Source organism: Leptopilina boulardi, unplaced genomic scaffold (assembly GCF_019393585.1).
Source record: "Leptopilina boulardi isolate dan_hultmark-lab unplaced genomic scaffold, ZJU_Lbou_2.1 LbouV2_69, whole genome shotgun sequence".
Taxonomy (NCBI): domain Eukaryota; kingdom Metazoa; phylum Arthropoda; class Insecta; order Hymenoptera; family Figitidae; genus Leptopilina; species Leptopilina boulardi.
The window spans coordinates 471394-759751 of NW_026138015.1; the positions used below are offsets into that span (position 1 = coordinate 471394).

General features: G+C 28.1%; 6 protein-coding genes across 24 annotated transcripts; 3 read left to right on the top strand and 3 right to left on the bottom strand.

Moving 5' to 3' along the window:
* Positions 1-9002: 9002 nt before the first annotated feature.
* LOC127290460 (protein GDAP2 homolog) lies at positions 9003-79408 on the bottom strand. 2 transcript variants are annotated; one of them, XM_051319030.1, is made up of 12 exons: positions 78844-79408; positions 48188-48376; positions 47939-48081; positions 45931-46063; positions 45490-45599; positions 45098-45346; positions 43217-43379; positions 22322-22475; positions 18522-18661; positions 15379-15433; positions 14314-14457; positions 9003-14022 (listed from the first exon to the last, which is right to left on the bottom strand). In XM_051319030.1, exons 2-12 carry the CDS (start codon positions 48370-48372, stop codon positions 13969-13971), a joined length of 1530 nt encoding a protein of 509 aa, XP_051174987.1. In that variant the 5' UTR covers positions 48373-48376; positions 78844-79408; the 3' UTR covers positions 9003-13968. The 2 variants fall into 2 exon arrangements, with proteins under 2 accessions (XP_051174987.1, XP_051174986.1); XM_051319029.1 differs by having other exon boundaries at positions 43217-43382.
* A 23-nt stretch (positions 79409-79431) lies between these two features.
* Positions 79432-123798, top strand: LOC127290462 (PI-PLC X domain-containing protein 3-like). 14 transcript variants are annotated; one of them, XR_007844356.1, is made up of 6 exons: positions 79492-79611; positions 93894-93945; positions 95728-95932; positions 98272-98325; positions 115419-115546; positions 116980-118924. XR_007844356.1 is itself a non-coding variant. In XM_051319036.1 (3 exons), the coding sequence occupies exons 1-3, from the start codon at positions 79432-79434 to the stop codon at positions 115427-115429; spliced, it is 243 nt and encodes an 80-aa protein (XP_051174993.1). In that variant the 3' UTR covers positions 115430-115457. The 14 variants fall into 14 exon arrangements, 3 of the variants coding, with proteins under 3 accessions (XP_051174993.1, XP_051174992.1, XP_051174991.1); XR_007844358.1 differs by lacking the exon at positions 98272-98325 and having other exon boundaries at positions 116980-117367; positions 118606-118924; XR_007844359.1 differs by lacking the exons at positions 98272-98325; positions 116980-118924 and adding an exon at positions 123047-123798.
* Positions 89207-92406, bottom strand: LOC127290461 (odorant receptor 13a-like). 3 transcript variants are annotated; one of them, XM_051319031.1, is made up of 9 exons: positions 92223-92406; positions 91980-92150; positions 91754-91871; positions 91368-91623; positions 91121-91237; positions 90607-90697; positions 90389-90525; positions 89638-89770; positions 89207-89321 (listed from the first exon to the last, which is right to left on the bottom strand). In XM_051319031.1, the coding sequence occupies exons 1-9, from the start codon at positions 92364-92366 to the stop codon at positions 89268-89270; spliced, it is 1221 nt and encodes a 406-aa protein (XP_051174988.1). In that variant the 5' UTR covers positions 92367-92406; the 3' UTR covers positions 89207-89267. The 3 variants fall into 3 exon arrangements, with proteins under 3 accessions (XP_051174988.1, XP_051174990.1, XP_051174989.1); XM_051319033.1 differs by having other exon boundaries at positions 92031-92150; positions 92223-92404; XM_051319032.1 differs by lacking the exon at positions 89207-89321 and adding an exon at positions 89547-89576.
* Positions 98913-110172, bottom strand: LOC127290459 (myosin heavy chain, cardiac muscle isoform). 2 transcript variants are annotated; one of them, XM_051319027.1, is made up of 15 exons: positions 110020-110172; positions 106345-106654; positions 105646-105744; positions 103473-104351; positions 103021-103381; positions 102574-102941; positions 102083-102514; positions 101828-102001; positions 101507-101701; positions 101192-101443; positions 100831-101117; positions 100645-100759; positions 100394-100558; positions 99384-100310; positions 98913-99308 (listed from the first exon to the last, which is right to left on the bottom strand). In XM_051319027.1, the coding sequence occupies exons 2-15, from the start codon at positions 106546-106548 to the stop codon at positions 99225-99227; spliced, it is 4542 nt and encodes a 1513-aa protein (XP_051174984.1). In that variant the 5' UTR covers positions 106549-106654; positions 110020-110172; the 3' UTR covers positions 98913-99224. The 2 variants fall into 2 exon arrangements, with proteins under 2 accessions (XP_051174984.1, XP_051174985.1); XM_051319028.1 differs by lacking the exons at positions 105646-105744; positions 106345-106654; positions 110020-110172 and adding an exon at positions 105100-105386.
* Positions 123799-187337: 63539 nt separating the features above from the next.
* LOC127290464 (dynein axonemal heavy chain 7-like) lies at positions 187338-192108 on the top strand. 2 transcript variants are annotated; one of them, XM_051319039.1, is made up of 8 exons: positions 187338-187477; positions 189415-189672; positions 189973-190232; positions 190377-190709; positions 190875-191043; positions 191114-191245; positions 191402-191596; positions 191774-192108. In XM_051319039.1, exons 6-8 carry the CDS (start codon positions 191117-191119, stop codon positions 192014-192016), a joined length of 567 nt encoding a protein of 188 aa, XP_051174996.1. In that variant the 5' UTR covers positions 187338-187477; positions 189415-189672; positions 189973-190232; positions 190377-190709; positions 190875-191043; positions 191114-191116; the 3' UTR covers positions 192017-192108. The 2 variants fall into 2 exon arrangements, with proteins under 2 accessions (XP_051174996.1, XP_051174995.1); XM_051319038.1 differs by lacking the exon at positions 189973-190232 and adding an exon at positions 188913-189030 and having other exon boundaries at positions 187350-187477; positions 189111-189672.
* A 1884-nt stretch (positions 192109-193992) lies between these two features.
* LOC127290465 (dynein axonemal heavy chain 7-like) lies at positions 193993-260049 on the top strand. The gene is made up of 6 exons (XM_051319040.1): positions 193993-194114; positions 194792-194964; positions 195434-195743; positions 206782-206950; positions 250557-250738; positions 259769-260049. The coding sequence occupies exons 2-4, from the start codon at positions 194879-194881 to the stop codon at positions 206821-206823; spliced, it is 438 nt and encodes a 145-aa protein (XP_051174997.1). The 5' UTR covers positions 193993-194114; positions 194792-194878; the 3' UTR covers positions 206824-206950; positions 250557-250738; positions 259769-260049.
* The last annotated feature ends 28309 nt before the right edge of the window (positions 260050-288358 follow it).

The window sequence follows — 288358 nt, forward strand, 5'->3', positions numbered from 1 at the left end:
TGTTTTATTGTGAACTACAGATTTTCATAAAACTTTTAACATATTAGAAAATAAATTAATTTTTTTTTTTAAACGTTTGACCTGGACTTACTCTTTTTTATTTAAATTAAATTAATGCAATTTGAATAATTACTACATTCATCCCTATCTGATTTAATTTTTGAGCCTTGATGTTCAGATGGCGGATGAGATCCGGGACGTAATTCCTAGTGTAGGTCTATTTGCACCTGGATAGTATATGTATGTACAATTCGTCAGCAATTTGCGCCCTTTAGAGGTCGTTCATTTCATGAATGTGGTCTAAACTGTAGAGTCAGAAATAACGTTATAAAGTCGTGTACAGTGTTCTACCTCCAAGGAACTTTTTTTGAAGTGCTCGAGGGACGCATGATTATGTTCTAAAAATCATTAGTTAGAATTTTCATTTCATAGAATTTTTAATACTACAGAACTAATCGAAAAAATTATCCATAAAATTGTGATTAGTTGATTTTAAAAATCTTTTATCACTTAAATTTTAAAAATCCAAAATTTTTCCAAAAATTCAGAATTTGATCGTGTGAACCTAGAAAATGAAAAAGGATTGACATGAATTGGACTGAATTCACGAGAAGTTTTGTTAAATCACGTTTAGCAACAAATACGAATTGGAGCTATGTTGCAATTCTTCTGAATTTGACATGCCTCTATATTGAACAGACGAAGCCTCAATTCGTTCGCTTTCAGTGAAGTGGTGTTCTAAGCTTTAATTCTTTCTAATTCCTCTGCACGAATTCAATAAATGCGTTGGTCAATTCGTTTAAATTCGTGACTTTGATCACTTTAGTTCGCTGAACGCCGCAAAGGGAGGGCGAACATCACTCTTTCCCGCAGTTAAGGTACCACTAGATTTGTATATAAGAAGTAAACTATATTTTTTTCTCGTTGAAATGTTTTTCTGCCCGATGTCTCTCCTATTTATTAGGATGCGAGACAAACTTTCTTTTTGAAAAAATGGTTTCCCCCACAGCACCGAAACTTTCCTAAAGATTTATTTGAAATGTTGGGAATATTTAATTGCAATGTTTAGTGAAAATTGTGTGAAGATTTAAATGTCCCACTTAAATAAATGTTTAGCGCGAAACTTTCCAAAACATTTATTTAATCGGGACATTTAAATTTTTAGACATTACATGACCATTTTTTATTTTAATTTAATTATTAAATATAAAATAATAATAAATATTAAAAATAAAAAAAAGTAAACAAAGAATTTTTTATAAATAATTGATTTTTTAAATTATTAAAATTTTTAATATTGGCTTATTTTTGGTTGCCAATCACTGGCAACGGCGTAGACAACCCATGACTTTACCAATAATAATCCATTATTCAAATTATATTGGCATTCCTGGCTCCCCTACTGAAAATCCCTGTATAAGATCTTGTACAATTTCCTGTACAGGATCAGCAACTGAACTTGTACAAGTTCTGACCAGTTCCTGTAAAGGAAAATGCATACGAATTTGGAACAAGTTCATGTGTGAGATCTTGTACAAGATCTGGTGCAAGATCTTTTTTTTTTAATAAAATTTGAGATTTTGATAATTCTTAACCACTAAGATTCGTAACTCATGTATGCTAAAAACTATTGCGCAGCTGTAAAGGTTAAAGTAAACTATTGCGCAGCCTTTGAAGTTTTTAATTTTAAGTAAAGAAAAACATGAATTAACATGTGCAAGAACATGGACGTGTTCATGTACAAGTACTTATACATGAAATTGTACATGAACATTTTCTTGTACAAGTATCTTTCTTGTACAAGATCCTGCACCAGATCTTGTGCAAGATCTCACACATGAAATTGTTCCAAATTCGTATGCATTTTCCTGTACAGAAACTGGTCAGAACTTGTACAAGTTCAGTTGCTGATCCTGTACAGGAAATTGTACAAGATCTTGTACAGGGATTTTTAGTAGGATCCTATTATTGGGCCATTAATACGCCAATGGTATTTTTCCCATTGGGAATTCATTTCAATTCATCATGACAAATAAGTTAGCGGGATTTAGAAGAATTCAACCAAAAGTCAATTCATTTTAATTAGTTTTTTTTACTGGGAGAGTCCCAAATATTCAAGAACACCTGGAAGACGAAATTGCTGTCTTGTTGACGATCTGTCAAATCAATACTGACAGTTAACTTCCTATGGACATCTCGAATCAATTAATTTAACAACGGATAGTGTAGGAATCTACGTTACCGACGGTCGCATATCGGTTATCGATCGAGGATAAAATACTATATTGAATATTAATTAATCTGAATGACACCGAGAAAAGAGACCGCTGATTAGCGACGCTTTAGAGTTTGACTCGTCAACCATTTTACTCTCATTCTCATCAATTCTCATCCTGGTGTCAGTACAGTGAGGTTCGTGTTTTTCCTCTATTCTTTCTTTTTTTGTGAAATCAAATTAAAAATGAAACATAATTGTAATTGTGGGACGAGAAGTCGTCGTCAAATGGGCGGTAACACCCCAAATTAATTATTATGAGTCGTTCCTTCCGAATCGATCTGATTATTATTTAAAAATTTAGTAAATAAATTTGAACCCTTGTTAATCGGCCTTCTGCAATTTTCATAAATTTAACTTTCTTTAAATTAAAGTGAATATTAATAGTGTTATTGATAAATTCTGTCTAATTAATGGTGTTTCTCCTTATCCCGCCTTCTCTGCGGTTTGTTAAGAAGTTTTTCCTAACATTTTTCTGAACTAGTCTTGAAATTAATTAAATCAACTTTTTAATATTTACATGTAAATTACCCTATTGAAAATCCCCACATGGGATCCTATATATGATTCCATATAGGTTCCTTTATAAAAACTGTTATGAAATCCTAGGTCTACATAGGAATCCACATGGAATTCCATATGAAATCATATATGAAATTCGGACACGATTTGGTGTATGATTTCATGTAGGAACTTATGATGTTGTTTCCACATTGAAATCTATGTCAATTCCTACAGTATTTCCTATAATTTTTCTGACATATTACTTTTCTCAATTTCCTTCATAATTAACTCACATTAAATCTTATAAAAAATATTATATGAAATTCTTAAGATTTCCTTATGTAAAATCTTACGTACAAGTTTTAATGTAGGAATCAATATGGGATTTCATGTGCATTCTTACATATGATTTCACATGGATTTAAACATAGGAAATCACATGGTATTTCATGTAGATTCTGAAATATCAACCTAAGATTTCACATGGATTTATACAGGAAACAATATAGGTTTTTATGTGGTATAATTTCAGTTGAATGCTTTATGCAGAAGGCAGTTAACAAAAATTAAAAATTATTTCATTAAAAATTAAATAATATTACTGCAATTTATCTGAAAAGAAAAAAATTTGTGCTTTGAAATACACATTCTGAGTTAAAGTCTCAGCTTATATAGTATTCAAGAATGATCTCCACTGTAAGAAAGAAAAATTATCACCATCTAGTGGCGTAACTGTGGAACTATAACGATGATCTACATCTATATTGAAATTTCTCATGTCAAACACCATGTCAATTGCCATGTCATTCCCCATGTGAAATCCTTTATAATTTTTATGAAAAATTTTCCCATGTCAAACCCCATGTGAAATCCCTTATCATTTTTTGAAAAATTTTCCTATGTCAAATCCCATGTGAAATCCTTTATCATTTTCATGATAAATTTTCCCATGTCAAACCCCATGTGAAATCCCTTATCATTTTTTTGAAAAATTTTCCTATGTCAAATCCAAAAAAATGATAAGGGATTTCACATGGTGTTTGACATAAGAAAATTTTTCATGAAAATGATAAAGGATTTCACATGTAAAATGACATGGGATTTGACATAGGAAAATTTTTCAAAAAAATGATAAGGGATTTCACATGGGGTTTGACATGGGAAAATTAATCATAAAACTAATAAAGGATTTCACATGGGAAATGACATGGGATTTAACATAGGAATATTTTTCAAAAAAATGATAAGGGATTTCACATGGGGTTTGACATGGGAAAATTTATCATAAAAATGATAAAGGATTTCACATGGGAAATGACATGGGATTTGACATAGGAAAATTTTTCAAAAAAATGATAAGGGATTTCACATGTAAAATGACATGGGATTTGACACAGGAAAATTTTTCAAAAAAATGATAAGGGATTTCACATGGGGTTTAACATGGGAAAATTTTTCATAAACATGATAAAGGATTTCACATGGGAAATGACATGGGATTTGACATAGGAAAATTTTTCAAAAAAATGATAAGGGATTTCACATGGTGTTTGACATGGGAAAATTTATCATAAAAATGATAAAGGATTTCACATGGGAAATGACATGGGATTTGACATAGGAAAATTTTTCAAAAAAATGATAAGGGATTTCACATGTAAAATGACATGGGATTTGACACAGTAAAATTTTTCAAAAAAATGATAAGAGATTTCACATAAGGTTTGACATGGGAAAATTTTTCATAAAAATGATAAAGGATTTCACATGGGAAATGACATGGGATTTGACACAGGAAAATTTTTCAAAAAAATGATAAGGGATTTCACATGGGGTTTGACATGGAAAATTTTTTATAAAAATGATAAAGAATTTCACATGGGAAATGACATGGGATTTGACATAGGAAAATTTTTCAAAAAAATGATAAGGGATTTCACATGGGGTTTGACATGGGAAAATTTTTCATAAAAATGATAAAGGATTTCACATGGGAAATGACATGGGATTTGACACAGGAAAATTTTTCAAAAAAATGATAAGGGATTTCACATGGGGTTTGACATGGAAAATTTTTCATAAAAATGATAAGGGATTTCACATGGTGTTTGACATGGGAAAATTTTTCATGAAAATGATAAAGGATTTCACATGGGAAATGACATGGGATTTGACATAGGAAAATTTTTCAAAAAAATGATAAGGGATTTCACATGTAAAATGACATGGGATTTGACACAGTAAAATTTTTCAAAAAAATGATAAGAGATTTCACATAAGGTTTGACATGGGAAAATTTTTCATAAAAATGATAAAGGATTTCACATGGGAAATGACATGGGATTTGACACAGGAAAATTTTTCAAAAAAATGATAAGGGATTTCACATGGTGTTTGACATGGGAAAATTTATCATAAAAATGATAAAGGATTTCACATGGGAAATGACATGGGATTTGACATAGGAAAATTTTTCAAAAAAATGATAAGGGATTTCACATGGGGTTTGACATGGGAAAATTTTTCATAAAAATGATAAAGGATTTCACATGGGAAATGACATGGGATTTGACACAGGAAAATTTTTCAAAAAAATGATAAGAGATTTCACATAAGGTTTGACATGGGAAAATTTTTCATAACAATGATAAAGGATTTCACATGGGAAATGACATGGGATTTGACACAGGAAAATTTTTCAAAAAAATGATAAGGGATTTCACATGGGGTTTGACATGGAAAAATTTTTCATAAAAATGATAAAGGATTTCACATGGGAAATGACATGGGATTTGACATAGGAAAATTTTTCAAAAAAATGATAAGGGATTTCACATGTAAAATGACATGGGATTTGACACAGGAAAATTTTTCAAAAAAATGATAAGGGATTTCACATGGGGTTTGACATGGGAAAATTTTTCATAAACATGATAAAGGATTTCACATGGGAAATGACATGGGATTTGACATAGGAAAATTTTTCAAAAAAATGATAAGGGATTTCACATGGTGTTTGACATGGGAAAATTTATCATAAAAATGATAAAGGATTTCACATGGGAAATGACATGGGATTTGACATAGGAAAATTTTTCAAAAAAATGATAAGGGATTTCACATGTAAAATGACATGGGATTTGACACAGTAAAATTTTTCAAAAAAATGATAAGAGATTTCACATAAGGTTTGACATGGGAAAATTTTTCATAAAAATGATAAAGGATTTCACATGGGAAATGACATGGGATTTGACACAGGAAAATTTTTCAAAAAAATGATAAGGGATTTCACATGGGGTTTGACATGGAAAATTTTTTATAAAAATGATAAAGGATTTCACATGGGAAATGACATGGGATTTGACATAGGAAAATTTTTCAAAAAACTGATAAGGGATTTCACATGGGGTTTGACATGGGAAAATTTTTCATAAAAATGATGAAGGATTTCACATGGGAAATGACATGGGATTTAACATAGGAATATTTTTCAAAAAAATGATAAGGGATTTCACATGGGGTTTGACATGGGAAAATTTATCATAAAAGTTATAAAGGATTTCACATGGAGAATGACATGGGAATTGACATGGTGTTTGACATGGGAAATTTCAATATAGATGTAGATCATCGTTATAGTTCCACAGTTACGCCACTAAATGGTGATAATTTTTCTTTCTCACATTTGAGATCATTCTTGAATACTATATAAGCTGAGACTTTAACTCAGAATGTGTATTTCAAAGCACAAATTTTTTTCTTTTCAAATAAATTGCAGTAATATTATTTAATTTTTACACTGAAAAAAATTCCTAACCCCCGTATGCCAGGAATTGACTAATTTTCCTGGTTACGAGAGGAACCCACTAGGCAATCTTGGTCAAAGTTAATTTCGACAATTAGTTGGAATGACTAGGGAAGCTTATCGGAATAACCAGGTATCTTAGTTACATTGGCTAGAATCACTTTGACTAATTAAACTTTAGCAAAATTGACTATAGATACATGTCATATTAACCAAACATCTTAGTTAATATAACTAGTAAACAAGGAGTCAATTCTACTAAATCGACTTCAACAATATTAACCAAGTTACATAACTAAATTGACTAGGATTCTTGGTTACGCTGACTAGATTTAAAGTTACTATGGTTAATAGTCATTAATGCAAAGCAAATTTTTTTCAGTGTAATTTTTGTTAACTGCCTTCTGCATAAAGCATTCAACTGAAATTATACCACATAAAAACCTATATTGTTTCCTGTATAAATCCATGTGAAATCTTAGGTTGATATTTCAGAATCTACATGAAATCCCATGTGATTTCCTATGTTTAAATCCATGTGAAATCATATGTAAGAATGCACATGAAATCCCATATTGATTCCTACATTAAAACTTGTACGTAAGATTTTACATAAGGAAATCTTAAGAATTTCATATAATATTTTTTATAAGATTTGATGTGAGTTAATTATGAAGGAAATTGAGAAAAGTAATATGTCAGAAAAATTATAGGAAATACTGTAGGAATTGACATAGATTTTAATGTGGAAACAACATCATAAATTCCTACATGAAATCATACACCAAATCGTGTCCGAATTTCATATATGATTTCACATGGAATTCCATGTGGATTCCTATGTGGACCTAGGATTTCATAACAGTTTTTATAAAGGAACCTATATGGAATCATATATAGGATCCCATGTGGGGATTTTCAATAGGGTATTTTGGTGCTAAAAATAAATTATTCTCATCAAATAAAAGAAATAATAATAATTAATAATAACCTCAAAGTGTAGATAACTTTTTCTTTAATTAATCCTTTTTATAATAAACGGTCAATTAACTTTATTGTCAAATCAGTAATAATAATTATTAAAATTAGGATAATTAGTTACATATTAAATGATAAATAATTAAAATAATCAAGGAAAATAAGAAGAACGTTATAATACTTTCTCATTTTCACTTTCACTAAAAAATATTTTTACAATTTTAAATTATTTAACTTAGATTAAAAGATTTCTATATTCTCAGTCACTTATACTGTTTTTTTAATTTTTTTATACACACAGTGAGAATGGAAAAGTAAAAAAAAATTTCGAAAAAATAAAAAGAAAGTAAAAATGAGAGTGAGAATACGAATGTAAAAAAAAAATTTTTAAAGCTTTTAAAACCTTTATTAAAATTAAAACCGCATCGATTAACGTTTTGGCAAACCTTACACTATAAAATATTTAAGAGTTATTGACGTTTTAACTGCCGAAATTTTGAAAAACATTATTTTTAAATTTTTTGATTAAAAAATTTTATGTATCTCTTAAACTATCATAACCAGCTTAAATGATTAATTTTAAAAATGCATCAATTAAGATTAGAAAAGGACCTTAGAAGCAAACGAATTATAGGTTATGTTTACGATATTTTTACCTTGATCAAGTTTCTTTTTCTTTATGTAAACTTCAAATCTGTTTTTTTTTAATATTTTGAATGTAATAAAGACTTAAATGTCAATAGTTGCTTGATCCTCTTCGTGAATTTTCATTTAAAAATTTCGAAACAAAACCTATAATTTTTTGGCTTCTAAGGTCCGTTTATTCAAAGCGCGTCACAATAATATTCTCCGCAGATTTTCTCGCAAAATATTTGATAGATTGAGCTAAAATTTTTTGGAGAACTTAAAAATAGAATAAGCAATCGCAGATATGTGCCATATCATTAATATTTTATTTAAAAATTTTTTTTTCAAAAATGGCATATGTTGAGGAAAATTCAATACGACTGCAATACGATTTTAGTCATTTTAACAAACGTTTTCAAATATTACGCGAGTTATTAACATTTTAAAAAAAGAAAATTTTTGAAAAACATTACTTAAATTTTTCATTTCAAAATCTTTATGTAACCATTAATTTATCATAGCCTACTTTTTAATTGACGTTTCAAAAAACAAAAAATTTGATAAACTTTACTTTTTAAAATTTTTTATTTAAAAATCTTTATGAAACTTTTTAAAAACTCATATCACGACAAAGTTATTAATGTTTAAATATCAATAATTAAAAAAAAAACACGATTCAAAAATTTTCAATTTAAAAATCTCTATGAAACCTTTAGAATACTATTTTTTATTTGCTCATAAAAAATTCATACCTCAAAGGATTAACTGTAAGCCATAGTATAGAGGATGAAGGATAAAATAAAGTGACTCTTTTTTTAAAACGAATGAGTTGGTCAATTTATTTATATACGTGTTTTTTTCACTAAAAACCGATAACAATTTCAAGTATCCTCTCTGTGGATTGTGGGCATAATTTAATATATATATATATATATATACTTATATTTTTTTAGCGAAGCTCTTAAAAGTAATATACTCTTATTTCTAAAATATCACCTCCTACCGCTGCGTCGATTGGCCAATTAATTTTATATATTTATTTATTTATTTATTTATATATATGCAAACGACTGAAACTTGCAATTTAAAATTACAATTTTAGTCACGAGGCAAAAATTTATACAATATTCACGATAAAATATGATTTAAAAGGGAATAACATTGAAATATGACTTTCGTGGGGGGGGGGGATTTGAGGTTATGATGGCCAATCGTCGAAGCCGAAGCTACGCAAGAGGTATCGCTTTGGATTTTACAATCTAAAATATATTAACTAGATTTTTTTTTTGTTTTTTATCCTGAAAATACGATTTCACGATTCGATTCGGTTATTAGTTATTCTATTTAGCAAAGTTCATGATAGTAAAATATCCTTCATATACTACGATTAAATAGATATAATCTTCGTAATAATAACAGTTTTATATAAGAAAATAAAGGTAAGCAACCGGAGCGCAAAGACGCCGACTTAGGCTATATATTATTAAATACATTTCCGTTTTCGCTCTCAAGTTTCACTCCTTTATATTCACTTTTTTTTATGTATAATTATTTTTTTTTTCCTTTTGTCAGCCTTCTAAACTCTAAAAAGTATTGCACCGATTGCACATACATATACCTTTTTTTTTGTTTGTTTGTTATTTTTTTTATTTACAAAAGTGAGCATCGGCACAACATATAACAGTAACCGTACACATTAATTTATGTGTACGGTGTTAAAAATACTGATTTTCGACGAATCAAATCGTCCAATACATTATTATTATTATTATTTATTAGTTCCGAGTCCGAATTAGCTTTTGACGCTAAAATAGTTGCGCGCGCAACACTTATATTGCGCGCGCAGATGGATCGCTAATTTGGACTTTACACTTTTTAATAAGCAGTCAGCCAACTTTTGCAATCGTAAAATATATTCACAAACATAAATATTTTTTTTTGCACAAAGTCGTTGTGGGATAAATTTGAAGTCAATCAGTTCTATTTAGAAGAAAAAATCATACTTTTCTCTTATATAATAATAAAACGAAAGCTTTTTTTTTACAATTTTTATATCAATATTTGATTTTTCTCCAAAAATTGCTTTTTAGCTCGTGAATATTTTCGAAAAAGGATTTTTTTAAATTTCAATTTTAATATTGACTTGGAGAAGTGTGGAAAAAAAATTGTCATTGACTTTTATAAATAGAAATACACATTGACTTTTAGTGATGCCTTTTTTTTGGTTTTGAGCAAATTAGCATTTTTGGAAAAAATTCACGAGCATTAAATAATAAAGTTCATATATTAGTGGAAAAAGAAATTTTTTTTTCTATTTTGAGAATAGAATTTTTGAAAGTTGTCAAAAATTATTATAAATTAATTTGAAAAGAACCAGTGAACTTCTTTTGGAAATAGATTTTTAAAAAAAAGTTAGAAATTATATTTCAGCTTTTGATATCCGGGAATTTATTTATTTTTTTTTTGTATTTACTAGATTGATTTTTAAGTTTGTCTAGTTGAGAACACTGTGCGTAACATAGAGAGTAGATGGTGGGGAGCGTACGAATACCAATCACAGTGCTTTGTTTCCCCCACCAATTTTTTTTTTCGCGCGCAATATTCTCAACTGATCTAAATTTTTATATTTGTAATTATACTCTACAACAGCCGTTTATTAATAAATCGAATAATAATTCGATCTAAATATATCTTTTCTTTAAGGGGTCAGAACAGCATTTTTTTCTCTTACATTCGATGACATTACTTCTAAGTAAGACACCACACTTTTTGTTTTGCATAAATATAATAATTTGACTCTCACAAAACATCACTGAGGTGCTGAGGTGGGGGGGGATGAATAAATTTTTTTCCAGTGTAAATAGCGTAGAGAATATATGTTACATATAGTACTTGAAATGATTGACGACATTGATGATTGCCTGTGTGATTTTTTTTTTTAGTTAAAGCCTATAGGTACAGACTCATATTTAATATTTTATAAATATCGGTTTTTGCATTTTTTTTTTTTACATTTTTAACAGGGTAACGATGATCGATTTGATGCGAATCGATCGGATTAAACTTGAATACAACTATATTCCAACGCGAATTGAACACGTGGTATACAACAATTTCGTCGAGTGACGAAGGAGGTAATTTTTTTTATACACTTTTAAAATGTCTCATAATGCATGCGAATTTTCTAAATTTTTTTTTTGCGCGAATATAAAGCTCTTTTACATGAAAAAGATTAGAGAACACTGCAGAGTTTTGTTTTTTTTTTCTTGGCGGAATTATTATTTGAGGAAGAACTACGAAACATCACGAATTTTTTTTTTTTTATAGCCCAGGAAATATTTTTCTACTTTTACTAAATTGTAAGTGCGGTTTTTTTAAAAAAGAGAAAGAAAGAGAGAGAGAGAGAGAATAGAAGTCATTGTCAGTGCTCTCAAGGAGATATGTGATTTTTTTTAGAGAATTGGAAAATAATTTTTTTATAAAATATTTTTAGGGCAGCATGGCATTTTAAAACTATTACTAGTATGCGTATTTATTTTAATTAATAATTTATAGTTATTATTATTAGTAATTTTAATCGGTAGATATAGTTTTTAGTTTGTAAATTGCCTTCGATTTTGGTGTATTATTTTTTTTCTCTAGTGATTAGGTTGAGAACACTGCGCGCGCAACTTGTGGAGAGAAGTGGGAAGAGTGCGACTACCAATAGCGTGACGTTTACCCCCTCCCAAAGTGTGCGCGCGTATTATTCTCAACTTACACTTAACACCAATAATAAAATTTGAAATGTTTCATGTGCGCATTTCATGATAACATTTTATTATAATATTTTTTGATCTTCTTTTGATAAATATCATAAAAATGATAATCATTTTTTTTTACTTTTTTATAATTAGCGAATAAAATATTCCAACTTTTTCTCCTGTCAATCAATTTTTTTTATGTTTATTTTCATGTACTTAAAATTATCATTAGTTTGTCAGTTTTTTTTAAATATTTTAAAATCGTAACTTAATGTTCAGTCACAGTTTTTAAAAAAAATTAAATTTATTATTAAAAAATTTTTAAATTCAATCATTAAATTGCACAATTATTATTGATTATAACATTTCGTCTCTGATTTAATATTCAGTCAACAATATTAAATAACTAATTTTTTTTTGTTGTTAATTATTAAACATTAGAAATATATTTAATTTAAAATTTCAACAAATATATAGAGATTTTACAATTGTTTCTATAATTAATAGAATTTTTATTATTGGCACATTTGACAGTGATAAAATGAAAACAGTTCTTGTTTAAAATTCTGTAACTAATTGTAAGAAGGACATTTTTAAAATTAATTATTTTTGTTACTCTATTAAAAAATACCTAAAAATATATTTTTTTCTTTTTAGATCTTTTTTTTAAAATAACAAAAGAGTTTTTTTTTTAAATTTTTAACAGTATAATAAAATAAAAAAATCATTAAATAAAATAATAAAATATGTCTTACAAAAAAAGTAATACATTAATATATTTAATTGTAGAATTTAATATAGAGTAAAATGTAACATTTAATAATTAAAATAAGTAATAAAATATTTAATAGTAACTTTTTCCGACAAGACTTAACGATTTTTATTAAAATATTTTTAGCAAAGAAATTAATTTCAAATAAATCTATTTATTGAGAAAATAAATGTTATTGTTGAAAATAAAATCTTATTAAAAGAAATAATTATTAATAAAAGAAAATTCATTCATTTTATCAAATAAGTAATTATTTTAGGCGGTTATTGCATGAAGAAGTCTGTTCAGTATATACTAGCACCATTCTTTTTTTTAACAATATTTTGTATCAAAAACTTGATTGAATCGCTCAGAGGAACTTTTGATAGTTTTTTTTTTTTTGGCAATAATTAAAAATTTGTAATTTTTATTATATAATAATTAGCAAAGAGAAAGTGGAATTCTTTGGGTTTCTAAAATATTTGCAATTTATAAAAAAAATTTTTTAATTTATCGTCGTTAAGTCGTTGTTATACTTTGTCGACAAAATTTGAATTTAAAATTTTTTTTTTTTGGATTTCTCGCGGTTTCTTCTGTTTTTTTTTCGTTTGCACTTTTTCTCAAAGGCACGAAGTGTAACACAACCGTTACCTTCTTTTAACTCACAGAGTCTACTTTGATCTTTTAAAAATGGTTTTTTACCATTTTTTTTTCCCAAATATTTTACAATTGCCTCCTTGTTTTTTTTTTTTAGTCCAGGGGCAAATAAAATCAATTAATTCTCCATTATATAGTGAATTCTCATATTACAAATCATGAAAATTAATTAAATTTTTTTCACCCTTGGAATTTATTATTAAATCGTTTGCATTTTTTATTTTTTTATTTTCTTTTTATCTCTGTATATTTTTCACGCGAAAATTCTAGATTTTTTTTTTCAAATGCATCTATAGACAAAAATTTATTGGAAATTTTTTTGTTTTTGCAATCTTATTTGAAAATTCTACTCACACAAGTGTTTTTTTTCTCTCTCCCTTTTCTTTCGCTACTTTCGCTTTACGTTTATAATTATTTTGTTTTCAACGATTATTTCATAAATGAGCGACGCCTGCCAATATATATAGAGAATATCGAAAATGTTGATCTCAATTTTTCATAAAGTAGCATCAATTGTTTTTTTTCTTTTTGAAGAGAAGTAAATTTTATGCATTTTTAAAGATTGAAGATTGTCCCATGCCAGGTTTACTAGCTTTCGACCTTAAAATTTAGTCTAAACCGACAGTTACGTGGAAGTTTGCGATGAGTGGTCAGGATGATAATATCGAAGTCCATTTATCTGGAACGCAAAAAAAAAAAAAAAAAAATTAATTATTTTCGCTATCAGACAAAATATTGTGAGAGATTATTGTAATCGAAAAAAAAGATTTAAAAAAAATAAAAATTTGTTTTTCCATTTAATAGTTAATTATTTTTTATTTTTTTCTACTTCAAATTATTAAATAGTAAAAAAAATTAATTATAAATATTATTCGAATTGATTCTTAAATAGAAAATTTTTTTCTTTTTTCTTCTTTTCCTATCAAAAAATTGACAAATTTTTTTTTTTGGGGAAAAGAAGAAAACTCACCGTCATGTCATATTCGGTTATATATGCAGGTATCTCTAATTCATTTGGTGACATGACTTCATAAAGATATTCCACACCAGGTAGATTATGAACTTTTTGCTTTATCGCTGGCGCCATAAATGTTGTGAACCACCACGTCATCATCTGCAAAAATATCGAGGTCATGAATTTATTTTCGACTCGTTTTATATAAATTAGTATACCCTGCAGCTAAAATTAACTATTTATTTTCTTCAATTTGTGCTTTTCTTAAATATACGCAAAACTTTCAACGCGTTCATTTAAAAATAGATTTATTACAATATTTATTTTCATATTTATATCGAATATTCCTGTGTGCACCCACTATAACAGGAAACATCAATACATTTCATATATATATATTAAAAAGAGAGAGAAAAAAAAACATTTACTACGTCCATGTAACATTCTATTAAATTATTATCTATTTATATATTTTCAATTTATTTCATTGACTAAAAAAATTAAATCAATAATTTCAATGACATAAAAATATTTCTTCTTCATTCATAAATTTCATATAATGTAAAATTCCATCTAAAATGAAATTCATTAAATAATTTCATAAAATAAATTTTAATTTGTAAATCGAACCGAAATTGTTTGTCGTATAGTGTCTCGTCTCTTTAATAATATACACGTAGCTTTCGATAAGAGATTCTATTCAAAATGATGTAATAATATCAAACATGACGTTGTTAATGAAAAGAGTCAAATAACCTGGTTCTTCCTTTTTTTTTTTTTATCTCATAAGTCTCGGAGCTTTATGTAAATGATTGTTTTTAAACTCGCCAAGTGAATAAAAACCTGATATGAAACTGTATATATATTTTTTTTTCTATAACAAGTTACAACTGGTATTTCTAGACAAGTTGTCACGGAAGTTGAACAATAACAAAAAGAAACCTTAAAAATCAGATTATTTTCAATTATATAATTATTTTTTTTTTTGTGAAAAATTATTTTCTATTTCGGAATTGTAAATTGTTAATTCATTGCAAAATTATTTTATAAAAGACATTATTATTATTACTATTAACCAACCTTTGTCCAGAAAGTTGGATGCACGATGTAAAAGTGCTTCAGATTTTTTTTGTATCTAGAAGAAGAGAAAAAAGATTATTGCAAACAATGACAGTAATAATATACGTTGACATTAATTAACCTTTAGACACGAAAAAAACAGATTTCTTTTGCTGAAGGTTTGGAGGATTTTTTTTACTATTGGAGGTTATGTTATGTAAAAAGATGATTTTTTTTTGCCAAAATGATCGTTATATCTTTTAAAAGTAGTGTTATTAATTTTTAAAATCCATTTTATAATATTTAAAAAGCTTTTCCCATTGAAAACCCTCAAGCGACGAGTTTCAAAGCGATTTTGTTCGTTTTTAAAAAATTTGTCAGCCATATTGGATCTACCATTTTGAATTTTATAAATCTGACCTCAAGATCATAATCAGCGACCCCGAAAACCCCCGAGTAACAAGTTTGAAGCAATTTTATGTACATTTTGACTTTTGGCAAAGAAATTGGTTTTCCTGGCTCACTGTACAGAAGCCGTAACGAAATTTTTGGTAAAAAATTATTTTTTTTTTGATATAACACAACCTCCAGAATAGCTAAAGAAAAACATTTTTTTTACAATTAGGTTAGACTTAAAATATCTGAAAAACTTTACATTATATAGTAATTACGGAACAAAATTCTGATTTAGAACGTGAAAAATTTTCGTGGAAGTATAGTCAGCCTATGTAATTATAATCATAATTATAATAATAGTAAAAATGATAATTATTATTATATCGGCGAAAGACGGAGAGTGGTAGCCTGACATCCTAAAACTATTGAAGACGTTGGTTGACCCATTAAAAATGGGGACTGATCTATATTAAGATAGATCTAGCTAAGATAAGCTAGCAATAGTCCATCATTCAGAAACAGGCACTTTGATCAATGTCGACAAGGTGATGATAGGCTGGATTAATTCTAGAATTAGTGATACAATCGAAGTGATTAGGTGTCTCAACTACAGACGTCTAACAAGAAACTACAATGAAGCCAGGAAGAATACAAGAATGAAAAAGATCATCAATGACCCTAGAAGTAAATTCCGTCCAATTTATAAAGTCACCAAATTGAAAAAAAAGAGCTGTGTTTTCTTTTTGGTCAAAATATTAAATGTTCTGATACAGACTACCAGAAATAAACTAGTGGATAAACTGCTGATTAGTGAGCAGTAAAAGAAGCAAGGATTATCTATCTAGTTTCAGGATGCTTCAAAAATATCATGAATCCAAATATATGGCCCGTATCACACCTTCGATGATTTCCTCTAAACTGACAACTGTGGAGGTTTAGGTGTTCGTAGGTACAGCTGCAATTTTTGCCTAAGCAAAACCCTTGGAAAATTCGATGCCGAAATTGGTTTAGTTAAAGAAAGCATTAGATCTTTAGGTGAAGTTGTTCTAATTACAAAAGACTTCAACAAGTCGCCAAAATGTGGAGAAACTCGTAAAGCAAAATGGAAATCCTTGTCACCGAAATGGGTACAGCGAATGAACTAGTGATGTTGACCGAGGCACAGAATTTACATTTTGACTTGGAGAATCAGGACCTATTTTCGATTTGACAATTGCTTCCACATGCTCGACCCTCTGAATAAAAGAATAGAAGGTACTGGAGGAAGAAACCGTGATAGACTAAAGATACATTTTAGGAGTACTCTGCCTTTTATCAGGAAAAGGCCTTCTTGGAAAAGGAGAATAAAATGGCAGATACTGATGGAGTTTCGTAGAACAGTTGTACATTATCGACGAACTTAAATGGGAGAATTCTTACCTCAGAAGAGAATGTCACTCGGCAAGGAGAAAATGTACCCATTTATAAAAAAAACCACGATCTGTGGAGGGAAAAGTGGCATAAATCCAGGAAAATCTTCAACCACGTCGTAAAAGATAATCCTACGTTGTTGTTGAATGCATAAAGCCAGGCAAATCTTCAAGCACGTCGTAAAATATATGTGTACGTTGTTACTAAATGCATAAAGCCAGGAGTACTTTAAGGATATGCTTCAAGCATATCGTGAAATGCCTACGCTATTGTTGAATGCATCTAATTGGAGAATAAAATAACATCCAATGTTTAACTATCTGGTTTAACTATCTGTCTAGGTTGACCCACTCTAGCACTTCAGGACCTTATTACCACAGTCCCCTTTAGATAGCCTGATAGATGATTGCAGACTGTAAGTCAAAGAGATAAGATTATTACTAAGTGGTGGCAAGGCAAAAAACCCCTATTCTGAACAATCCAAATTGGGTCCTAAAAATTGTTAGGTTGCTGCGAAATCTGGGTTTAGAAAGGATTATATTCACTACGTAGAATAGAAATAGGACAATTTAAAAAGGGTAACCACGACTTCGAAATGACAAAGCGCCCAACGAGATCCTAAAAAAGGTGACCTATACCTATCGAGAGCTTCTTCTGAACATCATTAACATATTACTAAAAGTTGAAGAGTTCTTCAGTGATTGGAATTCGATTCTTCATATCAAAGAAATTAAATTTCTATTAGATAAAGTCAAGTCGTTTAGATTAATTTGCTTATTGAATACGATGGGTAAAGTTCTAGATGATATGGTTCTGCAGATACTTTAAGATCTGGTAGACGAAAACAGTCTCTCCTAATAAACAAATGACAGACATTTGCCAAAATAATGCATGTCGTTTTATCGAAGAAATTAATGAAGCTGTTGAAAAATCTATGGAATAAGATAACAATTTTTTAAGAATTATATTGCCTGAGTGGTTTAATAAATTGATCAAAAATGATATAAGGAAAAGGAACAAATAAGGTAAAAAAGTTTCTCTCCATCTTAGGACTGGTTTGACCCAAAAGCTGGTCACTATGTTGTTACAATTACGTATCCAGATTTTGGGTCGTGGCTAACTTTTAGGTCGTACCAATCTTAAGGTGGTTAGGAACTGGCAAAGTATAAAGCACCACAAGTAGAAATTTAATTTCAGAAAGAAGTGTGGTTTTGGGTGGGTAATAATCTATTAGTATCTAATATCTGCCGTTTAAGTAGACTTTCAAGGGTTTTGCAGATTTTTTACTTAACTCATCAGTAATAATAATATTAAGAGTAATAATATTAATAACAATAATAATAACAATAATAATTTACTTGTAAGGAAGTACGTTGTAGACTTCTCGAAGCCAACTTAGACTAGGATAGTTATTGTTGGTAGTCAATGTGTGAAAGTAGGCAATCACATAATCTCCTTTAACGATAGGATCCAGAAGCTGAATCAGGTACAATAAGGCCTGAAAGCAAAATGGCAAATTATTATTGAGAACAAGGTCTAAGCATTTGTCGAGGTCTTTTTAGTTTAAGTGCTCTTTACAAGAAGGCTTAATAAATTCGTTGTTATATTGCTGGAGGCTGTGCCCAATACAAATAAATATAGGACAATTGCTGTCAAGAGCAGAGCACTCTTTATTAAACTCTTAATCTAATTCATAAATTCTCAACAGGGTGTCTACTTCTCAATTCGGACATTTCCTAGAGAATAAAAAAAAATATCGATATCGTCGCCTCTTATTGATATAATTCTTATTAAAATACCATGTTTCTTATTGATTTTTTCGTGCAATATGATTCTTGATATTTCAGTGTAAAACAATTTCTATTTAAAAATTAATTCAGAAATAATTCACGTTTAGTGTAATAGGTTACTGGCTAGGTTTGTATTACTATGTTACAGATTTCTACACAACAGATAAACTTGCAACAATATTGGAAATATTGCCTTTGTTTCTAAAATTGTTCTGATATTTTAGGTTTCGTGGAGTTGTAAAGGTTTGTTAGGATAAATTGGCTATGAATAATGAGAGTAGAACATATTTAAAATTAAAGCATTCTACTTGTATTTTGATCCGATTTGGATTATTTTGAACACAAGGTTTGAAGTTTGAAACTATTCATCAAACAGTTAAATAGTACTGTTCAACTTTCCTTCCAATAGCGTTAACATCACAAAGTAACCTAATACAAGTGCTACAAGCTTAATGCATCTATACGTAAAGTCCATTAATATATAACTGAATTGCATCTAAAGCTAAAACTATTAGTGTAAATTTTAACTTGGTTTTCGTCTACTAAAAATTAATTTGTCATTCGGATTTCCCATAGATTGAGCTAAAATTTGTTTTGAAGAAGTCTAAAGATAATGCAAAAGTTTTTATATTTTATTGAATCAATATAAACAATTTGTAAATTTATAGAAAACGTGATTGTAAAAACTCACATCACTGTTCATAATTTCTAGTAATGTTAAAATATTTTATCATATAATTAATTCAATAAAATATCAACATTTTTACAAAACACTGACCATTCTGTATTTTAAACTTCTCCACAAAGAAAATCAATTAAGTATTTTATGAAAAATCCAGAACGACAACATTGCAGCGATCACGTCACCTAACTTGTACGTTGCTAGCTCATTTCCTTGATGGAATTATCTGATCTTTTGGTTAATAAGCGAATATTTAAGATAGATTTTTCTTTACTGTCTCAATGATCGTTTTACTTTAAATTGCAAAATTTCTACACTGTAAAAAGAAAATCTTATTTTAAGATGAGTCTTAAATTCATCAGTACTAGCCATAATGTATTTAAATTCAAATTGCATATAAATTCATTGCTTAGATTCAGCAAGGGCTGTCTTAAAAATGTTGCCTTTTAAAATAAGACACCATTTCTGTCTTAAAATAAGACTTTCTTTTTACTGTGTAGCTGTAGAACCAAAATGGTGTTTCATACTAGATGATGAATAAATTTAATTTTTTGGTGAACTAACAATTGGACTACAGAATTCAAAAATCATTAAAATCACACAAAGGAAAATTTGTCTTTTTGTAAAAAAAAAAAAAAAAAAAAAAAAATTGAAAATAACTTTTTATGAAAAACAATACTTTTTTTTAAACAATAGTCTGAATAATTCTTTTTTCAAATGGTATTTCTAGTTTACAACAGTTTGCTAAAAATCACTAATTCATAAAATTGAGAAAATAATTTTTTTCTTTAAATGAAGGAAATTAAAAATTAGATAACTTAATAGGAAAATAAAAGAATGACAAAAATGTTTCCATTGTTTAGATAATTAATTGTTATACTTTAGGTTATACAATTGGCACAACTGATAGGAATCAAATCTCGTAACATGCAATGCATAGTTGGTTTCACTCTTTACTTTGTGTGTATATATAGTTATTTATTGTGAATTGTGCGACTAGTGTTGTAATAAAAACTTATTTCCTCAATTTTTTTTTCATAAACATTGTCTTCACTTATATTTACTAAAATCAATAAAAAAAAATATTGTATTCTTAATAAGTGGAATTCTCACACGTGTTGTAGAAGAAAAATGTTTCAAATATTTTTTATGCCGACAAAGAATTGTTTTTTTTTTTTTTTTTTGAAAAAGAAAAAATTTCCTTGTATGCCCATTAAATATTTAATAGTGGAGTATATTTTTCTATTTATAAAATAATAAAACAGAATCTATAATAAAATTTAGATTACTAACAAAAGATAATTAACTAGATTAACTTAGTTTCCCTTGTAGAATAATCGATTTTGTTTCTAATACGTAAAATAAAACTGCACCTTTATTAGATGAGAAATAATTTTTTTTTTTTATCATACACTGCCTTTGGAAATTGTCGGCTAACGCGATCACTATCAAAAAAACACGTCTTCAACTCGCGGCATAAATTAGTAAAATTGTCGTAAAAATTTAAAAATTATCATCATTTTGTCCAAAAAATTCAAAAAATTGATAAATCAGATTTTTAATTATACCTGAGGAATTTGTAAATATTTTTTAACTTTTTTGGTCTTAAATTAAAACTGTGATTCTAGTGATGATTTCACATAAATTTTAAATGTTTTCAATAATTTTTATAAATTCTGCCACTAGTTGAATGTAGTCTACGAAAAAAAGGAGAAAATACTGATTTTTTTCCAAATCAGATAAAATTTCCAAAAGATTTAAATTTTTTATTTCATTTCTCCTTTTTCTTTTTTGAGTTTAATCTTCTTGGAAAATTGAAAATAGTAAAAAGGGCCAACCACCGACCTTGTGTTACTGACACATACGAGAATTAAACGAAGTCTATTTCCAGGCGTGTTAAAATCGATCTGTCGCCAGCCAAGCACATCTTTCTGTGTATGTGTATTATAGTCGTAAATGCAAGTTCTACTATTATAATGTATATTTAATTTTTTATATTTTAAACTGCGAAAATAATTAAATACGTTTTTTTGCCCCCAATTTATGAATCCAAACAATACAAAATAAAATTTAGCAAAAAAAAAAAAAATTCAAAATATTTGATTAAAGAAATTGATAAGAATTGATAAAATCATTTGTGATTACAAATACAAATAAGCAAATTTGCTTATTATATAAATATTGTTGATTTTATTTTGTTTTATTGAGAAAATTCATATTATGATAAATTTTCATTGCGTGATTCACACAATATCTAAGAATTAAAATTGCTTTTGCCAAAAAGATGAAAATAATTATTTATGCTTTCTTGTCAACATTGGATATGTTATTAAAATTATTCATAAATAAATATTATTATCCAAGAATTTAATTTAAATTTTAAGATTAGTCATTGCTTTTATTTTTTAATGTAAAAAACTTAAAATTTATAAAACTCTTTAAATTTAAATTAGTGAGAATTCGATCACTGAATGAAATTAATAAAAAATTTCCCATAAAATTTTAATCATTTTTCACTAAAATTTTAGTAAAAAAAAAACTATTAAAAAAATATTACTAAATCAAATAGTAATATTTTACTAAAATTTTAGTAATAAATAACTAAAAATTAGTAGAAATCATTAATTCAAATTTAGAGACATTGTGAAAAATTTTATATAAAATTTAATTAAATATTTATATTTACCTTGTCGAGATTGATATTATTAGCCGGGAACCATTTGCCCACAAATACGACAACAGGTCGTCCTTGTCGATCGGTTCCACTTTGATAAAGACAACCAATTCCAGAAATTTCTGAAAGGTCTTCCATTTTGGCACGTCGGAGAAGTCTCTCGTACCTAGAATAAAAATAATATTATTTTTTTTAAATTATTCGACAATAGCGAAAATTTTATTTCTTACATTTCATAAAAAAGTTAAATTTTTAAAAAATTTTATTTTATAGATTAAAACTAAAAAAAAAAAATTGTGCAAAATAAACCAGGCATGGAAATATAGATTTTAATCGAAAATCGAAAATAATATTCGGAATCGATTTCTAATCAACTTAGAAAATGTCGATTAACTTCGATTTTTAATCGATTTCTAATCGATTTAGAAAATCTCGATAAAATTCGATTTTTGCCACATAAATAATGGATCGATTAATCGTTAATCGTTTTTGTTAATATATTTTTTGTTTTTATTTAAAAATTTCGTTTAAAAAATAACATGCTTAAAATAAATCTTATAGTAAATAATTAGAATTTTGTTTTAATTTAAAAATTATTTAACAAATTAAGAAAATAGAAAAAACGATTTATTTCGCTGGAGAACATTTTTTTTTTGTTACTATTAAAAAAAACCGCTGAGCTCAGCTATAATATAGTTGCAAAACATAGAAATACATGAGACGATAATTAAAAACGTATTATTCTGTTTTTTTTTCAAGACTAAATGAGAAGTTAATTTAAATTATACACTTTTTTTGCTCATATTTTCTTTAAGTTATTATTAATTAATTGAACATCATTTATTAATGAACTTAATTTTTCCATCAGTCTATAAATTATGTTTAATTGAATAATTATTAGCTAAAATTCAACTCAAAAAATGTGTAATAAACTTAAAAAAAAAATTGTATCAGAAAAATAAAATTTTTTTCAAATTATGCAATATAAAAATAAATTCAAAATTGTCCAATTAAAAAAATCTGCAATTTTTTCGAAATAGTAAAAAAAATTTTTTATTTTGTCAAAACATGTTTGCTTTTAGTTTTACTATCTTAAAATAGACCGTTAAAACTTTATTTACCTCCCAAATAAATAAAACGGATGTAAAAAAGAAGTAACTGTCATTTTAAAAAAATAGTTATGAACTGCGCCAAAAAAATTTTTTTATGTGAAATATTTTCATTGTTATTACGTTGTATAAAAAATATCAGTATTATTTTAAATATCGTTTATTTTTTATTTATTGTTAATTATTTTTATTTATTTTGAATTTTATTATTATTTTTCATATTTTCATTCGTTTCATAAACAAAAAAAAAAAAAAAAAAATATTAAACACTGAGGAAGAAAATGTAAAATCTTAAAATGACCAACTACTTTTAAAAATGCACTTTTTACTGATGACAAATTAAGAACAAAAAACCTTGAACTTCACTCAAGTTGTTCTTGTCTCCTTATAACAAAGTTCACGGCTTCCGTCAAAAAAGAAAATTTAATAAAATATTCACTAACATCACACTATAAACATAAAAATTTGATAATTTTAATTAAATTTATTTCTTAAATTCACAAATAATTTTTTTTTTTTTTTAATCACTGAATCCAAGAAAAACATTTTCTATTCTTTGTTTTATCAAAAAAAAAAAAAAATTGTCACAGAATTACCTAATTTTCTTCATTATTATTATTCAAATAACAAGAAAAATTAAAGAGTTTTATTTTTTTTTAACTTGTGTATATAAATTTAAAAAAAAATTTATATTCACAAAATTGTTTACACAATGCGGAAATATAATCAACGCGCGCACCTGATCATTCCATATGAGAAACTTATGATCTTTGTCGATTTAATTATGAGAACAGTGAATATATACACAAGCAGTTGCTTCTTTATCATCGGTAGCTTATCTTTTATATTTATAAGTCGTACAAAGATGGAGAGAGCGCGATTTCATATGAAAGTCATATTAATTAAGGAAATTTTGATGACATTTTCTTCCGTTGTAAAGGTCGCGGCGAAATACAGTTTTTACCACGCGATTCAAATTGACGTAAATAAATTCCAAGATAAATTCGATAAGAAAGAGGTTAAAAAACTTGATGTAAAAAAATTTTAACAGTAAGAAATTTTCATAAAAAATAAGTGAAATTTGAAAATGTTAATTATTTTGTCTTGCATCAATTTTTAAAACAGAACAAAATAATTTACCTCAAAATGTAACAGATAAAAGTTAAAAGCAAATAGTAACTTTAAAAGTTATTGAAATGATTTAAAACTTTGGTAAATTCATGTCCTATATAAGGTTATCAAATTTCTAAAATTTTAGCTTATTTCAAAATAATTTGTAAAAGCTTGTAGTCGTTGAAGTTTTGATATTTTTAATTCACATTTACTTTTTTCAATGTTATTTTCAAATTTTTATAATAATGTCAAAATTTTACAAATTTTGATTTTTTATACAGTAAAATTATAGAAAATGTTGTTTTGTTTTTTTTTTTTTTCAAGCACCACTTTTTTCTTATAAAATTGTCATTTTAATGAGCTAAAATTTTCGTTATTTGTTACCCACATATAGAACAACAATTTACCAAAGTTTCAAGACAATTCAATAAATTTTGAAAATTTTTGACGAATTTGAAAGGAGTCGTGCTTATAATACGTCACGCAATTTTTACCCTTTTTTACCCCCCCCCTACCCCATGTCATACTTGGTTCCATACATTAACACCATTTTTTCTATTGGTCGTTACAAATCTCTAGACCCCCCACTCCCCTTGTTTGCGTGACGTATTATGTTCACGACCCCAAAATGACCGTATTGCTTAAAATGGAAAAACTTTAATTTCTACACCCACGTACAATTTTGTTTTCAAATTAGTTAAAACTTTAGTGATTTTTAATCCACATATTGAATTAAAATTTACCAAAGTTTCAAGTAAATTCAATAAAATTTGATTTTTCAACTGTAACGTTTGTAATTGAAAGAATCAATATTTAGCTCGCCGAGCCAGGGTTCGTTTTGATTTCAGGATGCCAAAAAAATAATAATAATGGGTTAATTACAAACTGATAACAAATTATTTATTTACACGATATATTTACAGGTGTCGAAAATTATACAGGCGTAACCGGTAAATCGCGGAAGTCGGTTTCAAACAACTTTTGTAGGCGTCTATCGCGATGCGTTGAGCCGCGGAATCGAGAATCAGCATCAATCTGGTAACGTCGCATATTTTAGGCCGCGCATTAACGAAATCGGCTTCAACTCGCTGCGATTACCCGTGGAATCAATTGTAATACTGCCTAAAAATCCGCGATATACTAGTGAACTACGAGTAAAACTCGTATTCTAATTATACAAAGAGTAAAACTCTAAGTATATCTAAAAACGGAGATAAAACGGAAAATCTACTTTAAAATTCGTGAATACAAAAATTACGTTACTATACATTTTGATACGTTACTTTACGATTCGTAACTGTATATTACGTTACTTCACATTACATTACTATACATTATCATACTTTACATTTTATTACTATACATTTCGTTACGTTACTTTACACTATATACATTAAAAACCGATAAAATGTTCAACGGGTAAAACCCGTCGATCAAGAGTAAAACTCTGGGAATATGGCTCCTTAGGGGTAAAACCCCTAGTCAGGTGGGTAAGACCCTCGTGAACTCCGTGTAGCGCGAGAGTAACAGTTCTCAGTGGGAGCGCAGCTTATATAGCCGTTCGGTAGGCTGAGCGTACGCGAGAGAGCTCCTAGCGATGCGGCCCGCACGGCGAAATCGGGTACTACGTTACAGTGCTCCGCAGTCGGTAACCTGTTTATCGACACATGATAATACAATTTAGTATAAATATTTATCAGCCGATTTCTAACTATCATTACACAACTAGTACTACGTTCAAAGAAAAATGCCCTATGAAAAAAAGAGAATAGAAAGTTTATAATATAAAATATTTTGATCTTCCTATATTTCATTTTTGTTTACTACAATAAATTTACAAAAAATATTGACAAATTCTAGAGAAAAATAACAATAAAGTTAAATCAAACATAATAATACTGAATTTATTAATGTAAATAGATTTTCAGTAAAAAAAAAGAATTTTTTCTTAATTAATCACATATCTATAAAATATTCTTAAAGGCCAGGTCCAAATGAGGCAGCGCCATCTATATTGAAACTAAAATTTGGGAAAATTTCCAACAGCCTTTTCTTGAAAACAAGAAGGTAAAATGCTTTTTTTATGGATAATTGATTATTAGCAAAGAAATACACCAGCTAAAACTTTTTTTGGGTTAAAATGATGAAAAAAATTTCATATGTCAATAAATTAAATATGAGCATTTTTTTCACAAAAACTGTAACAGTACTTTCTCAGAAATTACAATCAAAAATGCAATTTCCATTTGGAAAATTAATAAACGCTAAAAAATACACCACCTAAGATTTATCAATCACGAAAATAACAAAAAAAAAGTTTTTTAACATAACATATTTTACTAATTATGACAGCCGTTTTGCAGGTTATATATGTCACCAGACGTTTCGCGATTTTGCCGAAAGGAGGAGATTGGCGCTGTTACTAACCACCTGAAATACATAATCTACCAAAAGGCTGTCACAATTATTAGTAAAACAGTATCAATATGTTAAATATTTAAAAAACTTTTTTGTTGTTATTTTCGTGATTGGTAAATCTTAGGTGGTGTATTTTTTAGCGAATATGAATATTATAAAAAGTGCTCAGATATAATTTATTGACATTAAATTTTTTTCATCATTTTAACCCAAAAAAAGTTTTAGCTAGTGTATTTCTTGCTGATAATCAATTATCTATAAAGAAAAAAGCATTTTACCTTCTTGTTTTCAAGAAGAGGCTGTTGGTAATTTTCCAAAATTTTAGTTTTAATATAGATGGCGCTGCCTCATTTGGACCTGGTCTTAAAAACAAGTTTCGCCTGCTTTTTTTTTGTTCTTTTTCCCTGATTTTTAGTAATGTAACTAGGTAATTGCTTTATACATAAAAACGAAAGAAAAAAAAACTTTCAAACCTGACATACATTAGAATAATAAGAATAATAAGAATAAACGAATAATCTGTTATTATTTATGATTATGTAATTTGTCGGAGAAAAATTCAAGGTTTTAACGATTGTACTAAATTAATTAGTATTCGTTAAACACGTTCAATTGCGCACACGATCGAAAAGTATTCTGTTTTATGTAAACAAACATTGGCATTGTATTCAAAGCTGCTTTAAACGTGTTAAGGACTTAACTGGATAACTTTAAATTTACCTCGGCTTCTTACTTTTCAATTATAATAATAATAAATATTATTATAGGTAATAATTTTATAATAAAAATTATTTTTATAATAATAAGAATAATAATAAAATTAGGTATTATTATTATTATTTATATATTTTTTTATTTATATTACATACTTTAGAAACTGTTTGAAAATTATAAAGAATGGAAACTGTAATTAAAAAATGTGATTTTTTTTCATTTATTATTATTGTCATTTTTATGAATCATGTCTAATTAATTTTAAATTAATATAATTTTTTTAAATTTTTTTTTTTTTACATTAATCATTTATGGAATAAATTTTTATAAAAGAGAAATGTTTTTATTATTATTATTAAAAATTTTACAATTCATGAATTATGCAAAATTTAAAAGAGTTTTTTTTCTGACCTAATGATAAAATATATATAAATAAGAAGTAACTTCTTTTAATATTCTTTGACCCTAAAACTTAAAATAAATTCTTATTTTTATATATGATGAAAAATGTCAAATCAAAAATTTTCACGTTTAACTCATATTTTCTCAAAAATTAATAAATTAATTTTTATCTAAAAACCAGAATTTGGAGACGAAAATACATTGAATTGAAATATAAAGAATATTTTGTTGGTCAATTTTCAAAATAGAAAAAAAAAACTCCACAGAAAAAAAGTAATTGCTTACAAATGCTAATTAATGTTTGCTATCAGATCTATCAAAATTAGTAACCATAGCTAAATTTTTTGCTATGACAACGAAAAAGTTTGCTGTCATAAACAATGACAGTTTTTAATTTTTTTTAAAAATTTACTGTCACAGCAAACTTTTTTCGACCCCACAGGAAATTTGTTCACTGTCTCTATATATTAGCTAACGTAATTTGATGTGATGGCAAATAGTTCGTTGCCACAGCAAACTTTTTTTGTCCATGTGACAGAGGGTTTAATTATGTCATCGTGAATTTATAACCACTTTTTCGGTTGCGTTATCAATTTATTCGTCGTTTATTTAAAACAAAAAAATAAAAAAAAATTTCCAAAAACTTATTTTAAAAATCAAATGAAAACATCTCATTGATGTTATAATATCTGGTGATACGCACCGATTCTCTTCCTCGATAATGTCATCCATGTGGATCATCACCATAGTGCTAATTGTATACACTTGAAAATGACAAGAGAGAGAGAGAGAGAGATGTAATCACTATTTTTTATCACTGGGATGGAGAGAAAAAAAAATGGAAATTATTAGAAAGTACACGTTTATCAATTTTTAGGAAGAGGTGCTTTTTATTGACAAAAAAAAATTTAAATAATCTCGGGCGGATGACGACGGGCGTTTTTCGTCCCGGTTGACAAAAAAATTTTTTTTTTCTTTTTTGCAAGAACGCGCTCTTTCACTTGGGTTGGTTCGCGTTAAACTGAAAGGAGTGTCAGAATATAAGACAAGTCAAGTTGTTTGAAGAAGCAGTCTATCCTGACGTCTGTTCGTTGACTATATGACTTTGATTTTTGTTAGTTATGTTTATCGCCTACGCTGCGAAAACCACTTTGCCGGCCTCGGAGCCGCTTCCTTGCATTATAGTTCGCGCTTGCTTCGTCAATACAATGAATAACGCGCCTGCTCCAGATGCTCGATGCGAGAGAGAGATAGATATAGAAAGAGACCTCATATATAATCATTGTACCTTTAATTCTACAACGAGCAATAAAAACAAAAGAAGAAGAAGAAAACCTGCCCTACCTTTATTTTACATTCGGATAAAAAGTGCCAGAAATATATATTTTTTTTCTTCTAAAGATTTGTTAATTAATCTTTTCATTAAATTAAAATTATAATCTTACATGTATCCAAAATCCTCTCTATCCAAAATAGTGATTACATTTCTCTCTCTTTTTTTTTATAATTTTCTATTAGCATTTTTTTATGTTTCATTCAGATTTTTCAAATGGGGATTTTTTTCTAAACTTGGCACATATCAGATAAACCTAATTCGAGTACGTTGGCATCAATGGCATTGGCCGTTTTTCAAAGTTGGTTCAAATTTTCAGAATAAACGCCAATTTACAATTTTTATTGGTCGATATTAAAAAAAAAAAAAAAAAAAACACTGTTCCTAAACAAGGAACATTGGCTTCACTTCAAACCCGTTACTCAGTTTTTTTTGGAGTCAGATTAAATAACAAATACAATACACGACTTCCGATACGTAATTAGCGACCTCAAAAATTTGTAGGTAACAAGTTTCAAACAAATGCGGGAAATTTGAAAAAAAAATATCCGCCATATTGGATCATCTATTTTGAATTTAAAAAAACTGACATTAAATTCGTAATCAGCGAGCTCAAAAAACCTCGAGTATCAAGTTTCAGGTGAATTTAAACAATTTTTTCAATTTTCTTCCGCCATATTGGATCCGCCATTTTGAATTTTTGAAATTTAACGCCGGAATCGTAATTAGCGACCCCTAAAACAACCCAAGTAACAAGTTTCAGGGGAATCTGAACGATTTTTTAATTTTTGTCCGCCATATTGGATCCGCCATTTTGAATTATTGAAAACAAAGACCGGATTCGTAATCAGCGACCCCAAAAACCCCCGAGTAATGTGTTTAAAGTAAATCTGATTAATTTTTAATTTTTTCTTCCGCCATATTGGATCCGCCATTTTGAATTTTTGAAATCTAACGCCGGAATCGTAATTAGCGACCCCTAAAATCCCCAAGTAACAAGTTTCAGGCGAATCTGAACGATTATTTAATTTTTGTCCGCCATATTGGATCCGCCATTTTGAATTTCAAAAAACTGACTCCAGATTCGTAATTAGCGACCCGAAAAACCCCCGAGTGACGTGTTTTAAGTGAATCTGTTTAATTTTTAATTTTTTTTCGTCCGCCGTGTTGTATCCGCCATTTTGAATTTTAAAAAACTGACTTTTTTGTAATTAACGACTTTAAAAACCCTCGAGTAACAAGTGTTTGGATCACTAATTGAGGTTAGTTTTCCGTTTTATTTTGACAGACTAAAAAGGCTGAAAGTAGTTTATCATAGTAAAAGTCTTCTGCCTTTAAAATAATTCAAAACTCCGCCAACTCTTTCATTTTTATGATGTTCTGCGCGAAAATGACTAAAACTCGTCGTTTTCCGAAGGCAAACTCTCGATGGACAGAGTATATATTTGATGCTACTAAACAAGAATTGATAAAAAAGAAATTTATCCAAAAATTAAATTAATTATTTTAAATTGTTATTTTAAATAAAAAATAAATTAATTAAATAACTTTGTCGAACATATCAAAATATATATATATATATGATTCACTAATTATACTAAATTTTATTGCTACTGAACATGCAAGTCATTAGTAAAATAAAGAAAGTGTGAGGTAGGCACGATAGGTGATGATTCATCTTCAAATGCAATTTAAGATTAAGCATTGCTTTAATACTGAATTTTCCCTTGTCTTTGTATATGTATATATAACAAAATATAAAAATAGATTCTATTTCATAAAATTTTGCAAGCACGCAATACGCTACTATTCATTTTCAAATGCAATTAACGATTAAGCATTATGACTTTAATAATGCATTTTTCCTTGTCTTTATATATAGGGCCTTCTTTTTCAAACATATTAAAATAGAAGTTAAAAATTGAAAATCATTTAATTAGCTTGAAATTTTGTGAAATTGTTGTCCTATATGAGAGTAACAAATCCCTGAAATTTTAACTTCTCTCAAAAAAAAAAAAAAATTTGTAAAAAAAAATGGTCCTTGAAATTTGGACATTTTAAACAACACTGTAATTTTTAAATTCGTCAAAAAATTTCAAAATTTATTCAATTAATTTGAAACTTTGGTAAGTTGTTATTCTATATGTGGTTAACAAATTTCTAAAATTTTAACTCATTTGAAAAAAAAAATTTGTAAGAAAAAAGTGGTGTTTGAAGTTTTTGACGCATTTTAAATGACACTCGTTTTCAAAATGCAAACAATAATAACAAATTGTTACGAGAAATTTTAATTTCTATATTATACATTTTAAAGCATTTTTCATATACTTTTCAATGTCAAATTTATTTTTTTACAAAAAAAAAATATTTTTTTCAAAATAATTAAAAATAACAATTTCATTTGAAATGTAAAAAATTCAACAACCTTTACTTTTTACAATTTTTTTTTAAATTAATTTAAAATTTAAGGTATTTGTTACCCTTATATAGAACAACAATTTGCCAAAGTTTAAATTAAAGCAATCTAATAAAATAATAATAATATTTAAAAAATTTAATAATGGATTATATTACACAAAATTTTGAAAGCACGCGATAATTTTTTAAAAGTTTAAAAAGTAGTATCTGTTTAGGTACCTATATGATTCTGAGTGTACTTATAATAAAAACGTGATCAATATCTCGATACATATATATCTAAAGATATCTATCATCAACTGTCAATATTTTTTAACAACTCCGTCAAAAATAAATTACTACAATATATAAACAAGGAAAATATTTTAATAATTATAGAAAAAAAATTAATTAAACAAAAAGAAAACAATGGAATTTTTGTAAATGAAAATATAAGAAAAAAAAACGTAATTACAATGGATACCTTTTCATATCAGAATTTATCTCATTGACGCAAGAAATGTTTACTAAAAAGACTAAAAGTCAATTTGTCTACGTGCTACTTGTTTCAAAAGTGTTGATATTAAAGCGACATAATTTATATACATCAAATATTTTAAATATACAATATATGCACAATAGAATTCTATTTTCAATTTGTTGCTTGCATGTGTTCTAAAACAAATGTTTATAAAAGATTTTTTTATAATTTAAAATAAATTTATATTTAACTATTTATTTATAAATAGAGTTGTAAAATCTATATATTTATATTTTTAATTTATAAAAACCATTAAAATACAACATCTATAATATTAAATTACTGAAAAATTTCAATTTCGAATACCAAACAATTTTATTATTCAATTAAAAATAAATCGACTATAGTCGAGAAAAATTGCTTAAACTAATTTTCGTTTACATCAAAACTAAAGATAAGTCACGATCTTTTTCTTTTCACAAAACTTCTTGTAGGCAAATTGTTCAATTTGAAAATAATTTAGCGGAAATTGAATCTACACAGTAATTAAAAATATATGAAAAATTAATGACAAAAATAATTATAAAGATTGTGAGAAAAAAAAATTATATAAACTTTTAAAGTCGTTATTGTTTTTTTTTTTCAAAATATGATGTCAATCATATGAGAATAATAGTAATAATTAATAATAATAATAATAATAATAATAATAACTTATACATTTTTGAAATTGTAATTATAAGTAAGACGTCAATTTTAATACATATATTGAGTTAGAACGCAATAATTGAAAAGTTTTTCTTAACTAACAAATATGCGTGATTAAATTATTCTAATGACGCAAATTGAGTCTTTAAAGGGATTATAAGTAAGATTTTCTATTTGCCAAGAGTATATTCATTTTTTAATCATTGTCACGAGTATTGTAACAAAGAATGAATTTTTTATATGAATAAACAAATCAGTCCTTGAATACACAATTTAAAAATACTTTTTGATGTTATCTTCACTGTTGTTACTAAAAATATGATTATTATTTCTGATTTTCATCAAAAATTCTATATATGATAAAAACATATAATATATTGGATATTAATTATAGCCAAATGTCAATTTTTTCATTAAATAAAAACTGAAGAAATAATTTTTTTAATTTTAAAGACAATAATTATAATAGTCAACGTCAATTTCCTATGGATACAGTATGGCGGATTATTATTATTGTTTTTTGCTTCCTCGTGGAGGAAGCTTTGTAGTCCATTCGTTTATAAAAATTTTCAAAGTGGCGGAAACAAATTTTTCTCTATACAGAAACATGTTATATGAGATCCTGATCAATTGTCCGGATGTATGTATGTGTATGTGGATCCCTTTTTTGTTTAGAAGATAACTTTAACAGGTTTTAATGGATTTAGATAACATTTGGTAGGCTTATTTATCATATTAATATCTGAAAATTGACCAAAGGATTTTAAAAAATACCCCAAAAAAAAAATGTTATCGTCTTTTTTTCAAAAAAATTTTTTTAATCGAAAAAATTTTTAAATAAAAAAATTTAAGGTTATATATAATAAAATAATTTAAATATAATAAAATCGTATTCCTTACGTCAAGACAAATCGATAGGTATATATAAAGTATAGTTTTAATTTAAATTTAAAGAATTAATGAATGTTAAAAAATTCACATTTTGACTATAAAATTTTGTGATTATTTAAATTTAAGTTTATAGATGAAATAGTTGTATTCCTTGCATGAAAACGAATCGATTGGTATATTATAAAGTATACATTTGAGGTACATTTAATAAATTAATAAAAGTTAAAAAATAGAAAATTCACATTTTATTTGAAAAATTTTGTATTTATTTAAATTAAAGTTTAAATATAAAATAATTGTGTTCCTTGCATTAAAAACAAAATCGATATAATTGTAAATAATTATAAATAATATATTATTTTTCATTAATATTTAGAAATTTCGGCTAAAATGTAAATTTTTGATTTTTTAACTTCCATTAATTCTTCAAATTTAACTCAAATGTATAGGTACTCAAATGTTTATATTATTATTATATTATTTTTATATGTTTATTTCAATGTTAATGCTTTCTCCACGAGGAAGCAAATTTTTTTTGCTGATCGTAAAGAGGAAGCAAAATGTTCATGTTATGAATATTTGAATTTACATCTTGTTTTTACTGTCGAAGTCATCTTAAAACTAATTTCACGCAGCTTTTTGGAGTTGTTAATTACTTATTTTCATTGAATTTTTTTATTAGAAAACAATAAAAAAATAAATAAAAACGTCGGTTCTGTGTACAATTTTTTGCCAGGGGAAACAATTAACTTAACTTTCATCAAACAAATTTTTAATTATTTTTTGATTAAAAGTAAAATTGTCTAAAACAAGGTGAAACACACCGTGGGGTCTCTGTGACCCCAAATCTATTTAAGGCGCTCTCACACCTTTTTGGCTGCCTGCAGGTTACCATGACAACGCATGAGAGTGAGTGCAACAGAAAATTTAAAAATTTGAATATTCAAATTTTCTGTCTCACTCACACTCGTGCGTTGCCATGGTAACCTGCAGGCAGGCAGGCAGCCAAAAAAGGTGTGAGTGCGCCATTACAAGCCAAAAGACTAGTGCAATGTAGTTGGTATGTATCGGAACGTGTAGTCAGTACCTGAAATTTCTAATAGATGGCGTCAGACTTGCCAAATTGAAAAAGGTGTGAAAAATTTACATAGCAAAATTTATATAGTAAATATAAAAATAATAAATATTAATAAATAATAATTTTTATTACTATATAATTTCAATATTCAGGTATAGAAGGACAACTAATACAATAGGGTGTCATAAATGGTTTATTATGACTAGACTTCCAGTCGACTCTATTGTTGTTATGTTCCCTTCTCTCCTCATTTTTCTTGTAAATATTTAATATTTTAATATAATATTTTAACAAAAATTCAATTTTAGACCACAATTATTATGAAATTCAAAAAAAACTTTCTTTTTATTTAAGATCGAAAATTTAATATTCTGATTTCATATTTCAACACAAATTGTGTTCCCTGCATGCTTCTGCCATCTGACGGCGACAAGAGATAACGAAACATAAACAAATACTGTTAGTTATAGTAATATATAATTTTAATATTCAGGTATAGAAGGACAACTAATACAATAGGGTGTCATAAATGGTTTATTATGACTAGACTTCCAGTCGACTCTCCTTATTTTTCTTTTAACAAAATTTAATATAATATTTTAAAATAAATTAACTTTTAGATCACAATTATGAAATTCCAAAATTTTTTTTTATTATTATTTATTTAAGGTAGAAAATTTAATATTTTAATTTCATATTTCGACACAAATTATGCTCCCTGCATACTTCTGCCATCTGACGGCGACAAGACATAACAAAACATAAACAAATAATTAAAGTAATATTTCTATATAATTTCAATATTCAGGTATAGAAGGACAACTAATACAATAGGGTGTAATAAATGGTTTATTATGACTAGGCTTTCATTCGACTCTCCTTATTTTTTTTTTACAATATTTTAATATAATATTTTAAAATAAATTAACTTTTAGATCACAATTATGAAATTCCAAAATTCATTCTTATTTAAGGTCGAAAATTTAATATATTTTAATTTCATATTTCAACACAAATTGTGCTCCCTGTATACTTCTGCCATCTTACGGCGACAGGACGTAACGAAACAAAAAAATACTGTGAGTAATATTATTTTATAATTTCAATATTCAGGTATAGAAGGAAAACTAATACAATAGGGTGTCATAAATGGTTTATTATGACTAGACTTTCAGGCAACTCTATTGTTGTTATGTCCCTTTCTCTCTTCATTTTTCTATACGAATATTTAATATTTTAATTTAATATTTTAATACAAATTAACTTTTAGACCACTATTATAAACCAAAGAAAATTATTGATTCTTCTAACTCAGAATTAAATTCTGAACAAATTAAAAATTCGATTAACCCCTTCACTGTTAGAGAAAAAATTGATACTGTGGTCCCAAAATGTCCAACAAATTCTTATCGCCAGATTTTTATGAATCTTAACATATTGATGGTTTTAGTGCCTCTGAATTAAAAAAAAAAAAAATTTTGTAATTTTTACTGGTTTTTCAATTGTTTATTAGTTAAAAATAATAAATAATTATTTAAGTATTAATTAACCAAATATCATTGATATCTGTAGTGTGTGAATAATGATATAAAAGAATTTATTTTACAAATTTAAATTGAAAAGTTCATTTATTTTGTATTAACCCATTAGACGCATGGAAATATTTGCAATCTTAAAATTGTAAAAAGGACTGCGATCCAAACAATGACATTTGACGGTAACAATTGTTTAAAAAATAATTTCTTTAAACAAATTAAATTTTTTCAAAAATTCATTAATTTTTTTCATTTGTTTATAATAATTTTTTTAAACAAATTATTTTTTAAAATAATTTTTAACTTTAAAGTCATTGTTTGGACCACATTACTGTTGCTAAATTTTGATACTTCAATTATTTCCGTGTGTGTAAGCATGGGCTCTGATGGCGTCACCACATTGTATTTTTTGTTTAGAAATTATTTATAACAAATAGAGTGAAAATTTTGAAAATTTATACTTGTTCCTTTAGTAATTTTTTCCATAGAATCGAATGGCGTTATTAGATTTTAAAAATTCATCAATTTTCTTTCATTTCTTTATAAGAATTTGTTAATTACGAATCTGGAGTCAGATTTCTACAATCTTGAGTATCGGATTTAATATAAGGTGAAAAAAAACTTAAAAAAATTTATATATTTTTATATAAAATAAATAATAATATTTTTTATTTTTGAAATCTGATATTAAATTCGTAATTAACGCATCAAAAACCAGTAACAAGTTTTAAACGAATTTGATTAATTTTTTCAAAAATTCGTCCGCCATTTGGGATTTTTAAAAACTGACTCCAGATTCGTAATCAGCGACCGGAAAAACCCCCGAGTAACGTGTTTCAAGTAAATCCGATGATTTTTAAAAAATTTGTCCTACATATTGGATTCGCCATTTTGGATTTTTAAAAACTGACATGAAATTCGTAATCAGTGACCACAAAAACCTTTAGGGAACGAGTTTGAAGCATATTTGATTATTTAGGAATAAAAATATCCGCTATATTGGATCCGACATTTTATATTTTTTAAATCTAACTTAACCCCTAGACAGTAGATGGCTCATATATGTCTACCTTTGTGATTTTGGACATATATGTCCACATTAGAAAAAAAAATACTAAACATAATTCGATTTGATTGTCAATGGATATACTAAAGTTTTTGGGGTCGCTGAATCCGAATTTGAGGTCAGATTTAAACATTTCAAAATAGCGGACCTAATATGGCGTTCAAAAAAAATTTCTAAATTGACTAGATTTTCATAAAAATGATTCCTTTAGGGTTTTTGGGTTCGCTAAATCCAAATTTAAGGTTAGATTTAAAAATTCAAAATGGCGAACCCAATATGGTGGAAAAATTTAAAATTAATTCGATTCGTTCAAAATTCGGTACTCGGGGGTTTTTGGGGTCAATGAATCCAAATTTGAGGTCCGATTTGAATTCAGCTACCCAATAAACCCCAAGTACCGAATTTTGAACGAATCGAATTAATTTTAAATTTTTTTCGCCATATTGGGTCCGCCACTTTGAATTTTTTAAATCTGACCTTAAATTTGGATTCAGCGACCCCAAAAACTTTTAATATGATGATACGATATATTTTTGGAAACTTTTTTTTTGACCGTTTTGGGCCCACAAACTAGACTGCGAAGGGGTTAAATTATTATTATTATTATTATTATATTGTTATTATTAATAATAATATTATCCAATATATTTTATGAAAATTTCCTTACAAAAATTAGAAAAAATTTCTTACTGTCTATATATATATATATATATATATATATATATATATATATATATATATATATATATATATATATATATGAAATGACTCATAGAAAGCAATATCACAGAAAAAATTATAAATAAATAAATTAATGATAAATAAACTTAAATTTATCTTTTTTCCGATAAAAACAACGTTTCATCGACGTCTTTCTTATTTTTTAAAATTTCCTATATATTTGATAATTACGAAAGATGACGTCAAAAAGTGTATATATATATGTCACATATCCTCTATTTAGATCTCCATAATATAATATTTAAAATATTTCTGCCCGATTAATATTATCTCGATTTAATGTTCTATTATTTACAATAAAGGGTTGAAGAAGGTTTTGAGGTCATATGAAAAGCACTATATTCTTAGAAAGAGGAAAAGGGAGGAAAAAAAATGAGAGAGAGAGAGAGAGGGGGGGTAGTATTATTAATATACATTTAGTTTATTTAAAGCTCATGGTGGAGTTATTTTTATACTGACATTCATAAAACTTTTTGTCATTGACTCAAATCAAGTTGGCTTTTTTGACGTAAGTGTGTGTGTGTGTTTCTTAAATACATATGGTTGACGTCAAATAAATGTAATCTTTACTTGAACTTACGAAGGTGAAAAAGAAAAAGTTTCTATTTTCGTACATCGATCCCATTTTATATAATAGAAAATTGAAAGACCATTAAACTTGAAATCAAAGGTCATGCTCCAATTTCAATGAAAATGAAAAAGGTTATTAGATAAGAAAATGAAAGTATCTGGCAATATGCAGTTAAAATTTGTTGGTGATATATTTATGGCACAATTGATAAGAATTATTCGCAGTTAGCTTAAGGTGTTTATAGACATATATATATGATCGTTACTTTTTACTTTAGGAATTTTCTTTTTTTTAGTTATATTCGCAAAATTTGATTTTCGTATATTAATCCATAAAGTTAATAATGACGAAGTAATTTTTCTCCTACCTAATTCTTTTGAAAAAATTCATGATTCATTCAAAATTCTTATTAGAAATTATTATTGTAGCTGTTTAATTTCTGATATCTAAAAATGCTTCTTATTCTCGCTAAGTGTTTGTTCTATTAATATCAACCTCATGATTATTAGGAATTGTTATTATTCCTTTCGGAGAAAATTAGAGAGAAATTTATTTCATCTCAACGAGTATAAACATTGGATTTTCCTAAAATTAATGTACAGCTGCAAAAGCTATAAATATCTGGAATACTATTTTTTCATTGTCGAATCATGCATATATAGTTTTAATCTTTCTAGCAATCGAAAGCTTGGTACTTTATTTTCAGAGTAATTAAAACTATGCCATTCAATATTGCCTATACATATGTGGATATAGATGAGAAATTGATTTTTAAATAGGCTAATGACTTGTACTGAGGTATGTCACGAGGAGGTAGCATGAATTATCTAAAACACGCGACTGCATTATAGTTTTTTATTCATCACACGTTGCAATAATGATGCTCGTATTTGATGATACAAAATACAGATGCTAAATAAAAGTAATAATCCAAATTTCTTGTCTCAATTCTTTAGAATCTTAGGCTCTTAGCTTTTGTATTGGCGCACAAAGTTCGAAAATTTTTCATTAACTTTTTCTAACATTCCACAAACTTTGGTTTTTGCTATTCCTTTAGTACACGGAAAGAATATAAGTACAATAACATTTTTTTTAACTTTGTTCTCCACTTTTGGATAGGCACAAAGTTGGAAAATCTTTTATTAACTTTTTCTAAGATTCCACAAACTTTTGTTCATGCGTGTAGTACATTAAACGTCATTAAGAGATTAGCAAAAGTTTGTGGAATCTTAGAAAAAAAGTTAATGGAAGATTTTTCAACTTTTGTGCCTGTCCAAAAGTGGAGAACAATTTGATGGAATATCATTTTTTCCGGGTAAATTAAGACATCCCTGGAAAATCTAAGGGAGATCCTATAGAGATATTCTAATTTACCTGGACCAAATGATATCCTGAGAACATCTGTAGATTTTGAATATTCGGATGCTGTTAAGCGAACAATAACAATGAAGAACATCAGTCGCAATTTTAATTAAATTTACTTGAATTATGATTAAAAAGCCTTCATTGTTTTATTTTTAAACGGTTTCTATAAAATTAGAGTAGAAATTAATCCATATCTATAAACAGGAGAGTGTTTTGTCTGAACTTTTACAGAAGAAATTAATCAATACCTAAACAGTACAGAGTCTTGTCTAAATTTTTACAGAAGTTAGTGCAGCAAACTTGGAAAAATTTAATTCCAAGGAAAGTTTGGTGAAAGCAGAAAAATTTCTGCTTTTGCAGAAAATTTGACAATGAATCATGAGACAAATAAAACCATGGAAAACTTTACCATCAATATTTAGGAAAAATTCTGAAAAATTTTAAAACAATTTTTGTCGTTTGATAATATAGTGATTTAGTAACACATCCTTGTGGTGTCTAAAGAAGGTTTAACAAAAACTATTTTTCCACCGTATTCCCAGTCAGAAAAATTCTATAGAATTTTAGAATTAAAAGAGTAATTCTAAAATCAACTAAAATGATTCTGTATTGTATTAATCTTCTTCAAATTCTTTAGTGAATATTCCAAAGGATTCCAAAGAAACTTTGACAAATTGATTGCAAATTTATTTTACAAATTTCGTGTTTTTTGTCTTGACAAAGGTTTCCTGACATTGTCAATGAAAAATTTCCAAATTGGTAGCATCAACTTCATGAGCCAAAAGTTTTGAACGTTTAAATGAACAAAATTCTTTTCCTAACTTCTTTAAATATACAAATTTTATTACAAAATATTATTTTAAATATCTTAAAAGAAGTTATTAATTTAATATTAGTTTAATTTACTGTTTTATTTTACATTGACATTAGGGTCAGCCGGGGTAAATCCGAACGCTTTTTAGTAAGTTTCAACAATAACATAAATTTTTTCTTTTAAAAGACAATACTTTCGGTATTCTGGTGCATGAAGTTGTTACTTTACTTCCATAGAACAATTTTATGGGGTAGCAAAATTTTTTTGATAAATTACAAACGCAGGAAACTTAGCGTTTGTATTTACCTCGATACTTTGCAACTTTCGTAAAATACCGGGGTAAATACGAACACCACTGTATTTCAGAAAAATCTTAGGGAAAATAAATTTAAAGTATTGCAATTGTTAAACTTATATAAAAACTCAAAAAAAATTCGTTAATAAACCTATTATGTAATAATGCATCATATATAAATACAAAAATCAAACAGGTTAAAAATTAAAATGCATTACACAATTAAAACCTTCAATAACTTTATCAAATCATAACAGATTTTTGTAAAACTTGGTACAGAAAGTATTTTGGAGTGATTGAATGTAAATACAAAAATAAAAGTCAAATTTTTTAAATTCAATATGGCGGACTTTCCTAAAACTTATTTTTAAAAATGGTCAAATTTGCTAACTCCAAATTCGTAATCAGTGACCCTGAAACCCCCCGAGTAACAATTTTCGAGCGAATCCAATGAATTTTTTAATTCTTGTCCGCCATTTTGAATTTTGAAAAACTGACTTCAAATTGGTAATCAGTGACCCCAAAAACCCTAGAATACCAAATTTTATTAAGATCCTGAAAAACTTTTTTCAACAAACCATTTGGCAAAAAAATTGAAACACTCCTTCGAGAGAACAGAGATTAAGTTTCTGCTTATTAATTACTAACGAGGATACGTATAGAAAAAAAAACCTTTTTTCTATGTACTTTTATAATGTTAAAATAATAGTGTAATCAAATAAAAACAATTTTTGATATAAGAAAAAATTATTGAAAATACCGTTCGGATTTACCCCGGTTTTCCAATTTTCCTGGGTAAATACGAACGGTCTGATATTATTAATAAAATTTTACAGAAGGCAAAAATGAAAAATAGTTTCTGTTGTAGTATTCACAACAAACAATTATAAATAATAAAATGAATTTTTAGCTTCTTTTTCTTCAAATACGAGACAAAATACTGAAAGAGTGTCATCTTTGATTTTCAATCTTTTTTGCAATACTCGTTATCTTTGTTTATGCTGTTGCTAATTAACAAACGAAAAATGGGATAATACTTAGAATCTCTTGAAGAGGATCTGAGGTAAAAATTCTCATGTCTAACTTATTTTTTAAAATTTTAATTAAGCTGAAATAATTAGCGTTCGGATTTACCCCGACTGACCCTATAATTTTTAATAATTTATAGATTGAAAAACATATTTTGTTCATTTGAACGTTCAAAATTTTTAGCTCATTCAACTTCTTTAAAAATTCAGACAAACCACGGTACGATATTTGGGGTAGTAGATCCAAATTCTTTGTGCAACTTGCATCCATCTATTTAAATAATCAATATTAAAGAATGTTTCAGAAGCTTTTTGATATTTTCCAAATCAATTCAGTCCAAGTCTGATATTTGAAACTTCTGCCAAACTGATTTTTTATCCAATGAAAGTTCTGCTATACTTATATTCTGTTAAATGAAAATCCTGTCAGATGGGAATTTTGTTTCTTGTATTTTTGTTACTATTTCAGTTGGATATAAATTCTGTTCAAAGTTGTATCCAACAGAAAGTCTGGCACCTAAAATTTTTGCTCAATTGTTTTGTCAAATGAAATTTCTGTTACATAAATTTTTTGTAGAATAAAATTACTGCCATGCGAACTTTCGGAAATTTTAATACGTCTCCATTTTAGATAACAGATATTTTCGACAATTTTTTAGGTTGATTGATGTAGTACGAAAAAATATTACAACGCAATCAGCAAAGTGTTGTTACCCTATAGAAATTGAGATTGATGAATTCATTTGTTAAGAAAAAAAAAAAAAAAATTTTCCCCAACGTCTTGTAGCGCAGATTTAAAATAATGAGTAATTAAAATTTTTTGATATATACAATAGGAAATAATTTACCGTTCTTTGTGTTGCATCTGCTTGAGCAAATCAGCTAGAGGATCCGTGAGAGGTCTCTCTCCTAACAGTCTTTGTCGGTCTAAATCACCTTGCATTTGTGTAAATGCATGATCACCAAGGCTAATTGATGTTTCCAATTGTGAGGTCAAATCTACGGCTTCATCTGCTAAAATTTTTGAAAACACAACAAATTATTTTTTATTATTTAATTTTGAAAAATCAATTGTCAAAATTATTACTAAATTTAATAGTAGTACCACAGTCGAAAATCTTGCGCTTTCTTAAGCTGAAGAAAAAGTTAGTTTAAAGTATTAAGATAACCATATTAGAGAAGTGTTAGATAGTAGTAAACTAGCTGAAGTAAATTTTTAGGAAGCCGGTTATGTTCAATTTTTTTGCTTCAGACAAAATCGTACAAATAGCACATTTTTAATACGTTTTAAACAAAACATTCAAATGGCATTGAAAGAGTTGTCAGAAAATACCTTAATTTTTATATAAATTAAAAGAAAACATTCAGATAGTGAAAACTCAACGAAGCATCATGAATATTTCAGGAAACAGCAGAAAAATGACATAATGTGTATCAAAAGTTAAATATCTAACCTTCTTTTCCATCTTTATTTATCTCATTAAAATTTTATTCATTTTATTATTAATATCTATCCTGTGGTAATATTAAATATTTTTGTCTTTAAGTTAAATATTATATTTTTTTAATTATAAGTTAATTGTAAATGAATTTTTATTAGTAAAATTATACAATTAATATTGGTTAATAATTTAATGTTTCATGTATAGAAACATTGAAACAAATTTTTTTTTCTCAAAGTTATAAATTCATACAGATTTATGACTACAAATTTTTCATTTCATTGTGTAATTTCTTAAAGAATTTATAATATAAATAGATACATTTAGTTTCTAGGAAGTATAAAAAAGTAATGATAATACATATTCTCAAACAATTTGTGAAAAGCAAATAAAATTGCGTTTTTTTTGTAAATTAAACTAGGTATTTAGAGAGCATTAGGCTAGCAAACTGTTAGATATATTGCAAAAAGCTATCCGCACAGATATTTAACAAGTGTTAGAAAAATCTTTCTGTTAAGAAGCCAGAAAGCAAATATCAATTTTAAGGTCTAATGTACAAATAGTTGTCACAAAACATTTGAAGACTTTTATAACAATTGCCATGAAGGCCGTATGAACGCTCCAGGGAAATTTCTGATATCCAACTGGGGTAGATTTAGTAGCAGTATAGAATTCAACTTTATCCACACGTGAAATGATAAAATTTTCCAAGTAGATTTACCTACATGGAACCATTTTATTATTTAACATCATCGGATAAAGTAGATTTCTCCTTATTAATTTTATCGTTAGATGAAAATAAAGAATGTCGGTAATAATCGATAACTGAACTAGGGGGAAGAATATTGAAACACACACAAAAAAAGAAACAAAATTAATTTAATCCAAGAGGAGAATCCCTCTGAAGAAGACAAATATGATTTTACTTTCCCCCCCTGAAAGAATAAGAAGAATAGGGTAACTTTAGAAAAAAAATAGATTCATCTAAGGGGGATGAAAGTCTACTTATTGATCTGTTTGCTAAAAACGATATATATATATTTTTTTTTTCTTATCTTATTTCAGCAAAATATATTTCTTTTAGGCTATTCTTTACGCACATAATAGATATTAAGGTTGGCGCCGGAATTATTTTCATAAAATGATAAAATTTCGTAAACTTGATATGAAAGAAAAAATTAGAAATAAATATTTTCAATATTTTTTTTTTTAGAAATTGGATAAAAATTTTATTTCTAAATAGGAAAAAATTTGTTTTTTTTTTTTGTAAAAATTCAAATAAATTACCATCAGTTGTGTGAAGTGCATGTTGTGGATTGTCGATAATTCTGATTTGACGATCGGGAAATTGTGGTTCACCGTCCACTCCTCCAATGTCAATAGGCAATTGCCAACATGCATTTTCCTCTTCCGCAGGAGTTCGTGGAAAGTAGAGCGATAAAAGTACTTCATAAATTCCTAAGTCACAGGGCTCGAGCACAAAAACAATACAGCTGATGTAATCGCAGTACTGCTCCAAAAATCTTCTTACTGTTCCTGTTTTTTTTTTGCAAAATAAATAAAAAATAAGAATTTTTTTTTTGGAACTCGTCTGTAAATATATGTGTCTCAAGTATTTATTATTCTTTCATTTTCATTATTCAAACTGTTTTTCATTTTGTTATGCAAGGCTGACTTACTCAAGGCTATATGTGCTCCTTCATTTGGTGGATAATTCCGTCGAACCGAATTAATAACAGGCAAGGCAATACTACGTAATCCGAGTTCTTTTGCTTTTTGAAGAACATTTCTATAAAAAAAAAATTAAATTTTAAAATTAATATAGAGGATAAAATTTAAATTATTTTATAATAATAATAAAAAATGATTAATAATTATATTTATTAATTAATAACTAATTAATAAATAATTAATTAAATAAAAATATCATTCTATAAAATTCAATTGGATATTTTTGTAAATTAAAACGTAATTACGAGACATATTTTGGTAGACAAATTCAAATAGACAGAGAAGTTCATTAAACAGTTAATGATCTTTTAATATTTTTATATAAGATAATATTTGCATTAACATTAAGGGAATTGGGTTTTATAAATAAATAATTTTTTTTTCTTCACCTGTAACAACAATGTAATGTATTTTCAGCCGCCGTTTGATATTTGGTATTATATAATGGCCCCACTGTGTGTATGATAAAACGAGCCGGTAAACCATGACCCTGTGTTGTCCTTACTTCACCAGTTCTGCACTCTGTAAATTATTGATTCTATTTATTGTCATCGATTAACATATATAAAAGCGATATATTGATATTGGAGTCACGAGAAGAATTATAAAGGTAAAAATAAAATTTAGAAAAAATAAAATTTATAAATAATAAAAAAAAAGAAAATTTTTCAAATAAGAAAAAACATTATTACAATGATCATTTTCATAATTATAATAATTACTATAAAACAATTATTATTATTATTATTATTATAATAATAATAATATGCAAATAGTTTTTATCAATTTTCCCTAAAGATCAATTAATTATAACATTGTTCGATAAAATTTTCTTCCATTTCCCATAAAGTATCTTATTTTTAAAATGTAACTGAAATTTTTTTTTAACCATTTGAATTTCAAACTTTGATAAAATTTTGAATTTATAAATAATTTGCATAAATCAAACATGTACAATATTTATTTACAAAACTATTTTTCAAATTTTTAGAGATCTAAAATGTTTTGAAATAATTCAAAATTTGTCTCAGTAAAAAATTTCTCGTTTAATTCCTAATCATTTATGAAATTTTTTTATTAAAAAAAAAAATTATCGTTGCATTACATTTTATACTTGGAGATTATTATGATATTTTAAATTTTATTTTTTGACAGTTATAAAACGAAAAATCAAACCGAGTATAAACGTTAATCCTAGAGATTTTAAAAATTACCGTTAATGAAAAAAAAACAACTCGGAAGAAATAAAAGTATACGCTTTTATTCTAGACGTGAAAAATTGCACCAGTGGTTTTACTACTTTTTTTTTATTATTGTTTTACAAGAAAGCCATAAAATTATTTTCCTTTAGCTTCTTGTGAGTAATATGGAATGAAAAAAAATTTAATTGCCTGGCTTCTGATTTACAAAAGACAATATAATTTTTAAATGTTGATTTTGTATGAACAAATTTTATTATTTATTAGTTTAATAATGAAAATCGCATTATACTTATAAATAAAGTGAATTCAATCGAAAATTTTAACAAATTTTCAATTTTCTGATGATGTCTCGCGATTATTTTTGAATAAAAAAAATAATAAAACGCTTCAGGGAATCTTGGATAATTATTTGATTTTTATTAATAAGTTATTGTATATATTTTTATTTAGAAAGAACCTACAAACTTTAGTTTGGTAAATTTCAAAACAGTAAGTTCACAATTTCTAAACATAAGAGTTATTAATTCTTTTTAATAATGCTAATTTTCAATGCAATTAAGTTTTGGTCTAAAAAATAATAAATGCAGAAATTTAGCGAGCTCCTTACTGAATGGTGCCACGTCTTAGAATGTTCTAAGCAGCGCAGTGTAGCCCCTTATATATATTGTGCGACCCGAGCGGAGTGGGAGTACTCGCTCGCTATTCGCTAACTGTGGAGAGGGAACATAGCATCATGCGCAGAGAAACTGCGCGCTAGATTTCCCTGCCTAGCTAAGCATCTATTCAATACGGACCACAATTATTTATTTCAGAAAAACTTCAAACAAAAAAGTTTATATTCGTTACTATCGTTAAGATACTAAATCAGCTGCAAAGAACTTTCTTATCTACAAGACTAATATTTTTCCACGATATCGACGACGGTTTATAACCTTGTGACAGATATTTATTTTTACAAGAGTCGACATTTCATTTTATTATTATTATTTTTTTTTTTTTTTTTGAGGATAGAAAGATATTGGTTTGGACTTTTTTGAACTATTGCAGTATTTTTGGTCGAGAAACTTAAATTTATTTATTTTGCGGAAAATGAATTTTTATTGCTATTTTTTTTTAAATAATCGAAATTTATTTTTCTATTTTATTCTTCCTGGGACGTTTTATTATATTTTCTTTCCCTAAATAATAAAAATACCTTTAACTTCGTTGTAAATTTCTTTTTGAAGACCAGATCCTGCACGGGCAAATATTCTTTGGCACGTCAATGCATTGTCGTCCATTGTTTCGTTTGTGGGATTGACAACAGCATCCACTTGTAGAACAGATATATCGCCAGTCCTAAATTAAAAAAAGGAGTAAAGTAATTTTAAATTTTTTGAAAAATTTAAAAAGAAAATTGAAATTTTTTTTTTTATTACTATCATGATTGGACCCTTTTACGTACCATAGTGCTATTTTATGATTAAGTTCTGATTGACAGGGAAATGGACTAGAAGTGTAATTTGCTGATTCGCCTAAAGCACTCGAATAGTCGGTAAATCGATGCTGAGTTGGAAAGTCTCCCCATCTTTTCAGTGCTGTTAGTTCAATCACGTTGAGATCAACACCCAATGGTTCCATTAGCCTCATTTAGCTGTAACGATACAGAAAATTAATTAAAAAACTTGTACCTTACATAATATAGTTTTCATTTAAAACTACATATATATAAGTTAAAGATAAATTTTCATTCACGTTCAACATAATCACAAAATTGTAAAAAATTTTATATACAGAAAAAGTTCAATTTTTCTTTTTTTTTGAACAATTTTTGCTGCTTATAAAAATCAAAAAAGTATTTTGTTTCCGGAGAATTTTTTTTTTATTGAAAGACATCACATTTTTTAAACACAGAAAGAGCTGCAACGTAATTTAATTAATTATTATTGATGAAAGAAAATTCTTCAATAGTAGCGACGTAAATTACATTTTTATTGCTTTACTTTAATATCATTATTATTATTATCATTGATTTTTAGATAGGTATCTCCTTACAAAAAAAAAAAATTCTATTGCATTTTATGACTTTATTATACTTTGAAAATGAATATTAATATTCCACACATTGACGTTCACTTTGCTATATTAAATTAAAAATGATTATGAAAATTACTTATATTATATTTAAATTAAAATAATTCAATATTTAATTATTTACATTATATTAAAATAGGAACAAAAATATAACAATGGAAAAATTTATATTTAAACTAGAAATTTTATTATTATTATTACTATTATTATCATCTTTATTCAAAATGATAATTTTCAATAAAAAAAACTTTAAAAATTGCATTTACTTATATTCTAGAAATAAATGAATTTTAAGAAGAAATTAAAAGACTTGAAACCGGTTTTGCATAATGCCTTTTGCATAATGAACTGATACAAGGAACACTACTTTAACTCTATAAGCATAAACAAGGAAAATTTCAATGAACATTTTCGTGGCAATTTTCTTTTATGGTTTCGAAAATTAAAAATTATTTACATTAGTATTTAATAGTAAGAAAAAAATTAATTACAAAATCAATAAATTGCGGAAAAATTAATTTAAAAAAATTTATATTTGTAAAAATTATTACAGAATTAGTTAAATTTAAGAGATAATTATTTATAATCAATATAGTTACTAAACATCATAGGAATGATATAAAATCAAATTGGAGGAAAATTTTAGAAAACCAATTGAAATGTTTTCGTTTTTGTAGAAAAAGTAATTTTAAAAAGGAAGACGGGATACATGTATATAAATCAAGAAATTTACACCTTTTTATTTGCAACGTTTATTTCGCTATACCTCCTTCACAGATAAAGAATATATATATATATATATACACACTGCTATCTATTGAGGAAACCTTTAAAAAGCTCAATATATCGCAGGGCTTCGATGGAAGCCGACGCTGAAAAAAATTTGCGCCGCTGTACAAGATTATTATATATATATTGATGCAGATTATTTATGACTTTTTCTACAAGGAAATAAAAATCTAGCATTAGAAATAAAATATTAAGAAATATTTAATTATTAAAATTTAATTTAAACATATATTGAATAGGTATATATTTAATAATTTCTTCGGTTAGGGAAACAATTTTTGTCTACGAAGAATATTTTGAGGAGTCCGTACTTCTATAGGTGAAATTGGATTACATCCTCTTACTATAGGCTAGCATGCTACCTTCCTGTTTTAGGATTCGTAGGTGACGACCCCTTTAGATGTTGCTTTCGAAGCCCTAGATGATGAAAATGAATTAACATCTTTTAGTTGATCTCCTACTTAAGATTTTAATGCTACTTAATTCTATGTAGGAGGTCATAGCAATAATTTTTATGGAATTTGATCTGATGGGGGTCTGAATTAGGAGTTTTTAATTATGGAATTTTTCATGAAAATTGTAATCAATTGTATCTATATTTCAGTTTGCTGGAAAATTTGTAATAAGCAGAAACTAATGCAGAAGTCTAGAATTTCTTCTACCGATAAGCTGTTAATCCATTTTAGGTCATCAAATACTTGACCACAGTTGCGATGAAATTGAAAATGACTAGTTTCTTCTGGACGGTATCATAAGGTATAATTCGATGGTTCCTAATTAGATTCACACACACACTCTAAACTTAGGTGCAATTTGTCTACCTTGTGCTGATGCTAGTTGAGAAAACTAATCCGTAAACAAATGAAACACAGTCCTAATCTTGATGAGTTTTAGAAGATCTTCAGCAAAGCTCTTGTTGAGTTTTAACTCCAACTGTGCCTTAATTTTCCTAATGCACTTCTTTATTCTTGCATCAGATGCTTCTTTCCCAGGGGATACTTAATGAGGGATTTCCTTCTGCTAAACCGTGATTTAGGTATTGGTTAGTGGTAATGGTATTGCCACTAATATCTCCAGCTTTTCGTTTTCTATAGGTATACCTAAACATATGCAGCATCTAATCTTGATGTCATCCATGTACCACACACTTTTAAAACATCTTGTTAAAAAATTATTTTCACCCTCTTAATTATTCTTGCCTGGTCCATTTTAATTTCTGGGATAGTTATTAATAAATTTTGAAGCCTAGCATGCTTCTAATCTGTCACCCATGCCTCTGAAGGTTACTATAATTTTCAAACTGGTACTTATACGACAGTACGAAACTGGTACTGGAATTGTAAAAACTTTAAAGTAGGATTCGATTCAATTGCACAAATTAACATCTAACCCTGGACACAAGAGAATCTTTCACCTTCTGACTTATACAATCTACGATCTGATTTCCAAAATACAGAATTCACATTGAAGCATCATTTTATAATTAGAACAGTTTTCTTCAAAAGCCAAATGTGTTTTTCTTCTGTTGAATTGAAGTACGACTTTACCATTATCAAACTCGTAATAAAGGTTTATTATCTTGGTGGCAACATCTTTATTACCTATACCTACCCTTACAATCTTGGTTAGCTCTGTCGTTTCTCTCTTTTTTAGCATACTTTTCTGACAATTTTGAGTTTTGGAACAACGTCTTGGCGAGAGAGTTTTCTTCCGTGTTCCAGTTGCACTTTTACATAAAGTTTTGACAATAGCAACAAATCGAATTTAATTCATTTAAATATCTTTAAAAAATTTTTATTGTTAAACGTGGAACACAATTTTCTATTATTTAATTATTTAACTTTAAACGATAAATATAATTTCCAAATAGTTATTTGATTAACGTTTTTATTGATGTTCGTATGATCTTCAATTAGTACGATTTTCATCAGATAAATTCCTTTAAGTTAGATCACAAGTTAGCTAGCATAATTTAATAATTTTTATTATTTAATATTGTAAATCTTCTCCGAAGTGGCAAAATATTGGATTAACAACTTTGTTAAATCTTTTGTAATTAGATTGATACCTTTGTCTTTTATTCTTTGTGAATTTCATCTTTATGAAGCTGATTGTTTGACATTAGAAGTCATCGTAGGAAATACTTTCTGGTACATTTAATCGGATATGAGTATCGTTTATTTAAGAATGTCGAGAAGACGAATCGATCTGATAGAGATTTGTGACTTTTCAAAACAAATATAAAATGTTCGGCATGAGTTATAACCTTTGGAACAGAACTGAATATAACCAATTACGCCATGTTCCATCAAGTACATTTTTTATTATATCTCTTTTGCAAAGAAATTCTATAATTTGTATTCTTGAAGTGGGATTACGAATAGCGTTAATCGCAATGTAGCGCTTTTCGTTATTTAGAATTAAAAACTTACATACTTTTAGTAAAATTTATTCTAAATCATGTCCAAAATAAAATAGTGTTCCAATCTTCTTTAAAATAATGGTGATATCATTTTTTTTTGTTTATTTTATTTTTTGGATCGAATTTTTATTTTTACATAATGTATTAAAAGGAAAAGAAAAAAAAAGAAATAAATCCATTCCCTTTATTTACGTTAATAAAAAGATAGCACCGAAGAATTTATATACCTTTGTTGTGTAATAAATAATTATTTATTAAAGATAAAGTTTGGCCTATGAATTCTCATCTAGTATTTAATGGACTTTCTTCAAATTTTACATTAATCGTTATAATGTGAACAAAAATAAATTAATATTTATAAAGAAACGCAAAGTACATCAATTTCAATTATTATTAATAATAATTAATTAAAAATAATTAATATTAACTTTTAAACTAAGCTAAAATCAAGCTATTCTAATTTTTGCATTACCGTATGCGGTCGGTAAGGTAGTTTCATTCAACTTTTTAGACATTATTAAAATTCAACAAAATATTAATTATTTTTAACTAATTTAGTACTAATAATAATTGAAATTTATGTACTTTGCATTTCTTTATAAATATTAATCTCTTTTTTGTTCACATTATAATGATTAATGTAAAATTTGAAAAAAGTCCATTAAATACTAGATGAGAATTCATAGGCCAAACTTTATCTTTAATAAATAATTATTTATTACATTATACATTGTAATTTTGATAAGAATCAACTCCATAAACATCCATTTAACCCTCAAAATGCATTTTTCCTTCATATTTAGTCGATTTATCAAGTCTTTTTGAAGAAACCAAATGTTAACCTATAAACTTAACCCAGTTAGGTTAACATTCGGTAAATCAAAATCGCCAGGGATTGACCGTCGTCTAACAAAGGTATATAAATTCTTCGGTGGTATTTTTTTATTAACGTAAATAAAGGGAATGGATTTATTTCTTTTTTTTTCTTTTCCTTTTAATACATTATGTAAAGATAAAATTTTGATCCAAAAAATGATATTACCATTATTTTAAAGTAGATTGGAACACGAGGTGGCGAATTGTAATTAACTCAAAAACCAATTTATCAACCGCCAACCATTGGTAGGGAAAATTTACAAGTCGCAAACAGACTGACGATGAATTTGTCTGTTATTGCGAATCTAATATTGTTGCAAATACGAGGTTATTTCCGAAAAACGTGTTTTTCTAACCAATACAATTCCCTTATGTATTATCACAGCTAAATTACAAAAAATAAAAATCTCTAGCTCTTCTTTGCATTACATAATTAGCAAAATTTTACAATTAATTACTATGTACATTATTGTAAAAATCTGTTCAAGAAAAAAATATATATATAAAAAAAGAAATTCTTCCTATATTATAATGTATAAATCCAAATGGGGTTCTTATATATCGGATTGCGATAATTTTTAAACTTATTCCCTCAATCGTAAGAAAAAAAAGTTTTATGTATTTTCCACATTTTATGTTTTATTATGAACACTAAATCATGTTTAAATACAATTTAAAAGAGAGTTGGCAAAAAAAAAATTTGATATCACTTTATTATTATTTATTATATTTAACATAATTATATTGGAGTTTTTTTTTACATTTCCCCTCGTAATTATTATTTTATTTACGAAATTAAAAAAAGGTATTGCAGCTCTAAAAAATATAAAAATTTACTAATCGATAATTTTTTATTTTATATCATCTCTATTATTAATAATTTCATTGCCTCATAAATGTTTATCATTCACACGTATGTTTGTTCAGAGTCAAAAAATCCATGGTAATTATTAATTCATTAATAACCTGTGACAAAGTGACTGCTTTTAAATAATTCATTTTTATTTTTCATAATTATTTTGTCAAAGGGATTCATTTTTTTTTTTTTACTATTATTAATATGTGAATTAAATATTTTTTAAAAATATATTTTGCTTTTTATTGTTTATTTTTACTAAATTTTTTGTTAAATTATTCAATTTTGTAAAAAAAAAAAAAAAATTATAATTTATTTCATTGTACGTTAGTGCAAATTTCTTGTGACTATTATTAAACGCACATTAATAACTAAAATATTGTCCTTGAAAATTATTAATCAAATTTGGTTTACACAGACGGTTATCGCGAAGATAAAGTACAATAGATCCTGTTGAGATGATAACATTCGTTTTTTCATTATAGTTTGCATTTTGATAATAACCGATAAAAAATATACCCTCTCATTTATTTGTAATACAAAAAATGCGTATTTCATAGCACAATATTTATGTATATATATATATATATATATATATACGTGTATAAAGAATTTTTTTTAAAAAAAAGTAATTATTTCAGTTAATGTAGGTCATGTAAATTCCTACCTTACCATCATTTTTTGTTAGCCATTGTGCTACGATGATTGTTTTTTAAAAACTTAAAAAATTATGATGATTAGAAATATTTCGATTGCAATTTTTACACAATTTTTAATGAGAAAATTATTCTTTTATATTCAAAATGTATAATTGGTTGAAATTTTTATTTTTACTGTAATATGAACTCATTATTTCGGTAAATTTTTGAGGTTATATTACCATAGTTTTATTGATTTCTTAACGATCCATAACATAAGATCTTGTTATATACATAAAAAAAAAGTCATAAAAAATAATTTTTAAAATAAAATATTTGAAATTAAATAAAAATATAGATTGAAATTTATATATATATGTAATAAAAAGTTCTATTTAAAATGACTTTTGTAGTGAATACTATCACGTAGTAGAAATGTTTGATAAGCTGATTTCTAATGACTTTTAGAAATAATTAGTTTTGAAAAAAAAAAAAAGTGGGCGTTAAATGTCAGGTGAAAGTCTAACGACGTGCAAAACGATCCTCTAATTGCATTAACAGTTATAGGCATGCATTAAAACTCATTTTAGTTATTAGCAAAAGAAATTCGAATAAATTTTATAACAATATTTACCGAAAATTTTTGTTTTGAATAATTTTTAAAAATTTTGAATTAAAAAGAAAATAAGTTTTCAATTATATATATATATAAAAAAAAATACATAATATTGAGAATTTTATCTTTTAAAAGCTAGATTTAGCAAGATATTTATGGATTTAGCAAGATTTAACAAGAAATGATAAGTTGTAGCTAGATATTATATTTTGATTTAAAAATCAGAAAAACAAATAGTTAACATTAGAACTGTATTAATAAATTTTTATTATAACAATAAAAAATATATGGAAAAAAATTTTTTTAACCAAAAATTAAAAAAAAAGGTTTGTAATATAAAATTTTTGTTATTATAAATAAATAAAAAATAACCGTTTTTATTTTTAAAAAGAATATTAAAAAAATTCCTTTACAAATCGTTTTTATTTTTCTTTAAATAAAATTTTCTAAACAAAACAAGTGTTATTACGATTGGTTTGTGCATAAAACATAGTGTAAGGCTGTCTATTTCGTTGTCAGTTTATTGACATATATGTCGATGGAACTCTAAAAATTTTTCATGTTAAATTGAATCCTTGGTTATGGATTATTATTAAAGTCGTAAAATGTAGAGTAGAAAATTTGTAATATATTATTAAAAATTTATTTTATGAAAATTTATTACAGCAGAGAAAAAAGAATTTTTTTTTAAAAAAGAAATTTATAATAGAAAATTTGTGTAATTTTATTTTTACACTTTTTTTTAGGAAAAAATTTTTAAATTAGAATAAATTGAAAAGGTAGAAGAAATATGTATTTTTATTTAATTCAAATATGATTATATTTGGTTGGAATTAAAATTTTCCTTTTGAATGCAATATACGAAACAATGGGATTTTTACTGTTTAAGTAAAATTAATTTTTAAGTAAGATAAAAATCCCTTTGTTATTGTACTAAAGCATGTCCTATCCGTAATAGCACTCCGGTGGTAATTGGGTTGGAAGCACTTTCAATTTCATCAATAATTTCATTTGCAACTTGTCCAGAAAAGTTCATACAAAATTAATACAGGACCTTCACCATTTTTATGCAACGAAACTAATCATAATAAATTAAAATTCTAAATTTTACAACATTCTACTTCAACAATAATATTACATTAATCAATAATAATTTATAAATAACAAATTAATTATAATAAATAACAAATAAATAATAAATAAATAATAAATAAATAATAAATAAATAATAAATAAATAATAAATAAATAATAAATAAATAATAAATAAATAATAATAATTTTTAATAATTATAAATTAATGTCAAGTCCATAAAATTTGACAATATAAAAAATAAATTTCATTTTTTCTATTTTGTGGACTATAAAACGAACTTTTAACGTCACATTGTAAGTGACTTTCATGCCTCAGTTGTAAATATAAAACATTGATTTTCAATATAAAAAAAATACCAAAGAGTGAAGGATTGATTTTTTTTTATTCGGGACACAAATACACTATTTTTCCTACTAAAAGTTTTTTTCTGATGTGGCCCATTTTTATATGTTATGGAAACAACAACAAAATATATCTATTTATTTACAATATTTCATTAACTTGAATTTTTTTTTTTTGAAAATAGTTATTAATATTTTTTTTTTTTTAATCATCTATATAAATTAATTAGATTATTGAATTTAATTATTTTCATTTAGAAATTTTTTAAATTTCCACTTAAAAGATTAAACAATATAATGTATATTATTGACAAGTTTTGTTAGCTAGTAGATAGATATATTTTTAAATACGTATATAACTAGTTATAAAACTATAAAGTTCCGTTGAGATAGTTCATATCCGGACAATCTGACCAAACCATCACAGTCATGTTGAAGAGAAAAAGGGAGCCTTTGAATCAATAATCGTCAATTATTAGACAAGTTGCTCTTTTACTGCATACGTGTATATGTATATGTATATATATATATATATATATATATATATATATATATATATACCTCAAACTGTTAGGTATATAGTCATCCCTATATGTATAAAAAATATATTTATACCCTTCCTATCGGAAAAAACCCTTTCCGTATACGTAAGACTATTTTATTTTATATTGTAACCAAGGGGGAATTTACTAGTTAAAAACGTGTACACTTGACTTCCGGTATTACACCTCACCCACTTGGAAAGATTCCCCGGAAATTCCAAAGAATTTCCGATGGGATTCCGACAGAATTCCGATTATTTTTTTTTAATTTTTAGAGTCCTAAGCCCGTCGGAATTCTATCGGAAATTCTTTGGAATTCCGTCGGAATCTTATCGGAAATTCTTTGGAATTCCGACGGAATTACGTTGGAAGTTCCGGCGGAATTCTGATAGAACCTCCAGGGGGCACTTTCCGGGGAATCTTTTCAAGTGGAATATTACCTTTATTACTAAGTATTACAGAGTTTTTTGCGTTATTACAGCACCGTAATAACGCATTACTACACGGTATTACAAAAGTATTACAAGAAGAGTGTACACTTGACTACCTGAGTAAATTCCCCCTCGATTGTAATGAAAAAAAAATTGTTTTCTTATGTTTATATATTTCCTAATAAATATTCACTTTTTAATATTCGAATTTTATTATTTATACTATAACATTATCGCATCTTGAGACCAAAAAAATGTTGAATATTTTTTTTAAATTATCAGATAATCCTTTGGAAGTACATATTATTTTTAGCTATACCCTCAAATAAACTTCTAAAAAAGCTTTGATTTTTTCAATTTAAGAAATTTTTACTCAGGAATACCTCCAAAGTCTTAAACCGGGAATTTTTTTATTTTTACACAAAATTTTTCGTTTGTTACAAAAAATTTTCTGTCCAAATAATAGTGACTGGAATTTTTATTTTTTGATTTACCATTTAATAGAATTTTTTTTAAACAAATTTTTACTTTTAATAATTTTTTGGTAAATAATTTTTTTATTTTGGTAGAATTATTATTTTAGAGAATTTCTCTTTACAAACATTTTTTATTTAAAAGAATATAATTAATTTAATTTACTTTTAATTTAACAGAATTCTTCGCAACAGCTATAAGGATCAGCAATTCCGGTGCGTGTAAACCCTGTATCGGGCAGGCAGTGCGGCGCGACGCCATAGTTTAACTTCGTGTGAAAAGGCATGGACAGTGGAATCGTGGAAAAGTTTTGTTAAATGCAGTGATATATTAGTGAGTAAATAATAATTATTATTTTAAAAATATTGAATGAAGACCTAGTGCAGCTTCTCCGAAAATACGACATGGAGACATATATAAACACTTTTTGAAAGTAAGTAAGAATTCATTTTCGCATATACTTAACCTAAAAATGAAAAATTAAATATTTGATTATTAGAACAAAATTTTTATATATAAAATAAAAGAAAATATTAAAAAAAAATTCTTTTTATAATTATAAGTAATTTTATATTTGCGTCTGCGCAGAATGTTTGTGTACATCTGCGACTATGGTTGCGATAGTGACAGGTTAGAAAAGTTCGCTGGCTTTGGCGAACACGTGGTCGTCTTTTCTAACCTGTCCCTATCGCAACCATATAGTCGCAGATGTATACAAACATTCTACGCAGACGCGAATATAATCTACTCTTTTAATACGCCTGAGCATCAAATTTAATGCTCCTGGTTGGCTCTCGGTGTAGTTAGGTTCATATTTAATATTACTGCATTTCATAAATTTTTTTTTTTTGCATAATTATTGTAATTTTTCATTCATGCTGTTTTAAAACAGTTAAAATAGTAATAATTTTTCTCCAAATTAACATTTTTATAATTTTTTTCTGTTAACCCCTTGACAATCGATGGCTCATATATGTCCAAAAAAGTCGTGCCACCTTTGTGATTTTTGACATATATGTCGACATTAGAAAAAAAATACTAAACATAATTCGATTTGAGTGTCAATGAATATACTAAGGTTTTCGGGGTCGCTGAATCCGAATTTGAGGTCAGATTTAAAAAATTCAAAATGGCGGACCAAATATGGCGAAAAAATTTAAAATTGATTCGATTCGTTCAAAATTCGGTACTCGGGAGTTTTTGGGGTCGCTGAATCCAAATTTGAGGTCAGATTTAAAAAATTCAAAATGGCGGACCTAATATGGCGACCCAATATCGTAGAAAATTTTAAAATTGATTCTATTCTTTCAGAATTCAGTACTCAGCGGTTTTCGGGGTCGCAGAATCCAAATTTCAGGTAAGATTTAAATAATTAAAAACCTCCAATTTGGATTCAGCGACCCAAAAAACTCTCAAGTACCGAATTTTGAATGAATCGAATAAATTTTAAATTTTTTCCGCCATATTGGGTCCGTCATTTTTATTTGCTAAATTATTAGGTCTCTCAGCTGACAACTATTAGCTGCCATAGCTAACAGCTTCCAGCTAACATCAGTTAGCAGAAATAGCTAATAAAATTGCTATCCATATAATATGGTAATTAAAATTAACTGAAATAGCTAATACTTAGCTATATCAGCTAACTTTTTTTTCTCCGTGTGTATATATGCGGTGTCTGTATCTATCTTAACGATGATTTACATAAAGCTATATATATATTCAATCGCAGGAAGGAAATTGTAAAGTAAGGTGTGCCAGCAGAATTTCTGAATTGTATGATAATGTATCTATCACTATTACGCATACTTATTTTGATTTAATACTAGAGGCGAAGGTTGATGTAGAAACCGAATTGATTGATGGTACGTTATCCATTGTCGATGTTCCTTTTTTTATTATTATACAATACTTGCGGTAACAGGAAAAAGTAATGTAATCTCTCAAAAACTAGTAATCTTCTCTTATTTTACTAACGCACATCCAATTTTTCTAATAAATTAATAATTTTTATAAAATATCTTTTTTAAACTTTAGCAAAATTGCTAGAGGTGCGTGTCATTATTAAAAAATAATAATAATAATAAGTAAACTTCAAGGATTATTTTTAAAATTACTAAATATTTTTTCGTCTTCAATATAAAATCTTAGATTTCAATAATAGTAAATTTTTCCTCAAACTTTTCTATTTTGTGTAGGTCACAAATTATACAAAAAAAAAAATAAAATTACTGAATTCTAACCTTTAGAATTTATCATAAATTTATAAAACAGAAATTAATAATAAAATTAAAAGTCAATTCCGCTAATCTCTTTTAGTAAATTATTACTAATTGATTTAATATTTTTTTACTAAAACTTTAGTGAAAAATTAAAAAATTTGTTGTTTTTACTAATTTCAATTAGTGAACGAATTGTCACTAATTCAAATTTAACCGTTAACTGGCACAATTCCGCGTTCGAACGTAAAAGGCATAACGGGTCTGCTAAACCCAAAATTTTCAAACGTGTATTGTACAGTCGGTATTGAATATTTTTGCACAAAAATTTAATTTGTGATAGCTTATAATGTGTTTTTTAAAAATGTTATTAGTTTTACAGAGATTAATTTATTTTAAGATAGTTAAAAAAAATTGTGAAAAAAACGAAAAATTGCGTATTTTTACTTAAAAATTCAGGAGTTATTTAAATTTTAATATTATTACTTCAAAATTTAAGGTTATGATGTATTATTCTTTAAGGCCAGATGCAACTTGTCAAATGTAAACAAACATGAAAATGTACGTAATTATTGACAAATTTGCGACAGCCTTTTTTTAAATAGAAAATAAAAATTGTTCTTTCTCTATGTGAAAATGGAAAATTCATATATAAAACTACAGCCAGACACCTTATTTGACTAATAATATGAATAATATTAATAATTATAATAAAATGAAAATTACACTGAAACAACAATTTTTTCAAGGTTACGAAAAAATAACCATTTGAGTATATCTGAGACACGGACCTTATGAACCTAGGTGGGAGAAAGAGTGGAGCGATTGGATGGTCACATTTTGGAAAGGGTAAAATTCTGAAATTATATCCCCACCAGAGGACAGAGACTAGGTCTTTTACCCCTTCCCACACTATTTCTTCCACCTAGTTTCTCAACGTCCGTGCCTCAGATATATATACTCAAATGGTTATTTTTTCGTAAGCTTGAAAAAATTGTTGTTTCAGTGTAATTTTCATTTTATTATAATTATTAATATTATTCATATTATTAGTCAAATAAGATGTCAGACTGTAGTTTTATTTATGAATTTTCCATTTTCACATAGAGAAAGAACAATTTTTATTTTCTATTTAAAAAAAGGCTGTCGCAAATTTGTCAATAATTACGTACATTTTCATGTTTGTTTACATTTGACAAGTTGCACCTGGCCTTAAGGAAAAAATTACCACAACAGCAGGACTTGCAAAAAAGGTATTTATTTTGCAGAATAAAATGTGCCTTTTTAGGTTAAAATTAAAAATTTATAATTATTAATGTTTAAAGCTAATTTATTCTTGTGTGTCAAATTAGTTGTATCAAAAAACTTAGAAAATTACTAAGAATATGTCAAACTAATATATTAAAATATAAAGAATATTCAAAAGCTACATATTCAATTAATTTGAGCTCGAAAAAATGATCGGGTCTACTGGACTTATCACTGAGAAAAATGTTTAGTCAGAGCAACCAAAATTTGGTTGGGCCAACTAAAAAAAAATTTTGTTGGTATTTAAGCAACCAAACTATTTGTTTGAGTCAACCAAAAAATTTGGTTGAGTGTTTTTTGTTGGCATAACAAAAATGTTTAGTTAGCGCAACCAAATTTTTTTTTGTTAGGTCGACAAAAATGTTTGGTTGATCAAACAAAGAGTTTTTTTTGTAAAATTAAAAATTTTATTCTACCTTATTTCTTTTCTTCTTTTTTTTTATTTCATTATTTATTTATTATCCAATTTAACATTGAATTTATATTTATCCAATTGAAATATTTGTGAACTTTGAAAAATCTCATCTCCGCCTGGGATCGAACCTCTGTTTTTAAAATTGAAGGTCGAGAGCTCTGACCACTGGACTAGCCATTCTTGTGAGAGATTTAAACTAACTGTTCTCTTAAGGTATGAGCTGAGAGCGAATCAAATTATTTGGTTGTCACAACCAAATTTTGGTTAGGACAACAAACGGATCATTTGATTTTTTAGAACAAACTATTTTGTTGTGTTAACCAAATTATTTTGTTGTCGTAACCGAATTTTGGTTGGAATTTAAAAATGTTCAACCAAATAATTTTGTTGGCCTAACCAAATGTTTGGTTGAGATAACTCTACGACTTTGTTTCAGCCAAACAAAATTTGGTTACAAGAAACAAAATTGCCGAATCAAACAATTTTGTTGCAAAAACTAAAAAAAATTTTCTCAGTTTATTGTGCCAGTTAAAGGTAAAAAAAAATTTTTTCTTTCCATTGAAATTTAGGTTGATTTTTAATATTTCTTAATTTTTTTGCATTAAAATTTTAATTTAACTATTTCAATTATTCTAAATATAACTATTTCAATGTTGAAAACTGGTTTTTTCATAAATTCAAAACAACAAATGATGGAAAGTTTACAAGCCGTGTAGAATTTCCTATATATATGACACCTGATCATATATATGTATATATATAGGTACACTGAAAAAAAAATTTATTTGATTCAAATACCGGTGTATTTGGTTATTATCAAATAAATATTTACTTGAATCAAATATTTCTTATTTGAATCAAATATATAATATTTGAATCAAATATTTCAGTATTTGAAGCAAATACCATTTATTTGATTCAAATAAGAAATATTTGATTCAAGTAAATATTTATTTGATAATAACCAAATACACCGGTATTTGAATCAAATAAATTTTTTTTTCAGTGTATAAAAAATACAATAAGTAATGAAGAAACGTATATATATGTATACATATAAAGATGATGATAATATTGACATGACACGAGGAATCGAAAAGACTTATGGCGATAAAAAGGTTATTAACGATAAGACGAATCTACACTGAATCTCCGGTTTGTTAAGTACGATAAGACCGTAAATATATACGTCGCATAAGATACGCGTTCATTTTTCTCAATTCTTTTATATAAAAATAGAACATCTTTATAGAAGTATTAAAGATGAATAATATATATATATATATATATATATATATATATATATATATATATATATATGAAACTTGACCTCACACAAGAATGATAATAATGATAATAATTATTGTAAATAAATTAGTTTTTAATTGTCTAGATTTTTATCATCTTCCAACTTCAATATGATTTTAATTTTCCAGTGAGTCATACAAGTATTTAAAAAATTTTTTTAGTACTGGAAACTACATCATTGATTGAAATTAATATTGTTTATTGTCGAAAACTTGCGTAACTTAAATTTATCTATTTTTTTATTTTCGTAATAACAATTATTATACCATTGTTCACTATTTAAAAATTTTATATATATATATATATATATATTTCTAATTTATTTTATTCTTTAAACTATGAATAAATTCATCATTTGTGAGTTACGAAAAAAAAAGAAAAAAAACATGACGTTAATATATCTATAGGAAAAACATTATGACGTAAATGTATTTTGACTAAATTATAAGAGAAGATGTAAAAAAAATTTTTAATTAACTATAAAAAAAACTTAATTAACTATATAAAAAAAAAAGTTAACTGAAGTATTTGTTTAATTCTTAAATAAACTCCGACTGAGAAGATCTATATAGACACATATTTATAGAGCGAAAGCAAAAGATATCTAATGAATGTAAATATTTCGAGATCACATGTGTGCGAGCTTACTGTAATCTCTGGAATGTTAAAATACATTTTATGTATTTTATTAAAACGTTCGTCCTTTTGAAAGTGGTTTAAAAAAAAGCAGATATTTTTTTTATTATTTACACAGAGAAATGTGACATAAAATTAATTTTTAATTCCGTGAATGTAAATATCGAAAAATTAAATATTTAATCTTTTATTAATTCTTCATATATATATATATATATATATATATATATATATATATATATATATATATATATATATATATATATATAACGTTTTAGTAAAAAATTAAAAATTATGGCTTGAAACTTTGATAAATTTTTCCCCTATATGAGAGAAACAAATTCGTAAAATATTAACTTACTTCAAAAAAAAAAAAAAAAAAAAAAAAAAAAAAAAAAAAAAAAAAAAAAAATTGTGGAAACTAGAGGTTTATTTAAAACTTCAATTTCCTCTACTTTCTACAAAATTTTTTTTTTAAATGAGCTTTAATATTCTAGGGAGTTTTTACTCTTGAACAGAGTAAAAATTTACCATAGTTTCAAGACAATCCAATAATATAAAAACTTTTAACTGGTACACTTTGATTGGTTAATTATTCATCTAAATTTTTTTAGTTTTTTTAGTTACGGCCTGAAATTTTGATAAATATTTACCCTATATGAGAGTAATAAATCTGTAAAATTTTAACTTATTTAAAAAAAAAATTGTGGAAACTAGAGGTTTATTTAAAACTTCAACTTCCTCTACTTTCTACAAATTTTTTTTAAAATGAGCTAATATTTTGGAAAGTTTTTACTCCTATACAGAGTAAAAATTTACCAAATTTTCAAGCCAATCCAATAACATTAAATTTTTAACTGATATACTTTTAGAAGAATACCCCATTACGCAAAATTTCAGTTTCTGTTCACTTTTTTATTTATTAATTTATTTTTCCCATTGAAATCTACCCTTTTTCCAATATTCCAATTTCTTTCGAAACAATAAAAATAAAATGTCATTCTTCTATTTTTTTTAACAATTATATTTATAAATACTATATGAATTGCTGTTCTGTTACGTAAAATAAAAAAAAAAGAATTATATTTCATTTTTATAATCAAAACGAAATATTACATTTTACGAAAGTGGTATAAAAGCAGCTTTGGCAAAAACATTTATAAATAAAAGAAAACAATTTCACTCTCGTTCTATATATATATATATATATAGGAGATTGGAATTTAAAAATTAGACATGCTCCAGAGATTGCAAGATTTCTTAATTAAAAATTAAAAATCCTTTAAGATTTAAAGTTCACAGTTTCATCATATATATATATATATATATACTATATTTTTAATATCATATTTTAATAAAAAATAAGATTCTTTAAAATTTAAATTTCTCAATAAATAATTTTTCTTTTTTTCTAATTTTTAATTTTACGTTTTTAAAAATATTTCTCAAAAATTTATTTCAAACTAAAAACAATAGTAACAAAAAAAAAAATTGTTTACTTCTATTTAAATATGGGTACCAGTGAGTCACGGTTCGTTATTTTCTGTAAATAGAAAAACATCTAATTGCAATTAACATTATTTAAATATTTCTTGGAAAATAATTATAAGTAACAAAAGAAAAAAAATCTCGATTATTCATATAATTATTTTTAATTTCAAATTCTATTCAAAAGAAACTTTATAGTCTGAACTGTAATTAATAACAATAATAATAATAATAACAATAATAATAACTAATAATAATAAATAAAAATAATAATAATAATAATAATAACAATAATAATAATAATAATATTTTGAAACTCAAGATGGGAAATGTAGAGCAATAATTACGTAACTACAGTTCACTAATCGTTTTGCAATTCAATCATGAGTTTACGACTTCTTGAACTTCAAGAGTCAAACAACCAGGAAACCCAGGTGTGCAGATGGTTTACTTCACTGGTCCTGAATAAATTTCAATCAGTCAGACAAAATAATACACTTATAATTAGTTTCCGTTAATTTCAAATTATTATTATATATAAATTTAAAGTTCAATTAAAATTTTTTTTACAATTTTCTTATAGAAGGAGTTATTTTGTTTTGTTTTTTTTTTTTAATGCTATGTAGACCTCGAAATGCATTGGGTAAATATATTTTTATTTACATGAAACTAATTATTCATTATTCTATGGTCAGTGGTCTTCTTTAAACAAAAAAAAAATTTGTTATATCTATTTACTTTTTGTTGGTAAAGTTTATAAAATTAATTTTTCAGAAGTACACACAACTTTCATTTATCAAGTTAGTTATATTTTCACTTTTGTTTATATAAAGTAATCGATATTTGTCTTTCACATAATTCTTTTAACACTTCGTTAAAAAAGTTAAAAACATTAATTTTGTTGATGCATTTTATTTTTAAAAATTTTGATTTGTTTTCACTTTGTTTTTTATACAAAAAATTTTTTGAAATGTATTTCAAATTTTATTGAAATTTTTAGTTTTTATTATTAAAAATAGATTATTAAATTTTTGGGTGAAAATATTTTTAAACGCATATGTATATTATTTAAAAATAGTGAAATTTTGAAAATTTTCTGTAAATAAATTTGTTTTACAAAATATATATATATTTATATTTATGAGGTTACTTATTTCGAAAAGTGTTCTTAAATTTTTATTATCGATAGTAAAAAATACAAATGTGTAAAGCGTTTGTATTCTGTCACATTGCATTTTATTTTATCACGTCGTTAGAAAATCTATTGAATTTTTCAAAACAAAGGCAACTTTCTCCGCACCAACGGCGTGACCTGAATCTGTTTCTCTATGGAGCAATGCAGATTTTGAGGGTGAAATAACCACGAACCAGAATACAAAGCACACATATAGTCAGATATACATATATATGTACATTAAACAGTGTACGCGACTATGTTGCCCGTTCTCTGGATTTAACCCCTTTAAGCTCCTCTGACTTTGCAATGAAAACATAAGTTACAAATTTTTCTTTAAAAAAAAGTTTTTCACGTTCTTTAACTACTTCACCTTTTAGATTTTCTACAAATAATTTAAAATAGCGTAGAAAAAAAATTTTCTAAAACAGAATTTTTAAATTTTAAAAGTTAATGAAGCACCGAATTCATTTGCAGAAATAAAAATTAAAAGTCGTTCAATTTTTATGAAACTTGATAAAAATATAAAGGAATTAATATAAAAATGATTATTTAATTAAAAAAAAGATTTTCAATAAAAGGAAGAAAAAAATATTAAATTTCCGTTTCCAGTACCTTTTGCTGCACATGGAAAAAATTTTCGTGCATCAGATGCGTATTGTACTATGGACTGAGAGCAATTGTTGTCCTGATTTCGTAAAAGATTTTTTTTACTAACCAGTACAATCGGTGCACCAAAATTTTCTCCATGTAGTATTGGACATCTGGGGTACTACAGCATCGGATGCCACAAGGAGGACGAATGACGTTCAGTTTTTGTTGGTTCCACAGATCATTTGGAAAAGACATGGGAGAAGGAGAGAAAGCGTTTTGAGCCTTTCTAGTGTCAGTAGCAGAAGAAGTTTGATTCCGTCTGACCTAGACAGTCGAGAATGAACTTGAGAAGTGCATGAAGCTTAGATATAGGAGTAGGCTGAATGTCTTCAGAGGATCGAAGATCATCGTTAAAATGGTAAAGTTTTGTGAAGTCCAGAAAAACGTCAACAGGACTGTTAAGGACGGACTAAAGACTCTTTAGGATCTTGTCAGTGAGGAAGCAAAACATAGTCCTAGCTGATAACGGAGACAGTCGCCTTGGTGGCGGTGTAGGCTTTGCATAAACAATCCTGAAGGACCGAAACAAACAGAATTGCGCTAGAGTCGGCTAGGCCGACTGGGATTCCTGGGTCCTTAAGGATTATACTCTTGATGTTAACAAAGCTTATCTACTTTCCCGCGAAAACACTACCAGCATGGTGAAACGGCGGTGATTGGCAAGCCTCCTCACTACCGATGCACCATGGGGAGCGGGTATGGAAAAACTGCCGCTGTAAGGTTCTTAGGAACCAAAGCGGCGTTAAAAGAAGACCGAGTGCCCTTCCGGGAAGAGACGGTTAGCATTGTTTCCCTTCGCCCGTGCAAGATTCGAAAATCTTGAGCGGGAGAAGGGACACAAAGTATCCAGCGGGGATCTCGTGGAGGTTCCGTCTCCGAGTTAAGCTCCACTCACCGATGTTCTGGTAGGCCTTAGAAAAAAAATCCAAGAACAAGAAGAATAAAGACCGAAACAAACAAAGAGAACGTATCCATGAGAAGCAGCTTCAACGCGCAGTTATATGGAGGCGTAAAAACAAAGTTCTGGTAGTCCAAAGAAGATTAACGCCAGAGCGAAGAAGGAATAAGAGACACCTCTTGTAAAAAAGATTGCGAAGGTGACGAAAGCATCGAATCCTAAATAAACCAGTAAGAAGAAGGAAACGAGTGGTTCTACAGTGGTGACCCAAGTTGCAACCGGAATGACGTGTGCCGACGTACTGAGCAAACTTTGTAGGGAAGTGATTTTAAGTTGGCCCTATGTCATTTTTAGATGATTTACTAAATTCCGTTCAGAGTAACATTAACAGCACGGAAAAAATTTTGGTGCATCAGATGCGCAATCTACGGCAGAAGTGTTGTATAAGGTTAATTCACAATGATGAGCAGGCCTTTATAATCATGAGTTATATTCACATTGCTCTTTTGTTATCTTTAGATTTTTCAGTTTGACACAATTTTGATTAAAATAGCCATCAAGTATGGCTGTATCTATTCCAATCATTTTGTATGGTAAGCATACAAATAATTCTGGCAATATTGGCCAGTTATTTCTATCAGTGTATTTTCGGGAGCCTCATATATTGCCCCATACTGGGATAACTGATGTCCGTGTTTAAAGTATACTAAAGCGTCAATCAAGAACACGTCAGTCGAAAACAGAGCTTAGAAACACTTGAGGTCGTACTTGTGATTTTTAAATTTAAAGTGTATTTAGTGCCCCACTAGTGAAAATCCCCTAGATAAAATTCACATTGTTACGTACGGCACTTCACATGGCCCTGAGGTTTTTATTTTCGAGTGATAAGAATCGCGTCAATCGAGAACAGCACTGCAAATTCGTCTGTTCTCGATCGACGCTTTAGTGTACAAGATTTTTTAACTAACCAGTAGAACTGATGAACCAAAATTTTGTTGGTAAATGGTCTCACCCCCGGTAAAACTTAAACAGTGGTATTTGGAGCATTCAGCAACTTTTCTTTTAACACCTTTTTGGCACGTCGCATCTACTAACAGTAGAAGGAATCTCTATCTTTGTGATTGAATAAATAAATAAAAATTGTAGAAGACTCCAAAGAAGGAGGCATTAACCACGGAGGTTACCAAAGTGGTTGGAAGCATAGGAAAAGTGGAGACGATGGATCGAAGGGTCACACTGAAGTTCTGCGACCTGGATTATCTTACTGACGAAGAAGTGCACGAAAAGCCAAGAGGCATGATGGTGATTCGGACCCAACAAGTAAGGGATGAAGCTCGCAGTTGTAGTCACCGAACAAGAAGAGACGGACAAGTTGGAGCATTTGGGGTGCATAAAGATAGGTTTTATGTTGTGTTCAATAGAGAAAAGAGTGATGGTCACAAGGTGTCATTGATGCCTTAATTGAGGCTCCAGATATTAAAAGGGCACACTCTCAAATTTGCATCACAAGTTTTGGTCTCTGGAGTTAAAATTTTGAAATTATTCAATATCAAATTTTAACAGTTGATTTTTATCGTTAGAATTTAATATTGAAAATTTAAAAATTTTAACACCATAGGCCAAAACTTGTAATGTAAATTTGAGCGTGTATCCTTTTAAGATCCGGAACCTAAATTATAGTCACATGTAGAAAAAGCTTGTAAGGCGACGGACAGATTAACTGTGTGTTTTAAGTGCGGTGAAGCTGATCACAAGTTTGCAGACTGCAAGAGAGAAACCCAAACTGCTTTTTATCCAAAGAGAAATACAGTGTTAAGGCGAATTACAACCATATCACCAGTACAGAATGCAGTTTTCCGATTAGCCCTCGAGGAAGTGATAAGACTGTTCGGTAATGAAAAGGTCGCGAAAGCAAGATCTCAGAAACTTTCACCTACGAAGTTTAAAGCTTGACATAATTCTTCCACAAATCAACTAAATAACAACTAATTTAGCAGTATTTAAACGAAAAAATCCTCACCCAGAATAGCGATATGTTTCACTAAAATAGGAAATTTTTTCGCTATTCTAGAGAAATATATATCTCTGTTCCAGAGAAACTTATCGCTGTTCCAGGTGACGATTTTTTTGCGTGTATCATTTTTTTCATCATACTGCACTAATTACATGCAATATATAGTTTACTTTAAATTAAACTTGAACGAAATTTGATCAAATTCGCTTAGAGATTGATCGAGCTAATCCGCCAGGGTATAAAATCATTAAAACTTATTTAAAACATTGCAATTAATATATAATTTAGAAATGAAAAGGTCTAAAACGGTTATTGTGGTTTTTTGTAAACTATATTTATTCCCAACTAGTAGAAAATAAATCTCAATGTTAAAAATCGTTTGCTAAGGCAAATAATAATACTTTTAAAAGCTAATTCACAATTCTCAGTAATACTTTTTAATTCTTAAAAAAGTTTATTAAACTTTATATTTAACTTTACGTATAATTTTTTTTAAATAGATATATAATTCTATTTTCAGAAATTGTAACAATATTAAGTAATTACGTTTCACTATATATCGGAATTATTTCACCGAATTCGTGAATAATGAAATTTCATGGAATTATTGTATATAAGTTATAATACGTGGTCTTTAATAGATTAATCAATATCTCAATTACTCTTTAATGTCGTATAGTAAATACAGATATTAATGATTAAAAGAAGGAAGGTTGATCTTTATCATTTATCACAATTCTCTGTCTCTCTTTGGTAAACTAGATCAGAACTTCAAATTCCTACTATATATATATTTCTTCGTTAGGCTAAAGTTTAAATTACAATTTTCAAGTTTCAACGCAAATGTACCAGATAATGTATATTTTAATTAGGGACATATTAGCTCACAACTAAAATATAGGTCTCCTAACTTATTGTTGAGAAGATTCCCATGTGAATTTTCATTGTTATAAGTATATACATATTGTAGGGTTTAATCAAACATGTAATAACTACCTCTACTTTGAATGATAAAAAGGAATGGAAAACAAATATCAGGAGAAGCATTCCACTCGAGAATTAGGGATTATGTTGAAATTTTTTTTTAAATTTTTGTTTATATGTTCCGTAATTCTCAAGAAACTAGTCATTTACGAGAGGGAATTTTTTTTTTAAATTAACTAGAAATTCTATTTCTATTATCAATTCCTATTTATTGGCATCAAATACTTGAAGTTTACAAAAAAATTTCGGTCAAAAATTAAAAAAAAAAAAAAGTGAGAAAAAAAGATAAAATTTGTAATTGCAAAAGTAAAAGAAGAAAGTTTGGCAAAAAATGTGTGAATATAAAAAGAAATTTTTTTTAAACAACCTTTTCTTTACATTAACTACCTGAAAAAGCTTTTTTTTTTTTTAGATATTAGAAATTTTAAAGCTCATCACTTTTACAGTATTACCTCAATTTACATACGCAAGAAAAAGTCTTGTGTGTGATCTTTTCAAATCGATGTTAAAAAAGTTCACTTCTTGTAAGAACTCCAAAAGTCTCGTAGAATTTATGAAATTTCAAAGGAATAAAAAATGAGTCAATAATATATCATTCTTACATTGTCAAAACTATATATATATATATACGTAACGTATATTATTTTTGATATAATACCTATATGTTGTTCATAAAATGCAATAAAAAATGATTAAAAAATAATTTTAAAAAATTGTCTAAAATATAATTTTACGCAATATTGTTTTTAAGTTTTAAACTATAATATACTATTAGAAAAAAATCTAGAATTTTTCTACAATTTTTTTTTTATATATTTGACGTTACTTTTTTTTTATCAAGGGAGAAAGATTTTTTTTTACATTTTAATTTAATTACTTGAAAACACATATGCTCGTGCTATTAATGCTACATTATTGGCCCTTAGACTATAAAAATGACACAGAAACCAAAATACAAAGTGAAAAAACGTGATTGTTTTTTTATGGCCACAATAAATTTTATTGAATTTCTTTTAAAAATGTCTACAAAATATTACAAATAATTATGGTACTATTAATAATAGAAACAATACTAATAATAACCAAAAGTAACAATAATTTTTATTTTAATAATAATCATAAAAATAATAGTAATAATAATAATGCACTGAAAGAAAGGGTTTGGTATTGACAACCAAACGTTTGGTTGGTATTTAAGCAACCAAAATTTGTTTGACACAATCAAAATTAGAAAAAAAGGATTCTTGTTATCCTAACTAAAGTTTGATTGGGACAACCAAAATTTTGTTGATTCAACAAAAAAAATTTTGGTTGCTTAAATACCAATCAAACGTTTGGTTGTTAATACCAAACCCTTTTTTCAGTGTGACATTATGATAATAATAATAATAATAATTTATTATCATTTTGTTGTAGGAGAAGTATCATAATTTATTCCTAATTTATGAAAATATATTTTATCATTTCACCAACTCATAGCATAGTAGACAATTCATTTACAAAAATTACAAAATATAAACTCCACTAGATTTACCATATTTTAATGAAAAATGTATACTTCTTTATCATTCAGTTGCTTCATTAATATGTATGAAACATATGCTTTCATATTTTATGACATCAATTTTTCTCATCAACATCTGTGCACAAGAGACAGATAATGATTTTTTCACACGTTTTTTTTTTCTTATCGCATATATTATATATTCAATTGTTATTAAAAACAAACTGAACAGAAAAGATTGACAATATAAAAACAAAGAATCATCAATTTTGAGATAATCTACTTTAAAATTATATATATATATATACACGTAATTAAAATTAGCTGTTCGCCATTATCTCCTACAAATGTCATATATATATGAGGAATTCCACGCCAAATCAGACACTATTTTGCATTTGGGGCATTCTATGGGAAATTTTTATTGAAAATTTTGTTTTGTCCGAAACATTTTTTTTCAAAATCTATATGAAAAATAAGGAAATACGTATTTTTTTATTTTTTTTAATTAATGAAAATGAAGGAAGTTATGATTTTTTGAAATTTAACGTCAACGAAGAAACTATGTTTTTGGAACATTTTTTAATCTATTGTACTAAAAAATTAAAAATTATGCTATATATGAAATTTGTTCATTTTTTCTCAAATTTTTCAAATATGTGCTAAAAAATAACGTACCTATAACAGAAACAACAAAAAAGTTGAAATTAAACTTATAAAGTGAGTTTTTTCAAAACAGACACTTTCGATTTTTAATTTTTTTTTTTGCATTACAAATTAAAAATCGAAAGTGTCTGTTTTGAAAAAACTCACTTTATAAGTTTAATTTCAACTTTTTTTTTGTTTCTGTTAGAGATACGTTATTTTTTAGCACATATTTGAAAAATTTGAGAAAAAATGAACAAATTTCATATATAGCATAATTTTTAATTTATTAGTACAATAGATTAAAAAATGTTCCAAAAACACACTTTCTTCGTTGACGTTAAATTTCAAAAAATCATAACTTCCTTCATTTTCATCAAATAAAAAAATAAAAAATACGTATTTGGGTCAGAATTTCTCAAACGGATCACCTAAAATTCAGAAATTTTTTTTTTTAGTCTCATTTTTTTTCTCAACGGTTTCTTACACAAAATTGTGTAGGGAATTCAAAAAAAAAAATTTTAATTTTCTGTAGGACGTCAAGAACACTATTTTTTAATAACATTTTATAAATAAATAACATAAAAATGTATTAAATATGAAATTTTTTCAAAATAAAAATTATATTTAGAAACTACATTTTAAGACGAGAAAAACCCTTTTTTTAATAGGTGAATAGGAACTCGAGAAAAATTTTTTTAAAATAAGACTGCAAAAAATTTCAATTGTTTATAACTTTAACAAAAAAATTTTTTTTGTCCTAAAAATTTCAGGGACTTATTTTTACCATGTAAGGAGTCAAAAGAAATGATTTTTGATTTAAAAAAAAATTTCTGAATTTTAGGTGATCCGTTTGAGAAATTCTGACCCATTTCCTTATTTTTCATATAGATTTCGAAAAAAAATGTTTCGGACAAAAAAAAATTTTCAATGAAAATTTCCCATAGAATGCCCCATTTACATTTTTGATTTCTTTATTTTAACTTTTTTTCCTTTTAGTATTAATTGAGACTATCTCTCATAATTTTTTTCAATTATTTTTTTTTTTTGCATGTTTACGAGTTATGAATTTTTCAAAAATTCAAAATCTTAATGAATTTTTATTTTTGAATCTTCATATAACTTCCTTAAGAATGCATCAATTTTAAAAGTTTTCGTTTTTTAAATAATTGTCCGTTTTTATGTGAATTTTTCAAATTGGTGCAAAAAATTCTAGAAAACTAATTTACTATATTTTTTGCAATTTAAGGGCGCACTCACACCTTCTGGCTGCCTGCCTGCCTGCAGGAGTTGTCATGGCAACGTGCAGGAGTAAGAGAGAGAGAAAATTCAAATTTGAATTTACTATCTCTGTTACTCCTACACGTTGTCATGACAACTCCTGCAGGCAGACAGGCAGCCGAGAGGTGAGAGTGCGGCCTAAAGATTAAAATTATACTTTTCATATGTATTCTTCAATTTCTTTTTAAATTTTCAAAAAAATTACTTCTTTTTACAAAAATTTTAAGCCAGGTCCAATTATGGTCAAACAAATTCTTTTTTTTTCACATATTTTAAAAATATATTAACAGCGATATTTAAAAAAAAAATTCACACTCTAAATGTTAACTGACGTTATTATTATAGTTTATGATATGCATACTTTTTTTTAAATGTTTATAATGCTTTAATATAATACTTTCTAAGTTAAAATGTTGTAAAGTTAAATTTAATGGATTTTGACATTAACATAAATATTGAAAAAAAGAACAAAATGTTATTACAATTTTTTTTTCACGATTTATTAGTATTAGTGAGAAACGAGTTTTTTTTGTATTCGCGCGTATGGACAAACAGACAGATGTTAACGTAAAACTATGATTATAGATCATAAAAATAAAAATCCTGTTTATGATTCATATAATATATATAAAGAATATGTCAGTTTTTGTCAACATTTAAAAATAATTATTTGATTATCTTAAAATTAAAAAAAAAACATACTAGAATAAAAAAATGAATATTTGAATTAATAAAATTGGATTTTTAAATTAAAAAATTTTTTTTTAAAAAACAATTTCCATCTATCAATGTGTAAATTATTACTTTTAATGTAATTGTATAATAAATATGATTGAGTTACTATTTTCTCGAACTAAAAAAATCCATTTGAAGAAATGAGTAATTTAAAAACAATCGTTTCGAAAGAACACGTGGGCAGAATGTATACCTATATATATATATATATATATATATATATAAATAAAAGCATGCTTAACTAAAGTTCTTCTTGTTCAATTAAATTGAAGGTAAGGCAAAAAAAGACTATTCTTAATATTATATACTATATGTATATATACAAATGAGCCAAGGTATAATATTGTATAAACTATTAAGCTTCTAAAGACTATTTTCCACCAATATGTTTTGAAACTTTTCTTACAATGTCAGTGACTTTGAGCGTGGTAAGTGTTACTGATAAAAAAAAAAATGTTTTTTACTTACGCACATATAACATTTGTACAAATATAACATAACGTCACATTTATCGCAGTGATACTTTTCGGTATATGTTAAAATTTTGGCAATTATGTATTTTTTTTAATTTAAAATTTAAAGAATTAATTGCATAAAAGAAAAATTTTAATTGACATTCTATGCAACATCCGCACCATATCGGATCCGCTATTTTGAATTTTGAAAATATAACCTTAGATTCGTTATCAGCGACCCCAAAAATCCCCTAGATACCAAGTTCCATAAAAATCTGAACAATTTTTTGAAAATTCGATCCGCCATTTTGAATTTTGCAAATCTGACCTCAATTCCGTAATCAGACATCCCAAAAACTCCCTGAGTAGGTAACACGTATCAATTGAATCTGATAAATTTTTAAAAAGTCCGCCATATTGGATCCGCCATTTTGAATTTTTGAAAACTGACATAAAATTCGGAATGATTATAATGTTTGCGTCTATAGTTTTATGCCTTTTTGAGCTTTTGAACAACTTGAAGACATAGTTTAATCCCTTAAATCTTATTTTTTGCTTGTCAATTTTTTATGATTTTCGTATCAATTTTAAAGATTTTGAAAAATTTCAATTTTTTCCATGAATACAAAAATTAAAAAATAATGTAATATTGTCAATAATTGTTTATTTTTTATTTTTTATAATGGAATATGGTTTGAGATTATGAAAAAATCTTTAAAAAAATTCTATTACATATTACATATAGAAGAGTATTACAAGAAGATTGTACACTTGACTATACTTGATTAAATTCCCCCTTGGTTGTTTCAAACAAAATTGAAAAGCATGAAAAATAACTGAAATTAATTTGATAGAATTTTTATTTGATAAAATCTTATTAGATAGAATTTTCTTTTAGTCGAATTTATATTTTATTAAAAATTATTTTTTCACAAAATTACCATGTATAATCGAATTTTCTACAATATAGAATTTTTACTGAATTAAAAATTCATTTAACAGAATATATCTATTTGAATTTTCATTTAACAGAACTTTCATTTGTTTGAATTAATTTTTTTGACAGAAACTTTTGGACTTGAATTTAAAATTGACCAATCAGAAAAATTATCCAGAAAATTTTTGATTGGTTAATTTTAAAATTCGCGCCGATTTGTTTCTATCGACTATTATTATTCGAAACAAATTTGATAAAATAGAAATAATTAAATGGATTTTCGGTTATGGAAAAAATACTGGAAATATCAAAAATCGGAAAAAAGGAAAATTCTTTCAAATAATAATGCGAAAAATTGTAAATTCAGTGAAATAAATGTTTGACTATTATATAAAAATTCTGTAAAATCGTTTTAATGGAAATTTTGTCAAAAAAAAAAAAAATAATTTGAAGGAATAAAAATTTTGCAACAAGAAAATTGTATCGAATAAAATTCTATAAAAATTCTAACAAATTAATTCATAAATCTCATAAAATTTGATTGATTGAAAGAAATTTTTTTCTGAATGTAAATGGGAAATTTTCATTGAAAATTTTTTTTGTCCGAAATATTTTTTTTCGAAATCTATATGAAAAATAAGGAAATATGTATTTTTTTATTTTTTTATTTGATGAAAATGAAGGAAGTTATGATTTTTTGAAATTTAACGTCAACGAAGAAAGTGTGTTTTTGGAACATTTTTTAATATATTTTACTAATAAATTAAAAATTATGCTATGTATGAAATTTGTTCATTTTTTCTCAAATTTTTCAAATATGTGCTAAAAAATAACGTACCTATAACAGAAGCAACAAAAAAGTTGAAATTAAACTTATAAAGTGAGTTTTCTCAAAAAAGACACTTTCGATTTTTAATTTTTTTTTTGCATTACAATCTCTGATGACTGAAGAATTTTTTCCCCTATCTGCGAAAGTGGTATTTTTTGTTTTTAAATTACTATTTATATTTTTTTTATAGTACGGCTCACAGAATTTAAGCATTTTTTCTACAAATATAACCTTTTTCCATTAACATTCATTTGTTTTTTTTTTTAATTTTCATAAAAACATACTAAAAATCGTTGCGTCAAGCTTAAAAATTGTAAATAGTAATTTAAAAACTAAAAGTACCACTTTCGCAAATAGGGGAAAAAATTCTTCAGTCATCAGAGATTGTAATGCAAAAAAAAAATTAAAAATCGAAAGTGTCTCTTTTGAAAAAACTCACTTTATAAGTTTAATTTTAACTTTTTTCTTTTTTGTGTTATAGGTACGTTATTTTTTAGCACATATTTGAAAAATTTGAGAAAAAATGAACAAATTTCATATATAGCATAATTTTTAATTTATTAGTACAATAGATTAAAAAATGTTCCAAAAACATAGTTTCTTCGTTGACGTTAAATTTCAAAAAATCATAACTTCCTTCATTTTCATTAATTAAAAAAAATAAAAAAATACGTATTTCCTTATTTTTCATATAGATTTTGAAAAAAAATGTTTCGGACAAAACAAAATTTTCAATAAAAATTTCCCATAGAATGCCCCAAATATAGATCTTGTTACATACTATGTATATCATTCAGTTAACAGAAACAGTGATATGAACCTTATAAATTTATTTAAAATAAAATTTTTGTAGGATATTAACTAACTTTGACAGTTATTAAGTATAGCTTTACCAGTGGGAATAATTAATGTCAAATCTGATTTAATACTATGAGATTGACTCATGTAGCATTGAACATTGCAGTTTTTTTTAGCACTACAATTCTACCATATAAAGAAAAAAACATTGTCGCTAAGAATGATTTTCGTGTATCATGTTTTGTGAATATCGTCCTAAGCGACAAAATGAATTTTTGCTTTCTACAGTTGAATTGATAATCATGATTTAAGATAAAATTGAAAACTTCATTGAAGATATCTTTATCTAATTAAGATGCAAGAATGTCACAATTTTAGCAAAAAATTTTTTTTTTTTTTTTTTGATAAAGATGAACAAAAATTGTCAATGAAGATATTCATCAATATCATCAAAATCGAGATCAAAATAAACGATTCCAAACTTTAGACCATCAACAAAGAAGAAGAAGAAAAAGAAGAATTCTTAAACAAAGAGAATTTATGAATTTTCAATTCATTAACCAATCTCAAGATCATTTTCTCAATCCGGATGTTCTTTTTTTTTATCTTTTTTTAAGGAGAAATGGGAATTTACAATGCATAAAAATATTCATGCGCAACCAACATACCTGTAATATGTTTACTTTTTTTCTCCCCCTCCAAGTGATCGTCGTTGAGAGAGAAAAAGAGAGAGAAAGAGAGAGAGAGCAATAATATTTGATGACAATATAACAGCAACGTCGACGACCCGCTCAAATCGCTTCTATTTATTATCTTGCGTGCGTCCAAATTGTCCAACAGAAAACCGGGCAATGGACGACGATTGTAGAAACGTCAAAACACGAGTCGCGACAATACTGTTTTGTGTCACCTAATGAAGACACACTTTATGCTCGGACAACACGACCTCGATATCTCGTTCCGTTTCATTCGTAACGATTCGGTTTTAACACACAACTTGTTTTCATTCACGTTTAATGGTGATTGAAAAAAAGAAAAATAGAAAAAAAAAATTTATTCAACACAGCACAGAAAGATAAACGTGTGTGAGAGAGAATAAAAAGAGAGAAAGAGAGAGAGAGAGCTGTTTGTGATTGCGCGCCTTTACGTCTGATTTAATACACAAATGAGATTCCACAATGTGGTGATGATGATGATGATAATAATGATGATTTTTGTTTTTTAACAGGAGGACCTGCGCTCACTCGCGACGAGGAATGCGATTGTCGTATAAGCGCGCACACGACGTTGGTCGCTGCTCGCCTCTTGCCAGGATCTCAGATCACAGCGACGTCATTCAGCTGGAAGTTAACTCTATAATAATGGTGTTCTACATTTTCAGGGTTATTGATTTGCTGCCATCTGTTGTCACAGAATTTGTTTTATGTGAAATAAAGGTATGTATTCTAAGAATTGTTGTTGGGTAAAGAAGATTTCTGTAGATTTATAATTTTACTTTGGATAAGTAGATTTTTTAGTACATGAAATTGCTGTTGATAAAGAAGACTTTTGTTGAGTTACTTGATGCAATAGAATGTAGAGGGAAAGTGTTAAATTAAAAGAATTAATGGAAGTTAAAAAACCAAAAATTCACATTTTAGCTGATATTTCTAAAAATTAATGAAAAATAATATATAATTTATAATTATTTACAATTATATCGATTTATTGCAATGCAAGGAACACTATTATTTTATATTTAAACTTGAATTTAAATAAATACAAAAATTTTCAGCTAAAATGTGAATTTTTTATTTTCTAACTTTTATTAATTTATTAAATTTACCTCAAATGTAAACTTTATATATTCTAATCGATTCGTTTTCATGCAAAGAATACAATTAATTATTTTCAATACCAAAATTTAAAAGGCAGCGCTACAAATAATCAGCAGCGCCTTTCAAGTAACATATTATTTGAAAAAATTAATTAATATCCCAAATCATATTTTTATTTAATGTAAAAATTTTTAATAAACAAACAAAGGCAGACAAAAAATTATAACAGCATATTCATATTATAATATAATAAAATATCTATTATTATGTTATTATTATATAAAAACAAACATCGGTTGTAATTATTTTTTACATTTTTATATTTATTTCTTAATCGTTACATTAAACGTAGAAATGTAACGAAATTTTATAAATTCAGTACGTATCATATGGTTAAACTTCGCCCGAGCGAGCGTCAGCGTTCGAGGAATACGTCGCTAGTTTTTATTATAAATAAACAATTAAATATTAAATTAGGATAGATAATAAATTCACATTTTAATCAATTTTTTCCTTCTATTATTTTAAATCTAAAATAATTAAAAACCTGAATAACGAGTTTCAAGCAAAACCGCGTCAAATTTAAAAAAATGCATCCGCCATACTGGTTCCGTCATTTTGAATTTTAAAAAAGTAACATCAGATTTGTAATCAGCGAGCCCACAAACCCCCGAGTAGCGATTTTTAAAGCGATACCGAAAGATTTTTTTAAAATTCGACCGCCATATTGAAACGGCCATTTTAAAAAACGGACACCGGATTTGTAATCAGTGACCCAGAAAAACCACGAGTAACTATTTCGAGATAAATACTTTAAGTTTTTTCAAAGGTCGTCGGCCATATTGGATCCGCCCTTTTGAATTTTGAAAAACGGACACCGGATTCATAATCAGCAACACCAAAAATCTCCGAGTAACGATTTTCAAGCGAATAAGTTGAAGTACATTAAAAAAGTTGTCTGGAAAATGAAAAAATTCCTTACAAACTCAAATAAAATTAACCAGCATGTCTCTATTACTTTTTAACTTAAAACAACACGTAATAGCTTCTAAGAATCCTACCAATTAAACCAAAATTGCAGTAGACTAAGAATAATCAATTTTATTACATTTTTTGGGATAGAATTTGTTCCTGGAAAATAAAAAAATTTCCTTACAAATTCAAAAAAAATTAATCAGCATGTCTCTATTATTTTTTTACCTTAAAACAACACGTAATAACCTTCAAAAAAACCCACCAATTGAACCTAAATTGCAGTAGACTAAAAATAATCAATTTTATTCCATTTTTTTAAATATAATGTTCTCCTGGAAAATGAAAACAAGTTGTAAATTCAGATGTTCATTACATGAACATTTTGCTTCCTCTTTACAATCACCAAAAATATTCAATTTTTCTTAAGCAGACGATTTTATTGCATATTCTTGCACAAAATACACCGAAAAGCGTAGAAAAAAATTGACACCCAGATCCGAGTAGAGGAAGACCCTTTTTATGACCAAAAACGCATCCAAAAGCATAAAAAACTTACCAAAAAAATTCAATTTTTCTTACCCAGACGATTATATTGCATATTCTTGCACAAAATACACCGAAAAGTGTAGAAAAAAATTAACACCCAGATCCGAGTAGAGGAAGACCGTTTTTATGACCAAAAACGCATCCAAAAGCATAAGAAACTTACCAAAAAAATTCAATTTTTCTTAGGCAGACGATTTTATTGCATATTCTTGCACAAAATACACTGAAAAGTGTAGAAAAAAATTGACACCCAGATCCGAGTAGAGGAAGACCGTTTTTATGACCAAAAACGCATCCAAAAGCATAAGAAACTTACCAAAAAAATTCAATTTTTCTTAGGCAGACGATTTTATTGCATATTCTTGCACAAAATACACTGAAAAGTGTAGAAAAAAATTGACACCCAGATCCGAGTAGAGGAAGACCCTTTTTATGACCAAAAACGCATCCAAAAGCATAAGAAACTTACCAAAAAAATTCAATTTTTCTTAGGCAGACGACTTTATTGCATATTCTTGCACAAAATACACAGAAAAGTGTAGAAAAAAATTAACACCCAGATCCGAGTAGAGGAAGACCGTTTTCATGACCAAAAACGCATCCAAAAGCATAAGAAACTTACCAAAAAAATTCAATTTTTCTTAGGCAGACGATTTTATTGCATATTCTTGCACAAAATACACTGAAAAGTGTAGAAAAAAATTGACACCCAGATCCGAGTAGAGGAAGACCCTTTTTATGACCAAAAACGCATCCAAAAGCATAAAAAACTTACCAAAAAAATTCAATTTTTCTTACCCAGACGATTTTATTGCATATTCTTGCACAAAATACACAGAAAAGTGTAGAAAAAAATTAACACCCAGATCCGAGTAGAGGAAGACCGTTTTTATGACCAAAAACGCATCCAAAAGCATAAGAAACTTACCAAAAAAATTCAATTTTTCTTAGGCAGACGATTATATTGCATATTCGTGCACAAAATACAGTGAAAAGTGTAGAAAAAAATTGACACCCAGATCCGAGAAGAGGAAGACCCTTTTTATGACCAAAAACGCATCCAAAAGCATAAAAAACTTACCAAAAAAATTCAATTTTTCTTACCCAGACGATTTTATTGCATATTCTTGCACAAAATACACCGAAAAGTGTAGAAAAAAATTAACACCCAGATCCGAGTAGAGGAAGACCGTTTTTATGACCAAAAACGCATCCAAAAGCATAAGAAACTTACCAAAAAAATTCAATTTTTCTTAGGCAGACGATTTTATTGCATATTCTTGCACAAAATACAGTGAAAAGTGTAGAAAAAAATTGACACCCAGATCCGAGTAGAGGAAGACCCTTTTTATGACCAAAAACGCATCCAAAAGCATAAAAAACTTACCAAAAAAATTCAATTTTTCTTAGGCAGGCGATTTTATTGCATATTCTTGCACAAAATACACTGAAAAGTGTAGAAAAAAATTGACACCCTGATAAAATGTGAATTTTTGATTTTTTAACTTTCATTAATTCTTTAAATTTACCTCAAATGTATACTTTATATATCGATCGATTCATCTTGACCTAAGGAATAGAATTATTTCATATATAAACTTTAATTTAAAAAATCACAAAATTTTTTAACCAAAATGTGAATGGTTGATTATTTAACTTTTATTAATTCTTTAAATTTACCTCAAATGAATACTTCATATATATCGATCGATTTGTCTTGACCTAAAAATACGATATTATTATATATAACCTTAAATTTTTCTATTTAAAAATTTTTTCGATTAAAAAAAATTTTTTGGAAAAAAGACCATAAAATTTTTTTTTTGGAGTATTTTTCAAAATCCGTTAGTCAGATTTGAGATATTAATATGATAAATGAGCCTACTAAATTTTATCTAAATCCATTAAAACCTGTTAAAGTTATCTTCTGAACAAAAAAGGGATACACACGCACATATAATATATTTCGATAAAGAAAAAAATTGGTTTCCGCCACTTTGAAAAGTTTTATAAACGAAAGGACTACAAAGCTTCCTCCACGAGGAAGCAAAATTACATACAAATTCAAAAAAAATTAATCAGCATGTCTCTATTATTTTTTTATTTTAAAACAACACGTAATAACCTTCAAAAAAACCTTCCAATTGAACCTAAATTGCAGTAGACTAAGAATAATCAATTTTATTCCATTTTTTTTTAATAGAATGTTTTCCTGGAAAATGAAAAAATTACATACAAAATCTCTATTTATTTTTTTACCTTAAATCATCACGTAATAACCTTCAAATAAACCTACCAATTGAACCTAAATTTTAGTAGTTTAAGAATAATCAATTTTATTCCATTTTTTAAAATAGAATGTTTTCCTGGAAAATGAAAAAATTCCATACAAATTCAAAAAAAATTAATCAGCATGTCTCTATTATTTTTATACAATAAAACAATTATTTTTTTTTTTTTAAATTGAAGAATAATCTGCTTTTTAGTTATTATTTTTAACAACATTGAGATAAGTAATTTGAAAAATTCTCCAAAAACTGGTTTGTTAAAAGTGTTTTTGTAAAATTCAATTTATATCTGTTTTTTTTTTGATAGAAAAGAATAATTGTTGATTTAAAAAATTGAAAACTAATTCATTTTTTTAATATTACGTTTCACAATTTTTAAATTGGTAAATTTCAAAATTAGAAATAAACTGTTTTTTTCAGAGATTTCTTGAAAAAAACATAAGAAGTATTAAATAATTAGTTATTAAAAAAATTGAAGAATTATTCAATTTTTAAACAAATATTTTTCACAACTTTGAAATTTGCAAATAGCAAAATTAGGAAAAAACTGCATTTTTGTATGTTTTTTTTAAAGTAAATAAACAACAACAATTTATTGTTTAATTAGTAATAAACAATTTTAATTATTATTTATAATAATAGTTATTTATCCTGGTCTTTCCAAAAATGGCCTACATATAAGCAATTCGTGTATTTTTCCTTACTTGTGACAACCAACTTAAACATTGTTTAAAAAACTTTTCAAACGCAAAATTTTGAATTTTCCTCACATAACAGACAGAGTCTATGTTATTCTGAACATTTTCCAAAAGGTTTTTTTAAAAAATATTTAAAATTTTGTTTTTCACATACGTGAGAAGTTTGCGTGTCATGCGCCATGATTTGTGACGTCACGAAGGTTCAAATGCTCTTAAGAGCCTCACAATTTTTAAAGAAAAAATAAAATAATATTAGGAATTTTCTATAGCATTTTGCGTAAGTTAATTCAGGCGAAGAATTGAGATTTAAAAAATTGTATACCAAATTGTGTCCAACAATTCTTATTGTTTAAAGAAATATTTAAATAATTGTTTAAATTCACGAATTTTGAAAACATTTTGTATTCGCTTGAAAATTTTTATTTAGGGATATTGGTGTCACTGATTGCATGCACTGAAAAAAAATTTAGTGTTTGCAATAAAATTGTTTTGTTAGGTAATTTTGGTTCCTGTAACCAAATTTAGATTAGCTGAAACAAAGTCGTAGATTTATCTCAATCAAACATTTGGTTAGGCCAACAAAATTATTTGGTTGAACATTTTTAAATTCCAACCAAAATTTGGTTACGACAACAAAATATTTTCGTAAACACAACGAAATAGTTTGGTCCAAAATACCAAATGTTTGTTTTGTTGTCCTAATTAAAATTTGGTTACGACAACCAAATAATTTAATTCACTCTCAGCTCATACCTTAAGAGAACAGTTAGTTGAAATCTCTCACAATAATGGCTAGTCCAGTGGTCAGAGCTCCCGACTTTCAGTTTTAAAACAGAGGTTCGATCCCAGGCGGAGATGAGATTTTTCAAAGTCCACAATTGTTTCAATTGGATAAATATAAATTCAATGTTAAATTGGATAATAAATAAATAATGAAATAAAAAAAAAGAAGAAAAGAAATAAGGTAGAATAAAATTTTTAATTTTACAAAAAAAACTGTTTGTTTGATCGACCAAACATTTTTGTTGACCTAACAAAAAAAATTTGGTTGCGCTAACTAAACATCAACTAAACTCAACCAAATTTTTTGGTTCACTCAAACAAATAGTTTGGTTGCTTAAATACCAACAAAATTTTTTTGTTGGCTTAACCAAATTTTGGTTGCTCTGACTAAACATTTTTCTCAGTGATGTTTCACTGTATTTTCAGTCAGTTTTTAAAAAATCATATTGGTGTATTTACTTTCAAAAAAGGGTGTTTCTCATCGATGCAATACTTTTAGCTCCTATATTGTTTAGTTTATATTTGAATATAATTCATCCGCCATTTTTGATTCGACCTTTTTAAATTTTAAGATTCTGATGCCAGATTTTTATATCACTGTCCGAAAAAAATATTTCTTTTTTTCTAAATACAAATCGGCATAGAGAAATGCACAAGCTTACCTATAGTTTTTGAAAAAAAGCGTGTTTCTCATTATAATTGATTTTTAAATAAAAAAAAAACACAAAAGAAAAAATTTTTAATGGAACTACGATAAGACAATTCAAAATCACTTTTTCATTTGACATACAATGTTGTAATTCGTCATATACATTTGTATGTACATTACACCATGTATTATCTTAACATTATGAAACAATTGATTAACAAATGAATCTAATAGGTTTTAAATTTATGTCAATTTAATTTATAAAATTATATTTTTTTTAATAATAATGATAGTGATAAATAATATTTCATCTAATTACTTTTAAATGTTCACTTTACATTCAAATATAATTAGAATTATAAAATTCTACTAACGATAATTTAAACTATATACATTAGACTCATACTTAATTCTCTCACCCAAAGTCAAATTTATTTACTTTTGGTAAAATTCTGTATTTATAAAATGGATAATGAAGAATCATTGTGTAAAAATTTAGAACTTTGGATGACGCAGCTTCCGGCTATTATTCGCAATATACCCATAATTCATTTGGCCATTCCCGGTAAGTTTATTTAAATTATTTAAATAGTTGAATAATTAAAGTTTTCTTTGCTTTTCAAGATGGAAGAGTCAGAAAATAATTTTCTAGAATAGTCAACACTTTTGATTGATGGAATATAGTTCAATAATCTCTAAATCTAAATTAGTAATTTACTAATTTTTGACTAATTCAAGAGTCCAGATTCGTTTTCTTACTAAATTAGGAAACATTTTGATTAATTTTAAACAGGCCTTATTTACTAAATTGGTACATTTCTATCATCATTTGGTTATTATTTTTTACTAAAAATTAGTCGAAACAGTTACTAATTTATTTAATAAACGAATTGGCACTATTGCACGGTGCGCCAGAAGGTGGTTTAAATAAAAATGAATTGGCACTTAAAAATACTTTTTGATTATGATTCTTAGATGAATAAAAAACATTTCTCAATAGTTATTAAAATCAGTTTACGTGCCCGATTTAAATAAAATTGAGTTTTTATATAAAAACAGTGTTTTATGGGGAATCAGAATTTATTTAATCTAATAAATACTGTAATAAATGATAAAATAATTACTTATTTTCAATTTTACATATAAATAATTATATTGCTGTAGTGTTTGTGTCCAATTTAAAAAAATTAAATTATAATTTTAAAAGAACGATTTTAAGAGTGACAAAATTTATTTAAGAGAGTCGACTGATCTCTGAAATTTTTTGGCAAGAAGAGACCTTTAATTATCGCTCTATAAAAACGGCACTAAACGTGAAAATGATAAACATTGTTTTTAAAATACTTTCTTCTCGAAAGACGGACACTTTTTACAAAAGCAGCTAGAGATTCTTATCTTATATAAATTTCCTAAATCCTAAAGATTATACGAATCCATACAAAAACACGATTGCAAAACGAAAAGTAATATAATGACAGGTTCATTACCTCCTGCCGCCGTCAGATGGCAGCAACATGCAGGGCGCACAAAGTCGCAGCTGTTATTAGACTACTTTTCTACTTTTTGTTTTGCAACCATGTTTTTCTATGGATTCGTACAGTCTTTTGGATTTAGGAAATTTATAAGATGAGGATTTTGGCTGATTTTGTTAAGTGTTCGTGTTTCGAGAAAAAAGTATTTTAAAATCAATACTATTTCACGTTCAGAGCGATAATTAAAGCTTTCTTCTTGCCAAAGAATTTCAGATACCGTTCGACACTCTTAATGCATAAATATAAAAACGAAACAAGAAAATAACTTCATTGTTAATAAATTTATATGAACCCAAATCTAAAACATCTATTATCTATACGCATATAAGTATATATTAAATAAATTCTGGTTCCTCATAAAATATACTATTTTTAAATATTTAAAACTCAATTTGTTTTAAATTGGTCACATAAGCTGATTTTAAAACCTATTGAGAAAAGTTTTTTATTCATCTTAGAACCATAATGAAAAAAAATTTTTAAGTGCCAATCCATTTTTATTTAAACCTCCTTCTGGAGCACCGTGATTGACTATGTCAAAAACTAGAAATTCACATTTAGAGAGTAGTAGAATCTTTAATTGTTTGACATATCGAGTAGTCGTCAATTAATTTATTAGAACTGTCAAATAGTCGACAAATCATTAGTATAATGTTTTAATTTTTTTTTTTCAAAATTTTGTTCAGGATCACATAATTCAATGACCTACACAATCAATAGCTACAATAACTTTGGAGGTGAATTCCCACTAGTAGATGACTACAACATTAATGTATCATCAGCTATAAAATGGATGATCAATCAAGACAAGTCTGTAAAAGAACAATTGAATGGAGGAATTCGTTATCTTGATCTACGTGTATGTGCACAATCAGACAGTGATTCTATTTATTTTGTTCATGGACTATGTGGATCCGAAATTACTGAACCTCTTCAAGAAATAAACGAATGGCTTTCATCTCATCCCTCCGAATTTGTTATTCTAGATTTTCAATATTTTCATTCATTCTCAGAAGACAATCATCGACAGCTAGTTAAAAAAATTAAAAATATTTTTAACGGTAAAATTTGTCCATTTTCCAAAAAAATTAACGAAATCACATTGCAATGGTTGAGTTCAGAAAAATATCAAATTCTCATTATCTACAGGGAGATTATTGAAAAAAATTTTTATAATTTTTGGCCAAGTGATATGTGGCCAAAAAATAGTTCGGATATAATGAATTTTGATGAATTTGAAGAATTTTTAAATAAAACAATTGTTACAAGATCGACAGAAATTGGTTGCATTTTACAATGTATACCTAATCCACAAGGTAATTATATTATACAAGAAGACTTACTGTCTGATGATTTACGTAAAGAATTTACTGAAAACTTTCGAGATGACACGTGTTATTGGATAAATATATATCCCGCGGGGCCGGAAGGCATCAATGTTGTTACTACTGATTACGTGTCATATTCTGATTTTTTATTTTCAAAAACAGTAATTAAACGAAATGCTTCTCATTTATATGAATATGACGATTAGTTGAAGTTGAAGGAAAACTCATAAGGGATCAGTATGGAAATAAATTTTAGAGTTAAAAATAAATACTTGAAAATATGTACAATAAATTCACATTGACATTAAGCATGTTTAAAAATGAACAATTTTAATACAATGTCATTAAATTTATTTAACATTATGTTTCTTTGCAATGTATGATTATCTAAACATTTTGTTTACTACTATAAATTTAAAAAAGTCTATTCAATTATCCAAATTATGAACTTAAAATAAATCAGTAGAAATATCTTTTCATTCCCGTACAGAATTTAATACAAAGAAATATGACATTGATGTTTGAAGAACCTTTAAGCAATATCATAATAATTAAAAAAAAAAAATTAATTAAATAACTTACAATTAGTAGTTTGTATGAACTTATTGTTAGCAGTTTCTTTTTTCTTTAACCACAGTTTGTATTTGAAAACAATTTTTTCATACAAGCAAAAAAAAATTATCAGCTTGCTAACTACGAATAATTTTGTTTAAGCAAAATATAATTTTTCATAGCTCTCTTAGCCTTATAGTAACAATTTTCACTAAGAGTTAATGATGAACTTTCTGTAATGTCATATGAAAAGCAATTATTTTTGCTATTTAATTTAAAAAAAAATATTTATACCTTTGTAAAAAACTGTAATGAAAGTATAAATATTTTGCCAACGACAAATGTTGTTGGTTCAGTTCCTTTTCTCATTATTATAAGTAACAATTTTTTTGATTCAGTTGACAGATGATACCACTCTGCATTGTATCTAATAAAATCAGTGCATATATAGTTTTATTATTATTTTTTTTTCTTCTGACACACAGCAATTTAGATACAAGATACAAGATGTCTAAAGTTCATAACACTAAAGTATTTCTTTACAAGTAATTTAGCTACAGAAAAAAAAGAAGACTATGATCTATCAAATGAAAATTCAGTCAGATGAAATTTTTTGATGAATTCTATTTTTGTTGGATGATTAAATACCCTAGGTGTAGAATCTTTGGTTGAAATCTACGACAAACTGAACAAAACACCAAAAAAGGTAATATTAATACTTGAATCAAAATCAATAAATAATAATGATTTAAAAAATTTAGGAGATCAAATAAAGAAACAAGCATTTCAAAATTAATTAAAATTCTACTAATTTTTAGAAGAATTATTATCGTTAATTAAAGATATTATAGATCTTTGAACAAACAAAAGAACTGAGAAAAATACGTATTATGGTACTGATAAATTGTTAACACACTAATGACTACTGCTATTAAAGTCAAAATTATTTAACTAAAATTCTTGTAAAGCATAAATTAATGTTTTGATCTTGTTTACAGTTTTTCTAATAAAAAGAAATATTAAAATCATCAAAAATAAGTTGTACATGACACTAGAAAGACTAAGGCTGGTATCCAGTAAATGTTGAGTTGGTAGAGTTAAAGCATAAATATGAAACACTTGACATAATATGTAACATCCAAACCTTAATCCATCCCCAGAATTCTTTAGATTTGTCACACACTGAATCACATCGTAAGATTAGGGCAAAGGGCTAATATTATTACCTCATATGAATACAAAAAAATTTTTAATATAAGATACCTGTACTCCTGTGATGCTTAAATTTATTATAAGAACCCCAAATACCAAAAGATAGGCAGTTGCATAAGCATCCTGGGCATCATTGACAAATCTCGCAAAGTAAAATATTTTAAGTAATATAATAAATATACTTTATGTAATGTTACTTGCTTCTTAAAGAACTTAGTCTTTATTTTTCTTAAATAAATATCAAATGCATTAGCCAAAATAATTTTGTCCGATAGTGCAAAAGACGTTCAATCTGTTAAGGCAAGAAAATCTCCCAAACTGTGTCATAATTGTGAATTTTTATTCTACATGCTTTCTAACTTCAATATTGGACACATTTTGGAAAATCGTCTTGTAAACCTTCTCCCTGTCAATTGCGGTAAATACAAATTCTATATTTAATTTTCAAAAAAAAAAAAATAATTTAGAATGTAGATAGCAGTGAATTTACTCTAACTTTTATGTCATTTAATTGTTTTGCAATTTTAATTTCGTTAATTTTGAGTAAAATTTTTATTATACAAACAATATAACTCTTCTGTGTAGTGCGACACAAATTTTAATTTCCCTTAGAAGCTTTTTTCGAGTACTAATTTTATTATCAAAATCAGGATTTTCTTTAATTGCTGTAGTCAATTTATGTCTGTGAACAATAAATATTTAATAGATGCATTTAAAGAAAACTATTTTAAGAATCAAAAGAATATCATTTGAAAAATGAGAAAATTATTTTATTCTGTTTATAAATTAAAACAAAAATAAATTCTGTTTACCCTATAATATCAAATATTCCACAAGCATGCTCAAGAAACATTACAAGAATTGTACCACCATTTACAGTACCAAAAGTACATGTAAGACCAAACATGTAACTGTAAATTAATATTAAACTGTAGTATTTTTGTGAATCTATACCACATTCAATTAGAAAAATTAATGGTTTAGGCTCATCACTATGTTGTAAAATTTGAATAAGCAAAGGAATTCCATGCGCTGAATAGTAAAATAGAACATTTCCATATAATACAACTGAAAAATTTTAGTAATGAAAAAAATAGAAAAATAATTTAATTTATTAAATATAATGTAATATAATTATAATTAATTAAAATTTAAAAAATATTCTAAATATTCAAATTGTTATTGATAAAATATCTACAAGTGTATATCGTAGTGTAAATTTTGCATTTTCTGCCATATTTGCTTAAAATTTTAACTTCATGTTTTGATGTTAATGTATCCCAGTCACTTTGCATTTTCCAGAAAATAACGTTTATCTAAAAAAAAATTAAATAAATGCTTAGCAGAATGTACTGAATGTTACCTAAAAATATTAATTTCAATTCAAAATTAAAATTAATTACAAGAAATTGAAAATTTTTTACCACTACAAAGCTTCCTTTAAGAAAGAAAAACAAAAAATTTAAACTGATTACTTGTTTTACATGCAGATTCGTATTTATATAAAGAATTGAACTCATTATAGCATAACACGCTGGTGTAACACACTCCAATACCAAATCAATATCACCCAATCTTTTTATCATTCCTGCAATCTAATTTTATTAATATATATATATACTTATGAAAGTAAAAACCAATTATTGTTAAATATAAAATAATATTACCTGAACCCCTATAAAAGAAAAGTGAATAAAAAAAATGTAAAATTTTGACAAGAAATTAAACCATTTTGGATGATGTAGACTTAATCCAGTCAAAATTATAATGTATTTGGTAACATTGTAGTATGGCTTATCAACTATGTCCATCTCGTCAATGTATAGACAAGATTGACAATAAAGTATATACAATATGTGCTTATAGTCCTTTGCGTGAGCACTCTATAACTCTTTGTACAAAATCAATAACGATTATTTAAATATTCACGTTGACAAAAATTGTTTCTTGAGAACTGTTAGCTGTACCTACAATTAAAATAATTGCCATTTTAACAATTCGAACACAAAGAGTGGACAGTAATTAAATATTTATTTTGACACAATGTATTTTCTAAAAAGTGTTCAAACGTATCTATAATTATAATAATTGCCATTTCTATATTTTAACTGAAAAAGTGTATGCAATTATAATAATAACAGTTTGAAAGGATTTAAACATTGTAAGAAAAAAAAAAATTTATCAATATCGTTGCATTATAGTGCGTCTTTAGATTTTGTCAATGAAACTAACCAAGGAATCAGTTATCTTGTGTGACATTTTTTGATACCTCACACTGAGTTACAATATTAAGGGAAATTAAGTTCTCTTCTATGTATTTAATTTAGCGATAAATATAATATTTCTATAGTCCCTACTGAAAATCCCTGTACAAGATCTTGTACAATTTCCTGTACAGGATCAGCAACTGAACTTGTACAAGTTCTGACCAGTTCCTGTACAGGAAAATGCATACGAATTTGGAACAAGTTCATGTGTGAGATCTTGTACAAGATCTGGTGCAAGATCTTGTACAAGAAAGATACTTGTACAAGAAAATGTACATGATCTTGTATAATTTCATGTATAACTACTTGTACATGAACACGTTCATGTTCTTGCACATGTATAGTTGTAAAATTTTTTTTTTTTTAATAAAATTTGAGATTTTGATAATATTTAACCACTAAGATTCGTAACTCATGCATGCTAAAAACTATTGCGCAGCTGTAAAGGTTAAAGTAAACTATTGCGCAGCCTTTGAAGTTTTTAATTTTTAGTAAAGAAAAACATGAATTAACTTGTGCAAGAACATGGACGTGTTCATGTACAAGTACTTATACATGAAATTGTACATGAACATTTTCTTGTACAAGTATCTTTCTTGTACAAGATCTTGCACCAGATCTTGTACAAGATCTCACACATGAACTTGTTCCAAATTCGTATGCATTTTCCTGTACAGGAACTGGTCAGAACTTGTACAAGTTCAGTTGCTGATCCTGTACAGGAAATTGTACAAGATCTTGTACAGGGATTTTCAGTAGGTGTAATATTAATTAAATTTGAATTTTCCCGCCGTATCACAACAGTGACGTCACTGCCACTCAAAACTGCTGGAGTTGTGAAGCTACTATTTACCAAATTTTAATGATCGCTTTATGACTTCAACAGTAATTGTCAACATCAAAACATTTGAATTTAATTAATGTAATTTAATTGTGCTATCAAAATATGTGAATAAATTTCAAAAATATATTCGTGAATAAATATTAAGGGAAATATAAGAATTAAAGTAAAATAGATTTTTTATCATTGAATAATGTCTATAAGGTGTTGTTATTTTCTCTTGTTTTTAGCTTTTTCTGTGGTACTTTGGCGAATCTTCTTCGAATCTTATTTGCAGCTATTGTAAGTAATATAATTAAATTTATATTGTAAATAAATAATTTTTATCCCAATAAAAAAACTAATTCAGACGAATTGAAATGAATTAACTTTTTGTGACAAGGTCCAATTCGTATTTGTCGCTAAGCAAGATTCAGTGAAGCCCTTCGTATATTCAATTCAATTCGTACCAATGAGTTTTCATCGGTTGAGAATTCAAACAAAATGACCAACTCGTCTATTGAATTTGTGCTGACGAATTAAAAAAGATTAAAAATCAAAAGTTTGTTCATTGAATTAGTACGAGTAGAGAGTTTGAATGTTCAATACAGCTTTGTCGAATTCGGGAGAATTGCAACATAGCTCTAATTCGAATTTGTCGATAAGTGGGATTCAATGAAGCCCAGGGTGTATTCATTTCAATTCAACTGAATTAGTTTTCATTTTCTGGGATGTACAATTTTCAATAAAAATATATAATCAAATATTAAATTAAGATAGATAATAATTTCACTTTTCAAAAAAGTACTTTCTTCTACAAATTAATTTCTAAATATATCTATTACTTAAAATAGTATTTTTATATAGTATAATAATTACATTAATGTAATACATTTTTAAAATACATTTTTAAAAATGAACATATTTAAAGTAAAAAATGGTATACCTAATAAAAATGAGATAATATGTATAACATGAAAATAGTATATTGCTTAACATGGGAAAGACAGACCCATTTATGGAGAGGGCGAATGTTTTTAGCACGAGTCGAGCACTGAAATGAACGAAGCCGTAGCCCAAGCGCCGAAGGCGCGAGGGTGAAGGCTGAGTGATTCGCAGTGCTCGTCAAGTGCTAAAAATTCAGTCCTCTCCGTAAATCGGTCCTTCGATCCCCATATCATGCAACATATTTTTTATCACGAATGCACGATTTCGACAGTTTTGTACCCCGTCCAGCGAGTTTAAACTTCAGGTTATTGAGTCGGTGCCAATGACATCCCGATTAGTATATCTAGCAGACATGCAGGTACTGTCTCACAGAAAACATTGACCTACGTGCGCCGGTATGGAGCATGCGCACAGCAACAACGACAGACTGAAAAGTGTGTGTAAATGATTTGTTTCATGTGTGTGACGTCACGTTTTTACTCCCTAGAGTGTAAATTTTTAATTTAAACGCACTCGCGCACGCCGCTCGAAAAGCTGGAGTTTAAGCTCGCTTGGTGGGGCGTAAAACTGACTAAATCGTGCATGTGTGATGAAAAATAATTTATGTTTAAAGGTGCTTAATAAATTATTGAACTATAATTTTTAATGTTATTATTTCTCCTCAATAGTCATCAGTTACATAACATTCAAAAATATATATAAATAATTTATTTCCAGCTTGAAAATATTATACTATTATTATATTAATTAAATTTTTATTAATTAAGATTTTATTTTAAAAATAATTTATTGTAATTATAATATTTATTAATATATTATTATTTTTATTATATGTAATTATTATTTTATATTATATTATTTATTGTATTTATTATTATATTATATAATTGTTAAATTTTTAATAAGGTTTTATTAAAAAATACTGCAATAAAATAAAAACAGAAATTAATTCATCTAATTTTAATAATAAATTTTTTTTCTGAACTATAATTCAAGTATTATTTCATTGTTCATAAGTTTCTGTTTTTTTTGTTATTGCAGTGTTTTATTTATAAAACTAAATTTAAATGAATTTAAATTTGCCGCTTTATTTTCTACTCAAAACTGCTAAAGTCAAGTGTACAATTATTTTTGTAGTTACTCAACGACTCGTATAGTGCTCTGCCTTCACTTTTACATTGCGTTTCACCTTCGTGCGGCAACCGGCATCTAAAGAGAAAACATTGTCCTCAATGTCGTAGAGATTAGAAAACAAAAATTATTAATTATTTAAGAGAGTCAAAAGTGTGTAAACGAATATTCATAGTGAAGAAGCAAAAATTGAACTATTCAAGGATTACTGGTGAGTCAGCAATATATATTTTCATTGAGTTGCACTTCCTGTAACAAACTTAATAATCAAGAATTATTATACCTATTATAGAATTTTATTTTTTATAATTTATTTTTTTTCGAATATTGTTAGAAGGTTATTGTATTTTTTAATAATTTTGATTTATTTTAATTATGAATTGGAGAAAAAAGTATTTAAGAGAAGTATATTTTACTAGATAAATGTAATAATTTTTACTTTACTGAATGCTAAATTTAAATTTTTAAAATGTTTATTAATGACATTTTTGAAGGTTAAGTAAAATGTAATGAAGGAATTTTTTTAGTATGGATTTTTATTTAAATACTTCTTTGTTTATTAGAATTGTAATATATTATTTATGTAATTATTAACATATTTCTTTAATAATATTTTTCTAGAATTATTTTTTTTAAATAAATTTGTATTGAATTTACAATTAATATTTTGCAATTTTTGTTCTATTTATTTGTCGATGATTAAAATTTTTATAATATTTAATAATTATTATATGTAAATTTTATTTTAAATTTTTATATTACTTAATTTTTATTTATCTAAATTAATTTTATGATTCTTTTTTGTTGCATTTGATTTTATAATATTTAATATTATTAATTTAAAATTTTAATATTTATTCATTTTTTTTTTAATTTTTTATATAAGATAAATTTAGTTTTATAATATATTATGATATTTCTTAATGTTTATTTTTCATTATTTTTAAAGGCCATAGTTTTTTTTTTTAATTCATAATTAAAACAAATCAAAATTATTATAAAATATAATAACCTTCTAACAATATTCAAGAAAAATAAATAAATTATAAAAATGAAATTCTGTAATATGATAATTCTTGCAAGAATTAATTATAATTAAAATGAATTAATTATAAGTATGCTTGTAAAGTTTGGGACAGGAGGGTGCAAGTCTTTTCATTGAATTAAACAAATGTAAATCTCCATTTGTTTTAACCGATTAATTGCATGAATTGTTTTTTTTTTATTTAATTATTGCTTCCTCATGGTGGAAGCATTGTAATACCGAAATTTTTTGAACTCGATTTTTTTATGTATCTTTATGTGCTTCGACCTCAGGAATCCAAAAATGACATTTTTAAAAAGTTTCGTTCCATGTAGGTGTGTCACGGTGCGCCAGAAGGAGGTTTAAATAAAAATGAATTGGCACTTAAAAATTCTTTTTGATTATGGTTCTAAGATAAATAAAAAACATTTCTCAATAGGTTTTAAAATCAGCTTATGTGCCCAATTTAAAACAAATTGAGTTTTAAATATTTAAAAATAGTATTTTATGAGGAACCAGAATTTATTTAATGTATACTTATATGCGTATAGATAATAGATGTTTTAGATTTGGGTTCATATAAATTTATTAACAATGAAGTTAGTTTCTTGTTTCGTTTTTATATTTATGCATTAAGAGTGTCGAACGGTATCTGAAATTCTTTGGCAAGAAGAAAGCTTTAATTATCGCTCTGAACGTGAAATAGTATTGATTTTAAAATACTTTTTTCTCGAAACACGAACACTTAACAAAATCAGCCAAAATCCTCATCTTATAAATTTCCTAAATCCAAAAGACTGTACGAATCCATAGAAAAACATGGTTGAAAAACAAAATGTAGAAAAGTAATCTAATAACAGCTGCGACTTTGTGCGCCCTGCATGCGGCTGCCATCTGACGGCGGCAGGAGGTAATGTACCTGTCATTATATTACTTTTCGTTTTCCAATCGAGTTTTTGTATGGATTCGTATAATAATCTTTAGGATTTAGGAAATTTATATAAGATAAGAATCTCTAGCTGCTTTTGTAAAAAGTGTCCGTCTTTCGAGAAGAAAGTATTTTAAAATCAATGTTTATCATTTTCACGTTTAGTGCCGTTTTTATAGAGCGATAATTAAAGGTCTCTTCTTGCCAAAAAATTTCAGAGATCAGTCGACTCTCTTAAATAAATTTTGTCACTCTTAAAATCGTTCTTTTAACATTATAATTTAATTTTTTAAAATCGGACACAAACACTACAGCAATATAATTATTTATATGTAAAATTGAAAATAAGTAATTATTTTATCATTTATTACACTGTTTATTAGATTAAATAAATTCTGATAAAGAATTATATTATTATAACTATAACTTTTTTTTGCATTTGAAAATTTTTTTTTAAAACGTCTTTTGCCAATACTTTAAAAAAATATATTGGCGCACCTATATAAATGTTTACCTTTAGTACAAAAAAAAAATTGCAATGTTGCAATGTTAACTAATTCTTTATTAACAATCTACTTATCCAAAATACTTCTTATAGGGCTCGTTGGATGCGGAATTACGTTAACTTTCAATTGCTAACTTCAGAATTACGGTAATTTTATTTGTTTGTTAAATATTTCATTTGTTATAAACATTAATTAATTAATTAATTAATTAATATCTCACTCTGAAAATTACATGTTTTGTAGGAAATTAGTCAAGCTTTTCATTGAGATAGTTAAAAAAAACAATTTTATCAAATACAATAATAATTGATTATTAAACTTTCACCAACAATGACAACATTTTAGAAAAGTATGGATTAAATTCAAGAAATTTTAATTTTTTGTTCAGACATTTCAGGAATTTTGCCTCATATATTTTTTCTCTTTTCATAAACATTCGTTGGTAAAAAAGGCATCTGTAAATTTGACTGATTCAATTTTCAAATTATACCTATAGGTGATACTGTATGTTCTGGATTAGAGATAATTATTGCATTATAACAATAGGATTATCAATTAATAAAAAACATATATCTAATAGAAATTTATATAAAACTTTATTTGTTTAAACAATTTTAATTTATTAAAAAAATTTCTTTCATTTATTCTCTTCATTATTTTAATTATATTTTCTGCTTTTTTCTAGTAATAAATAAATTTCCTCTTATCAAATTTAGGGTATTGAATAAAACAATTTTTTATCTACCATATATCTTTAATAAAAAAAAAACATTGCTACACAAAATTTATAATAATTTTTCTAAAAATCCACATATATAAGTATAGTGTATAGCTTATCATTGAAAATACGTCTTTTTTTGCAAAATGCTAAATTTGCATTAGCTATTGATTAATGTTTTTAAATATACATGTGTCACAGTTATTTTATATGACTAGGGGAAAAAATCTTCTCTTTTTGAAAATTAGTAAAAGTATTTCTATCTTCTTTTTTTTTATTACATTCTGACTAGATGACCATCATTTTGTTATAATTTATTAATAGTAATTAGGACACATTATCAGGAGGAGGTGACTTTCTTTGATTTTTTTCAACTGTAAAAGTTGCATTTTCTGTTGATTCTGTTGTTTTCTGAAAAAGAAGTAAAATTTATGATTCAACTTTTCAAAACATATATTTTTTACTTTACTATTCTCTATGACTTACGATTTGTGAATCCGAATCAATTTCTGTTTGCAATTTGAAAATTGGTAATACATCTGGTAGTGGTGGAGGTCCTGGAGGTGATCCATAAGTTTCATGAAGTTCTTCAAGTCTACTGCTGAGTGCTGATCCCCTTCGACTAGTTGCATTCATTTTCTTAACGAGCCAATCAGCTTGCTCTTCAAGACGCTTTAGACGAGCTGCACGAGCTGCTAAAATCTCATCTGGACTTCTATTTGATGAATTACTAAAGTTCTTATTGCTATTATTTGTTGAGGTAGTTAACAGTTGTTGAGAGGAACTTGCTTCACTACTTTCTTGCAATTTTTCATCAGTTACACTTGATTGCTTAGATGATTTCAGTGTAGTCAAAATTGTATTTGATTCAACAAGCGGATGTTCTTGAATATCTGATTCCAATTTAAATGTGGGTTCAATTTCCTTTAGATCATTTGAACTAGAATGTAACTCAGGAGAGCTAACATTATCTGTACCATTTTCACCAAAAAGGGTTTCACTTTCCAAATTAGAAGCATCAGAACAGCCTGCTGGAAATGGTCCAATTCCAAATACAGAATCATACTGTGCTGATGAATTAGTCTCTTGTTCTTCTTTTGGTGAATTTGAATCTAATCTATCCTCATCATCAGATGGGGAAAATTTTATAGAACATTTGTCATCTTTAAATTCGTATGAACATTGTGTAGTCCAGTCTTTGGCCATTCTCTTCAGGTTTTTCTTTTTACAAAACTTTGATAATTCAGATGATTCTGTAGATGGACCAGGTTCTGTATTGTTTGGCAACTCTGATAGTCTTTCATCAACATGGGTTGGATAATTTGTCTCGTCAATTTTTATTAGATTTCGAATTACGTTAGTTAATGCTCTGTCTAAGGGATCTAATAATTCTACTTCTGTTTCTAAAACCTCCTGAAATTGATTATTTACTGTTACTGTAGCTGTTTAATAGATAAAATAAATTATTAAATCGATGACTAATAATATTAACTCACATCAGCCATTGTGTCAGATTCATTTGTAATATTTGGTACTTCTTCCATTTTCTCTTCATCGGGTAATTGTTGTTCAGATGCGCAGGAAGAAATAGTTTTTGATTCGGAAATTTCTGTATCAGTTGGCTGTTCTGATTCTGTATCTGATACGGCTCTGGATTCTTCCTAGAATTTAAAAAAAAAACCCGGAGGGAATTATCAGAAAGTTTGAAAGAGAAATATTCTTCTTTGGATTAACAAATTCAATTTACCTTTCGATTTCTTCTTCGAGATCCAATAATTCTGACTCTTTTTTCCACATTTTCTTCATCCTCCATCTCTTCATCTGACTCATCATCGCGACCATCACTAAATCCACTTTCAGCACTGAAAAACAATCGAAAATTAAATCTGAAAATTTCTTTAACTGTTTTTAATATTATAATTTTTAAAATCACCTATTATTCAATGAATCAACATGTGCCAAAGCTTTTCGAGCCGCAAATTCTCTTCTTAAACTTCTCCATTCAATTTCAGTGTTCGTATTTTTTTGTCTAGCCGACTCCCATTTTTCTCTACAATATTCTAATTCTTGTTTTAATTCTTGAAGCATTTTACGTTTTTGCTGTAATTCGTATCTTAAAATTTTTTCATGTGTATGAAGTTGCTGATGTTGGGCTTGCATTCTTCCAACTATATTCCAAGTTTTTGTCAATTCATCAGACACGGTTGAAAGTCTTTTTTCCTAAAAATAATATATCCCTTTCTAATTTCTCCTATTCTAGCAAAAAAAAAAAAATTAATAATTAATTACTTTACCTGTTCAACTAACTTTCCTTCCAAATGTGTATTCAATTGCTTCATTCGATTCATCTCCTTCTCCAAATGTTTCTTCTCAAGAATTAATTCCTTTAGACGAATATAAGTTTTGCTTACAGAAATAACTAATTGTGGTCCAGTTGGTGTATCAACTGATTTATAACAAGTATCCGAAGCCGATGATAAAGCCACTGATGTTGCAGATGTTTCTGCTGCATGACAGCGCAATAACTCCAATAAAACACGCCACACCTAAATGAATTTTTAATAACAATAGAAATAACTAAATTTAAACTCAGATATATAGAATACTACCTTTGGTAAATTGTGAGCAATATTTTCTTGCTGGAGATCATCGTCTTCTTTTCTTTCATCGCTTTCAGAATCAGTATTTCTTTTTTCCTTCGAATTACCCTCAACTTGTTCGATTAAATCTAATAACAATTTTGGTAATGCTGCAGCCTCTGTACCACTATCTCGGGTCATATCACTGATTAGATCATGATTCTCCTATTAAAGAAAATTGTAATTAATTATTTTGAATCAATAACAAAGAAGATAGCCCTAAAAAGTCAATATCTTTGCAAAAAAAAAATTTTAATCATACAAATTGATCGAAAATAAAGAAGAGTTTACTTTTAATAATTGAGTCAATCGATCGAGATCCATATCAGCTGAAGAGGCACCGAGCAGCATTTGTGTAAAGAGATTATTAATAACCGACATTTGATTTTGTAAATCTCTACAATCTGCTTTAGCAAGACCTAATTGTGATTCGAGATTTAGTGTTTCTGCTTCCTGAACATCAAGCTAAAAAATTAATTTCAAACATATTTATTCAGATTAGTGTTACAAAAAAATATTCTATAAAAATTTATAAATCAAAATAACCTTCTCTTCAGTTTTTCTCAAATCATCTTCAAGAATTTCATTATTGTCTTTTAAACTTCTCACTTCTCTTTTAACGTCAGTTAAATTCCTAATTGCAGAATCTTTCCATTCCATTAAAACTTTAGAACGTTCCTCATAGAGACGTCGTAAATTATGAAGATCACCAAGTTGACGATTATTTTCCATTCTTATTTCATCATCACAGTTGAGAAATGTCCGATCACCAAGTTGAACTAAAATTTGTGATAAACGATCCTTCAATAAACTCACTTGTCGTTCTCTTGATCTTAATGTTTCGCGCATATCGTCAGCTAATTTTTTTAATGATAAAATACGATTCTTATGAATCTCAGGTACATTATCGAGTTGATAAAATAGATCATCAGCTTTTTCTAATTGAAAACGTATGTTGTTCATCACCTCCTCAGAAATCTGTAAACATTATTTTAAATAAGTTAAATTAATTATTAATTACAATTTAAGTGACGAACCTTTAAAAGATCAGTCAATCGCACAGCCTCAACATTTTCTTTCTTCTCATCCTTTGCATCGTCTTTCGTTTTCATTTCACTGTCTTTTTCCGAAATATCTGAACATCGATTACAAATTTGTGTTTTAATTTCATTCTCAACTTCAGACGATGAAGGTAGATTTTGTGCAGCTTTCAAAATTTCTAAAATTTTTGATGTTTCTGAATGTGCCACTTTTTCAGCGTCCAATTCTTTTCGTAGACGATCCATTTCTGCTGAAACTGCCGCAATTGCACGTTGTCGTGCTTCACGTTTTAAAATTAATTCCTTTTTAAATTCTTCGCCAACCACTGCTGCATTTATTGTTGAATCTTCCATTCTCGAAGTGCCTTTAAAAGATAACGGTATTTCAAAAAAAGGGAGAATATTTAAGGCATAATTATTTATAAAAAAAAGTAAAAATAATACCAGGATTTGATGGTTCCTTATCAGCTTGAATAATTTGTTTCAGTTTCTGTATCTCCTTTTTAGCATCTTCAAGTGCAATGAGATATTTATTTTTATCAGATGCTTCTTCTTGTAATTTTGTTCGTAACACATTATTTGCATCGAATTCTTCCTTTCTGATTCTGTCTTTCTCTTGTAGATCCTTTTCCAAATTCGAGATCCTTGATTCATTAGCAGCCTTTTCATATTGGAATGTCTCGAGTTCTTTAAGCAGCCTTACAATTTCTCTTTTCGAAAAGTCAAGTTTGCCTGAAAGATTACTCAATTCGTCTGTTCGTTCGACGAGGCTCTCTTCAGTTCGTTTGTATTCGTTCCTTGTTATCTGAAATAAAAATTTCATTATTGAAACATTAAAAAAAAGTAGTCAAGACTAAAATTACAAAAAAAAAATTATTTCAGATTAAAAAAAATACCTCATTATCGTCTTTTAATTTTTCTATCATCCGTTGCTGACTTTCCAAATCCATTTTCAGTCTTGCATTTACAATTTGAGACCTTGCGGGATCAATGTCTTGAGATTCAGAAAAATTCTCATTTCCAAAATTCGAAATACCCACATCAACTTTTTGGCATCGTTCATTTTTTTTAGCTGGTCGTTTTCTTGTTCCTAATTTACCAACATCATCATTTATCTCCGTTTCATTGACAGCAATATTATTAATACTTTCACATGAACTATCTTTAGCAATATAATCATTTTTCTTAAATTTCCATGCCATTTTTGATGAAATTGTCTTTTTCCCTGGATTACGATTGTGTCGTGAAATTTTTTTAAATTCACGACTTTTATAATAATCATTTGCATGATATAATTCTTGATTTGTTTTTGACGTTAATTCACGATCATCATAATCGTAAACATTTTCATGTAATTCATCATCATTTGAATCAAATGTTGAATGTTGTGCAGCCACTGCATTATCAAGATGATCACGTAAATCATTGTCTAAATTTCTTTGAATTTTTTGTTGTTGTTGTTGTTGTTGTTGTTGTTGATTATTATGATTATTGGAAATCAGTCTTTCATTTGTTGCTGTTTCTATGCTAAATGATTTATAATTAACACCTTTTGTTTGAGTGAAGTCGGTGTTTCTTTTAACTTCACGTTCTCTTTTTAGCTCATCATAAATTGCCTCCAAATGCATTAGAGTAACATTTTGTGCTGAAGCTAATTGTTGAGTAGCTGCTGCTAGATGTGAAACTGTTCGTGTCAATTCCATTCGTTCCTGTTGCATGTCTACTGTCATTCTTCCGTTTGATGGCCAGCCGACAATTTCTGGGGCGTAGGTTAGCTGAAATTAACAAAAAAAAAAAAATTATTTTTCTTAATTAGATTACGTGACTTTTTGTTTGAGAGAATTTTAATTTTAAAAAATTCTCGTTAAATCGAATTTACCAAATTTTAATTTGTTCGAATTTTTATTTGTCCGAAATTACAAATGTCCGAATAGACAATCGACAGAAAGGATTTCGGCGCTATTTTTAAAATTGACGAATTAGAAATTATCAAGAAAATTGTGATTGGTCAATTTTAAAAAATTGAGCGGAAATCTTTCTGGCGATTGTTTATTCGGCTATTGGTAATTTCGGACAAATGAAAATTCGGCGTCTTAAAAAATGTATTAATTAAAAATTCGTAAAACCAAAATTCTGTGAATTGAATTTTTTATCATTTAAAAATTTTAATCAAATAAAATTCGATTGAATGAGAATTTTTTAAAATTAAAATTCAATTGTATTAAAATTCTCTTAAATAAAAAGTCATGTTAATTAAATGACTGTAAAATAAAAATTCTGACAAGTAAAAATTCAGTAGCTAAAAACTCTGTTATGTAAAAATTTGTTTAAAGAAAAATCTGTCCAATTTTAATTCGAAAATTTCTTGACTTTAGAAGACACTTTAGCGTTGTTACTATTATATTTCCTTTGTCCCAAATATAAAAAATGAATTAATCAGTTATAAATGTACCTTTTCTTTAAAAAATAGTCTAAAATTAGAAACAAATTGAGAATATTTTTTTAGTTAACTTTTCTACTTACTTGAGAAATTATATTAATGTGAGCAATTTTTTTTTTCTAAACTTTGTCTCTATTGAATTTTATTAACTTTAATTTAAATAAAAATTTTCTTTTTTAAAATATAAAATTTCAAAAAAAAAAGTATAAAATGTAAAAAAAAATGATTAAAATTCACAATTTTACGTTTATATAACACTTTTGTACCAAACTCATTGGCAAACGTTTGAATACTGAGGAAAATTTTCCTCCGCGTTCGTCGAAACTTTTCGAGAAGATTGTCGTCGTCACGTGAATGTGATTCAGACGCGCCATCAGCCATGGACCTCTTTTTGTTGAAAAACTTTGAAGCTAGTGAAGTTTGTAGATTAATCGCATTTATTATTCAAAGTAAAAAAAAAAGAGTTTTTGAACTTTTGCCAATTTTCTCAAGCAAAATTATTATTTTACTGTCTATTACGCATTAATTTTCGATCTATTTTCAATTTTCTTTATTTTTTTTATAGATTTTTCTTTGTTTTCGTATATTAGTAAAAAAAAAAAAAAAAAATTAGCCTTTTACTTACTTACCATTGAATCTTGTCGTGAGTGAGTATTTGATGGAGTTGGTGATAAAGATTCATGTTGCCAACATCCCTTTCGTCTTAGAGTTGTATAAGGACTTGGTCCCTAATTGAAAAATTACTAATATTGATTTATTAATATTAATAATTGAATTTATTTTTTTATTTAATAATTTATATTTAATAATTTAAATAATAATATTTATAATAATCATATTATAATTTTCATTTTTAAAATTTATATTTTTCATTTCAATATCATTTTTGGAAATCTTCTTTTTGGCACAATATTTAATTTCTTTGTCTGGGCCAAAAAATCATCTGACGACTTTAATACAAAACACACACACACATTTGTACACGTGGCATCCACGTGTATAGTTTTACTTTAAAAAGAAAAGAAAAAAAATAAAAAAAAAAAAATTAAAAAGATTTTTTTAGAATTCGATTAGTGGTTTTCTATTTTAAAACTATTATGTCATACACAATATTTAGTCGTTTTTCGATAACTTATGTGAAACATTATTTTCTTAAAAAATAGAGTAGGTTTTAGAAATAAATTTTTTTGTTTAAAAAAACATTTTATTATAACATTTTATTATATAAATAATAATGATAATAATAAAATAATAATAAAAATAGTATTAAAAATAAAAAAAAAGTAATAATAATAATAATAATAATAATAATAATAAAAATATAATACCTGAGACAAAGGCCCGTCGAATGTGCTGGTACAAGTTTTATTGGTAGCATCTTCCGTTGCATCTTCAATTTCGTGTGTATTAGTGGAAGTTTCTGAAGATGGTGATCTTACATTGCTAAGAAATGGTGGTGCCGGTAGCGGTGGTGGTTCAACGCTCCAGGTACGATGCTGATTTATCGGCAAGCTACTATTTCCAGTGCCCATATTTTTAAATTAAAAAAAAAAAAATATTGCAAAATTTCTCTTTTCCACTGTTTTCAGAAGAATTTTTTTATTTCTTTACACATACAAAATTAATTTTAACGAGAATCTGAAAACAAACAACAAAAAAATTTGCAAAAAATATTATTTATGATCTTTTTTTTGTTTTTGCAAAAAAAATTAAATAATGTTTTTTTCATTTTGTAACATTCTGTTTATAAACACGTGTAATTAAATTTAAAAAAAATTAAGATTTTAACAATTATTTAAATTTAAATAAATTATTATTATTAATTAATTAAAAAGATGATATCGATCACTCCGAGTCAAAACATATTATTATTATTGTTGTTATTATTTTTATTATTATTATTATTATTATTATTATTATTATTATAATTATTATTATTATTATTAATAAAATAATAATAGTAAACGTGGTTGGCAGTTGTTAGTAATTCGGTTGGCAACACTGTGAAGGACGTTCATTCTCGTGAGAAAACGTGGTCATTTGTGTTTAGGTTCTTATATATTTTATATGTAATTATATAATTTCTATAAAAATTATAAAATATTTTATTAAGTCTTATAAAAGTGCCATGGATTTGCGGCAGTTATTAATCTCATGGGAATTCGAAGAATAATATGTAGATTGTTTTGAATGTAAGTAACAATTTAATCAATAAACCTAACCTACAAAAATTTATTTATTATTATTCGCATCATACCAAAAAAATGTTTAATATATAAAATTTATATCATACTTGGTACAACAAGAAAGTTATATTAATCTTACAATAAACATATTTTTTTTTAATGTTAATAATAATAAATAAATAATTGCGGTTGTAAATATTTTATTTATCGAATAACCTTTTTTTTTATTAGTAAGTTTACCTAAATTTTATTAGTAAAATTAACAAACTAAATGTTATCTGTTACAATATTTATTAGTTGTTAAATAAAAACAACAACAATAATTTGTTTAAAGAATTATTGCTACAATATTTTTTATATTATTATTATTTACACGCGGTTATTTTGAGAATAGAAAATTTACAAAATTAAAAATAACTTTAAATCTTTTGATACATTTCTAAAAAATTAATAAATAATAACAATAATTTATTTAACCGTGTTCATAAGGTTTTTTTTTTCAATTCATTTTTCCTATAATTTTATATTTCTAATAAACATTTTTTTTAATATTTATTTTTTCCTAAAAATATTTTTCTATTTACTTTTTTTTTCTAATTATTTTTTTCTTAAAATACCTATACATTTTTACAAATAATATAATTTTTCCGTAGATAATTTATAACGACATCTGTTTTTCAATTGATTTTCATTTATTTTATTTCTAAAAATCATTAAAAATGCTTTGAAACTTGTTACTTGTGGAGTTTTCTGGGACGCTGATTACGAATACGATGTTAATTTTTCAAAATTTAAAATGGCGGACGAAAAAAATAAAAAACTATTGAATTTGCTTGAAACATATTATTTAACTATTTTGTTGGTATAGCTGATTACGAATCCGTTATTAGTTTCTCAAAATTCAATATGGCGGATCCAATATAGTGAAAATTTTTTTTTTTAACTGATACGCCAGTTTGAATTTTGAAAAACTGACAACTGATTTGTAAACAGCGATCCAGAAACTGCCTGAGAAACGATTTTTAAATTTTCGACCACCATATTGGATCCGCCATTTTGAATTTTGAAAAACGGAACTCAGATTCGTAATCAGTGATCTTAAAAACTGTGCGAATTGTTTTTTCTGAAATATTCAGTTTTTCTTGGGTGTAAAAAAGGTTAAAAAATTATTAACGGCTATAATAGGATTTTTTTTTGCGATATTTTAAAAAATAATTAAAATAATTTATTTAATAAATAAAGCATAGAACTTTATTGTTTGAATATTTTTTTTTTAAATATTGTTTTCAGATAAAAAAAAATTCCAGTATTTTTTAAAATAATTAAATTTCAATTTTATACATATTATATCAAAGAGTAAAATAATTTTTTTTTATAAGTGAAACTGGCAATGGTTTAATAAATTTGAAATTAGCAATTGATGTTACCGAACAAAGAATCGTGACCGCGAGGAGAAACGTGGGACGTTCTTAAAAGACCTAGAACAGAACGTACATGAATGTCTGAAAATAGACTAATGCTCGATTCGAAATACACGGTTTGGTGTATTTATGCCAATGCGCCAGAAATAAAAAAAGCAACATCACTGCAGCACAGGGGTTGTTGCTTGGTGAAAAAAAAAAAAATCCCCACGTATATATATATAAATATATGAATGACTTTGACTGCGGGAAAGTTTTTCTTTATTTCTATATAAAACACTATGTGATCTTGACACTTCAAAGAAACTTGAAATCCAAAATTATAATAATTTTAATTTCATCTTTTAATGCAAAATTTATCACAATTTATTAGTAACAATTAATTGTAACAAAAATAATATTTATAATAATTTTGAAAAATTCTACTTTAAAAAAAAATTTCTACGAAATATGTATATATTTGCAACAAAAATTAATAAGAAAAAAAATTTTTTTTTCATAAAAAGTATTTTTGTATTTTAAATATTTTTGTAAAAAAAATTGACTATTTGTTTATTATTCGCAGTTTATTCTTATTTATTATTATATGTAGGTACTTTTGTTTTTATATTTTCTTTTATTTTTTTAATTAATTATTATTTTCTTTAAAAAATAGATTTTTTTAAAAATAAAATCTCATTAATTTATAAAAAATGATACCACAAATTTACTTTATCTCCCCATTAATTAAAACTATTTTTAAGTTATTATTCTGTCAATAACCTTTATTAGTGATAATTTTCAATTCTACTATTTCATTTTTTATTGTTAATTAAATATTTATTTATTACTATAAAATTATATATAAAATTTATAATATAAATATACGGTCATTAATATTATTAATTATTAATAAATAATATTTATTAAATATAATAAATAATATTTGTTAATATAATAAATAAATTAATAAGAAACGAAAATTGTTAATTGTTACAAATTTTAATATCAAAAAACAAATTAAATTTTTTTTTTATTATAAATTAATTTAATTTCATCTTAAAGTTTGACGTAACCTTTGCTTCCCGGTACTTCCAAAACATGTCAAGGTATCGCGTAGAGTAACAATATATTTTCTATAGACAATATTAAAATTTGCTAATAAAATTTTTTTTCTCACCTATATAATAATTGTAAATTTTTTTTGGCATTTATTTTCACATATGGACAGTTTGAAAACAAAGAAATACATTTTTGATATTATACATATATATATATGTCAAATATCAAGAGGAATTTTTATTATTTTTTTGAAAGAAAATTAAGATAGGAAAAATTTTTTTTTATTTTGCTCTAAAATGAAAAAGGGATTTGAAAAAAAAAGTTATTGTGTCAAATAATGAGAACAATCACTCACTTTAATTTTATTCAACATCAGCTATACGATCATCGAAAGAGAGCTTCACTCGCGTACACAGCGCTTAAGCGCGCAGGCATAAACTGAGTTAAACTGGCTTTTAGCCAAGTTTCCCCGTTTTCCATTTCGTGCCGTTCCGTTTCTCATCTCAATACACATCGGTACATTATATGTTCTAAGCCAATGCTAAATATAAAACTTCCTTCGGAAGCCACCCCTCCCTCCCCCCACTGCATCCTTCTCTTTTCTCGATGAATCTACGTTCATGAACATAAGCGGGAAAATCAATCGAAATTTAATAATTTTTTTTTGCAAATTTTCTATAAATATACACATCTTAGTGTATAGATGTGTTAAATTTCTTTAAAAATATAATTTTTTATGAAAAAATATTACAAAATTTCAAAAAAAAAAAATTTCTTAAGCCATAATCGGGTAATTCAATTGAAATTGAAAAAATTTTTTTTTTTTGCAAATTTTCTAAATATACACATCTTAGTGAATAAAAATTTAAAAATAAAAATGACAAAGTTGATAGTTGATTTAATATCAGTCAACTGTTAATTTGACATTAAATTCGTAATCACCGACACCGAAAAAATTTAAGGCAATAGAAAAGTAAAGTCTATAACAGTGAACACGTGCAATATGTCTTCAAGCACACTACGTTCATAAAGTATTTTTAGTCAGTATTTTAAACAATTCGCGGAAAGCATTGGCGCTCGCATCGATTTTGTCTTTACTTCTTCAATCGATGCAGTAAATTTGACTGTATTATTAATTTGTATTGAGTAATTTTTTTTATCGAATTTAATAATTTCCTTTTCGTGTATCAGCAATTTTGATTTTGGAAATTCTATTACAATGTCCGACACGATTTTTGACCCACAAAAAAATTCAATATTTTCGGAAACTAAGAACCAAAAAAAAAAAAAAAAAAACCGCGTTTGGCCGTTTTCCTAGATCAAGTCGTTTGTAGTTTTTAGGGGTAAAAACAACCCTTAAATGAAAAGTGGCAAGATATCTTTTAAAAATTATTGATATTTAATAAAACTTAGTAGGGTCAGCCGGGGTATATCCAAACGCTAATTATTTCAGCTTAATTAAAATTTTAAAAAATAAGTTAGACATGAGAATTTTTACCTCAGATCCTCTTCAAGAAATTTTAAGTATTATCCCATTTTTCGTTTGTTAATTAGCAACAGCATAAACAAAGATAACGAGTATTGCAACAAAGATTGAAAATCAAAGATGACACTCTTTCAGTATTTTGTCTCGTATTTGAAGAAAAAGAAGCTAAAAATTCATTTTGTTATTTATTACACAGGCACACAAAAAAAAGTCAGCTCCCAAAAAACACAACGCCATATTCCTATGTTTTTGGGGTCGCTGAAACCGAATATGACCATGAAAAATTTTTTTGCAGACCCATTTTCCCGCAAACACCCCCTTGCACCTACTCAGGGGGGTTGGAGTTTCAAATTAAAAAAAAAATCGAGTAGGGTGTCTATTCCAATGTTTTTTGGGTCACTTAATCCGAAAAACATTACTAAAAACAAATCCTTCCTTCCCTTAACCCCGTACAACCCTCTGGGAGGGGGTTAAAATTTTAAATTTCACAAAAAGTCAAGTTTGGTGTCTAATCCTATGTTTTTTGCGGCGCTGAAACCGAAAAACGCCACCAAAAACAAGTCCCTTCCTCCCTTAACCCCCTACAACCCCTTGAGAAGGGGTTGGAATTTCATTTTCACGGCGCTAAGTGTAGAAAAATAAATTTCCATAAGACATTGTAGGCGCGTATTTGTGTAATCATAGGTAACTTTCTAGAAAACTTTATTTTTGATGGTGTTTTTTGATTTCAGCGACCAAAAAAACATAGGAATAGATACTGTACTCGACTTTTTGTAAAAATTGAAATTCCAACCCCTTCTTAGGGGGTTGTAGGGGGTTAAGGGAGAAAAGGACTTGTTTTTGGTGGCGTTTTTCAGTTTCAGCGCCCCAAAAAACGTAGGATTAGACACCAAACTTGACTTTTTGTGAAATTTAAAATTTTAACCCCCTCCCAGAGGGTTGTACGGGGTTAAGGGAAGGAAGGATTTGTTTATAGTGGTGTTTTTCGGATTAAGCGACCCAAAAAAAATTGGAATAGACACCTTACTCGATTTTTTTTTAATTTGAAACTCCACCCCCGTGAGTCGGTGCAAGGGGGTGTTTGCGGAAGAATGGGTCGTTAAAAAAATTTTTCATGGTCATATTCGGTTTCAGCGACCCCAAAAACATAGGAGTATGGGGTTGTGTTTTTTGGGACCTGACTTTTTTTTTGTGTGCCTGTGTAATTGTTTGTTATGAATACTAGAACAGAAACTATTTTGGATTTTTGCCTTCTGTAAAATTTTATTAATAATATCAGACCGTTTGTATTTACCCCTGAAAATTGGAAAACCGGGGTAAATTCGAACGGTATTTTCAATAATTTTTTCTTATATCAGAACCACACAAAATTGTTTTTATTTGATTACACTATTATTTTAACATTATAAAAAAACATAGAAAAAAGTTTTTCTTTCTATATGTATCCTCGTTAGTAATTAATAAGCAGAAAGAACCCCGCACCGGATACATGGGAAATGGGGGTCCGGTGAATTTTTCTGTGCTTTTGATATTTTTTAGTTTAGGTCATTCTGAACAAAAAAGTCAAGTGACAAAAAGTCAAAAAATGGACGGTTTTTAAGATATATGCAATTAAAGTGGGAATGGGACCTCAGTAACGCTCACGGCATACTCAACTATCTTTCCCTGTAATATTGAGATTATTGTAATAAATGAGTTTACAATAGACTTTATATGTAATGTAATATAATATAATATAATATAATATAATATAATATAATATAATATAATATAATATAATATAATATAGTATAATGTAATGTAACATAATATAATATAATATAATATAATATAATATCTGGTATATTAAGGCTAGTAGTTTACCTGGTAGAATAATAAACAATAACAAGAACCCCCACAGTATATTATTATATTATATTATATTATATTATATTATATTATATTATATTATATTATATTATATTATATTATATTATATTATATTATATTATATTATATTATATTATATTATATTATATTATATTATATTATATTATATTATATTATATTATATTATATTATATTATATATAAAGTCCATTGTAAACTCTTTTATTACATTAATCTGAATATTACAGGGAAAGATAGTTGAGTATGCCGTGAGCGTTACTGAGGTCCCATTCCCACTTTAATTGCATATATCTTAAAAACCGTCCATTTTTTGACTTTTTGTCACTTGACTTTTTTGTTCAGAATGACCTAAACTAAAAAATATCAAAAGCACAGAAAAATTCACCGGACCCCCATTTCCCATGTATCCGGTGCGGGGTTCTTTAATCTCTGTTCTCTCGAAGGAGTGTTCCACTTGTTTTGCCAAATGGTTTGTTGAAAAAAGTTTTTCAGGATCTTAATAAAATTTGGTATTCTAGGGTTTTTGGGGTCGCTGATTAACAATTTGAAGTCAGTTTTTCAAAATTCAAAATGGCGGATCCAATATGGCGGATGGGAATTAAAAACTTCATTGGATTCGCTCGAAAATATTATTACTCGGGGGATTTCAGGGTCGCTGATTACGAATTTGGAGTTAGCAAATTTGATCATTTTTAAAAATAAGTTTTAGGAAAGTCCGACATTTTGAATTTAAAAAATTTTAATTTTAATTGTGTAATGCATTTTAATTTTTAACCTGTTTGATTTTTGTATTTATATATGATGCATTATTACATAATAGGTTTTTTATCGTATTTTTTTTTTTGAGTTTTGATATAAGTTTAACAATTGCAATACTTTAAATTTATTTTCCCTAAGATTTTTCTGAAATACAGTGGCGTTCGTATTTACTCCGGTATTTTAGGAAAGTTGCATAAAGTATCGAGATAAATACGAACGCTAAGTTTCCTGCGATTGTAATGTATCAAAAATTTTTGCTACCCCATAAAATTGTTCTATGAAAGTAAAGTAACAACTTCATGCACCAGAATACCGGAAGTATTATCTTTTAAAAGAAAAAACTTATGTTATTGTTGAAACTTACTAAAAGCGTTCGGATTTACCCCGGCTGACCCTATCTGGGGGTTTTCGGGATCGCTGATTTTCGTCAGATTTTCAAAATTCAAAATGGCGATCAAATTTTTAAAAAGTTATTAATTTTTTTATTTCATATCCGCCATTTTGAATTTTGAAAATTTAATATCAGATTCGACATCAGCGACCTCCAAAACCTCTTGATATTAAATTTTATAAAAAATTAATAACTTGAACGTGTTCAGAACAGATTTTTACGATTTGTATAGCGCGCCAATAGAGATGGTAAATACAAATTTGAATTTTCTCTCTCTTACTCCTGCACGTTACCATGACAACTCCTGCAGGCAGGCAGGCAGCCAAAAAGGTGTGAGTGCGCCCTTAGTAACATCACAAATTGTAATAACTAATCTTTCGCTTTATTCTCAAAAAAATATCTTTTATAGATACAGTAAATTTAAATTAATATTTAAGGGGGCACTCGTAGTTGTAGCGCCAAAAATAGACATTATTCATGAATTTTTTTCTCGTAAATCATGAAATGTTTTAAAAATATCGATTTATTATCTACGAGGGGGAATTTACTCAGGTAGTCAAGTGTACACTTTTTCTGTAATACTTGTGTAATATCGTGTAATAATTCGTTATTACGGTGCTGTAATAATATGAGGTGCATTACCGGTAGTCAAGTGTATACGTTTTTAACTAGTAAATTCCCCCTCGATTATCTAAAAATACATAATTTAAACTTGAATTTTAAAAAAAAAAGTTAAAAATATTAAATAGTTCCAAAGTTGTGTTCTCTTGAAGTGACGTCCTTCTGAAAAACATGATTTGCGGTGACCAACATTATGATAATCTGCTTCGTCTGAAATCAAAAATTAAAACGGATTTACATTTATTGAAAGATTATATGGTATTTAATCGAAGGATTTAAAAAGAAAAAAATATTTGACAAAATGTCGACCTGTCAAAGTTAAAGGTTCGATTTTCGTCAAAAAAGCGGTTATTTTTTAGATGTAAAAAGAAAAGTTTTGCATAAAAAAATCAATCCTTCGATTAAAGACTAGATTATTATGTATTGAAAAAGTATGTTAAATTTCAGGACAATCGGTTCAGTAGTTATCAAGTAAAATACTTGTATTAATCTAGTACAAAAACTATATATACAAAAAGTTCATTACTGAATTCTAAATAATATCGTACTGAATTAATTATCATTAGTTATTTCATTGTTAATAATACTATTATTTGTTGAATTTGTAGTTATTTCCTAAAGAAGAGGAGGTTTTCTACATTTTCGATGCGTATACCAGCAGTAAAGACGTCCGCCAATGGTATTACAATGGTCAATCTTGAAAACAATTCTATAAAGACATAGGAAAGAAATTCAGGTAGGTTTTGACTTTTTCGAAAAAATATTTTCTAATCCTTTTTTCCTAAAAAAAATCCATTTCTATAAATTTTATTCTAAAAAGTTTTGATTTGTAAAAAAGTTGTTCTAACAAAGTTTGATTTAAAAAAAATATATTAATTAAATTTTTCTAAAAGTAATAATTTATTTTTGAAATGTTTCTAAAAGTATATGAAGTCTTTCGTTCAGTTATGTACCTTCTGGAATATCATGCAATTGCATTGCACTCTTCCAATTTTTTGCATTTTCAATAAAATCTTCCCTTTGCTTGATGTTAAACAGTATATTATGCACCAAGGGTGTATGTACATATATGATTCAAAATTAAAATTTATACACATATTAAACATATGAATTAGAAAAAAAACATATTTTAGTTTTTTGCAACTTTTTTCAAAAAAAAATTTTTTTGCTAATTTTGCAAACTTTTTTATTTTTGTAGTTATTCACATGTAAAATGCGTCTCAATTTTAAAATTCATCAAAAAATATTCAATTTTTAAAAAATTATCGTGATTTAAAATCTTTTCAATAATTTTTTTTTCAAAAACCACCGAAAATCAAATTTTAAGAAAATCGAATCAATTTTAAATTTTTCCGCCGTATTGGGTTCGCCATATTCAATTTTTTTTTAAAATTCAAAATGGTTTTTAGAAAACAAAATTTTTTAAATTTTGTATATTTTAACCGTTTTATAGTCATCGAAAAACAGATGTAGAATAGAACATAATTCCCGGAGACAATTTAGTGAATACTCAATTAAATTAATTCTTTGAAACAACTCATTAAATTCGTTAGAATAAATTTTTTATTTGGATTTCTTAAAAATATAAAATTTAAAGATAAAAATAAATTTAATATTATATTGATTTAAAAAATATTATAATTAAACATAAATGAACTGAAATAAGAAAACAATAATAATTACAATTTTAACCGAGTGAATGTTAGCGAGAGAGGATATGATGCTAGTTTAGTAATAAAAAATAAGTTGTGCTGAATTAATTCTTAAAAATACAAAATTATAGTACATTTATTAACACGTGTTTAGGAAGCGAAAAAAGATGTATTTTAAAAGACTATTTCCAGCGCAATAGGTTAATAATTATTTACATAAAAACATTTTTCATTTATCTATAAATATTATTAATTATTATATAATTATATTGTAAATAAATAATATTGATTTGGACAACTAAAAGAACTCATTTATGAGAATCACCCAAATTAAAAATTTTTTTTCAAAAATAATGTATTTATTTACAGTTTTATATTAAATTAATAATTTATTATTTAACCTAACAATTATTTCCAATAAATTATTATAAACATACAATTAATTGATTATTATTACTTATTATATTGTTAATAGTGGTGGTTAAAATAGAAAATAATAAATCAAAAAATTTTTTAGTTTGCAGTTGTTTCCTGAAGAAGAAGAGGTTTCCGACATTTTCGATGCAAACACGAGAAGAATAGACGTCCGTCAATTGTAGTACAAAAATTGAAATAAAAATTCTCCATGAATTATTAAAAAGAATAATTATAATTATTGGCGAATTCAAATTAAAATCGGTTGCGCGCCACTTCCAGTACAGTAATGTCAGCCAATTAACGCCTGGCGTTCTGTTTTCCACCACCTCCAGCGGAGAGCGTCACTTCAAGAATATTCTCAGCCTATCAACGCCCGGCGTTCTGCGTTCCACCACCTCCAGCGTCGCGCGCAACTCCAGCGACACTTGTCGAGTCTTCATCCATTTAGTCCGCCATCAGCCACGTGCCAGCATCGTCCGGAATTTTTGGTGAGTTTTTCTCATTTTCTTTACCCAGATACCATCCCCTTTTCCAGGAAGTTAACCATGTAAAGTTCCTTACTTAACTCTGTTAACTTCCAGTTAAATTGCATGAATTTCTATGTATCCCACTTTTTTCTTTCCTTTGTTAATTTTCTAGTATTTATCAATTATTTACTAGAAAAATGCAAAGGATTATTTGTAAAATATTAAAGTTTATGTTTTAAAGTTTGTAGTTTGAATTTTTTTTTAAATTATGTAATTAAAGTGCTTTAAATAATTACTAGTGAATTTCCCCGAAAATAAAACTAAATTTTTGGTAAGTGGGACATTCTACTTGAAGCGGACAACCTCGATCCTGGTTTCTTTTTCAATATTATTATTTTTAAATATTATTAATTTATTAAAAATTTAGGAATAGAAGGAAAATGGGTAAATATTTTTAATTAAATTTTATTTCTTTGGTGGCATTAAATTTAATACAAAATATAAATCTTTTTTTCCTCCATCTTGTAAATTTTTAATACATTAATAATATTTAAAAATAATAATATTAAAAAGAAGCAAGAGGTGGTTATCCTCTTCATCTAGAAAGCCCCAAATGTCATTTAATTAGTTTTAATATATAATATTATATAATATATAATTTTTAATTATATATAAAATATTTTTACATTTTTTTAATTAATATTTTTGTATGAATATTATTATTTACAAAATTTTTAAAACTTCATATAAATATTGATCATAAAAAGAAATTTTTTAAAAAAATAATTTCTTTTTATTATCAATATTATTAATTACTACTATTTTTGTATTATTACAATGAAATACATAATTGCATGTATGTGACCTGTGAAGTAAAAAGGAGGAAAATGGCGAATAAATTAAGTTTTTACTGATTGGTTATTCTGATAGAGAAACATTTTTTCTATCAAAATAACCAATAAATAAAAAATTAAATTATTCACCATTATCCCCGCTTTTTACTTTGAAGGTCACATATATGCAATTATATACTTCATAGTAATAATAAAAAAAAATGTAATAATGAATAATACAAAAATATTAACTAAATAAATAATGTATAAAATATTAAATATATAAATAAATATTATTAGAAAGTTAGTTTTATTTTCGGGAAAATTGAAATGTAAATAAACATTTAAAGTACTCTAAGAACATAATTTTAAAGAAAAATTTAAATCTATAGGCAATTTTTAAAACATAATACTTTAATTTTTTAGAAATAATCCTCTGTACTTTTCAAGTAAATGTACATTGATAAGTAGTAGAAGTAAACAAAAGAAAGGAAAAAAAGAGTGGGATATATAGACATTCATGAAAGTTAACTGGAAAAAGACAGAGTTATAACCGGGACTGACCATGGTTAACCGAAAGAAAAGGGATCGGTAGAAGGGAAAGAAAGGGAAGAACTCCACCAAGAAAAAGGACAGCATGTGCGTGGCTGAAAATGAAGGACAACAGAGACTAGTAGACAGCATTACAGAAAGGAAAAACAACATATATATTGAATAAAAATTTTATTAAATTATTGAAAACATATTTGTCGTCTTCTTCTTCTCCTCCTCCTCCTCCTTTCAAAGCCACGTACATGCTGTCCTTTTTCTTGGTGGAGTTCTTCCCTTTCTTTCCCTTCTACCGATCCCTTTTCTTTCGGTTAACCATGGTCAGTCCCGGTTATAACTCTGTCTTTTTCCAGTTAACTTTCATGAATGTCTATATATCCCACTCTTTTTTTCCTTTCTTTTGTTTACTTCTACTACTTATCAATGTACATTTACTTGAAAAGTACAGAGGATTATTTCTAAAAAATTAAAGTATTATGTTTTAAAAATTGCCTATAGATTTAAATTTTTCTTTAAAATTATGTTCTTAGAGTACTTTAAATGTTTATTTACATTTCAATTTTCCCGAAAATAAAACTAACTTTCTAATAATATTTATTTATATATTTAATATTTTATACATTATTTATTTAGTTAATATTTTTGTATTATTCATTATTACATTTTTTTTTATTATTACTATGAAGTATATAATTGCATATATGTGACCTTCAAAGTAAAAAGCGGGGATAATGGTGAATAATTTAATTTTTTATTTATTGGTTATTTTGATAGAAAAAATGTTTCTCTATCAGAATAACCAATCAGTAAAAACTTAATTTATTCGCCATTTTCCTCCTTTTTACTTCACAGGTCACATACATGCAATTATGTATTTCATTGTAATAATACAAAAATAGTAGTAATTAATAATATTGATAATAAAAAGAAATTATTTTTTTAAAAAATTTCTTTTTATGATCAATATTTATATGAAGTTTTAAAAATTTTGTAAATAATAATATTCATACAAAAATATTAATTAAAAAAATGTAAAAATATTTTATATATAATTAAAAATTATATATTATATAATATTATATATTAAAACTAATTAAATGACATTTGGGGCTTTCTAGATGAAGAGGATAACCACCTCTTGCTTCTTTTTAATATTATTATTTTTAAATATTATTAATGTATTAAAAATTTACAAGATGGAGGAAAAAAAGATTTATATTTTGTATTAAATTTAATGCCACCAAAGAAATAAAATTTAATTAAAAATATTTACCCATTTTCCTTCTATTCCTAAATTTTTAATAAATTAATAATATTTAAAAATAATAATATTGAAAAAGAAACCAGGATCGAGGTTGTCCGCTTCAAGTAGAATGTCCCACTTACCAAAAATTTAGTTTTATTTTCGGGGAAATTCACTAGTAATTATTTAAAGCACTTTAATTACATAATTTAAAAAAAAATTCAAACTACAAACTTTAAAACATAAACTTTAATATTTTACAAATAATCCTTTGCATTTTTCTAGTAAATAATTGATAAATACTAGAAAATTAACAAAGGAAAGAAAAAAGTGGGATACATAGAAATTCATGCAATTTAACTGGAAGTTAACAGAGTTAAGTAAGGAACTTTACATGGTTAACTTCCTGGAAAAGGGGATGGTATCTGGGTAAAGAAAATGAGAAAAACTCACCAAAAATTCCGGACGATGCTGGCACGTGGCTGATGGCGGACTAAATGGATGAAGACTCGACAAGTGTCGCTGGAGTTGCGCGCGACGCTGGAGGTGGTGGAACGCAGAACGCCGGGCGTTGATAGGCTGAGAATATTCTTGAAGTGACGCTCTCCGCTGGAGGTGGTGGAAAACAGAACGCCAGGCGTTAATTGGCTGACATTACTGTACTGGAAGTGGCGCGCAACCGATTTTAATTTGAATTCGCCAATAATTATAATTATTCTTTTTAATAATTCATGGAGAATTCTTCATTGTGATTTATTATTTTCTATTTTAACAACCACTATTAATAATATAATAAGTAATAATAATCAATTAATTGTATGTTTATAATAATTTATTGGAAATAATTGTTAGGTTAAATAATAAATTATTAATTTAATATAAAACTGTAACTATTTTGAATTTTTAGAAACAAATATCATATTCATAATTCAGTGATCCTAAAAATACAAGAGTAATAACTTTTGAGCAATTCCATCAAAACTTTTTTTATGGGTAATTAATGAATTAATTATCAATATAGGCTATATTTACATGGTTTAATTTAATTGCATTATATAGAAAGTTATTCATATGTGTTTAATTTATGTTGTAAATAAATATTGTACTTTTATTGTTTAGTTTAATATTTAGATTTTAAATAATATTTTTAATACTAGGGTAAGTCCGGGGGAGTTGGCCATAGTTTTTTAAAGGTCTGTAAAAATAAAAAGAAAGTGATTTAAGTATTAACTTTTATTGATAATTAAACATTGAACATTTAACTTACAAAAAATGATAGAAATGAGAAATTTTTTAAATGCAAACAATCTTAAAATTAATATTTTTTAAAAAACGCGTTTGGCTATCTCTCCCGGAATGTACGGGGGAGATGGCCATAGGCGTATGGGAGAGATGGCCAATACTTTAAAATCATTTTTTAGCTTTTCGCTTTATCAAAATTTTTAATTTAAAGGGATTAAAGTCTTTTTTTCTTGTTCTGACTACATTTTGAACATTTATGATTAAATTCAGTGCAATTTTCATAAGCGCTGTCTGTTTGTCTGTCTCACCAACACAACAAGGCTACAAGGAAATTTTTTGAGATATCAGAGTGGTTTCTAATTTGTTTTTGTGTCCTGAACATGATTCCGGGTTCTAAAATTACGTCGTCAGGATTTTGAATAAAGTGGGGGTAAAGTCTCCAAAAACCGTGTTTTTGAGTGTTTTCAGTATTTTTTTTTCCTTAACCTGACGTGATAGAGACTTTTATAAAGGCTTAAATTAAAGCGCATGTCTTACACTTTAAGACACATACGTATGCGCAAGATAAAAAAAAATTGAAAATGTGAAAAAAATTAGGTTTAAGTAACTTAAAAAGATTTTTGGGGTCATTACCCCCATTTTATCAACATTTCAAAAAATTTTTTATTTTGCGCATATGGGTCTTAAAATGTACGTTTTAAACTTCAATTTAAGCCTAGATAATAGAAGTCTCTATCACGTCAGGTTAAGGAGAAAAAAATACTGAAAACATTCAAAAACATGGTTTTTGAAGAGTTTACCCCCACTATTCTCAAAATCCTGACTTCATACGCAATTTTAGAACCCCGGATCGTGTTCAGCACACAAAAATACATTGAAAACCACTCTGCTATATATATATATATATATATATATATATAAAAGTGTTATTTTGTAGACCTGTGTTATGATTGTTTATAAACGTTTTTAAGATTTAATTACACAATAGTGATTATTTTATTTAATCATATTTAAATTTGAAAATCTTTGTTGGAGTGTCTTGTTGTGATATATGTCATAAAAAATGTCATTTGCCACAGAATTAATGTTTTTTTTTAGCGAACACACGAATCTCAAGGGAGCCAATAACTTAAACAGTATGGCCATCTCACCTCGAAAAAACATGGCCATCTCTCCTAATGTCAGGAGACAAACTGACACAACTAAAATTTAAATAAATAAAATTTTTGAATAAATATAAATTTATGACAAAGCTTGGGTCATGTACTTTACAGAAAAAAATAAAATTCAAAATTATTCTATAAAATAACATAACACCAGTGAGAAACGTAAACTCATCACTTTTTTTCTGAACTAGTCAAAATAACAAATCAGGTTTTTAAATACTTTTTCAATATTTTTCGTGAAATTTTTTCTTTTAATTGTGTTTTGCCACAAAACAAAGCGAACTAATCTTTAATAAGCGATACCTAGCAGCAAATACTATAAAATATTAGAATTGGCCATCTCTCCCGTATGGCCTACTCCCCCGGAGTTACCCTATATACAAATATTAAAAATATTATGTTATATGTACAACATTTTATTGTTTTTAAACAAAGTACAAACAATAACTGTATTACAAAACCTTATATTTAAAAACTAATATTTAATAACTTACGTTAGTAGCATATAAATATGATTGAATTTTTCTGTAAACTACGTTATAAAGAACATGTTTACATTATAGAGGCATTCTCTGAAACAAAGCAACTTAATCCCTTGACAGTTGATGGCCCATATTATGTCCAAGAAAAATCGTGCCACCTTTGTGATTTTGAATTTTGTTTCCAGAGTTGCTGAATCCGAATTTGAGGTCAGACTTAAAAAATTCAAAATGGCGGACAAAATATGGCGTCCAAAAAATTTAAAAATTGACTAGATTTGCATAAAAATGGTTCCCCTAGGGTTTTTGGGGTCGCTAAATCCAAATTTGAGGTCAGATTTAAAAAATTCAAAATGGCGGAACCAATATGGCGAAAAAATTTAAAGTTGATTCGATTTGTTCAAAATTCGGAAGTCGGGGGTTTTACGGGTCGCTGAATCCAAATCTGGGATCAGATTTGAAAAATTCAGAATGGCGGACCTAGTATGGCGACGCAATATGATAGAAAATTTTTAAAATTATTCGAATCGTTCAAAATTTTGTACTTGGAGGTTTTTGGGGTCGCTGAATCCAAATTTGAGGTCAGAATAAAAAAATTAAAAACGGCGGACCCCAAAAAGTTTGGATTCAGCGACCTAAAAAAAACCCCAAGTACCGAATTTTAAAAATCCTATAAGAATCACCGTCGTTTATTCTTGTAGCAAAAAATAACCTAAATTTTGTCAACCAGTGTTATTTAAAATTTCGTTTTTTTTTCTTTTGAAAAATTAGTCAATAAGTTTTTAATTTTCTGAAAATTGTACAAAACTGAAACTTTTAAAATTTGGTGAAATCAAGTTACATTACTGCTTTAATTATAATTTAATTATTGACCTTTTATTTTTGTTTACTTGTGTTTTAAAAATAAAAAAAAAAACATTTCCAGTACTTTGTACGTAATTAAAAATAAAAAATTTTTTTTTGTTGAAATCAATGAAAGGTGAATAAAGCATTAAAATGTGTAAAATTTCTCATTACAACAAGAAAAAAAAATAAAGATAAATATAAGTTCTGAAAGTAAAAACGAATCGATATAAAAAATTACATTTGTTAAATAAAATGTAAATTACGTATTACAGATTTTATTTGTACTATGTAATTTTTATTGTTTTTTTTTTTTTGTTATTTTATATAGGGCATTTTATTTCAAAATGTACAACCAAAAAATAAAATTTTTAAAATAAACACAGAAAAAATGTTGGTGTAGCAGCTGCCCCAAACAAAAAATTTCTATATTTAATATTATATTATTATTTAATATTATATTAATATTCTATATTTAATATTATATTATAGTAAATTATATCATACTTAATATTTACCTTGAGTTTCTATGTAAGTGAAATAAACGGAATGTAAAAATCTTTTGTTTGGGACAACTGCTGCACCAAAATTTTTCAAGGGTATTTTTTTTGTTCAATATACACTTAAGGAACACTAGATTTAAGCGATCTCGCTTTCAAAAATTTTAATATATTCAGGAAAGCCAAATTTTCTTACAATAATCCTACAAAATTGATTTAATTATCTTTGGAATTTTCTAACTTTATTGTTATGACCATAAATTTTAGATTTTTCCTTTCTACTTAAATGTAAACAAATTTTGGGTCGCACAGGTATCAAGGTAATAATTGAAAAATGGTTTCGGCAAACAAATAATTGCAAATTATAATTTTTCAAATATTACTTCACGAATATTTTTATTTAAAAAATTTTCAAAATATATAAAACTAATATAATTTTTGAAATTATTATTATTTAGAAAAAATAAGTTTTTCCATAGTATTTAATTTTTAAAATAATATTAATAAACCTTCTTATAAAAATAAATTAATGCATAATATTTTAAAAACTTTCATTGTTGCACGAGTTGTAAAATTGATTTAACTATGTTTGAGATTTTCTGCTCCCATTGTTATGACCATCAATTTAAGATTTGTCCTTTCTACTTAAATGTAAACAAATCTTGGGTCTCGCAGGTATCAAGGAAATAAAATTAAAAAATCGTTTCGACTTTTAAATATTTAAAAATTATAATTCTTCAAATATTATTTTAAGCATAGAATTGAAAATGTTAATTAGGGGACATCTATCGGACATTTTTATCAACTTATTCTTATCATATTTGTTAAGGTAGAAATTATATTAAATGACAGTCAATTATTTCGTACATAGTTTCTGAAAAAAGAGGGTTGTAGAGTAAGTGTACCAGTTACAGAAGGTGCACCAATTATTTTCGATGGTCGTAATTTTCTTTTTTAAATAAATAGTACATTGTAGAAAATTTAAAAACACAAAAAATTTTTAAATTAACCATATATTTCCAAATACATATTTACGCCATCAAATTTAATATCGACGGCACTATAATAATTATTCTCTTATAATTATAATTCACTGCTGTCAACTTTACTTGATTTGCCATTTTCTTAATAATTCAAGTTGACGGGAGTTGAATTTTAAAAAATAAATTAAATGTATTTCTAATTACTTTTTTTGTGTTAAATTATTATTATACCATTGTAGAAGAACTGTTATAAGTTTCTATATAAATATATTTGTTAAAATAAATTTTTTATATTTTAAATAAGTAAAACTGTTTCATGCCAATGCAAATAATTTGGAAAAAATTTCGAAAAATTAAATTCGCGCGATTACAGATTCGGAATACCACCAATAAAATAGTCAAAAAGTTTCAAACCAAAAATGTATGGCACACAATTTGATTGGTCCAGCAAATGCTGAGCTACAGTAAAAAAAAAATTTGGAAAAAATTACAAAAAATTAAATTTGCGAGATTATCGTTTGGGAATACCACCAATAAAAAAAGGAAATAGTTTCGAACAAAAAATGTATGGGGCACTTTTTGATTGGTGCAGCGGATGTTGAGCTACAGTAAAAAACAAATTTCGAAAAATTTTTAAGAAATTAAATTTGCGAGATTATCGATCGGGAATACCACCAATAAAATAGGGAAAAAGTTTTGAACAAAAAATGTATGGCGCACTTTTTGATTGGTCCAGCGGATGCTGAGCTACAGTAAAAAATATATTTGGAAAAAATTACAAAAAATTAAATTTGCGAGATTATCATTTGGGAATACCACCAATAAAATAGGGAAAAAGTTTCGAACAAAAAATGTATGGGGCATTTTTTGATTGGTCCAGCGGATGCTGAGCTACACGAGAAAACAAATTTGGAAAAAATTTAGAAAAATAAAATTTTTCAGATAATCGTTCGGGAATATCGACACAGTCTTTAGCAAAAAGTAGCGAACAAAAAATGTATGGCGCAATTGTTGATTGGTTAAGCGGATGCTGGGCTACACTCAAATCAATTTCGGAAAAAATTTTGAAAAATTAAATTTTTGAGATAATCGCTCCGGAATGCCATAACTGTCTTTAGCAAAAAGTAGCAAACAAAAAATGTATGGCGCACTTTTTGATTGGTACAGCGGATGCTGAGCTACAGTAATAAATATATTTAGAAAAAAATACAAAAAATTAAATTTGCGAGATTATCGTTTGGGAATACCACCAATAAAATAGGGAAAAAGTTAAGAACAAAAAATGTATGGAGCACTTTTTGATTGGTCAAGCGGATGCTGAGCTACAGTAAAAAAATATTTGAACAAAATTACAAAAAATTAAATTTGCGAGATTATCGTTTGGGAATACTACCAATAAAATAGCGAAAAGTTTCGAACAAAAAATGTATGGGGCACTTTTTGATTGGTCCAGCGGATGCTGAGCTATACTAGTCAACAAGTTTGTGAAAAATGTAGAAAAATTAAATTTGTGAGATAATTAATCGGGAATACCGCCAAAGTCTTAACCTGGGAGTCTCGAACAAAAAATGTATGGCGCACATTTTGATTGGTCCATCGGATGCTGAGCTACACTCAGATAAATTTTTTTAAAAATTTTGAAAAGATTAAATTTGCGAGATAATTGATCGCGTATACCGCCAAAGCCTTACCCCGGGAGTTTCGAAAAAGAAATGTATGGCGCACTTTTTGATTGGTCCAGCGGATGCTGAGCTACACTCAGATAAATTTTTTAAAAAATTTTGAAAAATTAAATTTGCGAGATAATTAATCGGCAATACCGTCAAAGTCTTATCCCTGGAGTCTCGAACAAAAACTGAATAGCGCACTTTTTGTTTGGTCAAGCGGATGCTGAGCTAAACTCACTAAAACTAGGGAAAAATTTTCGAAAAAAAAAATTTGCCAGATAATGACTCGGGAATAATGCCAAAAAATTGAGCAAAAAGTCTCGAACAAAAAATGTATGGCGCACTTTTTAATTGGTCCAGCGGATGCTGAGCTACACTCACAAAGATTTTGGAAAAATTTGGGAAAATTTGAATTTGCAAGATATTTGCTCCGGAATACTGCCAATAAAATAGGAAAAAAGTTTTGAACCAAAAATGTATGGCGCACTTTTTGATTGGTCCAGCGGATGCTGAGCTACAGTAAAAAATTTATTTGGAAAAAATTACAAAAAATTAAATTTGCGAGATTATCGTTTGCAAATACCACCAACAAAAAAGGGAAAAAGTTTCGAATAAAAAATGTATGGGGCACTTTTTGATTGGTCCAGCGGATGCTGAGCTACACGAGAAAACAAATTTGGAAAAAATTTAGAAAAATTAAATTTTTGAGATAATTGCACCGGAGTGCCATAACTGTCTTTAGCAAAAAGTAGCAAACAAAAAATGTATGGGGCACTTTTTGATTGGTCCAGCGGATGCTGAGCTACAGTAAAAAATATATTTGAAAAAAATACAAAAAATTAAATTTGCGAGATTATCGTTTGGGAATACCAGCAATAAAATAGGGAAAAAGTTAAGAACAAAAAATGTATGGGGCACTTTTTGATTGGTCCAGCGGATGCTGAGCTACACTCAGATAAATTTTTTTAAAAATTTTGAAAAATTAAATTTGCGAGATAATTAATCGGAAATACCGCCAAAGTCTTATCCTTGGACTCTCGAACAAAAACTGTATAGCGCACTTTTTGTTTGGTCCAGCGGATGCTGAGCTAAACTCACTATAACTGGGGAAAAATTTTCGAAAAATAAAATTTGCCAGATAATGACTCGGGAATAATGCCAAAAAATTGAGCAAAAAGTCTCGAACAAAAAATGTATGGAGCACTTTTTGATTGGTCCAGCGGATGCTGAGCTACAGTAAAAAAATTATTTGGAAAAAATTACAAAAAATTAAATTTGCGAGATTATCGTTTGCGAATACCACCAATAAAAAAGGGAAAAAGTTTCGAACGAAAAATGTATGGGGCACTTTTTAATTGGTTAAGCGGATGCTGGGCTACACTCAAATCAATTTCGGAAAAAATTTTAAAAAATTAAATTTTTGAGATAATTGCACCGGAGTGCCATAACTGTCTTTAGCAAAAAGTAGCAAACAAAAAATGTATGGGGCACTTTTTGATTGGTCCAGCAGATGCTGAGCTACAGTAAAAAATATATTTGAAAAAAATACAAAAAATTAAATTTGCGAGATTATCGTTTGGGACTACCACCAATAAAATAGGGAAAAAGTTTCGAACAAAAAATGTATGGAGCACTTTTTGATTGGTCCAGCGGATGCTGAGCTACAGTAAAAAATATATTTAAAAATAATTACAAAAAAATTAAATTTGCGAGATTATCGTTTGGGAATACCACAAATAAAATAGCGAAAAGTTTCGAACAAAAAATGTATGGGGCACTTTTTGATTGGTCCAGCGGATGCTGAGCTTCACGAGAAAACAAATTTGGAAAAAATTTAGAAAAAATAAATTTTCCAGATAATTGTTCAGGAATATCGACACACTCTTTAGAAAAAGTAACAAACAAAAAATGTATGGGGCACTTTTTGATTGGTTTAGCGGATGCTGAGCTACACGAGAAAACAAATTTGGAAAAAATTTTGAAAAATTAAATTTTTGAGATAATTGCACCAGAGTGCCATAACTGTCTTTAGCAAAAAGTAGCAAAACAAAAAATGTATGGAGCACTTTTTGATTGGTCCAGCGGATGCTGAGCTACAGTAAAAAATATATTTGAAAAAAATACAAAAATTAAATTTGCGAGATTATCGTTTGGGAAAACCAGCAATAAAATAGGGAAAAAGTTAAGAACAAAAAATGTATGGGGCACTTTTTGATTGGTCCAGCGGATACTGAGCTACACGAGAAAACAAATTTGAAAAAAATTTAGAAAAATTGAATTTTCAAAATAATCGTTCGGGAATATTGACACAGTCTTTAGCAAAAAGTAGCGAACAAAAAATGTATAGCCCACTTTTTGATTGGTCCAGCGGATGCTGAGCTACAGTATAAAATATATTTAGAAAAAAATATAAAAAATTAAAATTGCGAGATTATCGTTTGGGAATACCACCAATAAAATATGGAAAAAGTTTAGAACAAAAAATGTGTGGGGCACTTTTTGATTGGTCCAGCGGATGCTGAGCTACACGAGAAAACAAATTTGGAAAAAATTTAGAAAAATAAAATTTTCCAGATAATCGTTCGGGAATATTGACACAGTCTTTAGCAAAAAGTAGCAAACAAAAAATGTATGGCGCACTTTTTGATTGGTCCAGCGGATGCTGAGCTATACTAGTCAACAAGTTTGGGAAAAATGAAGAAAAATTAAATTTGTGAGATAATTAATCGGGAATACCGCCAATGTCTTAACCTGGGAGTCTCCAACAAAAAATGTATGGCGCACATTTTGATTGGTCCATCGGATGCTGAGCTACACTCAGAGAAATTTTTTAAAAAATTTTGAAAAATTAAATTTGCGAGATAATTAATCGGCAATACCGCCAAAGTCTTATCCCTGGAGTCTCGAACAAAAACTGTATAGCGCACTTTTTGTTTGGTCCAGCGGATGCTGAGCTATACTAGTCAACAAGTTTGGGAAAAATGAAGAAAAATTAAATTTGTGAGATAATTAATCGGGAATACCGCCAAAGTCTTAACCTGGGAGTCTCCAACAAAAAATGTATGGGGCACATTTTGATTGGTCCATCGGATGCTGAGCTACACTCAGATAAATTTTTTAAAAAATTTTGAAAAATTAAATTTGCGAGATAATTAATCGGCAATACCGCCAAAGTCTTATCCCTGGAGTCTCGAAGAAAAACTGTATAGCGCACTTTTAGTTTGGTCCAGCGCATGCTGAGCTAAACTCACTAAAACTGGGGAAAAATTTTCGAAAAAATAAATTTGCCAGATAATGACTCAGGAATAATGCCAAAAAAATGAGCAAAAAGTCTCGAACAAAAAATGTATGGCGCACTTTTTAATTGGTCCAGCAGATGCTGAGCTACACTCACAAAGATTTTGGGAAAATTTGAATTTGCGAGATATTTGCTCCGGAATACTGCCAATAAAATAGGAAAAAAGTTTTGAACAAAAAATGTATGGCGCACTTTTTGATTGGTCCAGCGGATGCTGAGCAACACTCAGATAAATTTTTTAAAAAATTTTGAAAAATTAAATTTGCGAGATAATTAATCGGCAATACCGCCAAAGTCTTATCCCTGGAGTCTCGAACAAAAACTGTATAGCGCACTTTTTGTTTTGTCCAGCGGATGCTGAGCTAAACTCACTAAAACTGGGGAAAAATTTACGAAAAAAAAAATTTGCCAGATAATGACTCAGGAATAATGCCAAAAAATTGAGCAAAAAGTCTCGAACAAAAAAATGTATGGCGCACTTTTTAATTGGTCCAGCGGATGCTGAGCTACACTCACAAAGATTTTGGAAAAATTTGGGAAAATTTGAATTTGCGAGATATTTGCTCCGGAATACTGCCAATAAAATAGGAAAAAAGTTTTGAACAAAAAATGTATGGCGCACTTTTTGATTGGTCCAGCGGATGCTGAGCTACAGTAAAAAATTTATTTGGAAAAAATTACAAAAAATTAAATTTGCGAGATTATCGTTTGCGAATACCACCAATAAAATATGGAAAAAGTTTCGAACAAAAAATGTGTAGGGCACTTTTTGATTGCTCCAGCGGATACTGAGCTACAGTAAAAAATATATTTGGAAAAAATTTAGAAAAATTAAATTTGCGAGATTATCGTTTGGGAATACCACCAATAAAATAGCGAAAAGTTTCGAACAAAAAATGTATGGGGCACTTTTTGATTGGTCCAGCGGATGCTGAGCTACAGTAAAAAATATATTTAAAAAAAATACAAAAAATTAAATTTGCGAGATTATCGTTTGGGAATACCAGCAATAAAATAGGGAAAAAGTTAAGAACAAAAAATGTATGGGGCACTTTTTGATTGGTCCAGCGGATACTGAGCTTCACGAGAAAACAAATTTGGAAAAAATTTAGAAAAAATAAATTTTCCAGATAATCGTACGGGAATATCGACACAGTCTTTAGCAAAAAAGTAGCGAACAAAAAATGTATGGCGCAATTTTTGATTGGATAAGCGGATGCTGGGCTACAGTAAAAAATATATTTGAAAAAAATACAAAAAATTAAATTTGCGAGATTATCGTTTGGGAATACCAGCAATAAAATAGGGAAAAAGTTAAGAACAAAAAATGTATGGGGCACTTTTTGATTGGTCCAGCGGATACTGAGCTACACGAGAAAACAACTTTGGAAAAAATTTAGAAAAATTGAATTTTTAAAATAATCGTACGGGAATATCGACACAGTCTTTAGCAAAAAAGTAGCGAACAAAAAATGTATGGCGCAATTTTTGATTGGATAAGCGGATGCTGGGCTACAATCAAATCAATTTTGGAAAAAATTTTGAAAAATTAAATTTTTGAGATAATTGCACCAGAGTGCCATAACTGTCTTTAGCAAAAAGTAGCAAACAAAAAATGTATGGGGCACTTTTTGATTGGTCCAGCGGATGCTGAGCTACAGTAAAAAATATATTTGAAAAAAATACAAAAAATTAAATTTGCGAGATTATCGTTTGGGAATACCACCAATAAAATATGGAAAAAGTTTAGAACAAAAAATGTGTGGGGCACTTTTTGTTTGGTCCAGCGGATGCTGAGCTAAACTCACTAAAACTGGGGAAAAATTTTCGAAAAAAAAAATTTGCCAGATAATGACTCAGGAATAATGCCAAAAAATTGAGCAAAAAGTCTCGAACAAAAAATGTATGGCGCACTTTTTAATTGGTCCAGCGGATGCTGAGCTACACTCACAAAGATTTTGGAAAAATTTGGGAAAATTTGAATTTGCGAGATATTTGCTCCGGAATACTGCCAATAAAATAGGAAAAATGTTTTGAACCAAAAATGGTTGGCGCACTTTTTGATTGGTCCAGCGGATGCTGAGCTACAGTAAAAAATTTATTTGGAAAAAATTACAGAAAATTAAATTTGCGAGATTATCGTTTGGGAATACCACCAATAAAATAGCGAAAAGTTTCGAACAAAAAATTTATGAGGCACTTTTTGATTGATCCAGCGGATACTGAACTACACGAGAAAACAAATTTGGAAAAAATGTAGAAAAATTGAATTTTCCAGATAATCGTTCGGGAATATTGACACAGTCTTTAGCAAAAAGTAGCGAACAAAAAATGTATGGCGCACTTTTTGATTGGTCCAGCGGATGCTGGAAAACAAATTTGGGAAAAATTTAGAAAAATTAAATTTGCGAGATTATCGTTTGCGATTACCACCAATAAAAAAGGGAAAAAGATTCAAACAAAAAATGTATGGGGCACTTTTTGATTGGTCCAGCGGATGCTGAGCTATACTAGTCAACAAGTTTGGGAAAAATGTAGAAAAATTAAATTTGTGAGATAATTAATCGGGAGTACCGACAAAGTCTTAACCTGGGAGTCTCCAACAAAAAATGTATGGCGCACATTTTGATTGGTCCATCGGATGCTGAGCTACACTCAGATAAATTTTTTAAAAAATTTTAAAAAATTAAATTTGCGAGATAATTAATCGGCAATACCGCCAAAGTCTTATCCCTGGAGTCTCGAACAAAAACTGTATAGCGCACTTTTTGTTTGGTCCAGCGGATGCTGAGCTAAACTCACTAAAACTGGGGAAATATTTTCGAAAAAAAAAATTTGCCAGATAATGACTCAGGAATAATGCCAAAAAATTGAGCAAAAAGTCTCGAACAAAAAATGTGTGGGTCACTGTTTGATTGCTCCAGCGGATACTGAGCTACAGTAAAAAATATATTTGGAAAAAATTTAGAAAAATTAAATTTGCGAGATTATCGTTTGGGAATACCACCAATAAAATAGCGCAAAGTTTCGAACAAAAAATGTATGGCGCACTTTTTGATTGGTCCAGCGGATACTGAACTACACGAGAAAACAAATTTGGAAAAAATGTAGAAAAATTGAATTTTCCAGATAATCGTTCGGGAATATTGACACAGTCTTTAGCAAAAAGTAGCGAACAAAAAATGTATGGGCACTTTTTGATTGGTCCAGCGGATGCTGAGCTACACGAGAAAACAAATTTGGAAAAAATTTAGAAAAATAAAATTTTCCAGATAATCGTTCGGGAATATTGACACAGTCTTTAGCAAAAACTAGCAAACAAAAAATGTATGGCGCACTATTTGATTTGTCCAGCGGATGCTGAGCTACAGTAAAAAATTTATTTGGAAAAAATTACAGAAAATTAAATTTGCGAGATTATCGATTGCGAATACCACCAATAAAATATGGAAAAAGTTTCGAACAAAAAATGTATGGTGCACTTTTTGATTGGTCCAGCGGATGCTGAGCTATACTAGTCAACAAGTTTGGGAAAAATGTAGAAAAATTAAATTTGTGAGATAATTAATCGGGAATACCGCCAAAGTCTTAACCTGGGAGTCTCCAACAAAAAATGTATGGCGCACATTTTGATTGGTCCATCGGATGCTGAGCTACACTCAGATAAATTTTTTAAAAAATTTTGAAAAATTAAATTTGCGAGATAATTAATCGGCAATACCGCCAAAGTCTTATCCCTGGAGTCTTGAACAAAAACTGTATAGCGCACTTTTTGTTTGGTCCAGCGGATGCTGAGCTAAACTCACTAAAACTGGGGAAAAATTTTCGAAAAAAAAAATTTGCCAGATAATGACTCAGGAATAATGCCAAAAAATTGAGCAAAAAGTCTGGAACAAAAAATGTATGGCGCACTTTTTAATTGGTCCAGCGGATGCTGAGCTACACTCACAAAGATTTTGGAAAAATTTGGGAAAATTTGAATTTGCGAGATATTTGCTCCGGAATACTGCCAATAAAATAGGAAAAAAGTTTTGAACAAAAAATGTAGGGCGCACTTTTTGATTGGTCCAGCGGATGCTGAGCTACAGTAAAAAATTTATTTGGAAAAAATTACAGAAAATTAAATTTGCGAGATTATCGATTGCGAATACCACCAATAAAATATGGAAAAAGTTTCGAACAAAAAATGTATGGGGCACTTTTTGATTGCTGCAGCGGATACTGAGCTACAGTAAAAAATATATTTGGAAAAAATTTAGAAAAATTGAATTTGCGAGATTATCGTTTGGGAATACCACCAATAAAATAGCGAAAAGTTTCGAACAAAAAATGTATGGGGCACTTTTTGATTGGTCCCGCGGATGCTGAGCTACAGTAAAAAATATATTTAAAAAAAATACAAAAAATTAAATTTGCGAGATTATCGTTTGGGAATACCAGCAATAAAATAGGGAAAAAGTTAAGAACAAAAAATGTATGGGGCACTTTTTGATTGGTCCAGCGGATACTGAGCTTCACGAGAAAACAAATTTGGAAAAAATTTAGAAAAAATAAATTTTCCAGATAATCGTACGGGAATATCGACACAGTCTTTAGCAAAAAAGTAGCGAACAAAAAATGTATGGCGCAATTTTTGATTGGATAAGCGGATGCTGGGCTACAATCAAATCAATTTTGGAAAAAATTTTGAAAAATTAAATTTTTGAGATAATTGCACCAGAGTGCCATAACTGTCTTTAGCAAAAAGTAGCAAACAAAAAATGTATGGGGCACTTTTTGATTGGTCCAGCGGATGCTGAGCTACAGTAAAAAATATATTTGAAAAAAATACAAAAAATTAAATTTGCGAGATTATCGTTTGGGAATACCAGCAATAAAATAGGGAAAAAGTTAAGAACAAAAAATGTATGGGGCACTTTTTGATTGGTCCAGCGGATACTGAGCTACACGAGAAAACAAATTTGGAAAAAATTTAGAAAAATTGAATTTTCAAAATAATCGTACGGGAATATCGACACAGTCTTTAGCAAAAAAGTAGCGAACAAAAAATGTATGGCGCAATTTTTGATTGGATAAGCGGATGCTGGGCTACAATCAAATCAATTTTGGAAAAAATTTTGAAAAATTAAATTTTTGAGATAATTGCACCAGAGTGCCATAACTGTCTTTAGCAAAAAGTAGCAAACAAAAAATGTATGGGGCACTTTTTGATTGGTCCAGCGGATGCTGAGCTACAGTAAAAAATATATTTGAAAAAAATACAAAAAATTAAATTTGAGAGATTATCGTTTGGGAATACCACCAATAAAATATGGAAAAAGTTTAGAACAAAAAATGTGTGGGGCACTTTTTGTTTGGTCCAGCGGATGCTGAGCTAAACTCACTAAAACTGGGGAAAAATTTTCGAAAAAAAAAATTTGCCAGATAATGACTCAGGAATAATGCCAAAAAATTGAGCAAAAAGTCTCGAACAAAAAATGTATGGCGCACTTTTTAATTGGTCCAGCGGATGCTGAGCTACACTCACAAAGATTTTGGAAAAATTTGGGAAAATTTGAATTTGCGAGATATTTGCTCCGGAATACTGCCAATAAAATAGGAAAAAAGTTTTGAACAAAAAATGTATGGCGCACTTTTTGATTGGTCCAGCGGATGCTGGAAAACAAATTTGGGAAAAATTTAGAAAAATTAAATTTGCGAGATTATCGTTTGCGATTACCACCAATAAAAAAGGGAAAAAGATTCAAACAAAAAATGTATGGGGCACTTTTTGATTGGTCCAGCGGATGCTGAGCTATACTAGTCAACAAGTTTGGGAAAAATGTAGAAAAATTAAATTTGTGAGGTAATTAATCGGGAATACCGCCAAAGTCTTAACCTGGTCGTCTCCAACAAAAAATGTATGGCGCAATTTTTGATTGGTCCAGCGGATGCTGAGCTACAGTAAAAAATATATTTGAAAAAAATACAAAAAATTAAATTTGCGAGATTATCGTTTGGGAATACCACAAATAAAATAGCGAAAAGTTTCGAACAAAAAATGTATGGGGCACTTTTTGATTGGTCCAGCGGATGCTGAGCTTCACGAGAAAACAAATTTGGAAAAAATTTAGAAAAAATAAATTTTCCAGATAATTGTTTAGGAATATCGACACACTCTTTAGGAAAAGTAGCAAACAAAAAATGTATGGGCACTTTTTGATTGGTCCAGCGGATGCTGAGCTACACGAGAAAACAAATTTGGAAAAAATTTAGAAAAATTGAATTTTCAAAATAATCGTTCGGGAATATTGACACAGTCTTTAGCAAAAAGTAGCAAACAAAAAATGTATGGCGCACTTTTTGATTGGTCCAGCGGATGCTGGAAAACATATTTGGGAAAAATTTAGAAAAATTAAATTTAGAAGATTGTCGTTTGCGAATACCACCAATAAAAAAGGGGAAAAGATTCAAACAAAAAATGTATGTGGCACTTTTTGATTGGTCCAGCGGATGCTGAGCTATACTAGTCAACAAGTTTGGGAAAAATGTAGAAAAATTAAATTTGTGAGATAATTAATCGGGAATACCGACAAAGTCTTAACCTGGGAGTCTCCAACAAAAAATGTATGGCGCACATTTTGATTGGTCCATCGGATGCTGAGCTACACTCAGATAAATTTTTTTAAAAATTTTGAAAAATTAAATTTGCGAGATAATTAATCGGCAATACCGCCAAAGTCTTATCCCTGGAGTCTCGAACAAAAACTGTATAGCGCACTTTTTGTTTGGTCCAGCGGATGCTGAGCTAAACTCACTAAAACTGGGGAAATATTTTCGAAAAAAAAAATTTGCCAGATAATGACTCAGGAATAATGCCAAAAAATTGAGCAAAAAGTCTCGAACAAAAAATGTGTGGGGCACTTTTTGATTGCTCCAGCGGATACTGAGCTACAGTAAAAAATATATTTGGAAAAAATTTAGAAAAATTAAATTTGCGAGATTATCGTTTGGGAATACCACCAATAAAATAGCGAAAAGTTTCGAACAAAAAATGTATGGCGCACTTTTTGATTGGTCCAGCGGATACTGAACTACACGAGAAAACAAATTTGGAAAAAATGTAGAAAAATTGAATTTTCCAGATAATCGTTCGGGAATATTGACACAGTCTTTAGCAAAAAGTAGCAAACAAAAAATGTATGGGGCACTTTTTGATTGGTCCAGCGGATGCTGAGCTACAGTATAAAATATATTTAGAAAAAAATATAAAAAATTAAAATTGCGAGATTATCGTTTGGGAATACCACCAATAAAATATGGAAAAAGTTTAGAACAAAACATGTGTGGGGCACTTTTTGATTGGTCCAGCGGATGCTGAGCTACACGAGAAAACAAATTTGGAAAAAATTTAGAAAAATTAAATTTTCCAGATAATCGTTCGGGAATATCGACACAGTCTTTAGCAAAAAAGTAGCGAACAAAAAATGTATGGCGCAATTTTTGATTGGTTAAGCGGATGCTGGGCTACAGTAAAAAATATATTTGAAAAAAATACAAAAAATTAAATTTGCGAGATTATCGTTTGGGAATACCAGCAATAAAATAGGGAAAAAGTTAAGAACAAAAAATGTATGGAGCACTTTTTGATTGGTCCAGCGGATGCTGAGCTTCACGAGAAAACAAATTTAGAAAAAATTTAGAAAAAATAAATTTTCCAGATAATTGTTCAGGAATATCGACACACTCTTTAGAAAAAGTAGCAAGCAAAAAATGTATGGGGCACTTTTTGATTGGTCCAGCGGATGCTGAGCTACACGAGAAAACAAATTTGGAAAAAATTTAGAAAAATTAAATTTTCCAGATAATCGTTCGGGAATATCGACACAGTCTTTAGCAAAAAAGTAGCGAACAAAAAATGTATGGCGCAATTTTTGATTGGATAAGCGGATGCTGGGCTACAATCAAATCAATTTTGGAAAAAATTTTGAAAAATTAAATTTTTGAGATAATTGCACCAGAGTGCCATAACTGTCTTTACCAAAAAGTAGCAAACAAAAAATGTATGGGGCACTTTTTGATTGGTCCAGCGGATGCTGAGCTATACTAGTCAACAAGTTTGGGAAAAATGTAGAAAAATTAAATTTGTGAGATAATTAATCGGGAATACCGACAAAGTCTTAACCTGGGAGTCTCCAACAAAAAATGTATTGCGCACATTTTGATTGGTCCATCGGATGCTGAGCTACACTCAGATAAATTTTTTAAAAAATTTTGAAAAATTAAATTTGCGAGATAATTAATCGGCAATACCGCCAAAGTCTTATCCCTGGAGTCTCGAACAAAAACTGTATAGCGCACTTTTTGTTTGGTCCAGCGGATGCTGAGCTAAACTCACTAAAACTGGGGAAAAATTTTCGAAAAAAAAAATTTGCCAGATAATGACTCAGGAATAATGCCAAAAAATTGAGCAAAAAGTCTCGAACAAAAAATGTATGGCGCACTTTTTAATTGGTCCAGCGGATGCTGAGCTACACTCACAAAGATTTTGGAAAAATTTGGGAAAATTTGAATTTGCGAGATATTTGCTCCGGAATACTGCCAATAAAATAGGAAAAAAGTTTTGAACAAAAAATGTATGGCGCACTTTCTGATTGGTCCAGCGGATGCTGACCTACACTCAGATAAATTTTTTAAAAAATTTTGAAAAATTAAATTTGCGAGATAACAGATCGGGTATACCGCCAAAGTCTTAACCCAGGAGTTTCGAACAAAAAATGTATGGCGCACTTTTTGGTTGGTTCAGCGGATGCTGAGCTAAACTCACTAAAACTAGGGAAAAATTTTCGAAAAAAAAAAATTTTCCAGATAATGACTCGGGAATAATCCAAAAAAATTGAGCAAAAAGTCTCGAACAAAAAATGTATGGCGCACTTTTTAATTGGTCCAGCGGATGCTGAGCTACACTCAAAAAGATTTTGGAAAAATTTGGGAAAATTTGAATTTGCGAGATATTTGCTCCGGAATACTGCCAATAAAATAGGAAAAAAGTTTTGAACAAAAAATGTATGGCGCACTTTTTGATTGGTCCAGCTGATGCTGAGCTACACTCAAAAAGATGTTGGAAAATTTTTGAAAAATTAAATTCGCGAGATAACTCCTCCGGAATACCACCAAAAAATTAGTCAAAAAGTTCCGAACAAAAAATGTATAGCGCACTTTTTAATTGGTCCAGCGGATGCTGAGCTACACTTACTAAAACTAGGGAAAAATTTTCGAAAAAAAAATTTACCCGATAATGACTCGGGAATAATGCCAAAAAATTGAGCAAAATGTAGCGAACAAAAAATGTATGGGCACTTTTTGATTGGTCCATCGGATGCTGAGCTACACGAGAAAACAAATTTGGAAAAAATTTAGAAAAATTAAATTTTCCAGATAATCGTTCGGGAATATCGACACAGTCTTTAGCAAAAAAGTAGCAAACAAAAAATGTATGGCGCACTTTTTGATTGGTCCAGCGGATGCTGGAAAACATATTTGGGAAAAATTTAGAAAAATTAAATTTAGAAGATTATCGTTTGCGAATACCACCAATAAAAAAGGGGAAAAGATTCAAACAAAAAATGTATGGGGCACTTTTTGATTGGTCCAGCGGATGCTGAGCTATACTAGTCAACAAGTTTGGGAAAAATGTAGAAAAATTAAATTTGTGAGATAATTAATCGGGAATACCGACAAAGTCTTAACCTGGGAGTCTCCAACAAAAAATGTATGGCGCACATTTTGATTGGTCCATCGGATGCTGAGCTACACTCAGATAAATTTTTTAAAAAATTTTGAAAAATTAAATTTGCGAGATAATTAATCGGCAATACCGCCAAAGTCTTATCCCTGGAGTCTCGAACAAAAACTGTATAGCGCACTTTTTGTTTGGTCCAGCGGATGCTGAGCTAAACTCACTAAAACTGGGGAAATATTTTCGAAAAAAAAAATTTGCCAGATAATGACTCAGGAATAATGCCAAAAAATTGAGCAAAAAGTCTCGAACAAAAAATGTGTGGGGCACTTTTTGATTGCTCCAGCGGATACTGAGCTACAGTAAAAAATATATTTGGAAAAAATTTAGAAAAATTAAATTTGCGAGATTATCGTTTGGGAATACCACCAATAAAATAGCGAAAAGTTTCGAACAAAAAATGTATGGCGCACTTTTTGATTGGTCCAGCGGATGCTGAACTACACGAGAAAACAAATTTGGAAAAAATGTAGAAAAATTGAATTTTCCAGATAATCGTTCGGGAATATTGACACAGTCTTTAGCAAAAAGTAGCAAACAAAAAATGTATGGGGCACTTTTTGATTGGTCCAGCGGATGCTGAGCTACAGTATAAAATATATTTAGAAAAAAATATAAAAAATTAAAATTGCAAGATTATCGTTTGGGAATACCACCAATAAAATATGGAAAAAGTTTAGAACAAAACATGTGTGGGGCACTTTTTGATTGGTCCAGCGGATGCTGAGCTACACGAGAAAACAAATTTGGAAAAAATTTAGAAAAATAAAATTTTCCAGATAATCGTTCGGGAATATTGACACAGTCTTTAGCAAAAAGTAGCAAACAAAAAATGTATGGCGCAATTTTTGATTGGTCCAGCGGATGCTGAGCTATACTAGTCAACAAGTTTGGGAAAAATGTAGAAAAATTAAATTTGTGAGATAATTAATCGGGAATACCGCCAAAGTCTTAACCTGGTAGTCTCCAACAAAAAATGTATGGTATATAATTTTTTTAAAAATTTTGAAAAGATTAAATTTGCGAGATAATTGATCGCGTATACCGCCAAAGCCTTACCCGGGAGTTTCGCAAAAGAAATGTATGGCGCACTTTTTGATTGGTCCAGCGGATGCTGAGCTACACTCAGATAAATTTTTTAAAAAATTTTGAAAAATTGAATTTGCGAGATAATTAATCGGCAATACCGCCAAAGTCTTATCCCTGGAGTCTCGAACAAAAACTGTATAGCGCACTTTTTGTTTGGTCCAGCGGATGCTGAGCTAAACTCACTAAAACTGGGGAAAAATTTACGAAAAAAAAAATTTGCCAGATAATGACTCAGGAATAATGCCAAAAAATTGAGCAAAAAGTCTCGAACAAAAAATGTATGGCGCACTTTTTAATTGGTACAGCGGATGCTGAGCTACACTCACAAAGATTTTGGAAAAATTTGGGAAAATTTGAATTCGCGAGATATTTGCTCCGGAATACTGCCAAAAAAATAGGAAAAAAGTTTCGAACAAAAAATGTATGGGGCACTTTTTGATTGGTCCATCGGATGCTGAGCTACACGAGAAAACAAATTTGGAAAAAATTTAGAAAAATTAAATTTTCCAGATAATCGTTCGGGAATATCGACACAGTCTTTAGCAAAAAAGTAGCGAACAAAAAATGTATGGCGCAATTTTTGATTGGTTAAGCGGATGCTGGGCTACAGTAAAAAATATATTTGAAAAAAATACAAAAAATTAAATTTGCGAGATTATCGTTTGGGAATACCAGCAATAAAATAGGGAAAAAGTTAAGAACAAAAAATGTATGGAGCACTTTTTGATTGGTCCAGCGGATGCTGAGCTTCACGAGAAAACAAATTTAGAAAAAATTTAGAAAAAATAAATTTTCCAGATAATTGTTCAGGAATATCGACACACTCTTTAGAAAAAGTAGCAAGCAAAAAATGTATAGGGCACTTTTTGATTGGTCCAGCGGATGCTGAGCTACACGAGAAAACAAATTTGGAAAAAATTTAGAAAAATTAAATTTTCCAGATAATCGTTCGGGAATATCGACACAGTCTTTAGCAAAAAAGTAGCGAACAAAAAATGTATGGCGCAATTTTTGATTGGATAAGTGGATGCTGGGCTACAATCAAATCAATTTTGGAAAAAATTTTGAAAAATTAAATTTTTGAGATAATTGCACCAGAGTGCCATAACTGTCTTTACCAAAAAGTAGCAAACAAAAAATGTATGGGGCACTTTTTGATTGGTCCAGCGGATGCTGAGCTATACTAGTCAACAAGTTTGGGAAAAATGTAGAAAAATTAAATTTGTGAGATAATTAATCGGGAATACCGACAAAGTCTTAACCTGGGAGTCTCCAACAAAAAATGTATTGCGCACATTTTGATTGGTCCATCGGATGCTGAGCTACACTCAGATAAATTTTTTAAAAAATTTTGAAAAATTAAATTTGCGAGATAATTAATCGGCAATACCGCCAAAGTCTTATCCCTGGAGTCTCGAACAAAAACTGTATAGCGCACTTTTTGTTTGGTCCAGCGGATGCTGAGCTAAACTCACTAAAACTGGGGAAAAATTTTCGAAAAAAAAAATTTGCCAGATAATGACTCAGGAATAATGCCAAAAAATTGAGCAAAAAGTCTCGAACAAAAAATGTATGGCGCACTTTTTAATTGGTCCAGCGGATGCTGAGCTACACTCACAAAGATTTTGGAAAAATTTGGGAAAATTTGAATTTGCGAGATATTTGCTCCGGAATACTGCCAATAAAATAGGAAAAAAGTTTTGAACAAAAAATGTATGGCGCACTTTCTGATTGGTCCAGCGGATGCTGACCTACACTCAGATAAATTTTTTAAAAAATTTTGAAAAATTAAATTTGCGAGATAACAGATCGGGTATACCGCCAAAGTCTTAACCCAGGAGTTTCGAACAAAAAATGTATGGCGCACTTTTTGGTTGGTTCAGCGGATGCTGAGCTAAACTCACTAAAACTGGGGAAAAATTTTCGAAAAAAAAAATTTTCCAGATAATGACTCGGGAATAATCCAAAAAAATTGAGCAAAAAGTCTCGAACAAAAAATGTATGGCGCACTTTTTAATTGGTCCAGCGGATGCTGAGCTACACTCAAAAAGATTTTGGAAAAATTTGGGAAAATTTGAATTTGCGAGATATTTGCTCCGGAATACTGCCAATAAAATAGGAAAAAAGTTTTGAACAAAAAATGTATGGCGCACTTTTTGATTGGTCCAGCTGATGCTGAGCTACACTCAAAAAGATGTTGGAAAATTTTTGAAAAATTAAATTCGCGAGATAACTCCTCCGGAATACCACCAAAAAATTAGTCAAAAAGTTCCGAACAAAAAATGTATAGCGCACTTTTTAATTGGTCCAGCGGATGCTGAGCTACACTTACTAAAACTAGGGAAAAATTTTCGAAAAAAAAATTTACCCGATAATGACTCGGGAATAATGCCAAAAAATTGAGCAAAAAGTAGCGAACAAAAAATGTATGGGCACTTTTTGATTGGTCCATCGGATGCTGAGCTACACGAGAAAACAAATTTGGAAAAAATTTAGAAAAATTAAATTTTCCAGATAATCGTTCGGGAATATCGACACAGTCTTTAGCAAAAAAGTAGCGAACAAAAAATGTATGGCGCAATTTTTGATTGGTTAAGCGGATGCTGGGCTACACTTAAATCAATTTCGGAAAAAATTTTGAAAAATTAAATTTTTGAGATAACTGCACCAGAGTGCCATAACTGTCTTTAGCAAAAAGTAGCAAACAAAAAATGTATAGGGCACTTTTTGATTGGTCCAGCGGATGCTGAGCTACAGTAAAAAATATATTTGAAAAAAATACAAAAAATTAAATTTGCGAGATTATCGTTTGGGAATACCAGCAATAAAATAGGGAAAAAGTTAAGAACAAAAAATGTATGGGGCACTTTTTGATTGGTCCAGCGGATACTGAGCTACACGAGAAAACAAATTTGGAAAAAATTTAGAAAAATTGAATTTTCCAGATAATCGTTCGGGAATATTGACACAGTCTTTAGCAAAAAGTAGCGAACAAAAAATGTATAGCCCACTTTTTGATTGGTCCAGCGGATGCTGAGCTACAGTATAAAATATATTTAGAAAAAAATATAAAAAATTAAAATTCCGAGATTATCGTTTGGGAATACCACCAATAAAATATGGAAAAAGTTTAGAACAAAAAATGTGTTGGGCACTTTTTGATTGGTCCAGCGGATGCTGAGCTATACTAGTCAACAAGTTTGGGAAAAATGTAGAAAAATTAAATTTGTGAGATAATTAATCGGGAATACCGCCAAAGTCTTAACCTGGGAGTCTCCAACAAAAAATGTATGGCGCACTTCTTGATTGGTCCATCGGATGCTGAGCTACACTCAGATAAATTTTTTTAAAAATTTTGAAAAGATTAAATTTGCGAGATAATTGATCGCGTATACCGCCAAAGCCTTACCCCGGGAGTTTCGAAAAAGAAATGTATGGCGCACTTTTTTATTGGTCCAGCGGATGCTGAGCTACACTCACAAAGATTTTGGAAAAATTTGGGAAAATTTGAATTTGCGAGATATTTGCTCCGGAATACTGCCAATAAAATAGGAAAAAAGTTTTGAACAAAAAATGTATGGCGCACTTTTTGATTGGTCCAGCGGATGCTGAGCTACAGTAAAAAATTTATTTGGAAAAAATTACAAAAAATTAAATTTGCGAGATAATCGTTTGCGAATACCACAAATAAAATATGGAAAAAGTTTCGAACAAAAAAAGTGTGGGGCACTTTTTGATTGCTCTAGCGGATACTGAACTACAGTAAAAAATATATTTGGAAAAAATTTAGAAAAATTAAATTTGCGAGATTATCGTTTGGGAATACCACCAATAAAATAGCGAAAAGTTTCGAACAAAAAATTTATGGGGCACTTTTTGATTGGTCCAGCGCATACTGAACTACACGAGAAAACAAATTTGGAAAAAATGTAGAAAAATTGAATTTTCCAGATAATCGTTCGGGAATATTGACACAGTCTTTAGCAAAAAGTAGCGAACAAAAAATGTATAGCCCACTTTTTGATTGGTCCAGCGGATGCTGAGCTACAGTATAAAATATATTTAGAAAAAAATATAAAAAATTAAAATTGCGAGATTATCGTTTGGGAATACCACCAATAAAATATGGAAAAAGTTTAGAACAAAAAATGTGTGGGGCACTTTTTGATTGGTCCAGCGGATACTGAGCTACAGTAAAAAATATATTTGGAAAAAATTTAGAAAAATTAAATTTGCGAGATTATCGTTTGGGAATACCACCAATAAAATAGCGAAAAGTTTCGAACAAAAAATGTATGGCGCACTTTTTGATTGGTCCAGCGGATGCTTGAAAACAAATTTGGGAAAAATTTAGAAAAATTAAATTTGGGAGATTATCGTTTGCGAATACCACCAATAAAAAAGGGAAAAAGATTCAAACAAAAAATGTATGGCGCACTTTTTGATTGGTCCAGCGGATGCTGAGCTATACTAGTCAACAAGTTTGGGAAAAATGTAGAAAAATTAAATTTGTGAGATAATTAATCGGGAATACCGACAAAGTCTTAACCTGGGAGTCTCCAACAAAAAATGTATGGCGCACATTTTGATTGGTCCATCGGATGCTGAGCTACACTCAGATAAATTTTTTAAAAAATTTTGAAAAATTAAATTTGCGAGATAATTAATCGGCAATACCGCCAAAGTCTTATCCCTGGAGTCTCGAACAAAAACTGTATAGCGCACTTTTTGTTTGGTCCAGCGGATGCTGAGCTAAACTCACTAAAACTGGGGAAATATTTTCGAAAAAAAAAATTTGCCAGATAATGACTCAGGAATAATGCCAAAAAATTGAGCAAAAAGTCTCGAACAAAAAATGTGTGGGGCACTTTTTGATTGCTCCAGCGGATACTGAGCTACAGTAAAAAATATATTTGGAAAAAATTTAGAAAAATTAAATTTGCGAGATTATCGTTTGGGAATACCACCAATAAAATAGCGAAAAGTTTCGAACAAAAAATGTATGGCGCACTTTTTGATTGGTCCAGCGGATGCTGAACTACACGAGAAAACAAATTTGGAAAAAATGTAGAAAAATTGAATTTTCCAGATAATCGTTCGGGAATATTGACACAGTCTTTAGCAAAAAGTAGCAAACAAAAAATGTATGGGGCACTTTTTGATTGGTCCAGCGGATGCTGAGCTACAGTATAAAATATATTTAGAAAAAAATATAAAAAATTAAAATTGCAAGATTATCGTTTGGGAATACCACCAATAAAATATGGAAAAAGTTTAGAACAAAACATGTGTGGGGCACTTTTTGATTGGTCCAGCGGATGCTGAGCTACACGAGAAAACAAATTTGGAAAAAATTTAGAAAAATAAAATTTTCCAGATAATCGTTCGGGAATATTGACACAGTCTTTAGCAAAAAGTAGCAAACAAAAAATGTATGGCGCAATTTTTGATTGGTCCAGCGGATGCTGAGCTATACTAGTCAACAAGTTTGGGAAAAATGTAGAAAAATTAAATTTGTGAGATAATTAATCGGGAATACCGCCAAAGTCTTAACCTGGTAGTCTCCAACAAAAAATGTATGGTATATAATTTTTTTAAAAATTTTGAAAAGATTAAATTTGCGAGATAATTGATCGCGTATACCGCCAAAGCCTTACCCCGGGAGTTTCGCAAAAGAAATGTATGGCGCACTTTTTGATTGGTCCAGCGGATGCTGAGCTACACTCAGATAAATTTTTTAAAAAATTTTGAAAAATTGAATTTGCGAGATAATTAATCGGCAATACCGCCAAAGTCTTATCCCTGGAGTCTCGAACAAAAACTGTATAGCGCACTTTTTGTTTGGTCCAGCGGATGCTGAGCTAAACTCACTAAAACTGGGGAAAAATTTACGAAAAAAAAAATTTGCCAGATAATGACTCAGGAATAATGCCAAAAAATTGAGCAAAAAGTCTCGAACAAAAAATGTATGGCGCACTTTTTAATTGGTACAGCGGATGCTGAGCTACACTCACAAAGATTTTGGAAAAATTTGGGAAAATTTGAATTCGCGAGATATTTGCTCCGGAATACTGCCAAAAAAATAGGAAAAAAGTTTCGAACAAAAAATGTATGGGGCACTTTTTGATTGGTCCATCGGATGCTGAGCTACACGAGAAAACAAATTTGGAAAAAATTTAGAAAAATTAAATTTTCCAGATAATCGTTCGGGAATATCGACACAGTCTTTAGCAAAAAAGTAGCGAACAAAAAATGTATGGCGCAATTTTTGATTGGTTAAGCGGATGCTGGGCTACAGTAAAAAATATATTTGAAAAAAATACAAAAAATTAAATTTGCGAGATTATCGTTTGGGAATACCAGCAATAAAATAGGGAAAAAGTTAAGAACAAAAAATGTATGGAGCACTTTTTGATTGGTCCAGCGGATGCTGAGCTTCACGAGAAAACAAATTTAGAAAAAATTTAGAAAAAATAAATTTTCCAGATAATTGTTCAGGAATATCGACACACTCTTTAGAAAAAGTAGCAAGCAAAAAATGTATAGGGCACTTTTTGATTGGTCCAGCGGATGCTGAGCTACACGAGAAAACAAATTTGGAAAAAATTTAGAAAAATTAAATTTTCCAGATAATCGTTCGGGAATATCGACACAGTCTTTAGCAAAAAGTAGCAAACAAAAAATGTATGGCGCACTTTTTGATTGGTCCAGCGGATGCTTGAAAACAAATTTGGGAAAAATTTAGAAAAATTAAATTTGGGAGATTATCGTTTGCGAATACCACCAATAAAAAAGGGAAAAAGATTCAAACAAAAAATGTATGGCGCACTTTTTGATTGGTCCAGCGGATGCTGAGCTACACTCAGATAAATTTTTTAAAAAATTTTGAAAAATTAAATTTGCGAGATAATTAATCGGAAATACCGCCAAAGTCTTATCCCTGGAGTCTCGAACAGAAACTGTATAGCGCACTTTTTGTTTGGTCCAGCGGATGCTGAGCTAAACTCACTAAAACTGGGGAAAAATTTTTGAAAAAAAAAATTTGCCAGATAATGACTCGGGAATAATGCCAAAAAAATAGGAAAAAAGTTTTGAACAAAAAATGTATAGCGCACTTTTTGAGTGGTCCAGCGGATGGTAAGCTACACGAGAAAACAAATTTGGAAAAAATTTAGAAAAATAAAATTTTCCAGATAATCGTTCGGGAATATCGACACAGTCTTTAGCAAAAAGTAGCAAACAAAAAATGTATGGGGCACTTTTTGATTGGTCCAGCGGATGCTGAGCTACAGTGTAAAATATATTTAGAAAAAAATATAAAAAATTAAATTTGCGAGATTATCGTTTGGAATAATGCCAAAAAATTGAGCAAAAAGTCTCAAACAAAAAATGTATGGCGCACTTTTTAATTGGTCCAGCGGATGCTGAGCTACACTTAAAAAGAGTTTGGGAAAATTTAAATTTGCAAGATATCTGCTCCGGAATACTGCCAATAAAATAGGAAAAAGTTTTGAACAAAAAATGTATGCCGCACTTTTTGATTGGTCCAGCGGATGCTGAGCTACACTCAAAAAGATGTTGGAAAAACTTTAGAAAAATTAAATTTGCGAGATAACTCCTCTGGAATAATGCCAAAAAATTGAGCAAAAAGTCTGGAACAAAAAATGTATGGCGCACTTTTTGATTGGTCCAGCGGATGATGAGCTACACTCACTAAAACTGGAGAAAAATTTTCGAAAAATTAAATTTGCGAGATAACTGCTCCGGAATACCGCCAATAAAATAGGGAAAAAGTTTTGAATAAAAAATGTTTGGCGCAGATTTTGATTGGTCCAGCGGATGCTGAGCTACACTAGAAAACAAATTTGGAAAAAATTTAGAAAAATTAAATTTGGGAGATAATCGTTCGGGAATACCGTTAAAGTAGTTAGATTGTAGACAAAAATCGTTTTCTATTTTAGAGTGAATTGTATACTACCAAAACACATTTTTCCATACTAGGTTACGTGGGAGGTTTCTACATACCCTTAAATCAATATTTTTGATTAAAATATTAATTTTATGGTAAGGAAAAAAAGAGTGCTGCCACCTAACTTCTAAAAAGCGCGGTTCTATTGATTTTGTCGACAAATGTTAATAATAAATTGTAATAGATTGAAATTAATAAAAACATTAAATTTTTATAATTATTTAACAATATTCATCATAAAAACATCAATCTTATTGTTTTAATCATTTAACTACATATTTCATCATTTTTTATATATTTAAGACAAAATTTCAATCTCAACCTCGTGTTCCACGAATGCTCCGCTAATTTCGTGGAGCATTCGCAATATGCAATCCGCCAGGGTACGTGTTCTTTAAAATGTAGTTAAACAAGAAATGAAAAGAAATGTTAGGGCAAATGAAACGGTTTTCTATAATTTGACTTTTTTCCGAGCACTACGTATTGCGCGCAAGCACTGCCGCGCGATAGCTACGCACATTCAACGGCGTCGACCCTGTAGTATTTAATTTTTCTCTGGTATCAGTTAGGTTTTTTATAATATAATAGACTGTATTATAATAATATATTTTAACCTTCGCCGGACGGGATACCCACCCAGGGTGGGTCAGATTGAACTGAAATTGTCATATCTTCTAATGTTTTGCTTAAAATGAATAGCCATTTTAAGTCACTAAACAAAATCTAAAAAACTTTCAATAAATATGTAAAAACAATTTTTTTTAAAAAAATTGCATCTCGATTATTTATATTTTTTATCAATGTATATACGGACATAACCGAGATAATTGAGATATTTTTTTAATTCTATTTTACAAAAAGACTTGAAATCATCTAGACTTTTCACTGTGTTTTATGTTGTCAAATAATGGATATAAAAATATAATATGGCATTTATATTTGCTTAAACAATTTATTGTTGTTATTTATTAATTTTTTTTCTTTTGCACCTACAAAAATGCAGTTTTTTTCTAATTTTGCAATTTATCAAGCTGAATATAATATAACATAGATTTGGTGTAAAATTATTAATTCAACAGTTCTTTAAACAATTTATAAAATTTTGCTACAGTCTATGTACATTTGAGAAAGTTATAAATTATTAGTAATAAATTGATTAAACAAATAAAAAATCAACAAAACATTAATAGAATATATTATTTGGTAACATATAACAATTTCAGAAAAAACTGGATGATTCTATGTTTTTATTTCAATATACAAAGAAGAAAACATTTGATTCACCCTGGGTGGGTTCCCGTCAACAAAGTATATATAAAAAATCTGTAGTCCGGCGAAGGTTAAAATATATTATTATTTTATTATATATAATAATCGTGAATATCTTTCGTTCATTCTGTCCACACCTGAAGTTAGTATTTGTTATAGGTCTTTTCTTTTTTTTAAATGTGTTGTTGGACATTATTTTATGTTGGTTAAAATTTTTCAATGTTTTGACATTGTCATTTGTGCGGTCGTATTTTAATTATTAAAAATTATAAAATTTTTAGAATCGTGCAAAAAATTGTGAGGATTGTGAGAAAAATTGATTCGATTGCTGTTAGAGTAAGCTGCATAAGTTGATGGTAAGTTTAATTTAAAATATTTAATAATTTTATCAAATTTCAAAAATTTATTTAATTAATCACGATAATTTAATTAATTTTAAAAATAATAAAAAAAATTTTACATTAATTATTTATGGGACGTTTCACGTCAACCGGCTCAGAGCTCTGCCCAAAATTCTAATTGATAAAAATAAACATGTAATACATCAAAATACTCGTAAACTAATACCCTATCAATTAAAGCGTGGCAGAATTGAAAATTCAAAATGGCGTCTTTGCTGTACCGATTTAAAGATGTTGTATTTGTGAAAAAGCGAATAAACATATTATTTTCTCCCTAAAAACAATGCATAAATGTCGGGCAAGGACATATTCTACTGTTAATTTGGTTGCTGACATCGATTCTGGAGTCCAATTTTCAAAATTCAAAATGGCGGATTCAATATGGCGGATGTTTTTTTGAAAATTCATTGAATTTTCTTGAAATTTGTTACTCGCGGGTTTTCGGGGTCGCTGATTACGAATCTGAAGTCCGATTTTCAAAATTCAAAATGGCGGATCCAATATGGTGGACAACTGTTTTAAAAATTCATCCAATTCACTTGAAATTCGTTACTGATGGGTTTTCGGGGTCGCTGATTACGAATCTGATGACAGATTTTTGAAATTCAAAATGGCAGATCCAATATGGCGGACAACTTTTTTAAAAATTCATCCAATTCACTTGAAATTCGTTACTCATAGGTTTTCGGGGTCGCTGATTACGAATCTGATAACACATTTTTGAAATTCAAAATGGCGGATCCAATATGGCATTGAGAAAGCCCGTTTGATGCAATGTAGCAATGTGCAACGATTGGGTGGCCTTGAAAAAGGCCGATTGATGTAATGTAGCAATGTGCAACGATTGAGTGGCATTGAAAAAGGCCGATTGATATGCTGTTGCAATGTGCAACTATTGGGTGGCCTTGAAAAAGGCCGATTGATGTAATGTAGCAATGTGCAACGATTGGGTGGGCTTGAAAATAAAAAAAATTAAAAATTGATTTTCCCACTCCTTCCCTTCTTGGAAACCATAAGAAAATCAATTTTTAATTTTACTGATTTTAAACCATTGCTAAAAACTTAGAAACTATGGGAAAATTAATTTTTAATTTTACTGATTTTGGATTTTGTACATAAAAAACAAAACGTGGTTCACTGTTGAGTACATTTTCCTATATTTAGATGATCATCAGTCCCATGCTGCCTAATTTTAGCAATGATCCTAAATCCGTTAAATTAAAAGAAAAAATTTCCATGCGGTTTCTAAGATTTTAGCAATGTTCAAAAATTAGTAAAATTAAAAAATTGATATTCCCCATCGTTTCTAAGTTTTTAGCAATTGACCAAAATTAGTAAAATTAAGAAGGTAAAATTAAGTATTCTTAAGTATATTAAGTATATCTGTCATCAGATTCGTAATCAGCGACCCCGAAAACCCATGAGTAACGAATTTCAAGTGAATAGGATGAATTTTTAAAAAAGTTGTCCGCCATATTGGATCCGCCATTTTGAATTTCAAAAATCTGTCATCAGATTCGTAATCAGCGACCCCGAAAACCCATGAGTAACGAATTTCAAGTGAATTGGATGAATTTTTAAAACAGTTGTCCGCCATATTGGATCCGCCATTTTAAATATTAAAAATCGGACTTCAGATTCGTAATCAGCGACCCCGAAAACCCGCGAGTAACAAATTTCAAGAAAATTCAATGAATTTTCAAAACAACATCCGCCATATTGAATCCGCCATTTTGAATTTTGAAAATTGGACTCCAGAATCGATATCAGCAACCAAATTAACAGTAGAATATGTCCTTGCCCGACATTTATGCATTGTTTTTAGGGAGAAAATAATATGTTTATTCGCTTTTTCACAAATACAGCATCTTTAAATCGGTACAGCAAAGACGCCATTTTGAATTTTCAATTCTGCCACGCTTTAATTGATAGGGTATTAGTTTACGAGTATTTTGATGTATTACATGTTTATTTTTATCAATTAGAATTTTGGGCAGAGCTCTGAGCCGGTTAACGTGAAACGTCCCTTATTTATATTATTTTTGTTATATATATTATATATTACAAATTAAATGTTTTTTTCACAAAATATTTATTTATTTTTGTTATTATAATTAAAAAAATTTATATTTTATATACATATAAATTTTTAATATTGACTAAATATTAATTTTTTTTAATAATTTTTATTTTTAAATATTAGCTTAATATAAAAATTTTGAAAATAATTTTTATTTAAAATAAAATTTAAATTATTATATTTTATATATATTTATACATTAATTAATTAGGAATATTGAATAATATATATTAAATATTGAATTTAAATTAAATAATTTATAAATTATTTATTTATTAATTTAAATTTATTAATATTAAAAATTATTATTTATTATTATATAATAATAAAAAATAAAAAATTTCATTTAATAACAAATATTTTTATTATTTTTTGGTTATAATTTTTTTTTTGCAAAATATTTTTTTTTATTATAGGCAATTGAAAATTTATATATTTCATATAATAGATTAATAAAAATTATTATTTATTATTGTATAATAAAAGATAAAAAATTTTATTTCATGATAAATATTTTGATGATAAGAAATTTTTACAAGACCTTTACCGATATATGTTATATTAAAAATTATCATTTTAAATTTTAAATCGAAAATTTTGTTGAAGAATTTCTGAAAAATTATCGACAAATAGGGTAACTGCACCAGTGGTGGATCATGCACCAGTGGTGGATCAACTGCGAGAAAAATGGTCATTTGTGTTTACACGTTTGTAAGTAAATGAACCGCAAGTGTCGGTAATTGTTAAGAAAGTTATACAGATCAATATTACAATTTAAAAAAATTTTTAAATTCATCGCGAAGAAAGCAGGACAACAATTACTAAAGTGGTGACAGAAAACAAGAGTTTTCCTTAACATGTAAGTTAAGAGTATATTTTGGAATAGAAAGCTTTGGAGCCATTTTAGGACAATTTTTAATTCTTTTCACAATAGGAGGCATTTCGTTTCATCCCCATAGAGCCCTGAGAACAATATTTACGTCTGTAAGTAGCGCGTGTCCATTGTTTTCGGGTGATCCACGACTGGAACCAAAACAGTAACAAAATCTAGTGGTGGATCAGTCCTACTTTTCGCCTGTTGACGCATTGTTTTATTGAAAATTTTATGAGTTAAATTTTAGTTAAAAATAATTCAAATGTTTATTAATTGGTAACACCTGGGGGTCGATTACATAACTTTCCCACATTTTACATCCCACATCTCACTTCCCACATTTTACATCCCACTTCCCACATCTCACTTCCTACATTTTACATCCCACTTCCCACATCCCATATTTCACATCTCACTTCCCATATTTCATATCTCACTTCCCATATTTCATATCCCACTTCCCATATTTCACATCTCACTTCTTACTTCCCATATTTCATATCCACTTCCCATATTTCACATACCACATCCCACTTCCCATATTTCACATTCCACATCTCACTTCCCACATTTCACATCCCACTTCTTACATTTCACTTTTCACACTTCACATCTCACATTGTACATTACACTTTTCTTATCACGCTTCCCACCTTTTATATCCCACTTCTCACATCTCTCCCATTTCCCACAAGATGTTGGATGTGGAAAGTGGTATGTAAAATGTGGGAAGTGAGAAGTGTGATGTAAAATGTGGGAAGTGAGATGTGGGAATTGAGAAGTGGGATGTAAAATGTAGGAAGTGAGATGTGGGAAATGGGATGTAAAATGTGGGAAGTGAGATGTAAAATGTGGGAAGTGAGATGTAAAATGTGGGAAATGAGATGTGGGAAATGGAATGTGGGAATTGAGAAGTGGGATGTAAAATGTAGGAAGTGAGATGTGGGATGTGGGAAAGTTACGTAATCGACCCCCTGATTTCAAATTGTTAAATTTTTGTTGAATTAAAATACCCAGAATTAATAAATGTTATTTATCATTGAAACTGAAGCTTTAAGAGTTTCTATTTATTTATTACCAAAAATTCTAATAAAAAGATGATTAATTAATATTTAGTCACATTATATGTATAGAAATGAAAGAGGAGGCGATATGGATAGGAAAATTAATTTGAAAATCTGTCCGTAAAGCCTTATAAAAGTTGCAAAACGTCTCAGTCTCGTAATTTTAAAATGCAATGTTTTTTAGTATGATTTTTTAAGTGATCCACCACTGGAGCAATCTATAACCATGACTGGTGCAAACAGTGATCCAGAATAGGATCATTGACAAATTATCTTTGATGGAGCATTAAAGTAATCGTAGGTGTCAAAATTAAGTCTAACCTTGAAGGAAATGTCTATTGGAACTATCTGGTCCATAATACTATAAAGAATAACCTCGAATTTGTCTAAAAACAACCTACACAGAACTTCAAAGTCAAAATAAGAAAGTTAAGGGGCTTAACTGATCCACCACTGGTGCAGTTACCCTATTTAAATATAAATTTTTATTAATTTTTTAAAAAAAGCTAATAACGCGTGCATGATTTTAGACGTTTTTTTTTGTTCCAAAATAATAAAATTATTTTACATAATAAATATTCTGCCAGACATACAATAGGACTTAAAAATTTTTAATCAGATCATTAATTATTAAGATAAAATCATTTTTTCTACCTTTAATGTAATAATACTTAATAAATAAGAATTATTATAAAAAAATTTATTTTCTTAAAGTTTTTAAAAATTAATTTTTTTAGAATCTTTGATAAAATAATTTTCTCGATATCATGTATGAAAAATTATGGATTTTTAAAAAAATAATTGAATTTATATATTTAAATATGTAAAATTTTGATTAAAAATAAAGTTGTTTTTCTACAGATCCTCCTTATATTTCGATCAACGATGTCAGAGACATTAAAAAACTGGAAAAAATGTGGACAATGAATATTTGCGCAAGGGAATTAAGAGAGTTAAAAAAATAAATAAAATAGAAGAAAAAGAAGATGATTCAGAAAAAAAATTAAATTAAATTAAAAAAAATTTGATTATATTAAATATTTAAATAAAATTTAATTCAAGAAGCTGAAGTACACAACGTTTACCAAGAAATTTTTTTTAAAAGTTGTATATTAAGCCTAAATTACATATTAAAGCATTCTTCAAATAACTATTCCGCCTATGTTAAAGATATGTAATTTAGACGTAATATTTAACTTTTTTAAAAAAATGTTTTTATTGATAAATGTTGCGTACTTCAGCTTCGTCTCAATTCTATTAAATATTAATTATATAAAAATATAATTTTCATTATTATTATTAACAATGTAATAATATTGTTGATAATATTAATTTTAATTTCTTTATAATAAACAATTACATTCTTAAATTCGCGCGCTTAATTTTGCTAGTTATAAAATATTCTATTATATTATAAAAAGTTTTATATTATAAAAAACATAACTGATACCAGAGAAAAATTAAATACTACAGGGTCGGCGCCGTTGAACGTGCGTGGCTCTCGCGCGGCAGTGCTTGCGCGCAATATGTAGTGCTCGGAAAAAAGTCAAATTATAGAAAACCGTTTCATTTTTTATTAAATTTTGCAACTTTATAAAAAAAGGGGGGGGGGGCCACTTCAGTAATTTTTACTCACATATAACATATACCGTATCAGATACTGCGGAAATTCCGTATAAGATATCCCTGGGAAAAACAACACTGGTTACCCACGGCGTGAAAATTTGGATATCCCATCTTTTCGTAGCATATCCCTGGGATATACTTTTGTTGTGTGGGTAATTATTTCAATAATGCTTAACTAATAGTTTTCATTTAAGATATAGAAAAAGAAGATTTTTTTTATTTTTTATACTAAATTGAAGAATAAAACAAACCTTGAAGCTGATCAGCTTACGGGACTAATGAGACCGGCGTACGTGGTCATAAACTGCAACCGATTATAGGTGTTCCTAATTTCTTTCCCAAGATGCTCTTGTGTCGACTTGATGTTGGTGTGTTACCAGTTGTTTTTACTGTTCTTCTTGAAATGCGACTTGGAGTTGCAAAATAGTCTAAAAAAATTTTTTATCATCTTTTAGGTCTTTTCATTTCAATTTTTATTTACATTTTTTACTCAAAAATCCTAAATATATTTTGAATACATATATTATTTCCCATTTTATTTTTTATGATTATTTATCACCTTTTCTTTCATTTTCATATTTTGCATTTAAGGCGGTTCAACCCCTTGGTATAACCTCAAACTAAAAATTAATTTTGTCATGAAATAAATTATAACTAAAATTAATTTTACTAAATTTTTAAAAATCAAGTTGTATGACTTTAAAAAATAATTAATTAAGACCAAAATTTGTTATCAAATAATAATTACAATGTTCGACAAAATTTTGCTACAAGAATAAACGACGGTGATTCTAATAGGATTTTTGCCGTAGATTACGAATCTGTAAGTAAAATTGTCCTATCACGTCTCAATTTTGAGAAAAACTGGGTCAAAGTGTTAAAAAATCATATTTTTGTCATTTTTTGAAGCACTTTAAAAAAAGAACGCTACCTGATAATCAGCTCAAATATGGCTTAAATGAGAGTTCGAACCCTCAAATTTATCCTCTAAAAGCAAAAAAACATGTAGCTGTAACTTAAAATTGTGGGGAACAATTTTTTTACCGCGTGCGCGCCCAGTATAAACGATAATATGAAACAAATTGACAAAAAAGTCGTCAAGGACACAAAATCGATTTTAAATTCGTTTGAAAATCGTTACACGGTGGTTCTTAGGGTCGCTGATGACGAATCTGATGGTAGTTTTTTAAAATACAATATGGCGGATCTAATATGGTGGACGAATTTTTGCTACATGATTTTTTGCTTTTTGAGGTTAAAGTTGAGGGTTCGAATTCTCATTTAAGCCATATTTGAGCTGATTATCAGGTAGCGTTCTTTTTTTATAGTGCTTCAAAAAATGCCAAAAATGTGATTTTTTGACACTTTGATCCCGTTTTTCTCAAAATTAAGACGTGATGGGACAATTTCACTTACAGATTCGTAATCTACGGCAAAAATCATATAAGAATCACCGTCGTTTATTCTTGTGTCAAAAAATAACCTAAATTTTGTCAACCAGTGTTATTTAGGATTTTGTTTTTTTTTCTTTTGAAAAATTAGTCAATAAATTTAATTTTATTTAATTATAATTTAATTATTGACATTTTATTATTGTTTACTTGTGTTTTAAAAATAAATAAAAAAAAAAACAGTACTTTGTACGTAATTAAAAATAAAAAAATTTTTTTTGTTGAAATCAATGAAAGGTGAATAAACCATTAAAATGTGTAAAATTTCTCATTTCAACAAGAAAAAAAATAAGGATAAATATCAATTCTGAAAGTAAAAACGAATCGATATAAAAAATTACATTTGTTAAATAAAATGTAAATAACATATTACAGATTTTATTTTTACTGTGTAATTTTTATTGTTTTCTTTTTTTTATTTTATATAGGGCATTTTATTTCAAAATGTACAAGCAAAAAAATAAAATTTTTAAAACAAACACAGAAAAAATGTTGGTGTAGCAGCTGCCCCAAACAAAAAATTTCTATATTTAATAGTATATTGTTATTTAATATTTTATTTAATATTCTATATTTAATATTATATTATAGTAAATTATATCATACTTAATATTTACCTTGAGTTTCTGTGTAAGTGAAATTAACGGAAAGTAAAAATCTTTTGTTTGGGACAACTGCTGCACCAAAATTTTTCAAGGGTATTTTTTTTGTTCAATATACACTTAAGGAACACTAGATTTAAGCGATCTCGCTTTCAAAAATTTTAATATATTCAGGAAAGCCAAATTTTCTTACAATAATCCTACAAAATTGATTTAATTATCTTTGGAATTTTCTAACTTTATTGTTATGACCATAAATTTTAGATTTTTTCTTTCTACTTAAATGTAAACAAATCTTAGGTCGCACAGGTATCAAGGTAATAATTGAAAAATTGTTTCGGCAAACAAATAATTGCAAATTATAATTTTTCAAATATTATTTCACGAATATTTTTATTTAAAAAATTTTTTAAATATATAAAACTAATATAATTTTTGCAATTATTATTATTTAGAAAAAATAAGTTTTTCCATAGTATTTAATTTTTAAAATAATATTAATAAACCTTCTTATAAAAATAAATTAATGCATAATATTTTAAAAATTTTCATTGTAGGAAAAAAATTGCCATTAATTATTATATAACAATAAATTTCTAACCTTAGATTGAGATAAAAATTTTGTGGAATAACTCATTAATAGTTTAAGAATTCGTTGACATGTACCAGAGATTAAATTTTATATTTTGAAAAAAATAATTAAAATCGTAAATCAGGCAAAATGAATTTATCTTCAACTTATGCAATTTTCTAACAAAATATAAACAGGTAACAGCACGAGTTGTAAAATTGATTTAATTAACTTTAAGATTTTCTGTTCCCATTGTTATGACCATCAATTTAAGGTTTGTCCTTTCTACTTAAATGTAAACAAATCTTGGGCCTCGCAGGTATCAAGGTAATAAAGTTGAAAAATCGTTTCGACTTTTGAATATTTGAAAATTATAATTCTTCAAATATTATTTAAAGCATAGAATTGAAAATGTTAATTAAGGAAAACATATCAGACATTTTTATTAATTTATTATTATCATATTTGTTAAGATAGAAATTATATTAAATGACAGACAATTTTTACGTACGAAATTGTAAGAATTATTTCGTACATAGTTTCTGAAAAAAGAGGGTTGTAGGGTAAGTGTACCAGTTACAGAAGGTGCACCAATTATTTTCGATGGTCGTAATTATCTTTTCTAAATGAATAGTACATTGTAGAAAATTTAAAAAAAACAAAATAATTTTTAAATTAACCATATATTTCCAATTACATATTTACCCCATCAAATTTAATATCGATGGCACTATAATAATTATTCTCTTACAATTATAATTCACTGCTGTCAAATTTACTCGATTCGCCATTTTCTTAATAATTCAAGTTGACGGGAGTTGAATTTAAAAAAATAAATTAAATATATTTCTAATTATTTTTTTTGTATTAAAATATTATTATTCCATAGTAGCAGAACTGTAATAAGTTTCTATATAAATATATTTGTGAAAATAAATTTTTTATATTTTATAAAATTAAGTCATCGGTATCTGGTTCCATATTTTATCTCAGCTCCATTTTTCGAGGCACTACTGACTCGAAAATTGGTGCAGTCATCATCATTTGTCGATGATTCGAAGGAAAAAAAATTAAAAATAAAATTAGACAAGTTTTTTTTTATGAAACTTCAGTGATGCATACAAAAAATGTATGGCGCACTTTTTGATTGGTCCAGCGGATGCTGAGCTACACTAGAAAACAAATTTGGAAACAATGTAGAAAAATTAAATTTGCGAGATAACTGCTCCGGAATACCATAAATAAAATGGTCAAAAAGTTTCGAACAAAAAATGTATGGCGCACTTCTTGATTGGTCCAGCGGATGCTGGGCTACACTCAAATCAATTTCGGAAAAAATTTTAAAAAATTAAATTTTTGAGATAATCGCTCCGGAGTGCCATAACTGTCTTTAGCAAAAAGTAGCGAACAAAAAATGTATGGGGCACTTTTTGATTGGTCCAGCGGATTCTAAGCTACAGTAAAAAAAATATTTGAAAAAAATTACAAAAAATTAAATTCGCGAGTTTATCGTTTGGGAATACCACGAATAAAATAGGGAAATAGTTTCGAACAAAAAATGGATAGGGCACTTTTTGATTGGTCCAGCGGATGCTGAGCTACAGTAAAAAATATATTTGGAAAAAATTACAAAAAATTAAATTCGCGAGATTATCGTTTGGGAATACCACGAATAAAATAGGGAAATAGTTTCGAACAAAAAAAGTACGCGTCACATTTTGATTGGTCCAGCGGATGCTGAGCTACAGTAAAAAATATATTTAGTAAAAATTACAAAAAATTAAATTCGCGAGTTTATCGTTTGGGAATACCACGAATAAAATAGGGAAATAGTTTCGAACAAAAAATGGATGGGGCACTTTTTGATTGGTCCAGCGGATGCTGAGCTACATTAAAAAATATATTTGGAAAAAATTACAAAAAATTAAATTCGCGAGATTATCGTTTGGGAATACCACGAATAAAATAGGGAAATAGTTTCGAACAAAAAAAGTACGCGTCACATTTTGATTGGTCCAGCGGATGCTGAGCTACAGTAAAAAATATATTTAGTAAAAATTAAAAAAAATTAAATTTGCGAAATTATCGTATGAAAATACCACGAATAAAATAGGGAAAAAGTTTCGAACAAAAAATGTATGGGGCACTTTTTGATTGGTCAAGCGGATGCTGAGCTACAGTAAAAAATATATTTAGAAAAAATTACAAAAAATTAAATTTGCGAGATTATCGTTTGGGAATACCACCAATAAAATAGGGAAAAAGTTTCGAACAAAAAATGTATGGGGCACTTTTTGATTTGTCCAGCGGATGCTGAGCTACACTAGAAAACAAATTTGGAAACAATGTAGAAAAATTAAATTTGCGAGATAACTGCTCCGGAATACCATAAATAAAATGGTCAAAAAGTTTCGAACAAAAAATGTATGGCGCACATCTTGATTGGTCCAGCGGATGCTGGGCTACACTCAAATCAATTTCGGAAAAAATTTTAAAAAATTAAATTTTTGAGATAATCGCTCCGGAGTGCCATAACTGTCTTTAGCAAAAAGTAGCGAACAAAAAATGTATGGGGCACTTTTTGATTGGTCCAGCGGATTCTAAGCTACAGTAAAAAAAATATTTGAAAAAAATTACAAAAAATTAAATTCGCGAGTTTATCGTTTGGGAATACCACGAATAAAATAGGGAAATAGTTTCGAACAAAAAATGGATGGGGCACTTTTTGATTGGTCCAGCGGATGCTGAGCTACAGTAAAAAATATATTTGGAAAAAATTACAAAAAATTAAATTCGCGAGATTATCGTTTGGGAATACCACGAATAAAATAGGGAAATAGTTTCGAACAAAAAAAGTACGCGTCACATTTTGATTGGTCCAGCGGATGCTGAGCTACAGTAAAAAATATATTTAGTAAAAATTAAAAAAAATTAAATTTGCGAAATTATCGTATGAAAATACCACGAATAAAATAGGGAAAAAGTTTCGAACAAAAAATGTATGGGGCACTTTTTGATTGGTCAAGCGGATGCTGAGCTACAGTAAAAAATATATTTAGAAAAAATTACAAAAAATTAAATTTGCGAGATTATCGTTTGGGAATACCACCAATAAAATAGGGAAAAAGTTTCGAACAAAAAATGTATGGGGCACTTTTTGATTTGTCCAGCGGATGCTGAGCTACACTAGAAAACAAATTTGGAAAAATTTTAGGAAAATTAAATTTTGAAGATAATCGTTCGGGAATACCGACAAAGTCTTTAGCAAAAAGTAGCGAAACAAAAAATGTATGGCGAACTTTTTGTTTTGTCCAGCGGATGATGAGCTACACTCAAAAATATTTTGAAAAAATTTTCGAAAATATAAATTTTCGAGATAATCGTTCGGAAATACCGAAAAAAATAGTCAAAAAGTTTCCAACAAAAAATGTATGGCGCAGTTTTTGATTGGTCCGGCGGATGCTGAGCTACACGAGAAAACAAATTTCGAAAAAATTTAGATAGATTTAATTTGGGAGATTATCGTTTGGGAATACCACCAATAAAATAGGGAAAAAGTTTCGAACAAAAAATGTATGGCGCACTTTTTGATTGGTCCAGCGGATGCTGAGCTACACTCAAAAAGATTTTGAAAAAATTTTCGAAAAATTAAATTTGCGAGATAACTGTTCCGGAATACCGCCAATAAAATAGGGAAAAAGTTTCGAACAAAAAATGTATGGCGCACTTTTTGATTGGTCCAGCGGATGCTGAGCTACACTCAAAATGATTTTGGAAAAATTTTCGAAAAATTAAATTTGCGAGATAACTGTTCCGGAATACCGCCAATAAAATAGGGAAAAGTTTGAACAAAAAATGTATGGCGCACTTTTTGATTGGTCCAGCGGATGCTGAGCTACACTCAAAAAAATGTTGAAAAAATTTTCGAAAAATTAAATTTGCGAGATAACTTCTCCGGAATACCAGCAAAAAAGTAGTCAAAAAGTTTCGAACAAAAAATGTATGGCGCACTTTTTGATTGGTCCAGCGGATGCTGAGCTACACTCAAAAAGATTTTGGAAAAATTTGGGAAAATTTAAATTTGCGAGATATCTGCTCCGGAATACTGCCAATAAAATAGAAAAAAAGTTTTGAACAAAAAATGTATGGCGCACTTTTTGATTGGTCCAGCTGATGCTGAGCTACACTCGAAAAGCTGTTGGAAAAATTTTCGAAAAATTAAATTTGCGAGATAACTCCTCCGGAATACCAACAAAATATTAGTCAAAAAGTTCCAAACAAAAAATGTATGGCGCACTTTTCGATTGTTCCAGCGGATGCTGAGCTACACTCACTAAAACTGGGGAAAAATTTTCGAAAAAAAAAATTTGCCAGATAATGACTCGGGAATAATGCCAAAAAATTGAGCAAAAAGTCTCGAACAAAAAATGTAGTGCGCACTTTTTGATTGGTCCAGCAGATGCTGCGCTACACTCACTAAAACTGGGGAAAATTTTTCGAAAAAAAAATTTGCTAGATAATGAATCGGGAATAATGCCAAAAAATTGAGCAAAAAGTCTCAAACAAAAAATGTATGGCGCACTTTTTGATTGGTCCAGCAGATGCTGCGCTACACTCACTAAAACTGGGGAAAAATTTTCGAAAAAAAAAATTTGCCAGATAATGACTCGGGAATAATGCCAAAAATTAAGCAAAAAGTCTCGAACAAAAAATGTATGGCGCACTTTTTGATTGGTCTAGCGGATGCTGAGCTACACTCAAATAAATTTCTGAAAAAATTTTAAAAAATTAAATTTTCGAGATAATCTCTCCGCAATACCACAACTGTCTTTAGAAAAGAGTATCGAACAAAAAAAGTATAGGTACCTTTTTGATTGGTCCAGCGGATGCTGAGCTACAGTAAAAAAAATATTTAGTAAAAATTAAAAAAAATTAAATTTGCGAAAGTATCGTATGAAAATACCACGAATAAAATAGGGAAAAAGTTTCGAACAAAAAATGTATGGGGCACTTTTTGATTGGTCAAGCGGATGCTGAGCTACAGTAAAAAATATATTTAGAAAAAATTACAAAAAATTAAATTTGCGAGATTATCGTTTGGGAATACCACCAATAAAATAGGGAAAAAGTTTCGAACAAAAAATGTATGGCGCACTTTTTATTTGGTCCAGCGGATGCTGAGCTACACGAGAAAACAAATTTCGAAAAAATTTAGATAGATTTAATTTGGGAGATTATCGTTTGGGAATACCACCAATAAAATAGGGAAAAAGTTTCGAACAAAAAATGTATGGCGCACTTTTTGATTGGTCCAGCGGATGCTGAGCTACACTCAAAAAGATTTTGGAAAAATTTTCGAAAAATTAAATTTGCCAGATAATGACTCGGGAATAATGCCAAAAATTAAGCAAAAAGTCTCGAACAAGAAATGTATGGCGCACTTTTTGATTGGTCCAGCGGATGCTGAGCTACACTCATTAAAACTGGGGAAAAATTTTCGAAAAAAAAATTTGCCCGATAATGACTCGGGAATAATGCCAAAAAATTAAGCAAAAAGTCTGGAACAAAAAATGTATGGCGCACTTTTTGATTGGTGCAGCGGATAATGAGCTACACTCACTAAAAATGGGGAAAAATTTAAAAAAAAAATTTGCCCGATAATGAATCGGGAATTATACCAAAAAATTGAGCAAAAAGTCTCGAACAAGAAATGTATGGCGCACTTTTTGATTGGTCCAGCGGATGCTGAGCTACACTCATTAAAACTGGGGAAAAATTTTCGAAAAAAAAATTTGCCCGATAATGACTCGGGAATAATGCCAAAAAATTAAGCAAAAAGTCTGGAACAAAAAATGTATGGCGCACTTTTTGATTGGTCCAGCGAATGCTGAGCTACACTCAAAAAGATTTTGGAAAAATTTGTGAAAATTTAAATTTGCGAGATATCTGCTCCGGAATACTGCCAATAAAATAGAAAAATAATTTTGAACAAAAAATGTATGGCGCACTTTTTGATTGGTCCAGCGGATGCTGAGCTACACTCACTAAAACTGGGGAAAAATTTTCGAAAAAAAAATTTGCTAGATAATGAATCGGGAATAATGCCAAAAAATTAAGCAAAAAGTCTGGAACAAAAAATGTATGGCGCACTTTTTGATTGGTGCAGCGGATAATGAGCGACACTCACTAAAACTGGGGAAAAATTTTCGAAAAAAAAAATTTGCCAGATAATGACTCGGGAATAATGCCAAAAATTAAGCAAAAAGTCTCGAACAAAAAATGTATGGCGCACTTTTTGATTGGTCTAGCGGATGCTGAGCTACACTCACTAAAACTGGGGAAAAATTTTCGAAAAAAAAATTTGCTAGATAATGAATCGGGAATAATGCCAAAAAATTGAGCAAAAAGTCTGGAACAAAAAATGTATAGCGCACTTTTTGATTGGTCCAGCAGATGCTGCGCTACACTCACTAAAACTGGGGAAAAATTTTCAAAAAAAAAAATTTAACAGATAATGACTCGGGAATAATTATAAAAAATTGAGCAAAAAGTCTCGAACAAAAAATGTATAGCGCACTTTTTGATTGGTCCAGCGGATAATGAGCTACACTCACTAAAAGTGGGGAAAAATTTAAAAAAAAAATTTGCCCGATAATGAATCGGGAATAATACCAAAAAATTGAGCAAAAAGTCTCGAACAAGAAATGTATGGCGCACTTTTTGATTGGTCCAGCGGATGCTGAGCTACACTCATTAAAACTGGGGAAAAATTTTCGAAAAAAAAATTTGCCCGATAATGAGTCGGGAATAATGCCAAAAAATAAAGCAAAAAGTCTGGAACAAAAAATGTATGGCGCACTTTTTGATTGGTCCAGCGGATGCTGAGCTACACTCACTAAAACTGGGGAAAAATTTTCAAAAAAAAAATTTGCCCGATAATGACTCGGGAATAATGCCAAATATTAAGCAAAAAGTCTGGAACAAAAAATGTATGGCGCAGTTTTTGATTGGTCCAGCGGATGCTGAGCTACACTCAAAAAAATTTTGGAAAAATTTTCGAAAAATTAAATTTGCGAGATAAATCCTCCGGAATAGCACCAAAAAAATAGTCTTAAAGTTCGGAACAAAAAATGTATGACGCACTTTGTGATTGGTGCAGCGGATGCTGAGCTACACTCAATAAAACTGGGGAAAAATTTTCGAAAAAAAAATTTGCCAGATAATGACTCGGGAATAATGTCAAAAAATTAAGCAAAAAGTCTCGAACAAAAAATGTATGGCGCACTTTTTGATTTGTCCAGCGGATACTGAGCTACACTCACTAAAACTGGGGAAAAATTTTCGAAAAAAAAATTTGCCAGATAATGACTCGGGAATAATGCCAAAAAATTAAGCAAAAAGTCTCGAACAAAAAATGTATGGCGCACTTTTTGATTGGTCCAGCGGATGCTGAGCTACACTTTACTAAAACTGGGGAAAAATTTTCGAAAAAAAAATTTGCCCGATAATGACTCGGGAATAATAACAAAAAATTGAGCAAAATGTCTCGAACAAGAAATATATGGCGCACTTTTTGATTGGTCCAGCGGATGCTGAGCTACACTCACTAAAACTGGGGAAAAATTTACGAAAAAAAAATTTGCCCGATAATGACTCGGGAATAATACCAAAAAATTGAGCAAAAAGTCTCGAACAAGAAATGTATGTCGCACTTTTTGATTGGACCAGCGGATGCTGAGCTACACTCAATAAAACTGGGGAAAAATTTTTGAAAAAAAAATTTGCTAGATAATGAATCGGGAATAATGCCGAAAAATTGAGCAAAAAGTATCGAACAAAAAATGTATGGCGCACTTTTTGATTGGTCCAGCTGATGCTGAGCTACACTCACTAAAACTGGGGAAAAATTTTCGAAAAAAAAATTTTTTAGATAATGAATCGGGAATAATGCCAAAAAATTAAGCAAAAAGTCTGGAACAAAAAATGTATGGCGCACTTTTTGATTGGTGCAGCGGATAATGAGCTACACTCACTAAAAATGAGGAAAAATTAAAAAAAAAATTTGCCCGATAATGACTCGGGAATAATTATAAAAAATTGAGCAAAAAGTCTCGAACAAAAAATGCATGGCGCACTTTTTGATTGGTCTAGCGGATGCTGAGCTACACTCAAAAAAATTTTGGAAAAATTTTCGAAAAAATAAATTTGCGAGAAAACCCCTCCGGAATACCACCAAAAAAATAGTCTAAAAGTTCGGAACAAAAAATGTATGACGCACTTTTTGATTGGTGCAGCGGATGCTGAGCTACACTCACTAAAACTGGGGAAAAATTTACGAAAAAAAAATTTGCCCGATAATGACTCGGGAATAATACCAAAAAATTGAGCAAAAAGTCTCGAACAAGAAATGTATGTCGCACTTTTTGATTGGACCAGCGGATGCTGAGCTACACTCACTAAAACTGGGGAAAAATTTACGAAAAAAAAATTTGCCCGATAATGACTCGGGAATAATACCAAAAAATTGAGCAAAAAGTCTCGAACAAGAAATGTATGTCGCACTTTTTGATTGGACCAGCGGATGCTGAGCTACACTCAATAAAACTGGGGAAAAATTTTTGAAAAAAAAATTTGCTAGATAATGAATCGGGAATAATGCCAAAAAATTGAGCAAAAAGTCTCGAACAAAAAATGTATGGCGCACTTTTTGATTGGTCCAGCTGATGCTGAGCTACACTCACTAAAACTGGGGAAAAATTTTCGAAAAAAAAATTTTTTAGATAATGAATGGGGAATAATGCCAAAAAATTAAGCAAAAAGTCTGGAACAAAAAATGTATGGCGCACTTTTTGATTGGTGCAGCGGATAATGAGCTACACTCACTAAAAATGGGGAAAAATTAAAAAAAAAATTTGCCCGATAATGACTCGGGAATAATTATAAAAAATTGAGCAAAAAGTCTCGAACAAAAAATGCATGGCGCACTTTTTGATTGGTCCAGCGGATGCTGAGCTACACTCAAAAAAATTTTGGAAAAATTTTCGAAAAAATAAATTTGCGAGAAAACCCCTCCGGAATACCACCAAAAAAATAGTCTAAAAGTTCGGAACAAAAAATGTATGACGCACTTTTTGATTGGTGCAGCGGATGCTGAGCTACACTCACTAAAACTGGGAAAAAAATTTTCGAAAAAAAAATTTGCCAGATAATGAATCGGGAATAATGCCAAAAAGTTGAGCAAAAAGTCTCGAACTAAAATTGTATGGCGCTCTTTTTGATTGGTCCAGCGGATGCTGAGCTACACTCACTAAAACTGGGGAAAAATTTTTGAAAAAAAATTTAACATATAATGACTCGGGAATAATGCCAAAAATTAAGCAAAAAGTCTCGAACAAAAAATGTATGGCGCACTTTTTGATTGGTCCAGCGGATGCTGAGCTACACTCACTAAAACTGGAGAAAAATTTTCGAAAAAAATAGTTGCTAGATAATGAATCGGGAATAATGCCAAAAAATTAAGCAAAAAGTCTCGAACAAAAAATGTATGGCGCACTTTTTGATTGGTTCAGCAGATGCTGCGCTACACTCACTAAAACTGGGGAAAAATTTTCAAAAAAAAAAATTTAACAGATAATGACTCGGGAATAATTATAAAAAATTGAGCAAAAAGTCTCGAACAAAAAATGCATGGCGCACTTTTTGATTGGTCTAGAGGATGCTGAGCTACACTCAAAAAAACTGGGGAAAAATTTTTGAAAAAAAAATTTGCTAGATAATGAATCGGGAATAATGCCAAAAAATTGAGCAAAAAGTCTCGAACAAAAAATGTATGGCGCAATTTTTGATTGGTCCAGCGGATGCTGAGCTACACTCACTAAAACTGGGGAAAAATTTTCGAAAAAAAATTTAACAGATAATGACTTGGGAATAATTTAAAAAAAATTGAGCAAAAAGTCTCGAACAAAAAATGTATGGCGCACTTTTTGATTGGTCCAGCGGATGCTGAGCTACACTCACTAAAACTGGGGAAAAATTTTCGAAAAAAAAATTTGCTAGATAATGAATCGGGAATAATGCCAAAAAATTGAGCAAAAAGTCTCGAACAAGAAATGTATGGCGTACTTTTTGATTGGTCCAGCGGATGCTGAGCTACACTCACTAAAACTGGGGAAAAATTTTCGAAAAAAAAATTTGCTAGATAATGAATCGGGAATAATGCCAAAAAATTAAGCAAAAAGTCTGGAACAAAAAATGTATGGCGCGCTTTTTGATTGGTCCAGCGGATAATGAGCTACACTCACTAAAAATGGGGAAAAATTTAAAAAAAAAATTTGCTAGATAATGAATCGGGAATAATGCCAAAAAATTGAGCAAAAAGTCTCGAACAAAAAATGTATAGCGCACTTTTTGATTGGTCCAGCAGATGCTGCGCTACACTCACTAAAAATTGGGGAAAAATTTTCAAAAAAAAAAATTTAACAGAAAATGACTCGGGAATAATTATAAAAAATTGAGCAAAAAGTCTCGAACAAAAAATGTATAGCGCACTTTTTTATTGGTCTAGCGGATGCTGCGCTACACTCACTAAAACTGGGGAAAAAGTTTCGAAAAAAAAAATTTGCCCGATAATGACTCAGGAATAATACCAAAAAATTGAGCAAAAAGTCTCGAACAAAAAATGTATGGCGCACTTTTTGATTGGTCCAGCAGATGCTGCGCTACACTCACTAAAACTGGGGAAAAATTTTCGAAAAAAAATTTAACAGATAATGACTCGGGAATAATTTAAAAAAATTGAGTAAAAAGTCTCGAACAAAAAATGTATGGCGCACTTTTTGATTGGTCCAGCGGATGCTGAGCTACACTCATTAAAACTAGGGAAAAATTTTCGAAAAAAAAAAATTTGCCAGATAATGACTCAGGAATAATGCCAAGAAATTGAGCAAAAAGTCTCGAACAAAAAATGTATAGCGTACTTTTTGATTGGTCTAGCGGATGCTGAGCTACACTCACTAAAACTGGGGAAAAATTTTCGAAAAAAAATTTGCCCGATAATGACTCGGGAATAATACCAAAAAATTGAGCGAAAAGTCTCGAACAAGAAATGTACGGCGCACTTTTTGATTGGTCCAGCGGATGCTGAGCTACACTCACTAAAACTGGGGGAAAATTTTCGAAAAAAAAATTTGCCCGATAATGAATCGGGAATAATACCAAAAAATTGAGCAAAAAGTCTGGAACAAGAAATGTATGGCGCACTTTTTGATTGGTCCAGCGGATGCTGAGCTACAGTAGAAAACAAATTTGGAAGAAATTTAGAAAAATTAAATTTGGGAGATAATCGTTCGGGAATACCGTTAAAGTAGTTAGATTGTAGACAAAAATCTTTTTCTATTTTAGAGTGAATTGTATACTACCAAAACACATTTTTCCAGACTAGGTTACGTGGGAGGTTGCCACATACCCTTAAATCAATATTTTTGATTAAAATATTAATTTTATGGTAAGGAAAAAAAGAGTGCTGCCACCTAACTTCTAAAAAGCGCGGTTCTATTGATTTTGTCGACAAATGTTAATAATAAATTGTAATAGATTGAAGTTAATAAAAACATTAAATTTTTATAATTATTTAACAATATTCATCATAAAAACATCAATCTTATGGTTTTAATCATTTAACTACATATTTCATCATTTTTTATATATTTAAGACAAAATTCAATCTCAACCTCGTGTTCCACGAATGCTCCGGCAATTTCGTGGGGCATTCGCAACATGCAATCCGCCAGGGTACGTGTTCTTTAAAATGTAGTTAAACAAGAAAAATGAATAGCCATTTTAAGTCACTAAACAAAATCTAAAAAACTTTCAATAAATATATGTAAAAACAATTTAAAAAAAAAATTTCATTTTAATTATTTATAACTTTTATCAATGTATATACGTACATAACCTGGATAATTGAAATATTTTTTTAAATCTATTTTACAAAAAGACTTGAAATCATCAAGTGCTTTATGTTGTCAATTAATGGATATAAAAATATAATATGGCATTTATATTTGCTTAAACAGTTTATTGTTGTTATGTATTAACTTTTTTTCTTTTGCACCTAAAAAAATGCAGTTGTTTTCTACTTTTGCAATTTATCAAGATGAATATAATAAAACATAGATTTGGTGTAAAATTATTAATTTAACAATTGTTTAAACAATTTATAAAATTTTGCTACTGTCTATGTAGATTTGAGAAAGTTATAAATTATTAGTAATAAATTGATTAAACAAATAAAAAATCAACAAAACATTAATAGAATATATTATTTGGTAACATATAACAATTTCAAAAAAAACTGGATGATTCTAAGATTTTATTTCAAAATACAAAGAAGAAAACATTTGATCCTCCCTGGGTGGTTTCCCGTCAACAGAGGATATAAAAAATCTCTAGTCCGGCGAAGCTTAATATATTTTATTATAAAATATTCTATTATATTATAATAAAATGTCTTTTCATTTCCTGTTTAACTATATTTTAAAGAACACGTAGCAAACAAATTTCAAAATACTATGTGAACATATTACCAGATACTAGTACTTGAAAATACAAAGATTTATTTTAAATTTTTCAACTTTTTAAAAAAAGGGGGTCCACTTCAGTAATTTTTACTCACATATGGGGCATTTCATTTGAAAACGATCAGTCATGACTTAGATTTTTTTAATATTTCGTTTTTTTGTATTGTTTGGGGACTTAAATAAGTGTGAAAAATTTTAATTAAAAATCTTAAGTTTTTTTCAAGTTATTTACATTAACAAATTTAAGATACTTTTTTTCCTTTTCGCTATAACTTTTTCATTTTTCTTTGTACAGAAAAGAGTTTTAAATGTTTTTTCTTCAAAAATTGTTGAATTTTAAGAAAATGATTTTTATTTTTAATATTTTAGAATTTTTATATTATTTATTAAAAAAAAAAATTTTTATTAATGTTTAAACCTGTTATCGGGCTAATTTCGATCTAAAAAAAATCATGAATATTCTTCAATATTATACAAATTACATATTAAAATTTGGTGAATGCATTATGTTTTGTTCTCGAGAAAAATTTTTTTGAAATTTACCGTGCATGGCTCTAGCGGTCGCATCGGTCAACGCTTGGGTTAGATCCCATGCTGCGCGCCGATAGAGCCATGCACGGTAAATTTCAAAAAAAAATTTCTCGAGAACTAAACATAATGCATTCACCAAATTCTAATATGTAATTTGTATAATATTGAAGAATATTCATGATTTTTTTTAGATCGAAATTAGCCCGATAACAGGTTTAAACATTAATAAAAAAAATTTTTTTAAATAAATAATATAAAAATTATAAAATATTAAAAATAAAAATCATTTTCTTAAAATTCAATCATTTTTGAAGAAAAAACATTTAAAACACTTTTCTGTACAAAGAAAAATGAAAAAGTTATAGCGAAAAGGAAAAAAAGTATCTTAAATTTGTTAATGTAAATAACTTGAAAAAAACTTAAGATTTTTAATTAAAATTTTTCACATTTATTTTAGTCCTCAAACAATACAAAAAAACGAAATATTAAAAAAATCTAAGTCATGACTGATCGTTTTCAAATGAAATGCCCCATATGAGATATACCCTATCAGATACTGCGGAAATTCCGTATAAGATATCCCTGGGACAAACAACACGGGTTACCCACGGCGTGAAAATTTGGATATCCCATCTTTTCGTAGCATATCCCTGGGATATACTTTTGTTGTGTGGGTAAATTATTTCACTAATGCTTAAATAATAGTTTTCATTTGAGATATAGAAAAAGAAGATTATTTTTATTTTTTATACTAAATTGAAGAATAAAACAAACCTTGAAGCTGATCCGCTTACGGGACTAATGAGACCGGCGTACGTGGTCATAAACTGCAACCGATTATAGGTGTACCTAATTTCTTTCCCGAGATGCTCTTGTGTCGACTTGATGTTGGTGTGTTACCAGTTGTTTTTACTGTTCTTAAAACGCGACTTGGAGTTGAAAAATAGTCTAAAAAAATTTTTTATCATCTTTTAGGTCTTTTCATTTCAATTTTTATTTACATTTTTTAATGAAAAATCCTAAATATATTTTGAATATATATATTATTTCCAATTTTATTTTTTATGATCATTTATCACCTTTTCTTTCATTTTCATATTTTGCATTTAAGGCGGTTCAACCCTTTGGTATAACCTCAAACTAAAAATTAATTTTATCATAAAATAAATTATAACTAAATTTAATTTCACTAAATTTTTAAAAATCAAGTTGTATAACTTGAATAAATAATTATTTTAGACCAAAATTTGTTGCCTGTCTACGAAAAATTGAATTTTATTGGAATTTTTTTATCTTTGGGTTGGCCGTAGGGGTGTTTCGCCTACTTGTATCGAAGTGTCAATTTTTTTCCAAAATTTTAGTAGTATTTTGTGCAAGAATTTGCAATAAAATTGTCTAAGAAAAATTAAATTTTTAAGAATTTTTTTATTCACACACGACCGTTGGAAATTGTCAGTACGATTAAGGTTCGAGGAGTGGATATTCGGCGCTGACTTTACAGCAAGATATTTCAAGTTATAAAAAAGTTAGAGACTTCTAACTTAGATGGTTGGAAAGCTGATAAAATTCTGCTTCTGAATGTATATCAAAAAAATATTTTTCTTTTTTTTTGTATTTATAACAACGAAAAGATTTCATGCAAAAATTATGCAATTTTTGTACTGTCGTATTAACAATTTTAATTTCCGGCATAATCTAGAATAATGTATGGAAAAACTTGACAATTGTACAACATAATCTTTAAGATCTCAGCTTTAATTTGCATTTTTGAAATTTAAAAAATGTTTTCTGGTTCCTGAAATATGTAAAAAAATGTTCGAGCATGTTTTTCTACAAGCCAGCACCGAGGCGCCAAAAAGTGATGATCGTCGGCTGATTTGTATAAAAACATTCTCAGACCTTTTTTAACATATTTCAGGAACCACAAAATATTTTTTAAGTTTCAAAAATGCAAATTAAAGCTAAGATCTTAAATATTATGTTGCACAATTGTCACATTTTTCCATACATTATTCTAGATTATGCCGGAAGTAGAAATACCACCAAAGAACCAGTGAAAAATACACTTTTGGTTTTGACAAAGATTTTTCCTTGATAACTACAAAAAAATATTCCTACTTTCTTTCCTGCTTAGAACTAACTTGTATACAATTTTTGTATCCCTTTCTGAGGTGAAAACACGGTAGAAATACCACCAGAGAACCAGTGAAAAACATATTTTTGGTTTTGACAAAGATTTTTGAAACCGTTTTTACATTTATTGAAATAGACCTTCTTTTGTTTTTTGTTATTACCAACCGAATTTTTTTTAAAATTAACTAAAAATAACTGTGTGACAGTTGCAGCATTATTTCTTTTTTGCAAAAAGAATCTTAATTTTTTACGAAAAATTCTTTTTGCTTACTCGTGGTGGAAGCTTTTTTAAATTTTTTGAAATAGAAATTAATTTACCTCTTTGTAATCAAGTAATTGAATAGGACTCAGCCAGTGTCTCTCGAGAATCATTCCTTGCACTACAGTTTCGAGTGATGATTCAATAGGGTCAATTATTATATTGATAAGAGAAAAACACTTCGCTTTTCAACCTCTTGGTCCTATTACTCGAACTTTAATATATCCTTGATCGATTTTCTCTAAAGTGATCATACTCTCACATGGTCCAGTGCACATTTTCGAATCTTGCCACCATTGATATAAATCCGATTTATTTGGATCCAATGACTGCAATTTTTCTTAACTGAACCTTAAATGAACAAAATTACCTGGCTAATTAAATTACTGTTAACCGATGATATTTTACTCTTGAAGGGACTATTATACTCAGTGTCATTTTTTGATTAAGAGTATATTTATATTGAAATATATAAACTTGACGCTTGGTGAAAATATTGTTTGATAGTTTTTTTTATACTTTTTGTCAGAACCGCTGTGGAACAAATAAACAAAATTTTGTTCAAATTAACATTTAAACCACAATTATGAAGAAAATTTCTTATTTCTTCTAACTCAGAATTTTCTAATAAATTCTAAATCTAATAAATTTCTAATAAGAAATTAATAGAATTTGTTATGATTAATCTTAATTTTTTTGCAATTAACTTTTACCATTATAAAGAAGAAATTTTTTTTATTATTATACTTTTTTAGTAAATTTGCTTTTGATTTTTGCTTGTAAATTTCCTTTTCATTAAACAATTGTTTTTAGATAAATTTCCTTATATTTTTCAATAATTTATTTAAATAAATACATTGTAATGCAATTTTTGGTTAAAAATTAATCAAATTTTTAATCTGTTCAGAATTTAGTTCTGAGTTAGAAGAAACAAGAATTTTCAAATTTGGTTCATAATTGTGGTTTAAAAGTTATTTGTGTTAAAATATTAAATATTCTAAAAGAAAAATAAGGAGAGAAGGGGACATAACAACAATACAGTCGACTGAAAGTCTAGTCATAATAAACCATTTATGACATCCTGTAGTATTAATTGTTGTTCTATACCTGCATATTAAAATTAAAAAGTAATATTACTTGAAATATTTGTTTATGTTTTGTTACGCTCTGTCGCTGTCAGATGGCAGAAGCAAGCAGGGAGCACAAAGTCGCAGCTATTATTATATTACAAACATCAATTTTAATATTAAAAATTACACGGAGAGAAATCTGCTGCGATTTTTGCTTGGATGAGTAAATTACTTTAATTACATGGCACGACACTTGCATTTTTAGCATAAATTCAAGTATTTATTGTAAAAATAGATTCTAAGCAAAAAACACAAGTCACGGGTGTTAATTTTGCATGAATTTCACATAAAAACTGCAAAGGGGACATGCCATAAAAGTATTAGATCCTCTCTTATAAAATTTGCAAGAATGCCATCTGATTTTCAGGTGGAATTTATACAACACAATCTTACCTCCGTATACACACAGCATTTCACACACACAATCATTGTATGCTGGTGATTCCGAGGAACGGAACGCACAATTCGCACGCTCGTGTTTTACTATGCTTTTTTAACCGCGAAATTTAAAATAATTTTATTTAAAAATTTTTTTTTCTTATTGCAACCCGTATAAACACTAATTCTTAAAGTTATACATAATACTGTTATTTTATAAATACACTCCATTACATTAAATACATGAATTCATATTTAAATTATTCCAGTCTTAAGCTAAAATTGTATCGAAAAATGACTTATGAAATTAATAAAGACTGCACAAGCAAAAATCGCAGCAGATTTCTCTCCGTGTAATAAATTACATTAAACATGAATTATTTCTAAAAAGTATATAAATATTGTTTAAATAAAAGCTACTAAATTTAATAAATGAACATTTTTTGTAAAAGCAGAGCAGATTAAAAATTCAATAAATTTTTTACTAAAAATTGCGGTACAGTGTATTTAAATTGTTAAATAAAATAAAGTTATAAATTCTTTAAAAATATAAGAAAATTAAATATCCCAAGCAAATTTATAAAAAAAAACAATTTTTTTGCACTTAATTTGTGTTTAAATATTAAATTAAAATATTCCAAAACAAAAATAATGAGTAGAGGGGACATAAAAACAGTAGATTCAACTGGCAGTCTAGTTATAATTAACCATTTACACCCTATTGTATTAGTTGTATCGTTAGTTCCTGCCGCCGTCAGATGGCAGAAGCATGCAGGGAGCACAAAGTCGCAACTATTTATTATATTATTTTCCTACTTTTCATTTTTAAATCGCGTTTTTGTATGGATTCGCTAAAGAATTTCACGACATCCTTAAGTACAAAAAAAATTCGATAAGGCAATATAGACTAAAATGGGATATAGTTCCGAAAGCGTCTCATCTTCGACCTTAATGAAACTTGGTATAATAACGTATTTTGGTGCCCTGATTACGAAAATGATAGTGAAAATTGGCGGAAATGTGATTATCATGGTAAAAACCATAAAAAACAGCATAAAATCATGGTTTTTTGCGATTATCCCGTAAAAAACGCAAAATTTCAAAAAATGTTTTAAATAAAAGTTGTAGGTCTCAAAAAAACACTCATTTTAGGTTGTATGCATTTTTTTACCAAAAGTGGTTATTTTTCAAGAAAATTCCACAATAGCAGTTTATGTAATTTGATGTAAAGTATTTTTCTTACATATTTTAAAGAAGCCTCGGCGAATATGGCTAAAAGTATTCTCCTGACAAATTCGGTGGGATATACAGTGGCATTTCACGCAATATAATGTACGCGGCCTTCGGCCGCGAAAAGTACTTGTCTTACGTATTTTAAAAAAACCTTAGGGGGGGGGTCAGATATGGCCGAAAGTATTCTGCTTAATCAGGTCACCAAAATTCATTAAGATTGGAGGTGAGACGCTTTCGGAACTTCACCCAAATCGATTCTCACATATCGGTTGAGAATTTAGTTCTGAGTTAGAAAAAAATATAATGTAAAAAAATAAATTTTTCTAAAAATAGAATGATTTTATTATGGCGTCCTAAAAAGTAATAAATAATAGAGAAAAATTGTAGAACTGTTACAAAAGTAGTTATATCATTCCAAATATTTTTTAAATTCAAATCCAATCAAAAAGATCATGACTGTTCTGAGTATTTTTTGAAATTGATTTTTTTAGGTTCAAGAAAAAGTAATTTTTAAAAGCATTCAAAGTGGAAAGAATACTTCCATTGTGAAATTTCAAATTTGAATGCTTTTACAAATTAATTTTTCTTGAACTTAAAAAAATCAATTTCAAAAAATACTCTGAACTTTATTTAATTATTTTTTTGCATTATATTTTTATTTATTATTTTTTAGTTTATAATTTAAAAGATAGAACTTTAAATAAAAGCATTCTAAAAACAAGTCTAGAAAATTTCTAGAAAATTCTAGAAAGTTCTATAAATATCTAGAAAATACTATTAATTTTGTAGAATATTCTATAAATTTCTAGAAAATACTATAAATTTCTAGAAAGTTCTATGAATTTTGTAAAAAATTCTATAAATTTCTCCAAAATTCAATAAATGTCCAGCTATTTTTGTAAATTTTTTATAAACTTTCTTAAAAAGTTCTGTGAAGTTTCTTAAAGTTTGAATGAAGTTTCTAGAAAGTTCCATGAAGATTTAAAAAAAATTTCATGAATATTTTAGAAAAATCCTTAAAATTTGCTGTCTTGCGAATTAAATATGTATAATTTTAAGAAATATCAGTGTGTGTGGGGGGGGTTAATCAGTGGGTGGGGCTTTAAGTGTGTCCATTATTATAAATATAAAATAAATTATAATCTGATTTAACTACAATATCGTATATGTTTATTATGTGTATATCTGTGTGCCATTCCATGAGTTTTTTTATCACCTTTGGGAGTAAACTTTCCAAATTAAATAAAACATTTTTTTTTATTTAAAAAATACAACAATAAATAATGAAAAAAATTCACTTTTTTTCTGCAACACCAAATAAATTGGTTGAAAGATAAAAATGTTCCTTATTTTTCAAGCATTAATACCGCACAAAAAAAAATAATGTATTTTAAAATAGTTAACTCACAATTTATTAAACAATGTTTGTTTTCATTTTTGTATTTTATTTATTGTGAAACGTCTGCTATAATTGCGGGCGACGTTCGGAAGTTGTCGTTTTCGTTATTGAGCAGAAGCTCATTACACTAGCGTAGTAAAAAGCATGTTGTGCGAAAAGTGAGGTTATGTTGTCATTAAACGAAACGTAAACATTTCTGGTTATCACATTAAATGGTTTTTAATTATCTACTTTTCAGTAAAAAATCATAAAAAAAAACATTTTTGAAGGATGAAAAACCTCAGTTTTCACACAACATGTTTTTTACTACGCTAGTGTAATGAGCTTCTGCTCAATAACGAAAACGACAACTTCCGAACGTCGCGCGCAATTATAGCAGACGTTTCACAATAAATAAAATACAAAAAAGAAAACAAACATTGTTTAATAAATTTTGAAATACATTATTTTTTTTGTGCAGTTTTAATGCTTGAAAAATAAGGAACATTTTTATCTTTCAACCAATTTATTTGGTGTTGCAGAAAAAAGTAAATTTTTTTCATTATTATTTGTGACGCGATCTGAAGAAAAGGACCTTAGAAGCAAAAAATTATAGGTTACGTTTAGAAATTTTAAAGTGAAAATACACAAAGACGTTTAACTCGTAATGCAAACTAATGATATTTATAGGTCTTCATTGCATCCAAAATATTCAATAAAAACTGATTTCAGTTTTACAAAAACAAAAATAAACTTTTAGTTCAAGTAAAACTATTGTAAACATAACCAATAATTCATTTGCTTCTAAGGTCCCTTTCTTCAGATCGCGTCACATTTATTGTTGCATTTTTTAAATAAACAATTGTTTTTACTTAAAAGGTGATTATTTTGGACCTTTATATTAATAAATATTATAAAAAAAATATTTCATTTAATTTGGAAAGGTTACTCCGAAAAGTGATAAAAAAAACTCATGGAATGGCACCCATATATACTCATATACATATGTTATGAGATGACAGACCGACTATGACCTTGAAACCAATTTCAAATAAAAGAATTATATAAATTTCTAGAAAATTCTTTAATTTTCTAAAAAATTCTATAAATTTTTAGAAAATTCTATAAATTTCTAGAAAGTTCTATGTATTTTGTAAAAAATTTTATAAATTTCTACAAAATTCTATAAATTTCTAGAAAGATCTATAAATTTTGAATAAAATTCTTTACTTTTCTAAAAATTTCTATTAATTTCTAGAAAATTCTATAAATTTCTGGTAAAGCCGCGCAAGCTCAGTGGGCCGGTGGGCAGTGCTTAGCGCGCCAGAACTTTATACGCAAACAATTTACGCAAAAACTATAAAAAATTTTGAAAAACTGTAGAAGACTTTTTGTCTTATTTTTTTCCGTAGAATATGTACCTTTAATATGTACACCCATGACTGGGACACCCTGTATATTCTTGTCATGTAATTTATTCATTTTTAATATCCGACGTTCCCTGTCTCCGAAATTGTAATGAAATAATTATAAATTTAAGTTAAATTGTAAAGTGTAAAAAAAATGACCAAAAATAGACAAAAATAGTGCAAAAAAAAGCAAACAATGTTAATTAACAATATTTAAACATTCTCATCGCTTCATCTGAGATCCTCCAATTGTAAAAAATAATTTTTTAATACGTATTTTTATATTTTAAACATTCAGATAGGAAAACAAATTTTGGATATTTGAATGAAACTGAAATTACCAACGTTGTTTCAACGAAAAAAAAGTTAAGGATTCTGATTCTCATTAATAAAATTTGATTATTTTCAACCCTCTAAAACCTGAAATAAAAAAAAACAGTTATTATTATTGTTTCGTCACGATTTTCGAAATTTCAAGTAAATTGCTATTTCCTCGCCTCGGAAGCGATTTTTCTGTTTTTTAAAATGCTTCTATCATTGAAACAAATAATTGTCAAACGAGAAAGATTGCTTTCAAGGCTAAGAAATAGAAATTTTCCTGAAATTTCAAGATTTACGGAAAATCCGTGAAACACAATGAAAAATACTTACTGTTTTTTTCAATTTTAGGTTTTGAAGGGTAAAAAATAATCAAATTTCATTGATGAAAATCAGAATCCATAATTTTTATTTTTTTCGCTGAATCAACGGGTAACTTGATAACTTCAGTTTCATTATTTGAAAGCCATTGGCTACAACTTTCATTTTTAATCTTATTTTTTTTTAAATAACTTCTGTACTGAGTAAAAATTTCCCAACTGTGCCACCTAAAACTGACTTTTTAAATTAAAAAAATTTTTTTTTTCATAATCTATTGCAGGAAGCCGAATTAAAAACATTCCTGAAATGAGTTTTTAAAAAAATTAATATTTTAATTATTTATTAACAAATGAATATTTTGTTACCTTTCCACTAAATTTGCAATAACTCTGTTGCTTGTTAATGAAATTTAATAAAATTTGGTGAGCATATAGAAAAATTATGTCTCTTTGAAATGTAATAGAAATTTCAATTATTCTTTATTGTTTATGCAAAAAAAATTGTATATTTAATAAACAAATGAATATTTAAACTATTTCTCATATGTTTAGAAAAAAATTGAAAAACGACATAAATCTACACTTTCTCAACTTTAATTTAAAAAAAAAATCTCAGTACCTTTAAAAAATGAGTAAATTTCGCGAATTTGAAGAGCGACGTGCAAGCGCATCGAAGCCTATTCTCTGTTATCGAATTATTGACTAGAATTCTTGAATATCAAATTTTTTCTTTATTTTATTATTTAACAATCATATAACTTTTCATTACAACTGGTTTCTGAGAATTTTTTTAAAAAACAAATATTTATTGAATTATTTTGCAAGTAACAGAATTAGTATCAATAGAGAAAATTTTACATTCCAATGTAAAATTTTCTCTAGTGATACTAATTTATACTAATACTAATTTGGCTAAATAAAAATTTGTTTTAGCAAAAATTTAATTAAATAAGAATTTGGTTAAATAAAAATTAGGCTTTAATAAAAATTCGGTTATATAAAAATTCGTTTAAATAAGAATTCTGCTATTAAAAAATTTGGTTCTACGTTAAATTAATTTTCTAAAATTCAAACTTAGTACACATTGAGCGTCCCAATTAAAATCTTTTCGATCAAATAACAAATTCATAAAATTAAATTTGTTATTATAAATATAAGAACAAATTTAATTTTATGAATTTGTTATTCCATCGAAAAGATTTTAATTTGAACGCTCAATGTGTACTAAGTTTGAATTTTAGAAAATTAATTTAACGTAGATCCAAATTTTTCAATAGCAGAATTTTTATTTAACCGAATTTTTATTTAAAAGAATTTTTATTTAACCGAATATTTTTTAATAGAATTGTTATAAAAGCCCAATTTTTATTTAACCAAATTCTTATTTAATTAAATTTTCCCTAAACCAAATTTATATGTAGCTAAATTAATATTACTATAAATTAGTAAAATTCGATAACAGAGAATAGACTTCGATGCGTAATAGCGCGCTGCGCGCGGCAGTGGTGGTTGTTCCAGCGCTTGCACGTCGCTAATCAATTTCGCGAAATTTACTCATTTTTTAAAGGTACTGAGATTTTTTTTTTAAATTAAAGTTGAGAAAGTGTAGATTTATGTCGTTTTTCAAATTTTTTCCTAAACATATGAGAAATAATTTAAATATTCATTTGTTTATTAAATAAACAATTTTTTTGCATAAACAATAAAGATTAATTGAAATTTCTATTGCATTTCAAAGAGACATAATTTTTTTATATGCTCACCAAATTTTATTAAATTTCATTAATAAGCAACAGAGTAATTGCAAATTTAGTGGAATGGTAACAAAATATTCAATTGTTAATAAATAATTAAAAAATTAATTTTTTTAAAAACTCATTTCAGGAATGTTTTTAATTCGGCTTCCTGCAATAGATTATGAAAAAAAATATTTTAAATTTGAAAAGTCAGTTTTAGGTGGCCCAGTTGGAATATTTTTACCCAACTCTTTACTTCTTTAACAGTTAAACATTTTTTTAGAAGTTTTGAATTTAGAAATTTTATAGTTTGAGAGATTTTACTTTTGAAAATTTTATACTTTCGAAAAATAAATTTTCAATCTTTTAAATTTAAAACTTTTTTCTTGGAACTTTTGATATATAATTCTTGTATCCCAATGGGGCCATCCATAAATTACGTTGCGCTTAAAGGGGAGAAGAGGGGGTCAAGAATTTGCAACATTCAATAGAAAAAATGGCGCTAATGTATGTAAAATGTGCAACAAGGGGGAGGGGGAGTCGAAAATGGTGAAAAATAGTGCAACGTTATTTATGGATGGCCCCTAATCGTTATTTTGTTATTATTTGATAATAGCAATTTTTTTTTTTTTTTTTGGTATTAAAAAGTACACGAAAAGCCCTTCAAAAACCTCTGTTTGAAAAATGAAATTTAATAATTTGTGTGAAAGTAACTTTCCACAATTTATTTTTTTTTTAATTGGCTAATTTCCTAATATTTTAGGAATTTGTTACTTTTAAATATAACAACAATTTTGCAAATTATCAAGCCAAAACTTTTAACTTTGACAGTTTATTAAAAATCAGTTGTTTTTCAGGATTTGACGATAAATTCAATGACTTTTACAGAATTTTTCCAAATTTATAAAATTCTCTTACTTTTTAGAATTTTAAGTTTTTCCAGGTGACATGGATCGTTTTTGGAGACTCGTAATATTTTTTTTTGAATTCTTAATATTTCATACCTGATTTAAAGAAAAAGTACTTATGCTGTTTTGTTCCTTGTGAATAATTTTAATAGGCTCTGGCAAACTGGTCGTACCATTCGATTAAGAATATCTACTCCACTTTGATTAGAATCTAATAACGCTGATAGTGATCTTCTTTTGCCAAACACTGATCTAATAAATATATCCTGCATAGCTTCTTGTCTCACCAAATAACACCATAAACAATTTACTGAAGCTGCAGCTGATAATCGAGTACTAGAAAAAAAAAAGAAATTTTCCAAATATAAAAAAATATAATAATAATTCAAAAATTTTATAATTTCTTATTAATTACTTTATTTATTTTTAATTAATTAATCTTTTTTAGCGAAAATAAAAAAATTTACAGGCCTCGAATCAATTTGAAAGCGCAAAAAAAAGTGCTCGCTTTAGTTTCATTATTTTACATAAACAAATATCACAAAAAAATTATGATTTGATTCAATTAAATTGTATAGAATTAAAAAAATCAATCGAAAATCAGTAAAAATATCATTAAGCAGTAGTGTATAAATTTAAAAGTAAAGTTCTTTCTTTAATTTTGTCGTTTTGTGTGGTCTAAAACAATCCTTATAATATGTGAGAAAAATTTCGATGCGTAAAGTTTATTTGGGTCAGTCCACTGATTTTCGTCTAATAGTGGTTGCGACCAAATTTTAAAAAAATCTAGTTTTAATATATGTGAAACCCGATGATTCCAATCTCAGATTATCACTCAATATTCCTTCGCTATCTCAAAGATTTTTGTTTTCTGACCTTCTTTTTTTATTCAAAATTATTAACGGTAAAATTAACTGCCCACATCTATTATCTTTATTTGATTTTTATGTACCTCAAAGATCTCCCAGAGCTCTTCCTTTATTTAGACTACTGTTTACTAGAACTGATTATTTAAAGAATTCTATTATCAACAGACTGAGTAAAGAGGCTAACCAGTTTGACGGCAATATAGATTTTTTTGGTATTTCACAAAGCTCATTTGTACAGGAATTACGCAATTTGTTTTTCAATTCAAGTAGTAATGGCGCAGCCAATTAGTAAATAAGTCTAACATTTTTGTAAACACAGTACTTTGTACGACAGGACTTTATTCCGGTATTGCCCGTGTAAATAAATAAATAAGTAAATAAATAATATTATGGTAAAAATTTTATTCCCTTTAAAAATATTAAATTTCAAAAGTAGGAGGTTCACAATGTGATTTTGTAACCTTAAATTTTTCAATTTTTTTAAAAACGCTATTATTAAAAAACTTAAAAATTAGATGTTGGAACTCACCAAAAACATAAATCACTTTATTCTGCACAGAGGAACGAAAGAATTATTGCAAAAATTTATTATTTTTAGATGATATACGATTTTTAAAAAAATTTTATTTAAATATTCTCCAAAATTTTTATTTACTTATAACATTTTTGTCGGTGCTCCGAAAAAATTGAGGTTTTGCACAAAGATTTTTTATAATATTCTTTACCTTCTATTAAAATCTTACGAAGGTGTTTTGCTTCGTTTTGGAGATAATAATTATAAAAAAATTTTATGTAAAAGGTTAATTAAAAGACTTGAAGTTAACTGACCAATTTCAAATCGCTACATTTTAATATATTTTTATAAAAAATGAAGCAGTTTGAATTTGGTTAGTTAACTTCAAGTCGTTTAATTAACCTTTTTAAATTACAAATTTTGAAAATTATTATCTCCAATTTAAGGTTACAAAATCACATTGTGAACCTCCTACTTTTGAAATTTAATATTTTTAAAGGGAATAAAATTTTTACCATAATATTATGGTTAATGAACTCAGGGAATCATCGAGTTTCACATATATTAAAACTAGATTTTTTTAAAATTTGGTCGCAACCACTATTAGACGAAAGTCAGTGGACTAACCCATTTATTTATTTATTTTATTACAACTATAAATTCAAAAATTTCCAAAATTTACAATTTTCTTTTTTTGATCACTCTTTATATTTTTATGATACAAATGATGCAAAAAAAAACAACTTCCAGCAATCATTAAAATTTAAAGGAATCATAAGAAGCTGGTGCCTCTCTTTAATAAATATAATATTAATAATAATAATAATAATAATAATAATAATAATAATTATTATTATTATTATTATATAATATTTTTTAATATATTAATTTTTTAATTATCGTAAGTTTTTTCTATACTACAATACGATGTTTAAACTTTTTTTTTAAATTCAATGACACATTAACAGAGATTTTTACTTGAAAAAAAAAAAAATTTTTAAATAAAAAATCCAACGTTCCGAAAACTTATCGTTTTAATAATTACAATAAAATAAAATAAATAAATTACGTCGGTAAAGTTCACACAACGTTTTTGATCAACGATTGAGAAAAAAAAATTATTTAAAAAATAATAATTAATTTTTTGCTCAACAAATATTTCTTTAAAAAATTGTCAATCGAGAAATGTTACAAACAATTTTTTAGAAAAAAAATTTACAATAATTACGGTAAAATATATTAATAATAATAAATTTCTATTTATTATTTATTAATTAATAAATATTAATTGATAAATATGAATTAATTAATAGTAATTGATAAAATATTATTTAATAAATATTTAGGGAGCCAATTTATATAATTTTCGAAGAGGGCAAATTCGTTTATTTGACAAAAAAGTTAATTCAAAATGTATTGATATTATTATATATATATATTAAAAGAGCGAAAATAGGGTATCCATAATTTTAATATTCATATAAAAAAATTCAGTTATAGTTAAAAATTTTGTCTAAACAAACAATCAGAAAATTTAACGAATAATCAACGTACCTTGAACTGCGTCCACCTGTAAACAAAGCTGATATGAACTGTAAAAAAAAAATTACATACCAAGTGTATGCGAGAAAAAATATCTGTGTTTCTTTTTTTCACATTTGTGTAATTTGACACAGTTAGAAACAAGTAAAATTAATTAAAAATCTAACTGATTTTTACAAAGTCTAAATTAAATTTTCTAAAATTACTGATTATAAGCAAATAAACTTTAAATATCGTAAATGCTCAATTACCAAAATAAAATAAATTACTCAAGTAGATGAGAAAAAAGATTCACTATATTTAAAAGGAAAAATTTACAAATAATTGAGCATTTACAAAGAGATTAATTCTCAAAAGGATTAATAATACATAAATCGATTAATACAAAAAAGACACATTTTTTTTTTACTGACTTGCTAGCGAATGAAAGGAAATTCTTTGAAACATAACCTCACTTTTAATAATTTCACGCGGACTTGTACAATCAAAAACCGAAAGGATATTAAGCTCCCTTGTCTTGACAAATAGGAATGTAGTCGAGTGCACACTATAGTAAAAAAGAATATCTTTTTCCAAAAAATCGTAAACAATCTTCTTTCCGCGAATTTGACTTTACTTGAAAAAATAAATAAAAGTTTATTAGCGACAACTACAGGTTTACAATTTAATCTAAAAATATGAAAATTTATTAAATAAAACTTTAATAAAAGGTGAAGAAAGTAAAAAACAAAGCCACTATAGAATGGCGATCGCGTGAGCTGGAAGAGTGGACGCCATCTGGTTTCAATTATCAAAAGTTGTCGAACGTCGATTCGTCGATTATCGATTAATTTCTTTCAAGTAATCGAATCTTGATTCTAACCTAACTGATCAATTATTATCAAACTTGTATATGTATATAATTAATTTGATATTATAATTGATATAAGTATATAATAATATATAATGAAGAAAGACGAGAAGTATTGCAACGATAATATCCGAAATTAAAGATCATTGTGAATAAATAAAAAAATTTGTGAATAGAAAAAAATTAATGATTATAAAAGATAAAGAAAAAAGTTAAAAAGTGTATAAAATAATAATAAAAAACATTTTTTCACTCTTTCTATGGTTGTATAATGTATATAAATATATAAGTGATTCGGGCAAAAGAAAGTTACCTGAAGAAAGAGCGTAACAAATTGGTTCTCGAATGGCAGGGACAATGGACCTCAGACGTGACGAGTGCATTTTCCAATACTCCACAGGGATTATATTAATCAAATCGTCCTTCTTGTTCGTGGAAAGCTCTGTCAACAGAATCAAACTACTTTAGGTATTATAAATTTATTATACAATTAAATATTCTATCAAATTAACCTACAAAATTTCTTTATAATTAATCATTTAAGTACTTATTTATTATTTCATTAAATTCTTATTTTTTAATGAATAATTATTTCAAAAATTTGTATCTAATTACTTTTAATTCTTTTAATTAAACATTATTTTAAAAATTGCAATGATCATTTTTAATTTAATTTTTTAATAAATCACGTCAGTGAAGTTTAAGACGTTTATTGGTCAACGAATTAGAAGAAAAAATATCTTTCTGTTCAAATTATTATTATTAAAAACAAAAAAATAATTATTATTTTTATTATTAGGTATTATTATTAGCTATTATTGTAATTATTTTTAATTTAATAATTTATTAAATTTCTTTCAATTTGGTAATTAATTATTTTAAGAATTATAATTATATTTCTTTTAATAGTAAAATAAATTTCTAAAAGTTGACAAAAAAAGTTGCTAAATAATTATTTTATTTATTATTTTTTTCAGGAATGATAAAAATCATCATTTAAAAAAAATCGGATTTTTTCCATTTAAATATGATTTTTTTATTTAAAATTTCTTTTTATTTACCTAACATTTTTCAAAGTTTTATTTCTAAATTATTTATTTTTAATAAATTTTTGATCAAAACATTTTTGAATTGAGAATTAAAATTGTCCAACAGTTCATGCTTTTGAAATTTGTTGATTTCTAAGAAATGATGATTTTCTAATATTATACTTTGAAAAGTTTGAATTGCTAAAACTTTTTTTTAGAAAATATTATATGAATTTTAAACTATAAAATTATTAGAAATTTTTTTTTTTAAAAAACTGTTTTACTATTTTCAACATTAATAACTTTTTAATAATAGTAAAATTACTCAAATATTTCAAATGATACTTTCTTGAAACATTCTTTCAACTAATTGTTATAGTTTTGACGTAATATAAATATTTTTAAACAAATATTTTCAGAGTTGCCACGTGGGTCGGGAAAAAATGGGGATTTTTATTATAAACATTGGAAAAATATCAAAGGGCTAAAATTATTTTTTAAAAATTCCGAATTTTTGAAAAAAAATTGAGAAATTTAATAAAAAAAAAAAATTTCCATTACTTAAATAAAAAAAATATTTTGTCAGGGAAAAAGATAAAAATTTTTCTGAAAATCAGGGAAAAATAAATTAAATTTTTGTGGCAACCTTGATTTTAAAAATTCGTGTTTTCAAAATTTAAATAAATAACTTTGAATAAAATCTCAATTGAATGTTCGCCAATAGATTAGCAAATGAATTTTGTACCTTAAAATGTACAAAATTATATGTGAAAAATATATTTAATTAATAAATTAATTGTAACCTGTATAAGTCGTTAGTAAATAAATAAATTTATTTAAAAAATTATTCTTTTAAAAGTAATTTTATTTTACAGAGGCTTTAGTAACAATATAGACGTGCATTCCAGGGATGTTTTAGTTGATCTTTTTGAGCAAAATATGAAAGTCAGCACAGATTTCAAATGGCTGTGTCAACTACGTTACTATTGGATCGTAATAAAATATATTTTATTATTTTATGTATAATTTATTTTTTTCAATTTCCATATGCATATAATTATCTTTAATTCCAGGACGAGAACATGCTGACAATGATTATTAACTTATCACTGAAATACGGTTACGAATATTTTGGAAATACTTCTCGACCTGTGATAACACCCCTAGCTGATAGATGTTATCGAACAATATTTGGTGCTTTGAGCTTACATCTTGGTGGCGCTCCAAAAGATCCCGCGGGAACTGGAAAAACGGAAACAATAAAAGATTTAGCTAAAGCCTTTGCCAAACAATACATTGTTTTCAATGGTTCCGATGGATTGGATTACATTGTTTAATTTTTCAAATAATTTAATAATTGATTTTTTTTCATTACAGTGTCTTGAATTAACCGGAGCCTGGTCACGTTTCGATAAATTCAACAGAATTGACCTGCAAGTATTGTCAGTAGTTGCACAACAAATTTTGACAATTCAACGAACAATTAATTCTGGAAAATCGACTCTTATTTTCGAAGGAACTGAAATTGGTTTAGATATAACGTGTACTCTTTTTATAACAATGAATCCTGGTTATGCTGGCAGAACTGAGCTTCCTGACAATTTGAAAGCCCTATTTCGTTCTGTAGCGATGATGGTTAGCTTAAAAAAATTCTTTTCTCTTTTTATTCTATTCAGAAAATTATTTTTTAAAAATATTAATTCTTATTTATTTTACAATAATTAAATTTATTAATTAATTAAAATATTCTATTTATATGAAAATATTTTCTTGAAAATAACAATTTAAACTTATTTTAAAAGGCAATTTTTTTTAAATAGTTTATAAAATATTTTTTTTTAAAAATAGTTAAGAGAATACAAATTTTTCAACTAATTTTATTGAAAATATAATTTTGAAAAAGGAAAATAATATTACTCAAATATTTCGTTTAAGAGGTGCCCGATTATGGATTAATAGCAGAAAATACTCTACTCGTATATTTTTCACAATGCACGACCATTATCTGTATATCAACTTTGCTCGGAGCAATTGTCAACTCAAAATCACTATGATTATGGGATGAGAGCAGTAAAATCAGTCCTTGTAGCTGCCGGAAATCTTAAATTGAAATAGCCAAAGATATTTTAATGTTACAAAGCATCAAAGACGTCAATCTTCCAAAATTCTTGAGTCCTGATATTCCACTTTTTCACGTAAAAATCGAAAAATGATTTTTTTAAATAAAAAAAATTTGCTTATAAAGATTAATATAAAAAATTATTTTTAATATTATTTATTATTACTAGTACTATTATTCCAATTAATTATTAACAATTTAAAACTTTTCTCTTAAATAGAATTTAATGAACAAACATAAAGTTGAGATGACGATATTTAATCCAAAATCCTTAACAATGGGACAATTTCATCCAGTTTCTCATGAATAGAGCGACGGTGTTCTTGCCGTTAGTTATCGTAGTTTTGCAATTTCAACAAATGAAAATAGAAAATGGTTAATTTTCTATGGACAAATTGATACCGTTTGGATTGAGAATATGATCACTGTTTTGGATGATAATAAAAAATTATGCCTAATAAGTGGAGAAATCATTCAATTGGCAAGGACAATAATTTAATTTTTGGAACAATGAACTTGCAAGTAGCGTCTCCAGCCACTGTGTCACGTTGTGGTAAACGCATTTTCTAAAATTTTGTTTTATAAATAAATGAAAATGAAAATATTTTATTGTTATTAAATTAAAGTCAATAGAATTTGAATTGAATCAATAATTAAATAATAATAGATATATTAAACTGAAAAAACATATATATTTAAAAATTTTTTCTTTTTAAAGGTATGATTTATATGGAACCATCGGCTTCAGAATGGGAACCGCTATTAAAATCATGTATTGAAACAACGCAGAAAATTTTCAGCACTTTTTTAAAAACTTTTTATACGAATCTTTTTTTATTAGATTTTGTAAACCATTGTTTTTTTAACTTGGACGTGGTGGAGATGAGGTAAAATAATTTTCTTAAAATCGCTATCTATTCGAAATTCAAAGGTGAAAAATTAAATTTTTTTTTTTAGGAAATGTGTCCAATGCCTGATTCAAATTTACTTCGATCAATAACACATTTAATGAACTGTTTCTTCGATGACTATAAAGATGAAAAATTTGCAAAATCCATTAGTGAATTTGATCTGCGAGCTCAAGTTGACGTAATTTTTCTTAATCTATTTTTTGGTAATTTTTTTTTTTTTTTTTTGCTTTTGATAAAATTGATTTTAGTTTTTATTGAAAAATAATAAATAATTATTATTAATTTGAAAAAATAATTTAAAAAACAGGTATCTTTCTTTTTCACCTGTATTTAGGCAATGGATGGAACTTTAAAAGCTCAGTACAGAGAAACATTCAGTACCTTGTTTCGAGGACTTTTGGAGAAACAATTTCCAGATTCTCTAATGCGACAATTTCATTTGCCTGAATTCGTTCCTTCACCTCATAAACCCTACATTTTTTTTATGCCAAAAGATGATCTTGTCTTCGACTACAAATTCATCCGAGAAGTATACATATTTTTAAAAATATTTCTTAGTATTTAACAATTTGTAAAATTTGTAAAAATTTGTAAAAATTCTTTTGTATTTTTTTCCTACTAATCTGTCGACAAAAAAAATTATTGACAAAACTTTGCAACATTTTTTTTTAATAAAATCTATGCTTAATATAATGATTCTTTGCAGGGCAAAGGAAAATGGAAATTGTGGAGCGATGAATTAATAAATATACCGCCGATACCGAGGGATATTCCTGTGAATCAAATAATTGTACCCACTATTGAGACAATAAGATACAGGGCACTTTTTCAATTATTGATTCAACATCAAAAGCCAGTTTTATTTGTTGGTTCAACAGGCACTGGAAAATCTGTCTACATTATTGATTTTTTATTAAAAAAAATGACGCTAAAATTTATAAGCCATTGATTACTAATTTTTCGGCACAAACAACAGTCAATCAAACGCAGGATATTATAATGACAAAACTTGATAGAATAAGAAAAGTAGTTTATGGTCTTCGACAGTGGTTGGAACATTGGCTATGGTATTTAATCATTTTTTTTATTTAATATATAGGGGAATATTTTCTACTAATGTGGAAAATTCCGTCACCTTTAATGACGGAATTTGTGTTATGTCAAATTTATTTATTTTATATCACAAATGCCCACAGTTCATGTGGAACATAATTGGATTAATTACAGAAAAGTATAAAATAAAGGCTTAATCTAAAAATATTATTAAGAATTTCGATAATAAAAAGTTATCGAATTTTTATTTATTAAAATTTTATAAAGTGGATTTTATAATGATCCTAGTTTTCATATCAAAGAATTTTTATTCAACTAAATTCTAATTTAGTAGAATTTTTATTTAACTGAACTTTCATTAAGCAGATATTCTAATACAAAGAATTTTCAAATAATATAATTTCCATTTAACAGAATTTATGTCTAGTAAAATTTCGAAAAAAATAATTTTCCTTTAACAGAATTGTTTTTTTATCGAATTTTTATTTATTCAAATATATTTTTGTATTTTAAATAATTACAAAAAATTGAACATTCTTAATAGAAAAAAAATTCTGAGTTATATTATTATTTTAAAAAAATAAATTATCCGTTATTTACTAAAATTAAATTAATTACAACTAATTGATTAATGCTAAACTAGCATTAATAAATTAGTTTAATTAATAAATCTGTGAGAATTGATTTTTTGATTTTTGTTTTATGAATTTTTAATATTAATGCAAACTAAAAAAATTATTTTTCAACCTTTTTGGTCTATTTTGCCTTCAAATTTTTTTTGTATTCAAGGGTGTTGAACGATCTCTGAAATTCTTTGGCAAGGATAGACCTTTTATTATCACCCTATAAAAACGACACTGAACTTGAAAATTATAAACATTGATTTTAAAATACTTTTTTCTCGAAACTTTTTTCCCTGCATGCTTCTGCCACCTGACGGCGGCAGAACGTAACGAAACGTAAACAAATATTCCAAGTAATATTACTACTATAATTTCAATATTCAGGTATAGAAGAACAATTAATACAATAGGGTGTCATAAATGGTTTATTATGACTAGACTTTCTGTCGACTCTATTGTTGTTATCTTTCCTTATTTTTCGTTTGGAATATTTAATATTTTAATGTAATATTTTATCAAAAATTAAATTTTCGACCACAATTATGAACTAAATTCAAAATTTGTGTTTCCTCTAACTCTGAATTAAATTCTTAACAGATTATTTGTTTATATAAATTGTTTACAAAAAAAAATTTATTTCAAAACATTTGATTAATGGAAAGGAAATTTACATGCAAAAATCTAAAGCAAATTTACTCAGAAAAATAATTAAATTAAAAAAATTTAAATAGACAAATGATAGAAGATCTAATAAATTTACCTTTTTAGACCATTGATTTGTATTGTAAATAAATTAACAGTATAAACTGATTTAAAAATGTTCTTTAAATACTTTTTAAAAATGAAAAAAAGTAAAAAATTTTTTAAGACTTTTAGGATATTTTATTTTTAATTTAAAAAATAATAATATAGCTATATTTTCTTTTATTCAATTGACAATTTATTAGTTATATTTTCGAAATTTTTTTTTTTAAATAGCTGCGACTTTGTGCTCCCTGTATGCTTCTGCCATCTAACGGCGACAGGACGTAACGAATCATAAACAAATACTTCAAGTAATATTTTTATTCAATTTCAATATTCAGGTATAGAAGGAGAATTAATACAATAAGATGTCATAAATGGTTTATTATGACTAGACTTCCAGTCGACTCTATTGTTCTTATCTCTTCTTATTTTTCTTTTGGAATATTAAATATTTTAATTTAAATATTTTAATACAAAATAAGTTTTTGACCACAATAATGAACCAAATTCGAAAATTCTTGTTTCCTTTAACTAAGAAATAAATTCTGAACAGATTAAAAATTTAATTAATTTCTGACCAAAAATTGTGGTACAATATATTTGTTTATATAAATTAATTACAAGGTATTAAAAAATTTTTTTTGAAAACAATTCCTTAATGAAAAGGAACGCGGAAAAATTTAAAGCAAACTTACTCAAAAAAATAATTGAATTAAAAAAATTTAAATAGCTAAATGATAGAACATCTAATTAATTTACTTTTTAGACCACTGATTTGTATTGTGAATAAATTAATAGTATAAATTAATTTAAAAATGTTCTTTAAATATTTTTAAATAATGAAAAAAAGTGAAAAAAATTTTAAAAATATTTGGATATTTTATTTTTAATTTGGATAAAAAATAATACATATTTTATTTTAAAATCTTTTTTTCAATTGATAATTCTTTAGTTTCATTTTGAAAAAAGTTTTTTTAAATAGCCACAACTTTGTGCTTCCTGCATGCTTCTGCCATCTGACGGCGATAGTACGTAACGAAACATAAACAATTAATACAATAGGGTGTCGTAAAAGGTTTATTATGACTAGACTTCCAGTCGGCTCTATTGTTGTTATCTCATCACCTTACATTTTCTTTTGAATATTTAATATTTTATCACAAATCAACTTTTAGACCATTGATTTGTATTGTGAATAAATTAATAATAAAAATTGATATACAAATGTTCTTTATAAATTTTTTTAAAATGAAAAAAGTGAATTATTTTTTAAGATAATTTTATTTGTGTATTTTCATCAGGTAAGTGACGATGAATTTAGAAGACTGGTTTTCTACGACTTTACTGATTCAAAAGCAGATGTTCGATTATATCAAGAGGTTGTTGATATGGAAGTATTACGTGGAATTGTTGAAACATATCTGACCGAGTACAACTCGATGACAAAGAAGCCAATACACTTGGTACTCTTCAGGTAAACTTGAAAAAATTAAAACACAAATAAATTAATTTTTATATAACACTGAATTTATTAAAAATAATGAATTATTCAAATAAAATTATAAAATAAATTATTTAATAGTAAGGAAAAAATTTATCAATCCATCCAAATCAAGTAGTCAATAAAATTACTATTCATTACACCGAGTGATAAATTCATTATTAAATAAATTATTTAATAATTATTAAAGTAAATTAGTTATAAAAGTTAAATTAATTAATTAAAAATTTTATAAATTGTTTTATTTTATTCATCTTATTTATTAAAATTAAAAATTTTAATAATTTACTTTTTATATTGAAATAAAAATATGAAGAATAATGAATATAAATTTTATACTATTAAAATAGTGATTATTTTAAGTTCAGTTTTATTAGTTCTTTTCATATTATTACATATTAGTTTTTTAATTATATCTGAAATTCTTATATCGATTCTACAGATTTGCCATTGAACATTTGTCAAGAATTTCACGAATTATAAAGCAACCGAGAAGTCCTGCTCTTCTTGTTGGTGTTGGTGGTTCCGGAAGGCCATTATTAACAAGATTATTGCCACACATTTGCGACTATGATGTTTATCAAGTCGAAATTAGTAAACATTATAAAATGCACGAATGGCACGAGGATATTAAATTAATTTATAGAAAAACAACAAATTCAGAACTTCATTCAACTTTTCTCTTCACTGATTCGCAAATTAAGGAGGAGAGCTTTTTAGAAGATATCAATAATATTCTCAATTCAGACAAGGTACGTTAAAATTCGAATCACTAATATTAAAAATCCACATTTTTGTTGTCCACAAATTTTAAGTTTTCAATTTTTAAATTCTAAGTTCTCTGATGGTTTTTCTACTCTTTTTCAACCTCAGAAAGGAAGACCAAAAATGTCTTTTACTTAATTCTACTCAAGAAAAAAAAGTAGAAATATTTTTCTGTAGTTTTCAACAACCCGTGTGGAAAAGTCGACTGGGCCCCAATCTGGTCCAGACTGGGTTTCCCAATGTCCAAAGTGGGCAACCCAGACAACTCCCAAACAGGGCGCGTAACGCTGATCCCAAAGATTTCCCAAGGTTGGGAAATCCCAGCTGGGGCCAGATTGAGTTATTCCATTTTTATTTATAATTGTTAGTTAATAATTATATAAATAATTTAAAAACAAAAGAGTAAATTAAATGAATAAATATAATTTCCTTTTAAATTAAATTGTATTAAAGATGACGACTAACAAACAATGTATATAGTAAAAAAAGTACAAAAAAATATTTATATAATTTAAAAATTAAATAATAGTGTATGTATTAGATTTTCAAGTTTTGGTACAACTTATAAATTAAAATCTAGAAATAAACAAAACTGCGCACGAGGGGAATCGAACCTACGGACTTATAGATTAACGCTCTAACCACTATGCTAAGGACGCGTACCTGCAGACAAGTTTTAATTTCTCAGTATCAAAGATGTGAAAAATATCATTAGGTTAGACAATAAATTAAAATATAATCACTTAATTAATTTCATTTATTTTAATTTAACATTTTTACCAGTAATAATTTGGATTAGTAAGTACCAAAGTATAGTTGTCGTTAAAGTCAAAATTTTGTTTAAATAATTTATTAAATTAGAAAATTATGTTCAATTATTATTAATAAATTGAATAAAAATAGAAAATAAATGATTGAGAATGGGGTCAGAGTGGGAAACCCCAAACTCAACAAACGACTAAGTTATTATTATTAATTAGCTTAGTTCAATAAATTAAAAACTAAGAACTTGACATACATTTTATTTATTCAAGGAAGGTATTATTTAAGCATTAATATAATTAACTAAAGTTTTCAATTTCCTTATTTTTCCTTAAATGTGAATTTTGCCCATATTGGCTTTTGGAAAAATCTCCAAACGGCATATAAATTAAATATAAATATAATTAACTAGTTTTATTATTTCTCAAGTTTTTTATTTATTTATAACAGAATATTAAATTAAATTTCAGTTTGGGAATACTTTGGGAAATCCCAGTTGGGTCCAGGTTGGGTTGACCCAAACTTTGCCCAAGTACAATGAAAAACAAAAATTTTTTTCAGCTTTTCACAGTTGCGCTTTTTTGTATATTTCTTCAGCATATTATTTAAATAATAATTTAATTAACTGAATTCTTTATTTCTTCATTTTTCAAACTTTGGGAAGCCAAGTTGGGCCCAGACTGGCGCCCAGTCTCACTTTGGGCGACTTTGGGAAGCTTTCCACACGGGAAACAATCGTTATCAAATATTAATCTTGGTCGTGTCAGCGGTTCTATGGTCGTTTTTCTACTCACTTTGCACCTTAGAAAGAGAAAAATAAATTTTCTTTTACTTAATTCTAGTCAGGAAACCAATTGCGAATTTTCTTTCCACTTTTCATCAAAAAATTTTTGTCAAATATTAACAAATAATTTGTTAATTTGAATTATTATATATTAATAAGTTAATATTACAAATTAACAATAAATCGTAACATTAAAGACAAAAAAAATTTTAGAAAATAAATTTAGACTGATAATACATAGAAACTAGAAATAATTTTTCATTAAACAATCCAACATCAATAAAACAATTAATAACAATTAAGATACACTGATAAAAATTATTATTTTTTTTATTTGTTTTTAAACTAATTATAAACAATTTCTAGCAAAAAAAGTTGCATAAAAGTTCTAGAATATTAAATAATTATTCGAAAAACCATGGTGACGCCACTATTTTTTAATGAAAATTCAACTTTTATGCATTATTAATAACAATTAGGTTGCAAAAAAATTGTAGGATATTAATTAATTATTCGAAAAGCCATGGCGCCGCCACCGCTTTTGAATGAAAATTCAACTTTTTTTCAACTTTTTTTTTGATCAAAGCATTTTAATTGTTATTAACTATGCATAAAGTTGAATTTTTAGTCAAAAATGGTTCCGCCGTTATGGTTTTTTCCAAAATTAATAAATATCCTAGAACTTTTTTCAATTGTAAAACACGTAGGAAAAATAAAATTTTTCATCAATGCATTTTAATTGTTATTAACTATGCATAAAAATTGAGTTTTCATTCAAAATTGGTTGCGTCATCATGATTTTTCGAATAATTAATTAATATCCTACAATTTTTTTAAACTTTTATGGTATAAAATTATTCGTATTTAATATAGCAATTAGTTTCAAAAATAAAATTTTTGATCAAAGCAACCTAATTGTTATTAATAATGCATAAAATATGAATTTTTATTTAAAAGTGGTTTCGCCAGAATGGTTTATTCAATAACTAATTAATTTCCTAGAAATTTGTTTCAACTTTTATTTCTTAAAATTGTTTATAATAAGTTTACAAATAAATAGAAAAAATAATAATTTTTATTAGTGAATTTTATTTGTTATTAATTGTTTTATTAATATTTGATTGTTTAATGAAAAATTATTTTCTAGTCTCTATCTATTATCAATTTTACTTTATTTTCTACAACTTTTATTGTCTTTAATGTTATAATTTAATGTTAAATTTTAATATAAACTACCTAAAATCTAATAATTGAAATTAACAGATTATTTATATTAATGTTAAATTTACTGCAAATTTTAATGTATATATTCATTATAATCTGAAACATAATAACTTAATAACCCCAATTTTCATTATCATTTTCGTAAGCAGAACACCAAAATACGTTAGTATACCAAGTTTCATTAGAATCGAAGGGGAGACGCTTTCGGAACTTCACCCATAGTTTTAACCCGTGTTTAATAAATAAAAACTTATCTAAATTATTTTCTATTTTTTTTCGTTCAAAGCATCGACAAATGGTAGGCGAGAGTCGGGAGTTGTGCTCCAGGTTTTGTTTTTCGATCAAAACTATTATATAAATTTTTTTTGATTATTCTATTATCCCAGTAAAAAAGGATTTTTTAAGATAGCAGTTCGGACAATTGAGCAAGCCGTTTGCTCAATTGTCTAAAATGCATTCGGACAATTGGAGAGTTTGCATTATGCCCAATCATCCACAATATTTCTCGTGTCTAAAAAGCTGCTAAAATAATATGAAAAACTATTGAAACATTGAAAAAACGGTAGAAAATGCATAATTCTTGATATATACAGAAAAAGAAAGTATAAAAATACCTCGATCGAGGAAAAGGAAAGAGTTTTCCGAAAAATCACTTTTTAACTGACAGTATACTGCTGTACTTGACATTTTATGGGTAAAGAAGAGAAGATTATGATAATGAGTGACACTTCATTATCGACTCTCAATATTTGTCGAATGGTAAAATATAATAGTAGATTTCTTTCTGATTTTTTAAAAAAGGAATAATTATTGAATTAATTGAATTAAAAATTTTCTTACTTTTATATTTCATTTATTGTTATGTTTTTATTATATGTTTATATTTTTTTAGTACTAATTTAAATATTTATATTTAAATTTTAATTAAATTAATTAAATTAAAAATTAGTTTAATTATTTAAAATTAATTTAATTATTTAAAATTATTTAGTACATAATTATAATTATATATTATTATTAACTAATAATATTATATTATTATTACTTATATTATGTATTATAATATATATTATAATTATACATCAAATAGATAAAATTTTAAAAATTGTTAGAAATAAAATATAGGGTAACTGCACCAGTGGTGGATCAGTTAAGCCCCTTAACTTTCTTATTTTGACTTTGAAGCTCTGTATAGGTTGTTTTTAGACAAATTCGAGGTTATTCTTTATAGTATTATGGACCAGATAGTTCCAATAGACATTTCCTTCAAGGTTAGACTTAATTTTGACACCTACGTTTACTTTAATGCTCCATCAAAGATAATTTTCAATGATCCTATTCTGGATCACTGTTTGCATCAGTCATGGTTATAGATTGCTCCAGTGGTGGATCACTTAAAAAATCATACTAAAAAACATTACATTTTAAAATTATGAGACTGAGACGTTTTGCAACTTTTATAAGGCTTTACGGACAGATTTTCAAATTCATTTTCCTATCCATATCCCCTCCTCTTTCATTTCTATAGGTATAATGTGACTAAATATTAATTAATCATCTTTTTATGAGAATTTTTGGTAATAAATAAATAGAAACTCTTAAAGCTTCAGTTTCAATGATGAATAACATTTATTAATTCTGGGTATTTTAATTCAACAAAAATTTAACAATTTGAAATCAGGGGGTCGATTACGTAACTTTCCCACTTCCCACATCCCACTTCCCACATTTTACATCCCACTTCTCACTTCTCACATTTTACATCCCACTTCCCACATCTCACTTCCTACATTTTACATCCCACTTCTCAATTCCCACATTTTACATCCCACTTCTCACTTCCCACATTTTACATCTCACTTCCCACATTTTACATCCCACATCTAACTTCCTACATTTTACATCCCACTTCTCAATTCCCACATCCCATTTCCCACATTTTACATCCCACTTCTCACTTCCCACATTTTACATACCACTTTCCTCATCCAACATCTTGTGGGAAATGGGAGAGATGTGAGAAGTGGGATATAAAAGGTGGGAAGCGTGATAAGAAAAATGTAATGTACAATGTGAGATGTGAAGTGTGAAAAGTGAAATGTGAGAAGTGGGATGTGAAATGTGGGAAGTGAGATGTGGAATGTGAAATATGGGAAGTGGGATGTGGTATGTGAAATATGGGAAGTGGGAAGTGGATATGAAATATGCGAAGTAAGAAGTGAGATGTGAAATATCGGAAGTGCGATATGAAATATGGGAAGTGAGATGTGAAATATGGGATGTGGGAAGTGGGATGTAAAATGTAGGAAGTGAGATGTGGGATTTGGGAAGTGGGATGTAAAATGTGGGAAGTGAGATGTGGGATGTAAAATGTGGGAAGTGAGATGTGGGAAGTGGGAAAGTTATGTAATCGACCCCCAGGTGTTAACAATTAATAAACATTTGAATTAGTGTTAACTAAAATTAAACTAATAAAATTTTCAATAAAACAATGCGTCAACAGGCGAAAAGTAGGACTGATCCACCACTAGATTTTGTTACTTTTTTGGTTCCAGTCGTGGATCACCCGAAAACAATGGACACGCGCTACTTACAGACGTAAATATTGTTCTCAGGGCTCCATGGGGATGAAACGAAATGCCTCCTATTGTGAAAAGAATTAAAAATTGTCCTAAAATGGCTCCAAAGCTTTCTATTCCAAAATATACTCTTAACTTACATGCTAAGGAAAACTCTTGTTTTCTGTCACCACTTTAGTAATTGTTGTCCTGCTTTCTTCGCGATGAATTTAAAAATTTTTTTAAATTGTAATATTGATCTGTATAACTTTCTAAACAATTACCGACACTTGCGGTTCATTTACTTACAAACGTGTAAACACAAATGACCATTTTTCTCGCAGTTGATACACCACTGGTGCATGATCCACCACTGGTGCAGTTACCCTATATGTATATAATTTAAGAATGAATAGAAATATCATTATATTTTACCATTCGACAAATATTGAGAGTCGATAATGAAGTGTCACTCATTATCATAATCTTCTCTTCTTTACCCATAAAATGTCAAGTACAGCAGTATACTGTCAGTTAAAAAGTGATTTTTCGGAAAACTCTTTCCTTTTCCTCAATCGAGGTATTTTTATACTTTCTTTTTCAGTATATATAAAGAATTATGTATTTTCTACCGTTTTTTCAATGTTTTAATAGTTTTTCATATTATTTTAGCAGCTTTTTAGACACGAGAAATATTGCGGATGATTGGGCATAATGCATTGGACAATTGAACAAACACTCCAATTGTCCGAATGCATTTTAGACAATTGAGCAAACGGCTTGCTTAATTGTCCGAACTGCTATCTCAAAAAATCCTTTCTTACTGGGATATAGGGGAGAGGGCCTCAAGATGAACATACACGGAAAAGTTTTTGTGTGAGCTGTTCTCTCCGCATGGTGAGTTGCTCTACAAAATTGACAGATTGCTGCAATACTTCAATTTGAGAGAACTGCGCGCACAGTGTGAGAGCGCTGATGTCCCACAGTGGTACAGCAGACGTCTCATAAGACTTAACCCCACTATTGCGGGATAGCTGCTCACCCACAATGGTAGAGAAGCTCTCTCACAATCTGGTTCTGCAGGGTGACTATAGTTAGTGTAGCGCAGCGCAACTATAACAAGTCCAGCGGATCACCCAAAAACTTTTCCGTATAGTTTTGACTTTGTGCTCTAGAATCCAAACATTTTAGGATATTTAAAACTGGTGCATACCGTATGAAAGTAAAATTAATAAGGTATCCTTTGGCCATAAAGAAAAAATTTTAATTTGCAATAAAACATTTTTTAAAGAATTTTTTCAAATTGTTGTAAATTTCGATTTGAAAGAAAGTGGCTCCAAGATGGACACCTTCATAAAATAATGCATTAAAAACGGGTAAAATAAAAATAAAATATCAAGTAAGGATTTTTAAACCAATTTTCTGTTTCTTTATTATATTTTTTAAAAGTTCTAACATTTTTTAAATGTTAAAAATTAAATAATATTGTAAGAAAATTAATTTTAAGGAGAATAATTGAATTGAATTAATTTATTTAACTTATCCAATCTAATTTATACTTTATTCAATAAGAAATTAGTTATTTTATAATTAATTAAAAGAAATTAACAATAAATCCAGCTCTAAGCTGAATTATCTGAGTCACAATTCGGACATTCTTACCAGGGTCCGCAGATTTTGGCTATATAAGAAATTTTTAATAACGATCAGAACTGTTGGTAACTATATCGATAGATTTCAATTCTCTATTGATAACAACATAATTTAGAAGTAGAAAAAGAAAAAATTTCAATTATTAGACTTAGAGCATTATTAAGAAACTGTAACATTGAAAATAAATAAAATTAAGAAATTCAGGTGTGATGTCCATCTTAGGGCCACCAGCCCTGTCCATCTTAGGACCAATGACCCCATTTTTTGGCGCAAATAAAAATTATTTACAAACACAGTGTTAACCGAATCATTTTAGAATACTATTATACGATAAATAAATAAGGTTATTACGATATGCACCTATTCGAAATCAAAAATATAGATAATTTTACCGACTGAAATAAAAACTGTTACAAAACTTTTTAAAATGAAAAATCCACGTGATATGTGTTACAGGAAAAAAAACAATTCGTTCCGATCCGTGTTTATATAAAAAGCATCATCTAAACAAACTAAATCAGTAAAAAAAATTACGAGACGATATATACTTATACGAAAATTTTATATCAAATGTCTATTTTGGGGCCCTCTCCCCTAGAACTTTTAGTACACGTAAAAATACAATTTTTCACACGATACATTAATTAAAATTCAAAACGGAAACAGAAATTTTGCTTGTTTTTCGAAAATACTGATTTTATGACTTTTCAAAAATAGTGGGAAGTTGTGCTCCACCTATGAAAATTGAAGAAAAAGACACATCTTTTATAGAATATTCTTTATTTAAATTATGAAATGTGAAAAAGTAAGATAATTTACATAAACTAAAGTTATATATAAGATAATAAAATATTAATTTTAGATAATTTAGATAAAATTAAATTATTTCAAAAATAATTGAATTAAACTATAGGTAATTAATTGCATTAACAGTGAATACAGATGTAAGAAGTCTCATTTCACTAAAGAACAATATTTAAATTGCATAAAACATTCTAATTATTCATAAATAATGCGAAATAAAAAAGAGAGTGCGTATTAGAATTAAAAACTTTTAAATATGATGTAAGGCACAACTCCCCACTTTCTACATTTTCAAAATAGTCATAAAATAATTAATACATCGAATGTTTATGCGAATTTCTTTTTAGTACATCGAAAAGTTATTAATGAGAGCTAATTTTTATGCATTAAACATTGTGATCACTTTGAAAAAATTAGTGGAAATGACCTAAACATAAAGAGACAAAAAAAATTTCAGAAACAAATTTTAACTCACTATCTGGAAAGACACAACAAATGCTTCCAAAAATAACGAGTACCACTTAAAAAGTTAGTTTTTAACGAGAAATAAATATGACAATAATTGAAATTTGTCATATTAAATCCCATATTAAAAATATTAATGTGGAGCATGAATCCCCACTCTCAAATGCATCAACTAAAAAACTGCCAGCCCCAATTTTCGAGTCAGTACCTCGAACAATAGAGCTATGATAAAATACGGAATCAGATACCGAAGATTTACTTTTAAAAAATAAAAAAAATTTCTTTAAACAAATATATATATATATATATATTGAAAACTAATATATAGTGAGGATGGTAATTTTGTTTTTTGAATTTAATATTGTAGTTACGATGGTAAATAGGTTTCTCCTATTAAGTATTTCATGAACCTAATCATATCTGATAAGGTAGAAATTTTATTGACCAACAATCAAATTTGTATGTACGAAATGGCGATCCACTTTTTTCAGAAACCATGCACGAAAAATATTTGTATGAGTTTCGTACATACAAATTTGACTGTTGATCAATAAAATTTCTACCTTATCAGATATGATTAGGTTAATGAAATACTTAATAGGAGAAACCTATGTGTATAGATTTAAATGGCCCGATTAAATAAATGTTTAGTGTGAAACTTTCCTCAACATTTATTCAAGTGGGACATTTAAGTCTTTATACAATTTTCACTAAACATTGCAATTAAATATTCCAAAAATTTCAAATAAATCTTTAAGAAAGTTTCAGTGCTGTGGGGGCTGTTTATATTTTTTTAGAAAATTGCATAAGTTGAAGATAAATTCATTTTGACTGCTTTACGATTTTAATCATTTTTAAAAATATAAAATTTATTCTCTAGTACATGACAACAAATTCTTTTATAAAAAAATTTTTCCACAAAATTTTTGATATCAAGTTAAGGTAAGAAATTTATATTTATACATAATAATTAGAGGCAATTGTTTTCCTACAAAAATTTTTTTAAAAATATTATGCATTAATTTATTTGGGTGAAATTCCGAAAGCGTTTTCCCTCCGATTTTAATGAAACTTGGTATATTAACGTTATTTGGTGCCATGATTACGAAAATGATAGTGAAAATGGGCGCAAATGTGATTATCATGATAAAAACCATAAAAAACTCCATAAAATCATGGTTTTTGCGATTATAAAGTAGAGTAGGGCGAGATCACCATTTGGCTTTTATTTTCGTATTCTATGACTTAATTTGTCGTTTCACGTAAATCTCACTTATAACAGTGTGCATATATGCCCTAAGTTTCGATCCGATTAATGAAGAAGCAACCGAATGATAGAGTGATTACTGAAATCGAAACTCATTTCACAATTTTTTTGTAATTTTCGAGATTTCATTTTGAGAAAAATTTCATCAAAAAAAATTTAACGTAATTATTTCTTCTTAATTTCAGTCTTCTGAATGTGATGGTGTTGTTTATTTTGCGATGTTTTAAGTATTTTAAAAGTTACTGTGTATTCCATAGGCCCCCGTTTCAGTAGTCGCAAAAATGAGTGGTAAATGAAGAATGTAACAGTCAAAATTTTGGAGTATGTACTTATTATAATTGAAAATAAATATTAATTATAATCAAAACACAAAATTTATCAATTTTTGTTTACATAAGTACTACAAATTCCAATGACACATTATATTCATCTATACTATACTACGTACGGCCCTGAGTGTTTACAATATTTGACCGCCAAACGGCTTGAAGGTCGAATTCTGAAGGTGAGAACCAAGTCTTTTCCATTCTCACCTTCGGGAGTTCCAGTGTATATACACTTGGGGCGAGATCACCACTTGCAAGGGTAGCGTAGAATGTCTGTAGCTAGAAATAATGAAGAGACCGGAACTTGCGTCAATGGAGTAAAATGTAGCCAAAGAGTCTATCTTTCAAACCTTTTCTGGTTTTTGTCTTTATCGGCTCTGAGACCGGAGATATAGTTCGAAAACTGAAAAAGTGGTGTTGTCGCCCACTTTACTCTATTGTAGAAAACGAAAATTTCGATTTTTTGCTAAAAAAATGTATGGCATAAAATGTGTGTTTTTAAAAGACCAACAACTTTTATTTAAAACGTTTTTCGAAATTTTGCGTCTTTTACGAGATAATCGCAAAAAACCATGATTTTATGGTGTTTTTTATGGTTTTTACCATGATAATAACATTTGCGCCAATTTTTACTACCATTTTCGTAAACAGGGCTCTAAAATACGTTAGTATACTCAGATTCATTAAAATCGAAGGGGAGACGCTTTCGGAACTATATCCACCCCAAAATACAACTAAAAATGTAGAAAAAAATGACACCCCGCTACAAGTAGAGAAAACCCCTATTACCACCGTTAAGGCAAACCCTATCATAAAAAAGTCCCAAAATATTCAATTCTTCTCAGACAGACAATTTTATTGTATATTCTTAAACAAAAAAAACTAAAAATGTAGAAAAAATTGACACCCCAATACAAGTAGGGGAAGACACTATATAATTTATTTTATGATAAAATCAATTTTTAGTTTGAGGTTATACTAAAGGGTTGACCGTATTAAATGCAAATTTATAAAAATGAAAAAAAATTATAAATGATCACAAAAAATAAAATTGAAACTTATATATATATATATATATATATATATATATATATATATATATATACATATACATATATATATATATATTTAAAATAAATTAAAGATTTATAAAAAATAAGAAGAATAAAATTTTTTTTTTAGGTTATTCTGCAACTCCAAGTCGCATTCCAAGAGGAACAATGAGATCACGAACATCAAATCTACACAACAACATCTTAGGAAAAAAATTAGGAACACCGATAAACGGTTCCAGTTCACGGACACGTACTCCAACATATCTCATAAGTCCTGCAAGCAGATCAGCTTCCAGGTTTGTTTAATTTCTTAAATTAGTATAAAAATGTAATAATGCTCTTTTTATATATTCCAAATGAAAAAACACGTAGGGGAAGACCTTTATTACCACCCATAAGGCAAACCCTATTAGAAAAAATTCCCAAGAAATTCAATTTTTTTTAAACAGATGATTTTATAGCGAATTATTGCACAAAATACACCTAAAAGTGTAGAAAAAAATTGACAGCCCGATCCGAGTAGAGGAACACCAATTTTATGACCATTAATGCGATTTTCGTAAAAAAAAATTTTCAAAAAAATTCAATTTTTCTTAGGCAGACTATTTTATTGCAATTTCTTGCAGAAAATACACCTAAAAGTGTAGAAAAAAATTGACAGCCCGATCCGAGTAGAGGAACACCAATTTTATGACCATTAATGCGATTTTCGTAAAAAAAAATTTTCAAAAAAATTCAATTTTTCTTAGGCACACTATTTTAATGCAATTTCTTGCAGAAATTACACCTAAAAGTGTAGAAAAAAATTGACAGCCCGATCCGAGTAGAGGACAACCAATTTTATGACCATTAATGCGATTTTCGTAAAAAAAAATTTTCAAAAAAATTCAATTTTTCTTAGGCAGACTATTTTATTGCAATTTCTTGCACAAAATACACCTAAAAGTGTAGAAAAAAATTGACAGCCCGATCCGAGTAGAGGAACACCAATTTTATGACCATTAATGCGATTTTCGTAAAAAAAAATTTTCAAAAAAATTCAATTTTTCTTAGGCAGACTATTTTATTGCAATTTCTTGCAGAAAATACACCTAAAAGTGTAGAAAAAAATTGACAGCCCGATCCGAGTAGAGGAACACCAATTTTATGACCATTAATGCGATTTTCGTAAAAAAAAATTTTCAAAAAAATTCAATTTTTCTTAGGCAGACTATTTTAATGCAATTTCTTGCAGAAATTACACCTAAAAGTGTAGAAAAAAATTGACAGCCCGATCCGAGTAGAGGACAACCAATTTTATGACCATTAATGCGATTTTCGTAAAAAAAAATTTTCAAAAAAATTCAATTTTTCTTAGGCAGACTATTTTATTGCAATTTCTTGCACAAAATACACCTAAAAGTGTAGAAAAAAATTGACAGCCCGATCCGAGTAGAGGAACACCAATTTTATGACCATTAATGCGATTTTCGTAAAAAAAAATTTTCAAAAAAATTCAATTTTTCTTAGGCAGACTATTTTATTGCAATTTCTTGCACAAAATACACCTAAAAGTGTAGAAAAAAATTGACAGCCCGATCCGAGTAGAGGAACACCAATTTTATGACCATTAATGCGATTTTCGTAAAAAAAAATTTTCAAAAAAATTCAATTTTTTTTAGGCAGACTATTTTATTGCAAATTCTTGCACAAAATACACCTTAAAGTGTAGAAAAAAATTGACAGCCCGATCCGAGTAGGGGAAGACCCCTATTATGACCTTTAAAGCGTTTATCGAAAAAAAAAATTTTTCAAAAAAATTCAATTTTTCTTAGGCAGACTATTTTATTGCAATTTCTTGCACAAAATACACCTAAAAGTGTAGAAAAAAATTGACAGCCCGATCAGAGTAGAGGAACACCAATTTTATGACCATTAATTCCATTTTCGTAAAAAAAAATTTTCAAAAAAATTCAATTTTTCTTAGGCAGACTATTTTATTTCAATTTCTTGCACAAAATACACCTAAAAGTGTAGAAAAAAATTGACAGCCCGATCCGAGTAGAGGAACACCAATTTTATGACCATTAATGCGATTTTCGTAAAAAAAAATTTTCAAAAAAATTCAATTTTTCTTAGGCAGACTATTTTATTGCAATTTCTTGCACAAAATACACCTAAAAGTGTACAAAAAAATTGACAGCCCGATCCGAGTAGAGAAACACCAATTTTATGACCATTAATGCGATTTTCGTAAAAAAAAATTTTCAAAAAAATTCAATTTTTCTTAGGCAGACTATTTTATTGCAATTCCTTGCACAAAATACACCTAAAAGTGTAGAAAAAAATTGACAGCCCGATCCGAGTAGAGGAACACCAATTTTATGACCATTAATGCGATTTTCGTAAAAAAAAATTTTCAAAAAAATTCAATTTTTCTTAGGCAGACTATTTTATTGCAATTTCTTGCACAAAATACACCTAAAAGTGTAGAATAAAATTGACAGCCTGATCCGAGTAGAGGAACACCAATTTTATGACCATTAATGCGATTTTCATAAAAAAAAATTTTCAAAAAAATTCAATTTTTCTTAGGCAGACTATTTTATTGCAATTTCTTGCACAAAATACACCTAAAAGTGTAGAAAAAAATTGACAGCCCGATCCGAGTAGAGGAACACCAATTTTATGACCATTAATGCGATTTTCGTAAAAAAAAATTTTCAAAAAAATTCAATTTTTCTTAGGCAGACTATTTTATTGCAATTTCTTGCACAAAATACACCTAAAAGTGTAGAAAAAAATTGACAGCCCGATCCGAGTAGAGGAACACCAATTTTATGACCATTAATGCGATTTTCGTAAAAAAAAATTTTCAAAAAAATTCAATTTTTCTTAGGCAGACTATTTTACTGCAATTTCATGCACAAAATACACCTAAAAGTGTAGAAAAAAATTGACAGCCCGATCCGAGTAGAGGAACACCAATTTTCTGACCATTAATGCGATTTTCGTAAAAAAAATTTTTCAAAAAAATTCAATTTTTCTTAGGCAGACTATTTTATTGCAATTTCTTGCTCAAAATACACCTAAAAGTGTAGAAAAAAATTGACAGCCCGATCCGAGTAGAGGAACACCAATTTTATGACCATTAATGCGATTTTCGTAAAAAAAAATTTTCTAAAAAATTCAATTTTTTTTAGGCAGACTATTTTATTGCAATTTCTTGCACAAAATACACCTTAAAGTGTAGAAAAAAATTGACAGCCCGATCCGAGTAGGGGAAGACCCCTATTATGACCTTTAAAGCGTTTATCGAAAAAAAAAAATTTTTCAAAAAAATTCAATTTTTCTTAGGCAGACTATTTTATTGCAATTTCTTGCACAAAATACACCTAAAAGTGTAGAAAAAAATTGACAGCCCGATCCGAGTAGAGGAACACCAATTTTATCACCATTAATTCCATTTTCGTAAAAAAAAATTTTGAAAAAAATTCAATTTTTCTTAGGCAGATTATTTTATTGCAATTTCTTGCACAAAATACACCTAAAAGTGTAGAATAAAATTGACAGCCCGATCCGAGTAGAGGAACACCAATTTTATGACCATTAATGCGATTTTCGTAAGAAATAAATTTTCAAAAAAATGCAATTTTTCTTAGGCAGACTCTTTTATTGCAATTTCTTGCACAAAATACACCTAAAAGTGTAGAAAAAAATTGACAGCCCGATCCGAGTAGAGGAACACCAATTTTCTGACCATTAATGCGATTTTCGTAAAAAAAATTTTTCAAAAAAATTCAATTTTTCTTAGGCAGACTATTTTATTGCAATTTCTTGCTCAAAATACACCTAAAAGTGTAGAAAAAAATTGACAGCCCGATCCGAGTAGAGGAACACCAATTTTATGACCATTAATGCGATTTTCGTAAAAAAAAATTTTCTAAAAAATTCAATTTTTTTTAGGCAGACTATTTTATTGCAATTTCTTGCACAAAATACACCTTAAAGTGTAGAAAAAAATTGACAGCCCGATCCGAGTAGGGGAAGACCCCTATTATGACCTTTAAAGCGTTTATCGAAAAAAAAAAATTTTTCAAAAAAATTCAATTTTTCTTAGGCAGACTATTTTATTGCAATTTCTTGCACAAAATACACCTAAAAGTGTAGAAAAAAATTGACAGCCCGATCCGAGTAGAGGAACACCAATTTTATCACCATTAATTCCATTTTCGTAAAAAAAAATTTTGAAAAAAATTCAATTTTTCTTAGGCAGATTATTTTATTGCAATTTCTTGCACAAAATACACCTAAAAGTGTAGAATAAAATTGACAGCCCGATCCGAGTAGAGGAACACCAATTTTATGACCATTAATGCGATTTTCGTAAGAAATAAATTTTCAAAAAAATGCAATTTTTCTTAGGCAGACTCTTTTATTGCAATTTCTTGCACAAAATACACCTAAAAGTGTAGAAAAAAATTGACAGCCCGATCCGAGTAGAGGAACACCAATTTTATGACCATTAATGCGATTTTCGTAAAAAACATTTTCAAAAAAATTCAATTTTTCTTAAGCTGACTATTTTATTGCAATTTCCTGCAGAAAATACACCTAAAAGTGTAGAAAAAAATTGACAGCCCGATCCGAGTAGAGGAACACCAATTTTATGACCATTAATGCGATTTTCGTAAAAAAAAATTTTCAAAAAAATTCAATTTTTCTTAGGCAGACTATTTTACTGCAATTTCTTGCACAAAATACACCTAAAAGTGTAGAAAAAAATTGACAGCCCGATCCGAGTAGAGGAACACCAATTTTCTGACCATTAATGCGATTTTCGTAAAAAAAAATTTTCAAAAAAATTCAATTTTTCTTAGGCAGACTATTTTATTGCAATTTCTTGAACAAAATACACCTAAAAGTGTAGAAAAAAATTGACAGCCCGATCCGTGTAGAGGAACACAAATTTTATGACCATTAATGCGATTTTCGTAAAAAAAAATTTTCAAAAAAATTCAATTTTTCTTAGGCAGACTATTTTATTGCAATTTCTTGCACAAAATACACCTAAAAGTGTAGAAAAAAATTGACAGCCCGATCCGAGTAGAGGAACACCAATTTTATGACCATTAATTCCATTTTCGTAAAAAAAAATTTTCAAAAAAATTCAATTTTTCTTAGGCAGACTATTTTATTGCAATTTCTTGCACAAAATACACCAAAAAGTGTAGAAAAAATTGAAAGCCCGATCCGAGTAGAGGAACACCAATTTTATGACCATTAATGCGATTTTCGTAAAAAAAAATTTTCAAAAAAATTCAATTTTTCTTAGGCAGACTATTTTATTGCAATTTCTTGCAGAAAATACACCTAAAAGTGTAGAAAAAAATTGACAGCCCGATCCGAGTAGAGGAACACCAATTTTATGACCATTAATGCGATTTTCGTAAATAAAAATTTTCAAAAAAATTTAATTTTTCTTAGGCAGACTATTTTATTGCAATTTCTTGAACAAAATACACCTAAAAGTGTAGAAAAAAATTGACAGCCCGATCCGAGTAGAGGAACACCTATTTTATGACCATTAATGCGATTTTCGTAAAAAAAAATTTTCAAAAAAATTCAATTTTTCTTAGGCAGACTATTTTATTGCAATTTCTTGCACAAAATACACCTAAAAGTGTAGAAAAAAATTGACAGCCCGATCCGAGTAGAGGAACACCAATTTTATGACCATTAATTCCATTTTCGTAAAAAAAAATTTTCAAAAAAATTCAATTTTTCTTAGGCAGACTATTTTAATGCAATTTCTTGCAGAAAATACACCTAAAAGTGTAGAAAAAAATTGACAGCCCGATCCGAGTAGAGGACAACCAATTTTATGACCATTAATGCGATTTTCGTAAAAAAAAATTTTTAAAAAAATTCAATTTTTCATAGGCAGACTATTTTATTGCAATTTCTTGCACAAAATACACCTAAAAGTGTAGAAAAAAATTAAAGGCCGATCCGAGTAGAGGAACACCAATTTTATGACCATTAATGCGATTTTCGTAAAAAAAAATTTTCAAAAAAAATCAATTTTTCTTAGGCAGATTATTTTATTGCAATTTCTTGCACAAAATACACCTAAAAGTGTAGAAAAAAATTGACAGCCCGATCAGAGTAGAGGAAGACCAATTTTATGACCATTAATTCCATTTTCGTAAAAAAAAATTTTCAAAAAAATTCAATTTTTCTTAGGCAGACTATTTTATTGCAATTTCTTGTACAAAATACACCTAAAAGTGTAGAATAAAATTGACAGCCCGATCCGAGTAGAGGAACACCAATTTTATGACCATTAATGCGATTTTCATAAAAAAAAATTTTCAAAAAAATTCAATTTTTCTTAGGCAGACTATTTTATTGCAATTTCTTGCACAAAATACACCTAAAAGTGTAGAAAAAAATTGACAGCCCGATCCGAGTAGAGGAACACCAATTTTATGACCATTAATGCGATTTTCGTAAAAAAAAATTTTCAAAAAAATTCAATTTTTCTTAGGCAGACTATTTTACTGCAATTTCTTGCACAAAATACACCTAAAAGTGTAGAAAAAAATTGACAGCCCGATCCGAGTAGAGGAAGACCTCTATTATGACCTTTAAAGCGTTTATCGAAAAAAAAATTTTTCAAAAAAATTCAATTTTTCTTAGGCAGACTATTTTATTGCAATTTCTTGCACAAAATACACCTAAAAGTGTAGAATAAAATTGACAGCCCGATCCGAGTAGAGGAACACCAATTTTATGACCATTAATGCGATTTTCGTAAAAAAAAATTTTCAAAAAAATACATTTTTTCTTAGGCAGACTATTTTATTGCAATTTCTTGCACAAAATACACCTAAAAGTGTAGAAAAAAATTGACAGCCCGATCCGAGTAGAGGAACACCAATTTTATGACCATTAATGCGATTTTCGTAAAAAAAAATTTTCAAAAAAATTCAATTTTTCTTAGGCAGACTATTTTATTGCAATTTCTTGCACAAAATACACCTAAAAGTGTAGAAAAAAATTGACAGCCCGATCCGAGTAGAGGAACACCAATTTTATGACCATTAATGCGATTTTCGTGAATAAAAATTTTCAAAAAAATTTAATTTTTCTTAGGCAGACTATTTTGTTGCAATTTCTTGCACAAAATACACCTAAAAGTGTAGAAAAAAATTGACAGCCCGATCCGAGTAAAGGAACACCAATTTTATGACCATTAATGCGATTTTCGTAAATAAAAATTTTCAAAAAAATTCAATTTTTCTTAGGCAGACTATTTTATTGCAATTTCTTGCACAAAATACACCTAAAAGTGTAGAAAAAAATTGACAGCCCGATCCGAGTAGAGGAACACCAATTTTATGACCATTAAAGCGATTTTCGTCAAAAAAAAATTTTCAAAAAAATTCAATTTTTCTTAGGCAGACTATTTTATTGCAATTTCTTGCACAAAATACACCTAAAAGTGTAGAAAAAAATTGACAGCCCGATCCGAGTAGAGGAACACCAATTTTATGACCATTAAAGCGATTTTCGTCAAAAAAAAATTTTCAAAAAAATTCAATTTTTCTTAGGCAGACTATTTTATTGCAATTTCTTGCACAAAATACACCTAAAAGTGTAGAAAAAAATTGACAGCCCGATCCGAGTAGAGGAACACCATTTTATGACCATTAAAGCGATTTTCGTCAAAAAAAAATTTTCAAAAAAATTCAATTTTTCTTAGGCAGACTATTTTATTGCAATTTCTTGCACAAAATACACCTAAAAGTGTAGAAAAAAATTGACAGCCCGATCCGAGTAGAGGAACACCAATTTTATGACCATTAAAGCGATTTTCGTCAAAAAAAAATTTTCAAAAAAATTCAATTTTTCTTAGGCAGACTATTTTATTGCAATTTCTTGCACAAAATACACCTAAAAGTGTAGAAAAAAATTGACAGCCCGATCCGAGTAGAGGAACACCAATTTTATGACCATTAAAGCGATTTTCGTCAAAAAAAAATTTTCAAAAAAATTCAATTTTTCTTAGGCAGACTATTTTATTGCAATTTCTTGCACAAAATACACCTAAAAGTGTAGAAAAAAATTGACAGCCCGATCCGAGTAGAGGAACACCAATTTTATGACCATTAAAGCGATTTTCGTCAAAAAAAAATTTTCAAAAAAATTCAATTTTTCTTAGGCAGACTATTTTATTGCAATTTCTTGCACAAAATACACCTAAAAGTGTAGAAAAAAATTGACAGCCCGATCCGAGTAGAGGAACACCAATTTTATGACCATTAAAGCGATTTTCGTCAAAAAAAAATTTTCAAAAAAATTCAATTTTTCTTAGGCAGACTATTTTATTGCAATTTCTTGCACAAAATACACCTAAAAGTGTAGAAAAAAATTGACAGCCCGATCCGAGTAGAGGAACACCAATTTTATGACCATTAAAGCGATTTTCGTCAAAAAAAAATTTTCAAAAAAATTCAATTTTTCTTAGGCAGACTATTTTATTGCAATTTCTTGCACAAAATACACCTAAAAGTGTAGAAAAAAATTGACAGCCCGATCCGAGTAGAGGAACACCAATTTTATGACCATTAAAGCGATTTTCGTCAAAAAAAAATTTTCAAAAAAATTCAATTTTTCTTAGGCAGACTATTTTATTGCAATTTCTTGCACAAAATACACCTAAAAGTGTAGAAAAAAATTGACAGCCCGATCCGAGTAGAGGAACACCAATTTTATGACCATTAAAGCGATTTTCGTCAAAAAAAATTTTCAAAAAAATTCAATTTTTCTTAGGCAGACTATTTTATTGCAATTTCTTGCACAAAATACACCTAAAAGTGTAGAAAAAAATTGACAGCCCGATCCGAGTAGAGGAACACCAATTTTATGACCATTAAAGCGATTTTCGTCAAAAAAAAATTTTCAAAAAAATTCAATTTTTCTTAGGCAGACTATTTTATTGCAATTTCTTGCACAAAATACACCTAAAAGTGTAGAAAAAAATTGACAGCCCGATCCGAGTAGAGGAACACCAATTTTATGACCATTAAAGCGATTTTCGTCAAAAAAAAATTTTCAAAAAAATTCAATTTTTCTTAGGCAGACTATTTTATTGCAATTTCTTGCACAAAATACACCTAAAAGTGTAGAAAAAAATTGACAGCCCGATCCGAGTAGAGGAACACCAATTTTATGACCATTAAAGCGATTTTCGTCAAAAAAAAATTTTCAAAAAAATTCAATTTTTCTTAGGCAGACTATTTTATTGCAATTTCTTGCACAAAATACACCTAAAAGTGTAGAAAAAAATTGACAGCCCGATCCGAGTAGAGGAACACCAATTTTATGACCATTAAAGCGATTTTCGTCAAAAAAAAATTTTCAAAAAAATTCAATTTTTCTTAGGCAGACTATTTTATTGCAATTTCTTGCACAAAATACACCTAAAAGTGTAGAAAAAAATTGACAGCCCGATCCGAGTAGAGGAACACCAATTTTATGACCATTAAAGCGATTTTCGTCAAAAAAAAATTTTCAAAAAAATTCAATTTTTCTTAGGCAGACTATTTTATTGCAATTTCTTGCACAAAATACACCTAAAAGTGTAGAAAAAAATTGACAGCCCGATCCGAGTAGAGGAACACCAATTTTATGACCATTAAAGCGATTTTCGTCAAAAAAAAATTTTCAAAAAAATTCAATTTTTCTTAGGCAGACTATTTTATTGCAATTTCTTGCACAAAATACACCTAAAAGTGTAGAAAAAAATTGACAGCCCGATCCGAGTAGAGGAACACCAATTTTATGACCATTAAAGCGATTTTCGTCAAAAAAAAATTTTCAAAAAAATTCAATTTTTCTTAGGCAGACTATTTTATTGCAATTTCTTGCACAAAATACACCTAAAAGTGTAGAAAAAAATTGACAGCCCGATCCGAGTAGAGGAACACCAATTTTATGACCATTAAAGCGATTTTCGTCAAAAAAAAATTTTCAAAAAAATTCAATTTTTCTTAGGCAGACTATTTTATTGCAATTTCTTGCACAAAATACACCTAAAAGTGTAGAAAAAAATTGACAGCCCGATCCGAGTAGAGGAACACCAATTTTATGACCATTAAAGCGATTTTCGTCAAAAAAAAATTTTCAAAAAAATTCAATTTTTCTTAGGCAGACTATTTTATTGCAATTTCTTGCACAAAATACACCTAAAAGTGTAGAAAAAAATTGACAGCCCGATCCGAGTAGAGGAACACCAATTTTATGACCATTAAAGCGATTTTCGTCAAAAAAAAATTTTCAAAAAAATTCAATTTTTCTTAGGCAGACTATTTTATTGCAATTTCTTGCACAAAATACACCTAAAAGTGTAGAAAAAAATTGACAGCCCGATCCGAGTAGAGGAACACCAATTTTATGACCATTAAAGCGATTTTCGTCAAAAAAAAATTTTCAAAAAAATTCAATTTTTCTTAGGCAGACTATTTTATTGCAATTTCTTGCACAAAATACACCTAAAAGTGTAGAAAAAAATTGACAGCCCGATCCGAGTAGAGGAACACCAATTTTATGACCATTAAAGCGATTTTCGTCAAAAAAAAATTTTCAAAAAAATTCAATTTTTCTTAGGCAGACTATTTTATTGCAATTTCTTGCACAAAATACACCTAAAAGTGTAGAAAAAAATTGACAGCCCGATCCGAGTAGAGGAACACCAATTTTATGACCATTAAAGCGATTTTCGTCAAAAAAAAATTTTCAAAAAAATTCAATTTTTCTTAGGCAGACTATTTTATTGCAATTTCTTGCACAAAATACACCTAAAAGTGTAGAAAAAAATTGACAGCCCGATCCGAGTAGAGGAACACCAATTTTATGACCATTAAAGCGATTTTCGTCAAAAAAAAATTTTCAAAAAAATTCAATTTTTCTTAGGCAGACTATTTTATTGCAATTTCTTGCACAAAATACACCTAAAAGTGTAGAAAAAAATTGACAGCCCGATCCGAGTAGAGGAACACCAATTTTATGACCATTAAAGCGATTTTCGTCAAAAAAAAATTTTCAAAAAAATTCAATTTTTCTTAGGCAGACTATTTTATTGCAATTTCTTGCACAAAATACACCTAAAAGTGTAGAAAAAAATTGACAGCCCGATCCGAGTAGAGGAACACCAATTTTATGACCATTAAAGCGATTTTCGTCAAAAAAAAATTTTCAAAAAAATTCAATTTTTCTTAGGCAGACTATTTTATTGCAATTTCTTGCACAAAATACACCTAAAAGTGTAGAAAAAAATTGACAGCCCGATCCGAGTAGAGGAACACCAATTTTATGACCATTAAAGCGATTTTCGTCAAAAAAAAATTTTCAAAAAAATTCAATTTTTCTTAGGCAGACTATTTTATTGCAATTTCTTGCACAAAATACACCTAAAAGTGTAGAAAAAAATTGACAGCCCGATCCGAGTAGAGGAACACCAATTTTATGACCATTAAAGCGATTTTCGTCAAAAAAAAATTTTCAAAAAAATTCAATTTTTCTTAGGCAGACTATTTTATTGCAATTTCTTGCACAAAATACACCTAAAAGTGTAGAAAAAAATTGACAGCCCGATCCGAGTAGAGGAACACCAATTTTATGACCATTAAAGCGATTTTCGTCAAAAAAAAATTTTCAAAAAAATTCAATTTTTCTTAGGCAGACTATTTTATTGCAATTTCTTGCACAAAATACACCTAAAAGTGTAGAAAAAAATTGACAGCCCGATCCGAGTAGAGGAACACCATTTTTATGACCATTAAAGCGATTTTCGTCAAAAAAAAATTTTCAAAAAAATTCAATTTTTCTTAGGCAGACTATTTTATTGCAATTTCTTGCACAAAATACACCTAAAAGTGTAGAAAAAAATTGACAGCCCGATCCGAGTAGAGGAACACCAATTTTATGACCATTAAAGCGATTTTCGTCAAAAAAAAATTTTCAAAAAAATTCAATTTTTCTTAGGCAGACTATTTTATTGCAATTTCTTGCACAAAATACACCTAAAAGTGTAGAAAAAAATTGACAGCCCGATCCGAGTAGAGGAACACCAATTTTATGACCATTAAAGCGATTTTCGTCAAAAAAAAATTTTCAAAAAAATTCAATTTTTCTTAGGCAGACTATTTTATTGCAATTTCTTGCACAAAATACACCTAAAAGTGTAGAAAAAAATTGACAGCCCGATCCGAGTAGAGGAACACCAATTTTATGACCATTAAAGCGATTTTCGTCAAAAAAAAATTTTCAAAAAAATTCAATTTTTCTTAGGCAGACTATTTTATTGCAATTTCTTGCACAAAATACACCTAAAAGTGTAGAAAAAAATTGACAGCCCGATCCGAGTAGAGGAACACCAATTTTATGACCATTAAAGCGATTTTCGTCAAAAAAAAATTTTCAAAAAAATTCAATTTTTCTTAGGCAGACTATTTTATTGCAATTTCTTGCACAAAATACACCTAAAAGTGTAGAAAAAAATTGACAGCCCGATCCGAGTAGAGGAACACCAATTTTATGACCATTAAAGCGATTTTCGTCAAAAAAAAATTTTCAAAAAAATTCAATTTTTCTTAGGCAGACTATTTTATTGCAATTTCTTGCACAAAATACACCTAAAAGTGTAGAAAAAAATTGACAGCCCGATCCGAGTAGAGGAACACCAATTTTATGACCATTAAAGCGATTTTCGTCAAAAAAAAATTTTCAAAAAAATTCAATTTTTCTTAGGCAGACTATTTTATTGCAATTTCTTGCACAAAATACACCTAAAAGTGTAGAAAAAAATTGACAGCCCGATCCGAGTAGAGGAACACCAATTTTATGACCATTAAAGCGATTTTCGTCAAAAAAAAATTTTCAAAAAAATTCAATTTTTCTTAGGCAGACTATTTTATTGCAATTTCTTGCACAAAATACACCTAAAAGTGTAGAAAAAAATTGACAGCCCGATCCGAGTAGAGGAACACCAATTTTATGACCATTAAAGCGATTTTCGTCAAAAAAAAATTTTCAAAAAAATTCAATTTTTCTTAGGCAGACTATTTTATTGCAATTTCTTGCACAAAATACACCTAAAAGTGTAGAAAAAAATTGACAGCCCGATCCGAGTAGAGGAACACCAATTTTATGACCATTAAAGCGATTTTCGTCAAAAAAAAATTTTCAAAAAAATTCAATTTTTCTTAGGCAGACTATTTTATTGCAATTTCTTGCACAAAATACACCTAAAAGTGTAGAAAAAAATTGACAGCCCGATCCGAGTAGAGGAACACCAATTTTATGACCATTAAAGCGATTTTCGTCAAAAAAAAATTTTCAAAAAAATTCAATTTTTCTTAGGCAGACTATTTTATTGCAATTTCTTGCACAAAATACACCTAAAAGTGTAGAAAAAAATTGACAGCCCGATCCGAGTAGAGGAACACCATTTTTATGACCATTAAAGCGATTTTCGTCAAAAAAAAATTTTCAAAAAAATTCAATTTTTCTTAGGCAGACTATTTTATTGCAATTTCTTGCACAAAATACACCTAAAAGTGTAGAAAAAAATTGACAGCCCGATCCGAGTAGAGGAACACCAATTTTATGACCATTAAAGCGATTTTCGTCAAAAAAAAATTTTCAAAAAAATTCAATTTTTCTTAGGCAGACTATTTTATTGCAATTTCTTGCACAAAATACACCTAAAAGTGTAGAAAAAAATTGACAGCCCGATCCGAGTAGAGGAACACCATTTTTATGACCATTAAAGCGATTTTCGTCAAAAAAAAATTTTCAAAAAAATTCAATTTTTCTTAGGCAGACTATTTTATTGCAATTTCTTGCACAAAATACACCTAAAAGTGTAGAAAAAAATTGACAGCCCGATCCGAGTAGAGGAACACCATTTTTATGACCATTAAAGCGATTTTCGTCAAAAAAAAATTTTCAAAAAAATTCAATTTTTCTTAGGCAGACTATTTTATTGCAATTTCTTGCACAAAATACACCTAAAAGTGTAGAAAAAAATTGACAGCCCGATCCGAGTAGAGGAACACCATTTTTATGACCATTAAAGCGATTTTCGTCAAAAAAAAATTTTCAAAAAAATTCAATTTTTCTTAGGCAGACTATTTTATTGCAATTTCTTGCACAAAATACACCTAAAAGTGTAGAAAAAAATTGACAGCCCGATCCGAGTAGAGGAACACCATTTTTATGACCATTAAAGCGATTTTCGTCAAAAAAAAATTTTCAAAAAAATTCAATTTTTCTTAGGCAGACTATTTTATTGCAATTTCTTGCACAAAATACACCTAAAAGTGTAGAAAAAAATTGACAGCCCGATCCGAGTAGAGGAACACCATTTTTATGACCATTAAAGCGATTTTCGTCAAAAAAAAATTTTCAAAAAAATTCAATTTTTCTTAGGCAGACTATTTTATTGCAATTTCTTGCACAAAATACACCTAAAAGTGTAGAAAAAAATTGACAGCCCGATCCGAGTAGAGGAACACCAATTTTATGACCATTAAAGCGATTTTCGTCAAAAAAAAATTTTCAAAAAAATTCAATTTTTCTTAGGCAGACTATTTTATTGCAATTTCTTGCACAAAATACACCTAAAAGTGTAGAAAAAAATTGACAGCCCGATCCGAGTAGAGGAACACCAATTTTATGACCATTAAAGCGATTTTCGTCAAAAAAAAATTTTCAAAAAAATTCAATTTTTCTTAGGCAGACTATTTTATTGCAATTTCTTGCACAAAATACACCTAAAAGTGTAGAAAAAAATTGACAGCCCGATCCGAGTAGAGGAACACCAATTTTATGACCATTAAAGCGATTTTCGTCAAAAAAAAATTTTCAAAAAAATTCAATTTTTCTTAGGCAGACTATTTTATTGCAATTTCTTGCACAAAATACACCTAAAAGTGTAGAAAAAAATTGACAGCCCGATCCGAGTAGAGGAACACCATTTTTATGACCATTAAAGCGATTTTCGTCAAAAAAAAATTTTCAAAAAAATTCAATTTTTCTTAGGCAGACTATTTTATTGCAATTTCTTGCACAAAATACACCTAAAAGTGTAGAAAAAAATTGACAGCCCGATCCGAGTAGAGGAACACCAATTTTATGACCATTAAAGCGATTTTCGTCAAAAAAAAATTTTCAAAAAAATTCAATTTTTCTTAGGCAGACTATTTTATTGCAATTTCTTGCACAAAATACACCTAAAAGTGTAGAAAAAAATTGACAGCCCGATCCGAGTAGAGGAACACCATTTTTATGACCATTAAAGCGATTTTCGTCAAAAAAAAATTTTCAAAAAAATTCAATTTTTCTTAGGCAGACTATTTTATTGCAATTTCTTGCACAAAATACACCTAAAAGTGTAGAAAAAAATTGACAGCCCGATCCGAGTAGAGGAACACCAATTTTATGACCATTAAAGCGATTTTCGTCAAAAAAAAATTTTCAAAAAAATTCAATTTTTCTTAGGCAGACTATTTTATTGCAATTTCTTGCACAAAATACACCTAAAAGTGTAGAAAAAAATTGACAGCCCGATCCGAGTAGAGGAACACCAATTTTATGACCATTAAAGCGATTTTCGTCAAAAAAAAATTTTCAAAAAAATTCAATTTTTCTTAGGCAGACTATTTTATTGCAATTTCTTGCACAAAATACACCTAAAAGTGTAGAAAAAAATTGACAGCCCGATCCGAGTAGAGGAACACCAATTTTATGACCATTAAAGCGATTTTCGTCAAAAAAAAATTTTCAAAAAAATTCAATTTTTCTTAGGCAGACTATTTTATTGCAATTTCTTGCACAAAATACACCTAAAAGTGTAGAAAAAAATTGACAGCCCGATCCGAGTAGAGGAACACCATTTTTATGACCATTAAAGCGATTTTCGTCAAAAAAAAATTTTCAAAAAAATTCAATTTTTCTTAGGCAGACTATTTTATTGCAATTTCTTGCACAAAATACACCTAAAAGTGTAGAAAAAAATTGACAGCCCGATCCGAGTAGAGGAACACCATTTTTATGACCATTAAAGCGATTTTCGTCAAAAAAAAATTTTCAAAAAAATTCAATTTTTCTTAGGCAGACTATTTTATTGCAATTTCTTGCACAAAATACACCTAAAAGTGTAGAAAAAAATTGACAGCCCGATCCGAGTAGAGGAACACCAATTTTATGACCATTAAAGCGATTTTCGTCAAAAAAAAATTTTCAAAAAAATTCAATTTTTCTTAGGCAGACTATTTTATTGCAATTTCTTGCACAAAATACACCTAAAAGTGTAGAAAAAAATTGACAGCCCGATCCGAGTAGAGGAACACCATTTTTATGACCATTAAAGCGATTTTCGTCAAAAAAAAATTTTCAAAAAAATTCAATTTTTCTTAGGCAGACTATTTTATTGCAATTTCTTGCACAAAATACACCTAAAAGTGTAGAAAAAAATTGACAGCCCGATCCGAGTAGAGGAACACCATTTTTATGACCATTAAAGCGATTTTCGTCAAAAAAAAATTTTCAAAAAAATTCAATTTTTCTTAGGCAGACTATTTTATTGCAATTTCTTGCACAAAATACACCTAAAAGTGTAGAAAAAAATTGACAGCCCGATCCGAGTAGAGGAACACCAATTTTATGACCATTAAAGCGATTTTCGTCAAAAAAAAATTTTCAAAAAAATTCAATTTTTCTTAGGCAGACTATTTTATTGCAATTTCTTGCACAAAATACACCTAAAAGTGTAGAAAAAAATTGACAGCCCGATCCGAGTAGAGGAACACCATTTTTATGACCATTAAAGCGATTTTCGTCAAAAAAAAATTTTCAAAAAAATTCAATTTTTCTTAGGCAGACTATTTTATTGCAATTTCTTGCACAAAATACACCTAAAAGTGTAGAAAAAAATTGACAGCCCGATCCGAGTAGAGGAACACCATTTTTATGACCATTAAAGCGATTTTCGTCAAAAAAAAATTTTCAAAAAAATTCAATTTTTCTTAGGCAGACTATTTTATTGCAATTTCTTGCACAAAATACACCTAAAAGTGTAGAAAAAAATTGACAGCCCGATCCGAGTAGAGGAACACCATTTTTATGACCATTAAAGCGATTTTCGTCAAAAAAAAATTTTCAAAAAAATTCAATTTTTCTTAGGCAGACTATTTTATTGCAATTTCTTGCACAAAATACACCTAAAAGTGTAGAAAAAAATTGACAGCCCGATCCGAGTAGAGGAACACCATTTTTATGACCATTAAAGCGATTTTCGTCAAAAAAAAATTTTCAAAAAAATTCAATTTTTCTTAGGCAGACTATTTTATTGCAATTTCTTGCACAAAATACACCTAAAAGTGTAGAAAAAAATTGACAGCCCGATCCGAGTAGAGGAACACCATTTTTATGACCATTAAAGCGATTTTCGTCAAAAAAAAATTTTCAAAAAAATTCAATTTTTCTTAGGCAGACTATTTTATTGCAATTTCTTGCACAAAATACACCTAAAAGTGTAGAAAAAAATTGACAGCCCGATCCGAGTAGAGGAACACCATTTTTATGACCATTAAAGCGATTTTCGTCAAAAAAAAATTTTCAAAAAAATTCAATTTTTCTTAGGCAGACTATTTTATTGCAATTTCTTGCACAAAATACACCTAAAAGTGTAGAAAAAAATTGACAGCCCGATCCGAGTAGAGGAACACCATTTTTATGACCATTAAAGCGATTTTCGTCAAAAAAAAATTTTCAAAAAAATTCAATTTTTCTTAGGCAGACTATTTTATTGCAATTTCTTGCACAAAATACACCTAAAAGTGTAGAAAAAAATTGACAGCCCGATCCGAGTAGAGGAACACCATTTTTATGACCATTAAAGCGATTTTCGTCAAAAAAAAATTTTCAAAAAAATTCAATTTTTCTTAGGCAGACTATTTTATTGCAATTTCTTGCACAAAATACACCTAAAAGTGTAGAAAAAAATTGACAGCCCGATCCGAGTAGAGGAACACCATTTTTATGACCATTAAAGCGATTTTCGTCAAAAAAAAATTTTCAAAAAAATTCAATTTTTCTTAGGCAGACTATTTTATTGCAATTTCTTGCACAAAATACACCTAAAAGTGTAGAAAAAAATTGACAGCCCGATCCGAGTAGAGGAACACCATTTTTATGACCATTAAAGCGATTTTCGTCAAAAAAAAATTTTCAAAAAAATTCAATTTTTCTTAGGCAGACTATTTTATTGCAATTTCTTGCACAAAATACACCTAAAAGTGTAGAAAAAAATTGACAGCCCGATCCGAGTAGAGGAACACCATTTTTATGACCATTAAAGCGATTTTCGTCAAAAAAAAATTTTCAAAAAAATTCAATTTTTCTTAGGCAGACTATTTTATTGCAATTTCTTGCACAAAATACACCTAAAAGTGTAGAAAAAAATTGACAGCCCGATCCGAGTAGAGGAACACCATTTTTATGACCATTAAAGCGATTTTCGTCAAAAAAAAATTTTCAAAAAAATTCAATTTTTCTTAGGCAGACTATTTTATTGCAATTTCTTGCACAAAATACACCTAAAAGTGTAGAAAAAAATTGACAGCCCGATCCGAGTAGAGGAACACCATTTTTATGACCATTAAAGCGATTTTCGTCAAAAAAAAATTTTCAAAAAAATTCAATTTTTCTTAGGCAGACTATTTTATTGCAATTTCTTGCACAAAATACACCTAAAAGTGTAGAAAAAAATTGACAGCCCGATCCGAGTAGAGGAACACCATTTTTATGACCATTAAAGCGATTTTCGTCAAAAAAAAATTTTCAAAAAAATTCAATTTTTCTTAGGCAGACTATTTTATTGCAATTTCTTGCACAAAATACACCTAAAAGTGTAGAAAAAAATTGACAGCCCGATCCGAGTAGAGGAACACCATTTTTATGACCATTAAAGCGATTTTCGTCAAAAAAAAATTTTCAAAAAAATTCAATTTTTCTTAGGCAGACTATTTTATTGCAATTTCTTGCACAAAATACACCTAAAAGTGTAGAAAAAAATTGACAGCCCGATCCGAGTAGAGGAACACCATTTTTATGACCATTAAAGCGATTTTCGTCAAAAAAAAATTTTCAAAAAAATTCAATTTTTCTTAGGCAGACTATTTTATTGCAATTTCTTGCACAAAATACACCTAAAAGTGTAGAAAAAAATTGACAGCCCGATCCGAGTAGAGGAACACCATTTTTATGACCATTAAAGCGATTTTCGTCAAAAAAAAATTTTCAAAAAAATTCAATTTTTCTTAGGCAGACTATTTTATTGCAATTTCTTGCACAAAATACACCTAAAAGTGTAGAAAAAAATTGACAGCCCGATCCGAGTAGAGGAACACCATTTTTATGACCATTAAAGCGATTTTCGTCAAAAAAAAATTTTCAAAAAAATTCAATTTTTCTTAGGCAGACTATTTTATTGCAATTTCTTGCACAAAATACACCTAAAAGTGTAGAAAAAAATTGACAGCCCGATCCGAGTAGAGGAACACCATTTTTATGACCATTAAAGCGATTTTCGTCAAAAAAAAATTTTCAAAAAAATTCAATTTTTCTTAGGCAGACTATTTTATTGCAATTTCTTGCACAAAATACACCTAAAAGTGTAGAAAAAAATTGACAGCCCGATCCGAGTAGAGGAACACCATTTTTATGACCATTAAAGCGATTTTCGTCAAAAAAAAATTTTCAAAAAAATTCAATTTTTCTTAGGCAGACTATTTTATTGCAATTTCTTGCACAAAATACACCTAAAAGTGTAGAAAAAAATTGACAGCCCGATCCGAGTAGAGGAACACCATTTTTATGACCATTAAAGCGATTTTCGTCAAAAAAAAATTTTCAAAAAAATTCAATTTTTCTTAGGCAGACTATTTTATTGCAATTTCTTGCACAAAATACACCTAAAAGTGTAGAAAAAAATTGACAGCCCGATCCGAGTAGAGGAACACCATTTTTATGACCATTAAAGCGATTTTCGTCAAAAAAAAATTTTCAAAAAAATTCAATTTTTCTTAGGCAGACTATTTTATTGCAATTTCTTGCACAAAATACACCTAAAAGTGTAGAAAAAAATTGACAGCCCGATCCGAGTAGAGGAACACCATTTTTATGACCATTAAAGCGATTTTCGTCAAAAAAAAATTTTCAAAAAAATTCAATTTTTCTTAGGCAGACTATTTTATTGCAATTTCTTGCACAAAATACACCTAAAAGTGTAGAAAAAAATTGACAGCCCGATCCGAGTAGAGGAACACCATTTTTATGACCATTAAAGCGATTTTCGTCAAAAAAAAATTTTCAAAAAAATTCAATTTTTCTTAGGCAGACTATTTTATTGCAATTTCTTGCACAAAATACACCTAAAAGTGTAGAAAAAAATTGACAGCCCGATCCGAGTAGAGGAACACCATTTTTATGACCATTAAAGCGATTTTCGTCAAAAAAAAATTTTCAAAAAAATTCAATTTTTCTTAGGCAGACTATTTTATTGCAATTTCTTGCACAAAATACACCTAAAAGTGTAGAAAAAAATTGACAGCCCGATCCGAGTAGAGGAACACCATTTTTATGACCATTAAAGCGATTTTCGTCAAAAAAAAATTTTCAAAAAAATTCAATTTTTCTTAGGCAGACTATTTTATTGCAATTTCTTGCACAAAATACACCTAAAAGTGTAGAAAAAAATTGACAGCCCGATCCGAGTAGAGGAACACCATTTTTATGACCATTAAAGCGATTTTCGTCAAAAAAAAATTTTCAAAAAAATTCAATTTTTCTTAGGCAGACTATTTTATTGCAATTTCTTGCACAAAATACACCTAAAAGTGTAGAAAAAAATTGACAGCCCGATCCGAGTAGAGGAACACCATTTTTATGACCATTAAAGCGATTTTCGTCAAAAAAAAATTTTCAAAAAAATTCAATTTTTCTTAGGCAGACTATTTTATTGCAATTTCTTGCACAAAATACACCTAAAAGTGTAGAAAAAAATTGACAGCCCGATCCGAGTAGAGGAACACCATTTTTATGACCATTAAAGCGATTTTCGTCAAAAAAAAATTTTCAAAAAAATTCAATTTTTCTTAGGCAGACTATTTTATTGCAATTTCTTGCACAAAATACACCTAAAAGTGTAGAAAAAAATTGACAGCCCGATCCGAGTAGAGGAACACCATTTTTATGACCATTAAAGCGATTTTCGTCAAAAAAAAATTTTCAAAAAAATTCAATTTTTCTTAGGCAGACTATTTTATTGCAATTTCTTGCACAAAATACACCTAAAAGTGTAGAAAAAAATTGACAGCCCGATCCGAGTAGAGGAACACCATTTTTATGACCATTAAAGCGATTTTCGTCAAAAAAAAATTTTCAAAAAAATTCAATTTTTCTTAGGCAGACTATTTTATTGCAATTTCTTGCACAAAATACACCTAAAAGTGTAGAAAAAAATTGACAGCCCGATCCGAGTAGAGGAACACCATTTTTATGACCATTAAAGCGATTTTCGTCAAAAAAAAATTTTCAAAAAAATTCAATTTTTCTTAGGCAGACTATTTTATTGCAATTTCTTGCACAAAATACACCTAAAAGTGTAGAAAAAAATTGACAGCCCGATCCGAGTAGAGGAACACCATTTTTATGACCATTAAAGCGATTTTCGTCAAAAAAAAATTTTCAAAAAAATTCAATTTTTCTTAGGCAGACTATTTTATTGCAATTTCTTGCACAAAATACACCTAAAAGTGTAGAAAAAAATTGACAGCCCGATCCGAGTAGAGGAACACCATTTTTATGACCATTAAAGCGATTTTCGTCAAAAAAAAATTTTCAAAAAAATTCAATTTTTCTTAGGCAGACTATTTTATTGCAATTTCTTGCACAAAATACACCTAAAAGTGTAGAAAAAAATTGACAGCCCGATCCGAGTAGAGGAACACCATTTTTATGACCATTAAAGCGATTTTCGTCAAAAAAAAATTTTCAAAAAAATTCAATTTTTCTTAGGCAGACTATTTTATTGCAATTTCTTGCACAAAATACACCTAAAAGTGTAGAAAAAAATTGACAGCCCGATCCGAGTAGAGGAACACCATTTTTATGACCATTAAAGCGATTTTCGTCAAAAAAAAATTTTCAAAAAAATTCAATTTTTCTTAGGCAGACTATTTTATTGCAATTTCTTGCACAAAATACACCTAAAAGTGTAGAAAAAAATTGACAGCCCGATCCGAGTAGAGGAACACCATTTTTATGACCATTAAAGCGATTTTCGTCAAAAAAAAATTTTCAAAAAAATTCAATTTTTCTTAGGCAGACTATTTTATTGCAATTTCTTGCACAAAATACACCTAAAAGTGTAGAAAAAAATTGACAGCCCGATCCGAGTAGAGGAACACCATTTTTATGACCATTAAAGCGATTTTCGTCAAAAAAAAATTTTCAAAAAAATTCAATTTTTCTTAGGCAGACTATTTTATTGCAATTTCTTGCACAAAATACACCTAAAAGTGTAGAAAAAAATTGACAGCCCGATCCGAGTAGAGGAACACCATTTTTATGACCATTAAAGCGATTTTCGTCAAAAAAAAATTTTCAAAAAAATTCAATTTTTCTTAGGCAGACTATTTTATTGCAATTTCTTGCACAAAATACACCTAAAAGTGTAGAAAAAAATTGACAGCCCGATCCGAGTAGAGGAACACCATTTTTATGACCATTAAAGCGATTTTCGTCAAAAAAAAATTTTCAAAAAAATTCAATTTTTCTTAGGCAGACTATTTTATTGCAATTTCTTGCACAAAATACACCTAAAAGTGTAGAAAAAAATTGACAGCCCGATCCGAGTAGAGGAACACCATTTTTATGACCATTAAAGCGATTTTCGTCAAAAAAAAATTTTCAAAAAAATTCAATTTTTCTTAGGCAGACTATTTTATTGCAATTTCTTGCACAAAATACACCTAAAAGTGTAGAAAAAAATTGACAGCCCGATCCGAGTAGAGGAACACCATTTTTATGACCATTAAAGCGATTTTCGTCAAAAAAAAATTTTCAAAAAAATTCAATTTTTCTTAGGCAGACTATTTTATTGCAATTTCTTGCACAAAATACACCTAAAAGTGTAGAAAAAAATTGACAGCCCGATCCGAGTAGAGGAACACCATTTTTATGACCATTAAAGCGATTTTCGTCAAAAAAAAATTTTCAAAAAAATTCAATTTTTCTTAGGCAGACTATTTTATTGCAATTTCTTGCACAAAATACACCTAAAAGTGTAGAAAAAAATTGACAGCCCGATCCGAGTAGAGGAACACCATTTTTATGACCATTAAAGCGATTTTCGTCAAAAAAAAATTTTCAAAAAAATTCAATTTTTCTTAGGCAGACTATTTTATTGCAATTTCTTGCACAAAATACACCTAAAAGTGTAGAAAAAAATTGACAGCCCGATCCGAGTAGAGGAACACCATTTTTATGACCATTAAAGCGATTTTCGTCAAAAAAAAATTTTCAAAAAAATTCAATTTTTCTTAGGCAGACTATTTTATTGCAATTTCTTGCACAAAATACACCTAAAAGTGTAGAAAAAAATTGACAGCCCGATCCGAGTAGAGGAACACCATTTTTATGACCATTAAAGCGATTTTCGTCAAAAAAAAATTTTCAAAAAAATTCAATTTTTCTTAGGCAGACTATTTTATTGCAATTTCTTGCACAAAATACACCTAAAAGTGTAGAAAAAAATTGACAGCCCGATCCGAGTAGAGGAACACCATTTTTATGACCATTAAAGCGATTTTCGTCAAAAAAAAATTTTCAAAAAAATTCAATTTTTCTTAGGCAGACTATTTTATTGCAATTTCTTGCACAAAATACACCTAAAAGTGTAGAAAAAAATTGACAGCCCGATCCGAGTAGAGGAACACCATTTTTATGACCATTAAAGCGATTTTCGTCAAAAAAAAATTTTCAAAAAAATTCAATTTTTCTTAGGCAGACTATTTTATTGCAATTTCTTGCACAAAATACACCTAAAAGTGTAGAAAAAAATTGACAGCCCGATCCGAGTAGAGGAACACCATTTTTATGACCATTAAAGCGATTTTCGTCAAAAAAAAATTTTCAAAAAAATTCAATTTTTCTTAGGCAGACTATTTTATTGCAATTTCTTGCACAAAATACACCTAAAAGTGTAGAAAAAAATTGACAGCCCGATCCGAGTAGAGGAACACCATTTTTATGACCATTAAAGCGATTTTCGTCAAAAAAAAATTTTCAAAAAAATTCAATTTTTCTTAGGCAGACTATTTTATTGCAATTTCTTGCACAAAATACACCTAAAAGTGTAGAAAAAAATTGACAGCCCGATCCGAGTAGAGGAACACCATTTTTATGACCATTAAAGCGATTTTCGTCAAAAAAAAATTTTCAAAAAAATTCAATTTTTCTTAGGCAGACTATTTTATTGCAATTTCTTGCACAAAATACACCTAAAAGTGTAGAAAAAAATTGACAGCCCGATCCGAGTAGAGGAACACCATTTTTATGACCATTAAAGCGATTTTCGTCAAAAAAAAATTTTCAAAAAAATTCAATTTTTCTTAGGCAGACTATTTTATTGCAATTTCTTGCACAAAATACACCTAAAAGTGTAGAAAAAAATTGACAGCCCGATCCGAGTAGAGGAACACCATTTTTATGACCATTAAAGCGATTTTCGTCAAAAAAAAATTTTCAAAAAAATTCAATTTTTCTTAGGCAGACTATTTTATTGCAATTTCTTGCACAAAATACACCTAAAAGTGTAGAAAAAAATTGACAGCCCGATCCGAGTAGAGGAACACCATTTTTATGACCATTAAAGCGATTTTCGTCAAAAAAAAATTTTCAAAAAAATTCAATTTTTCTTAGGCAGACTATTTTATTGCAATTTCTTGCACAAAATACACCTAAAAGTGTAGAAAAAAATTGACAGCCCGATCCGAGTAGAGGAACACCATTTTTATGACCATTAAAGCGATTTTCGTCAAAAAAAAATTTTCAAAAAAATTCAATTTTTCTTAGGCAGACTATTTTATTGCAATTTCTTGCACAAAATACACCTAAAAGTGTAGAAAAAAATTGACAGCCCGATCCGAGTAGAGGAACACCATTTTTATGACCATTAAAGCGATTTTCGTCAAAAAAAAATTTTCAAAAAAATTCAATTTTTCTTAGGCAGACTATTTTATTGCAATTTCTTGCACAAAATACACCTAAAAGTGTAGAAAAAAATTGACAGCCCGATCCGAGTAGAGGAACACCATTTTTATGACCATTAAAGCGATTTTCGTCAAAAAAAAATTTTCAAAAAAATTCAATTTTTCTTAGGCAGACTATTTTATTGCAATTTCTTGCACAAAATACACCTAAAAGTGTAGAAAAAAATTGACAGCCCGATCCGAGTAGAGGAACACCATTTTTATGACCATTAAAGCGATTTTCGTCAAAAAAAAATTTTCAAAAAAATTCAATTTTTCTTAGGCAGACTATTTTATTGCAATTTCTTGCACAAAATACACCTAAAAGTGTAGAAAAAAATTGACAGCCCGATCCGAGTAGAGGAACACCATTTTTATGACCATTAAAGCGATTTTCGTCAAAAAAAAATTTTCAAAAAAATTCAATTTTTCTTAGGCAGACTATTTTATTGCAATTTCTTGCACAAAATACACCTAAAAGTGTAGAAAAAAATTGACAGCCCGATCCGAGTAGAGGAACACCATTTTTATGACCATTAAAGCGATTTTCGTCAAAAAAAAATTTTCAAAAAAATTCAATTTTTCTTAGGCAGACTATTTTATTGCAATTTCTTGCACAAAATACACCTAAAAGTGTAGAAAAAAATTGACAGCCCGATCCGAGTAGAGGAACACCATTTTTATGACCATTAAAGCGATTTTCGTCAAAAAAAAATTTTCAAAAAAATTCAATTTTTCTTAGGCAGACTATTTTATTGCAATTTCTTGCACAAAATACACCTAAAAGTGTAGAAAAAAATTGACAGCCCGATCCGAGTAGAGGAACACCAATTTTATGACCATTAAAGCGATTTTCGTCAAAAAAAAATTTTCAAAAAAATTCAATTTTTCTTAGGCAGACTATTTTATTGCAATTTCTTGCACAAAATACACCTAAAAGTGTAGAAAAAAATTGACAGCCCGATCCGAGTAGAGGAACACCAATTTTATGACCATTAAAGCGATTTTCGTCAAAAAAAAATTTTCAAAAAAATTCAATTTTTCTTAGGCAGACTATTTTATTGCAATTTCTTGCACAAAATACACCTAAAAGTGTAGAAAAAAATTGACAGCCCGATCCGAGTAGAGGAACACCATTTTTATGACCATTAAAGCGATTTTCGTCAAAAAAAAATTTTCAAAAAAATTCAATTTTTCTTAGGCAGACTATTTTATTGCAATTTCTTGCACAAAATACACCTAAAAGTGTAGAAAAAAATTGACAGCCCGATCCGAGTAGAGGAACACCATTTTTATGACCATTAAAGCGATTTTCGTCAAAAAAAAATTTTCAAAAAAATTCAATTTTTCTTAGGCAGACTATTTTATTGCAATTTCTTGCACAAAATACACCTAAAAGTGTAGAAAAAAATTGACAGCCCGATCCGAGTAGAGGAACACCATTTTTATGACCATTAAAGCGATTTTCGTCAAAAAAAAATTTTCAAAAAAATTCAATTTTTCTTAGGCAGACTATTTTATTGCAATTTCTTGCACAAAATACACCTAAAAGTGTAGAAAAAAATTGACAGCCCGATCCGAGTAGAGGAACACCATTTTTATGACCATTAAAGCGATTTTCGTCAAAAAAAAATTTTCAAAAAAATTCAATTTTTCTTAGGCAGACTATTTTATTGCAATTTCTTGCACAAAATACACCTAAAAGTGTAGAAAAAAATTGACAGCCCGATCCGAGTAGAGGAACACCATTTTATGACCATTAAAGCGATTTTCGTCAAAAAAAAATTTTCAAAAAAATTCAATTTTTCTTAGGCAGACTATTTTATTGCAATTTCTTGCACAAAATACACCTAAAAGTGTAGAAAAAAATTGACAGCCCGATCCGAGTAGAGGAACACCATTTTATGACCATTAAAGCGATTTTCGTCAAAAAAAAATTTTCAAAAAAATTCAATTTTTCTTAGGCAGACTATTTTATTGCAATTTCTTGCACAAAATACACCTAAAAGTGTAGAAAAAAATTGACAGCCCGATCCGAGTAGAGGAACACCATTTTTATGACCATTAAAGCGATTTTCGTCAAAAAAAAATTTTCAAAAAAATTCAATTTTTCTTAGGCAGACTATTTTATTGCAATTTCTTGCACAAAATACACCTAAAAGTGTAGAAAAAAATTGACAGCCCGATCCGAGTAGAGGAACACCATTTTTATGACCATTAAAGCGATTTTCGTCAAAAAAAAATTTTCAAAAAAATTCAATTTTTCTTAGGCAGACTATTTTATTGCAATTTCTTGCACAAAATACACCTAAAAGTGTAGAAAAAAATTGACAGCCCGATCCGAGTAGAGGAACACCATTTTTATGACCATTAAAGCGATTTTCGTCAAAAAAAAATTTTCAAAAAAATTCAATTTTTCTTAGGCAGACTATTTTATTGCAATTTCTTGCACAAAATACACCTAAAAGTGTAGAAAAAAATTGACAGCCCGATCCGAGTAGAGGAACACCATTTTTATGACCATTAAAGCGATTTTCGTCAAAAAAAAATTTTCAAAAAAATTCAATTTTTCTTAGGCAGACTATTTTATTGCAATTTCTTGCACAAAATACACCTAAAAGTGTAGAAAAAAATTGACAGCCCGATCCGAGTAGAGGAACACCATTTTTATGACCATTAAAGCGATTTTCGTCAAAAAAAAATTTTCAAAAAAATTCAATTTTTCTTAGGCAGACTATTTTATTGCAATTTCTTGCACAAAATACACCTAAAAGTGTAGAAAAAAATTGACAGCCCGATCCGAGTAGAGGAACACCATTTTTATGACCATTAAAGCGATTTTCGTCAAAAAAAAATTTTCAAAAAAATTCAATTTTTCTTAGGCAGACTATTTTATTGCAATTTCTTGCACAAAATACACCTAAAAGTGTAGAAAAAAATTGACAGCCCGATCCGAGTAGAGGAACACCATTTTTATGACCATTAAAGCGATTTTCGTCAAAAAAAAATTTTCAAAAAAATTCAATTTTTCTTAGGCAGACTATTTTATTGCAATTTCTTGCACAAAATACACCTAAAAGTGTAGAAAAAAATTGACAGCCCGATCCGAGTAGAGGAACACCATTTTTATGACCATTAAAGCGATTTTCGTCAAAAAAAAATTTTCAAAAAAATTCAATTTTTCTTAGGCAGACTATTTTATTGCAATTTCTTGCACAAAATACACCTAAAAGTGTAGAAAAAAATTGACAGCCCGATCCGAGTAGAGGAACACCATTTTTATGACCATTAAAGCGATTTTCGTCAAAAAAAAATTTTCAAAAAAATTCAATTTTTCTTAGGCAGACTATTTTATTGCAATTTCTTGCACAAAATACACCTAAAAGTGTAGAAAAAAATTGACAGCCCGATCCGAGTAGAGGAACACCAATTTTATGACCATTAAAGCGATTTTCGTCAAAAAAAAATTTTCAAAAAAATTCAATTTTTCTTAGGCAGACTATTTTATTGCAATTTCTTGCACAAAATACACCTAAAAGTGTAGAAAAAAATTGACAGCCCGATCCGAGTAGAGGAACACCATTTTTATGACCATTAAAGCGATTTTCGTCAAAAAAAAATTTTCAAAAAAATTCAATTTTTCTTAGGCAGACTATTTTATTGCAATTTCTTGCACAAAATACACCTAAAAGTGTAGAAAAAAATTGACAGCCCGATCCGAGTAGAGGAACACCATTTTTATGACCATTAAAGCGATTTTCGTCAAAAAAAAATTTTCAAAAAAATTCAATTTTTCTTAGGCAGACTATTTTATTGCAATTTCTTGCACAAAATACACCTAAAAGTGTAGAAAAAAATTGACAGCCCGATCCGAGTAGAGGAACACCAATTTTATGACCATTAAAGCGATTTTCGTCAAAAAAAAATTTTCAAAAAAATTCAATTTTTCTTAGGCAGACTATTTTATTGCAATTTCTTGCACAAAATACACCTAAAAGTGTAGAAAAAAATTGACAGCCCGATCCGAGTAGAGGAACACCATTTTTATGACCATTAAAGCGATTTTCGTCAAAAAAAAATTTTCAAAAAAATTCAATTTTTCTTAGGCAGACTATTTTATTGCAATTTCTTGCACAAAATACACCTAAAAGTGTAGAAAAAAATTGACAGCCCGATCCGAGTAGAGGAACACCATTTTTATGACCATTAAAGCGATTTTCGTCAAAAAAAAATTTTCAAAAAAATTCAATTTTTCTTAGGCAGACTATTTTATTGCAATTTCTTGCACAAAATACACCTAAAAGTGTAGAAAAAAATTGACAGCCCGATCCGAGTAGAGGAACACCATTTTTATGACCATTAAAGCGATTTTCGTCAAAAAAAAATTTTCAAAAAAATTCAATTTTTCTTAGGCAGACTATTTTATTGCAATTTCTTGCACAAAATACACCTAAAAGTGTAGAAAAAAATTGACAGCCCGATCCGAGTAGAGGAACACCATTTTTATGACCATTAAAGCGATTTTCGTCAAAAAAAAATTTTCAAAAAAATTCAATTTTTCTTAGGCAGACTATTTTATTGCAATTTCTTGCACAAAATACACCTAAAAGTGTAGAAAAAAATTGACAGCCCGATCCGAGTAGAGGAACACCATTTTTATGACCATTAAAGCGATTTTCGTCAAAAAAAAATTTTCAAAAAAATTCAATTTTTCTTAGGCAGACTATTTTATTGCAATTTCTTGCACAAAATACACCTAAAAGTGTAGAAAAAAATTGACAGCCCGATCCGAGTAGAGGAACACCATTTTTATGACCATTAAAGCGATTTTCGTCAAAAAAAAATTTTCAAAAAAATTCAATTTTTCTTAGGCAGACTATTTTATTGCAATTTCTTGCACAAAATACACCTAAAAGTGTAGAAAAAAATTGACAGCCCGATCCGAGTAGAGGAACACCATTTTATGACCATTAAAGCGATTTTCGTCAAAAAAAAATTTTCAAAAAAATTCAATTTTTCTTAGGCAGACTATTTTATTGCAATTTCTTGCACAAAATACACCTAAAAGTGTAGAAAAAAATTGACAGCCCGATCCGAGTAGAGGAACACCATTTTTATGACCATTAAAGCGATTTTCGTCAAAAAAAAATTTTCAAAAAAATTCAATTTTTCTTAGGCAGACTATTTTATTGCAATTTCTTGCACAAAATACACCTAAAAGTGTAGAAAAAAATTGACAGCCCGATCCGAGTAGAGGAACACCATTTTTATGACCATTAAAGCGATTTTCGTCAAAAAAAAATTTTCAAAAAAATTCAATTTTTCTTAGGCAGACTATTTTATTGCAATTTCTTGCACAAAATACACCTAAAAGTGTAGAAAAAAATTGACAGCCCGATCCGAGTAGAGGAACACCATTTTTATGACCATTAAAGCGATTTTCGTCAAAAAAAAATTTTCAAAAAAATTCAATTTTTCTTAGGCAGACTATTTTATTGCAATTTCTTGCACAAAATACACCTAAAAGTGTAGAAAAAAATTGACAGCCCGATCCGAGTAGAGGAACACCATTTTTATGACCATTAAAGCGATTTTCGTCAAAAAAAAATTTTCAAAAAAATTCAATTTTTCTTAGGCAGACTATTTTATTGCAATTTCTTGCACAAAATACACCTAAAAGTGTAGAAAAAAATTGACAGCCCGATCCGAGTAGAGGAACACCATTTTTATGACCATTAAAGCGATTTTCGTCAAAAAAAAATTTTCAAAAAAATTCAATTTTTCTTAGGCAGACTATTTTATTGCAATTTCTTGCACAAAATACACCTAAAAGTGTAGAAAAAAATTGACAGCCCGATCCGAGTAGAGGAACACCATTTTTATGACCATTAAAGCGATTTTCGTCAAAAAAAAATTTTCAAAAAAATTCAATTTTTCTTAGGCAGACTATTTTATTGCAATTTCTTGCACAAAATACACCTAAAAGTGTAGAAAAAAATTGACAGCCCGATCCGAGTAGAGGAACACCATTTTTATGACCATTAAAGCGATTTTCGTCAAAAAAAAATTTTCAAAAAAATTCAATTTTTCTTAGGCAGACTATTTTATTGCAATTTCTTGCACAAAATACACCTAAAAGTGTAGAAAAAAATTGACAGCCCGATCCGAGTAGAGGAACACCAATTTTATGACCATTAAAGCGATTTTCGTCAAAAAAAAATTTTCAAAAAAATTCAATTTTTCTTAGGCAGACTATTTTATTGCAATTTCTTGCACAAAATACACCTAAAAGTGTAGAAAAAAATTGACAGCCCGATCCGAGTAGAGGAACACCAATTTTATGACCATTAAAGCGATTTTCGTCAAAAAAAAATTTTCAAAAAAATTCAATTTTTCTTAGGCAGACTATTTTATTGCAATTTCTTGCACAAAATACACCTAAAAGTGTAGAAAAAAATTGACAGCCCGATCCGAGTAGAGGAACACCATTTTTATGACCATTAAAGCGATTTTCGTCAAAAAAAAATTTTCAAAAAAATTCAATTTTTCTTAGGCAGACTATTTTATTGCAATTTCTTGCACAAAATACACCTAAAAGTGTAGAAAAAAATTGACAGCCCGATCCGAGTAGAGGAACACCATTTTATGACCATTAAAGCGATTTTCGCAAAAAAAAATTTTCAAAAAAATTCAATTTTTCTTAGGCAGACTATTTTATTGCAATTTCTTGCACAAAATACACCTAAAAGTGTAGAAAAAAATTGACAGCCCGATCCGAGTAGAGGAACACCATTTTTATGACCATTAAAGCGATTTTCGTCAAAAAAAAATTTCAAAAAATCTCAAAAAAATTTCAAAAAATTCATTTTTTTAGGCAGACTATTTTATTGCAATTTCTTGCACAAAATACACCTAAAAGTGTAGAAAAAAATTGACAGCCCGATCCGAGTAGAGGAACACCATTTTTATGACCATTAAAGCGATTTTCGTCAAAAAAAATTTTCAAAAAAATTCAATTTTTCTTAGGCAGACTATTTTATTGCAATTTCTTGCACAAAATACACCTAAAAGTGTAGAAAAAAATTGACAGCCCGATCCGAGTAGAGGAACACCATTTTTATGACCATTAAAGCGATTTTCGTCAAAAAAAAATTTTCAAAAAAATTCAATTTTTCTTAGGCAGACTATTTTATTGCAATTTCTTGCACAAAATACACCTAAAAGTGTAGAAAAAAATTGACAGCCCGATCCGAGTAGAGGAACACCATTTTTATGACCATTAAAGCGATTTTCGTCAAAAAAAAATTTTCAAAAAAATTCAATTTTTCTTAGGCAGACTATTTTATTGCAATTTCTTGCACAAAATACACCTAAAAGTGTAGAAAAAAATTGACAGCCCGATCCGAGTAGAGGAACACCCATTTTATGACCATTAAAGCGATTTTCGTCAAAAAAAAATTTTCAAAAAAATTCAATTTTTCTTAGGCAGACTATTTTATTGCAATTTCTTGCACAAAATACACCTAAAAGTGTAGAAAAAAATTGACAGCCCGATCCGAGTAGAGGAACACCAATTTTATGACCATTAAAGCGATTTTCGTCAAAAAAAAATTTTCAAAAAAATTCAATTTTTCTTAGGCAGACTATTTTATTGCAATTTCTTGCACAAAATACACCTAAAAGTGTAGAAAAAAATTGACAGCCCGATCCGAGTAGAGGAACACCATTTTTATGACCATTAAAGCGATTTTCGTCAAAAAAAAATTTTCAAAAAAATTCAATTTTTCTTAGGCAGACTATTTTATTGCAATTTCTTGCACAAAATACACCTAAAAGTGTAGAAAAAAATTGACAGCCCGATCCGAGTAGAGGAACACCATTTTATGACCATTAAAGCGATTTTCGTCAAAAAAAAATTTTCAAAAAAATTCAATTTTTCTTAGGCAGACTATTTTATTGCAATTTCTTGCACAAAATACACCTAAAAGTGTAGAAAAAAATTGACAGCCCGATCCGAGTAGAGGAACACCATTTTTATGACCATTAAAGCGATTTTCGTCAAAAAAAAATTTCAAAAAATTTCAAAAAAATTCAATTTTTCTTAGGCAGACTATTTTATTGCAATTTCTTGCACAAAATACACCTAAAAGTGTAGAAAAAAATTGACAGCCCGATCCGAGTAGAGGAACACCATTTTTATGACCATTAAAGCGATTTTCGTCAAAAAAAATTTTCAAAAAAATTCAATTTTTCTTAGGCAGACTATTTTATTGCAATTTCTTGCACAAAATACACCTAAAAGTGTAGAAAAAAATTGACAGCCCGATCCGAGTAGAGGAACACCATTTTTATGACCATTAAAGCGATTTTCGTCAAAAAAAAATTTTCAAAAAAATTCAATTTTTCTTAGGCAGACTATTTTATTGCAATTTCTTGCACAAAATACACCTAAAAGTGTAGAAAAAAATTGACAGCCCGATCCGAGTAGAGGAACACCATTTTTATGACCATTAAAGCGATTTTCGTCAAAAAAAAATTTTCAAAAAAATTCAATTTTTCTTAGGCAGACTATTTTATTGCAATTTCTTGCACAAAATACACCTAAAAGTGTAGAAAAAAATTGACAGCCCGATCCGAGTAGAGGAACACCATTTTTATGACCATTAAAGCGATTTTCGTCAAAAAAAAATTTTCAAAAAAATTCAATTTTTCTTAGGCAGACTATTTTATTGCAATTTCTTGCACAAAATACACCTAAAAGTGTAGAAAAAAATTGACAGCCCGATCCGAGTAGAGGAACACCATTTTTATGACCATTAAAGCGATTTTCGTCAAAAAAAAATTTTCAAAAAAATTCAATTTTTCTTAGGCAGACTATTTTATTGCAATTTCTTGCACAAAATACACCTAAAAGTGTAGAAAAAAATTGACAGCCCGATCCGAGTAGAGGAACACCATTTTTATGACCATTAAAGCGATTATCGAAAAAAAATTTTTCAAAAAAATTCAATTTTTCTTAGGCAGACTATTTTATTGCAATTTCTTGCACAAAATACACCTAAAAGTGTAGAAAAAAATTGACAGCCCGATCCGAGTAGAGGAACACCATTTTTATGACCATTAAAGCGATTTTCGTCAAAAAAAAATTTTCAAAAAAATTCAATTTTTCTTAGGCAGACTATTTTATTGCAATTTCTTGCACAAAATACACCTAAAAGTGTAGAAAAAAATTGACAGCCCGATCCGAGTAGAGGAACACCATTTTTATGACCATTAAAGCGTTTATCGAAAAAAAAATTTTCAAAAAAATTCAATTTTTCTTAGGCAGACTATTTTATTGCAATTTCTTGCACAAAATACACCTAAAAGTGTAGAAAAAAATTGACAGCCCGATCCGAGTAGAGGAACACCATTTTTATGACCATTAAAGCGATTTTCGTCAAAAAAAAATTTCAAAAAATTCAGTGCCCAAAAAAATTTTCAAAAAATTCAATTTTTCTTAGGCAGACTATTTTATTGCAATTTCTTGCACAAAATACACCTAAAAGTGTAGAAAAAAATTGACAGCCCGATCCGAGTAGAGGAACACCATTTTTATGACCATTAAAGCGTTTATCGAAAAAAAAATTTTCAAAAAAATTCAATTTTTCTTAGGCAGACTATTTTATTGCAATTTCTTGCACAAAATACACCTAAAAGTGTAGAAAAAAATTGACAGCCCGATCCGAGTAGAGGAACACCATTTTTATGACCATTAAAGCGATTTTCGTCAAAAAAAAATTTTCAAAAAAATTCAATTTTTCTTAGGCAGACTATTTTATTGCAATTTCTTGCACAAAATACACCTAAAAGTGTAGAAAAAAATTGACAGCCCGATCCGAGTAGAGGAACACCATTTTTATGACCATTAAAGCGATTTTCGTCAAAAAAAAATTTTCAAAAAAATTCAATTTTTCTTAGGCAGACTATTTTATTGCAATTTCTTGCACAAAATACACCTAAAAGTGTAGAAAAAAATTGACAGCCCGATCCGAGTAGAGGAACACCATTTTTATGACCATTAAAGCGATTTTCGTCAAAAAAAAATTTTCAAAAAAATTCAATGCCCAAAAAAAATTTCAAAAAATTCAATTTTTCTTAGGCAGACTATTTTATTGCAATTTCTTGCACAAAATACACCTAAAAGTGTAGAAAAAAATTGACAGCCCGATCCGAGTAGAGGAAGACCCTATTATGACCATTAAAGCGTTTATCGAAAAAAAAATATTTTCAAAAAAATTCAATTTTTCTTAGGCAGTCTATTTTATTGCAATTTCTTGCACAAAATACACCTAAAAGTGTAGAAAAGAATTGACAGCCCGATCCGAGTAGAGGAACACCATTTTTATGACCATTAAAGCGATTTTCGTCAAAAAAAAAATTTCAAAAAAATTCAGTGCCCAAAAAAAATTTTCAAAAAAATTCAATTTTTTTAGGCAGACAATTTTATTGCAATATCTTGCACAAAATACACCTAAAAGTGTAGAAAAAAATTGACAGCCCGATCCGAGTAGAGGAACACCATTTTTAAGACCATTAAAGCGATTTTCGTCAAAAAAAATTTTCAAAAAAATTCAATTTTTCTAAGGCAGACTATTTTATTTCAATTTCTTGCACAAAATACACCTAAAAGTGTAGAAAAAAATTGACAGCCCGATCCGAGTAGAGGAACACCATTTTTATGACCATTAAAGCGATTTTCGTCAAAAAAAAATTTTCAAAAAAATTCAATTTTTCTAAGGCAGACTATTTTATTTCAATTTCTTGCACAAAATACACCTAAAAGTGTAGAAAAAAATTGACAGCCCGATCCGAGTAGAGGAACACCATTTTTATGACCATTAAAGCGATTTTCGTCAAAAAAAAATTTTCAAAAAAATTCAATTTTTCTTAGGCAGACTATTTTATTGCAATTTCTTGCACAAAATACACCTAAAAGTGTAGAAAAAAATTGACAGCCCGATCCGAGTAGAGGAACACCATTTTTATGACCATTAAAGCGATTTTCGTCAAAAAAAAATTTTCAAAAAAATTCAATTTTGCACAAAATACACCTAAAAGTGTAGAAAAAAATTGACAGCCCGATCCGAGTAGAGGAACACCATTTTTATGACCATTAAAGCGATTTTCGTCAAAAAAAAATTTTCAAAAAAATTCAATTTTTCTTAGGCAGACTATTTTATTGCAATTTCTTGCACAAAATACACCTAAAAGTGTAGAAAAAAATTGACAGCCCGATCCGAGTAGAGGAACACCATTTTTATGACCATTAAAGCGATTTTCGTCAAAAAAAAATTTCAAAAAAATTCAGTGCCCAAAAAAAATTTTCAAAAAAATTCAATTTTTTTTAGGCAGACTATTTTATTGCAATTTCTTGCACAAAATACACCTAAAAGTGTAGAAAAAAATTGACAGCCCGATCCGAGTAGAGGAACACCATTTTTATGACCATTAAAGCGATTATCGAAAAAAAAATTTTCAAAAAAATTCAATTTTTCTAAGGCAGACTATTTTATTTCAATTTCTTGCACAAAATACACCTAAAAGTGTAGAAAAAAATTGACAGCCCGATCCGAGTAGAGGAACACCATTTTTATGACCATTAAAGCGATTTTCGTCAAAAAAAAATTTTCAAAAAAATTCAATTTTTCTAAGGCAGACTATTTTATTTCAATTTCTTGCACAAAATACACCTAAAAGTGTAGAAAAAAATTGACAGCCCGATCCGAGTAGAGGAACACCATTTTTATGACCATTAAAGCGATTTTCGTCAAAAAAAAATTTTCAAAAAAATTCAATTTTTCTTAGGCAGACTATTTTATTGCAATTTCTTGCACAAAATACACCTAAAAGTGTAGAAAAAAATTGACAGCCCGATCCGAGTAGAGGAACACCATTTTTATGACCATTAAAGCGATTTTCGTCAAAAAAAAATTTTCAAAAAAATTCAATGCCCAAAAAAAATTTTCAAAAAAATTCAATTTTTCTTAGGCAGACTATTTTATTGCAATTTCTTGCACAAAATACACCTAAAAGTGTAGAAAAAAATTGACAGCCTGATCCGAGTAGAGGAACACCATTTTTATGACCATTAAAGCGATTTTCGTCAAAAAAAAAATTTTCAAAAAAGTTCAACTTTTATTAGGCAGACTATTTTATTGCAATTTCTTGCACAAAATACACCTAAAAGTGTAGAAAAAATTGACAGCCCGATCCGAGTAGAGGAACATCATTTTTATGACCATTAAAGCGATTTTCGTCAAAAAAAAATTTTCAAAAAAATTCAATTTTTCTTAGGCATACTATTTTATTGCAATTTCTTGCACAAAATACACCTAAAAGTGTAGAAAAAAATTGACAGCCCGATCCCAGTAGGGGAAGACCCCTATTATGACCTTTAAAGCGTTTATCGAAAAAAAAAATTCTCAAAAAAATTTAATTTTTCTTAGGCAGACTATTTTATTGCAATTTCTTGCACAAAATACACCTAAAAGTGTAGATAAAAATTGACAGCCCTATGCGAGTAGAGGAACACCAATTTTATGACCATTAATGCCATTTTTGTAAAAAAAAATTTTCAAAAAAATTCAATTTTTCTTAGGCAGACTATTTTATTGCAATTTCTTGCACAAAATACACCTAAAAGTGTAGAAAAAAATTGACAGCCCGATCCGAGTAGAGGAACACCATTTTTATGACCATTAAAGCGATTTTCGTCAAAAAAAATTTTCAAAAAAATTCAATTTTTCTTAGGCAGACTATTTTATTGCAATTTCTTGCACAAAATACACCTAAAAGTGTAGAAAAAAATTGACAGCCCGATCCGAGTAGAGGAACACCATTTTTATGACCATTAAAGTGATTTTCGTCAAAAAAAAAATTTCAAAAAAATTCAGTGCCCAAAAAAAATTTTCAAAAAAATTCAATTTTTTTTAGGCAGACTATTTTATTGCAATATCTTGCACAAAATACACCTAAAAGTGTAGAAAAAAATTAACAGCCCGATCCGAGTAGAGGAACACCATTTTTATGACCATTAAAGCGATTTTCGTCAAAAAAAATTTTCAAAAAAATTCAATTTTTCTTAGGCAGACTATTTTATTGCAATTTCTTGCACAAAATACACCTAAAAGTGTAGAAAAAAATTGACAGTCCGATCCGAGTAGAGGAACACCATTTTTATGACCATTAAAGCGATTTTCGTCAACAAAAAATTTTCAAAAAAATTCAATTTTTCTTAGGCAGACTATTTTATTTTAATTTCTTGCACAAAATACACCTAAAAGTGTAGAAAAAAATTGACAGCCCGATCCGAGTAGAGGAACACCATTTTTATGACCATTAAAGCGATTTTCGCCAAAAAAAAATTTTCAAAAAAATTCAATTTTTCTTAGGCAGGTGATTTTATTGCAATTTCTTGCACAAAATACACCTAAAAGTGTAGAAAAAAATTGACAGTCCGATCCCAGTAGGGGAAGACCCCTATTATGACCTTTAAAGCGTTTATCGAAAAAAAAAATTCTCAAAAAAATTTAATTTTTCTTAGGCAGACTATTTTATTGCAATTTCTTGCACAAAATACACCTAAAAGTGTAGAAAAAAATTGACAGCCCGATCCGAGTAGAGGAACACCATTTTTATGACCATTAAAGCGATTTTCGTCAAAAAAAAATTTTCAAAAAAATTCAATGCCCAAAAAAAATTTTCAAAAAAATTCAATTTTTCTTAGGCAGACTATTTTATTGCAATTTCTTGCACAAAATACACCTAAAAGTGTAGAAAAAAATTGACAGCCTGATCCGAGTAGAGGAACACCATTTTTATGACCATTAAAGCGATTTTCGTCAAAAAAAAATTTTCAAAAAAGTTCAACTTTTATTAGGCAGACTATTTTATTGCAATTTCTTGCACAAAATACACCTAAAAGTGTAAAAAAAATTGACAGCCCGATCCGAGTAGAGGAACATCATTTTTATGACCATTAAAGCGATTTTCGTCAAAAAAAAATTTTCAAAAAAATTCAATTTTTCTTAGGCATACTATTTTATTGCAATTTCTGCACAAAATACACCTAAAAGTGTAGAAAAAAATTGACAGCCCGATCCGAGTAGAGGAAGACCTCTATTATGACCATTAAAACGTTTATCGAAAAAAAAATATTTTCAAAAAAATTCAATTTTTCTTAGGCAGTCTATTTTATTGCAATTTCTTGCACAAAATACACCTAAAAGTGTAGAAAAGAATTGACAGCCCGATCCGAGTAGAGGAACACCATTTTTATGACCATTAAAGTGATTTTCGTCAAAAAAAAAATTTCAAAAAAATTCAGTGCCCAAAAAAAATTTTCAAAAAAATTCAATTTTTTTTAGGCAGACTATTTTATTGCAATATCTTGCACAAAATACACCTAAAAGTGTAGAAAAAAATTGACAGCCCGATCCGAGTAGAGGAAGACCTCTATTATGACCATTAAAGCGTTTATCGAAAAAAAAATATTTTCAAAAAAATTCAATTTTTCTTAGGCAGTCTATTTTATTGCAATTTCTTGCACAAAATACACCTAAAAGTGTAGAAAAGAATTGACAGCCCGATCCGAGTAGAGGAACACCATTTTTATGACCATTAAAGCGATTATCGAAAAAAAATTTTTCAAAAAAATTCAATTTTACTTAGGCAGACTATTTTATTGCAATTTCTTGCACAAAATACACCTAAAAGTGTAGAAAAAATTGACAGCCCGATCCGAGTAGAGGAACACCAATTTTATGACCATTAATGCGATTTTCGTAAAAAAAAATTTTCAAAAAAATTCAATTTTTCTTAGGCAGACTATTTTATTGCAATTTCTTGCACAAAATACACCTAAAAGTGTAGAAAAAATTGACAGCCCGATCCGAGTAGAGGAACACCAATTTTATGACCATTAATGCGATTTTCGTAAAAAAAAATTTTCAAAAAAATTCAATTTTTCTTAGGCAGACTATTTTATTGCAATTTCTTGCACAAAATACACCTAAAAGTGTAGAAAAAAATTTGACAATCCGATCCGAGTAGAGGAACACCAATTTTATGACCATTAATGCGATTTTCGTAAAAAAAAATTTTCAAAAAAATTCAATTTTTCTTAGGCAGACTATTTTATTGCAATTTCTTGCACAAAATACACCTAAAAGTGTAGAAAAAATTGACAGCCCGATCCGAGAAGAGGAACACCAATTTTATGACCATTAATGCGATTTTCGTAAAAAAAATTTTTCAAAAAAATTCAATTTTTCTTAGGCAGACGATTTTATTGCAAATTCTTGCATTCTTGAATACTGTCATTGATATTAAATTTGAAGGGGTAAATATTAATTGGAAATATAAGGTTTATTTACAAATTATTTGTGTTTTTAAATTTTCTACAATGTACTATTTATCTACAAAAGACAATTACGACCATCAACAATAATTGGTGCACCATCGGTAACTGGTACACTTACCCTACTACGATTTACTTTTTTCAGAAACTATTTACGAAATAAGTCTTACGATTTCGTATATAAAAATTGACTGTCATTTATTATAATTTCTACCTTAACAAATAAGGTGAGAATAAGTTAATAAAAAGTTACGATAGATGTCACCTGATTACCATTTTCAATTCTATTCGTAAAATCATATTTGAAAAATTATAATTTCTAAGTATTTAGTAGTCTAAACGATTTTTCAATTTTATTACTTTGTTACCTGCGAGACCCGAGATTTGTTTTTGTTGCAGTATACAAAGGACAAGTCTTGAATTAATGGTCATAACAATGGGAACAGAAAATCTCAAAGATAATTAAATCAATTAATTAATTATTTTTAAAAATATAAAATTTATTCTCTGGTACATGACAACGAATTTTTATACTATTAATGAGTTATTCCGCAAAATTTTTGTCGCGATCTAAGGTCAGAATTATATTTTTATATAATAATTAAAGGCGATTGTTTTCCTACAAAAAATTTTTAAAATATTATATATTAATTTATTTTTATAAAGTTTATTAATATTATTTTAAAAATTAAATACTATGGAGAAACTTATTTTTTCTAAATAATAATAATAATAATTGCAAAAATTATATTAGTTTTATATATTTTGAAAATTTTAAAAATAAAAATATTCGTGTAATAATATTTGAATAATTGTAATTTGCAAGTATTTGTTTGTCGAAACAATTTTTCAATTTTATTACCTTGACACCTGTGTGACCCAAGATTTATTTACATTTAACGAGAAAGGAAAATTCTTAAATTGATGGTCATAACAATGGGAATAGAAAATTCCAAAGATGAATTAATCAATTTTGTAGGATTATTGTAAGAAAAATTTGGTTTTCCTGAATATATTGAATTTTTTAAAATCGAGATCGTTTAAATCTAGTGTGCAGCAGCAAAATTTTGGTGCAGCAGCTGTCCCAAACAAAAAAATTTCTATTTTCAGTTAATTTCGCTTATATAGAAACTCAACGTGAATATTAAGTATGAAGTTATAATTAAGGGTTTACACCACTTTGAAAGTTTTAAAAAATCTTAAAAATAATTTTTTGATTAAAGTACGCCTTATAGGCATAGAAATGATATGCTATATGGACCCGGCGTAGCTGATTACAGGTAATTTTTAATTTTATCATTGTTAATCACGATCAAGCTATTAAGAAAACTTTAAACGCGTTTCTCTCAAAACTACATTTGAAAAATCGGTGGGTACTCTAGCTGCCACAAATTTCAAGCGATCCTCTTAGTTTTTTTTATTTTGTTTGTGATATAATTATCCAGAGGAATACGTAGGGATTTTTCGAAATATTAATATTTAAATTTTCTAGGCTACGTATTCCTCTAGATTTTGAGTTGCAGAAACTAATGCTTTTTTTTATCTACACTCTAAATCTGAATCAGTGAAAATTTCACTGAATTGAAATCAGTGTTTTTACTGATTCCCAGTGAAATTTCGCTGGTGAATTAAAGAAAACTGAGCTCACACTGATTTTAATTCAGTGAAATTTTCACTGATTTAGATTTAGAGTGTAGCTCAATTCTGGACCGAGTTATTGTGCCCACCGCACGGCAATCCATTTTTGAAGCACTCCGCCATATAATTTGTCAGACCTACATTTTTGAAAAAAACACAACAAATTTTTTTTTTAATTCAAGAGTAACATAATACCCTACTGTATTTTAATTTTCTTAAAAAAATTTCTATTTTTTAATAAAAATTGCTGAAAAAGCGTATTTTTTGGGCGGGTCAAAGTGGTGTAACCCCTTAAATATAGAAATTTTTTGTTTGGGGCAGCTGCTACACCAACATTATTTCAGTGTATGTTTTTTTTATTTGCACAGAAATAACCCACGGTTGAAGACTATTAAAGGGCACTACAAAGTATTACAAAATTTATATTCTAATTTCAAAATTTTTTTTTTTTTGCTTGTACATTTTGAAATAAAATGCCCTATATGAAACAACAGATGACAGGAAACATTACAAAATAAAAATAAAATCTGTAATATGTAATTTGCATTTTATTTAATAAATGTAATTTTTTATATCGATTCGTATTAACTTTCTGAAATTATATTTATCGTTTTTTTTTCTTGTTGTAATGAGAAATTTTACACATTTTAATTCTTTATTCACCTTTCATTGATTACAACAAAAGAAATTTTTTTATTCTTAATTATGTACAAAGTAGTGGAAATGTTTTTTTATTTTTAAAATACAAATAAACAAAAATAAAAGGTGAATAATAATTAAATTTTTTTTTTAAATTAAATTTAAGGTCTTGTGACTGTTAGGTCTGTAATGTTAATTTGTTCGTAACTTTTCTCGTAAAATGCTTAATGGATTCGAACTGAAATTTTGTGGAGGAATTTAAAATATGATAAAAAATTGTTGTTTTATATAATAATTATTTAACAATATATCAAAATTTTCGCACTTGACAACTACTCCTTATTATATTTAGAACACCTCCATAAAATTTCAAATCAATCCATTTATTATTTTACGAGAAAAGTTACGGACAAATTGAAATTACAGATTTAACAGTCACATAACCTTAAGATTATTGCAAAATTATTAAGGATGATCAATCTATTGACATAAACTCAAAGTTATTTTTAACAACGAATAAAGCAGTTATGTAATTTAATTTTACAAAATTTTAAAAGATTCAGTTTTGTACTATTTTCAAAAAATTACTTGATTGATTACATGATTTTTAAAAATTTAGTGAAATTAATTTTATTTATAATTCATTTGATGATAAAATCAATTTTTAGGTTGAGGTTACACACAAGTGGTTGAACCGCTTTAAATGCAAAATATGTAAATGAAAGAAAAAATGATAAATGATCTTAAAAAATAAAATTAAAAATAATATATGTATTTAAAACATATTTAGAATTTCTGAGTTAAAAATGTAACTAAAAAATGGAATAAAAACACGAAAAAGATGATAAAAATTTTTTTTAGACTATTCTGCAACTCCCAAGTCGAATTCCAAGAAGAACAGTGAGAACAACTGGTGATATACCAATATCAAGTTGACACAACAGCATCTCGTGAATGAAAGTAGGCACACCGATAAACAGTTCCAGTTTATGGCCACGTACTCCGACAGGTCTCATTAGTCCTGCAAACGGATCAGATTCCAGGTTTGTTCCATTTTTCAATTTAGTATAAAAATTTTAAATAATGTTCTTTTTCTATATCTCAAATGAAAAGTATATTATTTAAGCATTATTGAAATAATTACCCACACAACAACGATTAAATCGAGAAGTTTTTAGGCTGCCTAGATTTACTCATTTTTAGGGTTTAGTGGCCCTGGGCCGAAAACCTTATAGTTTCGCTTTAGCGTCCGTCCGTCGTACGCGGGTATACAGTTACCATAGCAACCCTTTCAATAGCAAATGTTTTTATGACCACCACCAATTATAAATTATTTAATACATATAAATGACTTTTGATCTGCATTTAAAATGCCACGAAACACTAAATGTAGACGCTTTGCGCCTGCTTCTTTTCCTGATTTTTTAGGTAAAAAATACTTTTTTACAAAGCCCCTAACGAAAACTGCACTTTCTACAGCTCTGTAGAGCTTCGAAATTAGCTAATGGCAGACGAGATCTCACTTGTCCACTTTCTTCCCGCTAGATAATCAATTTTCTTCTCTAGGGAGGAAAGTTGATGACGTAGCGGGAGGAAAGAATATCTGGACATTCTGATTGGTTAGTTAGATAGCCACACAGAAAAAAACTGTACTCAAAATGAGTACGAAATCATACTCATTTTGATATGCAGCAAAAATGATAACGCTCTTATTCATTTTGAGTTTTCAGTGAAAAAATATCAAAATCAACAACGTCAGTTTCATTTTGAGTAAATGTTTAACTATGAATTATAGATAAATAACAAATGATTATTTAATTTAAAATAGTACTAAAACAATTGTTTTTCATAAATAAACACTTTTAAACTAAAAAAACTTTAATTCTTAAAGTCAGTTTATTATTATTTATAAAATAAAATAAATCAAGTTTTAGGTTAAGAAACATATGAAACGACAGGCAGTAATACGAACTGCGTTAACATGAAGTAGAGAAAGAAAGCGCTATTGTCAAAAAACCAATGGTAATGGCGCCTTATTTAAAAAATTTAAAAGTAAAATATTGTTTACGAAACAAAATGATATTGTGTTAAATTTTTTTCACATTAATTAATAAATAAAAAAAATTTATCTTTAAAAATTTTAACAAATAAATTTTGATTCTTAAAATCACTGTTTTGTGATCAATAAACTGTCACGTCACCGTAACTTTTACATTCATAATTATAAGAATTCTTTTAATCCATACCGAATTGTATGTCTCTGCGACAAACACCCGTGCTTTGTTACGCATTTAAATGCCTTTCTCTTATGAAAACTCCCGCGCCATTGTCGCGCGACTAAACATCTTTCTTTTATGTATAAATGACCCTTGCGTTTTGTATCCTTCTATGTCTATATACTGTATTTCTAAAACATACAAATAGAAGCGAGAAATCTTTTATGACACTAGAAGAGCTCACACCCCCACAAAACAAAATGATCTCTTTCTAATTTTCCCTATGTGCTAAAATCAGACGATGTAATAAATGCTCTCTTTCCAATTTTCCTATGCGACGAACCCCTGTGGTATCACCACATTAGAAGACCATAAACGCTCTTGTACAGCTGCGAATAACCGTAGTCGTGCTCTTTCTATCTTGTATTAGAATGGTTCACACCCCCCTTTTTTACGTTTAACTAAGAGAGAAGGACTCAACTTTGGCTTCCAAAATAAGGGTGAAAAATATATAGCACTATTCTCTTACGAATATTCAGTATAGAAGGACTCAACTTCGGCTTCCAAAATAAGGGTGAAAAATATATAGTACGACCAATAAAATTTATCTATTCTCTTACGAAAACTCAGTATAAAAGGACTACATTTTCATGGAGAGATCAGTTCTCAAATCATCTTCATACGTATAACATCTGCCAGTTCAGAACTTTTCATCATACACGTTACTTCTACTTCATATTTGGTACCAGTTCACATACGAAATCTAGTACAAGCGGTGTTACTCTGCTCAATTTCATACTCAAGTTCGACTTAGAAGAATCTCTGTGTCAAGTGTTAAAAGTTTCTACGTCAAGAAGAGCTGATTCAATCAACTGAACTCCGGACCTGTGGTCATCACCAAGGCCCGTCAACCTTCCTGTGAGCTCTCAAACTATATCTGGCACCAGAAGTTCCTATCATAATTAGGGCACAACAGTGGTCCGTTTTCATACATCTTACATCTAAATTTTCAAGGTAAGTTGTAATACTTTTTATCTAAATCCTTCCTAATTCCTCATAAAAATTTGTAGTAACCTTTTACATTCCTTGTTGCAGTAGAATGCTGACTTCCCCTTATTTCAAGAATCGTTGCTTCAGGATACTCTCTCTCAAAGATCAATTTTATAACTCTAAAAGTTAAATAAATTTGTAACCTTGTCATTAAAAATCACTATTCTCTTTCTTTCCTGTACCCTTAGCTCAGAGCCTTCTGCTCTTTAAATGAAACAGGAATTCACTGAATCACCGAGCGGCCACAAATAAAATAAAATGTTATTTCTTTAGTTATTTCTCTATTTGAGACGTAACAAAACTAATAAAAAATTATAAATTAAATATATGTGATTGATGTAGTTTTTCTTTGGATCTATAATTTTTAGTAGAAGTTGTTCTTTTTTTTATTTGAAAAAAATAAATGATTATTTTAAAATATTATAATATTATAAAATTGAGTTTTTATTATTTAAAAATTTTTATGTATAATATATTTAATATAAAAATAAATTTATATTATTAGATAAATAAATTAACTCATAATTATTAATATTATTAATATAATATTATAATGTAAATAATAATAATAATTATTATTATTATTATTATGAACAACTTTAATAATAATGTGATAAAATTTTTTTTCGATAGAAAATAAAAACTTTAATAATATTTTGAATATCACAGTTAGTACCAACATAATAGTGGTAAACAATTTTATCTAGCATAACCTGACATTTGATACTAACCAGTTTCATTTTGAGTAACGTGAAGTTTGCCGTTTACTCATTTTGATAATTTACTCAAAATGATAAGCAGCAAAAATGTGTACAGTTTTTTTCTGTGCACCTATATGCTCTCTGTAGTGGGAAGACGAAACTATCAACTTAACCTTTATTTTTCACAGGACAGCGTTTCTAATATTTACGTGTTCATATATAACGAACATATTTACTTGCGATTTTGTGGCTTATTTTAAGTGTTTAAAAGAAGTATAATCTAGATAGATATTTAATTCAATGTCTGGCAGTGTACACCGCCAGAATTATCTGAAGCGGAAACTCTAAGTAACTAACTTATTGGTATATAACCTTGTATAACAGATATATACATAATTATTAAATAAAATTATTTTTATCCAGAAGTGTGTCTTTGATCGGGTTGTTGTGAAAAGTATAGTACGTGTCTCGGAGAGACGCATCTTTGCCGCTTCGGGTAACTTGCCGCCCTCGTCGGCAAAGAGTGCGTTTCTCCCCTTGGTACGCAATATACTATTTAAAATGTTTTTTCTAACACACGCACCGAAAGTACATCATTTCTTACCTGTGTAGTGGGAGAAAAGTATGTCTTTTCCGGCGAGCGGGAGGGAAAGTTACTTTCCCTCCCGGTGACGTCACTAAGCAAAAATTATGTCTTTTCTGGTGTTGTTACTGATAGATAGAAATAAAGAATTTGATTTTGTTTTATTACACACGTGGAAATCAACCATTTTTCTCCCTTGATGCATAATATACTATTCTTGGAAAAGGAAAAAATTCTTCCTCCTTGTTTCAAAACGAACTAAATAATTTCTTTCTCATTTATTTCATTGAATACCATTTCTTTTAAGGAAGTTCTCCCCCTCCAACGTCAGTCAGATCAATGCCCATTTAAGTTTTCATTTGTATCACGTAGTACTAGCTCAACGCTTAGCAACGTTGGATTATTTATTTTCGTTGAATAATAATAATAATAATTTATTATTTCAAAAATCTTAATTTTTTATAAGCAAATTCAAATTATTATTCATTATTATGAATCTTTGAAGAATATGCTATTATATGTATATACTGCTTATATTACTTTCAAATTTCGCGCTTTTTCTATACCTAACCTACAAGACGCAACGTTGCCAAGCGTTGTGCTAAGTAATTTCTGATTGTCAAAATACGGTGTTTTTTTAGACAAAATTATTAATTGTGAGTCTCCTAAGCCAGGTCTGATAAATTTTATTAAAAGTAAGTGAACATTGGCTATTAAACTTTATGTATGAGAGATTCTTTTTCAATCGCCCCAGCCCAAAAAGTCAATGTTCTGGGATTGGCTTCATAATTTGGTAAATTGTTGTCCTATATGATAGTAATAAATCCCTATAAAATAAACTCATTAAAAAAATATTTGTAGAAAGTAGAGGGGGTTGAAGTTTTGACGTTAAGGGTAACATTGTCATTTTCAAATCCGTATAACTATGACAAAAGTTAATGGATTATAATTCATCTATAATGAATTTTAATGCATTTTTCACGTACTTTTCAAAAATGTATACAAAATTTAAAAAAAAAAATTTTTGACCCCTTTTTTTCAAAATCAACCCTTATTTTTCAGATTTTCACCCCTTCGGGTATTTTTTTTTTATTTTCATTGTAAAGCTGAGGTTTTTTCCCATCAGCTATGTAAATATGAAAATGGGACAACAATAATTTTGTGAAAAACAGAATATTAAAGCAGGCGGTGCCTACCTAAATCCTCGAAGATGATCTTTAGGTATACCCGTTATCGGCACCGCCTACATTAATATTCTGTTTCTCACAAAATTATTGTTGTCCCATTTTCATATTTACATAGCTCATGGGAAAAGACCTCAGCTTTCCAATGAAAATAAAATAAAAAAAAAATACCCGAAGGGGTGAAAATCGAAAAATAAGGGTTGATTTTGAAAAAAAGGGGTCAAAAATTTTTTTTTTAAATTTTGTATACGTTTTTGAAAACTACGTGAAAAATGCATTAAAATTCATTATAGATAAATTAAAATCCATTAACTTTTGTCATAGTTATACGGATTTGAAAATGACAATGTTACCCTTAACGTCAAAACTTCAACCCTCTCTACTTTCTACAAATATTTTTTTAATGAGTTTATATTTTAGGGATTTATTACTATCATATAGGACAACAATTTACTAAAGTATGAAGCCAATCCCAGAACATTGACTTTTTGGGCTGGGGCGATTGAAAAAGAATCTCTCGTATATAAAGTTCCAGTAATATCTTTTCGTCAGATTTTTCACAATTTGAGATTTCAGACCAAAAAATTTAATTTCCCATAAGAACGCGTGTTAAATGTGAAAAGAGAAAATTATTTATATCTTTTGTCAAAATCCACCTAGACCTCTAAAAATTTAACTACATCTTCTTTAAACCATTATCTATCAGTTTATCAAGTTTGATAATTAACTCTTCGTCATTTCTGTTTGCGAGAGAACTTCTTTAAGTAAAAATACTTTTTTTAAATCATACTAACTGGAAAATGAGTTATAAGTAATTTTTTTTGAAAGGTTGTTTTCTTGGAAAATGAAAAAATTCTTCCTCCTTGTTTCAAAAACTCTGTAAATAAATTATTTCTTATTTAGGGTCAGTATGTTTTTTCTTTTAAATCGCAATACTTTTGGTTTTTTGTGTATTAAGTTATTTAACATCCGTGGAACAATTTTATGGGGTAGTAGGAAATATAGGTATCATTGAATCGCACTAATCAACTGTTTTTTATTTACCCATAAATTTTTCAACTTTGCTAAAGTTAGGGGTAAATATTAAACAGTCATTATTTTTTAGAAAATTTATGAAAAGATTAATTTGAAGTATCCAAATTTTTAAAAATACAAATAATTCAATCTAATAGATAATAATGCATTTTATAAGTTTAAAAATAAACCTTGTTAAATACTATGTACAGATGAGAATATAGATGAATACTATTTTCAATGCATTTTTATAATGCTGAAAATTGTGTTGTAGTTGATTGAAATTCTAACCCAAAATTATAAGATACGTTTAATTATTTATAATCTCATTATACATAATACAATATTTAATTTACTATGGAGTGTAGGGAAAATTTAAAAATTGACTTTTGAGGAAGACTAACTTAGAAATTTTATAACCTAACTTTTCTAGCTCGTTATATGGTAATTTTAATTTTTAAGTCATGATTTACATTTATATAACTTTTCATAAATTAATGAATTTAATACTGTTTCTCTTCTCATTAACAGCCAATAATATTCAGTCTTCTAACTTTTATCAGAAAACAAAATTTTTTAACAAGGTTTCTGAAATTAAATCTTAATAAAAAAATAATATAAAAATAAAGAAATATCTTGAGAATTAAAATAATATTCGGAAACATTTTTTATATCAAGTCCTTGATTTTGACATAAAGTTTTTCTGCAAATATTAAACCCACGTTGGTAATAATCGGTGCAGATATTTTACACTTATACTTATTAATATTTATATACCCGTGTGCAAAAGTGTTTATTAATGATAAATATCCCCTTTTTGTAAATCCAAACCATTGACATGACACGCCGATATCTCTTCGATTTCCTTTAATGTTTGCATATGAACAAGAATATTCTTTTGTCTATCGCGTTGTACCACCTAAATATCCAAATCCAAAAACAAGACCAATAAGAAATTTGTTACTATTAATCCGTGTTAATATTGCCTAATCATCGATATTTATTTGCTCACATTTTTCAAGGAAATCTGCAAAATGTTTTACCTCATTAGATTTATATGATTCATACTCAGATTGGCGTACCCTCAACTATCTATCGCTACTCAATTTTTCTGAGAACTCATTTAGGAGCCAACAAATTGACGATTTTAGAACTACAGTTTCTTTTCCGGTAGAATCGGTAACAATTGTAAATGGACTTGATTCATTCAATTTTATCTTACAGTCTGTATAGTCTCTCAATTCTAAATTACCTTGCACTGTTGATAATACTGTAAAATCTATTAAAAGATCAGAATTTGAATTTTCTATTAAACCATGTGAATCGACTCCTTTTGTAAAGTTTTCATCTAATTTTTCGAATTCAATTTCTTCAGATTGTAAAAAATCATTTTGCTCAGCATCGATGTTATCAGTATCAGAGGTAATACATTGAATATTTATTTTATCTGCAACGTTTATTTCGATCTCGACTCCAAGAGCACGCATTGCGTGAAATGCGTCTTGCTTCGCTTTGTTCATGATGTAAACATTTTCATAAGCTAATTCTTTATCTTGACTCTCAAACGAAGCATTTAAATGTTTAACTCGAGAAAATTTGAATGTTTCAGTATGGGTTCGAACATTTTTTAAAACAACAGAATGATTCGTTTGGTAATCAGTCTGTGTATTTATTCCCCCTGATGTTCTTGTAGAATATTCACCGAACTGCTTATCAGACCTCTAGAAGCTTGTCCCAAAGTAGAACCTATTATGAGTTCGTCATTTTAATAATGATAATCGGGAACGTGTAAAGAAATTGAATTTTCAGAAAACGACGTAGGTTCAATACCGTTCATTAACATTTGGTTACCATTTTGAGACATACTGAAACTTTGATCTAATTCTGTATAAATGGTTCCATTTTCTTTATAGAGTAAGGATTTTCCCTTCTGGAATGTTTAATAAAAAGTTGGGAAAAATTCGATTCCAAATTAGACTCGTGATTCTATTTTTCTGAAAATATTTCACTTCCACGTGCTGTTTACATCTAAGTTCATTGACTCCTCTATTTCATTTAGATTTTAAATTTTGTATTTTCAATTTAGTCTTGACGATACGATACGATAAATCTGGGTTACTCAGTTCTTTAGATTTTTTTATGTACACAACAATCAAGTCCAATAATTTTTTTTCTCGAGTTCGGTATTACAATTATTTGGAAATGATTGATTAGTCATGGACACCATCGATGACACTGTACTCATGTTTAATTTTTTTTTCTGTTCATTGTATAGGATTCGTTGAATTTACTTTCATTTTCGTATTCCAGTGTGACTGCTTTATTGAATTTACGTACTTCACATCAAAAATATTTGTTTTTATGCCACTTAGAAAACAGAAACTTTTTGGATTATTTCGCAATAATTTTCGAAATTGTCATTGGAATCCAAAAGTGAAGGCAAATCATTTGCGACAAATTTTTCGACTCATTTAACATTCATTATTTGTATATGGTACACTTAATGTATATATACATATATATATATATAAACGGTCACCTTTACATATTCACTGTTTTTTAAACTTTCACTGTTTTTTCCGTTATTTTTCATAATGTTTTATGGCTTTTTGGATTTTTCTAGAAGAATTACCACTTTTTGTAAAAAATGCATAGAACATAAAATGTGTGTTTTTTGAGACCTATAACTTTTATTTGAAACATTTCACAAATTTTTGCGTTTGTTACGAGATAATCGCAAAAAACCATGATTTTATGGTGTTTTTTATGGTTTTTACTATGATAATCACATTTGCGCCAATTTTTACTATCATTTTTGTAATTAGGGCACAAAAATACGTTAGTATACCAAGTTTCATTAAGATCGGGGGTGAGACCCTTTCAGAACTATATCTATAACTTTTTTCGCGCTTTAAAATGAGGGAGAACACGTTTAAAAAGTATAAACAAATTTTATTTTTTAAACCAATTGTTTAAAAAATAATTTTTTTTATAAAAATATTTTTTTTTCTAAAAGTTTAAGGTCTTTTGCGTAAAAAATTTAAAATTTTTTGTATACTTATTTAGCACCACATTAATTAATAATATTCATTAGGGCAACTTAAATAACACATTTAGGAAAATCACCAATATTAAAAATTTTTTAAAAATAATTTTACGTTTTTAAAACAGTTTTATATATTAAATTATAATTTATTATTTAACCTAACAATTATATCCAAAAAATTATTATAAACATACAGTTAACTGATTATTGTTACATATTATATTGTTAATAATAGTTGTTGAAATAGACAATAATTAATCATATTTTTTTTGTTTGCAGTTGTTCACTGAAGAAGAAGAGGTTTACGACATTTTCAATGTGCATACGAGCAGCGGAGACGTCCATCAATCGTATTACAAAATTTATTTTAATAAAAATTCTTTATGAATTATAAGTAAAAAAAATTTTAATTATCGGAGAATTCAAATTAAAATCGGTTGCGCGCCACTTCCAGTACAGTAATGTCAGCCAATTAACGACCGGCGTTCTGTGTTCCACCACCTCCAGCGGAGAGCGTCACTTCAAGAATATTCTCAGCCTATCAACGCTCGGCGTTCTGCGTTCCACCACCTCCAGCGTCGCGCGCAACTCCAGCGACACTTGTCGCGTCTTCACCCATTTAGTCCGCCATCAGCCACGTGCCAGCATCGTCCGGAATTTTTGGTGAGTTTTTCTCATTTTCTATACCCAGATACCATCCCCTTTTCCAGGAAGTTAACCATGTTAAGTTCCTTACTTAACTCTGTTAACTTCCAGTTAAATTGCATGAATTTGTATATATCTCCCTTTTTTCTTTCCTTTGTTATCTTTTCTAGTACTTATCAATTATTTACTAGAAAAATGCAAAGGATTATTTGTAAAATATTAAAGTTTATGTTTTAAAGTTTGTAGTTTTAATTTTTTTTAAATTATGTAATCTAAGTACTTTAAATTATTACTTGTGAATTTCCCCGAAAATAAAATTAAACTTTTGGTAAATAAGACATTCTAATTGAAGAGAACAACCTCGATCCTTGTTTGTTTTTCAATATTATTGCTTTAAATATTACTGATTTATTAGAAATATATTAAGCGAAGGAAAATGGATAAATATTTTCTATTAAATTTAATTTCTTTGACGGCATTAAATTTAATATAAAATATATATCTATTTTCCTTCGTTTTGTGAATTTTTAATAAATTAATAATATTTAAAAGTAATAATATGAAAAAGAAACAAGAGGAGGTTATCCTCTTCATCTAGAAAGCCTCAAATGTAATTGAATTGAATAATATGTTTTTACATTTTTTTAATTAATATTTTTGTATGAATATTATAACTCACAAAATTTTTAAAATCTCATTAAAATATTGATAATAAAAAGATGTTTTTGTCCAAAAAACTTCTTTTTATTATCAATATTATTAATTATTACTATTTTTTTATTATTACAATGAAATACATAATTGCATATATGTGACCTGGACAGTGAAAAGAGTGGTTACGTGAGAAAAAATTAATTTGTTATTGATTGGTTATTTTGATAGAGAAAACTTTTTTCTATTTGAATTACAAATCAATAAAAAATTAATTATTTCGCACTAATGCCCTCTTTTCACTGTCCTGGTCACAAATTTGCAATTTTGTATTAAATAGTAATAATAATAAAAAGTAATAAAGTATAATATTGATACGAAAATATTAACTAATTAAATAATGTATAAAATATTAAATATATATAAATAAATATTATTAGAAAGTTAGTTTTATTTTCGGGAAAATTGAAATGTAAATAAACATTTAAAGTACTCTCTAAGAACATAATTTTAAAGAAAAATTTAAATCTACAAGCAACTTTCAAAACTTACGACTTTAATATTTTAGAAACAATCCTCTGTATTTTTCAAGTAAATGAACATTGATAAGTAGTAGAAGTAAACAAAGGAAACGAAAAAAGGGGGGATATATAGACATTCATGAAAGTTAACTGGAAAAAGACAGAGTTATAACCGGGACTGACCATGTTTAACCGAAAGAAAAGGGACTGGTAGAAGGGAAAGAAAGGGAAGAACTCCACCAAGAAAAAGGACAGCATGTACGTGGCTGTGAAAGGAGGAGAAGAAGAAGAAGAAAAAGACGACAAATATGTTTTTATGATGTAATAAAATTTTTATTCAATATATGTTTTTTTTCTTTCTGTACTGCTGTCTCCTATTCTCTGTTGTCCTTCGTTTTCAGCCACGTACATACTGTCCTTCTTCTTGGTGGAGTTCTTCCCTTTCTTTCCCTTCTACCGATCCCTTTTCTTTCGGTTAACCATGGTCTGTCCCGGTTTTAACTCTGTCTTTTTCCAGTTAACTTTCATGAATGTCTATATATCCCACTCTTTTTTTCCTTTCTTTTGTTTACTTCTACTACTTATCAATTTACATTTACTTGAAAAGTACAGCGGATTATTTCTAAAATATTAAAGTATTATGTTTTACAAATTGCATATAGATTTAAATTTTTCTTTAAAATTATGTTCTTAGAGTACTTTAAATGTTTATTTAAATTTCAATTTTCCCGAAAATAAAACTAACTTTCTAATAATATTTATTTATATATTTAATATTTTATACATTATTTATTTAGTTAATATTTTTGTATTATTCATTATTACAATTTTTTTATTATTACTATGAAGTATATAATTGCATATATGTGACCTGCAAAGTAAAAAGCGGGGATAATGGTGAATAAATTAATTTTTTATTTATTGGTTATTTTGATAGAAAAAATGTTTCTCCATCAGAATAACCAATCAGTACAAAATTAATTTATTCGACATTTTCCCCCTTTTTACATAATATTCATACAAAAATATTAATTAAAAAAATGTAAAAATATTTTATATATAATTAAAAATTATATATTATATAATATTATATATTAAAACTAATTAAATGACATTTGGGGCTTTCTAGATGACGAGGATAACCACCTCTTGCTTCTTTTTAATATTATTATTTTTAAATATTATTAATGTATTAAAAATTTACAAGACGGAGGAAAAAAAGATATATATTTTGTATTAAATTTAATGCCACCAAAGAAATTAAATTTAATTAAAAATATTTACCCACTTTCCTTCTATTCCTAAATTTTTAATAAATTAATAATATTTAAAAATAATAATATTGAAAAAGAAACCAGGATCGAGGTTGTCCGCTTCAAGTAGAATGTCCCACTTACCAAAAATTTAGTTTTATTTTCGGGGAAATTCACTAGTAATTATTTAAAGCACTTTAATTACATAATTAAAAAAAAAATCAAACTACAAACTTTAAAACATAAACTTTAATATTTTACAAATAATCCTTTGCATTTTTCTAGTAAATAATTGATAAATACTAGAAAATTAACAAAGGAAAGAAAAAAGTGGGATATATAGAAATTCATGCAATTTAACTGGAAGTTAACAGAGTTAAGTAAGGAACTTTACATGGTTAACTTCCTGGAAAAGGGGATGGTATCTGGGTAAAGAAAATGAGAAAAACTCACCAAAAATTCCGGACGATGCTGGCACGTGGCTGATGGCGGACTAAATGGATGAAGACTCGACAAGTGTCGCTAGAGTTGCGCGCGACGCTGGAGGTGGTGGAACGCAGAATGCCGGGCGTTGATTGGCTAAGAATATTCTTGAAATAACGCTCGCCGCTGGAGGTGGTGGAACACTGAACACCGCGCGTTGATTGGCTGACATTACTGTACTGGAAGTGGCGCGCAACCGACTTTAATTTGAATTCGCCAATAATTAAAATTATTCTTTTTAATAATTCATGGAGAATTCTTCAGGAAACAACTGTAAAATAAAAAAAATTGTGATTTATTATTTTCTATTTTAACAACCACTATTAACAATATAATAAGTAATAATAATCAATTAATTGTATGTTAATAATAATTTATTGGAAATAATTGTTAGGTTAACTAATAAATTATTAATTTAATATAAAACTGTAAATAAATACATTATTTTCGAGAAAAATTTTTAAATATGGGTGATTCTCATAAATGTGTTCTTTTAGTTGTCCAAATCAATATTAATTATTTACAATATAATTATATAATAATTAATAATATTTATAGATAAATGAAAAATGTTGCTTTTATATAAATAATTATTAACCTATTGCACTGGAAATATTCTTTTGAAATACATCTTTTTTCGCTTCCTAAACACGTGTTAATAAATGTGTTATAATTTTGTATTTTTAAGAATTAATTTAGCACAACTTATTTTTTAGTACTAAACTAGCATCATATCCTCTCTCGCTAACATTCACTTGGTTAAAATTGTAATTATTATTGTTTACTTATTTCAGTTTATACATATTTATTTATATTATATTTTAAATCATTATTGTATTAAATTTATTATTATCTTTAAATTTTATATTTTTAAGAAATCCAAATAAATAATTTATTCTAACAAATTTAATAAGTTGTTTCAAAGAATTAATTTAATTTAGTATTCACTAATTTGTCTATAGGAATTCCTAAAAACTATTTTAAATTTTTAGAAACAAATATCATATTCATAATTCAGTGATCCTAAAAATACAAAAGTAACAACTTTTGAGCAATTCCATCAAAACTTTTTTTATGGGTAATTAATGAATTAATTATCAATGTAGGCTATATTTACATGGTTTAATTTAATTATATTATATAGAAAGTTATTCATATGTGTTTAATTTATGTTGTAAATAAATATTGTACTTTTATTGTTTAGTTTAATATTTAGATTTTAAATAATATTTTTAATACTAGGGTAAGTCCGGGGGAGTTGGCCATAGTTTTTTTAAAGGTCTGTAAAAATTAGCTTTCCGCTTTATCAAAATTTTTAATTTAAAGGGATTAAAGTCTTTTTTTCTTGTTCCGACTACATTTCGAACATTTATGATTAAATTCAGTGCAATTTTCATAAGCGCTGTCTGTTTGTCTATCTCACCAACACAACAAGGCTACAAGGAAATTTTTTGAGATATCAGAGTGGTTTCTAATTTATTTTTGTGTCCTGAACATGATTCCGGGTTCTAAAATTACGTCGTCAGGATTTTGAATAAAGTGGGGGTAAAGTCTCCAAAAACCGTGTTTTTGAGTGTTTTCAGTATTTTTTTTTCTTTAACCTGACGTGATAGAGACTTTTATAAAGGCTTAAATTAAAGCGCATGTCTTACTCTTTAAGACACACACGTATGCGCAAGATAAAAAAAAATTGAAAATGTGAAAAAAATTAGGTTTAAGTAACTTAAAAAGATTTTTGGGGTCATTACCCCCATTTTATCAACATTTCAAAAAATTTTTTATTTTGCGCATATGAGAGATTCTTTTTCAATCGCCCCAGCCCAAAAAGTCAATGTTCTGGGATTGGCTTCATACTTTGGTAAATTGTTGTCCTGTATGATAGTAATAAATCCCTAAACAACAATAATTTTGTGAGAAACAGAATATTAAAGCAGGCGGTGCCTACCTAAATCCTCGAAGATGATCTTTAGGTATACCCGTTATCGGCACCGCCTACATTAATATTCTGTTTCTCACAAAATTATTGTTGTCCCATTTTTATATTTACATAGCTCATGGGAAAAAACCTCAGCTTTCCAATGAAAATAAAATAAAAAAAAAATACCCGAAGGGGTGAAAATCGAAAAATAAGGGTTGATTTTGAAAAAAGGGGTTAAAATTTTTTTTTAAATTTTGTATACATTTTTGAAAAGTACGTGAAAAATGCATTAAAATTTATTATGGATAAATTAAAATCCATTAACTTTTGTCATAGTTATACGGATTTGAAAATGACAATGTTACCCTTAACGTCAAAACTTCAACCCCCTCTACTTTCTACAAATATTTTTTTAATGAGTTTATATTTTAGGGATTTATTACTATCATATAGGACAACAATTTACCAAAGTATGAAGCCAATCCCAGAACATTGACTTTTTGGGCTGGGGCGATTGAAAAAGAATCTCTCATATATATATATATATATATATATATATATATATATATATATAAAAGTGTTATTTTATAGACCTGTGTTATGATTGTTTATAAACGTTTTTAAGATTTAATTACACAATAGTGATTATTTTATTTAATCATATTTAAATTTGAAAATCTTTGTTGGAGTGTCTTGTTGTGATATATGTCATAAAAAATGTCATTTGCCACAGAATTAATGTTTTTTTTTTAGCGAACACACGAATCTCAAGGGAGCCAATAACTTAAACAGTATGGCCATCTCACCTCGAAAAAACATGGCCATCTCTCCTAATGTCAGGAGACAAATTGACACAACTAAAATTTAAATAAATAAATAAAATTTTTGAATAAATATAAATTTATGACAAAGCTTGGGTCATGTACTTTACAGAAAAAAATAAAATTCAAAATTATTCTATAAAATAACATAACACCAGTGAGAAACGTAAACTCATCACTTTTTTTCCGAACTAGTCAAAATAACAAATCAGGTTTTTAAATACTTTTTCAATATTTTTCGTGAAATTTTTTCTTTTAATTGTGTTTTGCCACAAAACAAAGCGAACTAATCTTTAATAAGCGATACCTAGCAGCAAATACTATAAAATATTAGAATTGGCCATCTCTCCCGTATGGCCTACTCCCCCGGAGTTACCCTATATACAAATATTAAAAATATTATGTTATATGTACAACATTTTATTGTTTTTAAACAAAGTACAAACAATAACTGTATTACAAAACCTTATATTTAAAAACTAATATTTAATAACTTACGTTAGTAGCATATAAATATGATTGAATTTTTCTGTAAATTACGTTATAAAGAACATGTTTACATTATAGAGGCATTCTCTGAAACAAAGCAACTTAATCCCTTGACAGTCGATGGCCCATATTATGTCCAAGAAAAATCGTGCCACCTTTGTGATTTTGAACATATATATATGGGCAAATCCACAGAACCGGCCGATTTCATGTTACTCACATATTTTTATATTTTAGAAGTATTATATTAATTATTTTCATACTTCAACCATTTTGTAATATCTCTGAGAACCTATTGAAATAAAAAAATTGAATAAATGTGAACCTTCTAGTCTTTTATAAAAAATAAAATCGAATTAAGTAACTTAAAAAATGAAATTTACGGTGTTACTCCAGGTATAAATTTTAATTCTTATAGGTATAACTTGTTCGGCATAGATCCGAACAATTCCAAACTGTGGTGAATTATAGTTTACTTATTGAAGAATGTTTTGAAAGTAATAAAAAATATGTGCTCTTAAATAAAAAGAAATGATAGTCGTTGAAAATACGTTACTCATTATTTTATAATAATGAAATGTCTATACATTTTTGTAAATATCTTTTGCGGCGATTATTCGATTTGAATTTTTCAAATTGGAGCTTATTGCTTGTGAACAGACGAACAAATGTATGTATCATAGAATAGAGTGCAATCAGAATTAAAGAAAATATTCCAATAATTATCACTCTATGTTTAAGCGTGAACCATTTTCAACATAGCCTTTTTTCAGTAGCACAACTACAGGATAAAATATGATGAGTTGAAAACATGTGTGATTATATAAAGACATTATTATAATTCTTGTATGCAAACGACAAATTATATTTTCAATTTATAACGTCTAAAAATTAAAAATAAAAAAAATTTATCAAAATTTAACTAGTTAATCGTGAAAAATGAATTATCCTTTCATTTGTTTTATTTTCAAAGTTATATCAAAATCGATGTCAATAATGTCAGTTTGTTGGTTAAAATAATTAAATATCAAAATTAGTAAGTAAACAATTTAATTTACAGAAATAAAAAATTAAATGCTAATAAATAAAATATATAATAAAATATGATAAAATATAAATAATTTATTTTTTAATAATTAAAAAATTAATTATTTGTATTTTATCATATTTTATTATTCAAAATGTTTTGCACATATTTCAAATAATAAATAAAAAAAACAAAGAAATGCCATTTTTAATTATAATTTCCAGAAGAAACATAATATTTTCGTTTTTGGCTTTTAACTCAAACGGCATTAAAATAAAATGAATCACGCAAGAAGATAATTGTTCTTGAATATATTTTAAAGAAAGTAAACCATAAATAAAAGGTGTGCTTGCTATTTAGAAAATTTTCATCTTGATAAGTAAAAATCGGCCAGTTCTGTGGATTTGCCCATATATATATATATCCACATTAAAAAAAAAAATACTAAACATAATTCGATTTGAGTGTCAATGGATATACTAAGGTTTCCGGAGTTGCTGAATTCGAATTTGAGGTCAGACTTAAAAAATTCAAAATGTCGGACAAAATATGGGGTCCAAAAAATTTAAAAATTGACTAGATTTGCATAAAAATGGTTCCCCTAGGGTTTTTGGGGTCGCTAAATCCAAATTTGAGGTCAGATTTAAAAAATTCAAAATGGCGGAACCAATATGGCGAAAAAATTTAAAATTGATTCGATTTGTTCAAAATTCGGAAGTCGGGGGTTTTACGGGTCGCTGAATCCAAACCTGGGATCAGATTTGAAAAATTCAGAATGGCGGACCTAGTATGGCAACGCAATATGATAGAAAAATTTTAAAATTATTCGAATCGTTCAAAATTTCGTACTTGGAGGTTTTTGGGGTCGCTGAATCCAAATTTGAGGTCAGAATAAAAAAATTAAAGAACGGCGGACCCCAAAAAGTTTAGATTCAGCGACCTAAAAAAACCCCCACGTACCGAATTTTAAACGAATTGAATCACTTTAAAATTTTTCCGCTCTATTGAATCTGCCATTTTGAATTTTTAAAATCTGACATTAAATTTGGATTCAGTGACCCCAAAAACCTCCAAGTACGAAATTTTGAACGAATCGGATCAACTTTAAATTTTTCTGCCATCATGGGTCCGACATTTTGAATTTTTTAAATCTCACCTTAAATTTGGATTCAGCGACCCCAAAAACTTTTAATACTTTAATAATAATAGATTAAAAAAATTTAATTTTAATACGATGATATATTTTATTGGAAACTTTTCTTTTTGACCGTTTTGGGCCTAAAAAACAATTTTTCTACTAGACTGCGAATGGGTTAAGACGGATCAACCCCTTGTTATAACCTCAAACTAAAAATTGATTTTATCATCAAATAAATTATAACTAAAATTAATTATACTATGTTTATTTTTAAAAATCAAGTCGTACGACTTTCAAAAATAATTAATTAAGACCAAAATTTGTTATCAAATAATAATTACAATGTTCGACAAAATTTTGCTACAAGAATAAACGACGGTGATTTTAATATGATTTTTGCCGTAGATTACGAATCTGTAAGTAAAATTGTCCCATCACGTCTTAATTTTGAGAAAAACGGGATCAAAGTGTCAAAAAATCACATTTTTGGCATTTTTTGAAGCACTATAAAAAATGAACGCTACCTGATAATCAGCTCAAATAAGGCTTAAATGATAATTCGAACCCTCAACTTTAACCTCGAAAAATAAAAAATCATGTAGCTGTAACTTAAAATTGTCGGGAACAATTTTTTTACAGCGTGTGCGCCCAGTATAAACGATAATATGAAAGAAATTGACAAAAAATTCGTCAAGGACACAAAATCGATTTTAAATTCGTTTGAAAATCGTTACTCGGTGGCTTTTGGGGTCGCTGATGACGAATCTGATGGTAGTTTCTTAAAATACAATATGGCGGACGAATTTTTGAAATATTGATTCGATTTACAGAAAAATTGTTACTAATTGTATTTTAAAAAACTACCATCAGATTCGTCATCAGCGACCCCTAAAACCCCCGAGTATAATGATTTTCAAGCGAATTTAAAATCGATTTTGTGTCCTTGACGACTTTTGTCGATTTGTTTTATATTATCGTTTATACTGGACGCGCACGCAGTAAAAAAAATTGTTCCCCACAATTTTAAGTTACAGCTACATGATTTTTTATTTTTTGAGGTTAAAGTTGAGGGTTCGAATTCTCATTTAAGCCTTATTTGAGCTGATTATCAGGTAGCGTTCATTTTTTATAGTGCTTCAAAAAATGCCAAAAATGTGATTTTTTGACACTTTGATCCCGTTTTTCTCAAAATTAAGACGTGATGGGACAATTTCACTTACAGATTCGTAATCTACGGCAAAAATCCTATAAGAATCACCGTCGTTTATTCTTGTAGCAAAAAATAACCTAAATTTTGTCAACCAGTGTTATTTAAAATTTCGTTTTTTTTTTCTTTTGAAAAATTAGTCAATAAGTTTTTAATTTTCTGAAAATTGTACAAAACTGAATCTTTTAAAATTTGGTGAAATCAAGTTACATTACTGCTTTAATTATAATTTATTGACCTTTTATTTTTGTTTACTTGTGTTTTAAAAATAAAAAAAAAAACATTTCCAGTACTTTGTACGTAATTAAAAATAAAAAAAATTTTTTTGTTGAAATCAATGAAAGGTGAATAAAGCATTAAAATGTGTAAAATTTCTCATTACAACAAGAAAAAAAAATAACGATAAATATAATTTCTGAAAGTAAAAACGAATCGATATAAAAAATTACATTTGTTAAATAAAATGTAAATTACGTATTACAGATTTTATTTGTACTATGTAATTTTTATTGTTTTTTTTGTTATTTTATATAGAGCATTTTATTTCAAAATGTACAACCAACAAAATAAAATTTTTAAAATAAACACAGAAAAAATGTTGGTGTAGCAGCTGCCCCAAACAAAAAATTTCTATATTTAATATTATATTATTATTTAATATTATATTATTATTTAATATTATATTAATATTCTATATTTAATATTATATTATTATTTAATATTATATTAATATTCTATATTTAATATTATATTATAGTAAATTATATCATACTTAATATTTACCTTGAGTTTCTATGTAAGTGAAATAAACGGAATGTAAAAATTTTTTGTTTGGGACAACTGTTGCACCAAAATTTTTCAAGGATATTTTTTTTTGTTCAATATACACTTAAGGAACACTAGATTTAAGCGATCTCGATTTTAAAAATTTTACTGTATTAAGGAAAGCCAAATTTTCTTACAATAATCCATAAAATTGAATTAATTATCTTTGGAATTTTCTAATCTCATTGTTATGATAATAAATTTTAGATTTTTCCTTTCTACTTAAATGTAAACAAATTTTGGGTCGCACAGGTATCAAGGTAATAATTGAAAAATGGTTTCGGCAAACAAATAATTGCAAATTATAATTTTTCAAATATTATTTCACGAATATTTTTATTTAAAAAATTTTCAAAATATATAAAACTAATATAATTTTTGAAATTATTATTATTTAGAAAAAATAAGTTTTTCCATAGTATTTAATTTTTAAAATAATATTAATAAACCTTCTTATAAAAATAAATTAATGCATAATATTTTAAAAACTTTCATTGTTGCACGAGTTGTAAAATTGATTTAACTATGTTTGAGATTTTCTGCTCCCATTGTTATGACCATCAATTTAAGATTTGTCCTTTCTACTTAAATGTAAACAAATCTTGGGTCTCGCAGGTATCAAGGAAATAAAATTGAAAAATCGTTTCGACTTTTAAATATTTAAAAATTATAATTCTTCAAATATTATTTTAAGCATAGAATTGAAAATGTTAATTAGGGGACATCTATCGGACATTTTTATCAACTTATTCTTATCATATTTGTTAAGGTAGAAATTATATTGAATGACAGTCAATTATTTCGTACATAGTTTCTGAAAAAAGAGGGTTGTAGAGTAAGTGTACCAGTTACAGAAGGTGCACCAATTATTTTCGATGGTCGTAATTTTCTTTTTTAAATAAATAGTACATTGTAGAAAATTTAAAAACACAAAAAATTTTTAAATTAACCATATATTTCCAATTACATATTTACGCCATCAAATTTAATATCGACGGCACTATAATAATTATTCTCTTATAATTATAATTCACTGCTGTCAAATTTACTTGATTTGCCATTTTCTTAATAATTCAAGTTGACGGGAGTTGAATTTTAAAAAATAAATTAAATGTATTTCTAATTACTTTTTTTGTGTTAAATTATTATTATACCATTGTAGAAGAACTGTAATAAGTTTCTATATAAATATATTTGTTAAAATAAATTTTTTATATTTTAAATAAGTAAAACTGTTTCATGCCAATGCAAATAATTTGGAAAAAATTTCGAAAAATTAAATTCGCGCGATTACAGATTCGGAATACCACCAATAAAATAGTCAAAAAGTTTCAAACAAAAAATGTATGGCACACAATTTGATTGGTCCAGCGAATGCTGAGCTACAGTAAAAAAAAAATTTGGATAAAATTACAAAAAATTAAATTTTCGAGATTATCGTTTGGGAATACCACCAATAAAATAGGGAAAAAGTAGCAAACAAAAAATATATGAGGCACTTTTAGATTGGTCCAGCGGATGCTGAGCTACACGAGAAAACAAATTTGGAAAAAATTTAGAAAAATTAAATTTTCCAGATAATTGTTCGGGAATATCGACACAGTATTTAGCAAAAAGTAGCGAACAAACAATGTATGTGGCACTTTTTAATTGGTCCTGCGGATGCTGAGCTATACTAGTAAACAAATTTGGGAAAAATGTAGAAAAATTAAATTTGCGAGATAAGTGCTCCGGAATACCATAAATAAAATAGTCAAAAAGTTTCAAACAAAAAATGTATGGCGCACTTTTTGATTGGTCCAGCAGATGCTGAGCTACACCAGAAAAAAAATTTGGAAAAAATGTAGAAAAATTAAATTTTCCAGATAATCGTTCGGGAATATCGACACAGTCTTTAGCAAAAAGTAGCGAACAAAAAATGTAAAGCGCACTTTTTGATTGGTCCAGCGGATGCTGAGCTACAGTAAAAATTTATTTGAAAAAAATACAAAAAATTAAATTTGCGAGATTATTGTTTGAGAATACCACCAATAAAATATGGAAAAAGTTTCCAACAAAAAATGTGTGGGGCACTTTTTGATTGGTACAGCGGATGCTGAGCTACACGAGAAAAAAAATTTGGAAAAAATTTAGAAAAATTAAATTTTCCAGATAATCGTTCGGAAATATCGACACAGTCTTTAGCAAAAAGTAGCGAACAAAAAATGTATGGCGCACTTTTTGATTAGTCCAGCGGATGCTGAGCTATACTAGAAAACAAATTTGGCAAAAATTTAGAAAAATTAAATTTGCGAGATAAACGTTCCGAAATACCGCCAAAAAAATAGTCAAAATATTCGGAAAAAAAATGTATAGCGCACTTTTTAAGTGGTCCAGCGGATGCTGAGCTACAGTAAAAAATATATTTGAAAAAAATACAAAAAATTAAATTTGCGAGATTATCGTTTGGGAATACCACCAATAAAATAGGGAAAAAGTTATGAACAAAAAATGTATGGAGCACTTTTTGATTGGTCCAGCGGATGCTGAGCTACACGAGAAAACAAATTTGGAAAAAATTTAGAAAAATTAAATTTTCCAGATAATTGTTCGGAAATATCGACACAGTCTTTAGCAAAAAGTAGGGAACAAAAAATGTATGGGCAACTTTTTAATTGGTCCAGCGGATGCTGAGCTACAGTAAAAAATATATTTGAAAAAAATACAAAAAATTAAATTTGAGAGATTATCGTTTGGGAATACCACCAATAAAATAGGGAAAAAGTTTTGAACAACAAATGTATGGCGCACTTTTTGATTGGTCCAGCTGATGCTGAGCTACAGTAAAAAATATATTTGAAAAAAATTACAAAAAATTAAATTTGCGAGATTATCGTTTGGGAATACCACCAATAAAATAGCGAAAAGTTTCGACCAAAAATTGTATGGGGCACTTTTTGATTGGTCCAGCGTATGCTGAGCTACACGAGAAAACAAATTTGGAAAAAATTTAGAAAAATAAAATTTCCAGATAATTGTTTGGGAATATCGACACAGCCTTTAGAAAAAGTAGCGAACAAAAAATGTATGAGGCACTTTTTGATTGGTCCAGCGGATGCTGAGCTACAGTAAAAAATATATTTGAAAAAAATACAAAAAATTAAATTTGAGAGATTATCGTTTGGGAATACCACCAATAAAATAGGGAAAAAGTTAAGAACAAAAAATGTATGGGGCACTTTTTGATTGGTCCAGCGGATGCTGAGCTACACGAGAAAACAAATTTGAAAAAATTTAGAAAAATTGAATTTTCCAGATAATCGTTCGGGAATATTGACACAGTCTTTAGCAAAAAGTAGCGAACAAAAAATGTATAGCGCACTTTTTGATTGGTCCAGCGGATGCTGCGCTACACTCAAATCAATTTCGGAAAAAATTTTAAAAAATTAAATTTTTGAGATAATCGCTCCGGAGTGCCATAACTGTCTTTAGCAAAAAGTAGCGAACAAAAAATGTATGGAGCACTTTTTGATTGGTCCAGCGGATGCTGAGCTACACTCAAATCAATTTCGGTAAAAATTTTAAAAAATTAAATTTTTGAGATAATCGCTCCGGAGTGCCATAACTGTCTTTAGCAAAAAGTAGCGAACAAAAAATGTATGGCGCACTTTTTGATTGGTCCAGCGGATGCTGCGCTACACTCAAATCAATTTCGGAAAAAATTTTAAAACATTAAATTTTTGAGATAATCGCTCCGGAGTGCCATAACTGTCTTTAGCAAAAAGTAGCGAACAAAAAATGTATGGAGCACTTTTTGATTGGTCCAGCGGATGCTGAGCTACACTCACTAAAACTGGGGAAAAATTTTCGAAAAAAAAAATTTGCCAGATAATGACTCGGGAATAATGCCAAAAAATTGAGCAAAAAGTCTGGAACAAAAAATGTATGGGCAACTTTTTAATTGGTCCAGCGGATGCTGAGCTACACTCAAAAAGATTTTGGAAAAATTTGGGAAAATTTGAATTTGCGAGATATTTGCTCCGGAATACTGCCAATAAAATAGGAAAAAAGTTTTGAACAACAAATGTATGGCGCACTTTTTGATTGGTCCAGCGCATGCTGAGCTACACTAGAAAACAAATTTGGAAAAAATTTAGAAAAATTAAATTTGGGAGATAATCGTTCGGGAATACCGTTGAAGTAGTTAGATTGTAGACAAAAATCTTTTTCTATTTTAGAGTGAATTGTATACTACCAAAACACATTTTTCCATACTAGGTTACGTCGGAGGTTTCCACATACCCTTAAATTAATATTTTTGATTAAAATATTAATTTTATGGTAAGGAAAAAAAGAGTGCTGCCACCTAACTTCTAAAAAGCGCTGTTCTATTGATTTTGTCGACAAATGTTAATAATAAATTGTAATAGATTGAAATTAATAAAAACATTAAATTTTTATAATTATTTAACAATATTCATCGTAAAAACATCAATCTTATTGTTTTAATCATTTAACTACATTATTCATCATTTTTTATATATTTAAAACAAAATTTCAATCTCAACCTCGTGTTCCACGAATGCTCCGCTAATTTCGTGGAGCATTCGCAATATGCAATCCGCCAGGGTACGTGTTCTTTAAAATGTAGTTAAACAAGAAATGAAAAGAAATGTTAGGGCAAATGAAACGGTTTTCTATAATTTGACTTTTTTCCGAGCACTACGTATTGCGCGCAAGCACTGCCGCGCGATAGCTACGCACATTCAACGGCGTCGACCCTGTAGTATTTAATTTTTCTCTGGTATCAGTTAGGTTTTTTATAATATAATAGACTATATTATAATAATATATTTTAACCTTCGCCGGACGGGATACCCACCCAGGGTGGGTCAGATTGAACTGAAATTGTCATATCTTCTAATGTTTTGCTTAAAATGAATAGCCATTTTAAGTCACTAAACAAAATCTAAAAAACTTTCAATAAATATGTAAAAACAATTTTTTTTAAAAAAATTGCATCTCGATTATTTATATTTTTATCAATGTATATACGGACATAACCGAGATAATTGAGATATTTTTTTAATTCTATTTTACAAAAAGACTTGAAATCATCTAGACTTTTCACTGTAAGTGTTTTATGTTGTCAAATAATGGATATAAAAATATAATATGGCATTTATATTTGCTTAAACAATTTATTGTTGTTATTTATTAATTTTTTTTCTTTTGCACCTACAAAAATGCAGTTTTTTTCTAATTTTGCAATTTATCAAGCTGAATATAATATAACATAGATTTGGTGTAAAATTATTAATTCAACAGTTCTTTAAACAATTTATAAAATTTTGCTACTGTCTATGTACATTTGAGAAAGTTATAAATTATTAGTAATAAATTGATTAAACAAATAAAAAATCAACAAAACATTAATAGAATATATTATTTGGTAACATATAACAATTTCAGAAAAAACTGGATGATTCTATGTTTTTATTTCAATATACAAAGAAGAAAACATTTGATCCACCCTGGGTGGGTTCCCATCAACAAAGTATATATAAAAAATCTGTAGTCCGGCGAAGGTTAAAATATATTATTATTTTATTATATATAATAATCGTGAATATCTTTTGTTCATTCTGTCCACACCTGAAGTTAGTATTTGTTATAGGTCTTTTCTTTTTTTTAAATGTGTTGTTGGACATTATTTTATGTTGGTTAAAATTTTTCAATGTTTTGACATTGTCATTTGTGCGGTCGTATTTTAATTATTAAAAATTATAAAATTTTTAGAATCGTGCAAAAAATTGTGAGGATTGTGAGAAAAATTGATTCGATTGCTGTTAGAGTAAGCTGCATAAGTTGATGGTAAGTTTAATTCAAAATATTTAATAATTTTATCAAATTTCAAAAATTTATTTAATTAATCACGATAATTTAATTAATTTTAAAAATAATAAAAAAAATTTTACATTAATTAGTTATTTATATTATTTTTGTTATATATATTATATATTACAAATTAAATGTTTTTTTTCACAAAATATTTATTTATTTTTGTTATTATAATTAAAAAAATTTATATTTTATATACATATAAATTTTTAATATTGACTAAATATTAATTTTTTTTAATAATTTTTATTTTTAAATATTAGCTTAATATAAAAATTTTTAAAATAATTTTTATTTAAAATAAAATTAAAATTATTATATTTTATATATATTTATATATGTTACATTAATTAATTAATTAGAAATTTTGAATAATATATATTAAATATTGAATTTAAATTAAATAATTTATAAATTATTTATTTATTAATTTAAATTTATTAATATTAAAAATTATTATTTATTATTATATAATAATAAAAAATAAAAAATTTCATTTAATATCAAATATTTTTATTATTTTTTGGTTATAATTTTTTTTTGCAAAATATTTTTTTTTATTATAGGCAATTGATAAAATAATTTTCTCGATATCATGTATGAAAAATTATGGATTTTTAAAAAAATAATTGAATTTATATATTTAAATATGTAAAATTTTGATTAAAAATAAAGTTGTTTTTCTACAGATCCTCCTTATATTTAGATCAACGATGTCAGCGACATTAAAAAACTGGAAAAAAATGTGGACAATGAATATTTGCGCAAGGGAATTAAGAGAGTTATAAAAATAAATAAAAAAGAAGAAAAAGAAGATGATTCAGAAAAAAAATTAAATTAAATTAAAAAAAATTGATTATATTAAATATTTAAATAAAATTTAATTCAAGAAGCTGAAGTACACAACGTTTACCAAGAAATTTTTTTTAAAAGTTGTATATTAAGCCTAAATTACATATTAAAGCATTCTTCAAATAACTATTCCGCCTATGTTAAAGATATGTAATTTAGACGTAATATTTAACTTTTTTAAAAAAATGTTTTTATTGATAAATGTTGCGTACTTCAGCTTCGTCTCAATTCTATTAAATATTAATTATATAAAAATACAATTTTCATTATTATTATTAACAATGTAACAATATTGTTGATAATATTAATTTTAATTTCTTTATAATAAACAATTACATCCTTAAATTCGCGCGCTTGCGCGCGTTTAATTTTGCTAGTTATAAAATATTCTATTATATTATAAAAAGTTTTATATTATAAAAAACAAAAATTAAATACTACAGGGTCGGCGCCGTTGAACGTGCGTGGCTCTCGCGCGGCAGTGCTTGCGCGCAATGTGTAGTGCTCGGAAAAAAGTCAAATTATAGAAAACCGTTTCATTTTTTATTAAATTTTGCAACTTTATAAAAAAAGGGGAGGGGGCACTTCAGTAATTTTTACTCACATATAACATATACCGTATCAGATACTGCGGAAATTCCGTATAAGATATCCCTGGGAAAAACAACACGGGTTACCCACGGCGTGAAAATTTTGATATCCCATCTTTTCGTAGCATATCCCTGGGATATACTTTTGTTGTGTGGGTAATTATTTCAATAATGCTTAACTAATAGTTTTCATTTAAGATATAGAAAAAGAAGATTATTTTTATTTTTTATACTAAATTGAAGAATAAAACAAACCTTGAAGCTGATCAGCTTACGGGACTAATGAGACCGGCGTACGTGGTCATAAACTGCAACCGATTATAGGTGTTCCTAATTTCTTTCCCAAGATGCTCTTGTGTCGACTTGATGTTGGTGTGTTACCAGTTGTTTTTATTGTTCTTCTTGAAATGCGACTTGGAGTTGCAAAATAGTCTAAAAAAATTTTTTATCATCTTTTAGGTCTTTTCATTTCAATTTTTATTTACATTTTTTACTCAAAAATCCTAAATATATTTTGAATACATATATTATTTCCAATTTTATTTTTTATGATCATTTATCACCTTTTCTTTCATTTTCATATTTTGCATTTAAGGCGGTTCAACCCCTTGGTATAACCTCAAACTAAAAATTAATTTTGTCATGAAATAAATTATAACTAAAATTAATTTTACTAAATTTTTAAAAATCAAGTTGTATAACTTTAAAAAATAATTAATTAAGACCAAAATTTGTTATCAAATAATAATTACAATGTTCGACAAAATTTTGCTACAAGAATAAACGACGGTGATTCTAATAGGATTTTTGTCGTAGATTACGAATCTGTAAGTAAAATTGTCCATCACGTCTCAATTTTGAGAAAAACTGGGTCAAGGTGTTAAAAAATCACATTTTTGTCATTTTTTGAAGCACTTTAAAAAAAGAACGCTACCTGATAATCAGCTCAAATATGGCTTAAATGAGAGTTCGAACCCTCAAATTTATCCTCTAAAAGCAAAAAAACATGTAGCTGTAACTTAAAATTGTGGGGAACAATTTTTTTACCGCGTGCGCGCCCAGTATAAACGATAATATGAAACAAATTGACAAAAAAGTCGTCAAGGACACAAAATCGATTTTAAATTCGTATGAAAATCGTTACACGGTGGTTCTTAGGGTCGCTGATGACGAATCTGATGGTAGTTTTTGAAAATACAATATGGCGGATCTAATATGGTGCTCGAATTTTTGCTACATGATTTTTTGCTTTTTGAGGTTAAAGTTGAGGGTTCGAATTCTCATTTAAGCCATATTTGAGCTGATTATCAGGTAGCGTTCTTTTTTTATAGGTAGTGCTTCAAAAAAAGCCAAAAATGTGATTTTTGACACTTTGATCCCGTTTTTCTCAAAATTAAGACATGATGGGACAATTTCACTTACAGATTCGTTATCTACGGCAAAAATCATATAAGAATCACCGTCGTTTATTTTGAAATAAAATGCCCTATATAAAATAAAAACAAGAAAACAATAAAAATTACACAGTAAAAATAAAATCTGTAATATGTTATTTACATTTTATTTAACAAATGTAATTTTTTATATCGATTCGTTTTTACTTTCAGAAATGATATTTATCCTTATTTTTTTTCTTGTTGTAATGAGAAATTTTACACATTTTAATGGTTTATTCACCTTTCATTGATTTCAACAAAAAAAATTTTTTTATTTTTAATTACGTGCAAAGTACTGTTTTTTTTTTTTTTTTTTACATTTTTAAAACACAAGTAAACAAAAATAAAAGGTCAATAATTAAATTATAATTAAAGCAGTAGTGTAACTTGATTTCACCAAATTTTAAAAGATTCAGTTTTGTACAATTTTCAGAAAAATAAAAATTTATTGACTAATTTTTCAAAAGAAAAAAAAAACAAAATCCTAAATAACACTGGTTATTTCTAATTATTTTTTTTTGTATTTAAATATTATTATTCCATAGTAGCAGAACTGTAATAAGTTTCTATATAAATATATTTGTGAAAATAAATTTTTTATATTTTATAAAATTAAGCCATCGGCATCTGGTTCCATATTTTATCTCAGCTCCATTTTTCGAGGCACTACTGACTCGAAAATTGGTGCAGTCATCATCATTTGTCGATGATTCGAAGGAAAAAAAATTAAAAATAAAATTAGACAAGTTTTTTTTAATGAAACTTCAGTGATGCATACAAAAAATGTATGGCGCACTTTTTGATTGGTCCAGCGGATGCTGAGCTAAACTCAAAAAGATTTTAGAAAAATTTTCGAAAAATTAAATTTGCGAGATAACTGTTCCGGAATATGGCCAGTAAAATAGGGAAAAAGTTTCGAACAAAAAATGTATGTCGCACTTTTTGATTGGCCCAGCGGATGCTGAGCTAAACTCAAAAAGATTTTGGAAAAATTTTCGAAAAATTAAATTTGCGAGATAACTGTTCCGGAATATGGCCAGTAAAATAGGGAAAAAGTTTCGAACAAAAAATGTATGGCGCACTTTTTGATTGGTCCAGCGGATGCTGCACTACATTTAAAAATAATTTGGAAAAATTTTCAAAAAATTAAATTCACTAGATAATCGTTTGGGTATACCGCCATAGTGATTAGAAGAAAGTTCCGAACAAAAAATTTATGGCGCACTTTTTGATTGGTACAGCGGATGCTGAGCTACACTCAAAAAGATTTTGGAAAAATTTTCGAAAAATTAAATTTGCGATATATCTGCTCCGGAATACCGCCAATAAAATAGGAAAAAAGTATTGAACAAATAATGTATGGCACACTTTTTGATTGGTCCAGCGGATGCTGAGCTACACTCAAAAGGATTTTGGAAAAATTTTCAAAAAATTAAATTCACGAGATAATCGTTCGGGAATACCGCTATAGTGATTAGAAGAGAGTTCTGAACAAAAAATGTATGGCGCACTTTTTCATTGGTCCATCGGATGCTGAGCTACACTCAAAAAGATTTTGAAAAAATGTTCGAAAAATTAAATTTGCGAGATACATGCTCCGGAATACCGCCAATAAAATAAGGAAAAAGTTAAGAACAAAAAATGTATGGCGCACTTTTTGATTGGTCCAGCGGATGCTGAGCTACACTCAAAAGGATTTTGGAAAAATTTTCGAAAAATTAAATTTGCGAGATATCTCCTCCGGAATACCGCCAATAAAATAGGGAAAAAGTTTCGAGCAAAAAATGTATGGCGCACTTTTTGATTGGTCCAGCGGATGCTGAGCTACACTCAGAAGGATTTTGGAAAAATTTTCAAAAAATTAAATTTGCGAGATAACAGCTCCGGAATACCACCAAAAAAATAGTCAAAAAGTTTCGAACAAAAAATGTATGGCGCACTTTTTGATTGATCCAGCGGATGCTGAGCTACACTTTAAAAGATTTTAGAAAAATTTGCGAAAATTTAAATTTGCGATATATCTGCTCCGGAACACCGCCAATAAAATAGGAAAAAAGTATTGAACAAATAATGTATGGCGCACTTTTTGATTGGCCCAGCGGATGCTGAGCTACACTCAAAAAGATTTTGGAAAAATTTTCAAAAAATTAAATTCCCGAGATAATCGTTCGAGAATACCGCTATAGTGATTAGAAGAAAGTTCTGAACAAAAAATGTATGGCGCACTTTTTGATTGGTCCAGCGGATGCTGAGCTACAATCAAAAAGATTTTGGAAAAATTTTCGAAGAATTAAATTTACGAGATATCTGCTTCGGAATACCGCCAATAAAATAGGGAAGAAGTTTCGAACAAAAAATGTATGGCGCACTTTTTGATTGGTCCATCGGATGCTGAGCTACACTCACTTAAACTGGGGAAAAATTTTCGAAAAAAAAAATTTGCCAGATAATGACTCGGGAATAATGTCAAAAAATCGAGCAAAAAGTTCTGAAGAAAAAATGTATGGCGGACTTTTTGATTGCTCCAGCGGTTGCTGAGGTACACTCAAAAAGATTTTGGAAAAATATTCAAAAAATTAAATTTGCGAGATAACTGTTCCGGAATACCGCCAATAAAATAGGGAAAAAGTTTCGAACAAAAAATGTATGGCGCACTTTTTGATTGGTCCAGCGGATGCTGAACTACACTCAAAAGGATTTTGGAAAAATTTTCAAAAAAATAAATTCACTAGATAATAGTTCTGGTCTACCGCCATACTGATTAGAAGAAAGTTCTGAACAAAAAATGTATGGCACACATTTTGATTGGTCCAGCGGATGCTGAGCTACACTCAAAAATATTTTGGAAAAATTTTCGAAAATTTAAATTTTCCAGATAATCGTTGGGAAATACCGCCAAAAAAATAGTCAAAAAGTTTCGAACAAAAAATGTATGGCTCACTTTTTGTTTAGTCCAGTGGATGCTGAGCTACACTCAAAAGGATTTTGGAAAAATTTTCAAAAAATTAAATTTGCGAGATAACAGCTCCGGAATACCACCAAAAAAATAGTCAAAAAGTTCCGAAAAAAAATGTATGGCGCACTTTTTGATTGGTCCAGCGGATGCTGAGCTACACTTTAAAAGATTTTGGAAAAATTTGCGAAAATTTAAATTTGCGATATATCTGCTCCGGAATACCGCCAATAAAATAGGAAAAAAGTATTGAACAAATAATGTATGGCGCACTTTTTGATTGGTCCAGCGGATGCTGAGCTACACTCAAAAAGATTTTGGAAAAATTTTCAAAAAATTAAATTTGCGAGATAACAGCTCCGGAATACCACCATAGTGATTAGAAGAGAGTTCTGAACAAAAATGTATGGCGCAATTTTTGATTGGTCCAGCGGATGCTGAACTACACTCAAAAGGATTTTGGAAAAATTTTCAAAAAATTAAATTCACTAGATAATCGTTCTGGTATACCGCCATAGTGATTAGAAGAAAGTTCTGAACAAAAAATGTATGGCGTACTTTTTGATTGCTTCAGCGGATGCTGAGCTACACTCAAAAAGATTTTGGAAAAGTATTCGAAAAATTAAATTTGCGAGATAACTGTTCCGGAATACCGCCAATAAAATAGGGAAAAAGTTTCGAACAAAAAATGTATGGCGCACTTTTTGATTGGTCCAGCGGATGCTGAGCTAAACTCAAAAAGATTTTGGAAAAATTTTCGAAAAATTAAATTTGCGAGATAACTGTTCCGGAATACGGCCAGTAAAATAGGGAAAAAGTTTCGAACAAAAAATGTATGGCACACTTTTTGATTGGCCCAGCGGATGCTGAGCTAAACTCAAAAAGATTTTGGAAAAATTTTCGAAAAATTAAATTTGCGAGATAACTGTTCCGGAATATGGCCAGTAAAATAGGGAAAAAGTTTCGAACAAAAAATGTATGGCGCACTTTTTGATTGGTCCAGCGGATGCTGAGCTACATTTAAAAATAATTTGGAAAAATTTTCAAAAAATTAAATTCACTAGATAATCGTTCTGGTATACCGCCATAGTGATTAGAAGAAAGTTCGGAACAAAAAATGTATGGCGCACTTTTTGATTAGTCCAGCGGATGCTGAGCTACACTCAAAAAGATTTTGGAAAAATTTTCGAAAAATTAAATTTGCGAGATAACTGTTCCGGAATACCGCCAGTAAAATAGGAAAAAAGTTTTGAACAAAAAATGTATGGCGCAATTTCTGATTGGTCCAGCGGATGCTGAACTACACTCAAAAGGATTTTGGAAAAATTTTCAAAAAATTAAATTTATGAGTTAATCGTTCGGGAATACCGCCATAGTGATTAGAAGAAACTTCTGAACAAAAAATGTCTAGCGCACTTTTTGATTGGTCCAGCGGATGCTGAGCTACATTTAAAAATAATTTGAAAAAATTTTCGAAAAATTAAATTTGCGAGATATCTGCTCCGGAATACCGCCAATAAAATAGGGAAAAAGTTTCGAGCAAAAAATGTATGGCGCACTTTTTGATTGGTCCAGCGGATGCTGAGCTACACTCAAAAGGATTTTGGAAAAATTTTTAAAAAATTAAATTTATGAGTTAATCGTTCGGGAATACCGCCATACTGATAAGAAGAAAGTTCTGAACAAAAAATGTATGGCGGACTTTTTGATTGCTCCAGCGGATGCTGAGGTACACTCAAAAAGATTTTGGAAAAATATTCGAAAAATTAAATTTGCGAGATAACTGTTCCAGAATACCGCCAATAAAATAGGGAAAAAGTTCTGAACAAAAAATGTATGGCACACATTTTGATTGGTCCAGCGGATGCTGAGCTACACTCAAAAATATTTTGGAAAAATTTTCGAAAATTTAAATTTTCGAGATAATCGTTGGGAAATACCGCCAAAAAAATAGTCAAAAAGTTTCGAACAAAAAATGTATGGCTCACTTTTTGTTTAGTCCAGTGGATGCTGAGCTACACTCAAAAGGATTTTGGAAAAATTTTCAAAAAATTAAATTTGCGAGATAACAGCTCCGGAATACCACCAAAAAAATAGTCAAAAAGTTCCGAAAAAAAATGTATGGCGCACTTTTTGATTGGTCCAGCGGATGCTGAGCTACACTCAAAAAGATTTTGGAAAAATTTTCGAAAAATTAAATTTGCGAGATAACTGTTCCGGAATACGGCCAGTAAAATAGGGAAAAAGTTTCGAACAAAAAATGTATGGCACACTTTTTGATTGGCCCAGCGGATGCTGAGCTAAACTCAAAAAGATTTTGGAAAAATTTTCGAAAAATTAAATTTGCGAGATAACTGTTCCGCAATATGGCCAGTAAAATAGGGAAAAAGTTTCGAACAAAAAATGTATGGCGCACATTTTGATTGGTCCAGCGGTTGCTGAGCTACACTCAAAAAGATTTTGGAAAAATTTTCGAAAAATTAAATTTGCGAGATAACTGTTCTGGAATACCGCCAGTAAGATAGGGAAAAAGTTTCGAACAAAAAATGTATGGCGCACTTTTTGATTGGTCCAGCGGATGCTGAGCTACATTTAAAAATAATTTGGAAAAATTTTCAAAAAATTAAATTCACTAGATAATCGTTCTGGTATACCGCCATAGTGATTAGAAGAAAGTTCGGAACAAAAAATGTATGGCGCAATTTCTGATTGGTCCAGCGGATGCTGAACTACACTCAAAAGGATTTTGGAAAAATTTTCAAAAAATTAAATTTATGAGTTAATCGTTCGGGAATACCGCCATAGTGATTAGAAGAAACTTCTGAACAAAAAATGTCTAGCGCACTTTTTGATTGGTCCAGCGGATGCTGAGCTACATTTAAAAATAATTTGAAAAAATTTTCGAAAAATTAAATTTGCGAGATATCTGCTCCGGAATACCGCCAATAAAATAGGGAAAAAGTTTCGAGCAAAAAATGTATGGCGCACTTTTTGATTGGTCCAGCGGATGCTGAGCTACACTCAAAAGGATTTTGGAAAAATTTTTAAAAAATTAAATTTATGAGTTAATCGTTCGGGAATACCGCCATACTGATAAGAAGAAAGTTCTGAACAAAAAATGTATGGCGGACTTTTTGATTGCTCCAGCGGATGCTGAGGTACACTCAAAAAGATTTTGGAAAAATATTCGAAAAATTAAATTTGCGAGATAACTGTTCCAGAATACCGCCAATAAAATAGGGAAAAAGTTCTGAACAAAAAATGTATGGCACACATTTTGATTGGTCCAGCGGATGCTGAGCTACACTCAAAAATATTTTGGAAAAATTTTCGAAAATTTAAATTTTCGAGATAATCGTTGGGAAATACCGCCAAAAAAATAGTCAAAAAGTTTCGAACAAAAAATGTATGGCTCACTTTTTGTTTAGTCCAGTGGATGCTGAGCTACACTCAAAAGGATTTTGGAAAAATTTTCAAAAAATTAAATTTGCGAGATAACAGCTCCGGAATACCACCAAAAAAATAGTCAAAAAGTTCCGAAAAAAAATGTATGGCGCACTTTTTGATTGGTCCAGCAGATGCTGAGCTACACTTTAAAAGATTTTGGAAAAATTTGCGAAAATTTAAATTTGCGATATATCTGCTCCGGAATACCGCCAATAAAATAGGAAAAAAGTATTGAACAAATAATGTATGGCGCACTTTTTGATTGGTCCAGCGGATGCTGAGCTACACTCAAAAAGATTTTGGAAAAATTTTCAAAAAATTAAATTTGCGAGATAACTGTTCCGGAATATGGCCAGTAAAATAGGGAAAAAGTTTCGAACAAAAAATGTATGGCGCACTTTTTGATTGGTCCAGCGGATGCTGAGCTACATTTAAAAATAATTTGGAAAAATTTTCAAAAAATTAAATTCACTAGATAATCGTTCTGGTATACGGCCATAGTGATTAGAAGAAAGTTCGGAACAAAAAATGTATGGCGCACTTTTTGATTAGTCCAGCGGATGCTGAGCTACACTCAAAAAGATTTTGGAAAAATTTTCGAAAAATTAAATTTGCGAGATAACTGTTCCGGAATACCGCCAGTAAAATAGGAAAAAAGTTTTGAACAAAAAATGTATGGCGCAATTTCTGATTGGTCCAGCGGATGCTGAACTACACTCAAAAGGATTTTGGAAAAATTTTCAAAAAATTAAATTTATGAGTTAATCGTTCGGGAATACCGCCATAGTGATTAGAAGAAACTTCTGAACAAAAAATGTCTAGCGCACTTTTTGATTGGTCCAGCGGATGCTGAGCTACATTTAAAAATAATTTGAAAAAATTTTCGAAAAATTAAATTTGCGAGATATCTGCTCCGGAATACCGCCAATAAAATAGGGAAAAAGTTTCGAGCAAAAAATGTATGGCGCACTTTTTGATTGGTCCAGCGGATGCTGAGCTACACTCAAAAGGATTTTGGAAAAATTTTTAAAAAATTAAATTTATGAGTTAATCGTTCGGGAATACCGCCATACTGATAAGAAGAAAGTTCTGAACAAAAAATGTATGGCGGACTTTTTGATTGCTCCAGCGGATGCTGAGGTACACTCAAAAAGATTTTGGAAAAATATTCGAAAAATTAAATTTGCGAGATAACTGTTCCAGAATACCGCCAATAAAATAGGGAAAAAGTTCTGAACAAAAAATGTATGGCACACATTTTGATTGGTCCAGCGGATGCTGAGCTACACTCAAAAATATTTTGGAAAAATTTTCGAAAATTTAAATTTTCGAGATAATCGTTGGGAAATACCGCCAAAAAAATAGTCAAAAAGTTTCGAACAAAAAATGTATGGCTCACTTTTTGTTTAGTCCAGTGGATGCTGAGCTACACTCAAAAGGATTTTGGAAAAATTTTCAAAAAATTAAATTTGCGAGATAACAGCTCCGGAATACCACCAAAAAAATAGTCAAAAAGTTCCGAAAAAAAATGTATGGCGCACTTTTTGATTGGTCCAGCGGATGCTGAGCTACACTCAAAAAGATTTTGGAAAAATTTTCAAAAAATTAAATTTGCGAGATAACAGCTCCGGAATACCACCATAGTTATTAGAAGAGAGTTCTGAACAAAAAATGTATGGCGCAATTTTTGATTGGTCCAGCGGATGCTGAACTACACTCAAAAGGATTTTGGAAAAATTTTCAAAAAATTAAATTCACTAGATAATCGTTCTGGTATACCGCCATAGTGATTAGAAGAAAGTTCTGAACAAAAAATGTATGGCGTACTTTTTGATTGCTTCAGCGGATGCTGAGCTACACTCAAAAAGATTTTGGAAAAATATTCGAAAAATTAAATTTGCGAGATAACTGTTCCGGAATACCGCCAATAAAATAGGGAAAAAGTATCGAACAAAAAATGTATGGCGCACTTTTTGATTGGTCCAGCGGATGCTGAGCTAAACTCAAAAAGATTTTGGAAAAATTTTCGAAAAATTAAATTTGCGAGATAACTGTTCCGGAATACGGCCAGTAAAATAGGGAAAAAGTTTCGAACAAAAAATGTATGGCACACTTTTTGATTGGCCCAGCGGATGCTGAGCTAAACTCAAAAAGATTTTGGAAAAATTTTCGAAAAATTAAATTTGCGAGATAACTGTTCCGGAATATGGCCAGTAAAATAGGGAAAAAGTTTCGAACAAAAAATGTATGGCGCACATTTTGATTGGTCCAGCGGTTGCTGAGCTACACTCAAAAAGATTTTGGAAAAATTTTCGAAAAATTAAATTTGCGAGATAACTGTTCCGGAATACCGCCAGTAAGATAGGGAAAAAGTTTCGAACAAAAAATGTATGGCGCACTTTTTGATTGGTCCAGCGGATGCTGAGCTACATTTAAAAATAATTTGGAAAAATTTTCAAAAAATTAAATTCACTAGATAATCGTTCTGGTATACCGCCATAGTGATTAGAAGAAAGTTCGGAACAAAAAATGTATGGCGCAATTTCTGATTGGTCCAGCGGATGCTGAACTACACTCAAAAGGATTTTGGAAAAATTTTTAAAAAATTAAATTTATGAGTTAATCGTTCGGGAATACCGCCATACTGATAAGAAGAAAGTTCTGAACAAAAAATGTATGGCGGACTTTTTGATTGCTCCAGCGGATGCTGAGGTACACTCAAAAAGATTTTGG

Bases quoted from the DNA above. Each gene is read 5' to 3' on its own strand.
- LOC127290465 (XM_051319040.1), top strand. From the start codon at position 194,879: ATGGAAGTATTACGTGGAATTGTTGAAACATATCTGACCGAGTACAAC. The intron at 194,965-195,433 runs GTAAACTTGAAA...TCGATTCTACAG, and splicing joins ATACACTTGGTACTCTTCAG to ATTTGCCATTGAACATTTGT. The intron at 195,744-206,781 runs GTACGTTAAAAT...TTTTTTTTTTAG, and splicing joins ATATTCTCAATTCAGACAAG to GTTATTCTGCAACTCCAAGT.
- LOC127290461 (XM_051319031.1), bottom strand. From the start codon at position 92,366: ATGGACATAGTTGATAAGCCATACTACAATGTTACCAAATACATTATA. The intron at 91,872-91,979 runs GTAAAAAATTTT...ATTTTTTTTTAG, and splicing joins TTAAAGGAAGCTTTGTAGTG to ATAAACGTTATTTTCTGGAA. The intron at 89,322-89,637 runs GTATAAATATTT...TATTGCTTAAAG, and splicing joins CATTACAGTTTTTTACAAAG to GTTCTTCAAACATCAATGTC.
- LOC127290459 (XM_051319027.1), bottom strand. From the start codon at position 106,548: ATGGGCACTGGAAATAGTAGCTTGCCGATAAATCAGCATCGTACCTGG. The intron at 105,745-106,344 runs GTATTATATTTT...TTTTTCAATTAG, and splicing joins TCGACGGGCCTTTGTCTCAG to GGACCAAGTCCTTATACAAC. The intron at 102,515-102,573 runs GTTCGTCACTTA...TAATGTTTACAG, and splicing joins GATTGACTGATCTTTTAAAG to ATTTCTGAGGAGGTGATGAA.
- LOC127290464 (XM_051319039.1), top strand. From the start codon at position 191,117: ATGTGTCCAATGCCTGATTCAAATTTACTTCGATCAATAACACATTTA. The intron at 191,246-191,401 runs GTAATTTTTCTT...ACCTGTATTTAG, and splicing joins ATCTGCGAGCTCAAGTTGAC to GCAATGGATGGAACTTTAAA. The intron at 191,597-191,773 runs GTATACATATTT...GATTCTTTGCAG, and splicing joins ACTACAAATTCATCCGAGAA to GGCAAAGGAAAATGGAAATT.
- LOC127290462 (XM_051319034.1), top strand. From the start codon at position 86,397: ATGGATAATGAAGAATCATTGTGTAAAAATTTAGAACTTTGGATGACG. The intron at 86,497-88,149 runs GTAAGTTTATTT...AATTTTGTTCAG, and splicing joins AATTCATTTGGCCATTCCCG to GATCACATAATTCAATGACC.
- LOC127290460 (XM_051319029.1), bottom strand. From the start codon at position 48,372: ATGAGGCTAATGGAACCATTGGGTGTTGATCTCAACGTGATTGAACTA. The intron at 15,434-18,521 runs GTAAATTATTAT...CTCTTCTTCTAG, and splicing joins TACAACGTACTTCCTTACAA to ATACAAAAAAAATCTGAAGC. The intron at 14,023-14,313 runs GTGAGTTTTCTT...TTTGCGTTCCAG, and splicing joins TAACCGAATATGACATGACG to ATAAATGGACTTCGATATTA.